General features: G+C 36.0%; 6 protein-coding genes across 12 annotated transcripts; 2 read left to right on the top strand and 4 right to left on the bottom strand.

The window, feature by feature from the left end:
* The first annotated feature begins 28,501 nt into the window (after window positions 1–28,501).
* Window positions 28,502–87,424, top strand: LOC149777601 (WD repeat and SOCS box-containing protein 1-like). 2 transcript variants are annotated; one of them, XM_089942246.1, is made up of 9 exons: window positions 28,502–28,929; window positions 50,848–50,933; window positions 56,964–57,126; window positions 57,886–58,181; window positions 59,832–60,070; window positions 62,354–62,529; window positions 63,728–63,841; window positions 64,294–64,404; window positions 79,675–87,424. In XM_089942246.1, exons 2-9 carry the CDS (start codon window positions 50,876–50,878, stop codon window positions 79,835–79,837), a joined length of 1,320 nt encoding a protein of 439 aa, XP_089798372.1. In that variant the 5' UTR covers window positions 28,502–28,929; window positions 50,848–50,875; the 3' UTR covers window positions 79,838–87,424. The 2 variants fall into 2 exon arrangements, with proteins under 2 accessions (XP_089798372.1, XP_089798371.1); XM_089942245.1 differs by lacking the exon at window positions 28,502–28,929 and adding an exon at window positions 45,946–46,160.
* On the bottom strand, window positions 37,233–38,718 carry LOC149777602 (E3 SUMO-protein ligase ZBED1-like). The gene is made up of 2 exons (XM_089942243.1): window positions 38,017–38,718; window positions 37,233–37,534 (listed from the first exon to the last, which is right to left on the bottom strand). Exons 1-2 carry the CDS (start codon window positions 38,716–38,718, stop codon window positions 37,430–37,432), a joined length of 807 nt encoding a protein of 268 aa, XP_089798369.1. The 3' UTR covers window positions 37,233–37,429.
* LOC149777603 (E3 SUMO-protein ligase ZBED1-like) lies at window positions 38,845–40,093 on the bottom strand. Its single transcript, XM_089942244.1, has one exon. It carries the CDS (start codon window positions 39,529–39,531, stop codon window positions 38,845–38,847), a length of 687 nt encoding a protein of 228 aa, XP_089798370.1. The 5' UTR covers window positions 39,532–40,093.
* An 11,194-nt stretch (window positions 87,425–98,618) lies between the features above and the next one.
* LOC149777604 (SANT and BTB domain regulator of class switch recombination-like) lies at window positions 98,619–214,352 on the bottom strand. Of its 6 annotated transcripts, XM_089942249.1 has the most exons (23): window positions 214,284–214,345; window positions 210,736–210,815; window positions 200,250–200,411; window positions 196,988–197,153; window positions 196,028–196,097; window positions 195,544–195,584; window positions 193,012–193,203; window positions 189,909–189,967; window positions 186,616–186,710; window positions 183,908–183,973; window positions 174,402–174,488; window positions 170,531–170,596; window positions 167,607–167,922; window positions 162,800–162,954; window positions 153,786–153,824; window positions 149,051–149,162; window positions 142,860–142,986; window positions 139,522–139,600; window positions 136,801–136,871; window positions 134,949–135,031; window positions 130,732–130,826; window positions 109,224–109,304; window positions 98,619–101,760 (listed from the first exon to the last, which is right to left on the bottom strand). In XM_089942249.1, exons 3-22 carry the CDS (start codon window positions 200,397–200,399, stop codon window positions 109,238–109,240), a joined length of 2,136 nt encoding a protein of 711 aa, XP_089798375.1. In that variant the 5' UTR covers window positions 200,400–200,411; window positions 210,736–210,815; window positions 214,284–214,345; the 3' UTR covers window positions 98,619–101,760; window positions 109,224–109,237. The 6 variants fall into 6 exon arrangements, with proteins under 6 accessions (XP_089798375.1, XP_089798376.1, XP_089798373.1 ...); XM_089942250.1 differs by lacking the exon at window positions 210,736–210,815 and having other exon boundaries at window positions 142,860–142,983; window positions 214,284–214,352; XM_089942247.1 differs by lacking the exon at window positions 210,736–210,815 and having other exon boundaries at window positions 214,284–214,352.
* A 194-nt stretch (window positions 214,353–214,546) lies between these two features.
* LOC149777605 (CD2 antigen cytoplasmic tail-binding protein 2-like) lies at window positions 214,547–226,912 on the top strand. Its single transcript, XM_089942254.1, has 4 exons — window positions 214,547–214,776; window positions 219,216–219,337; window positions 220,190–220,769; window positions 225,093–226,912. Exons 1-4 carry the CDS (start codon window positions 214,626–214,628, stop codon window positions 225,299–225,301), a joined length of 1,062 nt encoding a protein of 353 aa, XP_089798380.1. The 5' UTR covers window positions 214,547–214,625; the 3' UTR covers window positions 225,302–226,912.
* A 1,461-nt stretch (window positions 226,913–228,373) lies between these two features.
* On the bottom strand, window positions 228,374–241,965 carry LOC149777606 (transmembrane protein 17B-like). Its single transcript, XM_089942255.1, has 4 exons — window positions 241,846–241,965; window positions 237,752–237,855; window positions 236,203–236,316; window positions 228,374–232,398 (listed from the first exon to the last, which is right to left on the bottom strand). The coding sequence occupies exons 1-4, from the start codon at window positions 241,946–241,948 to the stop codon at window positions 232,117–232,119; spliced, it is 603 nt and encodes a 200-aa protein (XP_089798381.1). The 5' UTR covers window positions 241,949–241,965; the 3' UTR covers window positions 228,374–232,116.
* Between the last annotated feature and the right edge of the window lie 21,240 nt (window positions 241,966–263,205).

Raw genomic sequence — 263,205 nt, forward strand, 5'->3', positions numbered from 1 at the left:
TGTAGCTTGTACGGCGTATGGTGTATGCAAGGTCCAGACAGATTATGACAACAGCTTTGGCTAGCTGCTCAAGGTAGCACCACAACAGTTTGTTGACTACTACTACAAGAACTGGTTGGATAGTGCTCATATGTGGTATGCGTACCGGACCAGCATGCATATAAACCTTGGAAATACAACTAATAACAGAATGGCATCAATAAATCAGAAGATAAAAGAGGTTCTTCATGGGAATTTATGTTCCAGGAGCTGTTCATTGTTTACTTTTGGTATGCAGATCATCCAGTTATGATGTACGACATCAATCTTTTGTTCAGCTGATGACAGTTCCATACATGCTGAATGATAATGATGAAGTTGTCGACATCATTGGGAACAAATTGTCTCCCTATGCAGCCAATATAGTTGTGCATCATTTGAAAGCAGCAAGATCTAAAACAGAAAAATATGCATGCAATCCTGAGAACTACTGAGTGCTTAAAACAATGATGGGAGTGCGATGTCTACACATCCTTGCAACAAGAATGAAAAACAAAAAAGAAATTCTCTTTTTAAACGCCGATATATTTCCAAGATGGTGTTTAGGCTATGGTGCTGAAGTAATATTTAAGCGGAAACCTGATTGGGTGGAGAGCCGGATGCTATCCAATCCAGAGAAATAGAACATTGTTCCAAAGTCAAAGGAAGACAAATACAGAGATATGATTGTTGTGTGCAGACCACTGGCTGATTTAGTTTCAACCCTTGGATCCAAAAAATTCACAGAAATATTAGACACGATAAAGCTGCCCTTCAGTATATGGTCCAAAGGTCAGAAGGTGGTGCTGGTTGACATCATGGAAGATGACCAATAAAGGTATGAGCCTGGCAAAACCCAGTTCACCATTCACCTGGTTATATTCAGGAAGGCATTCATCACAACAACTCTTCAAAGAAAGCAAACAACAATGTGGAGCTAAACACAACAAATTAAATTAAATGCACAACAGAAAAATGCCAAGAAGACGAAGATATTCAAACAAGGCATGTTCTTAATTAAACTGGCAATGACGTAGGTTCAGAAGGATTGGACTCGGAGAAGAAAAAAAAACACCTCCTTCGCCTTTGTTTGGCAAGAGAAAAGAAGTACTTTCACACACCAATCTGACATGTCAAATGATCAGGAAAACATAATGACGTCAACTAGAGAAGCAAACATTCAGGAACTTAACCATCAGAAGATAGTACTAAAGAGTGTCCAAGCAGTCTGCCTAATAATGAAATTTCTATAGAAACTGGTTTGATAAGAACGGGAACCTTCTCAGATGCACTCCAGAATATAACAAACTTAAGGTTGCCGTCATCGCCACCAGTTCCGGGAAGATCTAAAATTAAGAAAAAGAAGCACAAAAAATGCTGTAAATACTGAAAATATGTTCCAAGCAAGACAAAGGAATAATACACGAAAACAAAAAAGATATTCAGTCCTAAACATAGTCCATTACCTTACAACCAGGGGAGCTTGCAGTACTAAGAGATGGTGGAATGTTAATAGATACCCATATAAATGCAGCTCTAAGGCTACAAAAGAAACTAGGACGCAAACTTCAGTTTTAGATCTGCAAAGGGATGTTTGTGCAAATACTGCATGGTGGAAATTTATACTGGCTGACAGTATCAAGTATAATAGGTAATAATTATGAAAGAGGTGTATTTGACTCATTGGCATTTTCCACTCATCATATTTCAGTGAATGTTCAAATGCAAATAACAGCAATTACAATGACACAAACCAAGCCCATAACACTAAGGATTAGAAAATGTCAGAGGCAAGAGGGAGGAGTTCACTGTGGCCTATATACAATTGCCATGGAAGCATCACTTTGCAAAGGAGAAGATCCAACTAATCTTAAGTATAACAAAGACGTCATGTGGACACACTTGAATGATTGTTTTAACAAAGTCATATTGCAGAATTCCCACACCAAACACATCATAGAAAAATAAAATAAAAGAGACATATATAATATCAAAAGAAAATATTTGATGCATTTGCAGACTTCATGACAATCATAAAGAGAGAATGATTGAATGCTCCAGTTCCAAGGATTAGTACCATCAGACATGTCTGTCAGTTCCAAAGGAAATGTTCATGGATAAAGCATTCAGTGAAGGGTGAGAAGTAAAATCTTTAAATGTGACAAGAAGAACATGAGGTAATATTGTGTGTGCTTGGCTGTTTGGCTACAGTATTTCTGAAGGAACAGTGTTTTTATACCGATTTTGGATTTGCTTCAGGATAACAGTTTAAAAGAGTGGGTTGTGCAAAATACCTTTAATTGGTCAATTCTGCAGCAATTTTAGAAGAAGGATGGAAGTTTATAGCTCTGAAAATCAGTAGTATAGTTTATGTTTTGCTTGCTTTTACATATAATAATACCTTAATATCGACAATTGCAATTTACTGTGAACAAAACGTCTTATGCAGTCATAACATCAAAAGGCTGGTAATCATTCCCGTGACATAGCAATGTAATATCTTTTAGGACTGGATCGTGATACGTAAAAACATACATTTAATTTGCATTTTGGAGGAGTTTATATGGCAGTAATGAATGTAATACGATCCGTATGACTTTAATTATCGTAATCAGAAACGCAAAACAGAGGGAATTCTTTTTTCAAGGCCAGCACTAAATTTGTATCGTTCGAAATAGATTATAGCAGACCCATGGTGAGTGAATGATGGATATTGGTGAGCAGACAGCATCTCAATATTTTGACTTCCATATAGTATTCATAATAAATGCTTATTCTCTCTCTCTCTCTCTCTCTCTCTCTCTCTCTCTCTCTCTCTCTCTCTCTCTCATATGTGCTTAGGAAAGGACGTTTTCCACATCTGCTTGAACTTCAGTAAACTGAAAACATTGCAAAGAAGAAACAAATATTGGATGACAGACATTTCATTTCTATATATGTTGGTCTTAGTCTCTAAGTCAATACAAGGTTTACCATATTTAAATTTTCAGAAAGAAAGAAGTCTTCGGAAAGTATCAGCATCTACCGATTCAACTTGTATCCATGTGTTTTCATAAAGGAGGACATGTCTATGAAGAGAGGCTGTGTTGCAACCCTGGTCAACATGGGAATGTGATAACTCTTGCCATTTGCTTTGCATGGGTCAGTGGTTGTTCCGGGGTATTCTTTCGGGTTTTTTGGCTGCCATGTATAGCCTATCATGTGATGAGATATGGCATTTAAACCTAAACTACAAACCTAGTCTGTGCTGCTGTATGCGTATTCTGTTTTTGTCACATACACATAAACTTTCACATATAAACATACACAATGTTAATCTGGATATGGGTGTGGAAACAAAATCCAGCCTTTGATTTTCTTCAGATGTAACTAGTCTATCTGTTCCAAAAAGTATTATTTCCAAATACAAATCTGAAAAATATTTGCTAGAGGGAAAGCCCATCCATTTCCATCCCATGGTATATGTAAATAACTGGCCTCCTGTTGTTGTATGTGACAGTAATGAAAGCATAGATTGGTTGTATAAAATATTTCCGTCATATGATTTAACAGTTTTAAAGCCGCTTTCTCTTCCAAAACCAATAGCTAAACATACAAATCGGCCATTTTTTTTTCGATCCACGGTGCTGATTTTTCAGTTTTACAAAATTCTAGATATCCCGCCCCCGCAGCTTGAAAGGAACGTTCTTACTTTACTCAATAGGAACAAAGGAAATTATATCGATTATACTGGTTACTCATTATATTTGTTAACACAAAATATTTTGGTCAAAAAGAAAATTCCATTACCCCTCCCCCCCCCTCCGGAAAAATGAAGTGGTATGTTTCTTATGTGTCCTTAATTAAAGGGCCTAAATCAAAGGTCATTTTTGTGAGACTATGATGTCAGTGAGGTTCCGGGCCGGTTTAATCGAAAAGGCGACCGCATAATGCTGCAAGATTGGTGAGGGGGGATGAAGTACACTGATTAAATATGTAGACTAAATACTTAAATTAATAAATTATCAATCTGAATAGGTATTAATATTAACGAACAGTTTATACTAAGCGATATCCTGAAAAGGGCGGGAAGCGCAAGGAGGAAGGTTAGACTAAAGTGCCAGATACCCTTGCACCGGTACAGGTAACGGTCATTGCTTCCACCATTTGCCGTACGATCATTACTTAGCCTTAATTATGTGTAACACTGTAGCAGTTTTACCCACAATCACTTGAGGAAAAAGAGGGAAGATCAGGTACATGACAGATATATTAACAGCTTGAAGTAAATTATGTTTACAAAAATCCACCGTGCGAATAGTTTTACGTGTTCAGGTAATGCACATTTAATAACGCATACGAGCGGCCGTGCTAATAGTCAGTGGCGTCGCTAGGGGGTTGCGGGGGGTGCGGACCGCACCGGGTGACACCATCTCAGAGGGGTGACACCAAAATGAAAAATTGCAAATTTTACAGAGCACACACTGCTCGGTCTAGTCGGATTTCATAAGCGGATAACCGATCATAGTTAAATACATGACTAGCAGGCACAGCAGTGGCGTCGCTAGGGGGGTGCGGACTGCACCGGGTGACACCATCAGAGGGAGTGACACCAAAATGACATTACTAAGGATTCTGTATGGTCTGTTACGGAAGGAGGACCATGGGGGTGACACCATGAGCTACCACACGGGGTGACACCAACCCGAGTGACGCCACTGCTAATAGTCTTTTCTAAACTGGCCACACGGCGGCCGTTCGTATAGTCTTTGTAAAATTGTCCACACGGCCGCTCTGCGAATAGCCTCGGCCTTTTTTCAAATATGGGGAGGGGGTGGTTTAGGCCGTATTTGGAGACCAGCATAGATGCTGTTATTTCTCGTACTGTTTAGTCCCTGCAGAGTTATCTCCCATTAATACGTGTACTGGTCATGTAAAGCCAATATGACAGGATTCCAAGGAATCTAATGTGGTCTAATTATATATAATGATTTGTTTTAATTAAACCGCTTTGAAAATATTGAGTTAAGTATGCCTTCTGCGACACGCCGAATAAATGCCCATATATTTTCCAGCTTTGGTCATTGAAGGAAATTCTATTCTAATTTCTTTACCTGATCCTGAGTCTACTCTTACTGAAAAACTGCCCGTGAATTCCTGTAACCTCATGCTTCACTTTTTCTAGTTTTTCTCTCGGCGTAATAGCTTCAAGATTATGTAAAGAATTATTACGTGTATTGCAGTCAAGGTGATTGATGACATAAGTTTTTGATCAAGCCATTAAAACACTCATAAACAAATTTATTAGAATGATACCATTTTTTTTAATCAATAGTGAACATGAGACAACCGGCATTAGTAACAGAACCGACTGGCCTTTTTGGTCGACGGTTTCTGATTACACCAGCGCGATTTGTCTTATATTTATCAAAGATAGGATGCCTTTTGAATTCTTCGACGGTGTTTCCTTGCTCCATTTTTATAGTATATATCTTTTGTCTGAATTATAATTTTATATTACTAGAAATAATATTAACGGTTGGTCGAATTATAAGGCAATGTTATCGTGTATTTTCCAGTAGAAAATCTACCGAAATAATCATTTGCATCCTTTATTGGACCACTGATGCTCTAACCTTCATCGTTTTTTAAAATCATAATAACGTTTCAAAGCTCTGTAATTTCTGCCACCACAATTTATGCGAAGTTGTGATTTTCCTCTGACACCAATTCCATATTTCACGCATGGCTTTGGCCCTAAACAACCACGTTTAACAATTTGATGATGGTAGCCACAAAAATTATAGTAACATGGTTTTGAACATCGGGTTGTGATCCAATCATCAGCCATTGGTAAGTATTCTTTGCTCGTGACGTCATTGTATATTCCTCTAAGACGATCTTTAATTAGAAGATATATTTGCCTTAATTATATAATGAAGGTGTCTGCAAGATTGGCTACGATCAAGCCTTCTCAGTCTAGGTTTGATTTTGACAGATTAACCTCTAAGAAAAAGCACTCTATAATACCAAATTTGGAATTACTCAACCGATGATGCAGTGCATGTTTGCTCAATATTTAGAATTAAGCAAGAAAGTATCTCCATTAATGCTACAATTAATGACCAACGAGCAGTGACGATTATTAATTATCTTGACGATGGACTGCTAGCGATCCAAAAATGCCTATCTAGAATAAATCGAATCGTTACCGTCATGGATACCATCACTAGCGATGGTGGTGATGATGATGCTGACCAAAACGCAGAGCGTTTCACGACATGGATTATCCGTGACAAACGTGACACTTTTCGGGAATCATAACACTTCCAGGGTGCTGTCACGTTAAGTAAAAATTTCAAAACCAGGGATGCTGACGGGTATTGACAAACCATATTATGAGCGAGCATATCCTGTGACGGCAGTTGTTTATGCGATTTATCCACTAGATGATGAACCTGATATTGATGATCTTCGACCGATGAAGGGTGCTAGCACCCTGACTGCAACAAACAGTGTTATTCTAAATTATGTAGCCGAGAGAATCACAAAACATTTCATAAATGCGTTACAAGGAAATCGCCTAACAGATCTACGACGCAATATAAAAAAAAATAAACGAATGGGCCGAAGGTGTAAGAGAAAATAGCGCCAGAATAAAAGATATCGCTGAGTTGCAAAAGAAATTAAAATTCCTGACAGAGGTAAAAACAATAACCAATGAGATCTGGTACACTTCGAAGTATAAATTGAGGGCTCCCTGATAGTAATAACTGACCACAAAGCTCACGCATGAACCACGAGTATAACAAAAAATGTCCACTCAGAAGAAATGTCAAATTTTACTGGGGTGATAATTTTGAGTGTATCAGGGATATCAGTAGGCACGACCCTGTGTCATTTTGGACGTTTCAAAGTGATGAAGACAGTGGATTTGTTCAGTTCGTATCACCGTCTGGTGAACTTTATCGTACAGAATCTCTTTAAGAGCAAATGACTGTGGTTGCACAAAAATACACCGATGACATGGATTTGATAAACCAATTACTGAATAACTGTTTTACTATCTCATCTGTCGTTACTCATTTTGTTGTACAGAAAACAATCATGGCGACCAACACGTATGGAATTTCTTGAAGATATTCAACGTGCGTGCGTTGAAATGGGACACGGAGGTCATTGGAATACTAAATATGATTACAAGGACGTTATCTCGATTGAGATGGTTGCATGTTATCCAGGAAGTTTTCTTGGGATGGATGAATGTAGACCTTATTTTGAAAGATTTGGACATCCGACACATGAAATGACTCCAGTTACGATAAATGGCACCCTGCCGAATTTCGATCTAACAAGATTTGCTGAGATTTAATCATTTCGAATTTGCTGTTCATCAAGGTAATTGTCGCTTGGTTTGGTCGTCATTTTAACGAACCAGTTTCAGAGATAGACAACTTCAGAGATAGACAACTGCGCAAAGAATAAACGTGGTTGGACTCCAGTAGTACTATTGAGACATGCGCTTGATGAGAAGATATTGTTTTAGTTGACAGTGAGTAGGGCATTCATTTCGTATAGGCCACAAACCGAGGATCTGGTAAAACTATATGCCCGTTAAAATTGTTTAGGGATTCAGTTATGGTAGTAATAACCCCAACTCACCGACTTGCCAGAAACATGAAAGAGATGGGTATTAAGTCTTGCACGTATAACAGCTTCTTTCGATGAAAGGGAGATGCATGGAATCCAGCGAAAATTGGTGAAAAATATATACATACGATCATCATCTTGGATTAAATATGTACGTTGTCTTTAGACACGTTAAAAATGTTTCTTGAATGGTTGTCGACGGCATCAACGGCATTTATCATGTGCGGGGATCATAGCTAACCAGTACCCTTTGTCGGAGAATCATCACATTGTTGGTTGAAAGAATATGTCGATTATTACGAAGAAATATTAGAGGACCACAGAGCCACCAATGACTCACTGAAGAAACTAAAAGCGAAGCTGAGACTTAAATCCAACCAGAATCAATGCTGGGTGATGCGTCAGGTAATTCCAGAAACGATGACTGATGATTTCTGGAACTTATGGCGGCCCAGTAATTCCATGATTGCATCCAGGAAAGTCGTCCATGATTCACTTCAGCGTAGATTATTCTTACTTCACAAGGAAAACTTTCCAGATTTACCTATCACATTATGCTTTCGCCCAGCAGACACGCGTCGACAAAATATTGACTTTGAGATTCTCAAATCGGATAAAACAAGAACAAGTTCTTAACGATATTGTTGCTGTCCATGTTGATGCTGCTGAGAATGTTTTAGAGGATCCGGGGAACTGGACTCTAGGATACACAATAAATATTCGTACGTCACATGGTATAACAATCGAGGATCCTAATATCTGGAGAGTCGATGATCATGTAGAAAGGTCATATCTAGTGTACTTAGCAGTATCGAGAGTTACGAGTTTAAAGCAGCAATCACACTTGGTAGTCTTGCAACCCATTCACGAGATCTCGTGTCTGAAAATGTACTGACATCCAAACAATCGCTCAGCAAGTGTTCAATTAAATCGATCAACGATTGCCGGATCACTATGAATTGCGGTGTGTCCTTGTCTGATTTTAACCTTATGTTGCTGCATCAGCAGTGTTACAGCACCATAAAATTCTTTGCCAGGATCAGCTTGTAGCATTTGGCCATCGTAAGGGTCCACGTTGATAAATTCGTTCAAATGTGGCTGCAACTTCAGTTGCTGTTTTAGCTGATAGCGGCGCTGCTCCTTTGTATCTACTAGCAACGTCGAAGACCGTCAACGCATATTTGTATGTACGTTTTCTGACGTTTACGTTTACCAGTGAGTGTCATGGGGTAAAAACAAAATAGCTACCTGATCAACTTTGTTGGGAGTGCTAACATTAAACCGTTCGTAGTTATTTTTTTTTTTGTGTGGTGGTAGTTAAATTTGCCGTAACGCCTGTCGGGCTAACCGGTCTGATGCAATACCACGCGAGACACCTGCTGCAACAGCTAGTTTTCTAATCGTTGCTATACCACTCCATCATCCTCTTGGACAATAATAAATCGACTCCATTATTATATTTATGGAGAATTAATTGCCGGCCCCTATGGCTAACTTACCACTTATTGTTGGACTTACCAGCCAATTGGCGAGCGATTCTGTTACAGATTTATCTTTTCCAGACTTCAACGTGTAAATCAACTTGACCTCTGCGATATGTCGCTGTTGTATATCTCGATTTTATACGCGACATCATAAACACGGCACACTTTATAAATCGCATTCGCTGGATATTCTCCTGGTTTGGCTTGATTTTTTCGTCGAGTCTAATATCAAGTCGAGTTCTAGGACCACACTAATCATATCCCGGAAGATGTTTCTCACCAGGATACTTAGCTCATGGAGTTCCTGATAATTTTCCGAGTATCTTAGCGATACCACGAACCTTTGACGTCTCGCGAGATGGCACAAATCTGTATTTTTGGTACCACATTTCACACAAGTACCTACAAGTGCATGTCGACTATTCTTCGTCGTTGTTTATTTCCTCAATTTAAGTGTAGTATCGCCCCTAAACCGATACACAATAACGTTAGTAAATAAAGATATATCTTCCATATAAAAATGTCAAATTGCAGTTATGAATTTTTTCATATATTAGTAGCAATTGGTGGACTTTTTCTATAAAATATTATATATATATATATATATATATATATATATATATATATATATATATATATATATATATATATATATATATATATATACATACATACATACATTTCACTATAAATATTTTTATTTATGCGAAAATAGTTTTATAGAGTATAAATTGCAAATGTAGTACAAGAGACTGACTTTTTATCAATAAAGTACGACAAATCAGTTATAAGACGAAATCGCCTTATGTGTACTATAAATATACACAAGGAGTGCATGCGTGATTCCACCCCTCCGCTTGATTCGACTGTTGTCTCGCGTCTTTTATCACCTCAGAATGGCAAGAAGTCTAAAAGAGCTAAACATATCCATTCAACAGACAATAATGTATCAACGCATTACACTCGGACGACCTTCACGTAAATCAACTTTTATTTTCAGAATTACCGTCCGATGTAGCCGATTCTATACCGGTTGCAATAACCGTTGAAAGTATTCAATAACCGTTGAAAGTATTATCACAAAATACAATGTTTACCTTGCTTTTTATTTTACAATGTATCATATGAGAACCTACTTCCATTTCCAAAAGAGATACATGCGGTTAATATTGGGATAGTACAAAAGATGACTGATTACATCGTCAAACTTTAAATAGCAGATCCAAGATGGATGCTGGACCAACTGGAATTTTGAAGAAAAAAGTATTTGATTATCTTTATGGAAATTGCCACCTATTAATATAATATGTTTTTACAAAGAATTTTTCATAACCGAATAAAATGATGGTGAAGGGGAAAATATGATACTTGTATGAGAGATGTACTAGTGATGATGATGATGATGATCATCATCATCATCATCGTCATCATCATCATCATCATCATCTTGATGAATGAGAATATAAAACGGTAGGAAAGGATACATTTTTTACATTTTTTGAAAACAGTAGTAATGTTATAATGTGATTAACATTTTCAAGATGCAGTCGTTATTCTGGACAAATTCAACGAATTAGTTTATTTGTCATAGTTAATTTTCATGATGATAAAAGATAAAATCTTCATCGCGTTCTGTACGAGCATTAGATCTTCACGCATGATTTACTGTCTGTTGAATGACTATATGTAGCTATTTCGGTCTTCCTGCGATTCTGAAGCAATAAAAGACGCGAGACAAGAGTCGAATCGAGCGGAGGGGTGGGGTCATTCTTGCACTCATCGTGTATATTTACTATACAGTTATGGTGATTTCGTGTTCTCACAGATTTCGTCGGACTTTATTGATAAAACGTCAGACTTATGTGAATATAGTCAAGAGAAACTTAAAAGTTATGTACATAGAAAAGAATTATTAATTGATATGTAGGTTGCGAGAGTTGTGTAGTCACGTGACTAGGAATGCAAATAGCCAGATCCCGGTCAAATTTCAGCAACGATGTACTTTCGTCTCGTCTGTCAGTAGCTAAGATGTCGTAGCCTCAATTTGATTTGTTGTGGTTGAGGCTACGAACTGATCCCATATCATGTAATGGAGCAAAAAATATTATCACTGAAGTCAGAAAAACAAACAGTGTAGAAATCTACTACATAAGTATGATCATGTTGTGAAAGAAGTTTGGCTTAATTTTAATTTATTAAGCCCTTATACGATAAAATAAAATGGCTTGGTTACACTAACCTCACCGTGTCCGCCATGACACATAACGCGAGACTCTCACCGTGACCCCTTTTCTACGTAAGGCTTGCTAGACCATATTTGGATATTCTACGCTATGTTATTATCAATCAAGTGGCGAATAATGGCTTCTTGGTGGAATTTCAAAGTTGCCGATAAACCGTATTTACTTTTAATGAGCAGAATTTCTGACTCAAACCGCGCCAAGTTTTTACTACTATCTGTTTACTTTTTCCAAATAAGGCCTCAGTGTCCTTATATGACACACAAACAAACGAGGTTGAGAACGGAAGTAATGATTATTTGAACTAATATGACGGACGATCTAAACGAAAATATCGGATAAAAAAGTAAACGAGATGTCACAACTATTTCTACAAAGATTTTCGATACTTCCGGTATTATGTAAGAGGACTACTCATGGATTATATGCAAAGAATATGTTCAAATTGTTGATATTAGGCTAAAAGAGAGCTGGGTGTGAATAACACCCGGCTTGCTTCATTGACACGTATATGCTCATGTTAGTAGGGGTAGGAGTAAGGGTACTAATATTAGTACTAGTCTGTCAGCGGATTAAAGACATAACGACTGCTATGATCGCAATTTTTGAGAAAATAAATCATATTACTATCGATTTCATGCAGGTATATCTCGATGAAAGGTCGTTCAAGTTTGCTGGTCCGGCTAGTAAGCAGCTACCCAATGCCGACACCAATGGTGTATTAATCACACTTTTCAGGTAATTGATAATGTGTACCAAAGACTATAGAGTAGTGTGGAGGCTACTCATTTATCTTTGGGTATTGTATGACGTGTAATTTCTTCAAACACCAATCATCGGTTGAGGTACCTGAAGTTATCATCAGTGCTTGGGACACATATTTAACAGCGATAATACTCTGAGAACCTACTGACTTTGGTGTAGTATGTATTTTTGCATGAAAACTCTTCCATGTACGCATGCGCTACATAAACTTACCTCGAACAGACAGTTCAGTCGAATATGGTGGCTCAAATTTGCCGCAGTGTATCAGTTCCCCTTGAGGTAGGCTGGTGGCCTCTAGCTATACAGAAATAAAAAAGATATCACCGCATTTATTTACTTACAGGGTATACCACTCGGGCCCCTAAAACTTAGATTGCACAGTCCTTAAGTGGAGAGAAGCGCTTAGTAAGAAAAAAAAAATCTCCTGGTGAGGATAAGCGTAAGTTTGAAATCTGTAGGAATCCTCCATAAAATACTGAACTGGCGATATTGGATCTGCTGAATGTGATCTGGAAATAAGGAGAAAATGGAAACTGGTTTTTGTCATCCCAATCCCAGGACCAGGAAAAAGACCTAGCGGATAACATTTCGTACAGGTCAGTCGCAGTCACTAGTAATCGCAAAATCATAGAAACAATGACAAACAACTGACTGAAGCACCTCCTTGTAAGAAAATGTTAATGCCTCAGAATCAAAGCGGATTTCGGAAGAAGCAATCCAAGTTAGGTCAACTAGGAATCAAGCATTAGACTGACTTTCAATGCAAAAAGGAAATGAGAAAATAATCTTATCGCCGTCTTCCTCGACCTTGAAAAGGCATGTAATCTGATATGAACCAATGTCCTCATTGTGAAGTTAAATCACAAAAGCAAGTGTTAAATCGCTACACGAAAGCAAACCCACACTTGCTTATAAAAGAACTAAAACTCATAAGGATTTCCTAATTAATTCTAAACTAGAAAAAACATCATATAAAAAGGGATTATCAACAAGATATAATAGACCTAGGTGTTCGCACTGTTCTTGTATTAATGAAAACACATCTTTCAATAGTAATAATACAAAATAAATATTTAAAATACATTATGATACCTACTGTGCAACATCAGATGCTATTTATTTGTCATATGGAGAACGTTCTTTTGCATACCAGGGCCCAGCAACGTGGAACGAATTGCCCACTGAACTTAGACACAAAGACAGTGATCTCATTCAAGAGTGCTCTCAAAACTAACTTATTTCGACTGCAAGAGCAAACTTAAAGACCTAATAATGTCTCCTACCTTAAATATTCTCAGCATGTTTTATGTTTTCTAATTTCGTGGTGTTTGTTTTTTTGTAATCATATAATTATATATGTGTTTTTTATGTTTTTATTTTATGTTTTAGGTGTTGTCTAAAGTTGTAAAGCGCGTAGAGCTTCTAAAGATTAGGCGTCATACAAAGTCCTCATTATTATTATTATTATCACATGCAAAAAATGTGGCATCCAATATATTGGACAAACCACTCAACAAATATCTAAACTTATGAACCAACACAAAAATTATATCGATCAATCATTTTCATCTCATGTTGCCACACATTTTAACAAAAGTTCCCATACTTTGCAAGATTTCTCCTTTCAACCTATTTTTATAGCTGATTCTAAGATGGAACTTATGCTAAAGGAAACCTGTTCGATTCACCGTCTTAATACGGTATATCCAAAAGGTTTAAATTACAAAACTCTCTACGACAGTCATTAATCCATTATTATTTTTTAAAATAATAAGTATGTCCCCCTGTTTACAATTAGTTAAGAATATATGTATATTCTAATTTGCAGAAAAAACTTCTATAGTAAAAGTATAAACTAATATCATAAAAATAAGTTTACCAAATCTTTAAAAATGAAGGGGCATTTTAAAATTAATTTTCGATATATTATGATTAATTATTTATAACATACTTATTTATTTATATAATTATAAGTATTATGCACATCATAATTTTTTATTATATAATTTGAGTTCTGGTGAAATATTGAATATTCGTCAATAATATATCAAGGTATAAAAAAAGTTTAAATGTCCATTATAATAATAAAAATATTAATAACACTGTTTATCTCTATTTATTAATGAATGTACGGAATAAGAGGTCGGATACATAGATGGATATCGAATTTCCTTTCCTATCGAAAAAAGAGTGGGCAACTACTACTCGGAAATACATGAGCTAGAAAATGACACCCCCTTAAGGCACCTTACTAAGGCCCACTCTGTTCAACATAATGCTAAAGTCAGAAGACATGTCAGTCAATCTGACCCACGTGAACCTATCCTAATTTGCTGATGACCTCGGACTCTGGAAGGCAAACAACCACTCCAGTGAAACCGTAGTCAGCCGATTGCAGATGAGATTTGATGGGATTCAAACTATCACCTGGTAAAACAATAGGGGCAATATGTACACCTAGAACACGTATAAAGTGAAACACCAAAAACTGCACCTAAATGGAATAAAAGTTAAATATGAAAAGACAACAATAATCCATGCACGTAACTTGGAGCAACCACATAAAAAAAGCTAGCAAGATGATGCGTGCAGGATCCGAACCTCTTGTGGAACCTCAAAGGGACCGATTCGGGAGTAGATTATCTTCTCTTGCCAAGGTTCCAATATGTTAACCCTATCTGGTATCACGGTACCAATTGTTTTTCCATAGACCTCAATGGTAATGTTTTGTGGAAAAAATACTTTCTATCCTACCTCAGCATGCGTGTTACACACTGTCATAGAGAACAACGTTAGGTTGTCAATTTGACAAGGACAAAACCAGGGACTCCTTTTCATTTAAGAGAGATAACTCAGCTGGAACCAGACAATGGTAAGAGTTATCTAGTCACAACAGTCAAATTTTTAGCCATGTGTACCACATTTAAAACAAAACATAAAAAATACAAAATATGATCTAGATAGGAATTAACATAATCTCACATTTTGCCAAGAGGCTTAACTTTTTTTTAACCTAACGGAATGTACAACTCTTACATAATGCACCAATCACAGCTAGTGTTGTTCTTTATTTCTGAATACCATGCTCCCTACACCTTAAGCTCCATCCACCTGGACTTGCGCAATTTGTGCCGTTATACCTATAGCAAATCTTAATTTTTCCAGTAATCTGTGAAATAGTTTGTGACTATATAAGTCACAAATGTATTTACTCTCACTTGTCAAAAACAATTTTATGAGGTACTACGCTATGTCTTATTTGAATGTGTATAGAAATGTCATTGAGCTGTTTGAACTCTTGTTTTCATACTTTTGCATCACTAGCAAAATCATCTTTTGAAATAAAATGAATTCTTTTAACTATGAGTTGTGTCTTATTCATATCAGCACTTATTGAACTTCACATGGGTGAAATGGGATAAATCACATTATATCATATTATGTAATAACTAGGTCAAAGGTCAATGTACCAGATAGTATGTACCTTTCCTACTTCAAAAAGTACAATTCACCTAAAAGAAACGACTTGATATTTATTTGGTAGATGCAGAACTTAACAGAGACAGGTGGACATGACCTAATCTAATTATAAAGTATAAGCTTTGAACACTTTACACTATCTGCGGATACATGAGGTCACTAACCTCCAGTCCTCACACAAAGGACTACTTACCCATCCTCTTTGTAACACAAATAGAAAGCTTCCCTCCTTTGTGTTGTGAATGAAATTGATTCAGTAAGCCATTCAGTTACCAGATATAGTAGATTACAGCTTCTAAGTGGTTATGTTGGATTGGGTGTGAAATTAGGGGAATAAAATACAGAAAAATACCAAAATATAAACAATAAATATAGTGAGTCAAATGGAGTTAAAAACAGGAGAAAAGTGTGTATCTGAAAGGGAGAGATGCCTTATGATAAACGAATTAAAGGAGACAAAAGCAGCAATGAGAAAAATGAGAAGTGAAAGTGTGATGACCTTACCTTGGACAAATATATGGGGGCAGGGCCCCATAGGTCCAAGGACAGCGCAAAAGCAACTGTGTTATAACATCCCTTACAGGTACCCAAATTTCAGGTGAATTGGTGTCCAATTCCATCTAATTTAAAAGGGTGAATAATTTAGATAATATAGATACATATAATGTATATTTATTCTACATAAGAAAATAATAATAATGGGCTTAAGTTAGGCAGGAACTTACCTAAACCCAACAAAACATACTTTATCAGTTTTTAAACTTGCAAACTTTACTGTGATAAATTATTAAATTGCTTCTACTTACATTTGCGTAAAGATTGAGGGCTACTATAATACTTCACATATCTTCTCTTTATTTTCATAACCAGTCACTAAAATGTGAGTTTTATTTCTTGAAATGTTATGTCTGGTGTAAGGGAGATAACTGAATTATATACATAAGGTGTGGTAATTTTATTTCCTCCAGTTTATTATCCATGTAATATATATGAGTTCATGAACAACCTGTATTAACTTCGTTGCAATTAATTTATCCAAAAATACATTATTGATAAAGTGAGAACCTGCCATTCAGACTTCTATATGTAGTGGAGACTTCAAGAGTGATGTAATTTTGTTTTCTAAGATGACGCGGCTGTTTCACATCACATAGTTCATGTTTTCTACAATGCCGGCATGTGGGTTACAGCCTTCCATAACCATGCAGATATGATCCCATGCCAATCTGGATTCTTGCAATGGGATGCAAAGTTTGAAGAACAGTGTGGATTTGAATGGAACGAATGCGCACTGTGTGTCTAAAATGGTTATCACACAACAATATTAGACCTAATATGGAAATTCCACAAGAACAGCTGGACAGAAATAAATACAACTAATTGAAAGTCAATAGTAGATTAAAACTGGGCTTCAACAAGTGTTAATGGGAAATGCTGACTTAAAATAAAATGCTCTTGTCTGTTGGTATTCCCTGCTACTTCAACAAAAGGGAATGCAAGAGAACTTAACTAAATAAAGTGCATGAACAATTTCAATGCAGGAAATTGTACAAAAATGGACAATTAGAGCAGGACAATTAAAATCAAAGTGGGGAGGAATACCATATCTGTAATAAATTACCTAAACTTACTCATACCAGAATATTCTATATGATACAAGTGAACCTAGAGTGTTCTCTATCCTGGTTTATGACATGACTTACAAGAACAAGATAGTTGGTTTTTTATACATGATTATTCATCTTTTGCAGGTAAAATATTCAATATTTGACCAAAATCAACTATATTATCTTAATATAATTTTTGTTGCATGTATGTCAATCTTGGAGCTGACTACACAGACATAAAGCCATCAGTCGATGTCTGTCATAGCTATCGTTACAAAAGCTCCATCCAAAGCTAACTTTCTGAAGACTTCATCCATGTTATTCTTAAAAGACTGTCAATATTTGACCAAAAATAATCAGCATCCATTTGTTTTCCTACATCAGACTAGTACAGTTCATAAATGCCGCCCACGTGTATGCATTTCTATGGATACAATGTGAGGCTGTTCTTCCCTATAGGTATCACGGTACCAATTATTTTTCCATAGTTTTGTGACATAAATATACTTTCTATCCGACCTCAGCATGCATGTCACATACTGTCATAGAGAACAATGTTAGACTGACAATTTGACAAGGACAAACCCAGGTACTACATTACATTTAAGAGAGATAACTCTGCTGGGACTAGACAGGGGTAAGAGTTATCTAGTCACGTCAGTTACATTTTCAGCCATGTGTACCACATTTAAAAATAAAAATCATAAAAGTACAAAATATGATCTAGAAAGGAATTAAAATAATCTCACATGTTGCCAAGAGGCTTAACTTTTTTAAGCCTAACAGAAAGTACAACTCACATAATGCACCAATCACAGCTAGTGTTGTTCTTTATTTCTGAATATAATGTCCCCTACACCATAAGCTCCACTCACCTGGACCAGCGCAATTGGTACCATTATCCCATCTACACCTTGGCAGATCGAGCAGATATTTTAGTCCTTTGTCCCAGTGACATATATTGGATTTCATGAGTTGCGTCCCTTAGTATGTAATGCCAGCTAACCAGTAGCTTGAAACAGTGGTGCATTTAGTTCGAATTTCTTCTGACCCTTGCCACCCCATTTTTTTATATTTGGACATTTATGTTCGTGTGTAGGGTCAAAGTCCACTGCCAATCGAAAAGCATGAATTCGCCAATACCATCTGGTGTCGGCATAGGGTAGCCATTTACTAGCCAGCCTCGCAAACTTGAACGACCTTTCATCGAGATATACCTGCATAAAATCGATAGAAATATGCTTTATTTTCTTTAATCCGCTGACAGACGAGACAGAAGTACATTGTTGCTGAAATTTGACCTGGATCTCGTCATTTGCATTCTGGGTCACATGACTATACAAATCTCGGTGAATTCTAACTTTTCGATAGGCAGTGGACTCTGACCCTACACCCCAACATGAATGTCCAAATAGAAAAAGAAAATGTGGTGGCAAGGGTCGGAGGAAACTACGGTGCAATGTACATTGGCCGAAAACAGTAAAGGCGATTCACTTCAAATGGATACTTTGTCAATTTAACATCGAAAGTATGACTATGTACCAGACAGAAGCCATTGCAGGTGATTTTGAGTGAAAGAAATGTGTGCAAACACGGACAGCCAGGGGTATTCATTCGGTCAAATTTTACTATAATTTAAAGTGGCTTTTCGTCTATTCATGAAATTTCCGGATACCAAAACGTTGGGCATTAAATTTTGTCCTGAATTGTTTGACGTTTTGGGTGGAAATCTCAAGATGGTCACGAAAAGGCAGACCAAGAAGATCAACATGCTATTCATCATCAGCAGCTTGGATTTTGCGAGGTATTTTCGTTTCCCGGTAGAACTAAACCAAGGATTAAATTTGATTTTTGTGTTCTCCAGTGTGGTGGAGTACACCGTGGTGGGACACACCTCCGTACCGTTACTGCGAGTCATTCCTTTCAAAGTGGATTCTGCCACGACCAGTGACTAGGAAGGTAGAAACACCTATCATGTTCACCGCGAATTTGTACATCTTCATTATGTATCTGTCAGTAAGTCGTATTCTGACACTGCCAATATTGCTATAAAAGGAGAGCTGGGGCAAAATAGTCCATTCAGGAAAGGGAAAGTCACGGTGAAACTTCATTTTCGAAAACGATTCTCTAACGAGTCGTAAGTCATGTATCCTGTGTATCGAGGAGTCGCTCGACAGCTATGACATGGTTTAGGATATATGCTGAAATCTTACTTTCGTTCGGTGGCCCCGTTTCGAAACCGATGGTGACATGAGGATTGCACGCTTTGAAAGGTGCCGCTTTGACGCAAGGCAAATAATTTCTCCAAACTGACATCATCGACAAACAATACCCCAAAGAAGCTTTCTTGTGAGTAGGCAAAAAAGTTTTGCTTCAAACAGGCAAAGACATTTTGGATCGGCGATAAACTCCTATAAATGCATTGGACTCTGCCGAATCAGGCATCCATGCTTCCCTGACACCACAGAAAGGACGAGGCAGAAAGAGACGACGAAAACACTCCTTCAGAGGACTTCACACCCATAGAGATAGAAAGACCAAGAAAAGAAGAACAGTTCGAAACTTAGACGGTTTTGATTATTAAAATAAAACACATAGAGAGAAGAAGAAAAAATGATGCACCGAGAGTATTGCTCCTGTATCAGTTTGCCATGCCACCCACCATGATGAAGGTGCAAGAATCCCATCGAGTTTTAAATCAAAGTACAGCTCGAAGATTATATCGATCCGAATAGCAGTTACTTGTACCTAAAAGTCAAAGTGAACGAAACGGACAACAACAATCTGGGAACCAATGACAGAGTAGCTCCCGTCAACAATGCATTCCTTGTTCAGCGGAGTTTATTTGCACTTGAATAACAAACTGTCAGCAGCAGCCTAGATACTTACCCTTACGAGCATACCTGGAAAATCTCTTGACGTACGGAAAAGGAGCCAAGAACACAAATCTGGAAGCATGCGTGTTATGGAAACCTGACATGTGTTTGCAATAAAGGTATTTGCTGAACGAAGCGGATGTGCGTCTGAGAATGAATTTCAGCAGTACCGCTTTCCTTATGATGGCTAAAACTGATGAAGCTAACGCTTACAAAACCATCATCCAAGAAGCCCGTCTTTACGTGCGACGCGTGGAAGTGTTACCTAAAATGCGAAACGACATCAGCCACACTGAGAAGAACGACCACCAAGTATCCGATACGACGCGTGGAAGTGATAACTTTTACCAATCCCGCTGGATAGCTATCTATGATTGAAGATCATCTGTTCCAAGGACAGTTACCCGGGCGTTTATTCATAGGCATCGTCAAAAATACAACCTTCAACGGACTCCCCAAAGAAAATCCTTTCCAGTTTCATTATTACAACTTGAACAAGATCCATGCCAGTGGCGATGGCAAAGCTTCGTGTACCAGACCCATCGAACCTAACTTTGCTCAGAAGAATTACTTGAGATCGTACTTGTCCCTGTCCAAAACCATGGGACAATTAGGGACCAACATCAGCCACGACATTTCGTACGACGATTATGCAGAAGGCTATGCGTTGTGGGGTTTTGATTTCACTCCAGACAAAGGCAGTGACGAGGGCCATTTCCACCCTATAACGTCTGGCCAGATTCGTCTGCAGATTCAGTTTGCTACATCTATACCCCGAGACCACAAGGTGAACGTCATCATGTATGCCGAATTTGCTAATACGATATAAATCAACAGTTTGAAAGAAGTCTTTCTAGATTATTAGAAACTATGGCAGACTCTTATCCCTCTTTGAATGGTGGAGAATCTTTGGAAATGGAATGGGAGGATATGGGGGAAGCAGAACCATCCACCAAAAAATACTAAGACGAAGATGACATTGTGATGATGTCCAGATGACCAGAACAAGAATAACATTTAGTCTCCTGTTTTACCAAACACCTGGCGGATAAAATTACGGAATTGACCAAGAAAGATTGCTATGGATGTCAAATCGATCATCCCAGTCAAATTCAACATGATAAGTGTCTGATAATGAGTCAAGAAGAAAAATTGGACGAGTATCTGGAGGACGCTTGTGGTCTCATCTCGGAAGAAGCAGTGTTGCATCAGTGGTATAAAGACTTGAGTGCTCATTGCTCTCCTCCATTTATTGCTCTAGAGATACAGCACATCGAATATCTCTTGGCTCAGAATGCGATGACGAAGCGAAAAAACGGTTATTTGTCAGAGATTTTCAAGCAAAAGGTCAGGATTGAATTGATGACTTATCATTTCCTGTGGGGAAAAAAACAACAAAACAAAAATATGGATACCTGGGAACTTTATTACCTTTTGAACAACAGTTCGTACACTGCTTCTTGGAATCGTGTCGTGTGTGCTAAAGATGAACTGCAAACCTCAAGACCATCAAGCTTATGACATCAACACAGACGACCGTCATCTCCCAGGAATCCACTGGGTTGCTGTCTACTTCCCTGGAGATGGCTGTGTGGAGTATTTTGATTCGTATGGATTACCGCCATTGGAAGACGACATCATCGACTTTATGAGAAGAAATGCCCACACGACACGATTCAATAATGTGAAATTACAAGGCACAGATTCCATAGTGCATGTACAATATTGTGTGTATTGTTTTCATCAACGCAGTCTTGAATATCCCTTAAAACATTTAGTGACTTATTTTGATTGTAGCTCCTCTAGAAACGATGACAAAGTAGATCGATGGTTTATGACCATTATGGATATCTCTTGTCTTTAGCTAGGAAACGTAGTGTACATCAATGGCCCAATGACATCCCTCAGTGGAAATCTAACTTCACTTCACAACGTTGTCAACTTTGTCAAAAATTGTTTGTTTGAAATTATATGTCATTGGTTGATGTTTATTGGTTGAATAGAAATGTTGTTTTGTGAAAACATGTGTCTGTCGTTTGTTTTAAAAAATGAATATTGCTAATACATGATCTTTGACTTCTCTCTGTCCCTCACCATGAAGATCAGCTCCATAGCGTTCCGACCCACAAAAACAAAACGTAGGGATGTTTTCTATCACGTCCGCGCTTGAGTCATATAAAGCGGGGGTAGCCTCCTGTCTGACCATCATCATCATTCATTCGAATTGGTTTATTACGAGCAGAGCAGATGTATTCAGGGTCTTGTCACTCGTAAGACGTGTACGGACCCACAAAGCAAAAGGTTGTAGCTGAAGTGTCCGGGACATATCAACTTATAACCACTGAATCATATCATCTGAAATTACGAGGTCTAGCAGCCTACCGAGCAGTCTGACCTGCAGACGAGGACTAGCAGCCTACCGAGCAGTCTGACCTGCAGACGAGGTCTAGCAGCCTACCGAGCAGTCTGACCTGCAGACGAGGTCTAGCAGCCTACCGAGCAGTCTGACCTTCAGATGAGGACTAGCAGCCTACCGAGCAGTCTGACCTGCAGACGAGGACTAGCAGCCTACCGAGCAGTCTGACCTTCAGACGAGGACTAGCAGCCTACCGAGCAGTCTGACCTGCAGACGAGGTCTAGCAGCCCGCCCAACTGTAGTCTAGCATACGTTATCACCTCTTCAAGTCAAATTTCGATTAGGGAGGGAAATCAAAAGGTATAATTTATTATTTTGTCATTAAAACCTGCTGGTAACTATTTGTGCTGTTTGGAAATCAACAACATTCTCTCTTTCTCGCTCACTCTCTCCCATTAACAACATCTACCCCACCCCAATCCAATTATAAAGACCCTCAACATCTAGTAGCATATTCTTTGATCACGCCACAATCTCTTTTCAATCGTTAGAGCATATCGAGACTTGGCTGTTTTCAAAATTAGTAGTTAACAATCAGATAATTCAACCCACCTGACTTATTTTTCATCTATTAAACTAGGTCCCAAGTCAAGATTAATCCCATTAGACACAACATCAGGTAAACAAATAACATGCTAACTTTGGCCAGTAATCTCAATAACTCCATAAGCAACTCCCCTGAAAACCCAAATGCCTCACTCCACTTAAATGAAAATAACTTGCTCACAAAATGGGGCTCAATGCACTTTTCCATTTCAAAGATGAAGCCATTAAACATCTGGCTGACCATAAAACTGTCTTTAATGCTAGAAATCATGAGCTGCACCCCACCATACCGCAAACCAGCAAAGCGGCCTTGAGGAAAGTCCGTAGAGCCATCCGAATTAGAGGGGTACAATACACCAACTGTCCAGTCATGGTTGATCACATGATTTCCCATCAACTTATAAATCCATTATGACCTTCCAGACGCATTGTCTTGGTTCCTCACTGTCGACATAAAATTCATGCAAAAGAATCCATGTTGCAGCCAAAGTGGTATTCCCAAGCCAGTTAATGGAACGAGTTATGATGGCGTACGGGCACTCTTCAGTGCTACAAAGAGTGGAAACCAATTTGCCTTGAGGTTTTTCTGTTTGGCTTGAAACCTATTTCGATGAAATCTCTATATTCATGTAAACTTGATCCATTGGATTGCCACATCAAAACTTAAAAACTTTTTATGACCTGATAGTGATCAAACTTTTTAAATATCGCTTAGACATATTAGTTAAATAGGACAAATAGGGCATTTTATTATGTACACAATGTACTAGAATTAGATTTGATAAGAAGTAGGAATTTTTTAGACTTGCTGGATTTGATCCAATTGCACAGGTGGCTAACACATTATTATTAGTTTTTACTGTCCATTAGAAGAACTGGACTAGATTTGAAATAAGTACGGGCTGACGTTTCTGGGAGTACACTACATCCATGGCCGGCTTGCCGAGTGCCTTGCCTTCATTGCCTCTCTCGGACATTGTACATTGACGGAGATGTGGATGCATTTCCACCCGTCAAAAAAACAAGGTGACGTCATCGCTGCCGACCAATCGTAGCGGACGTTACATACTGCTTGGGTTGACACCTGGTGCGTTCAATCGCAACTGAATACTAACTTTCTTATCATGAGTGCGTGTTGGGTTCATTCCCACTCGTGACGGACCTACATTCAGGTCGTTAGGGAATAATTAGACCCACGACCTGATGGCCAAATTAATCAGTGTTCTTTGAACACATAAATGCCTGGGGGATGAGGCACCAATTCGTTCCCCTAGGAGTAATTAAACATCCAGATTTGCTGGAATAAAGCATCGTATATGTGCAGTCGGGCGAAAAAGACGTAAATTTAAATAATCAATCACTCAATTCGCGCCATTCAGCGTTGAATAATCAAAGAAGGATATGGTTAGCAACATGGAGAAGATGCTGAAATTGCTGGCGGTGCTAGATACGACTGGCTTGGTAGAGGAAATACTGGTCGCTACGCAGTTTAGGGCTTATATCCCGCACAAATTGGCTTTGGAAATAAACAATTTAAAGAAAGGGAAGAGATAATAAATAACAGGAAAAGGAAGAAATAGAAGACAAAGAGAGGATGAGAGCAATGAATCGAAAAACTGAAAAACAAAAGGAGAATGAAAATAGGAAAAAAGAGGAGAAGGAGGAGGAAGAGTAAAAGGAGAAGACAGATTAGAAGAAAAAGAAGAATAAAGTGAAGAAAATAAGAGTTTGCTGGAGAAAAAGAAGAAATTAGCAGACAAAAAAGAGGAAGAAACCCAAAGGCCCTTTTCAGAGCCACTCCATTGCCTCGAAAAGATATCTATTCTCTTTGCCATATTTGTGTGTGTGTGTGTGTGTGTGTGTGTGTGTGTGCGTGTGTGTGTGCACTCGTACGTTTGAGTGTGGTGTATGTAGGTCCGTATGTATGTATGTATGTATCCGTGTGTGTGTGAGTTGTGTCTCTCTATTTTTCTCACCCATGCGACAGAGAAATCTAGCCGTTTTGCTAACCTTACTTTTCTTATATCAGTCTAGTAATCTCAGACCAGTCGTCTCAGTCAAGGTGTTCACGCGCTGAGCACTACTTTAAAAGAAAGAAAACCTTATGGTCAATCCATCTTTCAGAACACACCATACAAAACATTTCGAGAGATAGACACACAAACGCACACGATGTCGAGCTATTTGGTATTTTGCTAGTTAGTTTCACATAGCATGGTCAATTTTATCCTATATGCAGGCCTAACTCAGTACATTTTCAGGTCAGCGTCATTAAATGTAGCTAAAGCCACCTAACTAGATTTCAATAGTTTGTGGGAAACAAATTATATACTGTTAGCTACATTTAATGACGCTGACTTGAAAAATGACTGTGCTACAGATATAATAAACTTCTCAATGCTGTTTGGAATAAACTACGACAGAAAACACTTATCCATGCACATAGCCACGGCCTACACACTTCATAGCCTCGTAGAGAGACACATAATATAACCTTTTGACTGGAATTTCCTTGTCGTGGTCCTAAATCCCAACAAAGATTCTATTAATCAAGGGACACTCAGGCTACACACGCTACCGGCCACAAAAATCCCAACTCTTTCAACAAGTACAGAAAACTTAGTAACAGCCAGAAATGCTTACTTCTAATTTTGTCAAGCATCTTAAATTTTGACCCAGTTGAATCAAACATATACCTACGATCTTTAATGACAAATAAAGCACTTACCAGCCAGAATGAATCATTTATCCGTCCACACATTAATCCATAAGCAAATTTCACGGTAGCACTTACCATATTTCCAGACAGAAAAAGTAATTTTCATAGAAACCGTGAACTTGAAAGTTCAGCAAATTTTTATCCACTAGGGTCCGTATTTGGAGAGTCTTTTTCATACACGGTGTTAATTTTACAATCAATATTAATTTCAACACAAGTATGTCACAAAACAGTTTCACCTCCACCAGAGAAAAGGAGAGTTATATACGATAGTCACACAGATCTCTAATTACCCATTAATAATCTAATGCAACATGTTACGCTTCGTTACAGCTTCCAAACTACAGTAGAGATGTGTACTCAGTATCGTTTAATTATTTACGATATAACTTTTCAAAATTGGAACTGAAGAAAATGAAACATTTTCTTGAAATAAATATTAATTATTTATTGTTAATTTCATATAACATCCATATATTGAACGTGATAATACCTCATTAATAAGCTACGTTTTATGTTGTTATTTTTCTTTGCTCACGCGTATAAACTGTGTACTTCACACCACATCCCTCATTAACATATTTGTATTAATGAACTGCATGTAGACATTTGGACGTGAACTATATTATACTAGTGAAGAGAGTTCTTTTTACTTTAAAGGAAAATGTTGGGTGAGAAAAATAATCTACGTTGGGGTTTGGACCGAGACAAGGAAATCCCAGTCGCGGGGTTAAATTATATGTCTCCACACTCGGCAAGCCTCGCGGGGTTACAATTTATGTCTCCCCACGAGACAAGCCTCGTGGGGAGACAAGTAATTTAACCACTAAAGTGGGATTTCCTTGTCTCGGCCCAAACCCCAACATAGATTATATATGTCCCTAGACTAACGCGTATTCGGGTCAGCCCCTTGCCACACTGTTCCGCCCAATTGAGGTCAGCCACTTGCAACATTGTTGCCAATGTCCAGCAACATGACGTCACCCCACCTGTTCATTACTATTGTCCATATACGGGCCCAACCTTTTGTCCGTATAAATCTTGTCCGTATACATGCCCAGATGGTCTTGTAATACTAATTCCCATTGCCCGTATATCGCACCCCCCCCCCATTACTTATAGCATTGTACACACTGAATCGAATGATAGCATTGATTGTAATGATATAAGCATTATAGAAGGTGACGCTCTGAATAATAACACAGAGCAAGTATTTATTTCAGTATTTAAAACGGTGAAAAGTTATGTAAAACAATTATTTGTTGTTGCAGGTTTTTAATTTTTGTTTGGGAGAAAAAGATAACCAGTTTGGCTGCCCGTTTGATGAGAATCACACATAAATCTGGAAACCGGCGATAGAGAAATTGAAACAATTTAAATAAGTACATATATTCCTGAAGCAAGTGAAGCAGTCACTACTTGGAAAATTAATAATTCAAAAATACATCGTATATTAGATTACAATATCTCGTTAACCAATGTATAGCCTTTGACATCTTATTTGATTCTTACTTTTTCACAAATATACTGTAAGACAACTTAATTTTCCATGCGATGTATTGTATCCTCCAAAAATAAACGATTTTTCTCTAAGTTAAAAAACTGGATGAGTGTGAGCCCCAATAAGAGAGAGAGAGAGAGAGAGAGAGAGAGAGAGAGAGAGAGAGAGAGAGATCTGGATTATTAACATAGATTTACAATTTTTTCAGTCATATTGTTATGATGTCTGCAGTGTGGCAGTTTATAGTGATGTTAAGCACTCCGGCATCATGGCCGCAGATATGTAGTATGATGATCCACCCAGTCACATTGTCCTGATACCAGACCGACCATTCCTAACACTAACCTCTTAATGCTGAGCGCTAAGTGAGGCAGCTGCAAGTACCAGTTTTATAGGTATTTGGTGTGACTCGACCGAGGTTCAAACCCGCTACCCCCCGCAACGGAGGCGGACGCTCTAACCACTTAGGCACTGGATCGGTTGGGAGAGAGAGGCCACTGTTGAAGAAACTGAACATATATATAAGGCCATAAAGAGAAGAAATAAAGACAATGGAGCTCACCTGCTGGATTATACTCGCGAAAAGGGTGAGACCAAACCAATACAATACATTCCTAACTTCAGCAAATCTCTTAGATTATATTATTTAAAAATGTACGGGATCGAACCCAACAAAGCATTTCATCAAATTCAAAACAAACACCAACCCTAAATATTTTTTGTTGGTCGTTCTTTTAAAATGAATAACAAAATACACTAACGCTCACTGCGAGTAACTGGGAACAATAGCTGTAAAGGACTGTATAATGTCAGTAAAGTAGTTTTTATAGATGTCTGCTTCAAGCAATATACCTTTATATAGAGTATGTGCAAGTGTAAGCATGTGTTTAAACATTTTGCTCACGCTTAGTCTTCTGTGCGCCACGTCAAATATCACATACCATTAATAATAATAATAATAAAAATAATAATAATAATAATTATTATTATTATTATTATTATTATTATTATTATTAACTAGGTACAGAAAGGGAACAGACTGATAATCACACGCACGCATGGGCGCCCACACAATTGGGTAAGGAGTCGGGACTTGCCCCTTCACACACGCACCGCCAGGAGTTCACCTCTGATCTTGTTATGGCATCCGTAAAACTTAATAGCTGTCCACTACGTATTTGACCCCTCCCCACCCCCAGACTCTCGCAGAAAGTAATATTGCGGACGACCCTGCACGTATGTACGTGATAATTAACAAGTATGTACATAAATATCAGGTATATACGTGAGGAGTATTGTGTACATTCGTGATAGCTTTCGTGTACGTACATGAAAATAGTTTGGATGTGTTTTTCTTTTTTGTTTCTTTTTTTTTTCTCATATCAGCATTACGGTACTTTTTAGCAGTCGTATCTGGTATGTTTGGCATATTTCTTTGCTGAATCTGTAGGTCAAATAATTCAGGTCATGTTATGTGGAGTTCTGTTTGTATTTCCAGGTATATGTGAATAGCATACAATGATTAAATAGGTCAACTTGTGTTTACGTGACCAAGCCTACATCTTGAATGGTTATGAAATTGGAGTGACACCGGTAGTAATCAAGCTTCCTACTGTGCATTAGAAAGACTATATTTGCCCTAGCGAAGGTAAAATTTTTTAAATGTTTGTAATTTGTTTGTTTTACTTGCCGTTTTTAATGTATTTAGCTTGGTGTATTTATTGTATATAGTGCATTTATTTCAGCGTGACATATTGATATTATGTTTACTGGTAGTCAGAGTCGGGCTTTTTTTTTTCATACTTGCTTTCGCTGACCCAGCCCACCCCATTTTAGATTCTAGGACGACAATATTTACAATATCCTTTTGTCTTTCTCACAATTTTCATTCATTTCAAGAAAAATTATATCATATGAATGTTCGAAACGTGACAATTTAATTCAGCAAATAGTTTCATGCGGAAACAAAACCTTGTTAGCAAATTTGGAAGATGCTACTTTTACATTAAACGGTGTTTAGGCAGATTTCCTTCTGAATCAATTTGTACAGCTTTGCATAGGTTGTATCAGAGGATATTGGAGTACACGTGTACATATATTATATCACGGGACAATGGAGTGTTGTACCCTATCTACGGTTCATCTGAGTAAATAAAACATCTATGTATGTCCATACTCCAGTGTCCTCTGATATTTCCAATGTCCTGTGAAATAACCTATGTATAAGCTGTACTACAGTGACCTGTGATATAACTTATGTATAAATGTACTACAGTGTCCTGTGATATAACCTATGTATAGCTGTACTAAATTGTCCAGTGACACAACCAATGTATAGCTGTACCAGTGTCCTATGATATAATCTGTGTATAGCTGTACTCCTATGCATGGCTTCAGATTTGTCTCAAAGCAACCATTTTGCAAATTTTATCATTTCTGTGGTATTTGCCCTTTCTTGAAAATGGATATTTCCAGTCTTCCAGCTAGCATTTGGATGACGCTCGTCATGATCAGCAAGAGCTAAATTCTAAGAACTCTTTTGAATTCCAAATTCATGGCACAGGGTTAATATTATCAAAGTTATTCAGTTGCAATGGAAATGGATAATATATTTGTATGGAGATATGGTATTTTGATCATAATCTTCAGTGCAGTTTATAAAAATACTGTAAAATCTGCCTTCACTTACACATACATGTTAAGGGCACTAAATCATTTCATTATATTGAAGTTTACTTTCATGTATAATGCTCCTTTTGACCTAAGTGGTGAGAGCATCCCTCTCAGATGTGGGTGATCACTGGTTCAAACCCCGACCAAATTGTACCAAAACTTATAAAAAATATAGGACTACCAGCTGCCTCACTAGGTGTTCAGCATTAAGAGATTTATGTTAGGACTGGTCAGCCTGGTGTCAGGATAACGTGAATGGGTGGGACATGATGTCCCATGTCTGCAGCATGATGCTCCAGTGCTAGACATCACTATAAACTGCTACACTGCAGACATCATAGCAGTATGACTGAATTTTTTAAAAAGCTATGTTAAGAATCCTAATTACACACACACACACTTACATCTTTGATCTTAGTAAAGAATACCCATCCATAAATAGGAATATTTGTTTTGGGAGTTCATGCTTCATGGACTTCCAGGTTTAGGTCAGAGGCTGCCAGTTGTTAAAATTGGTTCTATTGTTACATGGAGATCTGATAGACTATTATTCTGGTGACCTTTGGATTTTCTGGTATGCTTATTTTCAGTAGCCTGTCAGTAAAGCATTACACAATTGTGTTACCGAGATTTGTTGTTAGTAACATTATGTTCCGAGTGGCACATCACTTTCAGAATTTTGAGCATTGCTATTTGAAATGGACTCCATGATCAACAGAACACAACATTTTATTTATATCCATCATTCAGTGATCAGGTCTTAATCTGATTTGTTAAATGCAAACTGGACCCTCATTTTCTGGAAACACTTGGAGTTCCAGTCTCAAAATTGAAACAGAGCACTATGCATAAATAACAATGTATTGTGGTCCAAAGGGACCTTTATATTAAGGTTTCATAATACTACCAAGGTATAGTTGTTACTGATATAAGTACATGCCTCTGTTCCAGTGTGCAGGAAAAAATATCCCCAATCATCCTTCTAAACATTAAAATAAAGATTAACCATATCATGAAGGCAGTCATCACAAGAGAGAGAGAGAGAGAGAGAGAGAGAGAGAGAGAGAGAGAGAGAGAGAGAGAAAATGATAAAAGATATGTCCCTGTTCATAGGGTACAGAAAATTTGACTACAAACACCTACCATATATACTAGTTTATAAGATGAATCCAGCTGCATACTGTATAGACCCTAGTCTGCCAGCATATCTAGGTCTATGCAGTTTTTAAGGAGTGATAATTAGAACAAAGAGCATAGACTCTGATCTGTGGGTGCATTAATCAATGGCAGATCGGGATCTATGTTGTTTGTTTTATATATGAATATGTATAATATCTTTATTATACCTTTGCTTTATAGATTAGTTTTGGAAAAATAAGCAGATAATGGCAGCAAAACATAAAATAGAACATGAAGAAATATTAAGAGGCTTGAGGTTGTATTTAGAAGGTCTTCGGTCCCAATGTACTGTACCATTTCAAAGAACTGCACTTTATTTTTGTATAATCAGTAATTTTGATGAAAATTCTTTGTATGAATGCACCGTATTTCTGGAATTACAAATTGTAATTAAAAAAATCAGTGTTGCACTTTGTTGACCTGTCCAGGTGACATTTAATATATCTCCGTTCCCCTATTAATTAACAAGATATGGGGATTTGTTTAATTTAGGGGAACACTTGCATTTTGGATTGTGGAAAATGTGCCTTTGATTGCTCAAGATGCAACACTGAGGACATAAACATAGGACAGTTCAGCATAGAAAAAGTAAGCCTGTCACCATATCCAGTAATTATTAAGTTTTGAAATAGTTAATACAGGTTACCCATAATTTGCCTTTATACCCATCAGCATGGGCATATTGTTCTCTGTTTTTAGCCATAAGACACCATCTGTCATGCAGGACCTGGTCACTGTTGCCATTGACAACTTCTTTGATAACATTTCACCAATTTGCACATGATGGGGCACTATGGCATCAAGACAGTTAAGGAGTTGAGGTGTGTTTTGTGGATGCTGATTCATGATCCAACACATTACCATAAACAGAAAACATTAAAACAGAACTCTATAATTCTTTCTGTCTAACAAGTATCGTACATGTCTTTTGTTTTTACACGTGTTATGCTTTAGAACCCTAGGGCATATACATTGTGATTTAGAACCCTGGGGCATACTTGTTTTTTATTGTCAGCACAACCTTTTGAATGGTTATGTAGACAAGCAAATGTTACTTTTGTTTTTCACTTTATTAAAGGCTTCAAAACTTAAAATTTGTACCCAGCTTACAATTTTGTATTGTGTTTGCTTCAAGCGGAACTTTTCTACACTGAATATACTATAGCAACTGAAATCTTTGCTTGTTCTTTGTTCTTACCATTTACCATAAGTTTTATGCTTCCCATGATCCTTTATCTAATACTGTTTATGCTGTCTGGCTTTGTAACATGTCAGCATGTTGAATTTGGTGATAAAATAAGGATTGATTGTTAATCAGGCTCAGCTGTGGAAGTATCGTTACTCTGAGGGTTGCAGCCATGGAAGTATTGTTACTCTGAGGGTTGCAGCTGGTGACAGGGAAAATGAATAAACTCATTCAAGAAGTTGTGGATTAAGTACAACAGGCATTGCCATGAACTCCATTTTTTATGGCTACAGACATAGTAGATTGCTAAGGTTTGGGTGCCTTGTGTTCAGTGTTTCAAAATCAATGTCATAATCAAACATTTTGAAAACTTTGAAATTAACAATTAAGTATGCATTTATTTAACTTCCATAAGAGAGAGAGAGAGAGAGAGAGAGAGAGAGAGAGAGAGAGAGAGAGAGAATAGTAGTAGTAGTATGTCTATATTATTGAGATCTAGTAAAATAAAGGAAAATATAAAATAAAATTTTTTTCATCTGTTATCATAAAACCTCGAAACGCTTAGAAGGCTGTATGTACCTGTCTATCAATAAACACTAATAACATCAAATTATGAATTACCACTTTTTGATAAAATACTTGCAAAATAATATATTTGAAAAATGTATTTTAGCATGTTTACATATCAGCTACTGGAAAATGGCTTTAAAACCTACAACCAACCTTTAACCAGTCAGTAAAAAATATCAGGATTAATTTTGCATTTGGACGGTTCCAAAATAAATGAAAAAAACTTTCGGTAAAATTATTGCACAAAGAATAGGATTGATTTGAAATTTTACAGGATAAACTATTTTGTTGGTATAATTGTACGCTAATTTTGTTTGAATCTGCTAAGAATGAGAGACTTAGTCATTGTTTTTGGCAAGGAAAAGTACTTTATTCTTTCTCCAAAGCACTAAATTCCAAATTTCTATTTCATTATTAGATTGTTCATAATTGTTCTAAATTAGCATCTATGCATTATTTTACATTCATTTGCACATCTTTTACTAAGAATAATAGATGACTGGTAAAGTGTGTGTTTAACAATTGTTGATATCAGATTTATCTGTTTTTAATAGCATTTTGTAGCCCCCCAGAACTCTAAAAAGCTTATATGAAGTCTGATTTTATTGACAACGTTTACCAATTCAGTCCATGAATCATTTTTACTTAAAAGTCGTTCATGTATAAAATTCCTTTTTTTTTTTTAAACCTAGTGCTTATACATTGCACTAGAATTTCCATTTTTGATGTTGGGATCTATCCATATTCGTGTTTGTAGCAACTCCTATTTACTTTGCACTATAGACTTATTGTACGGAGTTGTTATATGCTGAAAAACATCCGTCAAAAATATTTTTGGTCTATTTTCTTTAAGAAAGTCTATTACAAACTCAAAAACAGTTTGTTACCATGTAAAGCCCAGGCAGCTAACACGTGGGGGGGGGGCTTAGAAGTTAATATTTTTCTACTCCATTATTAAGGGCATCTTTAAACATAATATTCCCCATTTATATACTCTCTTTGTGTCAATCTTAGTAATTACTTTTCTGTTAATTCTATTTTCCAATCCCAAATAAACTTATGAAGAACATATGTTTCTTAATTACATTATGAAAAGAATTGTGTAATGTGAACAATAAATTTGCAAATGTTTCTATTGACATTATTGTGGTTACCAGTTTTACACAATGACAGGCCAGAGTAATCGTTTGACCATTTGACAAAATTTCTAACTTCCCTAACCTGTGTATCATAGGAGCAAAACCTAAGTCAATTGGCGTTGATAGAGGACTATTGCAGAATATCGGCGAACGCTCGATGTTGTCTGTAGGAGCTAGCAAAACAACTCAGCGAGTGGCTTCAAACACCATTGTGAACAAGGCAAGGTGACCCCACATATCCAACTGCTTTTTATTGCATACCTGAAGAGACTCATAGATGGCTCACTGTGAAATGGAACAATTCAGGGCTGTTTGAACAATAATCTGAAGTTTGCCGATGCAATAAAAACGTTTTGGCGCGCTCATCTTTAAAATTGTGATTTTTTCCATGAGAAACGAGTTTTCTGGTGAATTTGTGACACATAAATTTAATATTTCTAACCTAATAAAAATGATCACTCAATTTCTTTGCAATTTATTTTCAGATGTTCCTTTATATTAGATAAAGTATTAATATAAACCAAAATTATATCAGTAGTTGTATAATGTTGTTCGTTTGCAGAGAACGTGCCATATAATAATAGTGGTAGTAGAAGTTGCAGCTGTTGTGTTCTTGGTGTAAAAACAAAGTTGTATTTGTAATTACAAATTGTTGGAATAAAATACACTATTAGTTTCACATCAAATTAAATCTCATAGTTCTAATGGATGGCAATCATTGCAGCATATATATCAAGCACACACATGTCAACAAACTAGAATAAAACTCTGTAAAACTATATTTAGTTTTTAAAAAGCGCGAATAGGACGTCATGAAAAAAAAAACGACATCGTTCATTTGAAGTAAAAAAGTCATCTAGGGTTTCACTTGGCACATACCATCAAGACGAATCTCACGTCATATGTTGAATATAAGCAAGTCAGCACAATATAAGTGGATAAGTCATGTGTGCTATCAACTATCAAAACAGCTGTTAGCAACTTTTTTCTTCTAATTATTAGAAGGAATACGTATCCGTCATTGTGAAAATAGGGAGCTATCTGTTCTCTAGTCAGCTTTTCGACAATGCACGATATTGTTGAGAATCTCGGTTCTTTCATGGTCCATGCTTGGAGTCTTCAGGCTAAATTGTCATCGTATAGTCTGCCATAAGTTCACTTTATCTTGCATTGATTTCGTGACATCTCACTCACCCACCCTCGCCCGTCTAATTTTTTGCTTCCGTACAGTACAGTAATAATTAAAGTAATACGTTGATTTTTGCGTCAGTTTTTCCCTTCAAGAGGAAGGCGGAGAGATAGAAAAAGAATTATTTGTTGCGTGATGATCATAAATACAAGAAAGGGAATTTTAGTCTACGGCTGCAGTGGCCTAAGTTGTTAGAGCGTCCGCCTCGGATGCTGGAGGTTGCGGGTTTGAACCCCGGCCGAGACATACTAAAGACTTATAAAAATGGTACTAGTAGCTAGGGGTGAAACGATACGCCTGTGCCACGTATCGATACGATACACGATACACAGCCTACGATACGATACATATCGATACATGTATCAAACTGAAAATGGGATTATCACAGTACATTTGATTAATCATGTGAATGTATATGTTGAATGGTATTTTCAAGTTCAAACAGTGTCAAATATGCAATGTATCAGCAGTGAGTCACCTTGTTAACCTGTTATGTATAATGATAACAGAGAAAAAATTGAATCAAGATACAATGTCACGACTACTAACATTGTTGTTCTGTGTAACCAAATAAAATATAACAAAATCTTTGATGTGTTTCTTTATCCTTCATTCAATAAAAATGAAATGTTACAAGTTTTGTGTCTGATTCATCATGCAACAACATACTGGAACAAAATAATATATTAAAAAGTACACGTAACACAAAAATACAACAAAAATTTAAAATGCTTAGGATTTGGAAATTATAATTATGCAACCTTTTCTAAGCTGTATACTTCCCCCCTTTCTTCAGTTCAAGAAAGATCATCTTAGAAAATACAAATGATAAACTTCACTGCAGCAAACACTAATTAATTTCACATAAATTGCCATGTGTGTAATTGAAGTCTATAGATGAATTAAAGAAAGTTCCTAATAACTGAAGATGATATCCTCATCAACTTAAATGCATCTTCCAGCAAATGAATAAATCTTCTTAAGTCACAAACTCAGTGTTCTAAAACTAGCTGACAATTGTGATGACTGTAAATGGCATAAATGAACTGAATTAGATAATTCTGCCTAACAGATGCACAGGACTATTACAAGTTTTGTGTCTGATTCATCATGCAATAACATACTGCAACACAATAACACACTAAAAAGTACATGTAATACAAAAATACAAAATAAATTTAAAATTATTGGGATTCAGAAATAATAATTATGCAGTGTTAAACCTGAGATCTGTTATATCAATCTATATCACACAAACACCCAACTGCAGTGTAAAAACTGAGATCTGTTATATCTATCTATAACACATACAAGCACCCAACTGCAGTGTCAAACCTGAGATCTGCTATATCAATTTAAAACTTGCAAGCACCTAACTGCAGTATTGAACCTGAGATCTGCTACATCCATCTTTATCACACAAGCACCCAACTGCAAACAACGTTGAGCCCGAGATCTGTTATATGAATCTATAATACACAGCACCTAACTGCAAATAATGTTGAACCTGATATATGCTATATCAGTCTATAACGCACAAGCACCTAACTGCAAACAGTGTTAAATGTAATTTCACATAAATTGTCATGTGTATTTGAATTCAATAACTGAATTAAAGAAAAGTTCATGATGATTGAAAATGATATCCTCATCAACATAAATGCGTTTTCCAGAAAATGAATGAGTCTTCTTAAGTCACAAACTCATTGTTCTAAAACTATCTGGCAATTGTGATGACTCTGTAAAAGGCATAAATGAACTGAATTAGATCATTCTGCATAACATAAGCACAAGACTGTCAGACTACTCGTCACAACTTTCAAAATTTCATATTCTTCTTCAAAAAAATCAAAATATCCACATTCTCCCCAGTCAGAGAGGCTCTTTGTGCTGATACAACATCTCCAGCAGCTGAAAAGACTCTTTCAGATGGCACTGATGTTGCTGGAATAGTCAACAACATCTTGGCTAGTTTGGCCAGCAAAGGGAATGATGTTTCGTTGAATTTCCACCACATCAGTGGGTTGTCACCAATATGTATACTAGATGTCTCATTCCTATAACGTGTTATCTCTGTGTCAGCCCTCTGAAAGAGGGACTTTGATGGCTCCACCTTGACCACGTACACATCTCCAAAAAGATCTTCAAGTGCACCCTTTTTCACTGGAGGCTCATCAACTTCAACCTTCGCTGTTGCTGCTGGTCTGTTATCTCATTCTGTAACTTGTACTGCAGGAAGCTGTGGTAGTGGGGGAAGACTAGATGGTAGTACATGAGTGAGTTCATCAGTCTTCTCTGTCTTCACTACTGTTTCACACTGTAATAAAAATCGAAATTATATAATATGTACTCCTTAAGTTAATACGAATCTCGCAATTTTATGTTAATTAACATTTTAGCATTAATTCACTGGCATTTAATATAAATAAAACAACATGATTTTATCAATATAAGATCAATATTGAATATTAAGAAATATTTGTGTATATGAAGTTATGAACTTCAAACAATGAAGTTATGTAATAGTTTGTGTGTTTGCTCTATGTGTGTGTGTGTGTGTCAGTGTTTCAGAGGAGATGGAGAAAATCGGATGACATAAGAACTTTGAAGGTGACTCTGGGGCATACCAAGATCAGTGGTGCATCTAGGGTAACCTTTGGGGACAAGTGTCCAATTTTAACTACCAAAAGAAATTTCATATATCCTTAAAATCTTGAAAGGGGACAATAATATTATGTTATACTTCAACCGTTGCACGTAGATAACACAACGATACTCATATGTAAATTTTTGACTTACCTCATTGACCTTCACTGTTTGCATGACAATGGAAGCATATATTTGGATCCTTGTAGCATCGTCTACATCAGTTAGAGCCCTAAATCTTGGATCTAGGGCACAACTCTGCAACAGAAACTGCTGCGTGTCCTTGTCATTGTATCTTTTGTCTAGGTCTTGGGAGATTGCCACCTTGACTGCCTTCACAAGTGCAGAGTCACTTTCTTGCACTTCCATTGCACTAATAATACGATGTTTAAGAGGAAAAATCATTGATATGGTAGGTGCTGCTTCATCGCACAATATCGTTGTAATGGTCTTCATTGGTTTGAGCAGTTTGAGAATATCCTCTGCATCTGATACATCGTCCTCTGATAAAGTGTTTAAGTCCGTCTCCCTCTGTCTGATTTCCTTACTTAATGAAGTAGCTACAATGGCAGGCTGCTGCTCTAAAAATCGTTCAATCATATCATAAGAACTATTCCAACGTGTCTGGACATCTTGGATAAGTTTGTGTTTAGGAAGCTGCAACAGCTCTTGTTTGGATTTCAGCAGGGTAGTAGCAGTTGTACTGTGATGGAAAAACGAGACAATGTGCCGGATCTTCCCAAGAAGGCGTGACATCTGATGAACTTGCAGCCCTCTCTTGGTTGCTAGATTTAGTGTATGTGCAAAGCACTTGATATGTGGTGTGAACTTTGCCTCTTGAATAGCAACATCCATGTTAGCAGCATTATCTGTTACTATGGGGAGTAACTTGTGGGGCCTTTCCAGTTGCCATTCCTTACTGGCATCAACTAGTACTGCTCCTATATTTTTACCAGTGTGAGACTCGTGTAAAGGTCTCGTCTAAAGAACAAAGCTTTTCATGCACCATTCCTTATCAATCATATGAGCTGTGATTGTTATGTAACTCTCTGTAGCCCCTGAAGTCCAACCATCTGTAGTAATGGCCACTGATTCTGCCTCTGATATGGTGCTTTGCACTTCTTGTCTGGTGTGAAGGTATAGGTCTGGGATAACTTTCTCAGCAAAGTGTGTTCTTGATGGGATGATGTAGCGAGGTTCCAGGGTACGAATCAGATTTCTGAAACCTAGCGAATCAACCACTGAGAAAGGGCGCATATCATGTGCAATAAACATCGCTATATGCTTAGTGATTGTCTGTGATCTTTGCGTTGATGGAATTAATGGAGATTGAAAAACTTCAGTCAATCTGAGCTGACCAGTGGTTGTTGGATGTGATGGCTTAGAAGTAGGAGAAACACTGACCTTGGGAGCTGAAATCTTGTCATCTTTAAAAGGAATTCCAATGGCAATGGTTGGGTGGTGCCGTTTTAAATGTGTAGACATATTTGTGGTGTTTCCAGTATTCCTAAGAGCTGTAAAACACAGTTTGCAAACACATCTGGACTTGTCTACTTTTCTTACTCCATTCTCATACTCCACAGGATATCCAAAATAGTTCCAGGCCGATGATCTTCTAATGGCAGGTAACTCGAGTTCAATTTTTTCGGCCTTTTGCGTCTGCTCCATTTGACCGGATGTTGGAATCACCTTGGTCACCCCGCTGTTTGTAGTTCATTGCATGAAAGCATCCCAAACGTCTTAGTGATTAAGAATAATCATAAGTTCTATCATCGGTTCCATACCCATACCGATAGTTTAGTCCCACGCAAAGAGAAAAGAATTGACACTTACATTATTATAACAATTTTAAGAAAAAATTTTTTCCTTCAGAAACTATTATTAATTTATGTCTTTGATTATATTTTTAAATTATGGTATTATTTAAAAAACAAAAAATAATGTAATTTCCTAGTACAAGGAAACTCTTATCTATAGAACAGGTCCGGGTGCGGGAACGGAGATGACTAACTGAATCTCACACGCTATACTTCCTGTGTATACAAAACAACTACCGCGACAGTTTGATCTAATGAGCTCCTAATTTAATTATCATAACTGCTGAAGATTTATGTAGCTATTATAAGGTAGATATCGTTTTGTATCGATTCTTCACCTTGTGTATCGATATGTGTATCGAAATGGCAAAAGTATCGATGCATCGATGTATCGATGAATCGTTTCACCCCTACTAGTAGCTGCTTCGCCTGGCGCTCAGCTTTAAGAGGTTAGTGTTATGACTGGTCGGCAAGGTATCAGGATAATGTGACTGGGTGGGACATATGCTACGTGTCTGTGGCATGATGCCCCAGTGTTAGACATCTCTATAAACTGCCACACAGCAGACATCGTAGCGATATGACTAAAACTGTTAAAGCTACATTAAAACACACACACACACACACACACACACACACACACACACACATTGCATTCTACACAGTTCCTGCCGAAAATTCAAACAGGAACCTTGAAAAACAACTGAAAAAAATGGATGTGTGTGGCCTAATTTCAAGCACACTTTGACTCAGTGGACATAGCCAGATCCATTAGTAATAAAAGTAATAATTATATCCAATATTTTATTATATAAATGCATGAAAATAGGGCTTCTGCCATAGAAGATATTACCGATTGTCTTTTGTAAACCGTTTTCGTGGTTGCTATTTTATGTTATACAACAGCTGTGGTGAAGAGAAAATAATACAAGTTGTAATATTTTGATAACTTTTAAACATGTTTCATCATGTACAGGTCATATCAATATGGAGTTGTCACCAGACTAATTATGATTTCTAGTTAGTCCTTGATGAAAATGGTGCAGAACTAATCTCATGTAAGCCAGAACTAATCTCATATAATCCAGAACTAATCTCATATAATGTTGTTGTTGTTGTGGGGTTTAGCGCCAGTTTTCAGCACACGATAGGCTATGCATGGCGGCCAGTATTAATGGTGGAGGAAGAACCCAGAAAAAACCCGCGAAGAACCACCGACCCACGAGAAGCTACTGGCAAGCTTTCTCACATACCCACATTGGCCGAATCCTAGACTCGAACTCACACAGAGGTGAGATGGCAGTGATTCGTAAGAGAGAGCGCTTTAGAACACTTGGCCACTCGGGACCCCAATGTCATATAAGCCAGAACTAATCTCATATAAGGCCACCACACTGCACATACTGATAATCTTTCCACAAATTCTTCTGAGTCATAGCAGCATGAGTTTTGCACCAAAGGTCTTCTAATGGTGTCAGCTTTGTACTAAATGAAAATAGTGTAGTTCTTTATCCGATATGGCTGCCAGCGTGGCTAATTTGACAATCGTACTGCTGAACAATGGTTTCAGCTCTTAAAAGTTAAAAAGAAATGGTCTTGAATTCCTAGAGATTCTTTTCTAACAGTAAAGTGAGGGACTCTTGTTTTTCTGGGTTTTTTTCCAACTAATATAATTGATATAATAGGTTTTGATTCTATAAATCAGAGGAAGGCTATTTTTAAAAGCCATTTGAAGGCCGGACATATTTTGTTTTAGAGAAATTCCAGATCTGTCTCGGAAAGTTAAATGCTTGTTCCATGATAGGGCCCCATATAACATCAGTTATCAACGGCACATAAAACAGCACATGATATTCAAATCAGCTAACAGCTCGCGTCAAGTCTTCATTGTTATAATCGTGTTCTTACGGAAATCATATCACGATTCATTTAATTCAGTTGAAAATTATACTTTACTTAAATTGTAATGACGCAGAATTTTAAGACATAATTTGACAGTGCATTCCGTCGGGGTCAGCGTGACACGTGACCATTAAGTTTGACGTATGAGCGAAAATCGCAATAAACTGCTGACTGTGAGGGGTGATTGCTCCGTTTTGGGCATGAATTGAATTTTAATTAGAATCCGTTCGATAACGGTCCGACAGATATGTAAATGTAAGGTGAAGTATCGGGAATGAAAGGGCTGAGACAGAGCAAAACCTTTAAGAAAATCTCAGTCCATTTTAACAGTTGTCACAAAATGGTATTTTCCAGAATAGTTATTAATAAAGGCGGTCGAGAGAGGATTGTTCTCGATTGGAGTGATAACAATTTTTTAGCGTTTAGAGAAAGTAATCATGATTGGCTAAGTAAACAACGGGGTATGTTTCCAGACGAAATTCAGTGTTTTAAGATAACCTCCCACGCGATATTAATCAACTTTTTTCCCGGCTGAAAGTGGAAGCTGGCTCAGAAATCAGTAAAAGTACTTTTCTCCTTAAATAAATCGTCCATGGACAGGGGATCTGAAAATTTGAGAGACCCGAAACGGGAGTAGAGACAGGGAATTCTCCCATGATTAGCGAGAGAGAGAGAGAGAGAGAGAGAGAAGGCACCAAAGTCTTGACTCAGTTGCATACAATATTGTAACAAATCCAGGGAATGCGCCGTTTGTATTTACGTCTCCATTTTGTAGATGTATTAGAATTTCCTGAGTAGTTGTTTGATTATGGGGAGTAGGTTTGGAAAAATATTTCTCAGCCCGGGTAACTAGCCAGTCTCTAGGGACAAACGTCACAGAGTGCAGTGTTGGTGAGATTTTATTATCGCATGGTTTAGTTTCGGGGGGGGGGGGCATCCATTTAGTACGTACGCAAAAATCTGGCAAAGCTTGACCCCCACCCCTCCCTGTGCACAAGCGTACTTTTTTACCACCCACACCCCCTCGTACGTACGCTTGATGCACCCCCCCCCCCAATTCTATAGAACGGACTATATTTAATCCACTCAGAAACGATCAAGGATTAATAATATTAACGTGTTTTAAAAAAACATAGTCCATTGACGTTGGATGTCTGGCTGCATCAAAGAAATAAGCTGCGTAAGTTTAAAAAGTTTGTCTAATGTCCGCTAAAATTCAAACGCCGACTGAACCCAGTCGAACAGATTACGAATTAGAAAAATTGTTATTGCGGTTTTACCACCCCACCCCACGCCGTTTCCTGTGCGTACGTACATTATCAGTAGACCCCATTCCCATCCGCAAGTGTATGCATTTGGGTTAACCCCTCCTCCCCCTCCATGAGTAAGTACTAAATGGACGGCCCCTAGTTTTGTTCAGGTCAGAGCCTGATATGTGGACATGGAGCCAAATAGTTTTTTGTTAAATCTAAAGGTGTTGATTGGTTGTGTATCTCCATGTGAAATATTTGTGACAGAGATTAATATTTTGTACAGTGTAATAATGGAGAATGGGTTGTTCTATTATCTGGAGAATCCTTTTATATGTACCATGAAGGTAAATATGGTGGAGTGATACAGTGAATTCAGGCTCAAAGTTGTGGTTCGACTGGCCCAGGGATAGAGTAGGAAAATAGTTCCCTGTATTCGGTGCTTTGAGTTGTATGTCTATTTTCAAAGTGCGAAGTACTGGTGCTACGTAACTAAAACTAATAAGTTTTTCGGTTGCCATGCAATTGTGACGTTGTGATGCAGATGTGAAGTTGAGATATTTTGTGGTCATTGATTAATTAAGGAAAATTATTTATAGTCTTGGCGCGTTTTTATAGCTATCAGTTGACAACAACTCACTTTTGTCTAGAAGTACTTGGAAATAGGGTATATCAAGGGACTTTGAGCAGAACTCACACGTGTTTTATTCGCTCGGTAAAGAGACCCCTTCTGCATATAACAATATGTTTATTGATATGAGTTTGTGATTATATGTTGAATTTCTTCGTTTTTAAATTCATGCTTAAATTCTTCCTGAGTCCAGAATTGTTTGCATGCCTTTATCTAAAATATAATATGGCTTAATTTATAAGTAATAGGGTTGTGAGTGTTTATTAGGTTACGTACTGACAATAGCTTAGTTCTGTTGAATTACGATGGGCGAAATCTGACGTATAATGAGTTTTGAATATTGTTTGATCCCTGGCGAAGAAAAACAAACCGACACGTATTTAGGCTGGGTATTATATTTTAACTTGAAGTAAAATAATAGCTCCATACCGTACTGCACGGTGAAAAGAGCGCAGTCTACCACCAAGACGGTTGATGACCTGAAGAAATACGGTAACACCGACCTGTCACCAAAAGTGATTTGGGAAGACTGGAAGGAGCCTGGTGATGCTTTGTGTGTGTGTGTGTGTGCCATTTTTGTAAGTCTTTGGTATGACCCAGACGGGGATTGAACCGACGACCTCCCGCATCCGAAGCGGACGCTCTAACCACTAGGCCACTAGGTCCCTGGTGATGATGGCATGCAATAAGAGTTCAATCAGTCACTCGATTATATTTTGAAGTTTGTGTTAGCGGTGTAACATATTGGCTAATTGAATTTCTCATAAATTTTGTAACTATTTCTAAGAGAAAGTTTCTCATTCAAATGTCATGTTCAATTTCAATTGTGTTTATGCACTTGATTAAACTGTTATATTTTACATGGGATGGGGGTTCGTGTTTTATCTCTGCACAGATATTTGTTAATCTTCCATTAATTTCATATTTTATTTTATTGTTTACTCGATCCGGGCAATAACACCGTGGGCGATCAGCACCTAGATAACGATAACCAAAAATCATAAGGGGTGGGGAGGTCACATCATCATCACCACCTCGTGACATAAATGTATTCGAGATGCTCGCGTTTCTGCGTGATATAAATATAGCTCTTCAGAAGAAAAAATATCGATGGATGCACAAAAGTCTTTGTCACTAGGGCATTTTTGTAAGGATACACATGAACAAGTTGTTGTCATTTAACTCGTACGAAAGAAGAAGGAAAAAACATTTGGACAAGAATTTAGTCGACTGCAGTGTTTGCAGTCACTGTTAAATACAGTACGTTAGAAAACTGGGCCAGTTCTTGGATTCCTGAAACGTATAAACTGTCAGTTAGCACGTGATATACATCCCAAGCGTTATCATCTACATGAAGAGGATTCTATTGGAACCGCGACAATGGAAGTGCAAGGCCACATTTTTTTTTATATGCAGAAACTGTAGACGCACTTGAAAACTGAATCAGCTACACTAGTCCTAATAGTCCTGGATTCGAAGTAATACTCTCAGTCCACCACACATTACAAGTGATTTCAGACTTACAAAAGAAAAAATAATGACTTGTAGTTCGGATGCATGACCATACCAACCCAACTCTGTTCGATGACGTATGCACGCGGGATTCGCCACGCTGATTCCTAAATGGTTCGTAAAATATTACAATTGGTACGAAAATTGCACACCGTATTTACAAGCACAATATTGAATCGTTGATAAATCCCTCAGATATTTAGAAAAGTGATCCCTTTTCTTCGGGACCGCTCTATTGGCCTAGTGGTTAGAGCGTCCGTCTCGGAAGCGGGAGGTCGTACGTTCAAACCCCGGCCGAGTCATACCAAAGACTTAACAAAAATGGTACTAACAGGTGCCTTGCTAGGCGCTCAGCATTGAGAGGTTAGTGTTAGGACTGCTCGGCCTGGTGTCAGGATAGTGTGACTGGGTGGGTCATCATGCTACATGTCTGCGGCATGTTGCCCCAGAGCTAGACATCACTATAAATTGCCACACTGCAATATGACTGAATTTTTTTTAAAGCTACGTTAAAAATGCTAATCACACACACACACACAGACACACACACACACACACACACTTTTCTTCGGCATGATGGAAGGATTTCTTCTAAACATTTTCCGTTGTAGAAGACAGGACAGGATTTTGGGGCCCTAAGAAAATTTCTCTAGACCCAATGAATTGCAAATTGTAAGGGTCATGGGCCCCCTGACCGTTGTGGGTCCCCGAAATTTTGTCCTATATTTGTCGTACCCTGTCCATGACCCTGAAGAATAGGTGGCGTGCAGGGATTTATTTCGGGTTTTATAAATCCACATCTAAAAGCTGTACTAACAGATGCTTAATACCAAATCTGATTTGCCTTTCAACAGTGTGAATAGGGTAGGTTATTTATTAGGACATGTATAGTTTATTTTTGGCTCGAATCCAATTTGTTCACTGTTACAACATATCTAAACAATGTGCGTACATTCAGAATGCCATTCGTATCAGGTTTACAAAATAATTCAGACAAGGGCGTTATGCAAGCCATACTATTGGTATTTCTCCGTCACAAATTATTTTAAAAGCAAATTCAGTTCAAAATAATTCTATTACTGTATAATAGTGAATGATATTGGATATATAACAGAAGAACAGAAAGAGAAAAGCAACAGTAGATGTAATCCATGGTTCAGGATTAAAATTGGCTCAAATTGACAGGTGAGTAAAGTGTAACTAGTAATCATTTCTAGCTCAGTAATTGAGCTTTTACCTGCGACCACGCATGTCTATAAGTGGTGATGGTTGTTTTTGTAGAGCTAGGACTGGATTTTAAAACACACACACTCCATTTTTGGACTTAGTGATTGTGGGCTTGTCATTTCGTATGTTTTAAGCCAAATCTTCTAATCTACTCTGTCCTCCGTGGTAATATCTAACAGGACCAACATGTATTTCTTGGTTACATGAGCATACGAACTGTATAGAGACTGCATTTGTATATGCCTTCAAATTGCTCTTGCCCGGGATTTGTAACAGCTTGTGAATTATGAGTTTTGTTTATTATTTTGTCAGGTCTGCATTAATAAAACGTCTACTTTCGCATCGCGTGTTCGTGACCCTCCATGCGTCCATCCACACTCGCATCCCGTGTTCGTGACCCTACATGCGTCCATCCACACCCCGGATCAAGATCGGTATTAAAAGTTTTAATTTTTTGGAGCCTACTGAGAATTGTTACTTGGGCCCACAAGTCCAATCCGTGGTCTTGTATACCTTCCCGCTCCAAGTAGTATGCAAGTGATTTAAATGTTAAACGGGGCCCCGAGTGGCCGAGTGGTCTAAAGCGCTCTCCGTTACGGATCACTGCCATCTCACCTCTGTCTGCGTGGGTTCGAGTCTCGGATTCGGCCAGTGTGGGTATGTGAGAGAGCTTGCCAGTAGCTTCTCGAGGGTCGGTGGTTCTTTCCGGGGATTTCCCGGGTTCTTCCTCCACCATTAATACTGGCCGCCATGTATAGCCTATCTTGTGCTGAAAAATGGCGTTAAACCCTAAAACAACAATAATAAATGTTAAACACTGACTTACTTTCAAGTTGGCAACTTTAATAAAATATCGAACAAGGCTGGTCATGTCTATAAAACTTCCTCTTATAGGCTCCTTAGGAAAGGAAGATTTAAAACACTATTTGTAAAGATAAAACAGCTTGCAAAATTCCATTGTACACCGTTTCTAAGTATGCTGCGAAAATTTATTCAAATCAGGAAAACGAACTACGAGATGTCAAGTACGTTTCCCTGTATAATTTATCCAGGTGAACTCCAAACTTCAGAAGTTTCGGTACTTTTGATAACTTAGCTACGATGGTGGAACACCTGATTTTTTTAATGTTTTATTTTGGGTTTTTAAAAACAAAATCCTTTTAGATGATCCCGGCTTCTGATACAGCTGGTGCTAACAAGTGTTGTGTCTATTCCTGGAGTTGTGTACACTTAACACAATTCCGGCAGGATATCGGATTTATGAAACTTGGTTGTTCGGTGATGAGCTTTAATGATATATTAGAAGGCAAATGGTTGGGTTTAAAAGGTAGAGGAGTACAGGACTGTCATGGATGTGTCCACACCAGATATTTGTAACCAAAGTACACCCATTTCATATTCATAGTGTAAAATCTAGAGTGTAATGTTAGATTGGAGTGAAATCTGGAGTCGGGGATTTATTAATCTAGACGGAATTAGTGTTTGTTGTCAGTTGCATGTTTTTGTTTTTTTCTGAGCCTATGATTATAACATGGTCAGTGTAGCTCAAAATCTCAACAAAAGATCAAGAGGAAAGAAAGACCTGCCCGTCACAAACAAAAATGTTATCAGGGACTCTTCGCAGTATCTGTTGTGAAAGCATGTCTAATACTATTGCCAAGAATATCTTCAAGGGCATCCTTGCCTTATTCCACCAGCGATAAATGAAAATCAGTGACAATAAAGTTGAGTAAGGTTTAAAATATTATCAAAACACTTAGATGCCATGAATATTTTGAATAATTGTATAAATTCTCAGAGTAATATAACATTAATGCCAGTTTAATATTGTACTTGGACGTGTGTTCATATGAATAATTTGCATGCATATTTTGTGTCACGACATAACCATGTGCAAATAACAACAAATAAACACTGCAATTTCGTGTAGATTAATACACCCCAGATTGCATGCTCCACTCCAGACACCAATTGAACACTCCAATCTAGATTCCACACTGAGCTCTTATTCTACAGGTTTAATAGTAGTTCATTTTGGCACACGATGGGAAAAGTTCGTAGAGGTCAAGAACACTTTCCTCGTGTCTTTTGACGGCCATATTCACCGACATGTAAATACAGCAAGATAATTTTGTGTTCTGTTGATCATTGAAACGTAGTCATTTTTGTTGTTGTAAACGTGATTGTCTCCCTAATTAGTGAACTCCATTTAATACATTAATTGATTTATGTAACGCAAGTAAAGCTGAGCTGTGGGTGGAGGCGACCTTGCCATTTGCGGGCACGGGTTTGTATCGTTCCTTACAATTTACCTATTAGTCATACGTTTGCAACGAAAAACGAATTTTTCAAAAATACTACATTGTTATGTGTCTCTATATTTTTTTAAACTCTTGGCACATGATTTTGTCAAGTTTTTTATATTTTTTATTCATGGTTGTAAGTTGCACAAATTATCTTTAGCTTGATTTTCCCTACATGACTAAGCGCCGTTTTGGGAATATTAAGAGCGTAAAGTTACATAGGTACTATAAGTAGATGCTTACGTATGATCAGACCTGCCAACTCTTATGATTTTGCCGTAAGTCTTACGAAAATTACCCTTAAAATACGGACTTACGCATACAAACAAAAACTACGGAAAAATTGTCGTTGCCGAAAAACCAGGATACTTGGTTCATATGTGTTTTATTTGGATCCGGGTTTCATCTTAATATTGGTGGAAATAGTCAGGGAACCAAACTATACAGCAGCACCCCAGGCGCTTTAAACTGCACCTTTTTGTTCATAGAAAGCGTCTGCATGATCAAACTGCTGATTATAGCATTCTTAAAAATGGCGTCCGGATTGCGATGCATGTTTAAGACGAAAAATGAATATAAGTTTCTTAAAAGTGTTAATAATCAACACAGAAGAATTAAAAGGAGTATTCAGATTCTTGTGAATAAAAGCTGGAAAGGACACAATTACGTTTATTGGACATAATTTGAGTATGTCTCGTGGCGAGAGATATGATTGCCGTTGTCATGTGGAATGGAAAAGAATTTCCAAGAATTATGTCAAGTTGAGAGATGGCAACAAGACATTGAGCTACATAGGGTTTCGAACTAGAGTTTGTGGAACTGTACTAGTGGTAAATAAAGACTACGCGTACTTTACAAATTTGTCAGTTGAACATATTTATCGTCAATGTGTCGAACTTTTAATTACGTTTTCCAGCTTTACAATAGCAGTTATTGATATTTTCTGACACCTTACTGAAAACTGGTCACTCATATGGAAAAAAACCCAACTGCCTTACTGAGAAGGACTCTTCAAGGCTGGCATGTCTGCGGCGTATGTGTTGACAACTACTACTAATAATGTTAATTGATCCAGTTCCAACATCACTGCTGCTTGCCTTCACTAACAGATGTTATTAATACCTCTCTCTCATCCGGGGAATTCCCATCATTTTTCAAAACTGCCATTGTAAAGCCTCTGCTGAAGAAACCAACACTAGACCATAACAATTTAAAGAACTACTGCCCAGTTTCTAATCTCCCATTCATATAAAAAATCTTAGAAAAGGTTGTTCTATCCCAGCTTGTATCTCATCTAAATTCAAACAGTCTTTTTAGCAATGTACAATCTGCATATCGCCCTTGCCACAGTACTGAAACTACTCTTCTAAAAGTAGTTAATGACGTTCTCTCTGCGTTGGATAGCGGAAAGATTACAGTCCTCACCCTCCTTATTTGTCTGCAGCATTTGACACAATAGACCATGATATATTACTTCACCGTCTCCAGCATGTATTTGGCATTCATGATACAGCCTTACTGTGGTTCAATCGTACTTAGTCAGCAGGACACGAGTTGTATCTGCAGATGGAATACACTCCAGCCCAGTTGATCTATGTTGTGTTCCACACGGTACAATACGAGCCCATGTGTTTGTGGGTCATTGGTGGTCGACATGGGTGACCACACATGGGCAATTTCACCTCTAAACATGTTGTGGCCTACAACAGTAAAAACTGATAGCTGACCACTACATTTTTTCCCCTCCCCAATAATTCTGTGGGAGCCACTAGTTGTAGACTTGAACTGTGTCTCAAGGCTCATATACGGTGTGGCTAACTCAGTAGTTGTTGAATTGCTAGATTAATGCCATAAAAAAATTACTTTCATGTGGTTTTAGTTACAGCAGTAATCATATCTTCCCATCCATGTCACCGTAGACAAAATGGTTTATGCTATATAACTTTTTGTGGGTTTTGTTTGTTTTTTGTTCTCTCAAATTCGTGCTAGAGGTATTCCACTTTCGGGTTTGGCATTGCTAGGCCTAAGATCAAGAAAATGTGATTTTCTTTTCTTTCAATAGGAAGTTTCCTTGGCTTGATTATTATCCAGTTTAAAAGGTTGACTGTACTTAGGCAGGTCAGCTCCTTATTGATTCCCACATTATAATTTTTGTGGTTATGCTTCTCAGATCTCCTGGATACACAGATTTCATCAAACAAAGTTGTTGGCAGTTATACAGAGAAACTCAAAGTAGCGTTTGAACTTAATGTAACCGAGTTCAACGTCAAGTATCCCAGACTAAGCTTTCTGTTATATCTTGTAGAAAATGATACTTACAGTGTACTTTAATTCTGTTGCAGTGTGATTCCTTTGAAGACGAACGGCTTAATGACACGCGATACACAGGAACCCAAAAGCTTTCAGGCAGTTGATCCAGAAAATATAGGTATGAATTTAGCATTTCTATATTTTTTCACGATTTCGTACATATTTTACATATTTAAATATAGTATTTTCAATAATTTATTATATCTATATTTTGTCATTCATTTATTATATCCATTTTCTTCATACCTCATCAGTTATCCGAAATTATCGTTATGTTCTTTCATTTTCAGCACAGATGATTTTTTTTCTTCATATTGTTCCATGTCAAGGTATCAAGTATATTTGGGACCATATTTCAGCCACTTTAGTACTAATGTTTCACAAATCCAAATAAGAAAGGACAGCTGACTGACCAAAGTGACACATTGACGTACCAATGCAAAACTAAATGTCACATGTCAGTAAAGATGTAAAGCTTTTGCTACAGCAGTTTCAATTGGTTTAAAAGGTGTAGACTACAGTCAGGTGCAGAACCAAATTAGTACATGAATTATTTTATGTGAACAAATATGTGCACAGTTTATGAGACCATGAAGTGTCTCAGTTCCAATAAGAAATTCCAGGAAATTCCATTCTATCTAGATTGTGTGTTATGTGCGACATTTATTCGATATGTATAACATTTTATTAGATATGTATAACATTAGATTTGTATAACATTCTTTAGATATGTATATCATTTCAGATATGTATAACATTCGTTAGATATTTATATCATTTCAGATATGTATAACATTCATTTGATGTGTAAAGGATAAGATTTGCAGGAGCAGTCTCATTACGTGTCTGCCATGACTATTCTAATTCTGTATGTCATATTATTTGTTTTTAAAGAATTATAAATAATCTTCAAAACAATTCTCATTGTGTCCATGTTTTCAGATTTTGTTCCCCTGACATGCACATTAGCCAAGAGCAAAAACATTGTTCATTATTTTAAATGAAGTTATTGCATCATGAAATAGTCTGCTTTGCAAAATGCATGAAAGATTGGTACTAAAAGTGTCTTTATAAGCCTCAGTTTGAACAAATCTACATCAGTCATCTGTGATAGCAAGTCAGTGCCACAATAAATTAGGTAAATTATCTGCCAGTGTAAAAAAGAATGTGATTGCTCTTTTGTATCATTCTGTTTTGTGGCACACTGTACAAGACTAGATTTTGTCTGGCATGTTTTGACAGCCACCAGGAAACCGTACTGCATTGTTGCATTATATGAAAAGCCTCGAGTTAGACTAATTGTATTTGGCATTGTTTTGAGAGGTAATTCAATATGTAGAGATATTTCACTATACACCGCTCCCTCGATAACTAGCGCCCGGATAACTCACGATCCCGCTTATAACGTGGTGTCTGTCTTGGCTCCCGATTTTTTCCAGAGAGAATGTATTTAAATTATCTTTAAAATATGCTGAACATCAAAAATTACGATAAGAATTGATAATTAAACCTTGATACATTGCTCGTTTTATCATCAAAAATGGTGATTAATGCCCATAAAAATATAATCCATATTTTGAAATTTGCAAGTTCTAAATAAGAATTAATTTCAGAGATCTCGAAAACGCTTAATTATGCGTATTTGGATGCCAATTTTTGATATGGGACACAGAAAATCACTGAGGCGGGAGTCCTCCGTATGCATGTAATAGGTGCACGGGAAAATTCAAAGATTTGCCGGTCCTGTTTCAGCCACCTGCTTTGGGGGAAAATGTGTTGATAATTTAACTGTGCTGATATTTACAATGACAGAATTCATTGACTGAAAGACTCTTTGATGTACATACATGTTGCCATTTTATAAGAGTACATAAAAAAAAGAACATGATGCAATAGCTAGGCGGCTAGTTCAAAGGCTTTGATTGGCGGCCGGGTGAGAAATTGTACTGATATTTAGTGATTGAATTCAGAGGCAGAAAGACCCAGTTTTAAAATCCGAGCGAGACCTCTGTTTCAAGATATCATATATTATGTAAGTTTTTATGATAAATAGTTGTCAGTATACTGTAAATAAACAGTTTGGTGAAATAGCGATCAATGAAAACTTCTGGTAAATGCTAACAGGTGGCAACAGAGAATGAAATAAACACCAATTAAACGTCTTCCTGTGAGAAAGTCACATTCTAATCCTTTAATTCCGTTTCGGTGTAAACATTATAATCACAACATATTCTGTTCATTGAAAACATATAAAGAGTCAATCAACCGTCACATCGAAACCCGTGAGTACTTCTGTGAGAACCTAATTACATGCCGGCTTTGTTTTGATCAAGAACTTGGAGAAGTGTTTGTTGCATTAAAAAAAAATCGATTGCAAGAGACCTGGGGTGCTGGATTAAGGGTCTTGGAGCTGCCTTTGACGTAAAGCAAAACAGTAACAGAGACAGCGACAATGATAGTGACTTCGAAGGTTTCAGTGAAACTGATGTCATTAATGCCGAGGCTGTTTAGGAGAAATTTGTACACACTGATGGTCCTGACATGGGAGTTTCTGTTGATGATATGGAGGAGTGGATTTGTGCTGACAATGATTGCCCCACAGCCGAATACATGTCAGATGAAACAATAATTAATTCTATAACGAACAAATTTGCAGCAGAAGACGATTCTAACTGGAGTACCACAAGTGTTAAAAGTGATGCAGACGCAGATGTTGCACCACATCCCCCCTCTGCAGAGGAAGCAATCAAATATTTTGATATTGCCATAAGGTAGCTGGAGACCCAAAATGTTGACTACGTAAAGCTCATGCAGTTGAGAAATCTGAGGGATTTTGCTTGGCGGCAGAGAAACCAAGGAGTAACACACACAAAAAAATTGATTTTTTTAAAAAGTGAATTGAATTTTGTCAAGCGTGGCATGAACGGCAAGTATTAACTTGTTCTAATTTACGTTGTTTTAAATTTGTAGACCAATTAAATATGTTAGTACTGATTAACCCATTTTTTTTGTTTTCCATTTTACTTCTATCGCATTCAAATCTGTCTATCTATCGTTTGATCAACACTGTTTCTCGAAAAGAGTAGATCTTTTGTATATAAAAAAATGTCTAATTTGGATCAAACAATAAAACTAGAATGTATCCAATTCAACATAAAAATTAGCAACGTAGTACACAATGTGTGAAGTGGTTACACATGTTAAGCGAACGGAAACCACGTGGAATAATGTTTTAGATGATCGCCTCAATATACTGTAATTTATCCTGAAATTAATGTTGCCCTATGAGGAAATAATAAATAAAGTACACCGTTATGAAGAGATATTTATTCACAGTTAATCTCAGCACGATTATAAAGTGAGTATTCAACACTATAATCTGCCTACCCCCCCCCCCCCTTATTTTCCTTTATGTCATCGATCACTTTATTGGTTTTGGGCTTATTTTATAGGTCCCTCGATAACTCGCGCCTCACTTATAGTGCGGTTGATGTTTCTGGACCCCGATGTGTGCGAGTTGTCGAGGGAGTGGTGTATAGGAATTTTCTGGCCCATGCATAAATTATGGTCAACAATGACAAAAAAGAATTTGAAAGACACCATAAAATAAGATTAAAAACTCCGCCATAAGTTAATTCACACTGGCTCGGCTTGAAAAGAATACTCCAGCTTGAAATAGATTACCCTACTTCTCAAGCCTCCTACCACTCAGTTTAAAAAAAGTTTGATTTCAAAACCGAACAGTGAATTAATCCCTGCTAAATCATTGTTAAAGACTTGTTGAAGACTTGTAAACTGTAGGTGCCTCAGATAATTAGTATAACATTTTACAGGGTCCGTAGGGAACCTTGAAAACCTAGAAAAGCCTTGAAAATTGAATTTGTACCTCAAGGCCTTGAAAACATCTTGAAAATTCAAAATATTTTCTGGGCACCTGGAAAAGCTTTGATTTTCTTGAAACTGCAAGGAATGAATAAACAGTTTTCATTTTACAGATTTAATTAAAAAGGAATAAAAAGACCTCTTGCTAAGTTTATGCCGGAAGGGACTTTCCGCAACTGTCCACTGCAAAGTCATAATTTTAATTTCGAATTGTACAAAGCCCGATTGTAGCTGTGGTTTAGATTTGAATCATTTGTATGCTTTGAAATGGCTGGCTGCCGATTCCAACCTCGCTGGCTAGACAAGAAAAATATGAAGCTTGGATTATGAGATCTTTCTTAGAGAGCTTTGCAAAATTCCAATTATGCCAGAAGGATGTTGATTTGCATGCAGTGGGAGAGAGTGCTCTATAGTCACATGCAGCTGGAAAAAACACCAAGCTCTCGTAATGGTGGCTAATATTAAAAAAAAACTAGAAGTCTTGAAAATGAAATCGTTTTTGAAGAAAGAAGTATGTGAACACAGAGGTTCAAGTTTTAAAATAGTAGCTATATATAGTTGTAATTGTGAAATTAGTTTGATCCAGTTCCATATTTTGATTGAGTGGAAATAGGACAGACAATAAGTGCAATGAACACGATGAATCTAAAAATATAGATATCAGCTATGCTGAGAGAATATTAATACATGTATATCTAATATGAAATGGTTTAAAATAGCCATATGCCGTTTTTAAATAAATGATAATACAAAAAAAAAACAAATATCTTTGTTACTCTTTTTGTTGTGTGGTGGTAAGTGAAGAAGAAAGGCAGGTACTGAAAAAAGACATTGAGACAGTGACAGCTGCTGCTGATGACTATGCATTGAAAGCATAGACCCATAGGAAAATTTCCTTTATCATGACATCAGATAGTTTGAGGAAAAGTGTTAAGGACAATATAGCTGAACTTAAAGAGCTCTTGAAAAACAGCATGATGACAAGCTACAAGAACTGAAAAATTCACTCCAAAATATTTTGGACATTGTACATAGTTTAGTGTAGACAGAGTAAAATGAACATAGTTCAGTGAATTTACATTATTCTAATACCCAGATGTAAGATGTTTATTTAGTATTAATAGGAATGATATCAATGATCATAATCTTGACTTAATGTTTTTTTTAAATGAAATACATTTGCAAGAAATTTTCCTTGTATGAAGTAATAGTAACTATTGTGTTTACATATAGTTTCATTGATGTATTCTTTAAAATTAATGTAAGAATGCACCTTGAAAACCTTACAAGAAATATGCTACTAACCCTGATTTTAAGAATTGAATGATACACCCCAAAACATAATTAATGAAAAATGTATGTCAAAAAAGAAATTAATACAATCGTATTGAAATTAGATCCATTTTTAGAGTGTCATTGATAAAATATGCAAGAATATGAAGCAGTCAAAGCCCCAGCTAAGAAGCATCTTTACATATTTTACCCAAACAAATTGACAAAAGATGCAGAAAGAGGTTTTCTTAATGTATTAAAATTATGCAAAACAATTTAATTTCAAGCATTTAATCCAAAACTGTCAGTACTTTATTCCTGCCATATGAACAGTCCATGTTTTTGTGTTGTCTTTTTGATTAATGTTGTTGTTTTAGTTTTAATGCCATTTCTATGTGCAAGATAGGCTATACATGGCGGCCAGTATGACTGATGGAGGAAAACTTGTGAAAACTTGGCAAGAACCACCAACCCACAGGAAACTACTGGCAGTTTTCTCACATACCCACATTGGTTAAGTCCAAGACTCTAACCCACGAGGGGAGAGGTGAAATGGCAGTGATTGGAAAAGACAGGTGCTTTAGACCACTTGGGCACCCAGGTCCCCTCTATTCTATTAATATAAACTGTGCTGTGAGGACAAGTTCCGGATATTTCATGCATGTTTGAAATTAGTGCTTAATGGCTAGGAACACTCACTCAAGCATACAATTATACTCAGAGTCTCCATGGTTACAAATCTGTTTTATGCATTAAAAAAGGCAAAATTAATATTTTGATGATTCCATTTGGTATTGTTTGTTTTGTTTTCTAATGTTCATAAATACTCCATTAAATTCCAAGAAGCACAACCAGACTGTAAGTAAAATACCCAGTTTATTAAATTATTACATCTCTGCTTATTGCTTCACATTAAACATCCTCATTAGTCATGGTGTCAGAAAGTTGAATGTTGTTTGAGACAGTCGATAGCCAGATTTTCATATTTTTGTAGCTCCTGCGATTAAGTGTGATGAACTTAAGGCTTTGAACCATTTCCCTGAAGCCCAAAAGGAAACATGGTGTGTTGCCTGGGCACCTGATTGTTCGTATTTTGCCTGGTCATGTGGGAATCATATCGTCCAGTTATTGCCATGGGACAGAGATAATAATTGCATGTAAGTACATTAAACACAGTAAATTCAAGGACTGTGTTGTAGGATTAAATTTTATCAGTTCAGTAAATTCATCATGTTCTGCAATATATATATATATATATATATATATATATATATATATATATATATTTATATACTGTAATAACCAAGTTAATGTTTCTGTATCACCCTTTTGTGTCAAAGATGTTTTTATTAACGTATATTAAATGGGATACAACATGTTCTTGTATTTGTTTTCACTTGGATCAAGGAAATTTTTCACAGAACAAAAATTCATGTACATTTTCACTTTTTTTTAAAAAATGTGTGTACTGTAAAGGAAGTTCACTTGAAATTTGCAGTCATGAAATTTGACCATTATACCATGCTAAAAGCAGATTTCTTAGCAAGTTCTTGTTTGACACTGTATTCAGATTGGATTTTGCTGGTTCTTGTTTTGAACTGTTTGTAACCTCTCTTGAAATACCACATTCTCAATGCATGGAATTTGTTTATTTTATAGTGATATGACCTTAACACTTGGCATAAGAGACCTTTATTACTGGCAGAAGAGGTGGTCTTTCAAGACAGTTTCTACTGTGTGTGTGTGTGTGTGTGTGTAGAGTTTCATATCCTACCTGTTTATTTTTTATCAGTGACTGTATTATATTGGTGTACTTTATAGTGAGGAACCAATGTATAAATTATGCTCTTTTAGGGAAAAGGGCAGCTTTACATGAGGAAATGACCCCCATTTTGAACCTATTTTGCCTGTTTCAGATTGAGAGGGCGGGAAGATGAAACGCATACTGTTGAGCAGGATGATTTAGAAATTTTCAATAACACACAACTGAGATCTCACCTGAAATGTGCTGATTCTGAGAATGAGAAAAATAAAACTTACCAACGTCGCCGGTTCATCCTCAACTGTAAAGACTATGTGTGGTCATTGGCTTTCGGAACTGGAACCTCAGCAGTTGACATCAGTCTTAGGCGGTTGTTCCTATTTGAGAAGGACCTTATTCTTGCTACAGGATTGGCTCTTGGGCAGATAAAGCTATGGTCTGCATATACAGGTAGGACTTCTTTGTGAAGACATTCACATTCGAAATGCAGTAAAACTTCCTTCATATGAAAAAAATCTGCAAAACCAGTCACATTTTTCTGTCCATTTGACTATGTAATGCCTGAAAGAAGTGTCTACAGTTTCATGATGGTCATCTTGAAAATCTTTTAATCACTACTATTGCTGTATGGACAGTCATTTTGATAGGGTGTTTTCACCAACATACTTCATACAATGTCCAGTAGGACCTCATGAAAATGGTGATGATATGACATCTAGTATGACCACAGTGGCATCCATCTTGAAAATAATGTTATTGCAGCAAGTGAAAGAATGGTCATATCAACCTGAAGTTTACACCGAAATAGACTTATTATGATAATGAGTTGGTCCCAATTAAAATTGGTGTTGACCTTGCATCAAGTATGGACACTGCTATTGCCAGCCTGGAGTGATATCACATCAAGTGTGGCCACTGTGATTGCCAGACTGGAGTGATATCACATCAAATGTGGCCACTGTGATTGCCAGTATGGAGTGATATCACATCAAGTGTGGCCACTATGATTGCCAGCCAGGATTTGTAACCTTTATTCTTGCATACACACTTTGTTGTGAAGTACCACTTAAACAGTGTATGAATGGAGAGTTTTGTCTTTTATTTGTCTATCAGAGCAAAAGGGGCAGGTTCAGTCTAGAGATTTTCACAGCATTGTATGTTGCCCGCATGGAAAAATAGTGGTGTATCATGCATGGAAAAAAATAATTATGTGTATGTGTACATCAGCTGAGACTCACAAGAAGAACAACAGAACCTGAAAAGAAACTGAAGGAAAAAAAATTAAAACTAGAGCAAATGCTGTGGTTTGCATTTGCAAATTCTGGCACTTATTATTGCATAATCGAGACCTCTGTTGACTCCCCCTTCCAGTTACCCACCCCTGCCGTCACCACCTCTCAAGATATAGTCCCAGGGGTCATCATATGAAATCCATCACATAAATGATTGATGCATCCTTCTGTGACTGCAAATATGAAATATTTGGTAAGAATTTTTTTAAAATATCAGTACATTGGATTATTTTTGTACATATGACCTTGCAGGACCTATGGGATGGGAGTCAAAGATGGCATTCTCTTAAAGTTGATAAACTGCTACATTATGACAAAGTTTCATGAATTTCCGTCCAGCTGTTGTGTAGAAATGGCAATGGGCATAAGGAGGATATCACAGTATTCCCACTAAAATGTAGGGATCAAAATAAGTATATGTATTGTGAGGAGGAAATAAGAAATAAAGATGAGATTGTATGTTTTCACATGCAAATCTTGTGCGTTCATTGTCTGGTAATTTTTAGTTTTAATTTACCTAATGAATACTACACTATCTTACCTGATAATGTGAAATCTGCCCATAAAGGATACCCAGAGGGACTACATAATTTTGTCGTCAATGGACAGGTGTGTATATGCAAGTAAAATTTGTATGTAAAATTAAAGGGTTCATAAGATGGTGTCATATGTGCACTGCTGTCCTTTATATGGATGTGTCAACTAAGGCCGATTTCACTCTAATATGTCCGTATTCGAAAGTGTGTATCATTATGTCAGTGTGCACAAAAAGTTTTCTTATGGCTGTATCTATATTTTTATGTTTCAGGTGAACTTTTGATCAAACTAATTGACCACCAAAATGTTGTACGAGACTTGAGTTTTGCTCCAGATGGGAGTCTTATACTGGTATCAGCATCTAACGACTATACAATTAAATTTTGGGATTTGAACCGAGATGGCAATATGTTCAAAACGCTGAAATTCATGCCTTGCAGTGCCTTCGTGTTCAGCTGCAAATGGTCACCCAACAGTAAACAAATTGCCGCTGTTGGAGGAAACAGATCTGTATGTTGTTTTCTTTAAATACTTTAACAAAACAGCACAACCTGTATATCGTATAAGCAGTTGAGAAAATTGTTTAAATTTCTATTTTATTTCAGTATTGAGTTTTGTGAGTATGATGGTATAATTTTAAAAAAATTGACCATTTTTTTAATAATTAAAAGCAAGACTTTACAGAAGCAGTGTCTTTTTGATGTTGGAGTGTGATATTTGCAAGATGTATTTTATTAGCCAGCATAAACAGAAGTCAGGTTTTTAAAAGGGCCAAATTCTGTCCATTGGTGTTGGTTTCCAGTTCACTTCTGAATGTCTTGTCCAAACCCAGCTGGATGCTTTCTCTGCTGCCTTGCTGTTACGTATATTTGATTTAAGTTATTTAATTTATTTGTTTGTAAGTTTTAAAACCTTTTTATTTTTAATTTCATTACATGTGAAAAAAATGTAGTTTTGTTTACCAGGAAGTCAGTATTTTTTCAGAAAATAGTTTGACCATGACTCTTCAGTTGTAGACATCTAAAGCTGACCTAGTTCCAGTCCTTGATTTCAGAAATAACTGAGACAAGTAAACAACTTTTTATTTTTTATCTTATTCTTGGAGTAAAATGATTGCTTTTCATCAAGGTCATACTGGGACTACGTGCTTTAGACATAAATACTTCTCGAAGATTCTGGAAAGTTGACCCTCATCCGGGAATTTTTTTGCATTTTGAGTTACTGTATGATCATTGTTTATGGAGATTTTTCTCAGTTGGGGCTTAAAACACTAGATGTGTTCATTTGTTTGTGACCAGTTTGGGGAATTACATTTTAATGTTTATTGGAATTATTTGGATTCCAAAGGATAATTCTTTTTCCTGGAATTTTTTTTTAGTGCTCATACAGAATTTTTGGACAAAGACATTTCATTAAATTTTATTGGGAAATTCAAACACCGGATTATTGTTTGTGAATAACACACAATTGTAGGCATTACAACACCACAAAGGATACAGTATACGTCATTGCCTTCCATCTTGAATATTTCATTGGGACTTGAACTTGAATTCATTAGAACATTTCATTATTAGGACTTCTAAACTTTGATTCGTGGATTATTGTTGGGTTATTTTTGGATTTGATTATTAAAGCCATAAGTCCTTATTTTTTCATTTTTACAGAGTTTTTCCAGGGAAATAAATTACTTGTTAAATTTTTAAAAGCTTGTTGTATTTACTTTTTCTTTTGTTACTGTTTATTTAAGCCTAAACATGTAACATAAGACTTGCTCAGTATCTGCACTGATGTTTTCCATCATTCTTCCTCTGATTCCTGTTTCACGGAACATCTTTCAGGTAGACTGCAGCAGATCCTCTGCATCCTACTTCTTGGAAGTGGCAAGATTTTTATCTTAGTTCTCTAACAGTTCCTGGTACTTCTCCACCTTAAATTCATATATCGCTTCTGATCGTTCTTCCCATGGGATGGTCAATTCCGCCAAGACGATCGTCTTTGCAGTCTCAGACCATGTGAAATGTCTGGATGGTGTGATGTCTGCACAGCTTCTAGGAATATAAGCTTTTTTCTCCAGGTGTGCGCTCATCTCCCATGACTTTGCCTCTTGAACTATTCCAGTATTGTTTGTTGTTGGTTTCATTTGTCCCTCTTTAATAAATTGGATAAAATGGGGACCTGACTTTCCATTGTTCTTTCTCCAACAAATCTCTTTGAGGACCTTTTAGTGTCTCCATCTCTCATCCTTGAGCCAAGTCTACCTCACATGATGATAGGATATACTGGAAGTGGGATCATCCATCATGTTACATCTGTACAGATAGATTTTCTGGTGATGGGAGCAGTTCATACAGAAACTGAAGCAGGAACTAGATTGGCAGTGGTTCATATTGCCAACGGTCTGACCATATGAGTTTTATCTCTGGCATATGCCATCTTGTCCACATTACTTGGGCATCTATATGGGCTGCTCTTGCTGACATCTGTTTAATCTTTGCCTGTGCAGATTTCTTCCTGGGCTTAATTTATTCATTTATTCCCATTCCACCTAACTGCACAAAACCTAGGCACAGATCTGCAGTTGTATGTTAGCAATGGGAAATTAGGGCCTACACTGTTATGTAAGAAAGATAACTAGCACAAAGAGCATAGATCCAGTTCTTCTTGCAATTTTTACACCAGCTGATTTGTAATATATGCTGTTGTAAAGGTGTTAAGACATAATTTACCAAATGCAGTTAATAAAATTAGCAATTTAGCATTGTCTGCCTCTTGTAAGAAACCTTTCCATTGCAGGTATTTATCTGGGATGCACATGATTTGAATTCTCCACCACGCAAGTTAACTGGTCATTTGCACACAGTTTATTCTTGTAATTTCTCACCAGATGGCGCTCTTCTTGCTACAGCATCGTTCGATACTAATGCTATCATTTGGGACCCATTTACTGGGGACGCTTTACTCTCCCTTGGGTAAGATCATTAGCAATAATAATCAAATACTGTGAGCTTGTTTATTATTTTGAGTATACATATTTTTGGTCACAAATAAAATGACAAGTACTGTTTGTTGGGTTTATCTAGTTGTGGCTTGTTGCAACTATAAAATTCTTGAATATTGGTAACCCACAATAAATAATGAAGCCACAATGTACAGTAACATTTTATAACTCAAACATCAATTACTTGTACTCTGTAACAGCATAACTCAAATGTCCTACTGAGTCGTGGCTTGAAGATTTCTTGTCTGAAGCCCTCATAAACTTGAATAGCCAATGAATCGAACTGCAGCAGTTAGGGTATTTAGTTATAGTTGTCATAGACCAGAAGAACTTATAGGATGGTCTAATTTCTGTTGTCTCTCCATCCATTAGCACAGATTTGTTATCATCACCACTACTAAACAACTTGGATGATTGTCATGAGACTTTTACACATATATTCAACACAAGGTTTACATTGGTCCTGAGTGAAAATGGTTCTTCTCAGAGATCCAATATGGCTGCCTTAACAGCCATCTTGAAAATCTTTTTTTTACTGCAGAATGGATGGTCATATAAACAAATGGTTTCCACAAAAACACTTCATATGGTCTCAAGTTGGACCTTTATGAGTCATTCCAATCTGACATTCAGTATAGTGACCATCATGAAAATCTAAACGGAAAGTCGTATCAGTGTGTGGTTTTTACCAGAATATTTTGTATGTTGCCTAGTTGGTCCTAAAGAAACGATGCTAATCTGACACCATTATGTCAACCAAAGTGAAAATCTGTTTATCTCTACTCCTTTTAAATGGATTGTTATATTGTACATGGGGTTTTCTTATGATATTGTGTTTGTCCTAAAGGGAAACAGTGCAAATCTTACATCTATTATCACATGACATTGGTCATTGAGTTGCTCAAGAATGTCAGAGGTGGTTTAAAAACTTGGCAGTTACAAAGATGGTGGTATCTTAGATTCGTTGACATTCATTTTGACAAGTAGAGCATAACTGGCCTTCAAAGGTCTCTTTTTCTAAGTTATCTGTATTTGACTTTTAGTCTTGTATTGAACAGTATTTTTGCAGTCCATGCATCATTTGCAGCCATCTTTGTCTAGCATTTAGTTCTGCTTAAATTTTGTTCCTGTTTTCTTTTAATGTTGATGAATATATTTTTGTTTCATAGGCATATGTGCCCACCCCCTCATCTGATTTATGCTGGTGGAGAAAATGGACATTATGTACGAGGTGTGTCATTTTTAGCTGACTGCCTGCATGTTGCAACAGTTTGTGATGATGGGTAAGAAAATGTTTATTAACATTTTATTTTTTGTATTCTGTCTCACTTTCTCTCCTTCATGGTCACTTTCTCTCCTTATTTCAGTTATAACTAAAACACATGCAACACAGTTAAATTTATCAATGTGATGCATTATTTCTGTATTGTCTCAAAGGAATTCGAGGAAGAGATTCAAATAATATCCCCACGTTTTCAGCAGTAGGCTAGAATAGTGATCATAACATTTTCAGCTTTTAAAGTATATGTATCTGGTTATGTTAAAACCATTAAAACTAAATTCGCAGTAGTAAAACCATGGGTTTGGGAATAATGTGGTTTTTTGTGACGTTTGCATGGGTCTGGCATCAGCAATACAATTTGTGTGACAGTCAGAATGTAGCATTATTATACCAATGAAAACCATTATCAACATGCTCTCTACAGTAACCATTGTTATACTTTAATTTCTACAGATACATGCGATACTGGAATTTACATGACATTCAAAATCCAGTGAGGATTGCAGCAAAGAATAATCTCTTGTGTTGTGCATCTAGTCCCAATGGGGCAGTTGTCTCAGTTGGGTAAGTAAACTTTACATTGGATCTTGCATCTCAATTTTATTTTTTAAAAGTTTGATTGTTTCCCTGTTGAAAGGACCCTATAATGAAAGGCTGCCTTGCCTGTCACCAAAAAAGTATCTGTTAGCCATTTTTTCAGCCTCATGGAGACTATAAGACTATCATTTTTAGAAGATCCCCTTTTTACTGCAGAAGGGTTTGTCTTATAAGAAGAGGAATTTTTATCAGTAACTCCCCTATATTTGGCATTTTCATATCATAATAATGATAGGGCTGGTAATAATGAAAAAGTTGTTGTTGTTGTGGAAAATTTTCAGCACAAGATAAGATATACATCGCAGCCAGTATAACTGGTGGAGAAAGAACCCAGTAAGAGCCACAGACTCGTGAGAAGCTCTGGCAAGCTTTCTCACGTACCTACATTGGCCAAGCCAAGACCTGAATACATGCAGACATACATGAGATGGCAGTGATCAGTAAAGGCAAGCATTTGAGACTACCTGCCCAGGGTCCATAATGAAAAAATTATATCGATATTGATCTGTATTGATTTGTATGAATTAACAAATATACACCAAACAGAACGGAAAGTGCTGTCCCTGGATTCTATAAGAGAATGATTGATTATATTTTTTAGAATTAATATTTAATACAAATAATATTATTATACAGGTTAGAAAATTTTTAATTCATAGTGTACAGAGATTTAAACCCAGGTCCATGGGTAAATGGCACCCATCACCTTACTTGTGTGCACCAGCCCATATTCCTTCACAGCTAAGCACACATCACTTGAAAATGATGCTGCTAAGTCTGTTACATGCACTTGTGCATAGCAGACACATTCGTATGGCAACTTAGTAATTAATTCTCATCTGTTAACAAAGTCATTCTGGATTCCTTTGAAATAAATCAAGGTATATAGGATTAATTATAGAGAAATACAAACATACACCAAACAATAGAAAGTGAAAGAGAATGCTCGAAAATACTAGACAGGATTAATATTTAATACAGCTAATACTATCTTACAAGTTGGAGAATTTTGAGAGGTTCCAATCACCATAGATTACAAATGACAAATTCTCTCAATTGTATGATAGTATTCATTCCAATCACCATAGATTACAAATGACAAATTCTCTAACCTGTATGATAGTGTTCATTCCAATCACCATAGATTGCAAATGACAAATTCTCTAACCTGTATGATAGTATTCATTCCAATCACCATAGATCACAAATGACAAATTCTCTAAATTGTATGATAGTATTCATTCCAATCACCGTAGATTACAAATGACAAATTCTCTCAATTGTATGATAGTATTCATTCCAATCACCATAGATTACAAATGACAAATTCTCTCTGTCTGATAGTATTCATTCCAATCACCATAGATTACAAATGACAGATTCTCTAACCTGTATGATAGTATTCATTCTAATCACCATAGATTACAAATGACAGATTCTCTAACCTGTATGATAGTATTCATTCCAATCACCATAGATTACAAATGACAGATTCTCTAACCTGTATGATAGTATTCATTCTAATCACCATAGATTACAAATGACAGATTCTCTAACCTGTATGATAGTATTCATTCCAATCACCATAGATTACAAATGACAGATTCTCTAACCTGTATGATAGTATTCATTTGACAATTTGACCAGCTGGACATTAGACTGTAATGTAAACATTTTTTGGGGTTGATTGTTCAGAGTGCGACATTAATGGTTGCCTGATTGATCAAGGCGACTAAGGGTGGGGCAAGTGATTTTAGAATGTGACTGACAAATATTTAATAGGTAATGGTTGGTTGAATTGTATCTCAGATGATGCAATAAAGAGCTTTCTTATTCCACACATTATTGCATGTGTACAATTTGTGATTGTTTCAAGACTTTTGTTAAAATATTCAATTCTTTACTCAAAAGGCTTACTAAAATATAAACTCATGCTGCTTACATTGGCTGTCTTGTTCTGATCCAATCTGATAGACCTTTGTCCATTAAACTTGTAATATAATTATTAAGAATATATACAACAAAAGTAAGAAATAAATAATCATAATAATATTAATAATGCCTCAGTATATAATATATTATCATAATAAGATAATATAATAAATGTGTTATATATATGTTATGTATATCTAATTTATATTGTGTGCTTGACTTTGTCATTGATTGAGGGTTGTGGGTAAGAGCTTTTGTTTGCCCGATGTTTTTGATAATTGTGATTGAGGGTTGTGACTGAAGTTTTGCTTGCCTGATTTTTTACATTATTTTTTTGTGGTGGTAAACAAGATGTTTACTAGAATTTGAGTTAAGGGGTTAGGCCAAAAAAATTATGTTTCCAGTTGTATTGACCACTCCGGTGGCCTAGTGGTTATAACATCTGCCTTGGATGCGGAAGGTCGTGGGTTCGATCCCCAGCCGAGTCATACCAAAGACTTACAATAACGGTACTAACAGCTGCCTTGCTTGGTGTTCAGCATTAAGAGGTTATTGTTTGGACTGGTCAGCCTGGTGTCAGGATAATGTGACTGGGTGGAACATCATGCATGTCTGTAGCATGATGCCTCAGTGCTAGACATCATTATAAACTGTCGCCCTGCAGACATCGTAGCGATATGACTGAACAATTGTTAAAGCTATGTTAAAAATCAAGATCACACACACACCAGTTGGCCCACCATTCTTCTTTTCGTTGCTGACCTTGGAACATCTTCCCCCAAGAGTTTTTTTTTTTAAATTTCGCAAAATTGATTTGTTCATCTAATTGAGCTGGTTTAGCCCAGTACATGAAGTGCTTAGTACATTATATATACTAATCATTATAATATTTATAATGTTTGAAACAATCCATATCCCTAATTTTAAATCCAGTGCAATAGGAAATATACATCTTTCTGGGGCCTTAGTGGAATTTTCATGGATATGATTGGTTTTAGATAACATTCTCTGTGACTTCGGTCAAGTGGTGATAAATGGGACATGGTAAACAATTATTCATTGCCGTTTTAAGATCAGTCTCTGGAATCATTTAAAATTGTGTTCAGATACAATTTGAGAGGAATTACTTATTTTAATTATTCACTGGAATTACAAAGTGCTTAATTGACTTTTTGGACTAAAATATCATTTTGAGAACTCATTAAAAGACACTGGATTGTTATCATTTTGGTCTGGAAATTCAAGACTATTGGAATTCATTCGGAACATTCTGTACATTTAGACTTGTAATATGATATTTAGGATTACCTGGGATTTTATTCACAATAACATAAGTCTCATAAATTTTTGTAATTTAGAGAAATTATTTGTTAATATGACTAAACTTGTTGGTTTTGCTTATGTCTGTTATATAGTTTAAGACCTAGAGTCATAACATTATGCTGTCTATAATCTCAGTTAGACCCATTTTAGCATAGCCAACTTGCATGAACCACATTTGAATAGTTTTAAGACAATACCTGCTATTATTGCATTGCTATTCCTTTCCCTGGTGCTAGTCCCTGCTCAAGGTGAAGTGTCTCCTTCAGTTAGTAATTGGAGGTCTTGGAACAAAACATCTGTCATCCATCAGTCATTTAGCACAAGTTTGTTATCACTTCTCCACCTTAACTACTTTACCATGAAACTTGTACATTCATCCCATGGGCTTGTTTGCACAGACATCCAGCATGGCTGTCACAGTGGCCATCTTGAAAATCTTGTTATTGCTATTGCTCCTGATGGTCATATTAGTATGGGGTTTTCAGCAACAAAAAACTTCTAATGACTGAAATGAAAATGATGCTGATCTGACATCCATATTTCCACTATGGTCATCATCTTGAACATCATGTTATCACTACCTGCAGAATCTGTAGCCATATTGATATGGGGTTTTTCACCAAATGACATTTTATATCGGATTGGTGATAAATGCAAAAGGTGCCAGTCTCAGTTCAAATATAGCAATCCTGAGGAATATTTTGAAAATCTTGTTATTGCTACTTCTCTTAAATGAATGGTAATATTTGTGTGGGGTTTCAAACAAGTTTTCAAATGATGTCTTCATGGTAATAAGTGAAAATGGTGTGATCTTGCATCCAGTATAGCCACCACAGTGATTAATTTGAAAATCTCATCATTCAAGAATATCAATGATGGTTTCAATACTTAACCGTGTAAAAAAAGGAAACTGTCTTGACAGCTGAGAATTAGTCCCATTGAGGAACTCTAGTGTTCCCAATGTTAACATATTTCATCTTTATCTTGGTTCCTTTTTGTTGATTTGTGATGGTTTTAGCTCATCTTGTTACGGACCTTATGGGATGGCCTTTTGTCCATTAGCAAAGGTTTGTTATCACTGTTCTTCCTAAACTACTGGGAGAATTGCCATGAAACTTGACGCTCTCATCCATCTTATGGTCTAGATTGTCCTAAATGAAAATGGCGATGCTTGAACATTCAGTATGGCTGCCACAGTAGCTTCTTTTGAAGGTCTTGTTATTGCTACTACTCCTGAATGGATAGTCATATCAACATAAAGTTATCACTAACTGACTTCTTCTTCTGATGTCTGGTTGGTCTGAACTGAAAATGGTGCAAATCTGACATACAGTATGGCCACCGTGGCAGCCATCTTGAAAACCTTGTCATTGCTGCTCCTAAGCAGAAAGTCTTGTCACCAAAAGACTTCTAATGATGTTTAGTTGGTCCAAAATGAAAATCATGCGGATCTCCAATATTGACTGCCACAGTGGTCAACTTGAACATCTTTTTATTGCTACTGCTCCACCTTGATTTAGATCATATTGACATGCAATTTTCACCAAAAAGTCTTTTGGCGATATCTGGTTGGACCAAATGATAATAGTACTAATACTGACATCCAATATTGTTGCCAACACTGGAGCATCTTGAAAATAATGTTGTTGCTACTTCTGAAAGGAAAGTTATAGTGATATATGGGATTTTTACTGAAAGACTTCATATGATGTCTACTTAATCCCATATGAAAATGGTACAGATCTGAGATCTGATAAGAACACTTGGTGCAGATCTGACATCTGATATGAACACCACAGTCGCCATGTTGAAAATTGTGTTATTGTCACTCATTCAGATAGGATGGTCATACTGAAATTTGGTTTTCACCAAAATACTTTTTGTGATATCTAGTTGGATCTAAATGAAAATGGTACTGATCTAAAATTTAATATTTCATTGTTACTCCTCCTAGATCAGTGGTCATTTACCAATGGGATTTCAGACCAAAAGAATTTTTATGCTTAGTTTGTCCTAAATAAAAATGGTCCTGATCTGACATACATTATGGTCACAGTGGGAGCCATCTTGAAAATCTTATCCCAGTTCCTCCTGAATGGATAGCCATGCGGTTTCAACTAAAAGACTTCTGGTGATGACTAGCTGGTTCAAAATAACAAAATTCCAATTTTAGATCCCATATGGCCACTACTGTGGCTAAGTTGAAAATTGTGTTATTCCTCAAAATTATCAGAAATGGTTTAATAATCAGCAGTTGTAAATAAGAAATAGTAGTATCTTGAATTTCTGGAAATTCTTTTCAGCCATTATAGCATCAGTCCCATTGTGGGAATCTTGTTGTGCAGGAAGAGGTACTTCCTATTTCATCACCTGTTAAGTAACTAATGTTAGAGTAAGTAGTATTACCCACCATAAATTTGTTGCAGTTGATTGCATGTTTTTATGTTTTCTTTTAGACTTTTAATATGTCATAAGGAACTGCTTGGCATGCACTGTGTGTGCTTGCATGGATGGATGTTCTTTCTGTGCCTTAATGTCAGGCAAGATTTGGAATTTGGAAGATCCCTGCCATTCTTGGAGGGGTTAGTAGCACTTCGCAGCATAAGAAAGTTAGCAGCTTCTATAAATGAGGGATCTGTGACACTTCCTGGTATAAGGGAGGAATTGGTGGTACTCCATGGTGTAATGAAGTCACCAGCTAATGTTAGGGAAGGATTATTGATACTTCCTGGTGGTCATCAGCTCCCATGAGGGGGCAATCACTTGCACTTTATGGTAAAAGGAAGTCACCAACTCCTGTAAGGTAGTGATCCCATCCATTCACACCTGGCTCGTGCATTTTTTAAACATACATTTTTGTCAGCACTACACAGCCACTTTTGTGCTGAGGTACCGTTGCGTCTTATTACATATATACATACCATATCAAGCGATCTGTCTGCCAAGGTCAGTGTTCAAGATGTTTGGCAGCTTCACCCAGACTAGAAGGCAATTGACTTCCAGTGTTTATGGTGTCATGTGGAGAATATTCTGTAATTGTTGCAGTAGGAAATGCATTGATTCTGTTTTCTTCCCCTTCCAGTTCATTGCAGGTGTTACATGCAGTGTAACCATCTTGAGAATCTTGCTAATTCTTTCCATCCCAAACCAAAAGTCGTATTGACAGGAGGTTTTTAACAGGTTGGTCCTAAATGAAAATGGTACTGATCTGACATCAAATATGGCCATTTTGAAAACATTGTTGACACTAATTCTTAATGGAAAGGCAAACCAACATGGGGTTTTCTTATATTCTCCCGCTGGTCCTAAATGAAACTGGGGGTCACAGAGTGGAGTAAAGCATTTTCCTTTACAGATTACTTGCATCTCAAATCTGTATAGGATTGATTCTTGGGCTTGGCTAAAGTAGGTACGTGAGAAAGCATGCTAGTAGCTTCCTGTGGGTCTGTGGTTCTTAATGGGGTTTCCCTGGGTTCTTCCTCTATACTTGCTGCAGTATATAGCCCATCTTGCACTGAAATTGGCATTAAACCCAAAACAACAAGACCGGATATACTGGCTGCAATGCATAACCTATCATGTGTTGAAATATGGCATTAAACCCAGAACAACTACTACATGAAGCTGGTGCCAGTCAGGATTATGGTTTTGTTGAAAATCTTGTTTCTGCTTCGACTTTTGAATAGATGTTCATATCAATGTATGTTTTTCATCAAAAGTTTTTTATGATGCCTTGTTTGCTCAAAGTGAAATTTATTAGATACAGTGGACCACTCCAGTGGCCTAGGTGGTTAGAGCATCTGCCTCAGATGCAAGAGGTTATGGGGGTTGAACTCCAGCCAAGTCATACCAAAGACTTATAAAAAAAATGGTACTAGCAGCTGCCTTGCATGGTGCTCAGCATTAAGAGGTTAGTGTTAGGACTGGTTGGCCTGGTGTCAGAATAATGTGACTGGGTGGGACATGATACCACATGTCTGTGTCATGATGCCCCAGTGCTAGACGTCACTATAAACTGTCGCACAGCAGACATCATAGCAATATGACTCAAATTGTTAAAGCTACATTAAAAATCCAAATCACACACACATCCAACATCAGTATGGCCACCATACCAGCCCTCATTCAGATCTTTTCCTTCTCCTGAACAGAAAGTCAGAGTCAAGATAGGGTTTTGCTCCATATGAATTCTTATAACATCTCATTAGGTGGTGCTTTGCAGTTTTATACTCTGCCTAGGGTTGAATTTTTAAAGCTAGCTATCTAAAAAAAGATCTTGTATATCTTGGGTATTGCTAAAAGAACATTTAATTCCCTTTATTTTGGTTTATGATTGGTGGATGCAAATTGGGTTATTGAGTATACAGCATGGCATTACTTAAGATATGCACCTATAAAAAATCTGCTGGCTATGCTTGGTCATTTTCACGTTCTGGACTAGAAAGGTAAATTATTATTTTGTAATGTATTCATTTTGTAATGCATTCATTTGCACTTTCAGAAGCTGGCATTGCCTATTCTTACAAAATTAGTTTCCCTTTTCTAATACCTGCTAAAGTTTATGTACATTATAACTAGCTCAAGCTGATTTTTCAGAGTCATTGGGGGAAACCATTCTGATCAGATGTGTGCTTAGATCATGAATGATTTACACAACTACAGCATGTAAAGAAATTTCAGTCACAGTACATGAAAATAGTATAGAGGTATGCCAGCATTCCCTCCGTTGTGTATGTTGCAATGTAAAGAACATCATCTTACACCTTGCACATTCTTAGAAGTACATTATCTGGGATCTTGTTTTTACCTGTAAATTACACAGGGTATTTCTTCAATGCAGAACAGTATTAGGGTCAAGGTTGCAGACAGAATACAAGCCAGCATGTTCCAAGTCACTGACTTTTTATTAAGGAAAAACACAATGACCAAACTAGTTCATTGCAGCTGTCTGGCTGTTCAACAGATGTTTTATAAACATGTTTTTGCTTTTGGACTGGCCAATCTCATAATAAGGGGATGGCAGGTATATTTTTAAATCAAATTGATAAAGACTGGTATTTATTTTGGGGCATTTTCTAAGGTCTCTACACCAATTCAAAAAGGTGTGGGTTACTCCAAGTCAAATGGACATGGGCGTTTTTCCCAAAAACGCTTAGTACATGAATTTAAGATCCTAAAAGTTGTACCTGTTTGTTTGGAGCAGCCCTATTATGATCCCTGGAGAGTCATATTTGCCCACAGCTTAGGTTGTTTCAGATGTACAGCTACTAGTCTAGGTCAATAACAAAGTACAGTATATATATATATATATATATGAGTGAGACTCCACTTACATAATTCCTACAGATCCAGTTGTAATTGAGACTTATTTATACATTAGTTATATCAAACATGCAAGAAAAATTTATTAACATTTTGTTGAAAAATGAAAAATATTCATCAGATGAATGGTTTAAGGAAATTAGGATTTATTCAATCCAAAGGGCCATTTTTAGTGTACACTGGAAAATTTGGACTACAAAACGCTGACCCTCTGAAATCCCTTTGACCACCATGATCAAAAGCTTGGTAGAATTGATAGCGATTAACAGAATTATAAAGTGTTTCCCACTTTACACATCATGAAATTTTATGGGACTGTTTTTGGAGAAGTAGTATGTTTCTCTTGTAGATTCAACCACCTCTGGCATATGAAAACAAATTGACTTCTGATGCTTAGGCCATAATACAAATTATACTTTGTTTTGATAATGGTATGACAAAAAAAGAGTGGAAAGGTTGGTACACATTTTCTTTTCTTCTCACTCTTTTTATCCAATTTGTGTAAATGTCATTGTTTCCAGTATACATTTACCAGTTTGGAGTGAAGAATGGGTCACCTCAGTTCAGATGGGGGGGTGGGTGGGGGTGCAGACATGATAAAATGTTATAGGATCGTGCGATTAACATAAGGTAGGGTTACCAGAACCAGGTACATTTTCTTTTTTAGAAGTTCATTATCTCTACTGGTCACAGGCAAGAAGACCTTATGGGATAGTCTGTTGTCTGTTCTGTTGTTTGTTTGTCATCTGACATATATATTGTGGTCCAGCCATTGTCATCACTACACTTTCCATACCACTTGGAGGATCGCCATGAAATTTGATATCTACATTCATCCCATGGGCTGTTTTGTTTGAAATAAAAATGGTGCAGCTTGGAGGTCAGTTGCCATATTGAAAATTATATTGGTACTTCTCCTGAATGGAAGGGTATATCAACATGGTTTTCACTGAAAGGCTTTTATCATGTCTAGTTGGTCCTAAATGAAAATGGTGCCAAAGCATTGTCCAACATAGCTACCAGTGGCCATCCTTCAAATCTTGTTATCAGTAATCTTCCTTTACAGAAGGTCTACTTACATGGGGGTATCACCAGAAGTTTTTGTATGATGTCTTCTTGGTCCTCAATGAAAATAGTACCAATCTGATGTCCAGTATGGCCACTACAGTGACCATCTTGAAAATCTTGTTATCACTACCTCTCCTGGATGGATGGTCAACACTGTCAGCTTGCATTCAAATGCTTAGTTGAGATTGAGTCTACCAGATTTTTTGCAGGCTAAAACGGTTGGGAATAATGGTAAAAAATGTGGGTCCCAGACATCAAGCTTAAAGAAATTGTCAGGATAATTGCTTGCAGATGCACATCTTTGCCAGTACACAATTTGTAGTTGGGTGTACATTTACATGAGTTAAAGCAGTATATGTATGTCCCAATCTGGCATTTATTTCTTAACTTCATGTCCTGAAATAAAACTGCATCATCATTAGGCACTATGTTTTGATAGTTTATTTTCATTTTTGTCTGAGCTAATGACATAACTCGCTGTATCACCTGCCATCTCACCTCTGTCTGTTTGGGTTCAAGTCTCAGATTCGGCCAATGTGGATATGTGAAAAAGTTTGCCTGTAGCTTCTTGTGGGATTTTGGTTCTTTCCAGGTTTTTTTACCGGGTTCTTCCTCCACCATTTATCCAGGCCGCCATGTATAGCCTATCTTGTGATGAAAAATGGCATTAAACCCTACATCAACAACATAACTAATGTGAATTGGACCAGAAAATCTTTACAGTATATACCTGCTTACATGTTGGATACAACTATAACCTGCACCGACCTAGGTCTGCCATCTCATTGTTCCAGCAGGTCCGGATTTTTGCTGTTTGTTATCCTAAATCAATAGAACAAACAACACAGACACTGATCTTCTGGCACATTTTTCAATGGCAGATATGGGTTTCTGTTTTTTGGAGTTGAACACAACTTAAAAATGAGTACACACTGTAATAAGTATACCCATTCTATTTGTTTAGATAGTTAGGCACAAAAAAAAAAATATCTTTCTGGTCAGCAGACTGTCCATTTTTATTTGCTGACCCTAGCACTGTTTTCCCTCATGGTAAAATTAAAAATGAAAAATAAATTGATTTGTGCTTCTGTTTGAACTGGTTTAGCCAAGTACTTCAAGTGTTTTGTACATTATATATACTAATCATTCTAATATATATTGCAGTGTATGTTGAAAGTTTGTAAGTTTGTAGTAAAAAAAAAAGAAATTATTTAAAAACATCCTAAATTGTTATGTCCATCTAACTGAGTGGTTGAGTGCAGTACTTGTAATCTTTGTACATTATATATATACCAACCCTAATTTAAAAAGAGTGCAATAGGAAACATGTAACATCTTTTTTGTGCCTTATCTAGTAATTTTTCTTTTCTTTTGCTTTCCTAAAGTTGCAAAATTGTGTGTGTGTGTGTTTTCATTTGCTTGTTCCAGATAGGAAGAATCATCCTTGTCAAAATATGTGACAAAGTATATGGTTGGAGTGGGGTGCTCCCAGTATTTTATTTAAACTATTACACAAGTCCCACCCAGGCTCTGTTTTGTTGGATGTTAGATTTAGATAAAGAAAAATGTAAAGCTCCGAGCCACCAGTCAGCAGTTCAACGGTTAGTTGGTTAAACATACAAAAAGGTTGATATTCTATGAATAACAATTTAATAACAATTCAGTAATCAAATGACTCAAATTTCCAATTACACTCCTTCTGCTCAACCCTTTAATAAGCCTATTGCATCACTTGATTAGTAGTGTGAGATTGATTTCCACCTGTCCTTGTATTTCTACTTATATGTTGTATCCTTTCTCTCTTATTTCTCCCAATTCATTCTCTTCCTCCCTGACCTTTCTCCAAATTCCTTCTCCTCCTACTCCTGAACTTTCTTCATACTCCTTTTCCTCTTCCTTCACTTTCTGTCCCATGACTGCACTTCTGTCAACTTTGACTGTTTAGGCTACAGTCTAATTTCCATCTCCAACTTTGAAGACTTGGGACCCAATGGAACCGAAGTTCTGCCCCCTAAAAAGCTTCCTGTGAAAACACAAGGACGGTACAATCTTTCTCCTTTGCCCTCTAATCTCACACTACACACAGCTTATCATCAGATAATGGCTATTAAATTTCTTCAGTCATGCTTTCGTTCACATCATGATATCCCTATGTTCTTGATCTGCAATCCTTTCTGGTGAATACTGAACTAATTTTACAAGTTCGGAAGGTATCATTCAGGTCTGAATTGTAATCATACCCTCTGTCTCAATTTTTTATTAGATATTGCTGTGGACCGATCCAATCAAACTTAGCGGACAATGTCCCTCTCGTTGTCCTTTCAATATGGGGACAGATAAGAACATGCCTCGTTCACCCTGCATACTTCCCTTTGATCCTTGAACTAGCTTTTAACATACAGGTGTGATAACAGCAAGCCTTTGTTAAGTGATGCAACCGGTCGCCTTCGCCAACTCAAGTCTCCGGTCTCTGGCTGGTCATGGTAACCTTGTGTAAGAGTTCAACACTAACCCCGCGGCAACATTTAGTGATCAAACACAGTGCTGCAGTAATATTCCCAAGACGGGTAGATTAAAGCTTATAGCTGGGACTTTGACAGAATACAAATGTTTTAAGAGTTTGGCTAGATTATTTGTCTATATGCAAAAAGAGTTTGAAGAGATGTAAAATTTTATTTATATATGCCAGTAAATGATTTGGTGTCCTGGGTGGCTGAGTGATCAAAGGAACTCATCTTTACAGATCAGACATCTCACCATTCTGCTTGGGTTCGAGTCTCTGGCTCAGCCAGCATGGGTATGTGAGACATTTTGCCAGTACCATCCCGTAAGTTGGTAGTTCTTCCCAGGATGTTTTCGAGGTTCTTCCTCCACCAGAGGGGGCCCCAAGTGGCCGAGTGGTCTAAAGCGCTCTGTTATGGATCACTGCCATCTCACCTCTGTCTGCGTGGGTTCGAGTCTCAGATTCAGCTAATGTGGGTATGTGAGAAAGCTTGCCAGTAGCTTCTTGTGGGTCGGTGGTTTTTTCCAGGGTTTTCCTGGGTTCTTCCTCCACCATTAATACTGGCCGCCATGTATAGACTATCATGTGCTGAAAAATGGTGTTAAACCCCACAACAACAGCATTCTCCACCAGATATAATGGCCGCAATGTATAGCCTATCTTGTGCTGGCATTAAACCCAATACAGCAACAATGACAACAAATGTGTATAAAAATTATGTTTCTTGGTGAATGGTAAGCATTACAAATACCAAATCTAATTTTTAAAGGCCAACAGATCTGAAATGCTTTGGTGCAAGTCAGTTCAGTTAAAGAAATTTGGTTTATATTTACTTAGATAAACATCACTTTGATGTTTTTACTTGTACTGAATGTATGTCTTTCCTTGCTAAATAAAAGGCAATGCCTTGTATGAATAAGACTATTTGTTGCAAAGGGCTGACCATATGACTGGATTTTGTCTTAGTGCTTGACAAATGAAAAGTGTTCTTGTTGCCTTTTTTCACTTTCCTGTGATAAACAGGTCAAGGATCCTCTGTTTGTGGCAGGTGTTGCTGTTTTTTAAGTCTTGTTTAATTCATGACATACATACATGTACCTAGCTAACTTTGTATCACTTAATGTCAAGGAGGATGTTATAGGAACTTTGTCATTAACCAAGGGGCAGCCATGGTCACCTACTTGTTACCATATATATTCACTTCCAAGTGCATACAACATAGAGCCTGAGCTGCCGTTGCATCATGCACCAGCAGATCACGATCTGTGTTGTTTGTTTTACTGATTCCTCCTAACAAACTGAATAGACCCGGATATGTGCAGCTTGCAGTTAGATATGACTTGTATGCAGGTATATCCTGTAACAGTTCTAGTTTTTGAAAGTGGAGCTCATTCCACTTTTTATAAAGACATCTACCAAGAATAGTTGTGTTAAATATCTTATTACAAATGCGCCTAAGTTGGATTCCAAACTGCATAAGCACCGGATCTACATTCACTTTATGTGCCAGCAGATCTGGGTCTGTGCAGTTTGTTAGGAGTAATCAGAAGAACAAACATCATAGACTGTGCTGTCACATCAGTATGAAAGTAGAGTAATGGTAAAATGTTATGTCAAGGAGAAGTATTAATATAAAATCTTTTGTTTTGAAAAGACCCATGTTAGGGGCCTTCTTTTTTAAGGCCATATGTTTGAGTTCTTGAAAAGACCAGTGTTTTTGAGTCCTTGGTGATATGCACTTGAGACTGGTTTAATCTATCACAAAAATTACTGGTAAATGCAATTTTTATACATTTCATTTTTTGACACCTCTTTATTTAAAAGAAGGAAAAACATACATAACCAATAATGCAGATAAATAAATTTGCTGTGTATTTGTATGTAAACAATATGATGTGTTGTGATTATTAAAATGTTTCCTTACTCGTAGCATTATTACCTTATAGGGTTCAAATTTTTGGCAATATCAGACTGCCTTCCTCAGTGACTACTGTTGATCACATGACTTACAATGGTCATGTGATAAGAGGAGACTGGAGTAGATGGGTGGTAATTCAGTGTGATATTGCCAAAAAAATTGAAGATACTTATGCCCTGAGTAAGGGAAAAATCATAAATTATCCAGAGCAAAGAAGCAACCTTTTCAAGATGTAAGAACAGGATGTATTATGAATAAATGAGTTGTGTATTTGTATGGCTAAACGGATATGCATTGTCCCATATATTGTACATGTATACACCTTGTGTGAATTTACACACCTCAAGTACAGGAAACTGTTTCCTAGTAAACAAGAGTTCTAAGAGTAGAGCAATTTGAAATGAAAACACTGAGATCAGAAGTCTAAAATGTGAGAAATCAGATTTTACTCTTCAAGATGAAAGATTAAAATGTGAAAAATCAAAATTTACACACGAGATCAAACATCTAAAAATGTGACAAATCAGATTTTCCTTATCAGTGATCAAACCTCTGAAAATGTTAGAAATCAAATTTTACTTATCGGAGATCAAACATAAACTGAGAAATCAGATTTTACTCATCAGGAATCAGATGTCTAAAATGTAAAAAATAAGATTTTGAGTTAAGATTCAAGAGATTTGCTGGATAGTCATTTTTCTCATCCACAAACTTTCGTTATTAGTTACCAGGCTACATATGAAAACATGTATGAGAAATAGTTATTTTATTAGTTTCTCCATCATTTCTGTGTTTAAAGATCTGTTTCATTCCTCAATAAAAAAAGAATTAATTTTTTAATTTTTTACTGTTGCATGAAAATTGATTATTTTAATTGGAAAGAAATTATTTAATTAAGTTCCATGTAGTTTTGGTCATTATCATTTACAAATTCTTAAATGTATTAACTTATAATTTTTTATTGCGCAAAATGAATAAACACTTTAATGTATCCAGTGATAAGTACACTATATGTTTTTACCAAATTTTGGCAAATATTTACAAACTTAAAAATATAACTGACTAATAACAATCTTGCCCACCATGTCTTTTTGATACATTTACATGTATATGATTGGCCAACTTGGTTTTATCAGGGGATATGGTGCTATAATTAACTTTTTTTTTTCAGAACAAGAGAGGGAGAAGTCACCTTCTATAAAGTACCACATGAAGTTCCATCTCTGCAACATCTGTGTAGAATGGTCATTCGTCAGAATGTACCAAGTACAAAAGTGGACCATCTTTATTTACCATTCAAAATCAATGAGTATCTCAAGTACCATACCATATGAGATTGCAAGTACCATCCCATATGAGATTGCAAGTACCATCCCATATGAGATTGCAAGTACCATCCCATATGAGATTGCAAGTACCATCCCATATAAGACCAGGAGACAAGCTTACAGTTGGAATCATCTTCAGCTAATCTAAGTCCAGGCATGTTAATGTTACTGCACCATATGGGATTTTATTTTAACCACTGATATTCAGCATTTTGCCATGTTAGACAGGAGCACTTAGCACTTTGTAATGTTAGACAAAGTTCTTTGCCATGTTCACCAGAAGAATAGGATGTGTTTGTTTATTGTTTGCATTTTAGGTTGTCATTATAATCCTGCCAGTCTTAGTAATGTAGTATAGGTATGATATGTGTTAGAACAAGAGTTTGCATTGATTTCACCTCAGCCTGTCAGTTCATCACAGATTATTTTAAATGTCCTGGTATTTTGAGAAATACATACAACTGCATATGAGTTTTTTCAGAGTCAGTGAAAGAAAAGTTTAATATGGTATAGGGATATGTTGAGGCTGTTAGCCAGAGCTATATCCATATACTATATCGAATGAGTTCTTCCCCCCAACTTGGAAGAAAACACAAATGCAGTTTTGTATTTATTATATACTCCCTCCCCCCATTTGATACTTTGCAAACATTTTTAGATATGCATTGTAGATAGACTTCAAGACAAATTGAGGTTTATCAAAGTTTGTTTCAGTGTTTTTATGAATGTGGATGCTCAGACTTGATGAAAATACCTGAATAGTTCCAGTCTCTGTGCAATATGAAAATTCAGATAAAAAAAACTCGTATATAGTGCCAGATCAACATGTATGGTTAAATGGATGTGATACATAAGAATGAGATGTGTGTAATAATATGTATATACCATTTAAAATGAGAAAGCAAAGTATGATCATGCATTGTCAAAAAAGCATGAAGTTTTACAATCTGTGCATTCATCAGTACATTTTGTTCTTAAAATGAAGATGCATCTCAAGATATCGAAATGTGTAATAGATCTCCATGTTATATTTAGTTGTAGATATGAATTGTAGGTACCAGTTTTCAATGTTTATTATGGATTATCTTAAGCATTATGAGATACTACAGACTTTACGTTATTATGTTAAGATTAATTAGTATCATAACATCATGCCGTAGAGTTATGTAACAGCATCTCAATTTGATATGACTGTTAGCAGTGTTATACAGCAGCAGTAAGGAAAAGTACTTAACATTAAGTGACTAATTGAATCTCAGACTCATTTTTCATTAGACGTTGAAGTTATGAAACTTAGTGAATAATATAGTATGCTACTCAGACTAAGGAGCTCATGGTATATAATATTATTCAGTTCGTTTGATAAATTTTATATCAAATGAATGCCCATTGATATCATTAATAGCATGCACATGATAAATTTCATTAAAAAACAAGATCCTTGATAACATGCAGGTGATAAATTTCATACCAAATAAACTCCCATATAATTTCATTGATAACATTCATGTGATAAATTTAATTTTAAACAAAGCACTGATGTAATATATTGCTTAAATAAATGTGAAAACTTTCATTTTGAAAAAAAGGCACAAGATCCTTGATTCATCAAAAAAATCGTGTAAGATACTTGCTAACATACATGTGATAAATTTCATATCAAATGAGCACCCATGTAATGTCATTGATAACATGCACATGATAAATTTAATTTTTTTAAAAAGACATAAGATACTAGATTCATAAAAAAAACGTGTAAGATACTTGATAACATGCATGTGATAATTTAATTTTTTTAAAAACACATAAGATACAAGATTCATAAAATAACAACATGTGTAAGATACTTGATAACATGCATGTGATAAATTTCATAGAAAGTGAAAGATAAGATCCTCATTAACATGCACGTGGATCTGTGCAACACTGAATACATAAAGTGAAATTTTTATGGTTGCTTTTGATCATCACTACCTAACACCATAGCATGAATATTTAGATGTATTGTAAAGCTCACTTCATTTTTTTGTATCATAATATTTGTACTGTCTACTGCAACAAATATTTGAGTCAGTGCTCAGTATAATAAGTACACACAGATGATGTCATTAAAAAATCAGTATTATTACTAGGCTAAGTGAAATCAATTCTGTGCTTCCTGTAACCAAAGTGACCTTATTAAAACCCTGCTGACTCCAGGATTTTGTGGGATGTTACTACTATGGATGCTTTGCATTGTTCAGATTGGAATTAATCAAGAATGTAGGAATTCATATATTCCTCAGATTTTAAAAAATGTCACCCAATTAACCCAAGTTTTTTCGAGCCTGTTACAGGAGACACCTAATTTATTTTACTCAGGCCTAGGAAATCAGTTTCAGTTATGTATATACAATGAATTCCATATGAATAATGTCAGCAGTGTTGAGCAATTCAGTGTACTGCCATCTTCAAGGAGTATTCTGTGTAGTATACAATATCATGTACATATCAGTCACATCAATTCTGTACTATACATTTATAAGATCCCAGTTTGAAAAAAAAATCCTATAGGTTTTGATAAATAGTTATACATTTTACATAGTTTTATGCCCTGCCAAAAAAATATGCATGGGGCATAGTTTTTACTCTCTCTAATGTACGACAGTCTTAAGCAGTATTTCATGTTGTATAAAATACCATGTACTTATTAGTGACATAATTCTGTAACATACATAGCCATATGATAGTTCCCACTATGAAAAAATAACCTTAGCCATTTTGATAAAGTTGTACTTTTTACATATTTGCATGCACCATCCAAACTTATGCAAGGGGCATATAGTTTTACTCACTCCAACCATGTCTGTCCCATAATGTTTTTGTTGTTCATTTTTCAGGCATTGCAGAAGGGCATTTGTGTTTTCAGTTTATTAATTCAGTAATTAGAGAAGAAGAAATTGAAACAATTTTATATGACAATCTTGAGGTATTCAAAGATATTAGCTTTAATTTCTCATACTCTTTTTATCATTTTTTTAATGCTCCTGCTGATTGCAGTATCTTGAGTTGGTCTTGTCAATCAGATGTCTTTAGAAACATTTTGGCACCATTGAACATAAATGAAAAATATTTAGTAGGTGGATTTATATCTGTATATATGACCTGATTGGATTTGATGGCCATTACTATAATAAAAAAAAAATTCACTTTTGCTAACATTTGGGAATTGCACTTTGTTTTACGATAGTTTTTTCAGCAAGACACAATAAAGGTAGATAAATGAAATTTGGTAAGATTATTTTATTTATTGTTCTTTTTAACTGACTTGGACATGCTGGTATGCATTAGGGATGCGTGTGTCTTTAGATGCAAATCTTTTTTTTTTCAATTCGCAACAACTATGGTTCTAATTATGGTTATACTTTTCAAATGATTCTTACATTAATACAGCAAGGAATTATAATTTTCAAATGATTCTTACATTAATACAGCAAGGGATTATAATTTTCAAATGATTCTTACATTAATACAGCAAGGGATTATAATTTTCAAATGATTCTTACATTAATGCAGCAAGGGATTATAATTTTCAAATGATTCTTACATTAATGCAGCAAGGGATTATAATTTTCAAATGATTCTTACATTAATGCAGCAAGGGATTATAATTTTCAAATGATTCTTACATTAATGCAGCAAGGGATTATAATTTTCAAATGAGTCTTACCATTAATGCAGCAAGGGATTATAATTTTCAAATGATTCTTACATTAATGCAGCAAGGGATTATAATTTTCAAATGAGTCTTACATTAATGCAGCAAGGGATTATAATTTTCAAATGAGTCTTACATTAATACAGCAAGGGATTATAATTTTCAAATGAGTCTTACATTAATGCAGCAAGGGATTATAATTTTCAAATGAGTCTTACATTAATACAGCAAGGGATTATAATTTTCAAATGAGTCTTACATTAATGCAGCAAGGGATTATAATTTTCAAATGAGTCTTACATTAATGCAGCAAGGGGTTATAATTTTCAAATGAGTCTTACATTAATACAGCAAGGGATTATAATTTTCAAATGATTCTTACATTAATGCAGCAAGGGATTATACTTTTCAAATGATTCTTACATTAATGCAGCAAGGGATTATAATTTTCAAATGAGTCTTACATTAATACAGCAAGGGATTATACTTTTCAAATGATTCTTACACTAATGCAGCAAGGGATTATACTTTTCAAATGATTCTTACACTAATACAGCAAGGGATTATAATTTTCAAATGAGTCTTACACTAATACAGCAAGGGATTATAATTTTCAAATGATTCTTACATTAATACAGCAAGGGATTATAATTTTCAAATGAGTCTTACATTAATGCAGCAAGGGATTATAATTTTCAAATGAATCTTACATTAATGCAGCAAGGGATTATAATTTTCAAATGAGTCTTACATTAATACAGCAAGGGATTATAATTTTCAAATGATTCTTACATTAATGCAGCAAGGGATTATACTTTTCAAATGATTCTTACATTAATGCAGCAAGGGATTATAATTTTCAAATGAGTCTTACATTAATACAGCAAGGGATTATACTTTTCAAATGAGTCTTACATTAATACAGCAAGGGATTATACTTTTCAAATGATTCTTACACTAATGCAGCAAGGGATTATACTTTTCAAATGATTCTTACACTAATGCAGCAAGGGATTATACTTTTCAAATGATTCTTACACTAATGCAGCAAGGGATTATAATTTTCAAATGATTCTTACACTAATGCAGCAAGGGATTATAATTTTCAAATGATTCTTACATTAATACAACAAGGGATTATAATTTTCAAATGATTATTACATTAATGCAGCAAGGGATTATACTTTTCAAATGATTCTTACACTAATGCAGCAAGGGATTATACTTTTCAAATGATTCTTACATTAATGCAGCAAGGGATTATAATTTTCAAATGATTCTTACATTAATGCAGCAAGGGATTATAATTTTCAAATGATTCTTACATTAATACAACAAGGGATTATAATTTTCAAATGATTATTACATTAATGCAGCAAGGGATTATAATTTTCAAATGATTATTACATTAATGCAGCAAGGGATTATAATTTTCAAATGATTCTTACATTAATGCAGCAAGGGATTATAATTTTCAAATGATTCTTACATTAATACAACAAGGGATTATAATTTTCAAATGATTATTACATTAATGCAGCAAGGGATTATAATTTTCAAATGATTATTACATTAATGCAGCAAGGGATTATAATTTTCAAATGATTCTTACATTAATGCAGCAAGGGATTATAATTTTCAAATGATTCTTACATTAATACAACAAGGGATTATAGTTTTCAAATGATTATTACATTAATGCAGCAAGGGATTATACTTTTCAAATGATTATTACATTAATGCAGCAAGGGATTATACTTTTCAAATGATTATTACATTAATGCAGCAAGGGATTATACTTTTCAAATGATTATTACATTAATACAACAAGGGAATATAATTTTCAAATGATTATTACATTAATACAACAAGGGATTATAATTTTCAAATGATTATTACATTAATGCAGCAAGGGATTATACTTTTCAAATGATTATTACATTAATGCAGCAAGGGATTATACTTTTCAAATGATTATTACATTAATGCAGCAAGGGATTATACTTTTCAAATGATTATTACATTAATACAACAAGGGATTATAATTTTCAAATGATTATTACATTAATGCAGCAAGGGATTATAATTTTTGCTAGAATGGAGCTTTTGTTCATCAGATTGATAGCGTTAGATTTTAAATACTTTCATGTACATTTTTGACCACAGAAAAGTTTGTTTACCTCACACTAGCTTTACAGCCATTTTGTATTGTAACATGTTTCTATTTTTCCTTTGATGTTTACTAAAGGTTCACGATGAGATTATGAACTTTTTGTTTTACTTTTTGTTATGATTCGTCAGTCAGATTATCAACATATTGATATTGAAATGTAAAATATCTTAAATTCTAAGAAAGAAAAGCAAATTATTGCTCTAAATCTGATATCTGCATGTGTAAAATAACATTGGCAATCTATGCACAACTCGGAAAATTTTAAAAAACACAAAATAAATCCAACATTTAGGTTAAAAGTTAACAGATTTTTTCTATAAATAATGTTTACATGTTTGTATGTATGTGTATATATATATATATATATATATACACACACATACATACATACATACACACAGTGTGCTTGTCTTGGATTACAAAAGTTAATCTCATAGAAATATATTTTTATTTTTCAGTGTTGTTATAATCCAAAGAAGTTTTCAAGGTTCACTAGAATCTGATTTATTTTTGTATTAAATATGAAAAATGGTGTAAATAGAAATTTATTTAATAGTTGGAAATATTTCAGTATTGAGTGTCAGTCAAGACTGCTGCAGGTTATTATTTTTTTTATTCAGGGAAACTTGTATTAATAAGCAGACTGGTTGGCCAGTGGACATTTGATTACTGCTTCTCCGTGATCCAAGCCATATGATAGATGTCTCTAATCATTGTCTCTCCAACACCTGGATGAGATTTTCTTTATGAATTTTACAGTTACCAGAATGTGGCTATTCTTTATGATCACATTGTATATTGTGAACACAATTTTCACTTTGTAACTTTTACAGGATTTTGATGGATTGAAAACAAATTGATAATAATGTTTTACATTTCGAAGACCAATATATAATTTCACCATTTTCTTTCAAAATTCAGTGGACTTACTGAATATTAAGTGTTCGTATTTTTAAATAAGTGCTACTCTTTGTGCGGGGTATTATTATTGTTTGTTCCAACATTTAACGGATTTTGAAATTGGAGGTAGGGATCTCATTGACTGGCACAGGTTCTGTGTGTTTTCTAGCATTTCTTTGTACAGCTTATATCCAGACCTTTATCTGACACCATAACAACATTAATTACCCAAGTCTAGTACATTGAATACAGGCTGTATGAGGGTTTGCAATGGACTTTATAAGCAGTCTGTGCAACGTTATCTTAAAGTTGAAATACAATGAACCCAGATACTATGAATAAAGCCCCATATCAACTCTGTCAAGACCTTTGTACAGCTTCATTTTTGTGGAATGGTATTGGCCATTTCGATATGACAGTGGTTTTATTACTTTATATTATGTCATCATAAAATGATTTTTAAATGTGTCATTGGGTTTATTTTGTTGGCATTATTATATGTACTGGTCTGTCATCTTGCCTTCTGTTTGGTTGTTTAGGCCTTCAGCCATGAACCAGACATGGGCAGGTATGACTGACCTTGTAGTGACATAGCATTGTTGACTGATATTATGGTTCAGGTTCAGAGATCATAAAACTGAAAATCTTTAACAGATCTGGAGATTTTGTTTTAGTCAGTGAAAAAGCACCTGATTTTGTAAATCAGTTTTCATTGGGTTTAAGAATAAAATCAATCTCAAACTAAAATTCTATTATTACCAGGACTTTTGTAGGTGGTAGTATGTACCCATCTGATTTATTTGCAATAAAGTTTTCATGCTAACTATTGAAGTTGTTTTCATTTATCATCCTTCGGTTAAGGTTGCACGTATAACAAGTTAGTTTACTGTGACCTATTTCTTGTGCATGGATGGACAGGAGATATAAGTTGTTTTGTTATGGCCCCATCTGTCCATTTACACATATTAACGTTCAAAGGTCTGCAACCCTGCATATATTTGGATGCCATTTGGTCTGTGAATTGACTGTTGTATGTCAGAAATCCTTTTAAAGGTTTAGTATTTCACGATCAAATTTTGATGGTATTATTTACCATTTTCCATTAAGTTTTAGTCTGTAACCTGCATAGCTCAGGAGCCATTAACATATTCCAATGAAATGAGGTTTGTACATTGTCACAGAACTAAACATGCAATTTTAGGTCCCCTAAATGAAATAGAGACATTGCATTACTCCTGGCATCAACAATGGTGTCCGCACAGATTCAAGCTATATAGAGCCTTACTTAATCTAAACCATTCTTTCTTTCCTAGGCAAGAGTTGGGAGTGAGACTCATGGTGCCTAAATTGTTTACCCTAACTTTGTGCCTGCATGTACATCAGCTGTACATACATAGTTAAATTTTTCATTTAGCTTGGGGGTGGTTTTTGCACACTACATTATATAAATACTGTTTTACTTGGAATCATGGAACTTGGTGAAGGGATGCATCATAATTAGTATCAAACCCTCATCACCAAAGTAGATCACTGTTACCAATATTGTACACATCACTGACTTTGGTTGAATTTTTTTAAAAAGTCTTTCACAAGCTTGTCATAATATCATCCAATTCATTGTCTGTATCTGTTAGCACCACACTTGTTCAACAAAAGAAGGTCACTGAGACCTACATTTCACATTTTGCTGTCTAATAAGTTTCTGTTCAGGTTGTGACCAATTAAATTAGCATGCTGTATGCATTCTAATATTCCTTTAATCATCAAACTTGGTGAGTGGATGCATCACTAGAAAACTCTACATACAGTTTCTAAAAAAGAGGTTTCTATGACCTATTTTTCAGGATTTGTTTTCTTTGTTGGAATTATATGCTTGATAGCAGTAATACATAACCTGCTGTTGTTGCATTGCTATCCTTTCCTGGAGCCACTCACCACTTCATCATTTGTCTTTTGGTATTTCAACTATGAGTCATATCCTGTTTTTTGCTATGTTTCTTACTTTCACCCCAGTCTGTTTTTGTTTTCTTCATGTATCTCTATTTTGTTTTATTGATTTAGAGGGTTGTAAGTACATTGCTAGTAAAGTGGTGCTTTTGTTTTATCCCTCTAGTAGTAACTAAAAAGTTATTGTTCCTGTTTATAATTTTATTTCTTTCAGCCTCCAGAAATGCTTAAAGGTATTGGTAAATATGAGCAAGAAATGGTAGCATGGAACATTCACCCCACCTGCTTAGACTGCACATGGAGGCGATCTATTTGTTGATTGTGGCCTAACAAGGTTTGCAGCTTGGTGCAAAGTCTCCAGGTCTGTAGGGCCAGGAAGTAGGGTCCCTTTACTTCATCTTCGTCTCTGAAAGACCCACACTATTTTAAGGAGGGATTTACGGCACTTACAGATGTATGAAATTCACCAGGTTTCATGATAGAGAGCTGTCTGGTTTAGGGAGTTGCCTGCTTCCATTTGAAAGGATCACAGACACTGGGTAGAAAGGTATAAGATCAATAAGGTTTACAGCCTACATCACTCGACATGTGGCCCAAACACTCTGGATCATCGGAACTTGTGTCTTAAATGCCTCACCTTGGACTCTTGGTGGGGATTTAGGTAGGTACCTAGGCCTATCTTCCAGTCAAGTCTTTCGACGATCCATTGTAAAAATTCGTTGAGACCATGACTAGACATGGAGACATACTCTGTCAATGAATGTCTGTGGAACTCTCTGCAGAGCACTTTCACCTCCACAGGAATGTTACCATTGAGAGAGTTTCCGGAGACGTTTTTCGGAGGAGTGTGTTTGTGTGTGATTTGGATTTTTAACTTAGCTTTTAACAATTTTTCAGTCATAGCGCTAAGTTGTCTGCAGTGTAACAGTTTTTTATGTCTAGCACTGGGGCATCATGCAGGAGACATGTAGCATCATGTCCCACATAGAAACATTATCCTGACACCAGGCCTACCAGTCATAACACTAATTTCATAATGATGAACACCTAGCGAGGCAGCTGTCTGTGCATTTTTGTAAGTCTTTGTTGTGACTCGGCCCGGGTTCGAACCTCCCACATTAGAGGCGAACGCTCTAACCACTGAGGCCACCGGAGCGGTCTTTTTTCTTTCTCGGAGGAAAACACTATAAACCGGCAAAGGAACCCTCACATCCCGAAAGGTTCACGGCTGAGCCTCCTAAACGTTGTCAGCTAGGAAATAATCAGAACCAAAATTAGTTATAAATTAAAATTAATTTCCTCTCGTTTTAATCGCAACGAGGTACCCAATAGGGTCAGAGAGGAACCCCACAGACCCCTCCCTTCTTTCCCAATGGCGGGATGCAATTGTCTCTAGGGAGTCACCTACTAGATTCCCCTCTCTCCAACGTTCCACATGAGGTCAGCTTATGATTTTTTGTAGTGGCACGGTTGAACCTCTCACACGAATAGGTATACACCCTACACTAGAATGGCGCAGTAGAGAGGATGAAGAATATATAGGATTTTAATTTCAGAGAGACGGTAGAATTTTCGACTCGTCATTCATCTTTCCTTTTGAACAAATTCCCTCTGGAAGAGCGTTTCAAGAAACATCGGCTTCTGTCAGGATTGCCATCTCCAGGATGCTTATCTTCACATCTCATCTTGACGGCCCACATGACAATTTTGTGGTTTGAACTGGGACTGGATATATTTAAGTTTATTCCTTTCGTCCTAGCTTCCAATTTTAAAGCATCACTAGAAATATTCGGGGCCCCATCCTCCAGAACTTCGACGACTGGTTGACGCACAACGGTAGCAAATGTGCCCTTCTGAAGGAACTATCACCTATTGGGAGACGATGACTCTTCTTGGCTAATTTGTCAGTCATGCGTCGGATTTGACTCCATCTCAAAATTTTGTTTACTCGGAGATGAATGTATCACTCTTCAAGGGACATTCTCTGTTCCTCTATTCATTCTCACTAACACTTACTCACGATAGCAAGACTGGACGAGATGACTTTGTTGTCTCTTTTTGGAATAAATCTTTCGCCGAATTTCAAACACAAATATATTTATATAAATAGTCGATCTGTTTTAAATGATGGAATTAGTTTATCATATAATTGAGTGAACGATCGAAGTCATTGCCTTGTACAACTTCATAACCTACTTATTCCAGTCTACTCCAACTTCATTATGGTGGTTCCTCTAAGTCCTTTCGCTTGTTCCCTTTTCCAACCTCCCTACTGTCTCGCATCTTTTTGGCCCTCAAACTTTGTGTGCGTAGGTGGATACGTAAGTACGTAGATACTTGGATAAGTAGGTACGTGGATACGTCTGTGGATATTTCATTGGATACGTCCGTGGAGCTATTTCCCATTGTGCTATCAAGCTTTGTTCGCTTCTACCGACAAAATTGTGTTCGTTGACTTTCCAGACATCTGCTTCCTTTGACAAATGTTTTACGAGAATGTTTTACGAGAGAATTTCTTCCAAATTCACTCTAGGAGCCCCTTATATTTTCACTCTTGCAGGAAAATTTCAGACTGACTAGATTTTTCGATGAGGGCAATTTAACCCCAAGAAGTTTCGTGTGGGAACCACACCCCTTATTTTGCGTAACCATTCAGGATACAATGTATTTAGCGCCTTTCAAACTAGGTGCTAAAAAAAGGTCAGCATGACTTGCAGAATTCCAAACAAGAGATCTGGAAAAACTCAGCTTATGACAGTTCAGATAAAAAATCGAAGTTAACCTTCCCTTTCTAGTCGTCTAACGGTTAAGTAAACGAAGGCTTAATTAAGAATCACTTCCTCTCCCGACACAGACATTATAAATCATTGAAGTATAGCGATTTAAAAAGCACTAGTCCACATAAATCTAACTGTTATCTGGCCCAAATTAATGTGCTCTTTATAGATCAACAGAAATTCGCATCCTTACAATATCAAGAAAATACCACACTTGTTTATATATCAAGCTGTGGCTTTGCAAGAAAATCTGCTCCCCCTCTTAGAAATTAATTCTGGTGCCCCATGAGAATAAAAGAAAGTTGTTTGATGGCAATTTTGGCTCCTACCACCCCCACCCTGCAATGGTGTGTGTACTTGGGTGATTTCGACGCCACTGGTATCAAGTTTTCGAATTTATTATGTCAAATATATAAAAATGAAATATTTGGAACAAGAACATAGAATATTTCATGTTCATTATTTTTAACTGTGAAGTTTGCACCACCACAAACAGGTGTAAGTTAACATCCTGTCTGATTTTAAAGTGGTAAGATGTACCGTAACTTCTCTTATTTTCGTTTACTTCACTGTTACATAGGATATTAAGGCTGTACTACATATCACACACACGCTATGGTATGCGGTATACTGTATTACTGGTATATTTGTTTATGGCGTTATTTTTTTATCCGTTTCAATGTAATTTTTCACTTTACTGGTACTTCGGTAGCTTAATTCGGTACGAAATGTAACAAAAATCCCGAGTAATCTTGTTACGAATTGAATGCTCTTAAAGTTGGTCTTTTCGCTTTACATGTTAAAAAAATCAAAAAGTTGTAATTGTCACAAATTAGCTTTGAATATTACACACAAAATGATATTTATGACCCTTTGATTTTATGTTTGATACGTGGTGGCCAAATGGAATTTGCGAAAGATATTTGGTTAAAATCCGATTAAAAATATAAACAAATATTGTGTTATAGTTAATCGCTTGCATATGTTAGTGTTTTAAGAGTATGCAATTGTAAGACCGAGAATCATACTATGGTTTTCAAGAGATCAGTCGTCTGTTTGAATTTTACGGTATTTCTCAAGTCCACAAAATATTTTTTTATTTGTTGAGTCGGTGCGTTTCATGATTACTGGTCCTCTCCGATAAATATCTAAACCCGGGTGTTGGCATCCCACTCAAAGTTTCCTTACACATTATATCAATAGTATAACTAGTAACGTGTAGGCTTCTGTGTCAGCACTGAACTATGGTTATCAACAAGTTATCTAATGTCAGCACACTATCTTTCCCAGTGTGTCAGCTATAGTGTAAGCTTAATCAGCTCACCTAAATTACAGTCTTTAGATGACAACTTATGTAACAACTAACACACACACACATCACAGATTCATCTGTTATAAGGTAATGACCATTTAATTTGGGGGTGGGGTGCTGTGATTATTTTGAGGTGAGATTTTTTCCCCTGTTATCCTAAATAAATAAATAAATAAGTAAAATTATATAATGGATTTAATGCAGTATTATTTTCCTATAAATAAGGACAAGATATTTTTGGTACAGCTAGTGACAACCTGTCAGGCCTGTCTCAGAACCTTAAATTGTTGGTGCCTAATATAACTGCAAGATCCCGAGGTGCATATTGCGGTATGTAATTACATTAAAACATTGTGACCTTCAAATACTATTTTGACTGTAACTGGACTTTCTATGGGAAATCATTGCCTATGATGAATCTTCATGTTCAAAAAAATTAGGCCGATGTTTTAAAATTTTAAAATAAATTATTTTTAATATAAAGAATTCAGCAAAATTGTTGATATTTTGAAATAAATTTCTTATGTGAAGTACAATTTTAAATGATAAATATTAAAGAGCACGCCACCATAGACCTCTCGCTTAAGTTGTGATTGAATAGCTCAACATGGGTTATGCGGATTTATTTCTTAGTGTGCAAAAGTAAATGTACTGAAGCATGGAATGAGATAAGCAGACATAGTACTAATGCAGATATGCTCTCGGAGCGAATGTTCACCTGGAGAAAAGGCGCAGCGTAATACAATCAAACAATCCATCCTGTGGTAATCGTGTACATGCATACAGGCAACGAAGCCTGTCGTTACCTTATAAATACATACAGTGATGCAGCATTTTTTATATTTTGTAATTTGATTATTGGTAGAGTTATGTATAATTAATTTGCTTTTTTTATTCATTACATGCTATGGATAATTTTATTTTCAACATGACCTTGTCCAAAAATAGGTTGGTAAACAAATAATACCTAATTAATATTGTTTAAGTGTGTGGGTTAAATATTAGGATCATTATCTTGGTCTGAGTCAAAGACATTATGCTTACCATGTTCTTTATTATAATTGTAGTAACAGACCTTGTCTAAGTATAGCTTGGATTGTTCTAGATATGAACTTTTGTCCTGTACCCTGTATCCTTTTGTGTCATAGTTTCCTTTTTAATTATACAATCTTGTTATCTAGAAATTATCAATTCGTTTTATAGGATCTTGAAGAAGAATCCGTTTTATTGTTGTGTTCAGTAATTTGTTTTGTGCTAGAATTATTTATTCAAATTATTTTTCTCTGGAAATACAAAGTGCTCATTAATATTCTTGGACTCAGACATTAATCTGTAATTATAGTGAATTCAAAGATGGATATCTTTGATCATATCATTTGTGATTCATCAAAAGACAGTTGGTACATCACCGCACTTCAGAACATTGTTAAAATAGTACATTCGAGACTTCAGGCACATCTACACCTTCAGCGTTGGGTCTTATTTGGTATACCACTGGAATTGACTGCAAATGTGATCTGGTGGTTAGAGCGTCAACCTCAGATGCGGAAGGTAGCGGGTTTGAACCCCGACCGAGTTATACTAAAGACTTGTAAAAATGGTACAAACAGTTGCCTTGCTTGGCATTCAGCATTAAGAGGTTAGTGTTAGAGCTGTCAACCTGGTGTCAGGATAATGTGACTGGGTGGGACATGATGTTACATGTATGCGCATTATGCATGATGCCCCATTGCTAGACATACTATAAACTGTCACACTGCAGACATTTGACTGAAAAATTGTTCAAGCTACCTTAAAAATCCAAATCACACACGCACACCACTGGAATTTAATTAGAACTTTATTCATTAGGACTTATGATAAAACTTGTTTGGACTATTTGTAATTTAATACGCACTACTGTAAGTTCTTTTAAACACTTTTTATTCGAGGGAAATAAATTGTTTGTTGAATTTTACAAGACTAGTTAGTTTTTGCTTTTTCTATTACTTTATTTAAGACCATAGAGTCTTAATAGTAGTGCTTCAAGATTATGTATTCTCGATTTGATCAACCTGGTGTAAGCTATGTTTACAAGGAAATATTGTCATTAACTCAATCAGTTGTAAATACATACATACATACATATATACATACACACACACATATGTACATACATACATATATACATATATACATACATACATATACATGTATACATACATACATACACACACACACATACACACACACGTACGTACATACATACATACATACATACATACATACATATTGTGAGGTCGAGAAAACTTAAGCATTTTTAATTAAAATCCTGATACAAGAATTTCACAATATGCCCATGCCCAAAAATATGTAATAAACATTGTCTCTTTGGTAGTAGTAAAAATGCATGGACGGAAGACCGTATATCTTAAAGTATGTACAGTCCTACCACTGGAAATTAGTGCACGCTTTCATAATAGCTTAGATTATTGCGTCTTTTAATACACAGCCTGTTAAGAAATGTAGGAGTGACTCATGTGACCGCTCGTACCACAGCCTCTAATGTCAAGGTTCCGCGAATAATAATGTTATACTTTATGTCAGACAACAGAGCCTCACTCTCCTTCATAACTAGAAGCTCAACAGGTTTTATCATCAACAAGGACAATGCCCTACTAAGGCACAATGTATACAATGTATATGATTTTGATACAATATTTTTAATGCATGCAAAGTTAGCCTCTTTGTCATTTGACACAAGAAATACTCTTCATAAATATTTCCCTCTCTTCAGAATCTTTAAGCCTTACTTCAGAATGTTCTATTAATGATTTATAAAAGGGATGTGGAATTTAGATTTCATAAAATGCGACTACGGAATTTACATCAAAAAGTCTCCCGATAAGCTTTACAATGCATACACTCATGCATTTGATAGCCAATATTTTTTAATACGTTAAGTAGAGACAAATGTATTGTTATGTTTGCCTAAAACGTTTGCTCCGAATCATTGCTCTACTCTTTAATTCCACCAAGAAGCCATGGTGGCTCAATGGTTAGCTTGCCGTACATATGACCAAAGGTGTGCGAGCTCGCATCTTTCCATCGTTATTAGCATGGGTCGTCTACAGTACTGTCCTTGGTATAACAATCGTCACTAAATAATATGTTAGTTATAATAGAATAGTATATTAATTTATCAATAGATTCTGGATACATATTTGAAAAATCATACATTTGACTTCTCTGATAAATCTGTACGAGGCATTCAAGCGAAATATCAATGTAATCTTTCTGCAATGTAACAAATACTCCACTGTTCGGGTAATATGATTCATATATTAGATGTGCTCATAAATTCTTTCAAAATATTGTACACATCAATATGTAAATGTTTTGCCAGTTAGTATAAAAGATAGCCAAACAAAGAAAACAATAACAGTAGAATATTTCATAAACAGTATAGTGATGTCTAATAATCCTATTCCTATAGTAGTATTGACCTGACTGAAAACTTCACTTCTGTGCATATGTTGTGTGTGTATACGATTCTGATAATAGTGGTCGGTTGTTCACCATATGAACGTTCATGCAAATCATGATTGTGTACGTTGATGTGTACATGCAGATGTGTACTTTTGTATTTATTTGTCTTCATCACATTTACGAAGTTTATGTCACAGGCTCAGAGACATGTAAATAGTACAATAATAGTGGTTTGTCTGGCTACTCTGTTGAAAACTTGCATGCCACTAATTTGAGTTTCATCTGATCTCTTCCGCCCTATTTATTCATTCTGACATTTATATTGGGGTTTGAGGTCAGAGCCAATTGCCTACCTGGAAAAAGGCACTCATTAAACATAGATCACTCGTCAGTGATGTTATTGTTGGTGATTTTGCACACTGCTCATTGACATTTGCTCTTCATTAATCTGGATCCAGGTTGTTGTGAAAGGTTTCTGGTCATTGTGATCAGAATAATTCTGTTGAGAATTATATGTCCTTTTGTACTGTTACAAACATTACAAGACTTTCATTTAATATTTGCAAATCTTTTCTACAACAGCATTGGAAAGAGGTTTATTGTTAATATCATGAGTAATGGACCTCTGATATCTTGGACATGTATTGTAAGACTGGCTAGTCATGTGACTAGCAATGCAAATTGTGACTATCAGGTCAAATTTCATCAACACCATGGTTTTCTGATTAAAAAAATCAACTTTTGATCCATTTCATGCAGGTATGGCTATACATAAGTTTGCTAGGCCTGCTAGCAAGTGGTTACTCTATGCAACCACTGCATGATGTTGGCAAATTCCAACTTTTCATTATGCAATTAAGTCTGTCCCAACAACCCAACATAAATGTCAAAATGTTTGAAATGGGGTGGAAAGGGTCATAGGCAACGTGGATTACTACCCTACATGGCTATCCATTGGCAGGGATGTCTCTTGGTAAATTTGCTTTGTTTGTTTGCTTCCATGTATGTGCATGTTATGTGAGGACACAGTCATGGGGAGTAGAAGGCTTCAACCTAGATCAGTAAAAAAAATCTAAAACTCCTATTATCATACTAAAGGAGATAACTCTAAAGATCATAATAAGGCAATGCTGAAACTTACATGGAAACTAACTGGACATAATTGTGATCAACAGACAAAATCTGTAATAAAACTGGGTATCCCTTTTGAAATCCTGATCAGACAGACTCCATTTTTTTATACAAAATACATGTACAACATCTTGCCATTATGCAAAAGCATACATCCAGGTTATTACATTTGTATGGAAGGAGTGCAGTATTATTCAGAAAAAACGATTTCATATTTTACATGTAAATACAGTTACCTTTTTATTCTATACACATTTCATTTTCCTACCTAAGGCTTAATAATACTAAAAAAAACACCACCAGAAACAAAGTAATTTAATTTATGTTGTGTTTCAAAATAAATACACAACCTTAGAGTCATCAATACACAGTAACAATATTAATGCACACATTGCACCGCCCATGGATCTTTGAATTTTGTAATGTGCTTGACATTAGTTTTTAAAAAATTCTTGTTTTGGTCTAGTTGAAATTTAGAGTTATATTTTGAATGAATATGCATGCAAGAACTGTTGCAGTTGGTCTGAAATGGACTTTTTTGTTTTTCTATTGATCCAACTCAATAGTGCCTTTCTGCTTATGATGGACAGGATTTACTGGGTCAATTCAGTGCAGTAAGGAGAATGCAATTTCAGTTAGTTGAAATTACAGTACAGTTTGGAGTGTAACAGTATCAGGTTTTCCATGACATGGGTCAAGTCACTGGCATCTGCAGAACTAATTCAAGATGCATAATTATATTTATTACCATTCTTATTACCAACTAAAGAAGACATATGTTTATGCCTTGTCACTTCAGGGACCCCAGCTATGATCCCTATCATACAGTGTATGTGTACTTTCACTAGCCTAACATTCTATCAAAATAGTTAAACAGGGATACTGCAAAGCAGCTATTGTGTGACAGTCCATTTAGCCAGTGGAAATAATACCTTTTCATTTCCTTGGCTTATTGGCTCTGAGGCTGTTATTTTCCTAACAAAACCTTCAGCTGCATTTTCTTTCTTGAATTTATTGTTTTGACCAACTAGTAAAATGGTACATCTCTGATAGACAAGCAATAGCTCTTGGCCTCAATATGCTTTTCTGTACTATTTTTATAGATCCTAGAGAGCACTATAGTCTGAACCATTCTATTTGCAAAAAGATAAGTATATTTCTCCTAATTAACTGTTTAAATGATCAGAATGGTATTTTCGATTACTGCATCTTTCATGTTTGTTGTTGACATTGTGAATATTACATTCATTCGTTTGCTTGATTTAAAGTTTCATTTCTGACTCAGCAAACTGGTCCACGTTGTTAACTTTATCATCTCTACAGCTTATTTAGTTTATTCACAAACTAAATGTAATAAATCGAAAGATAAAGCATCTGCCACATGTATGTGCATTGTTTATTTGCTATAAAACTAGTTCTTAATACACCATACTGTTTTTAGACACACGTCATGCAGTATGAAGCCGTACAATATGGACAAATACTGAATGATTCTGACAATGTAAAAATAATGGAGAAAAACAATGATTAAATAATAACATATTTTTCATTAGGATATATCAAATAAATCAGTGATACATGTATTATTAAACAAACATGTGACAGACAAGCTGAATCAAGTATACTTCTCAAAAACTATGCTTGCGGAGATACACTAAATTCTTTATTTTCCAAAACACACTTTATTTCTAATGCAAAGTTTTGTACAAAACTGCAGTTTCCCTATGTTCTTATTGAAACTATGACAAATGAACAAGAAAACATTGCTTTCACAAACAAGAAACATTTTTTATTATGGAAAAACATTTGTTAGTGATATAAATTTAAAGAAAACAAATTATGAAAATTACTATGGTGTTAGGGAATATTGTAGTAAGATGTGGATTTCTATAAATTTCAATTAGTTATAGGAGATATGTGCATTTCAGCAATTAAGGTAATTCTATTTTAGGTTTTAACATTTCTTTTGACATATTTTTAGCTTACACATACACAAAATTGATTGTCAATTACAGCTGCATCGTAATATCTGTGTGAACTCAATGTGGCTATACATATGGTAACATATGAGTGAACTCGATGTGGCCATACATGACACATAGTAACATCTGTGTGAACTCATTGTGGCCATACATGACACATGGTAACATCTGTGTGAACTTAATGTGGCCATACATATGGTAACATCTGTGTGAACTCAATGTGGCCATACATGACACATAGTAACATATGAGTGAATTCAATGTGGCCATACATGACACACAGTAACATCTGTGTGAACTCAATGTAGCCATACATGACACATAGTAACATCTGTGTGAACTCAATGTGGCCATATATGATACATGGTAATATCTGTGTGAACTTAATGTGGCCTTACATATGGTAACATATGAGTGAACTCAAAGTGGCCATACATGACACATGGTAACATCTGTGTGAACTCAATGTGGCAATACATACCACATGTTAACATCTGAGCATATTTAATCGGAAACATGCAGTAAACATTCATTTCTGTAAACCTTATTCATCTGGACTGAAAATTTATCAAACTTTCTTATATATATATATATATATATATATATATATATATATATATATATATATATATATATATATATATATATATATGTCCTTGGTATGTGCAAAATATGTATAAATCCAAAATTGAGACATGTGATATTTCTGATGAAAACATAGGTTACAGAGAGTAAAATTTGATAACAAATTTTAGGATGATCATTTCTGTACAGTGTGTACCTAAAATACGCTAAAGGCATTTTAAAACGTAAGACTGTATAAACAATAAAACTATTCTCAGCATCTGAAAACAAATTATACCAAGTGTGGACAATTAGATAGAAATATATGTATAATATTTGTAATCTTATTTAAAAAAAATATCACAGCAACCTACATTTCTAAGGGTAAAATGCACAGCATTAAAGTCATTTTTCTTCAACATTACTGAGCCTGACTTGCATGACTTTCAAAACGTAATCAGAAAATAATTATTGACAAAGAATAATGTCTAAACATTTGCTCCCTCTAAAACAAATGAATTTTCTTCCTATCTATAATTACAATGGTTAATTTTGAACTTTATCAATTCATATAGAGGCTAATACTGAAAAAGTGATGTAATAACCAAATAACCAAAAGCAGATTCAAATTAGTCAAACATACTAGTCTATGTCCGTTATCAAATGTTTAATCTGTGTGTGGTAAGAAGAAACTTTAGCCAACTTCAGTATCCCAAAAGAAAAGATCTTTTAAATCTATGTCTTCCTCATTATTGGAGTCCTAAATTTATGTGAAGGCCTTGATAGGCAAATCTCTAAATACAACTTCAGTCATCACATCTCCAAATAACTACTACTGGGACAAAAAGTGTTTTGTGTCAGTGATGTGTCAATGTAATCCATATCTTCTACTATCCTGCATAGTTGCCTTCCCATGAAGCCAAAATTTCTACCATTCAGAAAATTATTGGACAAAGGAATTATTATCATGAATCCACTGCTCTGTATCCAGATGTATACGTTAAAGAATCTTCTGTCCTTGAAGTTATGCTGATAATTCTAATTGTCATCATCAAGAATCTGAGTCTGTATCCAGATTTAAATATGTTAAAGAATCGTCTGTCCATAAAGTTGTACTGATAATTCTGAAAACCATCATCATCATGGCTCTATTGGTCTGTACCCAGACGTACAAATGGAATCTTCTGTCCTTGAAGTTATGCTGATAATTCTGAAAACCATCATCATCATGGCTCTATTGGTCTGTACCCAGACGTACAAATGGAATCTTCTGTCCTTGAAGTTATGCTGATAATTCTGAAAACCATCATCATCATGGCTCTATTGGTCTGTACCCAGACGTACAAATGGAATCTTCTGTCCTTGAAGTTATGCTGATAATTCTAATTGTCATCATCAAGAATCTGAGTCTGTATCCAGATTTAAATATGTTAAAGAATCGTCTGTCCATAAAGTTGTACTGATAATTCTGAAAACCATCATCATCATGGCTCTATTGGTCTGTACCCAGACGTACAAATGGAATCTTCTGTCCTTGAAGTTATGCTGATAATTCTGAAAACCATCATCATCATGGCTCTATTGGTCTGTACCCAGACGTACAAATGGAATCTTCTGTCCTTGAAGTTATGCTGACCATGCTCAACTGGACTAACTCTTTAATAGTCTACTTGCTCAGAAGAAAAGTTTTCATAAAAATGCAAAAGAATCAGATATATTTCTTATGTTCTTTATAAAATGTTACATAAGTGAAATAAAATTTTGCTAGTCCATATTACTAGCCCATCAACATTTTGATCCTGTCCGGGACTGACGGACAATGAAGCTTTCCTCATCATCCCTGACACCAGTAGGTACATGCACAATAAACAACATTCAAGTGAGATGAATGCAAGAATATATTTGAACTGTTAGTGCTCGACACTGTCCAATGTCTTAGGGTATTGACGTGCGAATTTGGTTGAATCGAGATCTATTCCTGCAAATAAAAGAATAAAAAAGATTTAACAATTTTTTAAAGTAAAATGCAACACAAGGTTCTCACCAGGCTTTTCATAAGCATGTCTGGCTTCATCAGCATTGGTATATAAGCACTATTATAAAAATGTAAGTTTTTAAGTGATTGGGTTTTGAACTAACAAAATAATTTATGGATAATCAGTTACTTACCATTTAGTTGTACCATTGATGTCTCCTATCTTTATCAGGGTAATTAGATGAATAATGTGCAACCAAAGCTGAATAAAATGTATTGAAGGTTGTGACATGCTTAAAAAAACTTGCAAAGAACATATTTTTTCCTTCATCTGAATTTCCAAAACAATTCAGTTTTAAACATGTTCCTGCTTAAAATATAACAAAGAACAAAAAAGTATGAAACAGGGCAATGATTATTGCAATTGTTCTATGCTGACCCAAAAATGTATATATAGCAACTGGAGTCAGAAATTACCTTGATCAATTTAGAAGTTGTGCATATAAGAAGCCAGCTGTAAAACAACAAGCATCAATAACAAGAAGAAACATTCCTATAGAATACTGAACATATAATATCACAGGCTGTGTGCAAATGACTGTATAGTAACACTGGGACATGAAGTTTATCAGAGATCTTGTATAAGTAAAAGATATACAAATATAAGTTTTAGACATTTTAGATTTTGAAACCAATTTTCAGAACTTTTAAAATTGAGATGTTACTGACAAAAAATGAACTAATGCAAGTTAGAGAAAAAACCCAGCAAGTTATCAAGATAATCCAATACAGTGTATCTGTATTTGTTAGATTTTTTTTACAGCAGTTATTGAACTATTCCTTCCATATTCACAGTGGTCTCCCTTTTAATGAGGTCTACACTTAAGGATTCATGGTACTAATTCAGTTCCCATAGTAAACCTATGCAAACAATATGATATTAAAAATTTCATAACATTAAAAATTTAATAACTTAAACTTCTGAATGTTCATAATCAAACCTATATTTATCAGTATAGATGAAACCTGGATGTCAGCTTCTGTGTAGAGGAAAGGATATGAGTTGCACCATTTTCTAGACCTGCATGTGTTTGAAACATGTGCTTTCAATTTTGCACCAAAGAGTGAGGTGCTAATTTTAGTAATGAGTGTTCCAAACTCAAGACTGTTAAAGGACTGAAATTCCATCAATAAAACAGTGTCTCTATTTTGTTAATTTACAACTTGGATAAGCTCCCAAAGTCAGTCTATAAAATAGGAATATTCCTACAAAGTTACAAAGTCAGTATGATAAAATAGAAATATTCCTACAGGGTTACAAAGTCAGTCTGATAAAATAGAAATATTCCTACAGGGTTACAAAGTCAGTCTGATAAAATAGAAATATTCCTACAGGGTTACAAAGTCAGTCTGATAAAATAGAAATATTCCTACAAAGTTACAAAGTCAGTGTGATAAAATAGAAATATTCATTCAAAGTTACAAAGTCAGTCAGATAAAATAGAAATATTCCTACAAAGTTACATCAGTCTGATAAAATAGCAATATTCCTACAATGTTACAAAGTCAGTCTGATAAAATAGAAATAATCCTACAAAGTTACAAAGTCAGTCTGATAAAATAGGAATATTCCTACAAAGTTACAAAGTCAGTCTGATAAAATAGAAATATTCCTACAAAGTTACTACATCTGAATATTGACATTATGGAAGAGTACTCTTTCTGTTCTAAAGAGTGAGATGTTTATATGAAGCATTTATAAATTAACATAAACAACGAATGGTGTAACACTAGAAGTTATAAAAATATAAACAACAAGGTTTTCCTGTCATATTTGGCAAAACAACAACAACACAATAATAATAATAATAATAATAATAATAATAATAATAATAATAATATTAATGATAATAATAATAATAATAATATTAATGATAATAATAATAAATAAAAAAAAACAGTTCTTTCAGATAAGGTCATAAGACAAAGTGATATTAACAGTGACATGCTGCAAACACAAATACAAAAGCAGTGTTGTGATTCTAACTAGGACAAGCCCTTAAAGTAAACTTGGATATATCAAGATTTAGAAAGTACACAAATTTCATACAAAACTCTTCTATACTTGCTTACCTCATCATGTGACAATATGAAAAAGACGTGCAAGCCATACAAAAAGTTTGTTCCAGGTCAGTGGTGTGTGTAACTATTATTGTGTGAAAACTATGTTTCTTTTCTCAGAAGCAGTTACTTTGCCATTTTACCTTTTATTCTCAAAACAAATACTCTTCCTTACCCAAAATGCAACCATTCCACAACGTTTGGTCCACGTGATGCTACTGTGTGGAAATCATTCGCCTGTCTTCTTTCAGTTGCAGTGTAGTTGACCTATGAACTATGACCCCAAAATCAATACATTTCTTACTTATGTGCAAGCCATAGATGGTGGAGAACTGAAGTCATTGTGCAGTAACCATTTTTCTTTATTCAGGCACCATACAACTATAATGTTGTTTCAGGTTATATGTCTTCCTGACTTTGAAACTACAGGTCATGAAATGTTCAGTTCAAGTGCAGGCATGAATGTCAACAAGAGGTCCAATCAGACCTGGTGCAATCATTTATGGCAAATCCTGGGAAGGTACAGTAACAAAGTATACATATATTATTGATTATACAGTATTTGTAAGCTGTACTGGTTATCAATCTTCATGAGATGTATTTTGAAAACAAAAAGCATATTTAGAAGAGAATTCTTAGAGAAGAGGCTTTTTTTTATGAAAGCTACATAATTGCTATGAAGTCACCTCAGACTCATTTTTATAGACATATCCTAAGGAAACTGCATGTTTGAGTGAAAGTAACTCAGCTATTCTGGAGAGGAAGTCAAAAATAAGTTTTCCACCTGGCTGGAATGGAAACCACTACTACATGGGAAGCCACCAAGGTCAATTTTGACTGAAGATGTCCTAAGGAACATTCTTGCTAAGTTCTGATCCAAACTGTCATAGTAATTCAGGACAAGGAATTGAATATAGATTTTCCACCTGGTGCTCTTGAAACCATACTGTTACAAAGGGAGACCACCCAGGACACAATTGCGATGAATTTCCAAGAAATATTTCTACAAAGTGTGATTCACAGTGACTCGGTTGTTCTAGAGACAATGTCAAAAATAGCAAATGTTGATGGACAGACAAAGGACAACGCTGAAAAAAAATGGGAGCACAACAGATCAACAATGGACACAGCATTATAATACCATAAGTTCATACAGCCTTCTTCCAGGCTTAGTTAAAAACAGATGAACTGCCAACTCGGTCCAAACATTAGCCAAATATTTAGCAAATTCCAATAGTCTGATTGTATTAATGTCCTTGCTGCCATGTGAGTCACTGCAAAATCACGTTTATACTATCATCATGATGATTTTAACAACCATATATAAAACATTTAAAATCCATAATTTTACTATTTTTATGTCATCATTAGCATTCAACTAGTTCTATTGGAAGATGCGGTTATCTATGCTGTGTCTTTGACTGGTGGTAAAGTAAATCCCTCATCCGTATAGACTCTAATGTCTGCTCAATGAACAAATGTTTCTTGCAAATAACATGCTGGCATTTATAACCATGACTTACTAAGATTAATTTTGACAAATTTCATGATGACACATACAAGAGAATTTTAGTTTAGAATCGATGATATGATCCAAGTACACCAACTGTTTTAATCTACCAGCCTGCGGGTGCATTATGCAATGACAGATCTGGCTATATGCAGTTTGTTGGGAGTAACCAATACAATAAACAGCACAGACCCTGATCTGCTAGCACATTATGCAATGACAGATCTGGCTATATGCAGTTTGTTAGGAGTAATCAGTACAATAAACAGCACAGACCCTGATCTGCTAGCACATTATGCAATGGCAGATCTGGCTATATGCAGTTTGTTAGGAGTAATCAGTACAATAAACAGCACAGACCCTGATCTGCTAGCACATTATGCAATGACAGATCTGGCTATATGCAGTTTGTTAGGAGTAATCAGTACAATAAACAGCAATGATCCTGATCTGCCAGCACATTATGTAACTGCAGATCAGGGTTTATATTATGTTATATTATTTGCAGTTTAATCAGACTTTTAAGCCAGAATATACAATAGCTCTAACTAAAACATTTCTCATTCTATTTTTTCAAAACAGTCTGTGCATACTTATAATTCATTTTACTTTACACAGTTCTTTTTCTGATGAAAAACAACTTTCCTTTTAAATTAAATTCTACGCTAGTGAGAAGATGGGACTAAGTTCACTCAAGCAATATTTTTATTGTTTTCATAACTAACATCAGAACTAGATTCAATCTAGTTGTCAGGGATGCTAACATGTCAGAACTAGATTCAATCTAGCTGTCAGGGATGCTAACACATCAGAACTAGATTCAATCTAGTTGTCATGGATGCTAACACATTAGAACTAGATTCAATCTAGTTGTCAGGGATGCTAACACATCAGAACTAGATTCAATCTAGTTGTCAGGGATGCTAACACAGAACTAGATTCAATTTAGTTGTCAGGGATGCTAACAATGTTAAAGCTATGCAGAGGAATACAAAAAATGAAATTATATTTTGTAAACCATGTTCTGCCCCACAGCTGTAATGTTATTAACAGTGCAGACTCACTAAAATCCGTTTTTTCTTCAGATAAAATAGAGTATCAAAACAAATTTTAAACATATTTTTTTATAGAAATGTTGCTTTTCAATGTCATGAAAATTTAATCAGGTAATCTACCTATGCACAAACATATGAATGTATAATGCAAACTTTATTTGTCAACATCATAAGCTTTTTTATTAATCATGCTAACATGCTTTTCATATAATAAATTTAAATCAAATATGTAATGGCCAGAAAAAAACCACCTAGATAAGAATACAAAACTAACTTTAATTTGTCTACCTTAAATACTTTTGATTTATCAAGCACACAAGGGTTCCTGGTCCCCATACTGATATACAGGTCTATCTTTGAATGTCAGTGCATATATTGATAATACAAGTCTATCGAGGAATGTCACTGTCATTACTGATAAAGAGGTCTATCTTTGAATGTCAATGTCAATACTGATATACAGGTCTATCAAGCAATGTCATTGTCAATACAAATATATAAGTCTATCTTTGAATGTCAATACTGATATACAGGTCTATCAAGGAATGTCATTGTCAATACAAATATAGAAGTCTATCTTTGAATGTCAATACTGATATACAGGTCTATCAAGGAATGTCAATGTCAATACAAATATAGAGGTCTATCTAGGAATGTCAATGTCACTACTGATATAAAGGCTAATCTAGGAATGTCAATGTCAATACAAATATACAGATAAAGGAATGTCAATGTCAATATACAGGTCTTTTTAGGAATTTCATTGTCAACACCGTTATACAGGCTTAACTAGGAATGTCACATGTCAATGCAATATACATGCTGATATAGGAATGGCAATGCCAACATACAGCTCTATCAAGGAATGTTATTGTCAGTGTCAATATATAGGTCTATCTGGGAATTTCATTGTTAATGCCGATATACAGGTCTATCCAGGAATGTATCATGGATTTTCTGTCCTAAAAAATACACTGATAACAGTTTTAGTGTTTCAACTATTTTTAAAATTAAAAAGATTATCTGAAACTAAATTGTAAAAAGAAGCATTAAATTAGCATGGAAACATTTCTTGTGTACTTAGACAACCAACATATGCACAAACACTCATTCAAGAATTTTTTACATGAATAATCTATTTAAATATTGCAAATTACAATCTACTCATTTCATAGAAGCCATGGTTGCAATGAACCACAAATTAAAAGACATGAAAAACAGTTCTCCATCTGTGACAATTATCCATCTGTAGAGACCATAGAACCCCATACATGAATTTAATTACATGGAATTAAGTAGACATAAAGCAATTTATCAATGAGAACTATTTTATAATAAATCTAAATGTGGATATATCATGTTATTTTCTGATTTAAATATACCCATACTGATTTTCTATTACTGACAGCTATATGCCTACAACAATGAAAGTACTTAATAATCATCATCACTGTCTCAAATGTCTATTAAAATTAGTTCTGTGCACTCCTATTTGCTGTTTACTATATTATAACACAAACATTCCATGCTGAGTTCTGTTTACTCATACAACACAACCTTTTCTAAGTGAGTTTTATTTTTCCTCAAAACCTCAAAAATGAAAGATTTGTCAACATTTCATAAAGAGTGAGGAAATAAATAATAATATCCAAAAAATAAAACTGCACTAATCTTAAAGCTCAGAATACAAAAATAGCATGCTATACAGTACACCAGAATTGCAAAAATATCTGGATACAAGAAGACAGGCAATGAAGCCAGAATTTCAAAAGACAACTCCTCTGCTGCATAAATAAGAAAAATTACTGATGTATCCTATGCAGTGAAGACAAAAGCCAATACAGAAGGATTTGTGATGCAAAGATTATACTCTGACCTGGAGGATTTGGGTCAATTTCACTTTGTCACATCACAACCATAACAAATTTGACTCATCTCCTTTAATTCTGTTACCACTGTATGAAGAATATCCTTCAATTTTTAACTTATGCTTAATACAAATTCTTATGTACAATTCATTAGGTATAATAATAATAATAATAATAATAATAATAATAATAATAACTTTATTTAAAGAACTGTAGACAATTAACCTATCGCAGAATATTTGTTAAAGTCAAACACTTGCCAATCTGTAAAGATTGCTTACCAATACTATTGCCAGAAATGGTATCAAGCATTTTCTTATCACAAGTATAATGGTAAGCTTGCTGGACGATCAGGTGTGACGTCATGATTTTTCAACTAATTTGTTGGACATTCACAGCACACAGTCTACATACTAATTTATATTTGTGCAATTTGTGAAGGAAACAAATTTGATTTTGTACAATTTTTTAATGCTATGTTATCCATGGCAATAAGTTGATTTCATGCACTGATCTAATCTTCTTTGTGGTCTTGTAGTATACAGTATAAACAGATGTTAAGAGATGGAGAAATAAAAATTTTGGACAAACATTATGTATCTAATGATAATAAAGATCATGCGTATAGTCACTCGAGTACTATATTCACTCATATACAATGCATGCCCATCTGCAAACAGAATGGACCCAGCTGTCACATAAGGCTAGGTCTAAACTCTTCTTTCTACAGAGAATTTCATGGCAGCAGTAAAGACCCTGATCTGACAGTGCATTATGTAACAGCGGATCTAGCTTTATGGTACATATGGGTTGGGCATACATTATATATAGATAAATAGGATAAAAGTTAGTGTTGGCATGCATCAGACAAGTGATATGTAAAGAGATATTTATGCTAATTGAGAGGAAAACCTGTTGAAGTGATGTTAAACGCCTGACAAAGCCCGTTTTTCTTTTCGGCCTGAACTGTGGTATGTATTACTCCTGCCGATTCTGCAGGAAACAGAGGTATATGTTATAAGATACAAAACTCTTTGCTAATCACAGTAATTATGAAGAAAATGGTATAAACTAGTCAAGTATTATATTATGATAATCCTAATTATAACCCATGGTTGTCAAAACAGACTTCTGGGCTGAAAAAGTTTAAATAGTTTTAAAAACACTGCATTGATAGTTCTCAAATATCATACTTTGTTATTTTCTGGTGACAAAGAAAACTAAAATTTCATTATTTGGTACATGATACAAAAATTTAATGTAAGGTTGTGATGGCAGGTTTGTAGCCAATTTAAGAAAGGGCATATGTAAGTCTTAGACCAGAACAACTTCACAGACCCAGTAGATCTGCTATGCACACAGATATCAAACTAGATGTGTGAGAGAAACATCTTCAGTGTTTGACATAACATTTTACATATAGGTCATCAGCTGAGTCATGAAGAAGCATGGGAAAGGCTTTGCAGTGACAACTGAGAACATAGCAACAAAGGTTACATGAATTTTTCAAAGAACACAAATTAAACTGACATTGAAAAGTTCAATACAACATTTAATATTTTCTTTTCAACAATCAAACAAAAATAATGACAGAAATCTACTTTAAAAAGAACACTGTAAGAAGAGTTTCCAAGGTATGAGAATCTTGCCAGAATAAATTTATAAGGACTGATGCTCAACTAGCCCAAAAGATTTTCCAGGAATTCAAGATAACCCACTTCTGCTTTTGAAATACCAAACCATCTTTGATATTCTTATGCAATAAGATTCTTAAATTATCCACTGTGGCAGCCATGCAAGTGCAGCACCTTTGTCATTTAAGACTAACTAAACACCATTTTTACTTTTGGTGAAACCTCCATTTTTAAATGACGGGAGAAACGAAAACACTATTCAGTATGCTCATTCTGGCAGCAACATTGGAGATCAGATTGGCATAATTGTCATTGAGGCCCAACTAGATATAATTAGCTTTCTGGTGAAAACTACATGTCGATATGACTTTCCATTTTGGAGGAATAGATTTTCAAGATGGATGCCACATTGGATCTTAAGAAGTCTTCTGGCCAAAACCTCGTGTTAATATACTTTTTCATCCAGGAGAAAGCAGCGATAAGATTTTCATAATGCCTATTTTGGAAGCCATACTGGATATCAGATCAGTACAATTTAAATTTAAGACTAACTAGACACCATAAGAATTTAAGACCAACTACACCACACCATATGAAATATCCTGGAGAAACCTCATGGAGACACTATTCTCCAGTGAGTCACAATAACAAGATTTTTAAGATGTCTGCTGTGATAGCCATGCTGGATATCATATTGGCATCATTTTCAATTAGATAACTAGACATGATAAGAAGTTTGTTAGTGAAAAGCTTCTGATTTGACCTTTAATTGAGGTGGAGTAAAAAAATATTGACATTTTCAAGATAATCAATGAGGTGGCCATACTGGTTGTCTGGGCAGCACCATATTAAATTTTGACCAAACAGATATCATAAGACGTTTTCTGCTAAAAATCCTAAGACAATATGACTTTTCATTCAAGTATAGCACCAAGAAATAATATTTCATGATGGCTGCCATGCCAATCATATAGGACATCAGATCAGCATTATTTTCAATTAGTTCCAACCAAACATCTAAAGATGTTGATATGACCATCCATTAGGAGGAGTAGTGATAAGATTTTCAAGACGAATACCGTTTTGGTCATACTGGATACCTGAGAAGCATCAGTTTCACTAAGCTTTGGGTTGATATGACCATCCATTAGGAGGAGTAGTGATAAGATTTTCAAGACGAATACCGTTTTGGTCATACTGGATACCTGAGAAGCATCAGTTTCACTAAGCTTTGGGTTGATATGACCATCCATTAGGAGGAGTAGTGATAAGATTTTCAAGACGAATACCATTTTGGTCATACTGGATACCTGAGAAGCATCAGTTTCACTAAGCTTTGGGTTGAAAATGTGTGTGTGAAACGGTTAATGGCAATCCTGTGTATTAAACTTGTGCTAACTGACCAAAAGATGACAGACAAAACGCCATCATATAAGCTCTATTGGTCGTAGACCAGGACAGTGGACTGTACATGCTGGATGATGGACAACAGGCCATTCTATACGCTCTCTTTTCTGTTCAACATCCTATCACAAATTTTGTTGAGTTAGACCTAACTGTATGTACTTCTGTCCCCCTATAATGATAAGACATAGGAATTTGTTAATTTTACAGGGACACTCAGGCATTTTCCGAGGAGGTCACTCAGAGAGCAACACTACCAGTGAAGAGCTAGTTAACAATATGACCTGTGCAATCCATTTCTAAATCTGATTTGTGGTTTTCAATAAAAAATACACAAAAAAAAATGTCAGTGTGAGCTTATCTTGAGCATAAATTAGTTGCAAGAGGAGAAAGAGACCTAGAAAGCATAGATTGCTTTACTTGGACTGAATTGTTTATATAATACATATACCCAACTGAAAACAGGTAAATCACATCTGCCATCTTACAGCAGTAATGCCAACCCATGGGCATACTTATCAGGAATAATAGCAGCCTGGCCAGAATGGATGACACATTCATTATTAATAACATACTAGTATTTCATTTTCTTATTGGACTGGTGTAAACAAGAACAAATTAAGGTCAGATAGGAATAAGTAGTGTAATAATTCCTACAAATCCACAACTCATGAATTCCTTCAACATTTTTTACCAAAACAATAATCATAAACATAAACAATAGCTTTCCTCATGAATGGATCATTCTGGTGACCGAGTGGTTAGAGCATCCGCCTCAGATGCAGGAGGTCAGGGTTCAAATCCCGGTCGAGTCATACCAAAGACTTATAAAAATGGTACAAACAGCTGCCTCACTTACTGCTCGGCATTCAGATTAGTGTTAGGAATGTCAGCCTGATGTCAGGATAATATGACTGGGTGGGATGTGATGCTACATGTCTGTGGCATGATGCCAGCAGCAGGGGGGGCGAATCCGACATTTTGTCCAATCGTTATTTTGCTTAATTAATATTTCTGCACTCAGCGGATCCGGTGTAGTCAGCGCCGGTAAAAAAAAAAACGACGACGGTCCATCCTACACGACGGTGACGTCATTTGGTTTAATACACTTTTCTGCGCGCCGATCCCAGCGTCGTCAGCGTCCGGTAAACACAGCGACGACCGCGTCGATGTCATTTCCCCCCCTGCTGCTAAGGGGCTATTTACAATGAAAATTATTTACAACTAACCGAATATTTGGTCAAGTCCGATACGATATCGTGTCCGAGGATCATGTAAATTTATCGTTACAAATCCATGTGGGGTCGACTGAGCATGACTAAAAAAGTTTCGAAAACCATTAAAGTCCATGTCACCACCGCACCATGTCTGCCAAATATTTCGTAGCGTGTGTGTATCAACGCCGTTGAATACAGCAAGAATATTACAGTTGTCTCTGATTACTTTTGGAATCTGAGTGTATCGTTGAGTGACATATATCACGTCGGTGTTTTTATGCCTGCCTCTGGAAAATATCCTAGCTGGGTTTTTTTGATTGTCTAACATAACATCATCGTACACGACTAGATTGTTAACGTCGCCATCAATATCATCAATACCCGGTGCATCACTGATATCTGTAATAAACTCAATAACATTTTTTTCAGCGATCGCTGATGCATTCTCGTTAAAATCTTTCAACACCTCGTAACATCGTTGATCATCCACGCTAGGGGCGATTAAATACAACTTATCCCACTTCATCCATCTCATTATTAAATTGAGTAACAATTGCATCTTGCCGGATCCAGATGGTCCGATGATAATCATCCGGATCGAGTTTGGTAACGCTGCAACATGCTTAACTGGTTCTCTCGTTTTAGTCGCCGAAAAATCAATTATATTCATATCTCTATACATAAATTATGGATCTATATTGTGTAAAGTGTAGAGTGCGTACTGGCACAAATGATATGACAACCGTTACAACAAGAAATAACAGATCAGCGCTTACTGGTAAGTGTGTACAATGCGGTACAAAGAAATTTAGATTTATTTCTATTAGACCCGGGGATGCTTTAAAGAAAAGAGAGGAGGTGATATTGCAGCCAAGTTATCAAAACTCCCCGGAACACCGTGGGCAAAGTATCCAGGAGAAAAGCACCTCCCAGGATATAGCTACTGTGGCCCCGGAACATGATTAGATATCAGACTCGATGATCAAAATCAGCCCAAACCTGGTGAGTATCCAATAAACGCTATCGATAAGGCGTGTCATGCTCATGATGTTGCTTACTACAAAAGTAGCGATCTGCAACAGCGTCATATTGCGGATGTAAAATTAATTCACGCGTTAAATGCTATTCCTGATAAATCATTCAAAGAAAAATTGGCTTCATGGTTGGTAAAATCGGCTATGAAAGGTAAATTAATGATTGGAAGCGGAGCTTCTCGCGCTGGTAATTGAAAACGCTAGCGTTTATAATAACAACATGGAATCCATCTATTATTCTCCGAGAGGATACTGGAAGGGGAAGGCCGCAATTGGTAAACTCGCAAGCGCTGCAAAGGTAACAAAGGCCGTTGCGGCTAATTGGTTATCCAAACAGGCTATATGGCAAATCTATCTACCACCACCTAAACAAATCAACTTCTCACACTTTGATGTCAGCGTACCCAATGAAGTTCATCAGGCTGATATACTATTTCTGCCGCATGACAACGGTTACAAATACGCACTAACCGTAGTTGATGTTGCGAGTCGATACAAACAAGCGGAGCCGTTAAAAACAAAGTCAGCAACTGAAGTAGCCGGTGCGTTTGAGCGGATTTATCGAAGGGGTCCTCTGCGCTGGCCAAAACTATTACAAGTTGATCCTGGTAGTGAATTTCGCGGCGCTGTTTTATCAACGCTGAAACATCATAGCGTCGCGATACGACGAGGTCATACTGCACTACATCGTGATCAGGCAATTGTTGAACGATTCAATCGGACTCTTGCTGAACGGTTATTTGGGTATCAATACGCGAAAGAATTCATCCAGGAAAAACGATCTCGTGAATGGGTCAAAAGGTTGCCAGGCGTAATTGCAGCATTAAATAACGAGATTACCCGAGCAATCAACATGAAGCCCAGCGACGCGATTAAAAAAAAGTATATACCCGGAAGATCAAAAATAGATAGCGTTTCCAAGCCGATTCTCGGCGATGTCACTGTTAGATATCTGTATGAACCAGGAGAGCTTGAAGGCGGTAAAAAAAGAGCTACTGATCCTATTTGGAGTGTTACCACGCATAACATATCAACGATAACACGATCAACTGGTAGACCACCAATCTATAGACTGGATTCAACTGCTCCTCAGCGCGGATTTACTCGCGAGCAACTACAAGTGATACCTGACGATACTCAATTGCCCCCACGTGGCCTTAACTAGCGCCATTGCGTCTATTGCACTCAAGACAGGTCAACCTCACATTGTTTTTGACATGACCGAAACTGTTATCGATCCTGTCCATGGTAAATTGGCGAGCGTCTTTATCCGAATAACGCCAGCACATTACACAATTGCAACTCGCGCAGTGATTATTCTGTTGTTGTCGTAACGCAATTATTAATTCGGCATCAATATCAAAACGCCGCTGTTTTTTTTTATCCTGTTGGCGGTAACCCGAGAGTTTTCTATCAATGACGCTAGCATCAATAATGTCATCGTTGTCACTGGCTTCGTCAATAACAATTCTTCGAAGCTGATTTATCCTCCGTACTCTGGACACTGCAAGATAGACTAGATTTGACCATTCGATGCGATTATCAACCATCCAAACAATTGTGTCCGTGATGGTTAATCCCTGCGAGGAATGTATTGTCGTTGCGTATCCTAGCGTCCACGGGGATTTATCAGCACGTAGCGCGTCCTCGACGACGCTGATATCAACAAGCACAATATCATTCAGCACAAGAATTTGTTTTTTTGTTCCTGACGCTGTCGGGCCCGGGATTTCAACTTCAATGTTCTGCCGCTGTGTGTCCGCGGGTCTATAACATAACGGCACTGGGCACGTTGGAAACTTTTCCTTATGCAACGTAAACAACTTCCGCTGAAGTGTGTCTCTGACTATCTTTCTACTCGCTACAATCAAATCGTTTGGTCTCCATGTTTCCCAGAATTCATTTAACAGCGTTTCCGGAATCACCTCGTGGATTTGAACTCTATCCGGCTGTAATCTGATTAATTTTTTAACCTCGCGCAGTTGTTCATCAAGTGCTCGGTAATCAGTATCGGTTTCTTCATAATAGTCCACAAAACCCTTTAACCAATCATGTGGACCCTCGCCGACAAATGGTGGTGGTTGGCCATGGTCGCCACACATGATTACCGCTGTATTCGCGCGCAGCAACCACTCAAGAAACATTTGTAAAGTATCTAACGCAACAGTACATATCTCATCCCAGATGATAACTTCAGGAATAAATTTTTCCCCCATTCGATCAGGAGTCCACTCACCGCCGCTGTATCGAAAAAAGCTGTGATAAGTAACGGCGTCAACATTTCGTTGTTTTATCTCTCGCGCTAGTCTATGGGTCGGTGTAAGCACGATTATACTTGCCCGCGTTTGAAATAATTCAATTGCCCGAGTCGTCTTTCCTGACCCGCCACAGCCGCTTAAATAAACTGTTTTGTATCTACAAATTGGATCAGAACACGGTGGTGCATTAGACCATTCTGACAATTTATCACCGCGTAAGTAATTATTTTCAACGGTGACATCTGCTGACGGGGAATAATCGCGTCGTATTTCATTTTTAATTCTCCATATACCCCAACTCTCGTCCGGACTAGTAAACTCGGCTATGTTTCCCTTATACTTTACGTCTATATAAAATGAATCAACGGCTACTCTAACCGCGGTGTCGGGAAATCTATTTATCATCGAGAATAAATTTATAGCGGCGTAACCCAGCATAGACGCCCTCAAATGTGGATATGCCGGGCTGTCTCCATCGCTGTAGGTAACAACTGTACCCAACTTTGTTCCATTGGACAAGAAAGCTGTTTTGCAGTTCACATATCTATTTTTTGCCACTGCGTCCTTGATTACGAAATCATATTCTGCGTCATCTATAATCAGCCGTGAGCAATATCGTTTGTAGTCGCAGTTTTTTCCACCTTGTGTGAACTTACCAATTATTCTTCTACCGAGATCTTTTGCCTCGCGGTTTCGTTGGTTGAATATCTTTTTGGACCATTCGATGATATATTCCTCGTCGGCATCAATGTGTTTTCTGGACTCGTCAATTATGCTATCTAGACGCTCTGGTTCTGGTAACCAGACTTCAGTCTGCGCCCGGTATGATATAATCGCGTCACTGACAATCAACGATACAAACATGCTACAATCAATCATATACCGTAGCAGCGCTATTGGCAGCCACTTCTTTTCAGCCATGTGTCTACCGATCCAAATATAACAACAGCGATGAAGTCCTGCTGCGAATTCAAATGATACTATGCGAGCGAATCCGGTTAAATCAAAATCAGGCAGTGGTCCATTAATAGCAACACGAGTCATTTCATGTCTGGGGTGTCCAAATCGTTTAAAGTACCCAGCGGCGGATCCATACCCGAGAAAACTCGCTGGATAACAGGCAACCATATCAACGGAAATCATAGCGTCGCGGTTGTATTCAGTGTTCCATAGTCCACCGTGATAGTATTCCAAACAACTGGATTGTATATCCGGTAGAAATTCCTTGCGCGTTGGTCTCCACGCATTTTTCCTTGCTGCAACATGAGCCGCAACCGATGGAATCGTAAAACAATTTGTTAGCAGTTGTTCATCATGCTCTCCAAATTCCATGGCGGTTTTTTTCATCTTGTTGTGAAACGCTTCAGTGCGATATAATTCACCGTTTGGTCTTACAAACTGATCAAAGGTATCCATGTTGTTTTCAGTGCTTCGAAGTAACCACACTGACACAGGGTCGTTTTTACACAAACAAGCAATAGCATCAAATAGTTTCCTCTCCGCGAGAAAACCATCCTCTCCCAGGAATTCCCCGGGGATATACTTTACTGTTCTATCCCGTGGAAATATTGTGACCGCGGACGTCCACGCGTGTTCGTTATGATCAATAATTTTGATTGGGGCTCCATTTGATTTATACTTTGATTCATATAATACTTCACCGGTTATTGTTGTAACGGTTATTGGAAATCTCAGCGACTTTTCTAATCTCACTATGTCGCTGATGGTTGCTCCTCGCTCGCGCACTGTCTCCTCCCATTGGTTTATTTTGCTACGTCGTAAATTGGTCAGTTTATTTCCTCGACACGCATTTGTAAAATGCTCTATTACTCGTTCTGCTACACAATTTATCCCCGTTGACTGTTTCATCGGCGCTAGTTTTCCGATATCAGGTTTCTTATTTAACGGGTATATTCCATAGACAACTGCTGTTTCAGGATACGCTCGTTCATAGTATGGTCTGTCAATTCCGGTTAACAGCCCTGGCTTGGAGTCGCGGCTAACAATAGCTGTTTTCTTGTCGCTGAGAACCGGTTCAAATTTATCACGTATGATCCAATTACCTGATTCCACCCGGACAATGAATTTTACTCTGAAGAAATACTTTTTGCCGTCAAGTTGTGATATTATCGTTGCTGCGCGGTTGTCGTTCATGGTAGCATCAACAACGCCATCAATTCGAAATGTTGACCAACTATGAGATGCACCATCACGCTTGAATTCATTGATACAATCGCGTATTTTATTCAACAGGGTTCTATCGTTTATTAACGCTTTTGGTGCGTCCTTGAGGACTCTATCGAGATTGAACTTAATATTTTTCCAGGGCTTAATTGCTGCTAATCTCTCGAACTCCTCCATATAATTAAAACAAGTATTTAAATGAAAGAATATAGTATAATGAATCACTGCAAATGGTTGATGATTGGGTCGACAACCCCGTGCAATAAATCATGTAGAGGTGAATTCTGCGGGTATCATTTACAAAGCGTTCGTAATGGTTCTCTTGGCCCCCTACCGTGCTTGGTTTGCCACGTTGGTGTAAGAGGAAAATCACAGTTGTGTATCAATTGTGGCGGAAAGCGATACAGGGAGTTAAAACGTTATTACGACAAGCGAATAAAAAACGCCGTCATTGACCCCACCGCTGACTCAGTCATTAAAACTCCTCAGGACTACATTGCAAGGTTTATAATTAAACCAAATAATGAATTAGACAAGTAGTATTATTATACAAATGGACCAAGAATTTCAGCCGCATCCTGTGCTCGTTAATTACGAGGCATCTCGCGACGGCGTTGTTAGAAATTGTAGACTGAAGAAGCCGGTTGGTACCGTAAATAATCAGGGGTATTTGATGTTTGGTGCCGGAAAGAAGAATTATTATGTTCATAGGGTGGTATTTGAAGTATTCAACGGATTAATCGAGAATGGGCTTGTGATTGATCATATTAATAATAATAAGACTGATAATTCTCTTATAAACTTGCAAGCCATCTCGCAAAGTCAAAATACCAAAAAAGGCCAAACTGGTAAGTTTTCAAAGCAAGCAAAAAGCGTAAAGTCATTTGATACAACAACGCACGAAGAAAAAATATTTCAGTCGATGAATGAGGCAGGAAAATATTTCGATATTTGTAGAGCCTCAATACGATTTGTTGCAGAAGGAATACAGAATTCAGCGATCTCAAAAAAGACGGGTCACAGAATTCGATTTTCATATGTAACAGAATCCTCCGATTATATCAGCGAGTGACAAGGTCACCGGCGCCTATGGCGCTGACGAAGTCGCCATGATGAAATACTTCATACTAGATAACACACCTCGGGATTGATACGCAGGGTTCATTTTGTAAAATAATTTTTTTTTTTATTTAGAAATAAGATGTTTTATAAGAATATGAATATCGAAGACATCAATAATATATTAACTGAGATTTTAAAATTAAAAAATCAAGGAATTGTATTATCTGATAAGCTTGATAACCAAAAAATATTGTCCGATTATGAAATTATTAACGAGCAATCAAAGAAAGGTCGATATACCTTGCCACGCGAGTATTCTTTTATAAAGCGATTACAATATACGATCAATGAAAATTTGTATGGCAATGACGTAAATGCATTTATTGGACTATTTACTGCCGTTGAGACAGTACGAAAAAAACTCAGACAGGCTTTTGAACGACGGCGGGAGATTTCTAGTAAGATCAAAAACAGAAGGATTATAGACGAAAACTCCCTGGAGCCCCCGATGGGACATATCCCCCCGCCACACTCGGCGGGAAATTAGAAACTGCGGAGCAATTGCAATAATGGTAGGCGAATCACTTACTACTCGGCTAGCCAGAGAGCGGCTAGCAGCACTTAAAAAGTTCATACCGTTACGAGACAGGGTCCGAAAACAACTTCAAACGCGGCAACAACTACAAACTGATTTTGCTGTTGGAAGCGAACAGCTCTTTGCTCCAGTAACTAAAGCGACCAAAGATGTTACGGCGGCAACTGTGCCCGTCCTAGGTGCGCTTGAAAAGATAGCGGCTCAGACCGAGCAAACAAAAGAGTCTCTGGAAACACTCCCTGCGAAAATAGCGGTTGCTACAACACGGAGGCCGCCACCACTCGCTATAACGGACCCACAAGAACCTTATGTTACAATAGCCGATGAAGAAGAACTAGGCGCCACCGCAAGAGAACCAGAAGAAGAAATACCGGAAGAAATACCGGAAGAAATACCGGAAGAAATAGAGAAAGAGGGGAATATACCCCGTAATGTGCTTAAAAAGAGCACAATAGACACAATTAGAAATCTCGGCTACGAAGGATTAGTTAATTTTACTGTTACAAATTTTGCTAAGGACACACGAGATGAGCATATCAATAGCGGCTACGAGAAAAATATAAGGTCGTTAAAGGACTGGACAAGAATAGTGTATTTGGCAAATAAATATAAAAATGAATTACCACCGCGTGATAATAATTATATAATATTCCACAATAAAGTAAAAAGTGAAAGACCAAAACACGGAAAAGGATACTCTGTTGGTAAAGACGTTACTTGTCCTGGTAGTGTTCTCAGTGATATATCACGGCTAGAAATACTAATCGGAGGAAAACGAGCCGGAAATAACTCTCCGGAAATAATCAATGAGGCCGCTGATATTTGCAGGCGGTTATTTGCCGGTGGTATCATGGACATAAATGTATATCGAACGCTCATAGACGAACTCGTGGACCACGGTCATTACAGCGATTGACCAATCACTGGTGATCAATCACTGGTGATCAATCACTAATTGGAAAACACTGGTGTTTTTTATAATAAAGATGATTATACACTACAACCATGATAGACCAGTCAGCGTCTACGTGGTAAACTCACGATTGCCCGTATACCGCGCGTGGTACGGAGACGGTCTCGGTAGCACCATTGCGGGGTTATTTACAAGAATGGCTCCAAAAGTAGCGCCGTTAGCTAAACAATTAGGAATGAAGGCTATTGATGTTATTCGTGATAAGGGAATCAGCGCTATTGGAGATGTTGCCGAAAAGGCGTTTTCTGCAGCAAAGGACAAACTAATGTCGTTGGTGAGAAAAAGAAAACAGAAACCACCGGTGATGCCATCAACGACAGTGATGCCTGCAAATGTCAGTAAAGTAATAAATAACGCCGTGGAAGAAAAACTAGAGTCGTTGGCGGCTCAGTCATCCACCGATGCAACAACCAACGCGCTCATGAACGCGATAGCGGGAAGTGGCCTACGACGAAAACAACGTTGATGAATTAAACATCAACATGATAAATAATAAAATGTTTGCGCAAACCGCCAATCCCGCGTTTGATATGGACGCCCCAGTGCGCAGGGATGATTCTGTCCGTGATTATCAATATTATTCTTATCATGCAATGCAACCGAATCTACGATCGCGAATTGAACTTCAAGTCCAAGATACCAGTAAATACTTTTTGCCGTGTGAGGCGTTTATCGAAATTGAGGGAGAACTTGTAACAAATGCTGTCGATAATGCACCATACGACAACAACCCGACTATCCGAGTTGGTTTTGTCAACAACGGCGTAATGGCGTTATTTGAGAGCGCAAAATATCTCATTGACGGGCGAGAAATTGAATCAATAGAACGTGATGTTGATGTTGCAACAACAATAATCGGGCTAGCGAGATACTCAGATGATTATACAAGGTCGGCTGGTCCGTCTATGATGTTTGCAAAGGATATTACTGATAACGCTGAACACAACCAGTTTTCTAGGGTAAAGGCAACAAACGCCACCGCGGTTAATCCAGCACCAGTCGGGTATGTAAGACCAGCTGGGAACTTTGATGTCATAAATGTTATTACTAATTACAATCTAGGGTTTGCAACACGAGTAGGGATGTTGCAAGGGCAACACCGACGGTTTTCATGCGCAATTCCACTGCATCATATATTCGGATTCTGTAGAAACGTCAGAAAAGTCATCTATGGGGCTAAGCACACAGTAGTACTCGTGCGAAAGGGTAATGATAATGATGCAATCTGGCATGATGCTGGTGTTGACGACGGTAAGGTCAATATAAAAAATATAGTATTGTGGATGCCAGTAATGACCCCATCAATCACCGCAGAACAGCGATTACTCTCATTCATGGAGACAGGTGGTAAATCACTGTTGAGTTGGCTTACAGAAACCACTGATGCTAAAGAGGATAATATGGATGGTATTTTTACATGGCACCTGGCATCCAAACAGGGTGTTTCAGCCCCGCGTCATATATTTGTAGTGCTACAGAATAAGGCGCGATTAGGTTCCCAAGAACGCAGCCATATGATATTTGATCAAATGGGTGTCAATGAGGTCTCGTTGAGAATAAACGGACAGCAGGAACCATCCGAGGATATACAACTCAATTACGGGGGTAACCAGATTGCACGCGTGTATCATCGATTGCTGTCGTATATGGGTCGTGATCAAAACGTCGACACCGGTTTGCAAATATCACAACTTGATTTTAAAAACCTGTATCCGATTTATTACTTTTCGTTGGAACATCTTGATTTAACGAGACAGTCCGTTGTTGATATACACTTCTGAGCTCGTGTGCAACGTCCTGGTGGTGTTGCCGAATATAGAGCGGTTGCTGTCATTCTCAGCGATAAATCAATGCTGCTAGAAGGCGTTGGTGGACGAATGAGAATCGTTGATGCACCAGTGGAAAACATGTAATTGAAAACATAAACGCGTTTACAATAAAAATGTCGTATAATGTTGTCAGTGTAGAGTTAACCGATGGTCAAGTCAAGAAATTACGATCAAAGTCGGCTAAACAATGTGGAACCACAATAACGTTAAAGCCGTCACAGATGGCAGGTGGTAATCATAAGATATCGTTGACGGCGCGTCAAATAAAACATTTCAACGATGCGATGAAGAATAAAAAGGGTGTTCAAATAGATTTTTCGGCCGCAGCGATTAAAAACATGGAAAAGACTGGTGGGATATTTCCGCTGTTAGCTGCGATTCCAGCGTTGATTGCCGCGGCGGCCCCAGCAGTGGCGAAGGCGGCGGCGTTGGGGGCCGTTGGTACCGCGGCGGGAATGGCATTGAAGAAGGCAACCGGGAAAGGCTATAAAAAAAAACGACCCGTAGCCGGAAAGGGTCTAAGACTACCGGGAACCCCGTATTCATGGTACTCGGGGAAGGGTCTAAGACTACCGGGAACCGTTTAATGACTCCTATGTCTAATTTTGATTTAATAAATGCCGCAAACGCGTTAGCGATAAAAAACTTCAGAGGTGTTTTTATGAGGGATCAATTACCGACAAAACCAAGGAATATTGAAACCGGTATAATTAACCTTGATAAATCCTCCGGAGCGGGGACTCATTGGGTTGCATACGCAATTGATCCGCTTGCGATCGTCTATTTTGATTCATACGGGTTAGCCCCGCCAAACGAGTTCATGCGGTATATCCGGGCGTGTTCAGCCCCGGTTTTTTATTCCACGCTGCCAACACAACAATTAAGTGACCCACCGATATGCGGCCGTGAGGTATTGAACGTACTCGCGGCTATTTCATCATCGCGGAAACCACCTCATGTGGTTGTAAACGAATACACTAGTGGGGTCGTAGAGGCCCGGCGGGTTAATTAAAAACTGGTTTTTTTTACAATAATAATGATTGATATCTGGGGACGACCGGTTTCGGCGCTGAAAGCATCCACGGAAACGATCGCCACCGATGACATAAAAAAACTAATCGAGGATGAAATCGCTGATACGTTAAATTTAACCAGTGTTGACCCGGGTGAAATAGTTGTATTTCAAGACCGCCAGGGTAAACTGAAATCCAGTAATGTGTCGCTGAATGACGTTTTAATACGACAGCGTGATGCCGCCGAGAACAATATCGTGTTGTATACCGATGACGGACGACTTAAATCAGGTGAATCCATCTTGACGATAAATGGAAAAATAAATAAACTGGGCGACAATTATATATCCGTGTTGGATTCGTTAAAAAATTTGTATGATAAATTTGACGCGCAAGCAAATCAGTTCGAGGGGATACAAAAGTCTGTCACCGATATACAACTCACTACTGCTAGTTTTTTTGGAACCCCGACGGTGACCGAACCGAATCTTGTGGGGATAAAAAGTACTATTTCGGAGTTTACAACGCTGTCTGGCCAATTTTACACGTTACGAAAAAATTTTAACAGGGCTGATAACACCATTGATAAATTCTTTGGTAAAAAAAATACCAAACCGGATGAAATTACAATAACTATAAATGATATAACTGCTAGTTTTTTTGGAACCCCGACGGTGACCGAACCGAATCTTGTGGGGATAAAAAGTACTATTTCGGAGTTTACAACGCTGTCTGGCCAATTTTACACGTTACGAAAAATTTTTAACAGGGCTGATAACACCATTGATAAATTCTTTGGTAAAAAAAATACCAAACCGGATGAAATTACAATAACTATAAATGATATCACTGCGTATGGACAGGAAATAGAAACAATCAAAAATGATGTTGAAACGATCAAAGCGGGGTTATACGTGCATATACGGGAAATAGGAACAATCAAACTTGATGTTACAGCGATCATAAATAATATAGACGCGCATACACAGGAAATAGGAACAATCAAAACTGATGTTACAGCGATTAAAAACAGACTACCGGAAATGACAAAAATAAAAATCCCTCATGGGAACACCATCAACACAGTATACACGATTCAGCATGGACCATTCACTTGGACTCCTGCACAGAATATAATAAATATCACCGCAACTGTTAAGGGTATTTATCGATTGACACTGGTTTCAATGATACAGTTTAATATATCATCGTCAAGTTCATCCGGGTTTAACAATACAATATCAACAATTATAGACAAGGACGCAACTGAACCGTTTACAATTAAAACCGATAATAAAAGTTTAACCAGGGCAATCATTACATGGTATGTGGAATTTGTAGCGGATCTAAGTAATTAAAAACACTAGCTCTTTTAAAATAAAAATGACCACCAAGGTAATTGAATCAGAGGTATCACCGACGTCACATCAATATCGATTCAATACCGTAAAAGAATTCTCCGCAAATTTGAAAACGCTTTCCGAACAATACCGTGTAAAAATAAAAAAATACCGCCGAAAAATAACCACCATCGACGCGGTCGTGTACTCGGTGTCGGGTATAGTAGCCGGTACTGGTGTTATTTTATCCACGGTGACCATGATGGCCCCGATCGCTGTTCCAATCGCTATCTCCGCGGCGACAACAATTGCTGGAGTCGCCAACGCAATCACTAGAAAGATATCATCGTGTTCTCAGAAAAAACTCAACGAGTATACAGTAAAACATCAAATAGTATCCGACGCGTACTCGAAATTATCCGGGTTGATCTCGTTGGCGATAGATAATTCGTTTATATCCGATGCTGAATTCTCCACGATGGTCCAGTTGTATGACTCCACGATGTCAAAAATCGAGGATTTTCAACTGGAAGCTGGAAACCACGTGGCTGAAACCACTTCAATGGGCTTAAAACATTCTCCTGAAACCACTTCAATGGGCTTAAAACATTCTCCTGAAACCACTTCAATGGGCTTAAAACATTCTCCTGAAAACAAGCAGGTTGTTAATATTCGGTGTTGAAATTAAACACTAGAAACAGCGAATAATAATAATGTCGCTGAACCCCGAAGGGTTTCAATTACTTCAACGGATCGCGGAGAACACCACTCCGGTACAAACAAGTATGATATCGATAACATCAACGAAGCCAGAATTCAGTGTAAACTTCCCTTCTCCGATTCCAGTGAAGGAAATAGCGCTGGCAAAATTGCGAATATATCACAGTTGGCCTAATATCCGAGCGGAAGCATTTAACGGACAACAACCTAATAACTCGCTGGTTTTTGCATGGACAAATAAACCCGATGGGACCCCAGACTGGAATGAGGTTACAATACCAACTGGGTCATACCAAGTAGAACAAATCAATAAAGAATTTCAACGCAGGATAAAATCGATCACAGGAAAAGAATCAAAAATCGCTATTACGGTTCATGAACCGACGTTATCGTCGACGATTGAAATAAGCACACCGGGGTATATGGTTGATATTTATAACAGTTCAATAAGAACCATACTAGGTTGGCCCATGAATCCACCTAATGAAATCCCCGCGGACTTGCACACGAATGCGCAATCGTATCATGAAATTATTACCAGTTATCTGGATGATTTGTCTATTATAAAAAGCACGTTATTACCCAGCAAGTTTATATTTCAAGACAGGGATACCATGCAATGGTATTTTCCGTATAAGGAAACTCCTGAATTGCAAGTCATATTAACAATTAATTTAAATGATATCGCTAGTGTTTTTATCGAGATTAATCATAATTACCAATTTCAACTAAAACAACTACGGAAAACAAAAGCACGAAAACACGTTGAGGTGTTAAATCAACTTATATCAGACATGGAATATATCAATGAACGAATCGTTAAAATAATATCCGCTAACAGCGATGGTAATAAACAAAAATTCCTAACCGAGTATAATATCACAGAAGCCGATTTACCCGATTTCAAGTTTCCAGGATACAACGCGCCAGAACTAAGAAAGTCTCTTAACGATTTTCTCGGTCCATCAATTATCCTCAGACACGATAACGGAGATGGTGGTAGGCATATTGCTCCATACAACGTAAATATCGCATCGGTGATAGCAATCAATCTAGTGTGTGATGTTATCGAAGGGAGTTACCAGGTAGATACCAAGCAATCAAATCAAGCTCAACAGGGGTATATCCTTTATTCATTTTCACCAACAGCCCCTCCCGGATTCTTAATCGTTGAGAGCCCGATTAATCCGGTCTATATGCGATGCCATAATTGGTTTTTAACGAGAATTAATTTCAGACTTACTGATCAGTCAAATAACCTAATTGATCTACAAGAGGAGGAGTTAGTAATCACTCTGTTTGTAAGATCATTGTAAATAGCCCCTTAGCAGCAGGGGGGGAAATGACATCGACGCGGTCGTCGCTGTGTTTACCGGACGCTGACGACGCTGGGATCGGCGCGCAGAAAAGTGTATTAAACCAAATGACGTCACCGTCGTGTAGGATGGACCGTCGTCGTTTTTTTTTTACCGGCGCTGACTACATCGGATCCGCTGAGTGCAGAAATATTAATTAAGCAAAATAACGATTGGACAAAATGTCGGATTCGCCCCCCCTGCTGCTATGCCCCAGTGTTAGACATCACTATAAACTGCCACACTACAGACATAATAGTCATATGACTAAAAAATTTTTACAAATCCAAATCACACACTCCTCATGAATGATCTCCCTTTTTTGATCACACTAGTGCTGAGGTATTTTTATTCCCACTTATGACTCTTGCTCTAAAGTTTATATGCAGACTTTTTATTTTCCAAAATATTATTAAATACAAATTGGAATGAGGAATTCACATAAAATTCATAAATTCAGTTCAAACACAATATCAAACTCCTTCTTTCCCAAAATAATACCTAAATAATTTCAGAAGGGATATGTGAAATGGATATACAGAATGAACATTTGTACTTAATGCAAGCTTAACCATGGAAGATTAAATGGGTAAATATTATCCCTTGTAACAGGAAATGTGGGCTTCTTTTACTTCAATTCAGCTTCGCAAGTAATTAGAAGGTAGCTTTGTTTTAAAAATAAAATTAAATAAAGATGAAACACCCTCCACAAACATCACAAAAGTGAATAAAATAGGCTTCCTATGTTAAAGAAATTCTGAATATAATTAGGAGCCTGGTTCAAAGAAAATAAAATTTCAGTTGTTGTAAATTAACTTCTGTTTGTGGCATATGGTAAGAATAGAAAGTCTAGACAGTGGCTGAAATGAAATGGAAACCTTGGTTATTGTGTCCAAAGCAGGCATGAACTTATCTGCTCATATTTATTTGTTAGAATTGTGCATTTAATGGTTGCATTTATATCTGAGTGATATATTAGCATGTCAGGAACATTGTAATGGTATGCCATATGTATCAGATGTTAGCTGTCAGTAGCATAAGTGTTGATATTGTATTAACACAGTATTTTCTTTGTCCAGTATCATCTTTGTTAAGAACTTGATACAAATTTTACATCTTTATAGGCACTGATCATATTTATTACAGGAAAAAGATCTATCTAATATTATAATACCATATATATGATAATAATGTCTCTGTACCTGAAATTATTATATTGAAAAAGACCTTTATCATATCTCTAATAGGAATGTTTATTAACAGTCTTAAAGTGGAGACTTAAGCCCTTGATTCTTTGGTCTTTGTCCCATTGTAACTCAAAATAGTCCTATATTTGGCCTTGCTAAGACATTATGCCTATATTAAAACATGTGAATCAAAACTTACTTTGATATGAACATTAAAGGAATTTACATTCCGGTAATACACAATATCTCAATACACACTACAGAATGTGATTATTGTTCTCCTGCTGTGATATGGACATTAAATAACTTGACATGCTAATAATACCCTGTATCTCAATACACGCTGTAGACTGTGTGTATTCTTTTCCTGCGATAATGCATAAAACATTTTATATTTATCAACGATGAGGAAATCAAGTAACAAAAGTTTATAATAACTAAATAATACAGTACTATCATAAAAATAAAACAAATTTAAAAAAAGCACCATTACATCCATGCTATTCTTCATACTTCATTCTCTGCCATCTCCCCATACATTTCCAGACCATCCAACCACTCTACCATCTTGTTCTGCCTGAAGGTGTGTGTGTGGGTGTGTGTGTGTGTAATCAACAGTATAAATCAATGTTAACGTCTATAAAACACCTACATTTATATGCCAATGTTTGTAGTCTCTATTTAAAAAGGTGTAGGAAATATGTGTAACACAACACATCGGACATCACTGACAAACACATCAGATTATTCCAAATCTGAGTATAATGTCAGAACATGGATAAAGGTTTCTGAAATATCAGTAAACATATTGAATATATATTCTGTGAACACTGCAAAACAAAATCTTTTAACAGAGATTAAAGGCATATTGCTAAAATTAAAGAAAGGAAATAATATTATATTTAAATATAATTTAATCTGACTTGGGCCATGGCAGGTAAACCAATTACAATTTTCCACTGAAGTTTGAGTTTCTCTAAGTATAATTCTGTTCATAAGGGGTCAGTGTCAACTATTCTCACAGCACAGTGAACCTTGCATATGATAGCTGTGAAACATGAATAATTTTTAAATTTTGAAAATATTGCTCTAATTATGTTGCTCTATCACTATTTGAAGCAGAATGACTGAAGGTTCTGGGTTTTGGTGTTTTGTGGCACAGACAATTTCTCAAGGTTATGTTGTGCCAAGACAATTAAAGTGACTTGCCAACAGACACATAAAATCACCCAATCCAATGGTGGCATTTGAACCAGCACCCTTCTGGTCATGAGTCCAATGCCTTAACCACTTGAGCCATTATGGTACCAAGACTGAAGGTAACATGTATCAGATGAATATGCCTATCACATTAATGAATGTATTTTTCACATTACTGAATGTACCTTTCACATTACTGAATGTATTTTTCACATCACTGAATGTACCTTTCACATTACTGAATGTATTTTTCACATTACTGAATGTACCTTTCACATTACTGAATGTATTTTTCACATTACTGAATGTACCTTTCACATTACTGAATGTACCTTTCACATCACTGAATGTATTTTTCACATTACTGAATGTACCTTTCACATTACTGAATGTACCTTTCACATCACTGAATGTACCTTTCACATTACTGAATGTGCCTATCACATTATTGAATGTGTCTATCGCATCACTGACTGTACATTTCACATTAATGAATGTATTTTTCACATTAATGAATGTACCTTTCACATTACTGAATGTATTTTTCACATCACTGAATGTACCTTTCACATTACTGAATGTGCCTATCACATCATTGAATGTGTCTATCGCATCAATGAATGTATGTTTCACATTACTGAATGTATTTTTCACATCACTGAATGTACCTTTCACATTACTGAATGTATTTTTCACATCAATGAATGTATGTTTCACATTACTGAATGTATTTTTCACATCACTGAATGTACCTTTCACATTACTGAATGTGCCTATCACATTACTGAATGTGTCTATCGCATCACTGAATGTACATTTCACATTACTGAATGTATTTTCCACATTACTGAATGTACCTTTCACATTACTGAATGTATTTTTCACATTAACGAATGTACCTTTCACATTATTGAATGTACCTATCACATTATTGAATGTGTGTATCGTATTGTTGAATGTATTTTTCACATTACTGAATGTATGTTTCACATTAATGAATGTATTTTTCACATTACTGAATGTATATTTCACATTAATGAATGTACCTTTCACATTACTGAATGTGCCTATCACATTACTGAATGTGCTTATCACATTATTCTGTATAGCTGAGGACAAGAGTAAACCTCTTTTTCTAAATCATCTGTGTTACATATTTGCAATGTGTCACTGCAGTTTTACATACTTTTTGACACTTTCCTTACCTATAAAGAAACGCCTTCAATGTCTCATTGTGTGGTGTTAAATTTATTAACATACCTGTCATGAGCTAAAAAACCTCTATCATTGTTTAGAAGAATGACTTCCTGTACAACCATTGCTCATTAAAATAGAGATAGTTCTAGATATCTGAATCAATATGTCAGAACTTTGCTTGATGTAAGTTGATACGTGTTGCTTCTGTTTCCTGTTACCTGAATTGTTGTTGCTGTGACTGTTGTTTAGCTTGATGCTGCAGATATGCTGCCTTCCACTGAATTTCGAGTCTGCTGAAAACTCCACCAGCATACTGAGAAAAAAACAGAAAAAACCCACAAATGAAAATGTGTCCATAGAGATGAATAACTTCCCACTCTCCATTAAACAGCACTGTATCAAAAGCAACAGTGAAATCAGGTTGTTTCCCTTTATCTCCAAACATAACTGTGTGGATTAATATTTTTTAAATCATATTTTTAAATATGGTATTGCCAACACTGTCACGTACTAACCCTATCCATTTCTTTCTTTCTTTCTTATTGCATACACTATATGATCACAGGAAAGTCAATATTTAGAGTTTTATCTTATCTCATCTCAGCTTTGTGAAGTGTAAACAATTTGTGAAATCTCAGATCTGGTAAATAGTACAAAAGATGAGCTGCCAATCTGAGATGCTCTTGCCCTCAGCTCACTAAGCATGGAAACCCAAAGACAGAACATGATGATAAAAAAAATGAGGCACCCCAAAAGTTGGGGCACTAGAAGCACCTTAATTTTAAATGATTGTAATTAAAGGATTGAAAAAGAAAATATATCAATTCTTATCTCTGTAGCATTCAAAGAATAAAATGTATACTTTCAGAAAGAATGTTGTGAGATTTATTGATACTGCATGTTTACAATGTGAAAACTATGTGATAAATTTGAGAACATTACACTTTTACTGGGGGTATGGGATAAATTTGAGGACATTACACTTTTATTGGGGCATGGAATAAATTTGAGGATATTACACTTTTTCTGGGGTATGTGATACATATGAGGCCATTACACTTTTAATGGGATATTGAGATAAATTTGAGGACATTACATTTTTACTGGGGTATGGGAAAAATTTGAGGACATTACACTTCTAATGGGGTATGGGATCAATTTGATGACATTACATTTTTACTGGGGTATGGGATAAATTTGAGGACAATCCACATTTACTGGGTATGGAATCAAAACACATCCTAATTATATAAAAAATATCAATATGGTTTAATATTAAAATCAATGATCAACAATAGTACCATTTTTTGGAAAGTCTTTGGTATGACTCGGCCGGGGATTCGAACCCACGATTTTCCGCTTCCAAGGCAGACACTCTAACCACTAGGCCACTGGAGTGGTCAAATTTGTACAAATGATGCCAATCTATGATCAAATATAGCTACTATAACAAAAAGTAGGGACATCTTTGATGGACTTGTACTAAAATTCAACTCAATTTGTAACATCCTAGAACTAAAGGTTTCTTATATGTCCAAATGAGACTAATCTCATCAGTTATGACTACTAAAAATGCAAAAATAAACCTCTTTAAATGACCTAAACTCACAAGGTACTGAACATAACTGACAAAATTTGACAAAAAACACCCCAGCATGAAGGGCTTTTACATGTGTACATGGGATGCCTACCACCTTCAAATAAAGTTGTTACTAAAAATGGCAAAACCTTTAACAACATTTAAAAATTGCTGATCAGAATCTGACCATGAAGGCTTTCTAATTATGCTGATCCTGCATCAAATATGGCTGTGTGACTAAACATAGAAAACATTTAAACAACTTCAACTATAAAAAAATACAGTCAAGGGACTTTGACCAACTTCAACAAAAACTCATCCTGGAATATAGGCCTTTCATTATCGGACTGATGATGCTTACATGCCATTAAAAATGAATGAAGATACAAAAACAGAGAAACCTTGAAACATCTGTTTTCATAACATATACAAATGACAATAATAAATTAAATTTTTACACAAAAGCTTTCTTCTGACCCTGATTTCTTGCCTAATTGTTCTTGCATTTGGCTATTAGGCAAAATGTCAGCAATCCTGCTTGGACCTCTTGTTTTGTACTATATCACATGATGAAAGTATTTTACTAATCCTCTAGTGTTTCTATTCATATAATTAAGAAATTTCAAAAAGCAATCATTATGTCATCTCCCCTCAAACCACCACCCCAACCCATTGAGAGCTTGTAGAGTTTTAACTTTAGATGAATAATTGCATTTTTATAAAGTTTTCAGTATGTGTTATTAAACAAATTATTATAGATTGATATAACTATAAAAATAATGTTGCTACTGATAAAAATGTCTTTGGATCATAATAGAAACTGATCAAATCAATACAAGATCACCAATCTTCCAAAATAAATATGTCTAGTGAAAATAAAACAAAAACAGTTCCCTGAATCCTTTCTCACTTCAGACACCACTTTTACTGCATTCCTTGGACTGCGTCAGAGATGCTGCCAATATGTTATCAAAAAATAAGGGAGGAGGAATATAATAAAAAAAGAGGGAGAGGAGAAAACAGCCATAGGTCATTATTTACCTAACACTTCAATATCTATCTTTCTTCCTGCTCCACTCTGTTTGAGCCCTACTGATATCAAAATCTTTAAAAGATGTCACCTCTAGTTGTATAATTAAGCATTAATCTGTTGATTGATTCTGAGCCTAATCTGATCCCTACCTGAGTATGAATAGAGTTGTGCTGACAACCCCCTTTCACAGTCTACTGTCTGAAGAGGCATATACAGAGTTAGATGGAACATGCTGGAAAACTGTTGTTTATTGTTGTTATGTACAATTTTCTACAGCTAGCTTAGCCTCCTGGAACACGCTGGAAAACTGTTGTTTATTGTTGTTATGTACAATTTTCTACAGCTAGCTTAGCCTCCTGGAACATGCTGTTAAACTGTTCTTTTTTGTTGTTATGGACAATTTTCTACAGCTAGCTTAGCCTCCTGGAACACACTGGAAAACTGTTCTTTTTTGTTGTTATGTACAATTTTCTACAGCTAGCTCAGCCTCCTTGAACACACTGGAAAACTGTTCTTTATTGTTGTTATGTACAATTTTCTACAGCTAGCTTAGTCTCCTGGAACACGCTGGAAAGCTGTTCTTTACTGTTGTTATGTACAATTTTCTACAGCTAGCTTAGCCTCCTGGAACACGCTGTTAAACTGTTCTTTATTGTTGTTATGTACAATTTTCTACAGCTCATATGTATCATCTGTAGGATACTCCTGCTCCAAAATCAGTTTTCACTAACATAAGCTCCGCCAAAGTTTTCCTTTCTTAATTCAGTGCTTTACTGACTACTATGCCAGATTTACTATATGTTCTATAATGCTGTATGGGGATTTGTAATTTGATCAAATAAATATAATTACTTCTTATTTCCAAATTTAGATTCTCATTTTTTAAATTTACAATAATCTTTATACTGGGGATATACGGTTTTGTACCACATGATCCCACAGGACTAAACCGAGACGAGGAGAAAACAATGAATATTGTACACTACTTTTAAATTGTCTGTATTTTAATTCAGCTGTTTACTCTGCCTTTTCTATTCTGAATTTCAAAATACTGCTGAAATGAGGAGTTGACTGGCATGCCATCTGTTTTTGTCCATCCAGCATGTACATTGGACTCATAGTAAACACCAATTTCAGTTCCAAATCATTCACTGGTATCTCCATTAACACTTTGCCAGCTCCAATAATCCAATATAATTCCTAACTTTAAAAATAAACTGCCTTCATCACTATCATCAGCCAGTATTTTGCAAATGACATCATCTAAAGATGAACCACACTGGGAATCAACCACTTCGGGTTTTCTAGGTAGCCCATAATATAAAGGATAATTTGTAAAAGTTCCTTGATGCAAGGTTCAAACTACAACAGAATGCTACATCGGGGGCCCAATGTGCAAATCAAATTTAGTTTAAGAACCATTCAATCAAGCCAAAGAACCAGATGTGTAAAAAGCTAGGACAAGTGCAACAATACTTCTACTGGTGTGATTATGTTGTGATAAGCACTTTAAGGTCGAATGGCAGAATAATATGGTATGCTGCATGAACTACATTTTTATATGCACAACTTTAAACTAATTTGTCGGAGCTCTTACACATCAAAGGTCTCGAATTCATACAAATTTGTCACAATTCACAAAACTGCATGCCTGGTAGCATCTCTGCTGCATGCCAAAGTTATCTGCAATATTCACATATGATAGAAAGACTGAAATACAAGTGCCCCATTAATAATGAGGAAATTAACCACCATTAGATGGAACAATGTTAGTTCTACATTTACAACTATTTCTAATGATAATGGATTATTTTTTTACTTACCTCTTTCCTAGGTTTTTCAACTTTATCAGCATTCAGTCGAAGCTTAGTCAGATACATCTGAATTTCTCTCATTCGTCTCAGATCTGACAAAGAAAACAATCACGACTTTAAGTTTTTATTTTTTGTGGTGTTTTATGGCAACAGCACAAGTAGAAATTTAAAATTTTTTATGCAACTGGATACACCATAAAAGCCAGCTTTTACTGATCCAATGGTCAGATTTTAAAAAATGTACTTTCAGTCATGTGTTTGGCACATGCCTCCATCAGACACATCTTACTTCCTGTAGGAGGACTGAATGGGCCTATTCTTACAACATGTGAGAGGATTCAATGGGCCTGCTCTAACGACGTGGGGAGATTCAATGGGCCTATGCTTATGACATGTGGGAGGACTGGATGGGCCTATTCTAACAACGCATTTGAGGACTCAATGGGTCTATTCGTATGACATGTGGGAGGACTGACTCAATGTGCTTATTCTTACAACATGTGGGAGGACACAATGGATCTATTCATATGACATGTGATAGGACTGAATGGGCCTATTCTTAGAACATGTGGGAGGACTCAGTGGGTCTGTTCTTTTGATATATGGGAGGATTCTATGCAATTATTCTTAGAACATGTGGGAGCACACACTGGGCCTATTCTTATGACATGTAGTAAGATTCCATGGGCCTATTCTTATTATATGTGGCAGTACTCAATTGGCTTATTCTTATGATGTGGAAAGATTCAATGGGTCTCTTCTTAAGACATGTGGCAGGACTCAATGGGCCTATTCTACATGTCTCAGCCCAATGTGGGTAAGTTTTTGTACACTTCCAATTACAGTTTTGTGAGTGCATGAATATTTACAGGGTAAATATTTGTTATCATCTTTAGCTATTATTCAAATAAGTACAAAAATAATTACACTTTTCATGAACTGATGGTGTATAAAAATTATAAAATATGAAAAAGGACTGACAGTACTGCAGTTAGGTATGCATTCTCAGGCAAAGGAACAGCCAAATATATGAAAGAAAACCAACAAAATAATTTATTCTCACCTTATATTTTAATATCATCTTGTTTCATATTTCACATGTATGCATGACCATATTAATAAAGACCGTAATACAAAAGACACAGAACATTTCACGTGAATGGGATTGTTTTCATAATGCTTGTGCTGGAAAACAGAACTTTCAATTTTGTGACCTTATAAATTTTTGGCAAAGTAACAAACTTACATTTAATAGATCTGATACTAAGTCCTTTATTTTATTTTGTTATTAAGTCCTTTATTTTATATTTAGCTGGAATTACTCAGAATTGCATCTCTCTCTCTCTCTCTCTCTCTCTCTCTGTGACACACACACCACACACACACACAGAATCATCTTTACTTCAATATTTGCAACAACATTAATCATAATAATGGTTCTTTTCTTTCGTTCTTTTTTTCTTAAAGAAAAAGTTCCAACCCAAGAGATCACATTAAATAAACTAAGAAATAAACAGCTAAACCTTAAGATGTTTACTAATTGACAGTTATAATTAAGTATCATCTAAGTTACACATAACATGTGAAAAAATGCCCTGACAGTAGCAGTGTTGAATGCAAACCAGTATTCTGTTGGACTGACTATTATCTGGGTCAAACTAACTAAATTCCATCATTTGTTTATCATAAAACCCCAGTATTTTTCCATCATACATAGTTATTCAAGGCAAAGGAAATAAAAAAAATCTTACTTCAAGATTTACAGGACTTTCAGGCCTAATGGAACTCTTCCAAAAGAAACCATTATGCATTTTCATGATTATGGGAAGACAACTGTTAACATGATGCTAAGTTACTGTACCTTCTTGTCTCTGGGCATCTTGATTGTACCGCAGTGAACGCCCAACATCCCAGGTGGACTTCTTAGTTTGCCTAGGGAATAAAAACATAACTTTCACTTGAAATAGCCTGAAAAAGTCCCTGTGTCATTAACATGTAATAACAAATGCTAAATTTGGGACTGTCTCATTTTCTAATGTTTAATTTTTATTTGTGGGTCATGAAATAAAAAATATACAGTACATATCTCTTTCCTTCCCTCTCTTATAAAGTAACCAGCCATTATCATGCCATCATTTAAAGTTGCCAACAGAGAGATATAGAGAGAGAGAGCATGTTGAATAAGTAATATAAAAAGATTGCATGGTGCATATTTTTCTCCTTAATTTAAAATTTAATACTTTAGTTAGTACCTAAAAAAAATAGAATTAATTCATCCTGAACTACAATGGTGATGCAGAGCTGAAGACTTCATTGCTTGATCAAAGCAATTATTTTGAACAAATGAAAATTTGTTAGCAGACTGAAATTTGAAACTCTCTAAACCAATGAATCTGAATTGACTGGTCAATAATATAGCATGTTTGTAAATTGTAGTCATGTTTCATTCGACTAACAAAAATTGCTGCCATTAAAACAGTCTGATAAATCCAACTGTCAGATAATTTGATACAGTTTGAATGACTTGCAACACTCAAATGTTTCTAACCAGCAAAAACCTTAACAGAAAATTGTAACAAGCAATCTTTAGAGTGATACTGCCTCCAAAGCCATCATGGAAAAGTGATATTTATGTCATAGAGAATTTTAAGTGATGCTGCTTTCACAGCCATTTATGTCACACAGAATTTTGAAATGATACTGAATCCACAGCCTTCTGTCTCTCACAGAATTTTAAGTGATACTGTTTTCACAGCCATCATGGAAAAATCTTATCTGTGTCTCACCATTATCAGAAAGACATTAAAAAGAACTTGGATAAAAAAAATAGGTGACCTGAAAAAAATGTATGATAATGTGTATCACAAATTATTTCGTTTTTCTTGACATACAAAAATCCCCATCTGCCTGTTGTAAATAAATTCTTATGTCACTTGTTTAGGCTCAAATAAACAGTAACACAAGAAAGAGTGAAAACAAGCTTTGAAAAATACAATAATTTATTTCCCTGGAAAAATTCTGTAAAAATGAAAAAAATATGAACTTACGTTTTTATAGAATCAAATCCAAAAATAATCCAAAAAATAATCTGAGAATAAAAGTTTAGTAGTCCTAATAACAAAATGTTCTACTGATCCACATTCGAATCCCAACAAAGAATCAAATATACATAACAAAATATGATCCACAACAACAAAAATTCCCAGTGAAATAACAACAGCATATTGAAAATGCATGATTATAGGAAAAATCACATTAAGAAATTTAATTAAAAATTCCTAAAGCTTTTCTTATTCTTAACATATTTCTGCTTTTGGAAAAGTTTAGTTCCCTAAAGTTAAAAGAATCAAATTTAAAAAAATAGTGATAAATAAATTAAATAACAAACATTCAGTTAGAAAATGTGAAAAAATTCACTGTTAAAGTAAAATTGATAATTTGCCTGCAGATAATAATGACTAATACTCTGATATCAATAAGACAAAAGGAAGAAGATGTTGATTTAGCTATAAAATATATGGTAAAAACGTTTTTCTTGTAAGTATGCACAAATTACAAAAACAAAGACCAGTGACAACAGCTCCACATGAAATGTTAAAATGCAGTACACAATTCTACACTGTGTCACTGATGCAGTTGTCCACTACAAGTCAAGCTGCTATTACACACTGAGTAGCTGGTTGTCTATTACAGAGGGAAGTTTGATTTGTCCTTTCTGAGTAGTTCGTATGGACATTTATGAGGACTACTTATTGGGAAAAAAACAGAATTAATGAAATGGAGTTCTTTTCATGGCATCTTTGCTTCAATTCAAACTGATAATGAGAAAATTCTAGAAAAAATTTCTGTCCATATGAATCAGTGTTGACCAGTGTGAACACATGTTCGGTTATGACATCATGAAGAGATGCATTTTCTCAGGAACTGGTTGCTTATGACACTGCATTAAAAAAAAGTAGTGCCATAACTGGTAATTTATGACACTGCATCAAAATAGTGTTATAATTGGTAGTTTATGAAACTGTATCAATATAAATTAGTGTTATAACTGGTAGTTTATGACACTGCATCAAAAGAAAGTAGTGTTGTAATTGTTAGTTTATGACACTGCATCAAAATAAAGTAGTGTTATAATTGATAGTTTATGACACTGTATAAAAATAAAGTAGTGTCATAATTGGTAGTTTATGACACTGCTTCAAAAGAAAGTAGTGTCATAACAGCAGACAGGACAATACTTCTTTAGGGTCATATGGTACAATTTGGTACTTTGGTTCCAAAACAAGTTTGGCAAGGTATCTAGTCCTGATATCACACATGTATATTCACAACATCAAGCTGTCATCCAAGGTAAAAGTATGAGTATAAAAGAAATATCACTACTGCAATTTTTGTTTCGTTGTATATAAAAAAAAATAAAAGCATAGTTTACCTTGAGATAGATTAAATCTTTCATCCATGTTCATTTAAGCCAATTTTGAAACTAGTTAGGTAAATTTTCATATTTTCTTAAATTTCATCTGAATTAAAAACTTGTGAGAAATCATTCAACTTCACATTTTCGAACAATGTATTGACATACTCAAAATCAGGTGCATCCATCAATATCGCCTGTGGATCAATTGTCACACAAGACTTCTTTGTCCCTCTGGCTTTTCTTCCTGAAAAAGATAAAGAATCAGATAAAGTACAATAAATAAATTTGGTCATTCATTATTCAGTATATTTAGCAATTTTCACACCAGTGATGGAAGTAATCTCTCTTTTTCATTTACTCAGCTTTTTAAAAGACTATATCAAACATGATCACCCTCCTTATATTGGTGTATATGGAGTTCATATTACAAGGCAGAGTTCATTTTACGTGTGAAAATGTAAATTTTGACCTTCACCCCTTCCTCCTGCTGATTGCATCCAGGATCTGAAACTTTCATTGTCATCTATTTATCTACTTAACATATTCAAAAGAATATTGTTACCCTCCCTAAATCAGTGTAAATGGAGTTTAAATTATAAGAAAACTGTCATGAATAGAAGTGTAGACACTTGAATGGACAGATGGACATATGGATGAACATGTACAGATATAATACATTTGATTTCTTCTTCATAATTCTAAAAGAAAACATCTACCTCTTTAGAAGCCATGGTAGCTCAATGGTCAGCATGCTGGACCTGTCATTAAAAGGGTGTAGATTCAAAATCCTGCCATCAGATTAGCCCAGGTCAGCTAACATGGCGTGGCCTTGGGCAAGGCACTTTACTCCAACTGCCTCAATAATAATAACCTACCTGTGCTGCTATGCCATAAAACACCAAGCCAAATCAAATCAATGCCAAGATGATCATGGGCCATAACTCTTACAAAGACAGAATGTGCCCTTAGCTTATAAGATCTGTTGCTGAGATGAAGCTTCATTGCAAATATTTAGTTCAAATATAATGGGAAATATGGATGCTAATGCATTCACACAGCAGACAGAGAAATATAAGCATGGGCAAAAAGATGGACAGAGACCATTTCTCTGTCCCCATGTCTCTGCACCAGGGGACATAAATCTTCATAAAAAATGGCATAGAAGAACTTATCTTGAGAGACCACCCCATCTGCCAAAAAATAATGGTCTCTCAAAATAGGTTCTCTCTAATGACAGGTCACAACACTATACAATCAATAAATCCTTAAGAATAGATAACCCAGCCTCTCAAGACAGGTTTTACTGTACATATGTTGGGATTTTGTTTTCATTTTATATGCAGCTTGCAAAATGCTAATATTATTCCCATTGTGTCACACAATTCATAACAAAGGAATATCATGCTGTGATTTATCGTATTCCATATAATATCTACATTGTTTGACTAAACATTATTATTTGAGCAAATTTTGTCAAGTTAAAGTTTGTTACTAACTACACACCAATAATGTCCTGATCATATGTATCTCCTAAACGAGTTAGATTCAATGATCTATGTTCGGAATTCTCCACATTGGTGGTAGTCTCTCCCAATATGGTGTAATGTGCACATGCTATAAGAGTTAGGTCAGGTTGCCTATCTTGGGTATTCTCCACTTTGGTGGTAGACTCTCTCAATATGGTCATGCTAAATAAAATACACTTAAGATCTGTTTTGAGAATATTTTAATCCACTAAGTTAAGTGACACTAGGCACTAAGCACATATGATGGCAAGTTCCCAAAAAATTCTACCCTGTTTTTGCAGCCGTTTCCCTCTCACAAGGCACGCTGAAAGTTTGGAAAATTTTGACACTTGGTATGAGTAAATGTTCATCAATAACCGATCAAAAATATGTTTAAAGGGGTATAATATTTTCGAAAATCTGCTACAAATAAAAATGTTTTTGAAAATCAACTGTCCCTACTAAGTCAGCATATCACTTTTGTTTGTGAAATGTTTGTTAATAAAATAAACACGACAATATATTATTGGACTAATCTGTAATGGCTTTTCATAGAGTCTTAGTTGGCCAATGAAAAAACTGGCAGTAGTTAGTTGCCCAAGCAAGAACTTGCTGTCTAGTACTTACTTAGATGCCCAATGTTAAAACAGCTCCTATTTCAAAGCATTCAGTACTGTAATGATCTGGACAAAAAAAATCTCAAGGTAATGCAATCCTAAGTAATTTTAAGATACTAATCTAATATCTAAATGTATTTTGCAAAGAATTTATTGACAAAATGCCTATGTTTATTCTAAACAGATGCTTACTTACTCATTATTGGAATGTTTGTAAGTGAAGGGAAGTTTATTTATAAGATACAGAAGCTGTCTAACTGTTGTTAAAATGTTCAATTTTACTAAATTCTCTAAGTTATAATGAAAGTCCATCTTTAAACAGCATGGATTAAGATTTCAATTCTATAAAACACCAGCAGATCTGATCTTACATCCATTCTCCTTATGACTTTAATGAAAAGTGTGGATTCTCATTTATGCTTGCAGATTTGCATATACACTGTTCCTTCTTAGTTGCTAATTATAGTCTGGTAAATATGGAACCTCTGATTATATTAGTCTCTGACTGGTAGATCTCATTAATTTTACTTTCTATTTCCACATTATCATGAATAGGTATTAAAAGGTTTAACATGCCTAAGCAACACTGGTTTATGAATTTAAAGTAAACTCCAGATGTCAGGATGTCCAAGAGCAGTAGTATGTATAATCATTTATCTGATGGGTACTTAAATTCATGGTTTTGTAAAGAAATTTCACTGAAATTTGTGGTTTTGCATATTTATAGGCATTTAATTTCATGGACTAACATCTGCAAATACCTGACATAAATAAAAAAAGAATAAAACTATGCCAACAGCAAATGGCAGTCACTTAAATAGTTGAAACAATAATACCACATGTATGAGCTGAAACAAAACACTGTCAAGATCACTTACTTATACCATATTTTCATTGAATGCACGACATCAATAGAAGCAAATGCAGCCAACAATACTAAAACAATACTACTACCCATATGAATAAAAATTAAATACCTGTTGGTACCAATCACTTACACTGTGTTTTCATCAGATATAAATGGAAGCTAATACTGCCAACATGTCAATTGGTCATTAAAGTACATCTGTATCACCATTACTTAAACCACTAATAAAACTGGATCATGGCTTTATACAAATGTCTTAAGATTGGTAAAATTTAAATTTTATCCTCCTAGGATATCTGACTTTCTAACTAATCAGAAACTGTGACAAAGTGGAACCCCTGCTTCGATCACCATCTCAGAAAAGAAAGTGAGGAGTGTACAACAGTTACAGCAAGGAAATCTGAAAAAAGATAGCCAGACAATACATTAATAATGTTGTTGCCAAGGCAGCATTCAAATTCATAATATTCAATATTTTCTTAGAACCAGTTGGGTTATAAATGACATGCATACCTGCTTTGGGCTGTTCATCATCTCCTATTTCATCATCACTTTCACCCATCCCAACATCATCATACTCAAATGAAAACTCCTTCTCTACTGTTAAGGCCTGAAGCCTAGGTTGGTGTCGAAAAGTCTGCTAATGAAAGAAAAAAGGCAGGGAATCAGTAAAATAACTCTTGTATGATTTTTTGAAAAACACAAGTTGAAAAAGCACACAAGTCATAGTGACCTATTGCAACTGCAGGATCATCAGTAGAGATATAGTCTGGTGTTGGCATAGGGTAGCCGCTTACTGGCCGGTCTAGCAAACTAAAACGACCTATCATCAAGATATACCTACATGAAATCGATAGGAATCTGATTTATTTTCTCAAAAATAGCAAACAGAGCATTTGTTATGTCTTTAATCCGCTGACAGATGAGATGTAACTACAGCATTGACGAAATTTGACCTGGAACTCACCATCTGCATCCCAAGTCACATGACTACATAAATCTTGCAACCTACATGTCAATGACATCAGAGGTCCAATAATCACGTGATATCAACAATGTACCATTTCGAAAGTTGTTATACATAGAATTCGAAAATATTAATTAAAAGTCACGTAATACTTGCACATTAATATAATGTACACTTAATTCCCAACATATTTATTCTGAGAACAATGACTAGAAACCTGTCGATATTGCAGCAAGGTGGAGAAAACCAGATTGATCAAGTTCTAAGCACGTGTCGGCAACATATTTTGTTGGTATCACATGACTACCGCATTGACCTGTGCTCTCGCTTGTTGATTATGGTTTTTTCCAAGTTGCTGCAACATTTACAGATTTCTGGTCATTGTTTTCAGAATAAATATTTTTAGAAGTTTGGTTTTTTAATTTTTCTGTAAATAGTACTGGACTTTCATTTATATGTTCGATTTGTTTTCCTGCAGCAACATTAGAAATGATTTATTGTTCATATCACATGATTATTTGAACTCTGATGTCAATGACATGTACGTCGCGAGATTTGTATAGTCATGTGACTCAGAATACAAGTGGTGAGTTCCAGGTCAAATTTCATCAACGCTATTGTTCAGGCTAGTCTGTCAGCAGATTAAAGATATAACAAATGCTCTACTCACAATATCTGAGAAAATAAATCATATTCCTATCGATTTTATGCAGGTATATCTCAATGAACGGTTGTTTTAGTTTGCTAGACCAGCTAGTAAGTGGCTACCCTATGCAGACACCAAATGGTGTTAACGAATTCCAACTTTTTGATAGGGAGTTGACTCTGACCCTACAACCCAACATAAATGTCCAAATATCAAAAATGGGGTGGCAAGGGTCAGAGGAAACTCGGACTAGTAGAGATACAGCCTAATATAAAGTTTTCAGAGGTGGGTGGGGTGTAAATCTAATTGTAATGATGTAATACTTACCTGTTGTTATTGCATAGCTGGTATTTTTCCCATGCATACTGCCCCTTTATTCTGTTATTAGGGAGCACCCTAACTTAGTGGGACATCAGTGTGGGGCAGGAGAAGGGAATGTGGTAATAGCAACAGATAAGTATTACTCTCAGTGCCTCCAACAGGAAGATCATGTATACACCCTCCTGAGGGACACAGACTAATTCCATTTGTGAGGAAACCCATCCCCATTCGGACAAGATCTTGAGATTGAGTGAGCTCTGATTTCTCTAAGTTTGGCAATAAGGTCCAGCCTGGTCACTATGGACAAACAGCAAAAGAGATCCATCTAAGGGACACATGGTGGCCATTGTGGATCAACCAATTGTTGAAATATTGGAGGAAAGGAATACCCAGTGACCTTAGATAGGCTGCAATTACTCCCATGACCTTTGTAAAAGCTCCAGGTGTGGAGCCTAGGCCAAATGGCAGAGCTCAAAATTGGAAGACCTCTCCAGTCAAGCAAAACCAAAGGTACTTCCTGTGTGGAGGAAATATAGGGATGTGAAGGTACACATCTTGAAGATTTAAGAAGACTACCTGATCACTAGGTCTTATCATATTCCTGACTTAGGCTGTGTTTTGGTATCCATCTTGAATGGTTCTTAAGGCAGAAATCTGCTAAAGGAGGAAATCTTGATAATTAAATGAGACTTTACCCCTATCTTGGGAGGCAGGAAAATCTGAGAGTAGAAGGCCAGAGATTGGACAAGAATAATGCATGCCTAGAACTCTTTGCCACTGCTTCCAATAAATGATGAAACGCTATTGGCAACAGAGATTCCTCTTTCAGCAAACAAACAAAACTGCTGAAAAGAGGTCTGGATCTGCACCTGCGGTTACTTGTGACCTTGTCTTTTGCTCTAAGGATTACAAATTTTTCACTGGAAGGCAAGCCCAGATCCCCCATAGAAATGCTCTAAGGATTACAAATTTTTTCACTGGAAGGCAAGCCCAGATCCTCCAAGAAATGCTCTAAGGATTACAAATTTTTCACTGGAAGGTAAGCCCAGATTCCCTAGAAATGCTCTAAGGATTACAAATTTGTCACTGGAAGGCAAGCCCAGATCCCCCTAGAAATGCTCAAAGGATTACAAATTTTTCACTCGAAGGCAAGCCCAGATCCCCCTAGAAATGCTCTAAGGATTACACATTTTTCATTGGAAGGCAAGCCCAGATCCCCCTAGCCCAGATCCCCATAGAAATTGTCAGTTAAGCCTCTTCAGCATCCAAGGCTGGTAGTTTACCGAGCCAGAAAGCGGAATGAACCTTATAACTAGAAACAGCTATCACATAGTGGGTGGGGTACAGACCACCAATATGTTGTCTAACAAAACAAAGTCTTGGCCATTGCTAAACCTTTGAGGAAACTCCTCAATCATAACCAAGTGAGCAAACAACAAGAGATGTGTGGTCACAAATTTGCCATGGAAAGTTTTTCCAAACTGGAAAGAAGTTTAGTCACCAGAACCTGAAGGCGTGGGTATAAGTCACTAGGCAACAGGCTGTAAACCTCATTTACCACATTATTGAAAGACCAGCTACTTTCCTCCTCTGCTGCCTGAACTGATAGGTGAGAGGGAGAAGGGAACCAAAAAGAGGGCTCATGTAAATCAGTGAAAATAGAAAGGACATCTTCATCCTGCTCTCTCCTGTGAGGCAGGATTACATGACCCAATGTCTCAATGTTGTGGGGGGGAGACTTGGGAGTAAGAGGAACTTGAACTTGTAACTCGTCGCTTGGAGTTAATGGGCTGTCCTTAGCAAAGGACACAGCTGCTGGTTTAGGGTGACTCTCCACATGCCAAGAGCAGTTTTGGAAAGCAGGTCCATCCCTCTCCCTTTTTCTTGACCAAACTTTGCAAGATGATGTAGGTTCATGGACAATAGCAACAACCTCACTATCATGTGGTCAATGCTCAGAATACCATGGCTGCATGTAGGGAAAGGGCCAGTCACTTCCCTCTAGCAGAAGGAGGCCCTACATCTCATATGAATATAGAGAAATAAAAAGGAGGGGGGATGCCGATCCAATCAATTCCCTAATCTGTCATCTGTAAGCTGATTCCCAGTCCCCTGCAGAATGAAACAGCAGGCTGGAGATAAGGGGGACTCTGCCAAATTACCATGCATGCACTGTTGGGGCTACAATGACCAGTGCCTGGTTAGCAGGCAAAGATCAGTCAGGCAACTCAGATCTGTAGGAAGACCATTTCCCAGATCTGACATACTTAGATCTGAGCTCTCACTACCAGGGGGCTTGATCTCATTTGCCAACAACGTGCCCTGGGGATTGAAAGGGTGCTGCTAGCTCCCTACTGGGGACGAGACGCACCACAGGGCTCAGAGAATTAGAAATCCAAAAATTCTACAGATAGAGGAACCTTCTTCCTCACTTATAGGTACACCTACTGGCAAATGTCTAGTGTTGAAGGGGGGGGGGGAGTAAAAATCAAGAAAACTAATATGGAAAAAGAACAAGCGTTAAAAAACTAAGCATATGACATGAAAGCCTGGCCTATGGTCATTTGAACTAAAGCCAAACCTTTTCAGTTAAAGAAAAATTCATTCAAATGTACAATAAATTCTTGTTGGCTACAATACCGCAAATTTCTCATCTTGCTTTTTCAAACTAAACAGAAAGTTTATGATTTTATTCAACTTCATTCAATCAAGCCATCTCTCTCATTGATTTTCTATGTCTGTTCAAGGAAGCAGATTCAGTCTTCTGTATTTTCCAAGGCATTTGATATACTTATTGAGCCAAATTAAATATTTGCTATTACTGACTCTGATCACTCAGTTAGCACATACTAGTACTTTATTTCTTGTACAATGATTGACAGATTGTTGCATAACATTTCCCTGCAAGTGGATGCTACCTTGTTCCCTTGAAAACCATAAAATGAAAGGTATCTCATCAATCATGGATACCAGTAAAGGTAGATCAGAAACCAACTAAATAATGTCGGCACAGCATCGTTGATGGGGCCTAACCAACTATTAAATGTTCTTTTCTTTCTTTGTTTTATTTTTCAAATATCAATACAATCTATACAAACATAAGGGAAGAGCCTTGAAGAAAATAATTACCAATTTATCATTCAATGAGCTAATTACTCAATAATTGAACACAACTAGATCTCTGTGTATAAAACATGTATGCTCCCACTGCAAACCAAGAGATCAAAGTACAAAAGATGAGAAATTCAGAAAATTTGAGAAATCTATAATAAAGGCATGAAAATCGATCAGGCCATTTACATGCATATTAAACATGCCTAGCAAATGTCATATTTTCCTTAACTGTATTTCTTGTCAACAACAAAAGAGTCTAAGCCCAAAAGTTGCAGACAAGTAAAAACAAATTCAAAAAACTTCGTAACCTCCCTGCAAGTGTTAAAACAGATTGAAAATGTTTCTATAATTAAAAAGAGTAGCTGCTTGTGAAGACAAAATATATTAAGATCATCAACATAAATTTCCAACACGATGTGGTATTTCACAAGTGAATGGTATTATGATGACAGCTTTCTGCTTACACAGGTGTTATGATTGCATTGCTCTCTATTTACACATGTGTGAACAGTATTACAATGACATAGCTTTCTGCTTACACAGGTGTTATGACTGCATTGCTTTTTACTTACACATGTGTGAACAGTGTTACAATGACATAGTTTTCTGCTTACACAGGTGAAAGGTGTTACAATGACAGCTTTCTGCTTACGCAGGTGAAAGGTGTTACAATGATAGCTTTCTGCTTACACAGGTGAAAGGTGTTACAATGACAGCTTTCTGCTTACACAGGTGAAAGGTGTTACAATGATAGCTTTCTGCATACACAGATGAAAGTGTTACAATTACAGCTTTCTGCTTACAGCCATTTGATAACATAGCTTTCTGCTTACACAGGTGAGAGGTGTTACAATTACAGCTTTCTGCTTACAGCCATTTGATGACATAGCTTTCTGCTTACACAGGTGAAAGGTGTTACAATTACAGCTTTCTGCTTACACAGGTGAAAGGTGTTACAATTACAGCTTTCTGCTTACACAGGTGAGAGGAAATCCTGTGGCATGTCAGGATACAAGCTTTGGACACATATAGCTGCTGATGTTGAAGATATGTGACTTTAAAAAATTGTAATGAAGAACCTTAACATAACTGCCTTTGCCATAAAGCCTTTGTCTCAACATTCATATATAATGTCTATGTCTAACTATTCACACATAATGCCTATGTCTCACTATTCATGCATAATGCCTGTCTCACTATTCATACACAATACCTATGTCTCACTATTCATAAATAATGCCTATGTCTCATCATTAATACACAATGCCTATGTCTCATTGTTCATACATAATGCCTATGTCTAACTATTCATGCCTAATGCCTGTCTCACTATTCATACACAATACCTATGTCTCACTATTCATACATAACGCGTATGTCTCATCATTAATACACAATGCCTATGTCTCATTGTTCATACATAATGCCTATGTCTCACTATTCAGGCATAATGCCTGTCTCAGTATTCATACACAATACCTATATCTCACTAGTCACACATAATGCCTATGTCTCATCATTAATACACAATGCCTATGTCTCATTGTTCATACATAATGCCTATGTCTCACTATTCATGCACAATGCCTAGGTCTCACTATTCATATGTACTGCACATGTCTCACCATTTATACAAAAGACCAAAAAATGACTTACCTCAGTTTTGCTGTCTTCCTCTGAGATTGACATAATGGAGCCAATGGCCACACCCACCCCTCTGGAACTGCTGGCAAACTCCTCATTACTAAAGACATTAAGTTCCTGCTCACTTTTGAAAATATAAATTGAAACTGACTTGATAAATACATAGATAATCATGGCCTGTCCCTATTGACCTTAATTAGCATAGTATACTTCAGAAATACATGGTATGATGTTGTGCATGCAGCATGAGAAAATAAATGGGCAACTTCCGTGTTATCTTTGATATTTAAGATCACACATTTTAATAAAATTAATAAACAGTGGATAAAAATAGTCAATATTCATGGCAAAATTATTTTATACTATTACTACAATGAACATAAAGACAAAGCATTTAGGTGTTGCTGACTTGATTTTCATCAAATTAACTTACAGCCCATGATGATTTTCATCCAATTAACTTACAGCCTTTGATGACGTTTATCCAATTAATTTAAAGCCCATGATGTTTTTCATCCAATTAACTTAACAGCCCATGATGATTTTTATGCAATTAACTTACAGCCTTTGATGACTTTTATCCAATTAACTTACAGCCCATGATGATTTTTATGCAATTAACTTAGAGCCCATGATGATTTTTTATATAATAAGCTACATTCATTCTACAATAAAAGGTAGTTAGCATACATTTCAACATTTGATACAAATTTCATTGTGAGAGATTAGGAAGTGCATAATCGATAGAGATAAAAGCATGGAGGTGACATAAAAAAAACATCAGGGTCAAAGCTACTAACTTACGTGACATACATAACTACCTACCTTCTACTGCTGACATCACATATGCAAAAACAAACACATATTAATAATCAAACATCAAAATAATCAGTGTCCTAATTAAACATCAAAATAATCAGTGTCCTAATTAAACATCAAAATAATCAGTGTCCTAATTAAACATCAAAATAATCAGAGTCCTAATTAAACATCAAAATAATCAGTGTCCTAATTAAACATCAAAATAATCAGTGTCCTAATTAAACATCAAAATAATCAGTGTCCTAATTAGAGATGGCACATGGCAATAAATACATAAGAATGATTGAATATTTTGCTTCATTTACATAAAAATAGATAATTTATCAATGTCAAAAAATCAAATGAAGTAACCATTATTCAATGGTGAGTAGAGTGCATGAAAACTGAAAGTACAGATGTATAAACGTTATCGTTCTGTGGGATTAGTATAGTCACATTATGGTAATATCAATTTTCACTCCAAGTATACCTAGTCATAGTTCATAAAAAGAACCGATGATAAGGAAACATATTTTTAAAAAAATACAAAGTCATGTTTGTGAACCATATAATACAGTGCTTTAAAATGAAAGACTGGTATTCATTCGTAATAAAAAAATACTGTATAAAATTCCTCACTTCCAGTCAACTTATAAAAAAATAGTATACATGTAATACAATATACTACATAAAAACATTAGAATGATTCTTTATAACATGCTCATTCCCTATGAATATTTCTAAAAATATGGTGCATAAAAATATTTTGCTAAACCAGTCATCTTATAACAGACAGGTGTTATTGAACATACTATCAAAACTGCATGCGTCTGACTGATTCTACAGGTGTACGTTAGAGAAAGACCCTGTGTCCATACAAAGACTACTACAGTGTCAGAAATAGGCACAGTACTATAGTGCTTTTCACTAGTACTAATGATGGAGGGGTAAGGGCACTAAGTCATCACTACTATTGTGACCTTTAGTTATTAAATCTAAACTTGCAGCAGGTTGTAAGGTCTCATTTTGATGTCTCATGTTAAAAAATATAAGGTCTTCAAAAGTGACAACTATACACCTTGTAGAATTATGATTAAATTTAATACTGCTTTTATTTCAAAACAAAACCAGATGAAAGAAGATATACATCTTGTTTGAAAAGTCACTGTGTGTGGATGTATTTGTTTTTATAAAGCACTTGCTAGAGTTGTCAAAAGTGGGAGTTTAGCTTAAAGTCAAAAATGGTCCTGTCTTTGTGTAACAACCATATTGTCAATAAAAATAACAGAATGTTGCTGTCAAATACCTTTCAGAAATTTGTATATACCTGATACACCTGCAGTATTAATATGACCAAGGTGTTACAAATGCAACAGTGATTTGACCAAAGTCTTCCAAAGTAACACTGATTCCCTACACATTGTTTTGATACAGCAGTTTTGAGGAGTGTTTCTTTTATAGATTCTCTGTGATCTTGGGCAGGATGGTAGTGAGTCATTGGGAAGATTACCAAAATTCAATGCCTCCATAAAGTCAACCTTACCAGACTAATAAAGAGCCAACAACCAACTATATACTGAACTTACTACACAATGGGTGTATTTTTCTCTCAGTGATTCCAAATGACACTAGAGTTTAATAATGTGCATTTATTTCAATGTTGATTAAGTAATCCATTAAAAAGACATAAGACCAACAGAAACCTTAAAAGATCTTCAAGACAAGATGTGAATTTATCTGTTATCTCCTCTGCCCTGCTTTTAAGAATGTACTTAAAACAAATCTGGGAATAAATCATCAACTTCCAACCAAAATTTACAACTAATCTAAGAATAAATGACTTAATCCCAAGCAACATATCAGTAGTCTTTGCAAAATCCATCAACTAATTGCATAAATACACAAAGCAAAATAAAAAAAGTTCATCAACCAGTCACCTAATCATACTATGCAAAAGTAAGTACATCAACCAGTCACCTAATCATACTATGCAAAAGTAAGTACATCAACCAGTCGCCTAATCATACTATGCAAAAGTAAGTACATCAACCAGTCACCTAATCATACTATGCAAAAGTAAGTCCATCAACCAGTCGCCTAATCATACTATGCAAAAGTAAGTACATCAACTAGTTGGCAATTGAGAATATACTCTGCATGTCTAAGGTCTGTGGTTTGATCCTTCTCATATCAAGCTATTAGTGATCACACAAAAATATTTAATGGAGTACTTAAAATTTATTTCCTCTCAACCGTAAATAAACTATATTTTCAGTGCTCTTTGATTTAAAGCCTTAGAGAAAAGATGAAATTTTTAATGCAAAACCTGTATTATATATATCTCTATTTCATTGCTCTTCAAATCATTTTTTATTTAAGATTTTGGAGACACTAGTGAGATTTAAAAGAACAATTTCTTGATGAAACCTTATAACACAATATTTTACAATGGATTTGAAGCTAAACGATCGACATACATTTGTGTTAAAAATCAAATGCAAAGGAAACTCAATCTAATTATTGTTAATACATATTAGTAGCAAGATCTGTTAGTGTGAGGAATAGCAAACAAGTCTGAAGGTAAAATGCCAATCACAAACCAGACCATATTATTTCATATTTAAAAAAAATGAATCAGCTATGTTTCCTTAAATAAAAAGAAGTGTCCTTCAAGGGAATGATGCTGCACTGGATGAAAAGAATTTCCACAAATACAAGTTCCCCATTTCTTCTTTTTAATTAATGAGTGCTGAAACAATCTCCGATATTCTTCAGCAATGATGAGATTTTCAAGATGGCCACTGTGGCAGTTATACTGGAAGTAAGATTGGCACCAATTTCTTTAGGTCTAACCAGACATCATAAGTAAGATGTTTTCTAGTGAAAACCCTGTATCAATATGACTCTCCATTCCAAAGCAATAACAAGATTTTCAAGACAGCCATTATAGTAACCATACTGAATGAATGATCTGATTTAGGACCCATTAGAAACCATAATAATTCTTGTGGTGAGAACCTCATGTTCATATGACCACTCATTTTGGAATGGTGATAACAAGATTTTTAAAATGTCCACCATGGTGGCCATAACTGAATGTCAGATCAACATCATTTTCATTTAGGACCAACTCGACAAATTAAGAACTCTCCTGTTGAGTAGCAATCAGATTTTCAAAAGTCTTTAGGTGAAAACCTGATGCCAATATGGCCATCCATCCATCCAGGAGTAGTAAAAACAAGATCTTCAAGGTGGCATCATGGCAGTCATATAGGTCAGATCAGCAACACTTTCATTTAGGACCAATTAGACTCCTTAAGAAGTCTTCTGGTGAAAACTCCTTGTCGATATGACTTTCTGTTTAGAAAAAAAAGCAATATGATTTCAAAGATGGCTAAAGTGGTGGCCAGATTGGATATCAGATTGGCACCATTTTCAATTAGGACCAACTAGACATCATTAGAAGTCTTATGGTGAAAACCCCAATATTGATTTGATCATCCATCCAAGAGGAGTAGTCATAACAGTGTTCTCAAGATTGCTGACATAGGAGCCATATTAGATTGGCATCATGTTCTTTTGGAACCAAGGACACATCATAAGAAGTCCATGTTCATGGAACCATCCATTCAAAAAGAGTAACAATAACAAGATTTTCAAGGTGGCCACTCAGTTGGCAGTAATTGATGTCCAAATTGCATCGTTTTCTTTCATAGCTCACTATACCTCACAGTCAACACTTAACAGCATTCCACTAAGTACTATATTAGGAGTAGCAATGACAAATTTTTGGTTAATGGACTGACAATGGAAAACTGGTCATCACGCAAGCTCTTTAGGTCTGTGCGCAGTAGAGCTAAAAAAAATGTTAATTTAAAATCAAGCTATCAAAATTCTCAGTTTAATTTAAAATCAAGCTATTGAAATTCTCAAAATCCTTTCCTACTTTTCTGGTCCATCAGACTTGTCAGCATTATATCCATAGCTAAAATATGAAGTAGAGAAATTGTTTTGAAAATAACATACTGCTAATTATTTGATGCAAATTAAAAACTGAAGTCAAATTTGATGATGGAGGCTTGATGGTCACTTACAGTTCCTCAAATTAAGAAGGACTGGTGTAATGTCAGTAATTAGCTAGAATTTGGAAGAAAGCATTAGAGAATAAAAAGAATTGGCCTTTCTGATGCTTTCTATTCAAGTCTTTAACTAATGATTTAAAAAAGGTTGTTATTACATTTTGCTCTGTCAATATTTATCTCTAAAACTTTTTAGAGGATTTTCTATTATATTGTCCAAAGAATCAAGTTTTGTAAAAAAAGAGAAAACTGAATGACTGTTAAAGACTGCAGTTTCAATGCACTGTGAACAATGGCTAAACAATGAATATTTCTTAGGTTGAACATGAATTTCATCATAGTCAAGGGATATCTAGTACATTTTAATACAAATGAAAGCTGGCATTTATTCCACTTGTAAAAGAAAGGACATTTTATCATGCCTAAATGTAATACAAAGTCAACTTTCAATGCAATAAACATATTCTGCAAATAAACTTGTGTTAACCAATCAGGTTCAGAAACATTGCTCTCCTACATGATTGCAATTACAGAGAATACATCTAGCACAAATGTGCTAATTAGCCATATCTACCAAATATCTCATTTTTTTAAAAATATTTTTCTAAACCTTAAATTGTCTTATCATTGAGAAAAAAATTTATGACATGACTATGACCTGAAACTGCATGACTTGCCTACACTCAAGACGCAACACTGGTCAACTGTTATTAAATGTAAGCTACCCAAATATACAAATCAAAATGGAACCTTCTTTACATCATAGACACATATTTAGATGACATATCATTTTATAAACTCGTTAAGCACTGATAACTGAAATTATCTGAACAAGATGAATAACTGATTTGAATAATTTGTCATATTTTTAAATCTATATATCTAAACCAGGTGTCCAAAAGCATAGAGTTATGTAGCACACATAAACAGGTGACATAACTAGAAACTTCAGTTCAACTAAGGAATTTTTTCACAAAAAATAATATTCCAGAGAGACAATTTAATCAATCCAACAAATAGATCATGATACTAGTGATGAGAAATCAAGTTTCATCTGAATTTTTGAGTTTCTCATATTGAAAGTCTCTTGACTGGGACAGGATTCTGTATGTTGGGAACTCCATTGATAAATAAGGCTTGGATAGTGCAATGTTTTCCCACGTGTACTTTGCATCTCTGACGTCCCATATTTGATCTCCAGAGAAAGCATATAAAAGTGGCCCTCATTAAAACCTGGTAGTTTCCTCCTGTTTCTTGTGTTTATTTCTAAGGGCCCCTCATCAACAGTCAAGAGTTCAAAATGTTAATTGCTCTAAGTTTTTATAAGATGGATGTAAGAAGAAAAACACCTGCCTATCTGAAAGTAAAGCAAGTTTATCATGTACTAATTACAAAAATTCAAGTGTGGTCATCCAGTGATTAATGTAGCATTTGTAAATTTGAGACCCTACACCTTGCTGCCCAGCACAAGTGGTGACATGTACCATACATGCCCACATGAAAACATGCAACCAACTGTAAACACCATAAATCAGGGCAAATTTGTTGGGCAAGTGAAATTGCATGGTAATAGCCCAATCTTTAAGTATCACAAAGAACACAATTATAAATTGTGAGACCATTTTGCCTGCATTATCGTTGCATGGCAAATAGGTCAAAACTGGAATTGTTGTACCCTGATAAATTCAGCTCTGCCATCATATAATGTATAGGTATTACCTCAGAGTCTAAATCATTCACTTTAAATCAAAAGGAAAACGTTAACCCTGATCTGTCAGTACATAATGTGATAGCAAATCTGAGTCTATGATGTTGACAGTTGGGTGTGTTTTATCTACAAACAAATACAGTACTGAATGTCACATAGAAGAGAGTTAGAAGGAAGGGGAGTCGTAAGAGCACTACAGACTGGGCCTACATACATGTTGCTCATATTGGAGGATATAATGGTGGGTGATGGGGAGTACACTCCAATCCAAACAACATGATTATGGGTGATGACCTATGTACAGCCATTTCATTAAAAGACCCAGTGTAAAGTTAATACAGTCCTGATTGGCAAATTGACATCTAAGTATTAATATAATCAATTCACTCTTTCGCATGACATTGTAGACAATGTCCATGTCTAGATTATACAAAAAACAAAAAGTCTCTTGGAATCAAAACTTGCATTTGTCTTCAATATCTTCTCTTCTTTTCGGAATTATTTACAGTTAAGTGTCATTTATACATATGCCATGTGGACCAGTGAAATCATACCCTTACTACATGATTTCAAATATATGTATTATTTATCTAGAAAACCAATTATCTAGATATACAGTCCCAAGGATCTGACTAACTGACGTTTTACTGTACTTACATACCATTCATCCCAATACTTATTGGCAAATCACTGGTTTTTCACAAACTTCAAGGATAAATATTATTAATTTAATTTGTAACATGTGTTTCTATCCTTTAAGATTGCCTTGTATTAAAGATCTTATTCTATTTCACTATTTTAGATATATGTATGGTGTTCTCATCGGTGACATGTTTTCCTCAAGATTCCAAAAAGACTTTGAAATTTTAACTTGCTTTTGTTTTGTTTCCAGAGCAACAATCAGCATCAGCTTGAAAACATGTTTATTAAAAAAGCAGACATGAATGACAATTATTCCACCTTGTTCACATTGGTCTGGAGAGGGAACTATTCACAGAACCTGTGCATACTGAATAGGAGACTAATAAAGTGAAATAATCACTGATCATTATTGTACAAGTTTTCAGCTAAATAAATATATGCAATTATTATAAGGAATAACTGAGGAATTAAATGAGATATAAATTCTGTGCAGCATATGCATCTGCTTCACGGACAATGTCAATTTAACATTATTCTGTGATCCACCCAAGTGGAAAAATCAGAGCAGCCAATGATGCAATTTGCAATACCATTTCTAAATAAACTCAGGGTCCTCACTTGATTATTACCACCAAGATATTAAGTATAAAAACAGAAAAAGAAAATGCAACAACTGAAATAAGCAAAAACTCAAAATTATTATATTACAGCATTAAAAAGGTGGATAATAAGAAGAGAGTAGGTAGAGGACCTCTGTTCCAATTCAGCTATATTTAGAAATGGCCTGTATGGCAAGCTATTTGTGATATTGTGTGATTATGATTTTAACATAGCTTTAATAATTTTCAGTCATATCGCTACAATGTCTGCAGTGTGGCAGTTTATAGTGATGTCTAGAACCAGGGCATCTTACTGCAGACATATAGCATCATGTCCCACCCAGTCACATTATCCTGACACCTGGCTGACCAGTCCTAACACCAACCTCTTACTGCTGAGCGCCAAGTGAGGCAGCTGTTAATAAGTCCTTGGTATGACTCAGCCAGGGTTTGAACCCAAAACCTCCTACATCTGAGGTGGATGCTAATTCAGACAGTAGTTTGTTATAAAGAGTTAAACTAATATTAATAATTAAGTGTTAGAAATAAACTGAAAGATGATTCTGAAAAGTGAAATTGTTTATTACTGATGAGATCTTGTAGTACACCAGTAGTCAATTCATACATCTACTATTTTTTGGAAGATTTTATCCCCCCCCCCATGGATTAACTGTTTTATAGGTCTTCAAATGTGGTTTATAACAAAATATCTTTTTTAATGAAATCGGTATGCTACAAATAAAAGTAATTTCACAGTATATCACATCTCTCTGTGCAGCAGTCATTTAAATACAAGAAAAACTTATCTTGCATTCAGCTAAAAATTAAATAGACATAAAAAAATAAAACATGGCTGTCAGCCAAAAACTGACACCTGAACCCAGATGTACATATCTGAGAATATATATTACAAATTGTGTGTGTGTGTGTGTGATTTGGATTTTTAACATAGCTTTAACATTTTTTCAGTCATATCGCTACGATGTCTGCAGCATGGCAGTTTATAGTGATGTCTAGAACCGGTGCATCTTGCCGCAGACATATAGCATGATGTCCCACCCAGTCATATTATCCTGACACCAGGCCGACCAGTCCTAACACTAACCTAGTAATGCTGAGCGTCAAGAGAGGAAGCTGTTAGTACCATTTTTGTAAGTCTCTAATATGACTTGGCCAGGGATCGAACCCATGACCTCCCTCATCCGAAGTGGATGCTCTAACCACTAGGCCACCGGAGCGGTATATTGCAAACTGAATATATCACATTTATGAAAATACTGTTTTTACAAGAACCAACCACTGTTAAAAATTATCAAAAACAGTGAAGATTCATTTACTGTGTTCACATTATGAAACCCTGATATGTTAGTTCATTGTCCCTGTAACAAAATTTCAGACAATCTGAACAGTAAATATTGAGAGTGATATTTTGGCCAATCTTTGTCTATCTTCATCTAGGTCTTTTTATAAATGGCTGTACATTAAGACAGTCATGGTGTCAGGCAACCATTCTCTAAATTAGCAATAGAATTTCTCTAATCATTTGATTGCTGTTGAATCATAGGTGGGGAGGTAACTCTGACAGGGTCTTTCAAGATCTCTATATACATGAACAGTCTAATTCAAAATGTTTAATTTTAAGATGACACTAATTCTTCTAAGTCATGAAACTTGTTCGAAGTTGAATAAATATTTTATTTTGCATCAAAAAAATTAACTTATCCAAATTTTAGAAACATGAGCAGTAAGTTGAAGCTCCCCATCCCTCTGACAAATATGGGATTTAACTCTTGTTTGTCAGCTATAACAGCAATAAACCATAGGATTGTATAAAAATAATAACAGAAACTTAAATATAACAGTAAAGTTCTCTAAAAAGAATGTCAATCATACCTATAATAACAAGATTTAAAAGTTTAATTTTAGTTTGTTCAGATAATGTGTGAAAAATTCATGCGGCTTTATGCACATAAATTGTTTTAATGTATAGAATTATTGATGGCATATTGACTTTTTTGTTTAATCTATGGTTCAAGAAAAATGTCTTTCTGCTTTAATTTTGGACTTATGCCAAGGTAAACTGCTGTTTGTCTAATGCTTCACTAATTTGTTTTATAGATCACTTTTTACCTGTGCAATTGACAGGTGAGACAAATCAACCATTTTGTGTTCAGTCTTAAAATCAGTTTTATTTAACATTTTATAAAGCTTATATTTAATTGAAGTAAAAATAAAGTTTCAAAGAACAAAAAAAACCACAATGATTTGATATTAAAGAAGAAGCCATCCTCAGGTTACAATATTTCTATAGTGAGAAAACCAGGGTGCCTGCCTAATATCTTTTTAAAAAAGTGGATGAGTGATTTGGTGTCAGATACAGTGCATGTCTTTATAAAATAAAAGTCCAATCCTCAAATATTGGATATACTGCACTTCATTATTAATTAGGTGAAATATCTTCTTCATAAAACATTTCTAGAGCATATCACATTTTATTTATTGAAAAGTCCATTCTAGTCATTTGCAGTTGGTACTAAAAATCTGCACCTGGAAATGTAATCGAATCCACTTTAAAATATTTATTTTAAATAATAATCTAGAATTGAATGATACTGTCAGTTTACATGTGTTTTATATTATTTTCAATTTACATGCATTGGAATGTAATTATTTTTGTGATTTGTTAGAAGCACGTTTTTGGTACCAGACCGAACAAACTGGGATCAGTTCATATTTTAAGTTCAGTTTTTAACCAAACTAGAATAGGATGACATATTAGCCATGAATGCAAGGGTATTCCAAAAGTCATTACATATTAGCCATGAAATCAAAGGTTTTCCAAAAGTCATTACATTTTAGCCAAGAATGCAAGGGTATTCCAAAGTCATTACATTTTAGCCATGAATGCAAGGGTATTCCAAAAGTCATTACATATTAGCTGCAAAAGTAAGTGTATATAAAAGTCATTACACTTTCTAATAATTTTCTTTCCAATCTGTCATCCTAGATATGATAAAAGTAAATTTCTGATTATCCTTCACATAAAACTTTGATGATGTAATTGCTAGAAAAGATAAACAGGTTTTTGAATGCTGTTTTGAACTGGCAATGAACTTCAGCTTTGCAGGCAACCAACATGTGTAAGGCCATACAAGATCACTCTGACAAACTACTGTTCTAATCTGAAACAGCGGGAACAGTGAATATTTCTCAGTGTGATAAGTTAATATTTTATTTAATCAAAGAATTATGGACAGCTAATAGGTTTTGAAGTAAATTTTAATTGCTAACTGATTTAAGGGGAAGGACCAAACACGACTTCAGGAAACAATATCAACAATTTATGTATTATTGCACTGATTTATCAAGTGAATTCCACTTTCAAGCCACCGGGCCAATAAAAATAGGAACATAAATTATAAACACTTTTTAAATGAATTACAAAAAACAACATTAATGTTTGCAAAGTTCTGTTCAACTCCGTGTCAGAAGTGGGTGCATGTTTATTTTGGGGTCCTCCTGTCTATGACAAATTTCTCAAAGTTAGGGTTTGTCTTACTTTTGAGCATGGGCATATCAAAGGACAAATTTCTCAAAGTTAGGGTTTGTCTTACTTTTGAACATGGACATTGATCCAGGGAAAAACTTCTCAAAGTTAGGGTTTGTCTTACTTTTGAACATGGGCATTGATCCAAGGACAAATTTCTCAAAGTTTGGGTTTGTCTTACTTTTGAACATGGGCATTGATCCAGGGAAAAATTTCTCAAAGTTAGGGTTTGTCTTACTTTTGAACATGGGCATTTATCCAAGGACAAATTTCTCAAAGTTAGGGTTTGTCTTACTTTTGAGTATGGGCAATGATCCAGGGAAAAATTTCTCAAAGTTAGGGTTTGTCTTACTTTTGAGCATGGGCATATCAAAGGACAAATTTCTCAAAGTTAGGGTTTGTCTTACTTTTGAGCATGGGCACTGATCCAGGGAAACATTTCTCAAAGTTAGGGTTTGTCTTACTTTTGAGCATGGGCACTGATCCAGGGAAAAATTTCTCAAAGTTAGGGTTTGTCTTACTTTTGAGCATGGGCATATCAAAGGACAAATTTCTCAAAGTTAGGGTTTGCCTTACTTTTGAGCATGGGCATTGATCCAGGGAAAAATTTCTCAAAGTTAGGGTTTGTCTTACTTTTGAGCATGGGCACTGATCCAGGGAAAAATTTCTCAAAGTTAGGGTTTGTCTTACTTTTGAGCATGGGCACTGATCCAGGGAAAAATTTCTCAAAGTTAGGGTTTGTCTTACTTTTGAGCATGGGCACTGATCCAGGGAAAAATTTCTCAAAGGTAGGGTTTGTCTTACTTTTGAGCATGGGCACTGATCCAGGGAAAAATTTCTCAAAGTTAGGGTTTGTCTTACTTTTGAGCATGGGCACTGATCCAGGGAAAAATTTCTCAAAGTTAGGGTTTGTCTTACTTTTGAGCATGGGCACTGATCCAGGGAAAAATTTCTCAAAGTTAGGGTTTGTCTTACTTTTGAGCATGGGCACTGATCCAGGGAAACATTTCTCAAAGTTAGGGTTTGTCTTACTTTTGAGCATGGGCACTGATCCAGGGAAAACTTCTCAAAGTTAGGGTTTGTCTTACTTTTGAGCATGGGCACTGATCCAGGGAAAAATTTCTCAAAGTTAGGGTTTGTCTTACTTTTGAGCATGGGCATATCAAAGGACAAATTTCTCAAAGTTAGGGTTTGTCTTACTTTTGAACATGGGCATTTATCCAAGGACAAATTTCTCAAAGTTAGGGTTTGTCTTACTTTTGAACATGGGCATATCAAAGGACAAATTTCTCAAAGTTAGGGTTTGTCTTACTTTTGAACATGGGCATATCAAAGGACAAATTTCTCAAAGTTAGGGTTTGTCTTACTTTTGAACATGGGCATTTATCCAAGGACAAATTTCTCAAAGTTAGGGTTTGTCTTACTTTTGAACATGGGCATATCAAAGGACAAAGATAATGATATGTGCTTGCACAATGTCTTTAAGCAAAACTGGTGTCTTTTCCAAAGAATAAATTCAAATTTAAATAAAGTGTCTTCAACAATGAAAAATAGTCCAATACGTTGGTTTCCAATTTGAAAAAAAATAAAACAGAAATGTACCAACAAAAAAAGGTAAACAAAAGAACACTGCACAGCAAACATTGCAAAATTTAACAACTCTGAAATATCAAAAAGAAAAAGAAAATGAACTGTAAACAAAAGCAAAGCTTGTGGGTCTTTTTATGGTACTAAAACTGTTTCATACTCCTACAAAAAAACTTGATTTCAAAGATACGGAATAAAGTAAAAGGATTTCTTTTTCATTTTTCTGGTATAGAATGCTTTAAATCAATTTATTCCTTTTCTGAAATATGAAATTTAGTTTTTTAATACCTAATTTATTATAGAAAAGGAATGCAATAAAGTTTGCATAATGATACCTTCTTACAATAAAAATAATTTAGTGTTGATATAAAGTATTCATTAAAAAAATTTAATCACTACAAAGACATAATTTAGTCATGTCTATTGATAAACCAAAAGTGGGTTTTGTTACATTGAAGAATTTCTAATATAAAACTTTAAGCATGGCATTTAAATCATTTAAGCTGTCAAAATTTGAAAATAATATATTTAAATCAAAGAAGAAAAATTCTGTAACACGTGGTTTATATTCTGAATGTATTCCACCACAAAGCTAAGAAAACAGGAAATAACAAAATAAACTTTTGGATTTGAAAGTTATGTGATAAAGCTGGAGGACCAGTCAAGCTTGTAAAACAAACCACCAGCTTCAACAACAATCAAACAGTAAAAGACTTGCTTCAAAGCATGGTTGCCTGGCAACAAATGGCCCCTTCTATTTAAGACAATATTGGGCCACCTATGACACTGATAATGTACCTGGCATCTGTTAGTCTTTGGTATGAGACACAGACTGCATCCCTGTGAGCTAAAAGATCTTCATATACTTTGTTTGGAGGTGAATCCTCAGATTCATTGTCATTCTCTGGATTCAGGCTTATCATATTCACAACATGATCTCGCACTCGGCAACCCTATATCAGAATTGAAGCATATCAATTTAATCATAAACTGCATAAACTATACATATATATTTATCGATCTGATCTTTTACGACATTTGATAATTACCTTTTTCAATGTATGTGTAATCTTTGTAAGTATGCACACAATGCAAAGAATATAAACTAAACAGAACTGAAGATATCCAGATCTACTTCAATATAATTTCACAAGCATGTTATCAAACTATTATAAACCACATGGCAAATTCACTAGCCCAGCCGAGCCTTGCATTTCAATGCACATATTTTTGTAATGCTTTCTGATAAATGTTATCCTAAGTTTTTCTCCTTTTAAGATAGAGTATTGACATTTTTAATGTTTATTTTTTTAACCTTTTCAAGATCTTTGCCTTTTATATTCAAGGACTATAAATTTACGCTTATGTGGAAGGGTCTTTGTTATTAAAGTTTTCAGCATTTTGTTTCCTTTACATTGTTAGAACTATACCTATATATAACCCAATATAGGCAGGAATGCACCGACATGCTGTAAAACCATATACAAATTTAATATGTACATACTTTTTTTTCTTGATTTATCAAATGACTATATTGACTGTAGCATTAGTCACTTCAGTTCCTCAGAAATGCATAGGATCAGTGTTGATTTCATAGCCTATCATAAATTCATTATACATCAGATGAATATGAATATGTCAGTGAGTTCTTCATTTCAGGGATACATCCCTTCCACATACATATCTATGCAATAAAACCACATGTACCAACTTCTCTAAAGGTCATACGTTTAAATGTAGTTATTTATAAACATGGCAACAGAGTTAAGATATTTACTTGCTCAGACTGGACAACATATATTTCATTCAGTGGGTGAAAAAGTAGTAAAAGTTTTTTTTATCCAACAGATGAAATATATATGGTTTCTACATGGAGAAAGTGAATTTTCTTTTTAATTTATGCTCAAACATTGTCTAGCAATATGTATAACATACTACAGCAGCATATTTCATTCTGTATCCTCTGTGATAATGTCAGTAGTTTGCCATTTATGGTTTGCTGTGTTTTGTGTTTATTGGCAGAGAAAATCTAAGTAGTCATATAATTCTCCTTCCAAGCTTAAGGTAAAATAGCTCTTAAAAAAAGGAAGAAAACAATGTATTTGACCTGAGTTGGATTTGAACTGGGGACATCCATGTGCTAAGCAAACAAATTATCACTACTACCATTTCTTGGACATAATGTCGACAACGTCAATTGATAGATAGTTTTAAAATATTTATCATATTTCACTCCAATGAAATATCAAGATTATTTGTCTCGGAAAATCCAGCAATTCATGGCCTAGCAAGAAGTAAAAAGTTATAATAACTAGATATGAAAGATTTAAAAAGGCTTTAATAAAAACCTCCTTTTCTTATGCAGTAAAAATAAGACTCTGCAAAAGTAATTAAAAAAAATAAAAAATGGTAAAGACATCAAATGTAAAGAATAAAGTAACAAAAAAGGATGAATAATTATTTGAGCAATAAAACCTGCCTTAGAGAAAACAAAATGGAGTCAAATATAATAAGGATTATTAACATGTTAAATGCACAAGATCTCTGCACCACCTGAGACCAAACTGATAAAATTTAATTTGTATGCCATTTAAGGTTGGAATGCTGAAAAGCAAATGGGTTAAATGGCTTCAGTGTTTCCAACTCATTGTGAATAAGTACAAATAAAGTGGGGATACTTTTTATTTAAAAAGTGGGGGGAAAAGTAGGAACAAAAGGTACATAGTATATGAATAAAAAACAGTTTTATCTACAAATGGCTTCATGTAAGTTATTTGACTCATCAAGGCAAAAAACAGTGAGTCAAAATCCAAACCTATGAATCTTTTTCAAGCCGATGATCAGTTTTCAGTAGTTTTTAAAATATAATTACATTGTTAAAATACACAACGAAAATATTAGTTATATAATGTGACTAAAACCAATAAGGCAATTCCCTTGCCAGAAGCATCTGAACATTATATATTTGTTAAAAATCTTGTTGAAAGTTTTATGTCATCAGACAAAATCTGAGCATATATGACAAAGCGTTTATTGTTGGCTATGTCAGTGCTTTCAATTCATCTGCATTGCTGTCACAAATAATGAATTTTGCAGTCATTTATAAGACTAATCTCAACAACATTTGATAGGCGTTCCAGTAACTCTGAACAGGTAGTAGCTGAGTCATACTGATTGGCAGAATTCTTCAAAATGACAATGGCATCAATTTCTTCAGCTGTTAAGTCATGTATTAAAGCAAGAAGAGATTAGTATTTTAAAACAAGGGATGTCTTCTACACTCAGCCAATGTACACATTTAAGTTGCACTTTCACTGCTATGTCTTGTTTGGAAGAATGTTTTTGTAATCTGCATTCAAATCTGCCTAGTGTTGTGGATCTTAAATCAGCAGTTTGTGTTCTGGCAACCCAGCATGCCTTGCCAGTGTACTGTTCTGATTGCACGTTTGGCCTTGGTGTTTTTTTTAGCCTTTGTAAATGTATGGCAAAATATAAAGGCGTCTTAACTGTCACATTCTTCGCTTGACTTAACTTCTTTTTGAAAACGTAGCCAGCTGTGTTTCCAACCATTGCTGCACAAACTACATTTTATCTTATGAGCAATCATTACCTTATCGTTGGATGAAGAAGGCTCCACCATTTTGATAACAATTCTATTATCATTGGTCGCTCATAAACATGGTCCAAAAGATAATTTCATTTGTTTCAGATCTATTTTATTTTTTTTGCCTTGGAAGCCATTTTAAATCAAAGGCTGACAGTATACTGGAATAATGCAAGGCATAAAATTGAGCAAATGGAAAATGTTGCTTCATTGCGTGATATATTGGAATAATGCAAGGCATAAAATTGAGCAAATGGAAATTGTTGCTTCATTGCGTGACAATGGTGCACATAAAATAATAGTTTCTTGTGAGAATCACTTTCAAATCATGTGTTTATTTTCCTCTTCTTTCTTGGGTATGGTGATTTTATGGTTCTAACATCCTGTTGCTACCAATGATGTGACAGTTACATGTCACATAAGGTCAGCTCCAGGCTCCACACTCAGTTTAAACCCTATGTGTTATGATAACATTAGCGTAAGAAACTGATGTGTTCATGTTTTCTATTTGGAAGAGTTATAATCTAGTCATTAAAGTAGTTAGACCAAACCTTAATTTTGTTTTAACCACCCAAAAAATGTAGTGGGGTGCACCAATTTACCTACCGGATTTTTAGACCAAACCTTTGTTTTTTGTTAATAAGTAAAATATAACATTGGGGTGCGTCAATTTACATATTGGTGACTATTTTTGTGCATCAAATCAGAAAAGTCTGCATATTTGATGCATGACGCATGGATAGATAAAACACTGAAAAAATACTAATAATTTATGTAAATTACTGAAATAATATAACTTTTACTTACCTTACTTTTGGAAGCTTGAATATTAGCATGACCTTTCATACTTTCTCTCTCTTTAGTCATGTGTCTATGTTGTTATTTTCTATGTGCCCACTTTGGTCATGGCACCATATATTATAGCCACATAACATGAAATGGGCACAGCAGAAACAATAAATTTATTGCAACTCTTAGGAGTACCAAGATTACAGTGTTGAAATTACAAATAGGTAAAAATATTTAATCAATTGGCACTAGAACAAGCAATTAATTTGTTTTTAGTTCCAAAGCTTCACCAAAAACTGACAAAATCCTAAAGATTGATATTAAGTTTTGAACTGCCCCTTAAAATTGTAAATGCAAAGCTGAGGTTACTGACTTGCAACATTTGTAACCATTCTGATTTGAACAGATGACCACTATGATTTGAACAGATGACCACTATGGTGTGAAGACATCTTTGCATGTGTTCTTATGCCCATTTAGAAGAGCTGTTTCAAACTAACTACACTGTCTTTGACTGCCATGTCTTAGTGACGCTTTAGAAACTAAAACAATTCATTGTTCTATTGGCAGTTGACATATTCATAAATATTCATAATTATAATAATGTAATGGTATTACTCCTATCAGTTTTATGTAATTACTATATATAGTTTCTGATGCATGTATCTGAAGCCATATGGCACCAATACATGAAATTATCTAAAATGTCACATAAACCTTGAACACCCGGCCTCACATCACAGAGACCATAGCTGAATTTGCTTTGTTACAACCCTTCATGTGGTGTGTATACAATTTTCAACATAAAAAAGTAGGGACTGTAGGGCCATTTTGGAAACAATAGGGAAAAAAAGGGAAAGTGACAAAAAAGTAGGAAAAGTAGAAAAAACTAGGGCCGCTAAAAAGACTGTGGCTTGTTTAGACAACATGTATCGGAATCTGGCAGTCATAGGTTTCAGCCTGCCTGGCATTGATGTGATTTTACTTCCATGTTTGTGATTTTACTTCCATGCCATAATGATGTGATTTTACTCCCATGCCATATTGTAAAACTGAGTTCAACATACTGCAAAAGAACAATACAATATCAACATTAACAATCCTTGGTTTTCACAGACCTGCATGACTACAAGAAAAAATGACTTTCTTTAGGTTCTATATGAATTATGATGCAAGAAAGTGCAATTAAGCTTCAAGAACATAAAATATCACCTTGTTTTGCTGTGTAGGATCAAATCTCAGTGTCTTTTGATGGCAGCATGGATATGTCCCAATGTAAGGGGCATAGTTTGAGCTGTTCTCATATCGTGGAGGTTCTGGATGAAACTTGCAGTGACCATACTCATTGCACATGAATGTCTCACCACACCGAATGCATATTAGGTAATTGACAGTTCCCCATAGTCTCCAGTATACATCCCGCCAATTCTTAAGCTGTGACTTTAGCTCCAGCAAGTATTCATTGACATCAAATGAAGGGTCCCGCACGTGACAGTAGATCAGATTCCCTCTTTTATCAATTGTCATTCTACAAACGACAATGAGATGGGGAATGGAATAAGAAAAAAATTCTTAATGTAGAAAATCATTCACAATTTATATACAGCACTCTCTCACAATAAGGCTCTTCATTATCACATGCTTCCTGTTACATGGCAAGTCTGGTCATGGATCCCATTTCATACAGTGATATTAACATTATATGTATCATGTACTTCACTATAAGACAGTAAACTGTGACTCCCATGGATAGTGTTACAATGATGGAATACTGTATCATGTACTTTATTATAAAGCAGTCTCACTATAAAGCAGTAAGCTCCATGGCTCCCACAGATTGCATTATAATGAGGAAATACTGTATCATGTACTCCCTCTTAAGACAGTCTCACTATAAAACCGTATACTCCATGGATCCCACAGATAGCATTATAATAAGGAACTACTGTATCATACACTCCATCACAAGGCAGTCTCACTATAAAACTGTATACTCCATTGATCCCATAGACAGCATTATAATGAGGAATACAATATATACTTTGCAAAAGTTATCTAAGGCATCATAAATCTTCACACTGGAGGAAGCATTCTCAATGGAATTAATTTAAAGTTAAAAAATTTCTATGAATACAATTATAACACAATTCCAGATGTAATGTTGGCTACTAAAAAAACATGACTAAAGTCATAACAATGGATAACAATATGGCTGAAAGAAAACAAGGTGAAACTTATTCTTACATCTTCATATCCTTTTCAAAACATCATTATTAAAAAAAATTGATAGTGCTCACTGAATCTTTGTTCTGCATATTATGCAGTTCTCAATATAGTGTGGCTTGGTACATATCAAAGTTCTGAATATAACACAGTTCTCAATATAGTGTGGCTTGGTACATATCAAAGTTCTGAATATAACACAGTTCTCAATACAGTGTGGCTTGGTACATATCACAGTTCTGAATATAACACAGTTCTCAGTATAGTGTCGCTTGGTACATATCAAAGTTCTGAATATAACACAGTTCTCAATATAGTGTGGCTTGGTACATATCAAAGTTCTGAATATAACACAGTTCTCAATATAGTGTGGCTTGGTACATATCACAGTTCTGAATATAACACAGTTCTCAATATAGTGTGGCTTGGTACATATCACAGTTCTGAATATAACAGTTCTCAATATAGTGTGGCTTGGTACATATCACAGTTCTGAATATAACACAGTTCTGAATATAGTGTGGCTTGGTACATATCACAGTTCTGAATATAACACAGTTCTGAATATAGTGTGGCTTGGTACATATCACAGTTCTGAATATAACACAGTTCTCAATATAGTGTGGCTTGGTACATATCACAGTTCTGAATATAACACAGTTCTCAATATAGTGTGGCTTGGTACATATCACAGTTCTGAATATAACACAGTTCTCAATATAGTGTGGCTTGGTACATATCACAGTTCTGAATATAACAGTTCTCAATATAGTGTGGCTTGGTACATATCACAGTTCTGAATATAACAGTTCTCAATATAGTGTGGCTTGGTACATATCACAGTTCTGAATATAACACAGTTCTGAATATAGTGTGGCTTGGTACATATCACAGTTCTGAATATAACACAGTTCTCAATATAGTGTGGCTTGGTACATATCACAGTTCTGAATATAACACAGTTCTGAATATAGTGTGGCTTGGTACATATCACAGTTCTGAATATAACACAGTTCTGAATATAGTGTGGCTTGGTACATATCACAGTTCTGAATATAACACAGTTCTGAATATAGTGTGGTTTGGTACACATCACAGTTCTGAATATAACAGTTCTCAATATAGTGTGGTTTGGTACACATCACAGTTCTGAATATAACAGTTCTCAATATAGTGTGGCTTGGTACATATCACAGTTCTGAATATAACACAGTTCTCAATATAGTGTGGCTTGGTACATATCACAGTTCTGACTATAACACTATTCTCAGTATAGTGTGGCTTGGTACATATCACAGTTCTGAATATAACACAGTTCTCAGTATAGTGTGGCTTGGTACACATCACAGTTCTGACTATAACACAGTTCTGAATATAGTGTGGCTTGGTACATATCACAGTTCTGAATATAACACAGTTCTCAATATAGTGTGGCTTGGTACATATCACAGTTCTGAATATAACACAGTTCAGTGCATGTGGGGGCCCTGAGTGGCCAAGTGGTCTAAAGTGCTGTCCAACACGGATCACTGCCATCTCACCTCTGTCTGTGTGGGTTCGAATCTCGGGCTTGGCCAATGTGGATATATGAGAAAGCTTGCCAGTAGCTTCTCGTGGGTCGGTGGTTCTTTCCGAGGTTCTCTCAGGTTCTTCCTCGACCATTAATACAGGCCGCCATGTATAGCCTATCATCTGCTGAAAAATGGCATTAAACACTATAACAATAACATCAGTGCATGTGCATAACATGGTTGGCAGTTATGGACTCTAACTACCATAGCACAATGAGAGAGCTGCACTTTCTAATTCTGAGCAAAGAGATCAATATATGGGAGAACTAACCCTCAGCTGAGCAAAGTTTGCAGTGCAAAATGTCTTTAAATCTACTTGAATGAGAAAAGTATACTACTGACCTACTAGTTGAGCATCTGACCTTCCTCTCCAATGTCTTGGTAAGCAATTTCTTGCACACTGAACATCTGCAATAAGGTCAAAAGAATGTTAACAGAGAGCATGTTTGCATCTGTCATTATCATTAGCATAATGCTAGTATCTGTCATTCTTATCAGCACATTTGTACCTATCATTATCATCAGCATTATGTTTGTATCTGTCATTATCATCAGCATAATGTTTGTATCTGTCATTATCATCAGCATGATCTGCTTCTGTCATTATCATCAGCATAATGTTTGTATCTATCATTATCATCAGCATTATGTTTTGTATCTGTCATTATCATCAGCATGTTTGTATATATCAGTGTCATCAGCATAATGTTTGTATCTGTCATTATCATCAACATGATATTTGTATCTGTCATTTTCATCATGATGTTTGTATGTCATTATCATCAGCATAATGTTTGTATCTGTCATTATCATTAGCATGCTTGTATATGTCATTATCATCAGCATAATGTTTGTATGTCATTATCATTAGCATGTTTGTATATATCATTGTCATCAGCATAATGTTTGTACCTGTCATTATCATCAGCATGATAACTGTATCTGTCATTATCATCAGAATGATGTTTGTATCTGTCCTTATCATCAGCATGATGGTTCCACCTGTCACCATCAGCATGATGTTTGTATCTGTCATTATCATCAGCATGATGTTTGTACCTGTCATTATCATCAGCAAGATGTTTGTACCTGTCATCATCAGCATGATGTTTGTACCTGTCATTATCATCAGCATGATGTTTGTATCTGTCATTATCATCAGCATGATGTTTGTATCTGTCATTATCATCAGCATGATGTTTGTACCTGTCATTATCATCAGCAAGATGTTTGTACCTGTCATCATCAGCATGATGTTTGTACCTGTCATCATCAGCATGATGTTCGTACCTGTCATCATCATCATGGTGTTTGTACCTGTCATCATCAGCATGAAGTTAGTATGTCACTATCATCAGCATGAAGTTAGTATGTCAGTATCATCAGCAAGAAGTTTGTATCTGTCACTATCATCAGCATGTTTGTACCTATCATTCTCATCTGCATGTTTGTATCTGTCATTATCATCAGCATGATGTTTGTATCTGTCCTTATCATCGGCATGATGGTTGTACCTGTCATCATCAGCATGATGTTTGTATCTGTCATTATCATCAGCAAGATGTTTGTACCTGTCATCATCAGCATGATTTTTGTACCTGTCATCATCAGCATGATGTTCGTACCTGTCATCATCATCATGGTGTTTGTACCTGTCATCATCAGCATGAAGTTAGTATGTCACTATCATCAGCATGAAGTTAGTATGTCAGTATTATCAGCAAGAAGTCTGTATCTGTCACTATCATCAGCATGTTTGTACCTATCATTCTCATCAGCATGTTTGTACCTGTCATTATCATCAGCATGATGTTTGTACCTATCATTCTCATCAGCATGATGTTTGTACCTGTCATTATCATCAGCATGATGTTTGTACCTGCCATTATCATCAGCATGATGTCTGTATCTGTCATTATCATCAGTATGATGTTTGTATCTGTCATTATCATCAGCATGATGTTTGTACCTATCATTATCATCAGCATGATGTTTGTAATAGTAATAATAAGAATTTCAAGATGGCCAGCATGGAGTTTAGGATCACTACGGGAAACTGTGTTTTGATGAAGGTAGTGAACTGTTCACATCCCTCCCCAGTGTGACTGATACAAAATGTATTCTGCATCTAAGTTAAAGTATTCACAACCCTTTTGGATATTGTAAAACTTTGGGGTTTTATAGCTTTTATTTTCATTCATATTATTTATATAAAAAAGTAAAGATAAGCTTAGGATTTAAAAGTGAAAGTGGTTTAAATGAAGAAAATAAAGAACTATAAACACTGCATGGATAGCAACCCAGACAGTGAAAGTGCAGCCATTTGAGTACATGGGGAATTGTTGAAGAGAAACTAGTGTGTGTTTTTTTAATATAATTTTTATTATAGCTTTAACAATTTTAGTCATATCGCTATGATGGCTGCATTGTGGCAATTTATAGTAATGTCCAGCACTGGGGTATCATACCACAGACATGTAACATGATATCTCACCCAATCACATTATCCTGACAGCAGGCCAACCAGTCCTAACACTAACCTCTTAATGCTGAGTGCCAAGTGAGGTGGCTGCTAGTACTATTTTTATAGGTTTTTGGTATGACTCAGCTCCCACATTCAAGGCAGATGCTCTAACCATTTAGGTCACTGGAGCAGTGAATGATGTCAAATTATGAACAAGAGGTAATTCAAACATTTAAAGCATTTTAGATATGATGAGTTGATCTAAATCATTATTATGCTTGACAAAGACCATACAATTGTTTCTACTCTCTCCCTCTCTCTTTATGTTGGTTTGTCTGCCAGTTTTACCATCATAGGTCCAGAAACATTGTTACATACCACTGGTCACCAGTTCACTTCAATATAGCCATTCTAATTTGCCCCTGGCAAATTTCCTGTTTGAATATCTTGTGTGAAGAACAAGTTTATCTTTGAAAAGAGTTACATCCCTTCTCATTAGGGTCAGGAGTCATTCAATATTTGAAACATGTCTGTGAAGTCAAGCAAAGATAATGCTGATAGACCAAATGAGTGTTTTACACAAACAGGTTTTTCGTCTGAGGATATCATCATGACTGTGCAGTTTAAAAGAAAATCCTAGTATAGAAGGGTACAAACTTCAGGTATATAGTAATATCATACCAATGTTTTAGTTGAATACTACAACATGTGTACAACATGAATGACCTTCTAAACCTATAACACAGAATTTTAATGTTGATACTGCTAATGCTGCCATAAAGGCAATGCAGGAAACCCTAGCACACTGCTAATGCTGCCATGCTGGCAACACTGGAACTTCTAGTCCACTGATAATGCTGTAATGCTGGCAACACTGGAAATCCTAGTACACTGCTAATGCTGCCATATATACAATACATGAAACCCTAGTAAACTGCTATTGCTGCCATGCAGGCAATAAATGAAACCCTATTACACTGCTAATTGTGCCATGCAGGCAATACATAAATCCTAGTACACTGTTAATGCTGCCATGCATGCAATACAGGAAAGCCTAGTACAATGCTAATGCTTCTGTACATGCAATACATGAAACTAGAACACCGCTAATGCTGCCAACACTGGACATCTTAGTAACTGCTAATGCTGCCATGCATGCAATACAGGAAATCAAAGTACACTTCCATCGCTGCCATACAGGTGATATAGGATCCCTAGTACACTGCTAATGCTGCCATACATGCAATACAGGAAACCCTAGTACACTACCATTGCTGGCATGTAGGCAATACAGGAAACCCTAGTACACTGCTAATGCTGCCATGCTGGCAACACAGGAGATCCTATTACTCTGATAATGCTGCCATGCATGCAATAAATGAAACCCTATTACACCTGGGGATAAATTTAAGGTACATGAGAAATAAATAGCAGAACTACATGTTAAACATTATTTACAAAGAACACAAGAATGGCATATGAATAGATAAGTAATTACTTTCTGTTTTTATGAACTAATAACCAAATGTTTTGTTGTTCATGTTATGTGATTTTATCCAATGAAAAGACCAGAGTTTCAGTTGAACACAGAGAATAGTGTATAAGATAAGTTACTTTCAAAATCAATTAATCTTAAGGCTGACAGTGCAAAAATGATAAATATATCGCACCCTCAGCAGGTGGGAAAAAAATAACAAAAAAGGGTATATGTGTGTGCAATGAGAAAACGTAATACTGGATGAGATTTACCTGAATAGAGCTGAACAGTTTTCTGGTGAATCTGGATTATTGAAGTCCATCTCAAATAGTCTTTCAATCTTCTTGGCAAATAATTTGCTGGGGAAAAAATACAACAATATTTATAATCATGGCAATTCGTGTGAGTTTCATGATGAATTTAAGAGAAAGGGTGTAAATTAGAAGTAATAGCCTAAGCACTAAAACCTAATAGTTGCCAATCAAACACATGGACACATGATCCATGCAAAATATTATCCTGAACAGAGCTTGCACGGCCATAACTTATTTTTTTAAAAGAAAAAACACATCCTACAAAGTTACAGAAAAAATTATTTTAAGGTATTAGTACACCTTTAAGGAAAGCATTAGTGTACTTCAAGAAGTTGTTGAAATTACTGTACAATTCCAGAAGCCCACTATAGCCAAGCTCATGTTTTTTATAGCAGGGTTTCATTGTAGTAATGAGGCTTTCACCCAAAAAGTTCAAAAGTTCATTAAAAAATGGAAAAATTGTTTTTATGGCACAAAAACCTAATGGCTCAATTTCAGCACCAGAACTTAAGACTGGACTAAAAGTTAAGTCTAGAACAGAATAATCTGACTGGATGAAATTTAAATCCAACTTAAAACATCTTAAGTATATTTTTAACTTTAAGAGGGCAAAATCATCTAAATATATACCAAAAAAACCTGCCAAATTTCATTTGTCTATGTCCAGTCTTTTATGGTGTAATTGTGGTAACAATGTTTTCAACCCCAACAATTCTGAAAAGCTAAATTAATTCATTATAAAGGTTGCTATAGTGACATGAAGATCTAATCACATCAAGTAAATGCTTAAAAATATGGTTACAGACATGCCTACCAATCATCTACATTAATTAGGATTTGCACAAACAAGCCTCCTGGGACAGATGAATATATGGATGAACATATGGGCAAGACAGGACTAAATTAAGATGCCCCAGTTGAAAGCAGTGGGATTGTGAAAGGTGTAAACACAACTGGTCCCATATTCTTGGCATTTTTTGTGCACAAAACTGGAGTTCAAGCTAAGAGTGCTAAAAATGGATATGATCTGTGCTTCACAGAAATTTTACATGCCAACAAGGAAGTCAAATATAAGAAGACCCTCACATATTCATGATTCCAACTTTGTTCTACATAAAGTTACAGAATGTCAAATGGACCAGGCTTGAGTTTTTTGTTGACAAAGATTTAAGAATACATGGCCTGGTCTTCCTCATTTCAGTGCAGTGCTGAGATTGCATACAATATTAGTGAAAGTTACTAATAGCAATAGCAGTATTTAAGGGAAGCAATTAACTCTTCCTACACTTATCTATTTAATAAAGATATAAAAGAAGATAGCAAATTTTTAGTAAATTGTGTTTCTCCGAGAATACTTACCCGATCACATTAACGTTAGGGATATAAGCCTGCTACTTCTCAAATCCAGCCCTACTAAAAGACGAAAATTCGTCTTTTCGGTCTATCTCATATAGACCAAAGGGCAATAACTCTTGCCCCTTACCTCCCCATGCCACCGCCAGGTGTCACTAGTTTTTTAAGCTGAGCGATATATATTATACGAGGATGCTCGCATAGCGGGGTGGTTGGGAGGGTTTTTAAGTAATGTGATCGGGTAAGTATTCTTGGAGAAACACAATTTACTAAAAATTTGCTTTCTCCTTCAAATACATTCCCTGATCACATTAATGTTAGAAGAATAAGTAATAGGAGGAGGGAATGCTGAGCATCCTACCTCCACCCCGGGTACCTTCTAGGGAATGATGGCTGGATTCCCCATTTGAACGATAACCCATTCTCCTAATTTCATCAGCAACACAGCCTAGGGTCACGTGATATGTGACCCCTATATACAGTTAAGAAGATAGTTATTGAAATCTTCTTACCTACAAAATTTCACTGGCGAATCCAGTGAAGCTGATAGGCTGTGCTGATTGTTTTAGATGGGTCTGGTGGTCATCTGGGCTGCCGACACCGGACCTACCAGATTCAAGGTTTGCCTCTGTGAATCCAAATCTCTGAGATAAAAACTGGAGAAGGTTGACTCTGCATGCCAGCCAACAGCTTCTATTATATCTCAGATCGAAACATTGCGTTCCAATGCCAGGCTCGCAGAGATTGCCCTAATCTCATAAGCCGTAATCTTCACGAGGCGACTCTGATCTTGTGAGACCTCAGAGTACGCTGAGCGTATAACCCACTTCAGCCATGAAGCAAGGGCTTGAGGGGTGATATCCCGTTTACCAGCTTTGACCGGAAGTAAGAGGCGCTTACGTGTGTCCCGACATGCCTCTGTGCGTTTTAAATAGTGCTTGAGTGCATGAACAGGATCTTGCATGGCTGCTGCTCTTGACTTATCTATGGAAGAGAGCGAGCGAATGACAATTCTTTGATTGCCAATGGAAGGTAACCTATTTTTGGCTACAAAGCCTGGTTGTGTCAGGAGGACCACCAAACCATCTGATCTGAACTGAAGAAAGTTCAGGCCACTGGAAAGGGCATGTAACTTGCTCACCCTGCATGCTGAAGCTTTTGTATGATAGTAGCTTTAACGAAGTGTGGCCTAAAGGTTCAAATTTGTCTGAATTGAGCCATGTTAAAACCCAGGACAGATTCCATTTCGGAAACAGGGTGAGGGATTTTGGTCGATTGAAATCAAAATTGGCTAAAAGATCTGATAGATCTTTGTTATGCCCAATGTCACATCTATCATGATGGTGGAATGTGTCTGATATCATGGAGCGGTAGCCTTTGATAGTAATTGGGGCCAACTGTTTCTCCTCGAAAAGCCAGAGAAAAAAGTCGGCCAGTTGAGGGATTGAGACACTCAAAGAGACGATGTTATTGATATGGCACCAGTCCCTGAAAACACGCCACTCTCCCTCGTAAGCCTTCAGAGTGGAGGGCCTTCTTGCTCTTGAGATTCTCTCCACAGTCGAAGGTTTAAATTGTTTGTCTCGCAAGGCTGCCTGGACAAGAGCCAAGCGTGAAGAAGACGACGATCTGGGCAGGGGTGGAACACCCGTGACCGCAGTTGTTTTAGAAGATTTGGGCTGGTTGGAATCTTCCTGGGTAGATCTATCACTAGATCGAGTAGATTGGTAACCCAGGACTTGTTCCATCTGAGAGGGGCAATCAGAATCATCCGAGAGTTCTGACCCCTAAGCATCTTGATTATTTTTGGTACCAAAACCGTGGGAGGGTAGGCGAATGCCCCCAACCCCTCCCAGCTGACTGACAGAGCGTCCACAGCCCAAGCCTCTGGGTCTGGAACTGGAGAGACGAAGGTGGGCAACTTGTGATTCCACCTTGTCGCAAAAAGATCGATCATCGGACACCCCCAAAGTGTGCAAATCCGAAGAAAGACTGATTGATGGAGTGACCATTCCATGTGAATGACTTGACCTTTCCTGGATAGAGTGTCGGCCAAGACATTGAGTCTGCCGGGAATGTGTCTGATTTGTACGTTGATGTGGAGGTTGTCGCACCAACGTAGAAACTGCCAGATCAGAATGCACAGGTCTGGTGATTTGGTGCCCCCTTGTTTGAGGAGGTAAGTCACCACCACAGAGTTGTCTGACATAATAAGGACAGTTTTTCCTGAGAGTTGATCCTTCCAGAAATGAAAGGCATTGATGACAGCCCTCATTTCTAAAAGGTTGATGTGGAGAGACCTCTCCTTTGGCTCCCACATGCCGCTGACTGTAGCGAAGTCCGGCAACAGGTGGGCACCCCAACCGTAGGTACTGGCGTCGGTACATACCGTTATCTCCGCTTGGGGCATCTCCAGAGGAATCCCCGTGGACAGTCAACCTGGGTTGTGCCACTGACTCAGGAATGATTGTATCTCGGGTGTGATCATTATTGTTTGATTGAGGGGACTTGAAAAGGGGCACCATTGTGCCAGTAACGTCATTTGTAAGGGACGCATAAAAAGACGGCCAAGCGGGATCAAGTCTGCCGCCGCATTGAATAATCCGAGGAGTTGCAAGAATTCTCTCGCTGAAATCCACGTCCTGTTGGAAACGGACTCGACGAGTTCGACGATCCGGATTACGAGGGCGCGAGGAAGCCGTACCAGATTTAGATCAGTGAGAAACTCCATACCCAGATGGACAAAATGCTGAGATGGACGGAGATCAGACTTTTTCCAGTTCACGAGAAAGCCTAGATGATCTAAAAGTGCTAAAAGATCGTTTCTGCCTTTGAGCAGAATAGAACTTACCATATGTTTCTGGAGTATGTCGTCCAAGTACACTGCCATCCCTGTAGATGAAGTCGAGCGGAACAGGGTGACAACGCAATCCATAACCTTGGTAAAAGCCCAAGGGCTGATGTTGAGGCCAAAGGGTAGGACCTGGAACTGATAAACCGCGTCACGGTAAGCGAATCAGAGAAATTTCTGTGACGCGGGGTGGATAGGGACGTGAAAACATGCGTTGGTCATATCTAGACTGACGGCATACTCGTCCCACTCGATGGAAAGACGGATTGATCTTGCCGTTTCCATCTTGAATTTCAGTGGTAAAATGTATTGGTTGAGGCGACTCAGGTCGATGATCGGCCTCAACTTGCCGTTTGCCTTCTGGATAAGAAACAGCCTGGAATAAAACCCCGGCGATTGCGGGTTTTTCACAATCTCCACCACCCGTTTTTCTATGAGTGACCGTATCTCCTGTTGTAGAAAGGTATCCTTCTCCCGATTGGACGGTATGTCCGTGAAGAGGGGAGAGGAGGACAGGGGAGGGGGTTGGATAAATGAAATCCGAAGTCCCTCCGAAATGACCTGGATCACCCAATTGTTCTAAGGAAAAAAGGTGGTCCAGCGGTCCTGAAATTGCAGGAGGCGGCCGTCCACAGGTAGGCTGTCTGCGGGTGGTGGAGAGGGTATGTCAATTTTTAGAGTTAGGAGGCTTGAAGACGGAGAAACTTTGTTTCTTACCGCCTCTGTATGGTTGCCTCCTAGCTTGATTAGACTGTTGTCTCCTGGCATTGGGTTGGGATCTATACTGCACATTTGATTGTAAGGATCCCTTGTCCCTGGTCCGCCAATCATCCCTCCGCTGTGGCAGGGGCTGATTTTTTCTAAACGCCTGCGAGGGCTGGGCGGCGAGTTGGAGGGGCAGTTCCTGAGCTGCCTACTTCCGAACTTCTTCAATTTTTCCTCCAAAGAGTAAAGACGACCCAAATGGAGTCATCCGTAAAGCCAGAGTATGATGGGGCTTGAGCGACGTGGACCGCAGACATGTGTCACGTCGTATCAGGTCTAAGTTGGCAGAAGCAGTCAACGCATTAGCCATGGAATGGTGAGCTGCCCTGTTAATAACTCTAGCAATCCGGGTTGTCGCTTCCCAAGCATGGTCATTGTCGGATTTTTCTGCGAGTCGGACAATGGCTAATGAAGCCAAGTCTAACACTGAAGACGTAGCGACTATGTTCCGGACTAGCTTTGATGTGGCATGGAACACATTTTTGTCCACATTGTAAAACAGTGGAGTGGACATGTGAACTGCTGCCATATTTTTGTCCAGGGCCGGAAGATCCGTACTGAAGGCATCTGAATGAGTTTTGTACCAGCGACCCGAGAACGTCGCTGGTATTTGGCTTTCTGAAAGAACGCCTTAGTATTCCCCGGATCACCTATTCGTCCTGATAGACGATCGTTGATCTCCTTAATTTCTGTCGACTGGGGAAGGAGCTGGAAGGACGGCGTCTCTTCCTCCCCGTCAAGATCTACAGACACCTTAACTTTGGTGTCTTGAGTGGCGGTAGGAGGTGGAGGGCATTCTGAAATTGCCAACACCCTATAAATTTCTTCCACTGCCGCCTTGAAGCCAAACTCAGTCCTTTCCATGGTTGGATCTGCAGGAGTTTCGTCACCCTCACTGTGTGCCGAGTCGTGTTCTGTAATAGCTTGCATTTCTGGATAGAGCATACCAGGTGGCATAGATGACGCGATTCCGTCATCCTTAACACTGTCACTAACTCTCCCTTGTGGATAAGCTGTGAACTTATGGCCGGTCAGCCCTGCCAGCTGGTTTGTCTGGCTTGTATTCGGTCTGAATGTTGGCGACAGTCCTGCTATCACCGGTACCAGCTGCTCCAATGGCCTGGCTGGACGGACAGATTTCTCACTAAAATCTCCGCCATAGTATTGGTATGTTGCTGGCGGTACAGCTTGACGGACGGATTTATCACTAAAATCCCCGTAAGTCATGTTTGGTTGGATCGTTTTACCAATAGGGTCCCCATGCTGGGACAGTTGGATGGCTGGTGACGTAGAGATTGTATAAAGAAATGGATCTGATGGATCCGGTAAAAACCCCATGCATCCTGACTTACAGGCCCGAAGGCCATGCTCGGACATGTGGGGGGACTTACGCCCATTGGGCAGCCTAAAATTGGGGGAACATTCCCCCAAAGAGTCAGACAAAGCTGTGTTAGCGAGCGAGGGAAATAAGGGTAATATCTGGCCTGATGTCAATAGCTGCGTCGTCGTTTCCTGGACCAAACGACGCATCTGTTCAAAGTTGGACTGTTGTACCCTGTCAACATTATTTCCCTCCATTGCCGCTGATGTTACTGTGGCTGACGGTTGCAAACGAAGAACTTTAGGTGGACGGGGGACCCCAACGTCCCCAACAAGGTTCGCAATGGAGGCTGTCTTCGGATGTATACTGAGGACATCAATGCTGTCTTTCTTCAACTTCAACTTATTCCGTCTATCCCTCCCTTTTGCTGCCTTCGGGACTACATCAGCCCACATTTGCTCTGTCCAAGTATTACACACGCTGCATGGTATAGATGATGTACACTTGGTACATACAATACAAGAGTCATGGTTGTCTTCTTTTGCTTTGAACATTTTGCATTTCATGCATTTGGTTGACATTTCTACTGAAACGACACAAGAAAAGAAAACAAAGCACAAATTAGCAATTCAGCATGTTATTAATTCACTAATACCACAACCGTTACTAATGGAGTAAGCGAAATTAGTCAGTGTCGCGTTAACTCTTAATTAACAACACGAGTTCCGCGATAGCGTGTGTAACATGGTCTTCAGTAAACGAAATCCGTAAGGGTGATAAAGTCACTCAATTTTGAGAAAAATTGTTAAAATAATGTATACAACCTGTAGAAGAATGATTGTCCAACACAATAAATCCAAATTTAACTTCGGATGGTCCAATTTAACACTATGATGGCTTGGATTATTTGGAGGTATAATGTACGTGTTATCAGTACAAGCGAAGCTTAAAAACTAGTGACACCTGGCGGTGGCAAGGGGAGGTAAGGGGCAAGAGTTATTGCCCTTTGGTCTATACGAGATAGACCGAAAAGACGAATTTTCGTCTTTCAGTAGGGCTGGATTCGAGAGGTAGCAGGCTTATATCCCTAACATTAATGTGATCGGGGAACGTATTTGAAGGAGAAACATAATCAGTATAGTAGGCTGATCATGTAAGCCATGTCATCATTTATGTCCATGTGATATCAGCACACTTGATGTATTATGTCTCATGAGATCTACAGATATCACATATACACATAATCAGTATAGTAGGCTGATCATGTAAGCCATGTCATCATTTATGTCTGTGATATCAGCACACTTGATGTATCATGTCTCATGAGATCTACAGATATCACATATACACTTAAAGCTTTCATGATCAATGTACTCTGATAAAAACGTGCTTATATTTTTCTTCAGAGTTCAAACATCTCATATGGGAAGCTGAGGTAGCACAGCTGGTAGAGCATCTGACTTGTGATCTAAATGATCCGGGTTCAATCCCGTCCAGGCCAACCCAGGTTGTCAGCCTCTGTATGTCCTGGGGAAAGCCACTTTGCTCCCATTTCCTTGGTATGATACAGCCATTAACAAATTAAAAGTGCCATTAGAACCCACAAAATACAAATGCAAATGAATCATATATATTTTATATGCAACATGTACCCACATGTAGAAAGCAAAAGCACCGATCTGCTATGGCAAACTGCACTGAGAGATTAAAGTCTACACCATTCATTATAATCAACAGTGAATTATAATATGTGGTGACAGACCTTGATCTATGTTACTCACAGTAAGGTGCACCTTATGCACATGTAAATGTGATAGTACTTATATGTGTAATTATTCATTTTACTCTTGCTCTTTCGAATAAGCAGAGAGATATTGTGTCTGTCAATAAATATGCACATATGTTCATGACCTTCTTTACATTCTTAAAGTTTGAAACTTGAGAGCCAGTGATAATCCTATGCATGTAGATTGTTCCAATTATTTTAGAATTTTGATCCTGCTCCTTGGGGTGGGGCTAGAAAGTAGATGTAATTTTTACATAACTGATACATAACTCCATTGCTGTTTGTCTCACATCTCTGAGAATTAGCTTGTCTGATTAATAAACCAAGTGTAAACATGTCAAGCTAGGACCTTTGGGTCATGCCTTAAGAGCTAACCCCCCCATCCCAACTTAGTCCTACCATAAATAAACTAACTGGACATGAAAAGAAAAATGTATACATGTGACTGATTATGACCCTGCAGTCTCTCCCCACCCCAAGGACATAGTCACTGGGTCATAGCATCAAACCTAATGAGTTCTCTACCATAGAACCAGGAAAATACAAATTTATACTTGAACTAGTTATGTCCCCTATAACCCAACCCTGTCCCTTGAGACTTTTCCTGTGGGTCATAACTTGGAAACTATTGAGATCCCCACCGTACAACCATAATTACACTTATAACCATAACTAAACTTACTGGATATGAATAAATACATGTTTACATGCAACTGGCATTGTTCCCAGTGTTCATCCCAACTTTAGGGAATTATTCCCTGTGACATAACATGGAAAGTTTGAGATCTTTACCCGATTACCACATATATATTAACCCTGAGGTCTACCCTTAATCCCAAGGTCTTAGTTTGGAAGCAACTGAGATCCCCACAATATAACCATCTAGTAATATTTATTGGACCTGAAAAGACAAGTAAAACACATCCATCTGACATTTGCCCTTGGGCAGTTCTTACCCAAAATCCTACCCAAGAGAGAAAAAAAACTGGAATGAAGGTCAAATTGAGGAAGCATGGGAATACTTGTTTTACAAACACAGATTTCTACTTTTCTTATAATACTTATCATCTTTCTATTACTCCCACTTCTGCATTCAATTATGGTTACCTATTTCTATGTTAATTACTTGAAATAATACAGTGAAACTTTCTGAAACTCTACAAAATCAGGACAAAAATGTTTTGTTATTTTATAGAGGTTGGTCACTATTCAAATGGCTTTATGGGAATCAATATATATGAGACCAGACTGCTGTGCTACAAATGGTTGGTTTAGATAAGCTTCACTGGACAACTTATTTGGACTGAAACAAAAAGGTAATAACATACTAGAAATATGGTAATGTTTTGACAGTATCTTTTAAATGTGTTCTTTCTAACTGATCTTACCTTTTAAATTTGTCCTTTCTATCTTTGATATCATCAGCTTCATTGTGAGTAAAGAGATCTGAAATCCTGTTGAAGAAAATAAGTTCTATGTTTATTCAACATTCAAATTCCTATTTCATATGATACCTGAAAATATTTTCTTAACGTATATTGTTCTTTGACATTTTCTTGTAAGGGATAAAATGCCCTTAAGTTAAAGAAACTTAAACTATTAGAAATGGATGCATCACATGGGTTCCATTAGCTACAATTCTCTCAGTTGGGCATTACATAGAGGCACTTGAAATGGAAATGAAAGTTAGGAGAATAAGCATTCAGGGGCTATAACTCCTCCATATGATGATGTGGAATGTGGGAAAAACAAATCATTCAATGTCTCATCAGCATAAAGCTGCATGCCAAATTTGGTTGGAATCCAAGAATCCTTGGTAAAGTAATTCTACAGAAACCAGAATCTGGAGGACATGAAGTCAGGAACCATAACTCTTCTACACTAATGTTGTTGAATGAAACCAATTCAAGGTGTCATCAACCTAAAGTCACATACCAAATTTGCTAATGATATTCAATGGAAACCAAAGTCAGGAGGACAGACAATGAGGGGGTTATGATTTTTGTAACTGATGTAGAAGGAGATCAGTTAAACCATTTCAATATTTCATCAATATGAAGGTATATGCTAAATTTGATTTCACTGATTGAAATCCAAATAGCTTTAAAAAAAGTAATGTTGCAGAAAATGATGAGGATTGCAAATCAGCAGTTATAACTCTTTTAAATGATGTTATAGAATGCTGGAAATCAATCTCTTTCAGATTTCACCAAATGTAATCCTACCTGCTAAATTTGGTTGAAATCCAACAATTTTTAGTAAAGTGTTACTTCAGATATCAAAGCTGGAAAGATGGGCTATTAGGGGGTGTAACTAGTGTGAATGATGTTTTGGAACACCACAAACAAAATCATTCAATGTATTATCAACATAGAGTCACATACCAAATTTGGCTGCAATCCAACAATTCATGATAAAGTTATGCTGCAGCAACCAAACTCAGAAGAGCAAGCATCCAGGGGGCATAACTCCTATCAATGACATCATGGAATGCTGGAAATCAAAGTCACTCAAGATGTCATCAGTATAGACCTGCATACCAAATTAGGTTGAAATTCAAAATCCACTGGTAAAGGAGGGTAATGGCAACATGAGTTATGAGTACATGCAATCAGGGGCCATGACTCCTCTAGACAATAACACAGATGGCAAGGAGTTGAACTTTTCTGAGGTCTCAACAATATCAAGCTTATATAGCAAATTTGTTTAAAATCCAATAATTTCCAGAAAAAGTATTTTGCAAAAAGCAAATTGCTAGGATAGCGATGATTGTGAAGTGGGGCTATAATTTATGGCGGTGCCAGCAATTGTTAAAATCTCCGCTGGGGATCAAAATTCTTTCAGACAGTAACTCTTTTCAATAAATCATTATATATGGCAATTGGAAATTATGGGGCTTGTTCTGCTTTCTAAGGTTTTCTCTTGCAATGAATAATACCCTTAATATTACTGTATTTTCAAGTCTGCAAAAATTATGTTAGGGACTGCATTTCTTAATAAAGGGAATATCTAAAATGCAGTTAGTTTATCAACAAATTAGGCTGTTATTAGATGAGGGGGAAAATTCAATGGTGAAGAAAAATCATAAAAGAAAATGCAAGTTAATAACTGACTAAATGTGAAAAGGACTCAGAACAGAAACAGAAAACTTCATAGTGCATCCCTTTACCGGTACACCAGAAAAATGTGCATGTCAGTATTTTTCATGGAAAAAAAATGGCAACTGCTTTGAAACATCAAGCATACTTATCTAATTATTGCATAATTATATTTAAAGGTGAGTGCCAATGATGAATCATCCTCATCTAAATATCCTTGGGGGAAAAAAAGAACTTAGTTTACTTCCTTTCATTGCTTGCTTTTACTCCATACATTTTTTTCACTTTTAAAACTTTATCTAAGTTGTTACCCTATCTGAATATATACCACGTGAATCCAACTGCAAACAGCTTGGATAATGGTAATGGGGGATGGAAAGGGAGGGGGTAGGGAAATATTCAAACACTTTACAAAGTACATGCAATTCAAGTGAATATGATTGGAAGCCTCCATCTGAAATAGTGTAGAAGGTATGTATTAAATGTATATCTACATTAATTTGTGTTTTTTTTTAAAACAACACACAGGAGGATATACAAAAGAAAATATCCATGAATATGCATTTTTTAGAAACTAGTCACATGAACAATGACATATACCTTAAAGTAATCTGCCACACTAATTGTTTTACCCAGGTCAGGAACTTAGTAGTAACAAATAAAAGCAGGTATTCCTAAAAAAGCTATTAATTTTCTCAAATGGTATAAAAGTTTTTAACTTTGAACTATGGCTAAAAATTTCCTATGTTGGAAGTTAATTTAAAGATCTTGTTGTTTTTCTTATTGTTTCTACTGAATTTACAGTTTAGTACATTATTGGCTATATCATTCCAAGAAAATGGAAAGTGGGGGTGAAGTACCTTTCAGAGGGGCACATGAAAACAGTCAAACTGGAATGATGCTTTGATTCTATGTCTGACACTCATCAAACTGAGCTACCAAAGCTCCCTATAAAAGTTCTAGAGTTAAAAAAAAAGAAGGAAGATGTCTATGCTTGCCTGCCAACCAGCTTGTCATTTATGCAGTTCATATTGCAGGGTGTTGCTACAATGGCAGACATGTTTCCATGACAGTATTCAATGCATTCCTGTACCTGTAAAGGAAAAAAAAACAACATCTGAAGCCTAAGAATAAATAAAATAAAAAGGCACCAACTTATCACTTGTACTAATTATCCTAGCTGATACAGTATCTTGAATTAATCTTGAATATTTTCATATTAAGATTTGCAAGCATGTTATTTCTAAAATATAGTTAATAAATATTCAGTGACATATGGCATACTAAAATCATTCAAACTAACAGATTCAGAAGAATGTCCAGAGTGCAAATAAGATCAATCTATTTGAAGCAAAATAATTTAAGTTTCCTTTTAAAGCATGCATTTTGCTTTGAAACTACTGCTTTCTATTTTATTGCTAATCCCCACCCTCCCCATTATGCATGCACAAGAAGTGGAAAGGGGTCATCATATCATTGATACATATAGATTTTTCTCATGTTCACCACCTTTTTACTTTGTAAGAACCAGGTACACCATTTGCATATTATAACATTATTTTGTCTCGCATAAATGTGAGAAAGACAGTCTAAAATTGTTGGGCATGCCATTCTATTTGCAGCATACATGCTGTGGACACCCTTTTCCTATTATGATAAACCTTTATGATTTTGTGATAGTCCAACTAGGAAGTACACATTTGTTTCATGAAATAAACATAAATGCAAAAAACCCATATGTAGAAAACAAATCTAACAAAGAAGATGTTCTAGCATCCATTAATGATTCAACATAAAAGCTGTCAAACAGTCCCAAGGGAGGTAACTAATCTGATATAATCATTGCCATTTATGTCCCTTCATACTGGTAGCCACAGTTTTTCAAGGCCAAATGGCAGACAGAGCTAAAGAGAAAACAGCCTATTAGCAGTTAAATAACTGAAAGCAGATAGCATGACACAGACTTGAGATGGATTAATAAAATCTATGTTGGTGTTTGCATCAAGACAAGGAAATCCCAGTCAAGGGGTAACATTATTTTTTACCAACAAGGCTCTGCCAAGTGGGGAGACCAATAATGAAACTCCATGACTGGAATTTCCTTGTCTTGGTTCAAACACCAACATAATTTATTTTTCTCACCCAATTTTTTCCAATCAAATTAAAATGACCCTCCACTTTTTGCAATATAGTTTTAGCAGATTCAACACACATAATATTATTGAGATATTATTATTGACTCTCACATTATATAAAGGTTATTTGATATTGCACTCTTTATGAAAATCTGAATAATTATCTAAGTAGAATTTATCTATATATGTTGGCCTTAGAAAAGAAAAGAAGACAAAAAAATGAAGAAAAAAGTAATAATTATCTAAGTAGAATTTGTCTATATATGTTGACCTTAGAAAAGAAAAGAAGAAAAAAATTAAGAAAAAGTTATAATTATTATGTGTTGGATGTATTGCAACACAAGCATCTGGAGCAACATGCTTTTGTTTGTAAACACCACACATTAACTGGAAAATGTTAATGAGGGCAGTATGGTGACCTGTCAACCCTGAATACACAAGTTCCATGCATGAGAAAATGGAAGCATGAAAATATTTAATATTATTACTGTATTGTCATATTTAATTGATCGATGTCATATGAAAATAACAATAAGTAATTCATATCTATTATACATTTAACTTTTAACTTTTGTTGGTTCTAAATTGGGAAAATGTTCTACATTACCAATGGTACAATACCATACACACAGCTCTAATGAAGTTTGTAATGATGGGAGTTGTTTTCTAGTTCATGATTTTCTTGGAAATTTATATTTTCTGTAGCAGAAATATGGCAATTGTTGCTATTACTAGTGCAATGATAAGCTACATGGAAATCTTCTAATATAATAGTATGTGGAATAATGAATGAATCACTCCAACTGGTAAGTGCTTACTATGTTTGATTCAACTGGAGCAGAATGGGGGTATCTGACAAAATTTGAAGAATGCAGGTCTCACATTACACATTTTTTGATTGTTGCCAGATTGCAGTAGTGCTTGAGAGAGTTTGGATTTTTGTAGCCAATGATGAATGTGGCCTTTGTGTCTGGAACAGTGTTTTCTGTTATCATAAATATTTTCTCATGATTGAGTTTATGTGATATGCTTAGAAGTCAACTTGGGCCACTTTGTTTTCACTGTCTTTTTTACCTCATTAAGGTACTCAGCTTTTTGCCCCAACTGGTGCCCATCACAAAACAGTGCAAATTTCACATGGGTTACATGGGCAATATAGGTGACTGAGACATTTGTTATTTTAACTGCTCTAAATACAGAATACCTATCTGGATATATGGAATTAGCATACATTCTTGGTTTGTCATTGCTTGTGTTTCTTACATCCTATCATGTCCTTGTCTTCAAGTGTGACACAGTCATTTTGGAATATTCTAAATATAGTTCACTATCTTGTTTTAAAGAGATATTACCCCACTTGACATTTCTGTACTCTTCACCCTACCCCCACAAGCTAAAGTGCAACATATTTTTAACCCATACAGTCTTAATAGTTCATTTATAGTTCATTCCACACAACCTTGCAAATTGTAACTCAGTACATTTTGATATGAGCATCATTAAATGTAGCTAAAATGAGATACCTAAAATGAATTAGTTACTTTTAGCTATATTTAATGACTCTGATCTGAAAATTTACTGAGTTACAGCTATGATAAAATTCGCAATGCTGCATTGAATGAATTACAATAAAGTTAATGGTGTATCGGAGCCCAAAAGCAAGGATTCAAACAGCTTATTCATGTGATTAGAACTGACGTCCTTAGCGCTTTTGGGTTATTTGATATGCTTTCATTTATGAGCTCTCCCAGATAGCTCGACTTCGTGTTCATATGTCTGTCTCCCTCAAAATGTTTAATATGATGTGTTATCAAAGTTGGAGAGTACTTTACAAGATGTTAAGTTGCTTTATGAATGAAATTCTTTTCATTAAATATCTGTTACTATTATTGCTTGTACTTATAAAATCTCTGTCTGGCAGAAAATGTTTCTTCTTTTAAAAGTAGTTCATAGTGCATGGACAACATGACTGGGAACCGAACTGAGACAACCAAACTGAGATAAGAAAAGTAATGTTAGCAAATCAGGTAGATTTCTGTTGCATTTGTGAGTAAAATAGATCCAAGCCAAAAATAAGTCTTTAAAAAAACATGAGTGGGTACAATACTTTAATCCCCCATGAAATGTGCAATAGAAAAATGGGGAAAATATCTTACCAATGAATCCATTTTCAGGAAATCAGATGAAATTAAGATAGAGATCACATTATTTGGCTCTGCAATTGAAAAATACATACATTATTTAATTATGTATAATGTGACTATAACTGTAATCAGCACGAAACATAATTATCCATCCCATAATCCACCTGAAAATAAGGGTCTATGAAGTATTGTTCAACCAGACCTCTTCGATGTACAGCAAACAAACAGTGAGTGTGTATCTGGCAAAGCTGATGGCAATTGTTTAATTACTTGTTTCATTGCATTTTTATTTCATCAAAACTGTATACAGGAAGGACACACTAATGTATGAAATATGTCATGTTTACCATTCCATATTTGCTGAGCCATATATCTCTGCATAATTAGTGTACATGATGGGTTTTGAGAATGAACTTAACAACAAAGACATTGACATTTATTAAGGTTATTCTTCAGGTCACATGTTTTAGAAATGTCTGCATTAAATATGTTGTCTAAAGTGAACAACTCCAAGTAAACATACAAGTTTGATCCCAATGCTAAAAACATACACCCAGATCTGCCATCTCATTATGCACCAGAAAATCTGTGCCTATGTTGTTTGTTCTACTGATCAATCATAACAAACTGCACAGACCTAGGGATGCCACAGCATTATGTGATGGAAGGTCTAGGTCTATACAGCTTGCACTTGGATCCAACATATATGTAACTCCTCTTCATACAAGGCAAATGGATACTGAATATTATTTTTATGTCCAAAACAGTACACCTACTATAGATATATCTTCCACTACCTGAGAAAACTAAAACTGAATTCCAAGAACTGTTAAAGACAGTTACTTCTAAAGATTTCATAATAACTTTTTTTGCATCATATAAAACCCAGCAGACAGTATAACTTGCATTTTGGTTCACAATGAAACAGGCATTTTGCATTGGAATTTCTGCAAATTTTAAAAGTAGGTCACTGAGATATAAAAAACAAAGCACTCTCTAATTGAGAATTTACCTGATTACTACTAACCATGATCAATACAATGACAGTTCATATACATGTACCTGTAGAGTAAATTGTGCACAAAAAATGGTCCTAAACAAAAAAAATTTCAATTGATAAAAGATAATGAAGCATGAAATTTAGGTCAATGTGACATAATTTGAAATGATGATGTCATATATACCAAAAAAGTATCCACACAAAGGTACTGTGCATAACCCAGCGAAATTGCTCGACTGACCTAAAAGCATAGCTCCATGTTATGGATGCATGAAATGTAAGTCACAGTGCTTTACAATCTAATTAAAGTCAAGATCTACTTATAATAAGAACATCTGACAGGCAATAATAAAGGTTCATGTTCTTATGATGTTTAGAATTCCCACTGGAATTCCCAGTCCACTTACACTTAGTAACCTAAGTTACAGAACACTGCACTTCAAGTTAGAGAGAGTAATGAAAACTAAACCAAGAAATGATGGTGAGAAGAATAAACAGATGGACTGGTGAGAATGCAGATGAGGTTAACATTAAACACCTTTTTCACACTGCAGATGAATAAAAGAATGCTGTATGTCCTCTGAAAAGCAATAAAAATGGTGGACTTCAGGTATAAAAAAGGACTTCAAACCTCTGAACTAACAGACATGAAAACTTCAATCTCATACTTTTCACTATAAATTGTAAAAAAAATTAAGTAAAAAGTGTTTTGGCTGGAAAATGCTTATAAATGTAAAACTGAAATACACAATCCCTGCAAACACAAACTTCAAGATGCTTCCTACAAATAATAAACCTGAAATGCTCATTTTAACCTCAAGCATTTTCCCCAAAATTTGCAAAGAAATGTAAAACGAGGTAAAAAGATAGTAAACAAAGCCAAGCACATGCTATTCAAGTCACAACAGTAAAATTTAAATGCACTGTTTCTTTCTAAATACAATAAATAAAACCTTAGACACAAACTTTAACCTAAACCTTGTCCAGTAAGTTGCAAACACAATCCAAGAAACTGACTTAAAAGCAATGTTGAATAAGGCCTGGCACATGCTATTTAGCATGCGGATGTGAACTTTAAATGCATAGTTCCTTCCAACAAGCAGGAACAAACCTTATCCACAAACCATAACCTTAAACGTTTTTTGCATAAACTCTCTAAACAGTGATGCATAAGGACAGGCACATCTTATTTAACATACAGAAATAAATAAAATTCAAATGCATAATTTCGTCCAACACGTAACAAAGAAAGCTTCAGATACAAACATTAACCCACTGTCTTCATACAGCAAATACTATATGCAAACTTTAATGTCAAAGATGTTCCAAAAAATTGCTAAAATATCAATAAAATTGGGTTTTACAAAGTATTAAATGTGGCTATGGGCATATACTATTGAACACACAATTTGAAATATAAATGCCTAGTTGGGCATATGCTATTGAACACACAACTTTGAAATATGAATGCCTAGTTGGGCGTATACTATTGAACACACAACTTTGAAATATGAATGCCTAGTTGGGCATATGCTATTGAACACACAACTTCGAAATATAAATGCCTAGTTGGGCATATGCTATTTAACACACAACTTTGAAATATGAATGCCTAGTTGGGCATATGCTATTGAACACACAACTTTGAAATATGAATGCCTAGTTGGGCATATGCTATTGAACACACAACTTCAAAATATAAATGCCTAGTTGGACATATGCTATTTAACACACAACTTTGAAATATGAATGCCTAGTTGGGCATATGCTATTGAACACACAACTTTGAAATATGAATGCCTAGTTGGGCATATGCTATTGAACACACAAATTTGAAATATGAGGCAAAGTTAAAGGCTTAAACTCAATCTCTAACCATGTTCTGATACTGTTGATGCCACTGGGTCAAAGCATAAGCTCTCAAGTACTTTTTATTTAGAGGCAATTATTCATCAATGCAATTACTGAATCAAATCAATAAATATTAAACCCTTGAGCTAATTTTTGTATTTATCCAATGAAGAACGAAAGTGGTTTCTAAAACTGATAAGAATTTGTTACATCTGTAAGTTGGAGGCAACAAAAGTTGATGAGAACACAATTTGTGTAAGGTACCTAGTCTGGGCTTCTCAGAGACTTCTTTTGTTCCTCTTTTTACATATTTCATCAGCCAGTCAAATATCTGCACATCACAGTGTACTGATATATCCACTTCCTCCCATCTCTGTGCATCTGTTGACAAATATTCTGCAAAATACTTCATCTCTCGCACAAGGAGATCCCTTGGACACTGAAAATCCTGTTTTACTGGAGAAAGAATAAGAAAAATACTAATTTATCCTAATTATTAGATTCAGATAAGACACAGGTAAGAGACTAAAAGTATTTATATATTACAAAGTCTTTAATTTTAAAATAAGACTTCAACTGGAGTGGCAAGATTTCACTGCATAGATATGGCCCATAATTTGGATAGAGAAATTTGTTGTACCATATTTAAATTTCTTCTGCATACAAAACATTCAATAAATATGTAAGGCATTTTTTAAATTTTTTTAGGTTTAAATAGTTTTCTAATATACAATGGATAAGGCATATATTCATCACAAACAAAAATAGTAATTCTCTTAAAATGAAAATATACTGCATTAAAAACAAGATTTCTGCAAATGAAATGAACATCTTATGAGCTTTCCTATATTACTGACCTTGGCTTGTCCCCATTAATAATTTTGACCTTGATGATATTGTCTTCACTACTGTATGATAGGGTATGGACAGCCTGGAAACAGGCTATTTACTTGCATGATCCCTTGTTGTGACCTTGACCTTGATATCAGGGAGTATAACTAAGTAAGTGAGACACTGTTAAGTCAAGCAAAACATTCATTAAAATATCTTCATTTTCTTTTAAAAGCTATACCTGTACATGGACACAAGTTATTGATTTATATCTCCCATTTTGACCTTGACCTTGGGGCAGGGGTGTAGCTATGTTATGTGGCACACTGTCTAATGATGAAATATAACCTGTTAAAGTTTCATTGGATTATCTTCTGTGGTTTCAAAAGTTCAACCCCGGGTCAGTACAGATCACACTACTCATTTTGTGTCAAACTTGCCTATTCATGTGACCTAGCCTAACTAATGGGAAGTTACTGAATTCTTTGAAAAACATCAAAACCCCATCAGCCAATGAGAAATTAATCAAACAGCATGATGAAGATTATTATTAATAATTGCCAAATCATATATAAAGCATCTATTTATAGATCCTATGTAATATTATTCTCTAAACAGACTCAGGTCATGTAGGCAAAATTTCACAAAAGATATTCAATACAATTTACAGCCTTGAATAAAACTATCAAAATTACATAAAATCATTTATCAGGAATAACAAAAAAACAGACACAGGGTTCCTGCCATATTTTTGGGGGATAAAGATTCCAGACCTTTACCAGACCTTTTCCAGACCAAAAAATAAAAAATTTCCAGATCTAATCAAGTGACAAGTTTATTGATGTAATGAGGCTAAAATACTTAAAATTGCAAGTAAAATATGCAGAGATGACAAAATATAATTGAAAGTAAAAGATTTTATTTATCTTAACAAAATCTGTTGTTATATAGTCTACATTAATTTAAAAAAATTTGAGTTCCAATTGGTTATGGACAGTATGGAGGCTGCAACTGCCGAATTTCAAAATACTAGGTTTATACTGCTGCTCCATGGACAGCTACAGCATGTTGTGGAAGCCAACTTTAGCAATGGAGTTCAAAAGAACCTCAGCAGAGGCATGGCCAAGGAAGCATGAGCTGTAATATCTTGCGGTAACCCAGTAGGCGTTAAAACTGGATGGAGACACTGTCAGGGGTGAAAGACACCTCATGGGGAAAGCAGCTGTATTACTGGAGACAGCCGTGGAGGAAGAGGCTTTCATATAAAAAAATGAAATAAATGGAACCTAATCTTGACAAAGATTTGATGTGTCTCAATGATTTTATATGGCTTTTAATAGCTGAAGCCCCCATGTTGGAAACGTCTAATTCTTTCATGCACAGTCAGTATGATGCATTAATCTTAAGTTTGGAAGGTCTTATCCAGGCTTTAAAGTCATCAGCTTCTGCCCAACGGAGGGTTATAAATGCAATGTCCAGGCATTCTTTAAATAATATTAAGTCCACAAAGGCACAAAAAATATCGGTCCAAGAATGTCAAATCAAATCAAATCCAATGAAATTAACAGGAATACTCACTAGCACAACACAAAACTTAAATAAATGAAACAATCCGTGAAATGGAAAATGTAGATTATTTCTCAAGGAGTCAGCACAAACACTAGTCAAAATGGCATGGCCTTCTATGGGGAATTTATCAGCTATATGCATCTTGACAGGTTGTGTTCTACAGTAACATCCAAAGAGCTCAGAAAAGAGCAGTCGCATTTCCAGTTTCCATAACAATGAAAATTTAAGACTTTTCCAGCCTTTTTAGTAATTTTTCAATTTTTTAAAACTTTTTCAAAGCCTGGAAAAACAATTTTCAAAGACTTTTTCCAGAATTTCAGACTTGTGCAGGAACCCTGTAGATATACATAACTGCCTGCCACAATTTAAAAAAAAATGCATGGGAAATAAACTTACAACTTTTGGCCTCATCACAAACATGTATCACCATGACAGGCCTGAAAAATATAAAAAAACCAGTAATGAAAATCTTCCATGAAGTCTACAAAAGATATTTCTATTCTTTAGGATGATAACTTTTTCTGAATTCCAATACTATTCCAACATGCAAATTTAAACATTCCAAAACTGAGTTTTACATTTAAGAATATATTAGACATAAAATTTAAAAGATGGAAATAATAAAATTCCAATCAAACTTGCAAAATCAGTAAAGGTTCTCTTACTGCTAAAATGTTTTACTTCGACAGGAAACACAGAGATGCTGGAGGAACATGATCACAGTTTCAACAATTTAATCAAATAATGAATTAACAAAAATTTGTGAATGATTCATGGAAAGGCATAGGTAAAATTACACATATGTGATAATTGGTAATTATCAATATGGGTTGAAATTTCAACACATTTTCTTTAAAAATCTTCCATAGAGTCATTTTACCCATGATCTTTGTATCCTTTTCCAGCTGTTGCATCACGGCCACCTATACCATCTTTGTCATCTCTGGTACCTATCAAAATAAAAGGTACTACCATACACACCCATGTACAAGTCATATCGAAATGCAAACTGCACATACCCAGATCTGGGTGTGTACGGTTTTTGTTTGGACTAATTAGTTAGACAAACAACATGAATCCTGATCTGTTGTCATGCTGTTTAATTTCAAAATCTGAACATCAATAATATTCTTCACTATGGTTTAATTTCCCTCACTGCAAATAAAGTACAAACAAACATCAATCATTTAGTGTACCATTATTTTTCTCATTAACTGTAAACTGTGTAGACCCAGACCTGCCAGAGCATAATTCAGCATTCATTCAAGGTTTACATTGCTCCTGAAGTCATCAGTGAAACAGACAAAACATACTCTGATCTTCAGCTTGCACATTATAAAATTGTGGATATGGGTCTATGGAGTCAACAGTTTGATTCATATTTTATACAATCAAATACGGTATGCACATGCCCAGATAACACATCCTTGTGATTACAGTGTGCCAAAATGTAGTCCACTGAGAGCTGTAGAACCTGCCTTGAAAAAATCATGATTTTTCAGAACAGGTGGTCTCTCATGACAGGTCATAACTCTTAAATAATCAAAAGGTCTCTGCATTAAAAATGTGGTCTCTCAGCACAGGTGATCCCTTACAGCAGTTATCTTTCAAGACAGGTTTTTATGATACAAGTGGATTAGTATTTTCTACATGCACATGTCTTCCTTGACAGAAAGGCTGGGAAGTTACATGTACTTACCAAATTACCTATGGTATTTTACATTTTAGTAAAATGAAATCAACATATGTTCATCAGCATTAATGAATTAAAAAGTCAATATCAATTTTAGAAGTAACTTTCATACTTTACGGTGGCTGTCAACTTTTGGACTTATGGTACCTTTGCCTTTTCCTGAATCTGGCCGGCTTAAGCTGGATTTAGCAACCAAGTTAGGGTCAGACATGCTGATTGGAAGATTTCCAGAGCTGCTGCCAAAGTTCTTCTCAAAATGGTCAAAAGCAAACATCTCTCCATTTGACAAAAGTTCTTCATACCTTCTTGCAACCTGAAGTGGAGAAAGATCATCCATATTTTAAATTAAAACTCTATTACTTCAGATTAGAAAAAATAAATAATCTTTAAGAAAATTATTTTCAGAGGGAAGTATACATATGCATTATCAGTGTTGCAGGCAGGATCCTATGGGAAGGGGCCACTGTATTCCCCTCCCTCTACACATGGGGACAAATGAATAGTACATAATGCACTAATAGTACTATAAAACTGAGATAATCTGGTTTACTTTTGACAGTTTTTTGATCTGCACTGTACTATTATAATTTCCTTGAACACCTACATTATTACAATACAAGTTTTGTCATGCGGTGAGGTAACTCATTAGAACATTAAAATATTTAATTAAATCTCTGGTTAAACTGAAATAAGCTGATCTAAATCTTGCTCTCATGTAAATTTAGTGTACACTCACTACCTACCAGTATTTATTATAATAAATATCTGTTTTCTGAATGACTTTTATTTCCAAACAAACAAATCATTAATTAAATGACAAGCTGTGAATTTGCATAAATTCAATCTCTTTTTTCATTATTTCAACTCAAAATAAATTAAATCATCCTTGCCATAGTGATGACTTTAACCTAAAAAAAAATACATTACACTAACTTGGCTGATTACACAAATTTTGAATGTCTTCGTTTCCAGATACATTGTTTTAAAGCAGATACTCACTCCGTATCTTTCAGTTTACCTTTCGCATGTCTGGACACCGCTAGTGCCAATAGACACATGGGTGGACATCCTCTAATGAAAAGTTGTAGATGTATTTGTTGATTTCTGGGGTGATGAAAAAGCATGCCCTAGGGATGCACAGGATACAAATTTGGAGGAGGGGCATGGGACAAATGATTGTGGAGCAAGACTGCGCTCAATGTACAACACTATTTTATGAATATGATTACATGACATTATTTGTACATTGGTCCTAAACTATAGAAGTTCTCCAGTATACTGCCCCTTTTAAAATCCAGGCAAGATCATGAATCCCATTAAACTGGTCAATCTGCAGGTAGTTACAGACCCCATTAAACTGGTCAAAATACAGGTATAGTCATGGATCCCATTAAACTGGTTTAAATGCAGGTAGTCATGGACCCCATTAAACTGGTCAAAATGCAGGTAAGGTCATGAATCCCATTAAACTGGACAAAATGCAGGTATAGTCATGGACCACATTAAACTTGTCAGTCAAAGTGCAGGTAGTCATGGACCCCATTAAACTGGTCAAAATACAGGTATAGTCATGGATCCCATTAGACTGGACAAAATGCAGGTATAGTCATGGATCCCATTAAACTGCTCAAAATGCAGTTAAGGTCATGGATACCATTAAACAGCTCAAAATGCAGGTAGTCATGGATCCCATTAAACTGGTCAACATGCAGGTATAATCATAAATTGAATTTAAATTGGTCAGAATGCAAGTATAGTCATGGATAGCATTAAAATGGCAAAAATGCAAACAAGGTCATGAATCCCATTAAACTGGCCAAAATGCAGGTGTAGTCATGGATACCATTAAACTGGTCAAAATGTAGGTAAGGTCATGGACACCATTGGGGGCACTCACCAGATAATATGTACTTTTGAGAGAGTGACGTATGTAAGGTGAAGTAGTTCGCATTTAAAACATGCACAATAGAGAGAATGCTGGCATACCTGTATGCTACATTAATGTAATGTGGATGATATTTCTTTTGGATTTTGTACTTTTGGAAATTTTACATGATTTAAGCACACTGCTAACTAAAATGACTGCTCCCTTGTGTTAAAAAATCAGCCTGAATTAGTCTAAAGTACACTATACATAGCAGCTATTAAAATAGGGAAAATGAATTTTGCCAGACTAGACAATACCAGCTTCTGAAAGTGCAATGAATGAATTACCAAATATATAAAATGTAAAAAAAAGTTATCGGCTCTTTTTTATACAATTTACCTCTGAAGTTCAGGAAGTGAAAATGACCAAGTAGTGCTAGCACTTTTTTGAAAGGTGCACATCTGAAGTAAGGCCAAGCTGTATACTCTATAACCCATAGTACACCCATCAATCATACACCAAAATAAAGGGAATTAAAAGTTCTTTGCATTATACCTAAGATATACAAGGTCTTTTTTAAATAGCCAGTATAACCAGTGAGGAAAGCCAGGGAAATTCTTTTTCTTTAAAATCCTAACCCTATGGAAAATGCGAAACTGTATAGCGCCACCATTAAACTGATCAAAATGCAGGTATGGTCATGGATACCATTAAACTGGTCAAAATACAGGTATAGTCATGGATCCCATAAAACTGGTAAAAATGCAGGTAAGGTCATGAATACCATTACACTGGTCAAAATACAGGTATAGTCACGGATACCACTAAACTGGACAAAATGCAAGCAAGGTCTTGAATCCCATTAAACTGGTCAAAATGAAGGTATAGTCATGAATCTCATTAAACTGGTAAAATTATATCAGCGCTGCTTGATTTCACTATTATTAGCTCCTGGCTAATTATAATCAATTATTAAGCAATTTCAGATCATATCCTATTTTTAGTTCCTGGCCAATAAGAATCAAATATTATTTGATTTGATACCATATTCTATTATCTGGACAAAAGCTTGTTGAAAGATCTCTCAGTATAAGACTCAGTTACTTATTATTAATATAGATTACTTTTATAGTTCCCATTACAAATGATATAAAGAGGTAAAACTATACTTTTATTTGCATTAAAGACAATGAGGTAGAAATTTACTTTTATCTGCATTACAGACAATATGAGGTAGAACTGTACTTTTATTATCTTTTACAGACAATAAAATGATGTAGAAGTATTCTTATATCTGCCTTTCAGACAATATAAAGACGTAAAACTACTTTTATTTGAATTTTCATCCAACAAAAAAATACAATGCATATGACTTTTTCAATATAACACTCACTATAAGACAAATTGTAACAAATCTTTTTTATATTTCAAAGTACAAATGGATTTCAAAAGCAGAAAGTACTTTCACCAGCCATTAGTTTATAATTAGAATGCAGCAAAATAAAATATACATTCATCTGAGATAACATAATGAAAATTTACCATGCCAGATGTTGTTCCAGGTATCAGCCTTGCAATGGCTTCCCAATTCTTGTTTGGAAGCTCCTGAAAGTCATGGGATGTGATGAGGGATTTCAGAATCAGGTCCAGTGCCACCATAGTCCGCATCTGGGGCTCCACACTTGCCATCATCAGTCATTAACACTAAATTGATTTTTTAAAAATAGTCATTAAAAATGCTGTACTTAAGTTAACAGGCTAAAATATGTATCTGACATTACATCAACAGGGACCATGGTATGCAAAAAATGCATAATTCTGAAGGAAAATAATGAACACCATGTCACTCACCCCCACTGTACTCTAATTTCTCAGACTTTCTTGCAACTTGCAACCTGAATAAGTCACATGTTATCTATAATCAACTTAAAACTCTTCTGGTACACAAGAATATTTGTATAATATTGTAACTTATGCCCGATGGTATGGCTTTTTCTGTATGTCTTCCAAGTCATGGCATATCACAAGAAAAGCACAAAAAGACAATTAGAAATGAATGTCAGGAATTTGTGCAAGTTTTCACAGCCTAATATTAGAGCTCACTACACTTTTTAGGAAGATATAACAAGCAAGTTTTATTGCATAATTAAATAATCTGAATGCGCATATTGTCGGCAAACAAGGAAAATTTTCAGGTGAAGTAACTATGAAAGTCTGATTAAAAGCACAAGTTTGGAATATTTAACTTAGAAAATGAAAATCATAGAAAACACTAGAACAAAAATTGTCATGATGATTAGTCTACAGTCCACAAAAGCACACATCTCTCTTGAAAATAGTGTGAATCCAATGATTTGTCGAAGTGCATATCTGGTGATGATGACTATAATATTAAGTATGATTTATGGCAGAACACTAAAACTGCAAGAATAAATGCAGTCACAAAATTCGGACACACTGTATCCAGCTTAAGTAAAAAAAAGGGTAATGTCTCTAACGAAAAAATCATGTAAGCATAAAGAATTGCTGATATATGCATCTTTAGATGATGACCATAATACCACTAAATTTCACAGCAATGAATTTTTAAAAAATCCAAGACAAAATATGGAACTATTTTCATACGAAAGAGATTGTGTTATATACTGCATTAGACTACAAGACTACATTAGGCTACAAGACAAAAAGAACAACAAAAACAGCAGGAGCAAAAGTGATTACTTCAGTGCATATCATATATATATATATATATATATATATATATATATATATATATATATATATATATATATATATATATATATTAACAAGACCATGTCATTAAGCTACAAAATAAAAATGATGTTAACCCTAATGAAATTGCAGGAGCAAAGTGATCTGTCTTTATGTAAATCTTGAGGTGATAAACATAGCATTTACCTGGTTCCATACCAATCCATCAAAAACTACAATACTAGTTGTGCTAATGAGATTGTATCAAATACTGCATTAAGCTACAAGACAAAAGGGCAATAACTCTAACACACATTGCAGGAGCTAAGTGCGGATTACCATACATTTGACCTAGTTTCATGTTAATTGATCAAAACCCGTGGGACAAGTTACACTAATAAGGCTGTTTCACACTCTGCCACAAGACAAAAATTAAAGGAGTAAAGTGACTCGTCAACTTGCACATCTTCAGGTTATGACCTAAATATTTACCAACTTATGGCAATCCATCAAAAACTGTTGAACTCGCATATATACTCGCTTATAAGAGTCAAACTGCAAATGACATAGACTCTGTTCTGCCATAGCATAATGCATGTGCAGATAAGGGTCTGTGCTGTTTGTTCTACTGACTACTCCAAACAAACTACACAGACCAACATCTGCCGGCACAATATACGATGGCAGAAGCGGGTCTGTGTAGTTTGCAGTTGGACTTGGCTTATAAATGAGAATATATGGTAACTGAGCTAATGAGTCCATATGGAAGGATGGATAGATAAAAGGAAAGATGGATGGATACAGCAGTTATGGTATATGGAGAACTCATCCCATGAAGAACTCATCCTGGGAGAACTCGCCCCAACGTATCTGGAGAAGACGCCATAGAGTAGTTCGAGAAGTCGCCCCAATTGGTTGGATAAGTCACCCCAAAACTTGTCACCCAGAAAACCTATTTAATATTAATCTTTGAAATAAATATGTTATTTAAAAGATAGAAATGTGTACCTTAGAACAATACTGTTAGCAACAAAGATGTTGACACATGGTGGTTACTGCATTATTTGATCGCATTTTTAATTGTTCAATTACCTATTTGAGATTATAATTTGTGATTAACATTAGCACTGAAATTCAAATATACCACCTCACACAATGTCGTTTTCCACTGCAAGTGTTTACTTAAGCCCTGTATATGTTGGACTATTATTACTAATCATTGTGGAATCACTGTTTGCTGTTGTTGATGCTGTTTAGTACTGTCACCATTGTCAGGCGTTATAGCAGACTTGTTTGTCTGAAAGTTACCAAACATGAGATGATATAGTCATCTGTGTGGTGTCCAAGATGGTAAGAAATTCATGCAGCCCCAACTGATACATCATACAACATATTATTTTATACTTTCCTAATTTCCCTCAAAAGTTTGGTCTCCATCCATCAAAAGCAGACCGTTCATTGTTACTGTTTATTTAACTATTTATTTTCAATGAATGCCATTATTTTCAATGGAATTTAATCTTTGCCTCTTATTTTAATAATATCTAAATTATATCAGCGAGTTCCCTTTTTAATAGTTATAAACCTTGGTTAGAATAACTTAAATACGTCTTGATTATCTGATGGTTTCACTCGGGCTGTTCTAGATTATATGCTGCACCTGTATCCTAATACTATTTTATTATGTTTGTCATTCCAACGTCCTTGGCATCCGTCCGTCTACGAGAGACGATGGCATAGCTCCAAAGTAAGCTTTTGCTTATCCTTCTTTTTAGCTCTCTTTTCAGCTTGCTTTATTCTTCTCTTTTCCTCTGCGTTTTGAACTCCCTGCCTGACAGCTAGACGCCAGCTGGAACGGTTGTTTGCACAGCTCTCCCAGTCGTTGACATTGATGTTTGCTGTCTTCATATCCTTCTTGCAAACATCTTTGTAGCGCAGATGTGGTCGTCCAGTTGGTCGTGCACCTTCTGCTAACTCCCCATATAACAGGTCCTTGGGAATGCGACCTGGGTCCATTCTCTTGACATGGCCGAGCCAGCGAAGGCGCCTCTCGCTGAGTATGGAGAACATGCTGTTCATGTTGGCTCGTTCTAGAACCTCTGTGTTGGGTACTTTGTCCTGCCACTGGATGTGCAGAATGCGCCGCAGACATCGCAGGTGGAAGCTGTTGAGTTTCCTCTCGTGTCTTGCATAGGTGGTCCATGTTTCGCTGCTGTAGAGAAGTGAGCTGAGCACGCACGCTTGGTAGACACGCAGTTTGGTCTTCTCTGTGAGGTTGGGGTTGTTCCAGACCCTCTGGTTAAGTCTGGCCATCACTGCTGCTGCCTTGGCAATCCTGCCGCCCACCTCAGAATCAATGGAGAGTGAGCTGGAGATGTTAGACCCGAGGTATGTGAAGTTCTCGACAACTTCCAAATTGTACCCATCGATGGAGACAGAGGGAGGGGAGTCTGTGTCCTGTGCCATGACATTTGTTTTCTTCAAACTGATGGTCAGTCCAAATTCCTTACATGCATGGGAGAGGCAGCATACCAGCTGCTGGAGTCCATCTTCCGTGTGTGATGTCAAGGCTGCATCGTCGGCAAAGAGCAATTCACGGATGAGTACCTCTGTGACTTTAGTCTTAGCACGGAGACGGGCGATGTTGAACAGCTTGCCGTCAGCCCTGGTATGGATGTACACTCCCTCGCTGCAGTCCTTGAATGCGTACTGGAGAAGCATGGAGAAGAAGATGGCAAAGAGCGTCGGTGCAAGGACACAGCCTTGTTTGACTCCGCTAACGACTGGGAATGCTTCAGATGTTGCGCCATTGAAGCACACTGTGCTGTGCATGTTCTCGTGGAACGACATAATGACAGCAAGCAGACGTGGGGGGCAGCCGATCTTCTGCAGGAGTCTGAAGAGTCCACTCCGACTAACCATGTCAAACGCCTTCGTCAGGTCTATGAAGGCAATGTAGAGGGGCATCCGCTGCTCGCGACACTTCTCCTGCAGCTGATGTAGTGAGAAGATCATGTCTACAGTTGACCTGCCGGCTCGAAATCCACACTGGGATTCTGGGTAGACGCGGGAGGCTAGGATCTGCAAGCGTGCCAAGGCAACACGGGCGAAGGCCTTTCCGACGATGCTGAGGAGGGAGATGCCCCGATAGTTGTTGCAGTCGCTACGGTCTCCTTTGTTTTTGTACAAAGTGACGATGTTGGCATCACGCATGTCCTGTGGGATGTATCCCTGTTCCCAGCAAAGGCAGAGGAGTGTGTGTAGGGGCTGGAGCAGTGCTGGTTTTCCGCTCTTGAGGACTTCAGGCGGAATGCCGTCGCTTCCAGGAGCCTTCCCACAGGCAAGGCAATCGATGGCTTTTCCGAGCTCTTCCAGGGTGGGCTGTGTGTCTAGCTCCTCCATGACAGGCAGGTCTGGAATGGCGTCCAGGGCAGTTCCAGTGACATTGTTTTGGGTTGCATATAGCTCAAGATAGTGCTCAACCCATCGCTGCAGTTGTTTCCCCTGGTCTGTGATGACTTCGCCCGTCTTGGACTTGAGAGGGGCGGTCTTGTAGCTGGGGGGGCCTGTCGCTTTTTTGATACCCTCATACATTCCTCTTGTATCCCCGGTGTCAGCAGCTGTCTGTATACTGTTGCAAAGGTTCAGCCAGTAGGTGTTGGCACAGCGGCGGGCGGTCTTCTGGGCGTTATTCCTTGCAATCCTGAGGGCTTGTAGTGTTCTGGGGCTAGGTGCAGCCTTGTATGCCAGAAGGGCTTTCCTCTTTGCCTCAGTCACGGGCTCCATCTCCTCCCAGTTTGCCTCATACCAGTCGACATTCTTTCGCTCCCTCTTTCCGTAAGCTGTGATGGCTGATTTGTACACAGAGTCACGGATATGGGACCACTTGGAATCAATGGTGTCATCAGGTGTCACTTTGGTAAGGGCTTCCTTCAGTTTGCTGATGAACTGCTGTGTTTTCTCTGGGTTGCTTGCACAGTAGGTGTTGATACGTGGGTGACCCTTCTTCTTGGCGTGGTGCAGCTTCTTGGGTAATATTCGCACCTTGCTGGCCACCAGGGAATGGTCCGTGTCACAATCGGCACTGTGGTAGCTGCGGGTAAGGAGGACACTGGCCAGTTCTGCACGCCTGGTGATGACGAGGTCTAGCTGGTGCCAGTGGCATGAACGTGGGTGTCTCCACGACACCTGGTGGATCTCCTTGCATTTGAAGAAAGTGTTTGTCACACATAGGCTGTGGGAGCAGCACATCTCCAGCAGTCGCTGACCATTCTCGTTGATCTTGCCCCTTCCGTAAAAACCGAGACAGGTGGACCAGGCCTCATGGTCAGCTCCCACTCTAGCATTGAAGTCTCCTAGTAAGTAAAGGCTTTCATTGTTGGGGACACTGGATATTGCCTGATCCAGAGCCTCATAAAACTTGTCTTTCTCCTCGTAGGTGGAGTAGAGGGTTGGGGCGTACACACTGAAGATGTTGACCGGGCCTAAGGATGTTGACAGCCGGAGGGCAAGGATTCTCTCAGTACCTGATGATGGAGGTTCAATGAAGGCGATTAGCGTGTTCTTGACGGCAAAGCCTACACCATGCTGCCTAGGTTCATCCAAGGGCTTCCCCTGCCAAAAGAATGTGTAATTGGCTTCCCTGATGGTGCCGCTGTCAGCCAGTCAGGTCTCCTGGAGGCAGGCAATGTCGATGTTCAGTCGGGAGAGTTCTCTGTCAATGACGGCAGTCTTCCGTGCATCGTCGATCTGCTGTAGGTCAGTGGTCAATCCAGGACACATGGTCCTGATGTTCCAGGTTGCAAAACGAAGAGTTGGAGTCTGTTTATTTCTTCTTTTAGTCTTTCCTGGTGCAGAGTTTTGTGGCCCACTTGTCGAGATGGTTCTCTAAGCTCCACGCACCCAGTGAAGCAGGCAGGCCATGGCGGGCAGCACCTTACTGACTGGGGGCTGCCCAGCTTGAGGTGGGCGGTAGCTGTCCAGTGAGACCTGATGATCTCTCCCACCGTCAGAAGTAACCCCTGGCACCAAGCTCTACGCCAATCGAGCTTTGACTTAGAACCGGTAAACTGCTACTTCTCGTGTTGTGCCGACACCGTACGACGACGCTGGAGTGTCCTCTCCAGTGGAGCTATGAAGCCTGGGCAGGGTGGTATGGAGAATCAGCTGTTGCCCATGCAGCAGATCCCCCCTCTCCACGCAGCTGGTGTGCCCAAGGGAACGACGAATGCCGATACAGCTTGGCACCAACGGCGTCGCAGGAGTTGCCGGAATGACGTTGAAGTCAATGTCATACCGCCTTAGGGACTCCATCTCCGGATTTTCTGTCGGGGTTTACTCCCTTAGCCTTTCCCCTGAGTGGGTATAGCCACAAGGCAGCAGAGGTTTGGAATCGGAGTTTTCCTTCTCCTAGATGAGCTACCATCCAAGGTTTACGAGTCCCATCTACCCGAAGCAACTGGTTTTAAGGCGCCAGTGGGCCGCCTTCACCCCTTCTCCTGTTAGTAGAAAACATGGTCTGCCGGGCTTCAAATCTAAGCCACTCGCGAAGGCCAGGAGCTGGATTTTAGTTGACAGAGGCAGTAGGAGACGCAGGTCGTATGGGGCATTTTGGATGATTGGGGCGCTTGTCTCCCACTCCCACCCCGGGCAATGTCAACCTTAGACCACGTAATGGTGCAAATATCATCATAGCAAAGTGTATATTCCTTTTCGTTCATCTGGTAAATTTTGGTAAGTTCAAAGATATATGCAGTGACATCAAAATCATTGTCAAATTTGCTGAGATCATTCTTTTCATCCAACATCTACTAAAACAACATGAACACTTGTTTAAAAATTAATATTGTTGATATCAAGGGTTCATTTACATTAGTAATTGATTTGATTGCAAACAAAAAGCACGAGTTATCATTGTTTGTAACTTTGATATAAATATTTTTGTTCTTAACCCATTCTGACAAAATCTATGTAAGTCTCGTATGCAACTTATTTAAATTCATCGATGTTCAAATAAATGCAATTAATTTTATCAAATGTACTATTAAGTAGTCACATTCATTTTTGAGTAAGTAGAGGGTTCTAATTGTCAAATAGATCACTGAATACCTTTTCCTTGATTGAATATGTTCAGCGTGTACCTGAATACTTTTTTTATTTATTCTATAAGACAATCCTACGCTTGTTACTGAATAATATGGGAAATATTGCCGTTGTTTTCCATCAGTGCTCATCTCTGACAGTTATACAGCAAAACTGTTTCAATATTGGTAGCAAAAAGTTTTGAAATCCTTACTTTATATAATTGCTAAACTATTTATATTGCAAAATTACATTAACATGTGTACTGGAACAATCCTCAATATTTTAAAATCTTTTTTTTCTTCTCCATCTCTGAAGAGTAAGAAATTATCTACCAAATTAAATAACATAAAAGACATGTTTACGCTTTTTCATTCAATGTTTCCAACATCAATTTATTATGCATCTTTGATTTTGTACGTAACTGCATCAGACAAATATGCATTTTTCTTCCACGCTTACGTTCAAGACTGATTTCCACTCTTTGTATAATAAACCCTTCCTTCCCATTCTGCATTCATCTCATCTGTGTAATGTCGATAATAGAAAATTAATCACTTATAACTGAAAGTCGGTGTGTTCAAATAATCACGTTAGATTTCTTATAACAAAACACACAGGAACACCACAAGAAATTTTTTCAAACAAATGTTACTGTTAACTTTCTTGATTGATAGTTCTATTATAATAACATTATTCATTATTGTGGTAATTATTCTCAAACTCAGACCAGTCTGATTCGGTACAAATTACTAACTGATTTGGCCCAGATTTCTGGCTGATTCTCCAAACTTACAAGCTGATTTGGACCATGTGAAATGTTATTCAGTTTTAGTCCAGGATTTAAATGTGACATTTAAATTTGTTTTTAAAAATGATCTTCTCATTATGTCCCAAGTATGTCAAGCAGTTCAAATATGCATTTAAGGTAACAAAATTCCAGTAGTATGTGTGCTCATGGTGTTGATATATATAATAAAATAACATAATCCTGTTTATTTTGCATCGGAAATTTAGTAGTGAAATATTTTTTTATACTTCTTGTTCAATTTTCAATAGTTCATTTTATTGAGAAATAATAAAATTAGGAACACTAACAAAAAAGAAGAAATAAACTAAATGATGGGTGGAATACAAGTGAGCTTTCAGAAACCGTCCAAAATTATGCACATTAGCCATGATGTTGAACTCAGCAGCAACCACATTTCATGAATATGTGTTAATGATACTTTTTATCACGTTCATGTAACATTCGTTAATGGTTAGCAAATCTCCATGAAAAATCAGATTAAACTGTTCAATTAGAAAGACGATACTATAACCATTTGGCTTATTGATGGTCAGCACCAATTCAGTCGATTTTGGGTTATGGAGGTCCATCTCAGGATGACTTTGTTATTAAATTGGAACCGTTTCAAATATAAAACTAAAAACATTATATCATGCTTACACCCACTCTATTTTTCCAAATAAACTGCACCTAATGATGTGAACAGCAGAGCAAAAAAGGGATAGAGAACACTTCTTTTTGGTTGAATACAGAAGTGGAGTTGATCAAATGGAAAAGTTGAAAAGTAGTACATTTGATAGATTTAATAAGTTATTAAGTTGAAGAAAAACAACAATAAATAAAGCCATAACAACCATATGGCAATATTTCAGAATTAGTATCTATGATCCTTGGGGCGACTTCTCCAGGCACAGTGGGGCAACTTCTCCAACCACCATGGGGTGACTTCTCCTGACACATGGGATGAGTTCTCCCAGAATAACTTCTCTCAGAGCAACTTCTCCATGGGTCGAGTTCTCCATAATTCAGCGATTACTGTATACCATTTCCCCTATAGGCATGAGTATAAAATCAAATAAGTATTGAATTATATTTGTACCAGATTGGTAAGCACTGTCTATGAAAAATAGACAAAAATGAATTAAATACAATAAAATAAAAATAGAAAGCTCAGTGGCATTAATATAATCATAAAGAAAACTTAATATACCATAAAAGGTTTTACTGTGTAAAAACTAAAACAGTTTTATTCATGTATTTGAATTAATTAATATCACAATTTTTCATTACATTTAAAATCTTCAAAAACAAATGGGCTACTAGATCCAATAAACAATATTAACTCACACTTTGCATTCGTTATATCATGTGCAATGAGCTTCCATTTGATCATGAAACACACTCAAATAAAAGTAAAAACTAAATCACCTCAATATAAAAAGATGACAGGTATGTTATGTGGCCAAAATAATACAACATAATGCAAAAAAAAAATTAATGTCAGTGAGCTTAAATTTCATGATATTGCTTTATAAAGTAACACCATAATGGCTTTTGGATCAATGTGCATTTATTGTCCACTCATGCGCTTTGAATCTCCATTATTTTAATGCAGTGTCATTAATCATTAATTCCCAATGCTCATGAAAACATATTTTTAAAATCTGTCATGATCACATAATCCGCTTACACTTTTGGACAGAATTTTTGTTGCAAACTTCTATCATTAACAGTTGTAAACTGAAACTAAGGTACATACCATGAAATTAACTTACTTCACTATTTGTTTTTTTTCCCAGCCAGTTATTAAGTCTTCAAAAAAAAGCCTTATGAACTATTCTGAGAGAGCAAATAAACTTCCCACCATAACAGGCATTTGGTTTACCATTGAGCATGTGTATGCAATGTTACTCAGTGTGGACAACTGCATAAATAACAGTTTTCAGAATGATACTGAATTATAGTTTCACGTGAAGCTGTCATCACTGATATTCAGAGATGACTCTTTGATATCATGATTTGTTTACATATACAAGAAGAAAGTACTCTTGCCATAGTTTGTATTAATATCCTTGATTTTTTGTCTTATTTCTATCAAAGTATTAGTTTTCTATATGATACAAAATTATCAATTTTACGTGAACAGGAAATACTGTTTTCATTTCCTTTCTTAAGTAAATGAATTAGATACCCAACTTTCTTTAAACTCTTTTCTTTCTTGTAGATATTGAAAAAAATGACAAGAAATTGACAATAAAACCATTCTTTTACTTTATGTGTTTGTCCTGGAATAATTGCACTTTGAGTCAAATGAAAAACTCTAAAAATTCCATAAAATTTTGAAGTTCTAAAACATTACATTCATCAGACAGATAGTCTGCATACCCATACTGTCAATCATTTTTAAAAATAGATCCCAATGTAAATCCAATATATTTTGCTTACAAATATGTATAATGAGGACTAGTGGTCAGTTATCTGCCCTTGAAATTTTGTAGGTGTCACCAGTGCTACCAGTCCAGTGGCTGAAATACACACAAATATAAATCTATGTTCCAAAGCATGTTTAAGTATTGATCATGGAATCAAATGTTGGTTTAATGACAACTGAAAGAAAAATTAAGGAAAAGAAATGGAAGGAATTCAGGATGAGAGAATGAGCTGATTGTTAAATGATGTCATTAGTAAAAGTGAAAGTAGAAATTCTTCAGAAATGGGTCACAGATAAAGTTATTTTATGATCCTGATGTGGTTCTGTGGTTGCGTGTACTAACCATTAAACCATGGCCAAGGAACAAATTTGTAAAGAAAGTGTCATTTTATCTCCATAAAGTGAAATAGTAAAAATTTTAAACATATTTTTGGAACATGCATACATCTCACGTTTCCTTCACCCAGATTTCAAAGTTATACTGGCTGAATATTTTACTTACAAGTGAATTTATTTCCCATCATGCTGCTTTTTATTTTTTACTTTTTATATGGATGTACAACCTGCACTTGCAATCAAAATATAAAACAATAATTTAATCAGAGATATTTACTGAGTTCTTCATTTTTAATATTTTAAATGTTTTGGCTAGACCTATCATTCTTTCAATATGTACTCTTTTATTATTTATTTTTACTCTGCACACAATCATGTGTACTTGAAACTAAAGACATTTTAACCTCACGATTCAATCTAGGAAGTGTTTGGGTGAATGTGCAAGGCAACAGATTGAATAGAGAGCACGAAGTAAGCCAAATCATTTACTGTAGTCACAAATGTCAAGTCTGCAACTAATGAGCATGGGCACAGACATAAGGTGGTCACTGTGCAGAGGTACATGGAGGGCTTTAGCAATTCATTACAGCCCTAAGGAATTGTAGTTTTCAAATATTTTCCATTAATGGCTGCAACACCAGATGATTTTGCAAATAAAACTCTCATTGCAGAAGTCATAAATCCATATTTGTCTTGGGATTAAATAATTTCACAACTCTGCCCTATTCAAAACATAAAAGCCAATGTAAATTTCAGTGGAGTAAGAGTTATTCCTTGATGAAAACCTTAACTTTTTCAAATTCAAGGATAACTTCTTTACAGCGATGCACAGAAATGTACTTTGTGTGTACAGCCAATAACTTTCAAGGCAAGGACATCATGTGCAATGACATTTATAGGAATGATACATTCATATCTGAAATTGTCAAAAAGCTGAAATGTTTCTAAGTCATGCTTCCAATATGAGCTTCCTGACAAATATTTCTATAAGCTGTATTTAAAGTGAATGATCGTTATTGCATAGTCAATATATTCTAAACTCGAATGAATGTTTTCATCAATTAAAACCATGATTTCAAACAAATAATAAAAATTGCACAACATGAAGCAAATTAAAGTTATTTCTGATGTCAATTTCGATATCCATACTAGATGAGAAATTTGTCAAAATTTTAACTGTTTTGTCAAGACTTATCATTCTTTCAATATGTTCTCTTTCACTACTTATTTGTCTGTCAAATAATACCACCCAGGCAAACAGCAACATGTACTAGGCATTTTAACCTCACAATTCAAGCTAGGAAGTGTTTTAAATTCTGTATTCACTGATCGAAGGTAACTACAGAGGTAATCCAATTTTACTGTTAGAATCATCCTGGATAAAATATATAAACAGATTTGGCCTTTCATAAACTCTTTGAAATCAAATGCATACATGTTATTATTGTACCCAGGTCATTCTAATGTGCATTGCAGGTAAGAAATATATGCACAGCAAGGTCTTATGAATAATTTTTTTAATATATTGTCAAGATTTGTTTGAGGAATAAATATCTTGTTTGATTTTGCCACTAAAAATTGAACACCCACCCATGAACTTCTGCAAAACACTGGCACCCAATACATGGCTAATACTAAAATGGGTATAAATCATGAAAATATTAATTCAGAGTGAAAAAAGTGAGTCTAAATTCTAATATATGGACCTTTAGATAAATGCGTGATATAAAATAACAAGTCTCCTATTAGATACTAGACCATCAAGTCGTTCTGTGACATTTTTTGTTTCTCTGACATTTGATGGATAACAATGCCAACAGGTATCTGGGTACTCTGGTACCTGCCTGTTGATAATAATCCAGTTAACAAAATGAGCCATAGGGTACTGGTTTACCATATACAAGTTTTCTGCATGTGCTTGTAAAGGCAACACTCACTTTGTTTTCAAGTTGACAATCCTTTTGAATGAGCTTCAAATACATGTACTTTTCAGTGCCAACCAGAGGTCTGCCCCTTCCAGTAAATAATGGACCTAAATCCCATAGCTTGTTTTTCCATGCGACAACTCTTTAACTGAGCCGCAAGTGTGAAACAGTGGTAAGTAACAGAGGGTGGTTATTTGATTTTGCCATACAACTAATATGTATTCAGTTGCAACCTCAAATAGATTTAACAAATTATATCATCAAAGTGTTATTTACAAAGCTCAAGCTCAGTCTCTAAATCACCATCCGCAAATGACAGTGAGGCCATGGAACAGGAGTCAGACAATATTGACAATGACAATGGAGGAATTCAGAAAATGAGGATTAATCCTTGGACTTTGTACCAGGTGATATTATTTAGTAAAATTTATAGGATACTGTGAACTAAACAAATTGCTGACTTAATTTCAGGTTGTTACACATTTAATACAATTTCTATTTGATCTGATACCTTGGTAACCAATTATTAGGATCAATGGGTAACTGGTTTAAGTTTTATACAATTCTGACAAAATTTACTGTTGGTGGAGAGCAGTGGTGTTTGGCACTATTTGTGCTGGATATTTCAGCCTTTGGCTATCACAGACTGTTGGGTCGCTCACTTCCAAGCATGCATCAGCAGTTTAAAAATTTTCGGGTCAGTAACCAGTTGATACCCAGGTATTCTGCTCTGAAAGGGATTAATACAAAAAAGTGAGTACTCGGAAGGATTTAATGTGATGGGTCTAAAGAAGAGGGATTTTGCCTATCATCTGCATACAAATGTCAGTCGAAATAAATTTATAATTATGCTAGCGAGCAGCTGATAGTCTGACAGGACAGGAGGCTGAAAACTCCAGCAATAATAGTGCCTAGCGCCGTTGGTCTCCGCTACCAGTAACGTCAGGGGAAAAAAAAAAAAGAGAAAAAAAAAAGGCGGAGAACAATTTATCTATAAGAAGGCCAAGTATTAGATGGGTTTCAAACCAGCTATAATCATTCTCAATATATATACGTGATTATTTAATAGCAGGGTTTTGAAACCCACTATTTTCTTTCTTAACATTCTGTGTTCATGATTATGACCCATTTTACCAAGCTTGCGTCGGGTACCTTGGGCGAAACGTGGAAGACATTTGAAGCACATGCAGTTGCATTTCACAGTTGCAGACCCAACACTGAAGCCTATTAACTGTTTACATTTATAAACAGGGTATTTCTAAACGCAACAGCAATATATTGATACTGATTACTGTACGTACACTTCACTGTGAATATTGAACAAATATATGATAACGGCACGTCTCCAGGCCGACACCATGGACTCTTGGTTGCATGCATATCAACGCTATTTCATTTTCAAAACGAAATTTATAATTTTTGTCATAATTTTGATTTAGAATAATCCTTTAAGTAAATAAAATTATATATACTCATTGATAAACTCTAAATTTATTAAAATTATCGAAATTTATTTTAAAATATTTAATTTCTTTTCGTTTAAATTTTATTTATATTTATCCTAGTTCAATGCGGTTTCCGCTGGATAAGTTGGGAAAGAAACGAGTTCCTTTGAAAAGACGTTAGCATACAGTCTTTGCAAAATGTCGAAAAAAAGAGTTGATTTTGCAGATGATGTAGAAAATATAACATCTGGCGAAAGTTCCAGACGTTTCAAAGAGAAGCATTCTCTTGACAGTGATGAAGAAGATGAGGGGTTGAAGTACGACATCTTGGATGAAGACGACATTGAAGGTTCCTGGAGTTTTATCTTTACTTTTTTTAAAAATTTGTTTATTTAGTCTACACTCCATTTAAGATAAATTAAAATTTTTATGTGATCCATAAATTCACAAACTTCGTTCTGATTAGCTCCGAATGCGCTGTGCAAGGCCTGTACTTAAGGTGAGGATAGTAGATAACAGGCCAAATTTAAAATTTCATCTCAGGTTAATAAATATGGTATTTTTGAGAAGGTCAAAGCATCAGAAATAACAAATTAGCAAATAAAGTTTAATCCTTTTAATGGTTATTGCTTATAGCTCGCGCAAACATATTGCCAGCAAATTAGTCCTACAATGTAAGACATAGCACATGTTGTTTTTGTTTTTGTTTTAGTACTATCGTCAAACTCGTCCTCCTCACGTCTGTCCATCACATACTTGTGGAACGAAGCCATCTTTTAATCCAAATCCTTGGGTAAACGTTGGGCAAGAGAGGTCTTGCTTCTGAGCACAAACCATGACTTCTCATGAAACTCTTTCCCCAAGAATAACTGGCATGGAATTTGCTCTCCGGAAATTCTTTTGAGACAAGCTCCTTGGCATGTATACATATTCCCTCAACACTGACTGGAATTTCTAAGTAACGATGAGTGAGCACCCATTGAGCTATCTTATCATCCATAGCTTGTCCATATGAAGTGGGTCAACCACACATAGGCAAATGTCCGTTCAAGTTCAGATCTGCAGAAAAGTCAATTTTCATCCAGGTACTTGCCGTGGATTTCAGAATCTCGAATTTTTTCGCTCTAGGTCTAATTCCCAAAAGTTTTGCTTTGTTAGCAATATCCTGCATTTGCTTTAATGTATAATGTTTATAGTGACCGCATACAGAACCGGGTGGAGCACTCTCAGGTTCAAGATATCAGACTCATCATCTAGAGCAGCTCTCTACGTAGGCGGTTCTTTTTGTGGTGCATCCTCAGAATCATTAATTCGAGGTCACTTCTGTGGACGGCCTACTGGCCTCTTTGGAGACGATTTTGGGAAGGGAAAGTCCCTCCATAAACTAGGTAGTACCTTCACACTTGTTGCATAACTTATGATAAACTTATCCATACAAAATTATTACAGTACTAACAATATTATGTTTCACAACGACAGCTATCCAGTATATAAACTTTTGAGAGTGGTGGGTATTTTATTTATACCTTATTTTTTAATAGCTTGATTCGGCTAATAAAAATATGATTGGTTGTCAGTGTAGACACTGTTACACATGAAAGCACTTCAAGCTGGTGTGACAGTTATGGCTTTGATTAGAAACCATGACCCCTGCTTTATATCATTAAACAAAACATCAGAGAGTTGGTATGGATTAGTAAAATTCATTGGCATTGTGCAACAAAACAAACCCCTTATCCCTGAGGCATTATATACCAAGGTTTAAATATAGTTATTGTTCTACAGGTAATAAACCTCTTTGTAGACGATAAATATTGATTGTGGTTGCTAAATGTTTGGTACATTGTGTGCTCTTTTAATGAAATCCAGATGGCTGCCTTTTATTTCCGAACACACCTGTCAAAGAAATCCCACAAGTTATATTATTAATAATTATCACCTAGACACCTTGAAATCTCTGACATGCATCAAAACAATCTTTGAGCAGTTGATTGTTTTGAGTTGGCAAGCTCTGCTCATTTTGAAGCTACCCTTGGCTAGGTGGAAAAAAAGAAGAGAGAACCACAACAAATAGATCACCTTTATTTTTAAGAAATACCAACATATTAATCACAATGACTCATATATTGCAACTTGCTTGTTATTTTTACCCTTCCTCAGCGTGCATACAACACTCACCCCATATGGAGCTTCTCACCCTTGGTGCTCTAAGATTAGCCATCATACATGTACCGGTATTTCTACTCTTGATACTAAAATGTTTCTGTCATAAATATCTTAAGAATTAAAAATTCAAAATCTTTTTATTTAGTTTGTATTAATCTCTTAATTACACAGAAATAAAGCTTGCTTGCATTTGTAATGTAGATTTTAATGATCAGTGATTGGCAGAGGGTTAAACTGGATTGCAAGAATACTAATATGGTGGTTCTTTTGGAAAATACACACACAGTCATGGCTCTAATGCATGTATGGCTGTGTTTTCTGGTGGATGGACATGTATCAAGTAGACAAAATAGGCAAGTAATGCCTGTTTTTCATTAATTATCCTTTCTGTGGTTTTAGAGAAAATACTCGTTTTGCTTCATGGCAGCATGTCATCATCTGAGCTAATGGTAACTTCATTATGGACATGGGGAGGTTAATAAATCTATCTTCACCTGTATGTTTTTGGACACCTAATTAAAGAATTTAATATGTATTCGGACAACAAAAAAAGTAATTATTTTGTTGCAGCCCGAAAACATACACTAAATACGGTAGTTTGATTTCCACTCCACCCCACCCTGAATGTTTTAAATATTGCACATCAGTACTAGTTTGATTTCCACTCCACCCCACCCTGGGTTTTTAAAAATCTGCTAGTACTTTTGTTTTTAATCAGTAGCAGTTTACTTACTGCTCCCAAGAATATGTTTCATGTAGCTTCTGCATTGATAATGAGAGGCAGGGCTGAGCAAATCCCGTAGCCCGATGTCCCGGATTAGTCATTTTTGAAGTCGGGCAAGTACAATTTTCCCATTCGCTAGTCCGGGACAAGTGCTTTTTAAAAAAGTCGTGCTAGTCCTTTTTTTCATGTTTTAATCACTATATCTACCTTTTTTTGGCCAATCATGTCCTCTGGGTGTACTGAATTCTACTCCTCTTCGTGTATACATTTACATTCTGTTACCGCTTGACTGCATATTGGGCTAAGCAACCAAATTATGGGCAAATCAAAACACGTAAAATAAAGAAAGCCAGTATGATCAATTAGCAGTGTTGTAACGGTTTTGTTGCAATGAATTTACTCAATCTAGATCATAACCAGTGTCTCACTATGATTTTAATCCAGCAAGTCAGTGTAATTAAATTAATGAAAGGTACTTTACCGACATCAGTGTTGGATTCCTTTATAATTAATTATACAGATGATTAACTTCCACGTGCGATAATGTGTTTGAAGCGAAACAATTACGCTAATTAATGAGCTGTTTCAGTTCGTATTTAAAAGAGAAAATTGATGTTATGATCACTTTAGAAGTAGTTGTCAAGCAAGCTGATAGTTACTCTGCAGATAAAATGAGTTTGCTAAATTATTTTTGCAAGGAAGGTAATAATGGCGGTTCGGAGAAGGTAAATTTGTTTGAAAATGGAGGAATAAAATGCAAGACGGATACTGAGTGTGCTTGTTATCCCTGTCTTGAATATATGATTCGGAAGGTGGCAGACATATACATGGACGTATTTTCAAATCCATTAGCTAAAACATATATACATGAACCTGAAGAAACCAAATGTATAACAACCAATGTTTCTAAAAATTAAATTCTTTTATTATGTTGTATATTATTTCGTTTTTTTTTTTTAATATATGGATTCAGTACATAACGTCTCATCAAATCTTGGCAATTGATTACCATTTTGGGACCAGTGAAAAGTAAGGCGGGACTAGTGAAGAGAAAGGTCGGACTAGTGAATTTTCTGAAACCACTTGTCCTGGACTAGTGGTTTTAAAAAAAAATTGCTCAGCCCTGAGAGGGTAGGTTGGTGGGTTTTATGATTTTGAAAATCCACTAATCTTTTCTGGCATAGAAAATTCGCAGAAAGATACAACCAAGCTAACATCATACTTCTTTATTAAACAGGGATATAGAGATGGGATAAATTAATTTTATATTGGTCTATGAATACAGAACAGCGATGATGATCATTCATAGTACATGGATATATATAAAAATATAGTGAAGCATATGTGACACATTATCATTTAGGTTTCAGTTTCCTGATTTTTTTGTAAGGCCCCCCAACATTGTGTTTCCTGTTCCACCAGTTTAAAAATTATGGTAGGCAGTCATTTTTTCTTTCTTTTTTTTTCTTTAACATTATATATATTTAATTCATTGGGGGTATTTTTTTTATACAATGGGGGGGAAGGTGCTCAGGTCAGCAGTGAGAAACAGGGAAAGTCAGATGACTGGAAACACATTAGATTTTTTTTTTTGCCTTGAAGCAAATGCGTCTAGCTTTAGAGTTACTATTAAACCCTAGAAACTGCATATACTTGTTTACCTATTTTTGAGATAAACAAAGAAACGTATGGAGAGAGTTAAGTTTCATAAGAAAGGTATGCCCCTTCAAGCTTTTGAAGCTATTGAACACATTTTTTCTTGAAAAACAGGTCTCGGGGGGGGGGGGGGGGCTGTATGGAACATGATTAGGTAGGCATCTTTGCAGATGCTCTAGTTGACATTTTATGTTATTTAAAGTCAGAATAATTGTCACCATTGAATCTATGTTTCACTTCAGGGCAAGAGGAAGCTACCATTGACTATGACCAAGGAATCAGGATTACTCCATTCAACATGAGGGAGGAAATGGAAGAAGGTCATTTTGACAAAGATGGAACATTTATCTTTGAAAAAGACAAAGTAAATATATGTACATATACATATTGGTTCTTTCAGTGCTTCAACTTGGAATTTTTTTTCCAGATGGTCAGTGTGAACTGCTAAACATTTTTCTTAGGGTCAGATGAAAGTTAAGGGTCAAATGGACAGAAAGTTGAACAACAAAAAAAAAGAAGTCATTTTCATAAAAAAATGTAAGTGCAATATAATGTGAGCAAAACAATGATGGTGAAGTTTTGTCTGGTATATTTAAATCAAGATTCAAAACAAGTCTTTTTAAAAAATTAAGTGTGAAACTTTGTCAGAAAGGAGAATTATTAATGACTTGCAACAGTAAAACAGTGAAGCATTCCAGCTAACATTTTCTTATTAAAGTCTTAGTTTCTTAAATTAAGTCTGGCTAGGAGGTTATTTTCCAGGTAGCCCTCCATAAAACCATCTGATTTTGACATTTGTCAGACCTTGACAGGAGATCTTAAGATTTGAAGGCTATGATGAACAGAGAACCGAAAAACTTGCGTAAGACAAATGCCTTGTCACGGGTGCGTGGGCAATTCTACTTGTGTTTGAAAGACACCTTGAGAACATTAGAAATTCACTGTGCCATTGCACGTTTGTTACTAAATGAAGTCTTGCACCGTCACATTAATCATCAGGGATTGATGGGATTTCTTCTAAAGTGACACATTCGCAAGTTTCTTTCAGTGTTCGAACTTGTTAGAAAAATGTCTTTGACTAAATTTGTGTGAATAATTGAGCAGATTCCCTGTTTATATGCCATATCACTTTTTTGAAATATTTCCAAGGTGTACTTTTGGTAGAAAAGGCCATAGGTTTTCCAATGCCATCTTAGTTTTTAAAGTCTTTTGGCAGGGGGAGATTCGAGATGGCTGGCTGGACAACATCGATTGGATCCAAATAAAGGAGGTCGATAAAAACAGCCTCGGTGGAGAAAATGAAGACTCGGATGATGATACTTCCAATATAGATACCATCGCCACTTACAAGCAAATGTTGGAACTAATCCAACCTGGGGAGACAGTCACAAAAGCATTGCGAAGGTTTGGAGGAAACCAAAGGAAACAAGTATCCAGTATGGATAAATGGAAGGCAAAGAAACAGAAAGTTGAAGAAACTCCTGAAGAGATTCAAAACAAAGAAAACTTTATGAAATTAACTGGTCTTGCTGATGAAATTTTGAGCACTGGAAATATGGATATTTATCAAATGACATATGAAAAAATAAGTTTTGAGGTGAAGAAATCAGAGGAGAATTCCACAAAAAGCAGAACTGTAATTCCTCAAGGAACACAGGACGACGATGCTTTAGATATGTTTGCAGATAATTTTGATGCACGTGAGGCAGAAAAATTATCTTCAGCAGAGAAGAAGGTTGAAACAGACAAAGATACAAATGAACATGGCGCAGATGGAGATAAACCAGATAGTCAGAGTAGGTTTAATATACAACCTTTTCAGAAGTTAATGATTTTGAACATATTAAGTAAACATACTCGTACACTTTGCTTTTCAACTAACTCAAACCACATGATCCCGAAATTTAAAAACAAAATTACCACCTACAGTACAGATCACAAATATTTTCTAAACCCCACATGTCGCAGTGGGGGACTTACCCCCCATTATTTTTGTTCCATGACAGTGATACATACCCACAAATAACTGGTGTACTGATGGCATCTCCACTATCAAATACCATTTCATCAATAGGTGTTCTTTATTTCGACCATATATACAGACAATAAAAAGTAAATTTCAATAGTATTGTATATTCAGTACATTTAGGAAATGTTGATTGCCATCTTTTGCACTAAGTTAATGCTTTTACTCTATTCAAATAAGTTGGAACAAACTTATGCACTGACTTAACGAGAAGCACACCTTGTTGAGCTTCTCTTGAACAGTATAAAAATATCATACTATTTTAACATGAAAAGTAATCCTCAGATTTAAATTCCAGATGAAGCTGCATGTTTGAATACACAAACAACAAAACAGAAAACACTGGATTTACACTTAAATGCGAAATTGTTCAAAAGAAGCTCAACAGGGTCTCACCAAGTCAGTGCACAAGTTTGTTCCAATTGTTTTTAATAAAGTAGAGTGTAAACTTAATGCAAAAGATATCGATCAGCCTTTTCTAAATGAAAAATGTTCAATATTATTAATACAATTTGTGAGGCATTGTGACTGTGCTAATATTGTCTGAAATTTGATGTGGCATTATATTTATTACATTATCATCATTAGAACTAGGAAATGTTGATAATCAGCTAATGATGTAGATAAATAGGCGCCTCTCTCTCTTGGTCTCTGTCTGTAAACCTCTAAATAGTATGCTTGCAGGGGCTATACACAGAAAACCACACCCATTTGATAAAGACCATGTCCACTCTGCAGTGGTCATCCATAATGACTCAAGAAAGCATGGTGTGTAGAGCAGTTCTCTGTGAGTAGCCATGGCATTTCCATTAAGAAGCATGGAGAGGTGGGTTTTTTCTTAATCCTCTCCCCCACCACCACAGTGTGTGGGGTTCGGAAAATGTGTTTGAGCTGTACTGTACAAAATGGGTCCACATTTGCATATACCTGGAAAATGCCAAGTGCTGCAGTTAAAAATGCTAGTAAAATTTACCCAAACATTTTTTAATTAAAGACACCTGGACATTTGAATGAAAATCCCTTTTTATTATGATCAGTGTTCTTCCGCCTTTTACAAATTTAGTTTATGCATAATAACTTAAGCTGTCCATTATCCACAGTTACTAAATTTGATGGATGACTTGCACATTGGTAATGAAGAACCTGTCAGTTTTGAGCTCAAAAGCTCAATGATCGAAGAAAAGTGTTTCTGTATAATAACTTGATTTCACCATCATCAGCAGTTACTGTACAATAAATTCAGTTCTCCGTGATCTACAGCTACCAGATTTGTGAATAGCTGTGCTTGATGTAAGGAAGAATCCTCTCAACTTTGGACTGCAAAGGTTGAACATCAAGGTTACTGTGACTAAAACAAGTATTTTTAAAACTCTTTTCTGCAAAAAAAGTTTTCGTTTGTATGATAGAGCTCAACCAGACTTTATGGATAGCTTGCATTTGGGATAAAGAAGAAAGCTATTGACTTTTGGGGTTCAGAGGTCAAGGTCACTGACAAAGAAAAATAATAAAATGGTTTCTGCACAGAACATTCGTTTTATGTCACCTATCTGGACCAAACTTTGTACTTTAAGGTAAAGAAGAGGTCTGTTAATTTCAGTTTCAAGGACAAAGACCGCTTTGGCGGCCTAAGTGGTTAGAGCATCCACCTCAGATGTGGGAGGTCACGGGTTCAAACCCCAGCTGAGTCATCCAAAAGACTTGTACAAATAGTACTAGCATCTGCCTTGTTCAATGCTCAGCATTAAGAGGTTAGTGTTAGGACTGGTCTGTCTGGTTTCAGGATAAAGTAACTGGGTGGGACATGATGCAACATATCTGGCATGATGCCCCAGTGTTAGACATTACTATAATCTGCCACACTGCAGACATCTTAAAGCTATGTTAAAAATCCATATCAAACACACACAAAAGTGCAAAGGTTGAGGTCACTGGAAAAAGAAAATCATTAATACAAAAATTCCACTTATTTACATAGAGGACAATTAAACAGGATGGGCATATATGTTGTTCACTGCACTCTTGTTTAGAGAAGAATAAAACATGTATGTCAGCATTTACTTCCAGTTTGACAGACACATTTAAATTGTTTTGTGCTACTGGTCATTGAACAGAAGAGCTTGTGGGATGGTGTTTTGTCCATTGTCCATCCAATGGCACAAATTTGTTATTGCTACTTCTTCTAAACTACTTGGAGGATTGGCATGAAACATTACAAACACAATCATCCTATGGTCTGGTTGGTCCTAAATGAGAATGATTCTGCTTGGACATCCAGTATGGCCAGCAGTGTCAATCATGAAAATCTAGTTATTGCTATTCATCCTGAAAGGATGGTCATATCTACATGGTGTTTTCACTAAAAGACTTCTTATGAAATCTAGTTGGTCCTAGATGAAAATGGTGATGATCTTACGTCCAGTATGGCTACTTCTGTATAACAGACATCCTTGGTATTCCTCAATAGGTGGTTATATCAGCATGGGGTTTTCACTAAAAGACTTTTTAGTTGGTCCTAATTGAAAATGGTGCTAATCTGATTTCCAATATGGCCACCACTGTGGCCAATCTTAAAAGCTTGTTATTGCTTTTATTAGCATGGAATTTTCACTTCAAGACTTGTGTCAAGTTGTTTATAAATGAAAATTGTACAAATCTGACCTCCAATATGGCTGCCACAGTAGTTATCCAGAAAATCATATTACTACTTCTCCAATGTCAATAGTTTTTCTTAAGAATACTTCTTATGCTGTCTAGTTGTTTCTACATGGAAATGGGGTGCATCTGTTATCCAATATGGCCACCATGGCAGTCATCTTGAAATCTTCTTACTACTCTAAAATGAAAGGTCATATCAGCATGGGGTTTTCACCAGAAGACTTCTCACAATGTCTTGTTCATCCTAAATTAAAATTGTGCTAGTCTTATGTTTGGCAAAAAAAAAATGTATTGCTTCTCTTAAATGGAAAGTCATTTCAACATGAAATTGTCATCAGCAGAGTTCTTAATGGTGACTAATGAAAATAATGTACATTGACCATCAATATGCCACCTTGGTGGCCATCTTGAAAATAGTTTTCTTTGCTACTCCCAAATGAATGGTTACATCAACATGGGGTTTTCACACTGTTCTGGTGGCCTATTGGTTAGAGCGTCTGCCTCGGATGTGGGAGGTCGCGGGTTCAAACCTTGGCCAAGTCATAACAAAGACTTATGAAAATGGTACTAGCAGCTGCCTTGCTTGGCACTCAGCATTACATTGATAGTGCTAGGACTGGTCAGCTCAGTGTCTGAATAATGTGACTAAGTGGGACATGATGCTACAAGTCTGTGGCATGATTCCCCGGTGCTAGACATCACTATAAACTATCACACTGCAGACATCGTAGCGATATGACTGAAAAATTTGTAAAGCCTCATTAAAAACCCAACTCATTGGGTTTTCACCAGTAGACTTCTTATAATACCTTATAGGTCCTAAATGAAAATGGTGTTGATTGTACATCCAATATGGCTGCCATGAAGGTTGTCTTGAAAATCTTGCTACTCCCCTTGAATGGATGGTCATATTAATGTGTTTTAATCATGTCTACTTGGTCCTAAATAACAGTGGTACCAATCTGACATCAAGTATATCCACTGCAGCAGCCAAGATGAAAATGTTGTTACCAAAGATAGTTTCAGCACTTGACAGTTAAAAGAAAGAAATTGTGTTATCTTGTATTTGTGGAAATTCTTTTCAGTCCCTTGGAGTAATTTTTGTTGGATGATACCATGAAGGATCAGTCATGACGTGGCATTCAACAGAATTCTTGTTGTAATCATATTTTAATATACCAGTAAATATTATCACATAATTAGAAAGCAATCTTAATTACAGGCTATTCTTTTTAATTGGTTAAGTTATAGTTTTATGCTTTAAAGTGGCCTCTACTTCACACCACTTCACACGACCCCAAATTTTACTTGAAAATATTCTGATCAGTGCAGTTGTATATTTAGAGTATGATTTTCAAGTCTGGATTTATTACTCTAAATGTTGAGTTAAGTTTTATGACTGAAAAATGCATGTTCTATTGACTTCATTTCTTTTCAGAAGCCACAGACACGAGGACTGACACTGTAAAGTGGGAATATAAGTGGGAAAACAATGCGGAGGCAGAAGTCCATGGTCCATATGATAGCTCACAGATGTTTGAGTGGACTGAAGATGGTTACTTTCCAGATGGTGTTTTTGTGAGAAAAGCTGGTTCAGACGGGCAGTTTTACAGTTCAAAGCGAATTGATTTTGACTTGTATATTTGATGGGATTCAGTGAATAGATTTTGGCTTGTATATTTGATGGAATTCAGTGAATAGATTTTGACTTGTATATTTGATGGAATTCAGTGGATCAGAACTTTTGTATGTTATAGCCATGTCTGCTGCAGCAGTCGCTTGTATAGGCAGCATCTTTTTCATAAAAGACGGGTACATTGAGTTGACAGACAACATAACTTTGTACAGCTTTACCTGTACAAAAAGGCCACTTGGTCATAAAGAGCAGTTTCTACAAGACTCTGTTGTTGTCTTCCATGGACCACTTTATCTCAGACATCATTGGAGTGGGGGGGAAAATAATTGTAGTACATTCTTTAAACTGACATTTGCATGCACATTTGCCTCATTTGGTCCTATGGTTTTCAGTTTGTTGTTTACTAATAAAGCAGAACAGTACAACTAAAAGATTGGATACAAAGAGCCATTTGACCTATTGACCCTTGCTTAAAGTTCAAGCCATCCAAAAAGTTTGGTAACTGCTAATGGTGAAGTCTTGTTATTATGCAGAAACTTGTATTTCTTTCATTCAGTGAGCTTAAAATTTGATTTTGACTCCAAAATCATTAGGCTTCTTCTTTACCCTAAGTCAGAGGTGGGCAAACTTTCCAGTGCAAGTGCCACATACACAAATTTACACCTTGTCGTGGGCTGCATAGTTCATTAAGTAAAATAATTAATATTTGAAATCTCAAAAACAAACGGTTTTTCTAAATAACATCATAATTAATTTTCAGTTGTTAATATGTTGATAATATTTGAAAACTTAAACTTCAAAAGAAGCACATTTAGTTTGCCCACTCCTGCCCTAAATGCAGGCCATTTGCAGAGTTGTTCCAGGTCTGTGATGTAGATCTAATATTTGTGTGGGAACCATTTTTCTTCTTCCAGTCACAGTGAGCTTGGTCTTTGTCCCAGAAATAATGAGTTTTCCATGTGTAATCCATCCACAATGATGACAGATGGATGGATGAGTGCATTAAAATAATACCATCTTGTGGTAGGCATCTAAAACAACAATGTACTAACCCTATTTCTCAAAGCTTTAACTGGGTGGGAGAAAAGAATAACTGAAGCCAAGAATTGGGTGAAACAAGGTGTCTCGTCATGTGCACTCTCTTATGATCATAATGTATACACTCTATTGGCCTGCAAGATAATTACAAACAGAATCTTAACATCAACAATGACTATATCGTTGCAACTGCCACAGGAAAAGTGACAGCAGCCTTATGAAAGCAAAATTAAGGACTATAATTATGAAGCACGCCTGTACATAATGTATTTCTAATTTGTTACTACAGAAGCTGCACTGAGTGAAATTTACATGACTCATTGTGGATTAATTTTAATGGAGTATTTTTTTTACATCACTACAAAATGTGTCCAATGTAACAAGGTCAGCGAAGCAGAAAATGTTGATATCTTTGCAATACACATGCAGTAACAAATTAACTGTATGTTTTCGGTCTATTAAAGAAGAAAGTAAATGAGAACAGTACAATACAATTTGTTTTTCTATCTATATTTATACCAAGAATATTAAAAAGCATATGGACGGACAAAAATGTAATGTAATAAAGGACACTTATAACTCCAGTAATCTTGGGGAAATTGTTAACAAACATTCATAAAAATAATGGAATAAACATTTGGAACATTCAGACTCGATTAGTAACAGGCTGTATCTCACAAGTTTATTATAAACAGGTTTAACTACTCACATGAAATGTACATATTGTTACCTAAAGAAATCCAATAGTCAGACTTGCTTTAATGGTAACCTTTATTTAATGGTCACCTAGTCTCAATGCCCATTCCCATCTCCCCTCCTTTGGAATCGTGCAGTTAAACAGCCATCTGCATTCCGTGGCCAACAGCAAGATTTCTGCTTACCAAACAGTGGAGTCTTACTTCTTTAAGCACTTAAGCAGTTGCTTGGGTGAATTGGTTATGCAAATAAGGCCCTTTTTTATATATAAAAAAGGCATTATGTTAAGACATGTCATGTGAGTCAACATGCCTGGTTCATACTCATTTTATTAAAGTCAAATCTGTCAGTGCAACTGCAACCTGGCTAACCTCTCCATAGTACGTTTTAGAATTTTAACAAAGTCACAGTTTAGTTTACAATTTTTTGGTTGGGGTTAAAGAGATAATTATTCTATCAGTTCCCCAATCACCACCTTTTTTGGGGAGGGGGGATATATTACAAAAGAAAACAGAACTAATTTTACTCTGAATTTGCCTAAATTTGCCAAATTTTTACTTAACATTTTCTATCAGTGTTTCTACATAATAATAGTTTGAGGGTTAAGATCTTTCTATGTATTATGTATAAAGTGAAAATCAAATTCAGGCTTTCAAACACTGCTCATTCTGTATGACAGGTGGATTGTAGTTATAGAAAGTAAAATAAAAAGAATAAAGTATTAAACTATAGTACAAGTCACATGGGTCATGTAGGCATTCAACACCGACTATTTCAGTAATGGGTGCTGTTTTAGAATTTGATTCTACATACCTTTAAGTGGCAAGTATTCACTTCATTTGGATTAATATACATCCATATTCCTTTGGAAGGTCATTTTTTTGATGCCCCGAGAGGTACTTATGGCAAAATCATTGTTTAAAGTACATGGACATTTTTGGATGAAATGAACCTAAAGGTGTGATCCAGTACAATCGGGATTGAATGTCACATGCTGTGATGTCACATTGAAAGCTACGCATAGTGATAAACAAATTCGTACTACCCTCAATTGTATGGATTCCACTTGGCGCACTCTTATTTTGACTCAAGTTTGGTACATGACCACCATTGTAAAAGTCCATAGCAATAGATAATTTTTGTCTGGAAGTTTCTTGGTGACATTTAAGCGCAGAGCATTCGATAATCAGGACTGAATAGACTTGGTTAAAGAAAAATAGTGTTTAATTTAAAAAAAAAAACAATTTATATTTAATTTAAAATGAGCAAATGCGCATACATGACCCATGTGACTTGTACTGTAGTATGGTACAGTTTGCATAAAATAAATATGTACAAAATGCATTAAATCAACAGTTAATCTTTTTAATACAGAAATAGATAATGGACCATTATTACAGTCACTACCTCATCTAAGACATTTTGTTGTTTTATATCATGATTGTTACTGCTTCTTCAGACCTTAGCATGTTGACATGTGAAACAAGTTGGTATGCAGGGTGTGGTTTTATGGCACCCTAAATGAGCTGTAAAAACATTTTAATTGTCACTGTATGAATGATTTTTGCATGATATATGTTAAATCATTTGCAGAAATAGTGCTGGACACAACTTAGATTTTTAAATTTAAAACAAATGCTATATTCATTTTGCCAAATCAAACAATGCTATAGCTTTCAGCAAGATAAATTCAGTAATGAACTAGATTTGTGATTGTTAACTATATCTTTTGCAGTCCATAAAGTTATAAAATGCAGAAAAATTAGAAAAACTATTACAATGGCAACAAAGTTTAATCAGATCATTAACATATGAATGTGAGCTGTCTCTTATTTCAACTTGAAATGATAATGCTTGTCGATTGTGGGATTTATTACATGATGAAATGGTATGAAATAAACCCAAAACAAAACAACATGCATACTTAAAATACTAGACAAATACAATACAGAATAAAACTGATACAAACACAATACACAACCCCCACACCGGCATTTATAATTTTATCACAGAAAATATAAATGATACCATACCAGACTCAAAGGGTATAATTTTTCCAAATTATATTAAATCCCTGGTCTTTCACTTGCGTGAAAGACAAGTGCTCTTCATCTTCACAACTCATACTGCTCAAGATGTTGCCCATCTCAAGAACTAGAGTAGAAACGCCAGAAGCTTTTTGTTAGTTTGGCGGGGAATTGAGTTTAATACTTGTGAAGCATGTGAATCATGCACCGCAATCGCTCACTCATGGCAAATACGCACCATGGGCTGGTGGTGTACTTTCTTGGGGAGGATTGGGCCAGCATCCTTCGGCAAGTTCAGCTGCTTGTTGACCATCCTAATTTCTCGCAGTAGCTCATCATAGTGATGGAGTCAAACTTACGGCGAGTGTGGCTCTTGAGGAATTCACTCCTCATTGAAGACCAAAGCTTCTGTCTGGTGGAGGCCATCCTTATCCTCTTCTCTGATGTGGCCTGCTTCGATTGCAGTCTGGAGAAGTGTCTCCAGCCTGCAACCGAAGGTAGTCACCGATTCCCCTTCTCTCTGAAAAGAGTTGAAAAACTCTTGAATAATCATGTCTTGAGTTTACACATCTCCAAAGGCAGTATCTAGGCACTTCAATATGGCTTCAGTGGTTGCTTTCTCGCCTAATGCTATAACGGCATGTATCGCCCTGCCTTGTAGAAACCATTTGAGAGTCTGAATCATGACCATTGGGGGATATTCAGGGATAAGATGTTTTACCTCAAATCTCCATTCCTATTATGTAATGACATCTTTCTGTGTTGGGTCTTCCCCGGAAAAGAAAGGGATCTTGGGTACTACAGCAGAAGTGGGTGGGGGAAGCATTGGCTGAGGGCAAAGTACCCTGGGAACCACCAAATAGTGCTGAAGCACCTACTTTAACCTTAGGCTTGATGTCCACACTTGGTATACCAAATCGCATGAGTGAGCCTCTCCCAATTCCTGCATCCGGAGTGCTTTGTGACAAAGGGGTAGATGCGGGTATATCAGATTTGTCTGGGGTTATAATGGGTTTAATTGAGGGCCCCGCAGGCATTACCACATACCCACTGGCATTCAATGCCTATATCATTTCCTTATCTGTCATGGGGTTCATACTTGTCACCATCATGAAGAGAGCCCTAAAAAAATTGCAGGTATATCTAACCACTGCAACAAATCGTACAACAGGAATCGGTTGTATAAACACGATTCAGGGAAAAAAATCAAACTATTTACCAACACTAAAAACAAATCAATGAAGGCCTATGTCTTCTTCGCAGTAGATAACAATATCACTACAAAATTGCTTTATGTATCGAAATATGCTGGTAATTCTAAATAGCTCCCTAGAAACCGTATGGCATGCCTGACAATATCAAGCACAAGCTTATACACAAAATAAACACATACTGGTGTATACATAATCCAAAACATAAATGTAAACAGTACTATCACCTAGCTTTCTGCTACATTCACTCAGGCGTTGAAGCGCTGTAAAATTTTGTGTGTGGTGTTTAAAGCATAGTGGTATGTTAGATAAGGAGGTCAGAGAACCGTCTTGTCAAGTCAATGATGGGCAACACCTCACGTAGTGATCTATAAAACCATTTTATATGTGGTGGTCAGATAATCTAATTATAATTCACACCAACATGTACATTCTGCAATAAACTAAACTGACCTACTCTCTATCTATGATGCAAACAAAAAGCAAACATATGCATGTTCATGATAATTGCTATAAATGTTGTTGCAATGTACACTGAATTAACGCAGAATTATATCTGTGTAACAAGTAAGTCCTAGCATTTGCTAAAGATTATGCCTTCGCGTGTTACAGTCGATATGTCAGCAGGCCAAATTCATAACAATGACCTTAACCTCGATTTGACACAGTGATTTCTATGTTGCATGTAACAAGTGGGTCAAACATTGCTGCTACCACGTGTTGAACTAAAGGAATAGACTGTTCGACTAAAGGAATAGACTGTTCGTGCAATGTTAGAGATAAGTGCGACTACAGAGTTAGAACAACATGACTACTATGTGCAAACAACTAATGATACAAATAAGCCATCTAAATTGCATTTGTCTAGCTCAAGTGGTTTTTGCTCAATTGTGCAAAGGTTTCATCAAAACATTGAAGAACATTGAACAAAAACACACAAATTCCTGAAACAGCCTAAAAAATCTAATATGGTCAATCTACTCATACCCAAATAAAGTGCATATAATTTCATGGCTCTAACAATAAATCTTTGTTAAACTGTCAGAATTAAAACTGATTGGGATGGACGTAACAGTCATACTGACCTGCACAATGTAGAGGCAAACAATAGCAAAACAATATGCCCCCCTTCTGCCATCCTTTTGGAGGCATAGAAAGGAATTTACAAAGTTTTCTTTTCTTCATGGAAATGTTATGCAATCAAATTACATGCATCTGTGATCTGTATATCTCTGTGAGATAGATGGAAAGACAGAACGTCCAACTTTTAAAATAATTACAGACCATGAGTGTGGGGGCTATTTATGCCATCACTACAGTCCTGGAACAATGTTCTACCAGGGTCCAAAATTGACTTTCTGCATTTTTCAAAGCTCAAAGACTGAACTAATAAATAAAATTTTCTTCATTACTAACAAGGTATATAACTTAAAAATAAAACAAGTCCCAATGTGATAAATGTTTCTAAGAGCTCAAATGTTTCCTTGCATTACTAATAACTCAGTAGCCATACTGTATATACAGCGGGATTTTAGTTGTTTGCAGTTTGCCTCAACTTTATTTCTTAACATGTAGAGATGCAGTCTAGAAGTGACGGTTCCCTGTACAGACACATTCCAGGGTTTATGTTGTAGTCAGAGATGAATCAATCCATGGTCAGAATGGTGACCAGAACAGACACAAACTGAGTATAATCTATGTAGTAACCAGTACAGTGGAACCTTTCTTGAGACCATCCTTTTTGCCAACAAAAAGTGGTCTCTTATCACAAATCAGGATGCCATAAAACTGATTAATCAATGTACCGATAATGTACTCTCTCTCTCTCTAGATAGGCTTTTGAGTATATAAAGACTACGACTGATGCTGATGGTTGTTGTTGATCCAATACTCATCATCTTGTATTTGCTCTAGGTCTGTGAACTGTCTCAAATGGAATTTTGTAACTTGATAGTTCACCATGACCCTGATGGCAAAATAACCACACACTCCTTCAAAGAGGACGAATAAGGCTTCAATTATGTGTACAGCACGCTCTAGAGGTAACAGCATAGCTTGGTCATTGAATAACAACAATAGGATTAAAGGAAACTGAAGCAAGATGGTCAGCAACCAAAATCCAGCTAACTCTGGAACCTGGAGAAGAAAAAAATAATTGGTTCGTGTTATTCAAAACCATGATATCTAAAGCCTTCATAAACTCTGATATTTCCTCTTTTCTAAATCTTGTCTCAATAAACTTGCTTTTAGAAAAATGTTTGAAAAATCAGAATTAGAACAATCTTGATGACATTAAGCAAAAGAAGACAAAATTTTCTGTTATCACTCACCTGGCTTATACAACTTAATAGGTGATCATTTCACTAAGCTGACTTGACCCCATGTAAACTATTTCCAAAACTTGATATCTTGTCCATTTTTATATATTCTACTGTAGCCTGACAAAAAATATTTCCAACAATAAAGGCATGTATGGAGCCTATACACTTACTTTACAAGTCAAACTACAAAGAACAAAGATCCAGATCTGCTGTAGCATAACGCACCTGCAGATCAGGGTCTGTGTTGTTCTACTGATTACTCTTAACACAAACACTGACCCAGATCTGCTGGCACATTTTTTTTATATGCAACAGCGGATCTGGTTCTATGAAGTTTGCAATTGGTCTCATCTAATAAGCAAGTATATATGGTAGTTAATATTCAAAATCTCTTGCTTGTGGTTTCTAGATCTCGACATGTAACAAGCTCAACCAAACTGATATTAAATCATTTCATTAATAAAAAATTTAAACAGTCTCTAGAGTAATAATCAGCCAACAAATGCCAGATTACCTAATATATATGCTTTGATCCTGCTTAATAGCAAACTCATCCAACCTGGTAATATAAAACTAATAATAATAACAATAAACTGAAGTAACTCAATTAGTTACAAATATGAACTAATCAACTCTGAAGCCCTTTAAGATATATGTACTGAATCGGAGTGTAATCGATCAATAAGCATCTCGTACATGTTCACATACATTAGTAATATACACAGAAATTACAAACTCATATACACAGAAATTACAAACTCATATACACAGAAATTACAAACTCATATACACAGAAATTACAAACTCATATACACAGAAATTACAAACTCATTACATGTGTAAAATGCAAACACACTAACAGATGAAGCTGCTATCAGTGTTCACTAGTGAAAGTTAAATTCTTTGCATAATACATATTGATATATATTTATATACAAAAAAAATATCTGGAGGAGATGGTTAGGCCTTGTGGTACAAATTAACATTTAGATTTCATCCAGTTTAAGGTGAAAAGCTGAAATGGAGGATTATTTCATTTCTTTGGGGATATTATGGAACAAATTTTTCAAAATGCTGAGAAATAATGCTGTTAATTTGTTGACAAGCTCAGTCACTCAAAAGCAAGATAACATCATTAATGTGTGTAATTGCACAATCATAATCAACAGAGATCTTGATACAGTATAAGCCACATACCATAACCAAAATCCTAAAAAAATACACTCTTGCAGGGTAAAAGTTAGTCAATCAGAACCAAATTTCCTTTATAAAATGCACAGGCCTTGCTCATATTAAGACTTGTCTACATCACGATACACTTACCTTGCGTTTTATGAAATCGGGTCATGCATATTAATAAGGTGACCTTCCAGCTGCATGGTACGAGACTTGTCCATGCAGCTGGAAGGTCACCTTATTAATATGCATAACTCTTGTTCGTAACAGAACTTGGATATCTTATGACATAATTTTATTTACAAAGTTTAAGAAAAATCTGCTTAGAAATATCATCATTAAAGTGTTGACAGGTTCAGCCAATCAAATGCACAGCGATGTCATTTGCATATATTTTATTTATAGCTGTACCGATCCAAGATGATGAGCTCAAAATTAGCTTAGAAATACAGTCTCAAGAGTGGTAACAAGCTCAGCCAATCAGATGTAAGATGATCATAGCATTAATATGTGTCTGAGATATGGATCATTTAAGCCTATATTCCAAGTCTGATCACAATTAGATCAGAAATATAGTTTTCAAAACAGTAACAAACTCAACCAATCATATTCAAGACCACATCATTAATACCCACAAATCACTCTCATTATTGAATTTACCCAAGAACTTCATGTTATAAGCCCATATTTTAAGTTTAGATACATGTGTTTCGTGAGGCAGTAGGCAAACTATACTGTTTAAAGGCTATCTACTGCACATGCTGTTTAACAGTTTCTGCTGCTTTTGAAAATTAAAAAGGATTTTTGAAAATTCATAAAAAGACCTCCAAACAACAGCTTTTATTATGTGTTCTATTAACACATTACAGAAACCAGTCAGAATCAGTCTACTGGGGAACGGAACTGTGATGACATAAACAAATTTACTGCCATGGTCTTTGTTCATGCGTTTAATTCCTACTTGTTGAAAACTTTATGCTTTTATAGCAGTCTATTAGAACACATGAAAACCAAATTACCTAATATTTCAATAGTGGTACTACTGCCAGATATAAGCAATCAATAAATAAATTAGTCAACTTAAGTGCTAAGTACAGATTAATCCTGTTTGATTGCAAATGTGCAGAATTAAATACCAATATAATCTTTAACAGAGATATGTGCACCGCTGTCTTTTTTAATCCTTTTTTGTAAATTATATATTTAGATCCATAACATAATATAATTTTGCTAACCAAACTATAAAAATTGAAACTGATAAAAATCAGTGTTATACAGTTTGCCAAAATTATTAAATATTATTAAATTCAGCTTAATATGGCCACCTGTTAACTGGCCAGGACAATGAAGCTTACTCTTCAGCTGAAAATATAAATAATCCAAAGTCTGGGCTTCAGAATCTGTTGCTGCTGTTGACGACCACTATGATTCATAGACTGAATAAGAACTAGGATCCTAATCCACTGACTTGTCAGCAATTACAGTATCAGAACTGGACCTAGCCTCCAAAGATGATGCTCTGATATCCAAAGTATAGCTGTCCGTGAAACTCTGCAGAAAGGTGAGTTTAAGCTGTGGATTGCTGGAACTTGATCAAATGTATCCACATTAGCAGACAGCAGCTGAATAGCTAACAGGATTTCATGGCAGCATCCTGTTTTTATATCATATTACAACTGAATTCTGTACCTCAGCTATTTTCAAAACATTTGATAGTGTCATATTCCTTTTGAATACTTTTTCCTTGACTGTGTTTGGATTTGTAGCTCATGTCAGCTTCCATGTATCAAAATACTTCCAGGTATCAAAATACCTCCACATGTTGACATTGTGAATTGTAAGTAGCATGTATCATCAGACAGTGCATAGATGACATATGTTTTAAATGGAGTTACAAGTTCTTACTGAATGCAGACTACCAGTACAGTATTTAGCTTATTATCTAGCCCAGATTTGCAAGCGATCACACAAATTCACAGTGATTTACTTTTTAACTTGGTTTTTATTATCTCTTTTAATATCATAACATATACAATTTGGAAATTAAATTTACTCAATAACCTAAAAATTCAACTTGACAGAAAGATTGGCCACCAATTCCCCAGTGAAATTAGCTGGTATCAGACTGGTAGGCTGTGACCATTTTTTTAAAACCTACTAACTATTTATCTTTGTGTCATTGAACATGCTAGGTTCATACATATATGCTGTAATTAAATAGAAGCACTTTTTGATAATTTTAAAATTTTTACATCAGTTTTTGTAAGCAATGGCACTGCTTAAGTCAACAGAAACTTCAGAAAATTAATTAATCCTCAGTTAAATATATTTAGTCGATCCTGTCTTTTTTTCCCTGCTTATATTTCACTAAACTGGAAGAAACACGAGTATTTGTGTATATGTGCAAAGTTGTGTGCAAATAAAAGAACAATTAAGCACTTACCCTCTCCATTAGATTTCCTAAGTAACCGATATACAATCTGATGACCTCAATGATGGTGAAAACAATATAAATAGCCAGGAGAATGATCTTGTATAATGTTGTTAGATACACATACTGAAAAGGAAAAAGTAAAAATAGGTAAATGAATATATATATATATATATATATATATATATATATATATATATATATATATATGACAAGGACAACTGTGATAGGAGTCTAATTTTTTTCTAATCTGCTGACTGATGTAACCATCTCAAATCAGGTACTTCGGACCAACTAGACTCAGAAGCTGTTTCCTGACAATCTTATGCCATTCCAAAGGACTAGTGATAACAAGGTTTTTGAAATGGCTATCATGGCAGCCATACTGTATGCAATATTGGGACCATTTTCATTTAGGTCCAACTAGATCCTGTCAAAAGTCTTTCTTGAAAATTCAATGTTGATATGCCCATCCATTTAGGAGTAGCAATAACAAGATTCACAAGGTGGCTGCCAAAATATTTAATTTGGTGAAAGTCACATGTCAAAATGACCATCCATGTAACGGTCTTTATGGGTAGCAATATCTGCAAACAACAAAGACCCAAAGCTATTGTCACATGATATCAGGCAGATTAGAGTCTATGCTATTCGCTTCAAAATAAATGGTAGAACAAACATGATAGACCATTACTAATTATTTGCAACCAATTCCCAGTCATTCTAAATCATTATTTCTAGTCAATATCTTGTTATATTGAACAAACATAACATCATGTTTTAAAGGAACACTTAGCACATGCTGTTGACAACCATGTGCTGCAGGACTACTTTTGTCTGTAAAAGCATGGCATCCTAAGAGGAGGATGGCAGGGTCAACAAAACTGGGATATTTGACCTTTTTTGGAAGAAATGTTCAAGACAAAACTGATGTCAATGGATATTGCAAATAATACAGATGGCCTTCAATATATACCAAGTCACAATCACAGTTTCAATTTCATTCACAAGGAAATGAGATAACAAAAATCGGTAGAAACATTGTTTGAATGGGCACAGACCCCAACTTTGTACTACTATATTAATTTTGTACCAATAACAGAAGATCCACAACTTGAAAGCTTAAAAAAAAATGTTTAAATAGAAATAATTTATGATTAGTTACATTCTGACTGGAATTCATTCACTAAAAATTTATGATGGACAAGGTCTTCTAAATTAATATGGATAAAATATAATTTTATAACATTATATTCACTTTTAATTTCAATGACTGCTGCACAAAATAACATTCTTTTGTCTTTAATGGTTTGAAAGTGTATAAAATACAGGTTAATGAAAAATTTCTACCAAATAATATAAGTGTGGTCTAATTGTTTTGGAGGCCTAACTCACAAGCTTGTTAATCATTGACCAAATAATTTATTGACATAAACATTTTTCAATAATGCATACTTATCTGCATAGTGACAGTGGATTACAGTCGATGTTTCTATCAGCCAGGTTGGCTAAATATCAACATATACAATAACATTTCTATCTGTGGTATTTGTTTACTCACCTTCAGTTCAAAAACAACTATGACACTGGTCAACCAAAATGGAGAGAAAAAACAATTAAAATAAATGGCCATCTGGAGAGGGAGATTGGTCACATAATCATTTCCTAAAAGAAAATTAAAAAGACATTGATGTTAATCATTGCACAAGTGTTTTTAGATCTATATATGATTATTAAACTGCCTAATTGCTAAAAAGGACAATGTAGCATCTAAATCTAAACATTATTATTATTATTATTATTATTATTTCAATCTTTACTTAAGGACTAGGTGGCCTCTTAACTCCACGTGGAAAATAAACTTTAATCTGCACCATCCTGTCACAATTAATTTAAGCTTATTTTAAAGATGCAAATTTCTGTCGATCTATGAAGAGCACATTAACTTAGGCCAGAGAACAATTAATTACATTTATGGGGCAGGTGCTTGTTAAATTGCCATTCTGCAATAATTTCTAAGGTCTGTGTCGGGAGAGGAAGTGATTCTTAATTAAGCCTTCATTTACTAGCCATTAGACAACTTGAAAGGGGATGTTTAACTTCGATTTTATATCAGAACTGTCAGATTTGAAATTTTCCAAATCTGTTGTTTGGAATTCTATAAGTCATGCTGACTACAATTTTGGCACCTAGTTATAAAAGGTGGTAAATATATTTAATCCTGATTGGCTACGCTAATAATGGGAATGGTTCCCACATGAAAATTTGTTTGGAATAAATTGCCTCATGAAAAGAAATCGTCAGTCTGCAATTTTTCTGCAAGAGTGAAAATTTATGAGTAAATTTGGAAGAAATTCTCTCGTAAAACTTCGCTCAAAGGGACCGGATGTCTGGAAAGTCAATGGACACAACTGTGGCAGTAGAAGCGAACAAAGCTTGAAAGCACAAGGCATTTGTGTTAATTTATTGTAGTTCGTTCATACCAATATAATGATTTGCTTGAGTTTAATTGTTTATATTTGCATGAATTTATTTTGTTTAAATCCATAGATCAAGAGATGAAATGAGTGTAACTGTGTTTGAGTTAATCTATCAGAATCCATAAAATAATCTTCTTTATATAAGTTTGACGAATTGTTTGAATTTCTCATCTTGTTTGTATAGGAATTGGGTATTCTAAGATTGCATGCATTACTTTAGTTCATATGAGTTACAAGAATCCGTGTGAATTCACTGATCTTAGATGATTTCATGCTGATAAGACTTGAATGTGTGTATTTGCTAAAAATAATGTAATTAAGCCATCTAATGAATTTCATTCATTCATTTGTGTAATTGAGACGAGAACAGAACTGCTATGTCTTGTGTAATGTTAATGGGAATCAGTAATGAAATAGCCATTAGGAAGTACATTAATTTTGAAACTAGGTTTGTATATGGTCTGCCATGTTTTGCTTGACCAGACAGCCTTTGGTCTGTTTGAATTCCAATAGAATGACATCTGACAGAAGGTGGGGAAAAATGATCTGTTCTCAGTAAGACAACTGACAGACATATCTGCCAAAGTATCTACTTACGTATCCACCTACCCACACAAAGTTTGAGGGCAAAAAAGAGGCAAGACAATAGGGAGGTTGGAAAAGGGAAAAGACCCAAAATAACCACCACAGTGAAGTTGGAGTGGACTGGAATACACAGGTTATGAAGTTGTACAAGGCAATGACTTTTATCGATCACTCGATTATATGATGAACTATTTCTATCATTTAAAACAGATCAGCTATTTATATAAATATATTTGTGTCTGAAATTTGGTGAAAGATATATTCCAAAAAGAAATGTATCTTCCTAATGTAACATATTATCCCAGTTGTTTATGTAATTGATTAAATTGTTCGTTTTTCCATGTACATGGGCTATCTAAACCATTGCAGGTAAACAATTAAGTCATGTTAACAGAAGCAGATAGCCATAAAATGCAGACACTAGTGTCACAACAGCAACAAAAAATGCCACACTACATAACATTTTGAAGGGCCTCAGGAGGCCATGAGGTTTAAGCTCTCGGGATTACAGATCACTGACATCTCACCCCTGTCTGCATGGGTTTGAGTCTTGAACTCAGCCAATGTGGATATGTGAGACAGCTAGCCAAAAGCTTCCTGTGGGTTGCTGGATCTTCCTGGGCTTTTCCCAGGTTTTTCTTCCATGTGCTGGAAATGGTGCTAAACCCATGACAACAACTTAAAATTTTTGTTGAAACTATGTTTTGTTTTGTATTTTACTCATCACAAAAAGTTTTAGTTGAGAAAAGTCTCAGCACACAAATTATATTCCTAATGCTTCAAATATAATTATTTCATGCAGTCGTTTTTTTTAAAGTGTAATTTATTCACAGATTTAACATTAAAAAGCAAATGGAAAATCTTTTGTCACATTAGAGCTAAAACTTATAACCAAACATTCAAATCAGAATACCTTTTTGCAAATATTCAAACAGAAAATTGTTATTTGAATATTGCGAAGTAAGTAAAACACACAAAGGAAAATGCAAACTAAACAACAATGAATTAATTTACAAAGAAACAACTTCGAACATGCCATCTTTGCTAGCCAAGGTTCTGATATGTTAGCTGATCTACACCCTGGCATATCAACAGGGCCATCCATTAGATTTTAAGTTGAAGGGTAAGTCGTCAATAGTAGGTGTGTGGTTTTGTGGACCTCCCCCCAACAGAGACATAAAAAAATTAAATTGGCTGGGTGTAAAGTTAAAGTAGCCAGGCAAATCACCTGGCTCTCAGCTGAAAAGGAAAGCCTTATCAATCAGAATTTTTAGTGCTTTGCACCAGCAAAATCCACTGAATTTTACATGTTTCCTCCTCCAATATTGTTGTACCCATAGTTTGAAAATATCAAATGAAAGTCAGGTAATGCTTGTAAAACAATGAATGCACACTTAAGTCACAAAATGTTTATTTTGAGAACAACCACCAGAAATATGTCATTATCACATGAACCTGGAGAAAGGCAGATTCTTCAAGCAATGATCATGTGCCAGCAATGTTTTTGGTTCTCACCTGACTAATGCATTGACATGTGATCTCTGCTTGGTGAATCTGGCTTTCTCTAGACAGGCTTCTGGCCATAGTTCTGAGACTAAATATATTTAGAAGTTTGTGTTCTTTTGTTTTTCTATAAACATTATGTGACTTTCATTTATATTTTTAATCTGTTTTCCTACAACATTGAAAATGGGCTATTGTTGATATAAAGTGACTATTGCATCTCTGATGTCATGGAAATGTAGGTTGTAAGATTTGGTTAATCATATGTTAAGCAATGCAAATAGCGAGTCTTGGTAGAATTTCAACACTGCTGGAGTTTTGTCTCATCTGTCAGCAGATTAAAGACACAACAAATGTATGACTTAATGTATGGTTGTTTAAGTTTGCTTGACCGGTTAGTAGGCTGCTACCCTATGCCAACTTTTCCATAGGCAAATTACTCTGACCCTACACCAAACGTAAACATTAAATTATCAAAAATGGGGTGGGAAGGTCACATAAAACTCAGATTATTAAGGAACATTTTATAGTCATACTGAGTTTGAAGATAAACGGAAAAATAACAGCTACATGTTAATTCATATTCCAGCAGTCATGTCTTTCATTTAATATGTCTTCCGAAAGTAATTCTTGCCGATAAAACGGAAAAATGCAGTACAGGCACCAATAAATGGAGCTGTTAAGTGCTCTATGCAACATTCTTGTGGGATTTGTTCTACAGATATCATGTAGATAACATGATTTCAGCACCAACCCACCCACCGTAATAAAGTGTCCTCTTTTGCGACTTTGTTATTATACTCGTATAAACAATGACAGTAACCATTTGTTTACAAGAATATCATACCTGATTGCACCCACTTCATACAAAAAAGACACAATCGTGAATAAAATGGAAAAGTAATCAACAAACAAGAAAAGGAAGGAAATTTAAAAATCAAAGTAATCTCGGAAATAGGTGACCCACGAAAAAATGATGTCTGACAATAACGAGATTTGACAAGTTAGTCTGAGATGTTATACGTTGTAATCTAATGCCCTGATTCTGCTTTTATTATTGCTCGTTAATTATTTTAATTTTTCATACCCGTTTTAAGTAACTGATGTTGTTGTGGATCTCGTGCATTCTTTGATGTAGGAAAAAGGACATCAGTCACCGATGTCATCGTTCGCCTGAGTTTTGCCTCCATGTTGGTATGGCCCGGGAATGATCACGTGATGTAAATAAACTACAACATAGACTGGTACTCTACACAACTACTTGGGGTATATTGGTTCCCGGCCACTGTATGGCCATAGAACACAAATAATTTTACTATACTGTCTCTACATTTGTTTCTCAGTACTGACCTTTCCACTGTGTGACAATCAGTACAAATTATATGTTAATCTAAAATACCTTGAAAGATGATTTCACAGTGAAATTCTTGTCAAAGGTTGACCTGCATTTTTTTGAGAGGCTGGACTGTCAACAGAGTAGCATGTAAACAGAACACAGATTTCACTTCTGGGTCATCACCAAGACCTTTTTACTCATTGTGCACTGTCACCTAAATACACACGGAAAACCACACACTGAGCTCATATTCTCAAAAATAAACAATTACCTTTAAATCCCTACCAAAAATGCATAAATATAACTCTTCTACTATCACCACCAAAATGAGAGAGGAAAAAATTTTCTAAATATAGACTAGAACTACATTGGAAGTACTAATTGTGACCCGATTCCGTATAGATACCTCACATCTATTAGGAACATCGCTTGGTCATTTCTGTCATAAATAATGACATAGACAAATTTCTTTTAAAGACGGAATTGCATTACCTAATAAGAAACATAGCTCGTTGTAACCATTTGACAAACTATAATAATATAACATTTTAATTCAACAATCAGACGTATATTACTTACAACCATAATGCGTTTTCATAATATTGTTTTTTTTCCTTCTTTTTCTGGTTGATATAGTGTGATCCTAGCTAAAACTTGTTCCCACCCCCCTCCCCGATAATGTGTATGGAGGAAAATTGTTTTACATGGAAAGATTCTACTTTCTCTTCAATCACATGCAGTGTTAAAATGCACATGCATAATGGCTGGTCAATACTCACTTAAGATATTCCCCTCTCCCCCTCAATTTATAGTTTCTGATTAAAATTCAACACAGATAAGCCAGTTTACATGAACATAATATACTCTGTGCTTACATGCAGAGATAAAGTATTCTTATTACAATAATGTCTGGCCAATACATCCTTAATTTTAATTATACACGGACAATGACAGATTATGCAAAATATATTTAGCTGTTATACAATAAGTGTTAAAGCATCAGAAGCATATATATAGGTCTTGACATAACTGTTATTTCACAACATGATGGAAATGGCTGAATAGTATTTTGATTGGCAACCTTTGTCAAAAGAGTCTGGCTCCAAGTCAGAGAGTCTGGCTCCAAGTCAGTTTGTAGCCATCGCACATATGTAGGCTAGGTGGAGTTGGGTCAGAATTATTACTTGTAGTTTAGTACCCACAAATGTAATTCCAGTCTATCTTTTGAGTATTGTTTCCTCTCTCATTTTGGTAGTGATATAAGAATTAGATTTAGGCACTGATATTGATTTTAAGGTAATTATTTATTCGTTAGAATATGAGCATTACATGTATTTTGATGTGATTCAGCTACAATGCAGTATTAACGCTGATCTGCACGTGAAATCTGTAACACATTGCAAATTTCTTTGTTTACAGTCTGGCCTCTAAAAAAAACGCTAAATAACCCTTAACAAGAACTTCACCATGAGTTCAACTTTGAAGATATTTTACATCAACATATTATTTATTAGGATTTTTGTAGGATCTGGACACACTGGAAAGTTCAGTACTAAGAAACAAATGTAGAGATTTTAAAAAACTGATCTAAGTCCTAGGTAGTAGCAAATCTACTATGTTAAAAATGGTGGCAGACTGGTTTACAATTTTTTTTCACTAAGCTGAAATTTGATTAATCAGGCAAGAGAACCAATCCAAAATGGTGGTCAGTACAATATGAAAACCATTTCAAGCGCATGTTTCTTCAGGACACACAGTAATTGGAAAAATGGGAACCAGCATGGAAATGGGTGAAGATAAAAGAGAGTATATATGGGTTAGGACTGGTTAATAATGTAAGTTATAGTAAATAGGAAAAAAAATCTTTTGAGAGCTTATCTTAGTTGTAAGTAAAAAAAAATAGAGATATTGTTTTATTGATGGAATTTCAATCCTTTAACAGTCTTGAGTTTGCAACACTCATTACTAAAATTAGCATCTGACTCCTTGGTGCGGAATTGAAAGCACATGTTTCAAACACATGTAGGTCCAGACAATGCTGCGGCTCATATCCTTTCCTCAACACAGAAGCTGACATCCAGGTTTCAACTATACTGATAAATATATGTTTGACCATGAGCACTCAAAATTTGAAGTTATTGAATTTTTTATATTATGGTGTTTGCATAGGTTTACTACGGGAACTGAATTAGTACTGTGAGTCCTTCATATAGTCTCAATAAAAATAAATCTGGATCACCCACTTTTCAAATTGTGAATTATGAAAACAAAGCATTAATACATAAAATGCTCATAGTGGACAATCAGTTTAAAGTTGGCAGTATCTTATCAGCCAACATTGCTTCATTTGTCAATGATTTGCTCATCAAATTATATCCTGGACTTCTCTGTTTGGTGCATCAAACAATTAATAAAACATACTCCTTTTATAATTATACCTTCTCATTAGTTATGTTAACAAAGCATACATAACAAATACAGTAAAATATTCCCTAATATTCCTCTTGGGATCCTTTTGATCAGATGACCCTTGTCTGAAAGTTTGTGCATTTCATCACTTATTTTGACTCACTTTACAGAAGGAATCGGATCACAATTATTTTTCCGATTGGCTTGACACATTTGTTTCGCGATACTGGACTGTCCAGAAGACTATTCTGTCAGTGTCACAGCTGTACATAAAATAAATAGAGCAACATCCACAGCACATATGAAATGCAAGTTTAAAGGAAAATTTACATTAATAACCTAATTTAGCATTCAAAAGCTTATTTAGTATTTATCATAATTTTGGTTTTGAAAAAGATTTTGACTCGCAATATAAAAGATTCATCATGGTATTATAATACAGCTGTTTACTTGTAAGTACAAAATATTAGATTTAGCTTATGACCCATTGTTTCAAAACTATAATTGGCAACATCAATATTCAGAACATAAATCTTTGAATGTACTCTTTTGGAACTTCTAAATATTTTGCATCCTTCATAATTCATATCTCAAGAAGAGCAAATAATGAAGAACAAAAGACAAAAACTTGAAGAAGGCTTTAATTTAAACTTATAATAATTCTTACCATTATCTACTGGTTAAGAAAATTATACAGGTCAAAAAAAAGAAAGAGTGAAACACCTTCAGAAACCTGCATGGCTTATATGAGAAATCAATGAATCCAGACAGAAGAGAGACTATTTTCATAAAATCAAGCAGTGGCACAACTACAAAATCTGGTGCAACAGATCTACTACCAGTCTGCCGAAAGAATTTTTTAAAAAATATTAATTGAAAAGGCAGAATATCCAAAGGAAATCTGGACAATTCTGAATGATTTTATTCCAAACAGGAACATTAATATCCCAAATATTCTACTAATTGAGAGGACAATAACTGATGACGTGCATGATATTGTTAACAGATATAACAATTACTTCATTAATATAACAAAGGAGAATTCCAATATCTCAGATATTAATGTAAAAGAAAAATAATAGGTTACAAGATTGTAATAAGTCTAAATTTCCTGAAAATGTACAATTCACAATTCCATTTATATTGTGTGCAGATGTAGTAAGCGAACTGAAAAAGTTAAATACTAAGAAATCAGCTGGATTGGTCCATTAATTTCAAATAAATTTGGTGGTATTAACTCCATTCCTTACTTATATAATTAATCAAAGCATTACTAAGGGAATCTTCCCATCTCATCGGAAGGCAGAAACGTTTATGCTGTTTTTAAAATGGGTTCAAAATCAAAACCAGATAATTATAGTCCAGTCTTTTCTCCCAACCTTAATTGTTTTAAAGATTTGTTCCACAGCTCTATGGTTACCTTAGTACCATTTAGTTCACCCATCCAAATCTGGATTTAAATGAAACCAATCCTGCCAGACTGCACTAACAAAACTTGTTAATGTGATGAATGGTAGGCTGCAATGGACAATGGAGAATTGGTTGGAACTGTATGCCTTGACTTTAAGAAGGCCTTACTTGACCACAATATACATGCATGGAAACTCAAAAAGAACAAATGTTCTCACTCATTACTCACATGGTTCAAATTATACCTATCTGACACAAGTCAGCAAGTTGCTATCGATGTCCATCAATAAAGGAGTTCCACATAGATATATTTTAGGGTCTGTAATATTCATGTTCTTTATAAGTGACTTGCCACTGCATGTACAACATTACTACCTTGCATAAGTCTGATTTTAGCATTATAACTATGAACAAACTTTTGGGTGAAGATATTGGTACTGACTGAATAACATGTTTAATGTTCAATCCCTGAAAAACTAAAGCAATGATTATTACTTACCAGCAATAGAAATACATGTACAAATTTCGAGTTGTACATCTTTAATAATTGAATTAAAAAAGTCGACGGAGTTCATGTACATAAGAATCTAGACTGGTGTCAGCAAGTGAAACACATTAGTTCTGTGGTAAACTCACAAAATTAACTTTTACAGAGGATAAAATATCATCTACAATTCAACCATCAGAAAATATTTTACAATGCATTGATTCTACCTCTTTTGGACTACTGCTGCATAATTTGGGGAAAAACAACTGGTAGTTACTATCGAAACAATTAACAAACTTCAAAAAAAGGAAACAAGAAATATCTTAAATTTATCATTTGATACACCATCCAGAATTCTATTCTTAAGTTGAAATGGCTGAAATATGAATGCATATTAGGCAACCAAAAGTTCATGTTAATGTTGACAGATAAGAATTAAGTTTGTCCACAATATTTAAATGGTATGTTTCAAGTCAGAAAAACAGTACCAGTACCATGGACCTAAACTGAAATCAATTACAATACACCATTTCCAAAAAGAAATACTTTTACAAAATCATTTGCTTACTCCAGTGCTATTCTACTGAATGAACACCCCACTGTGTCAAAATGGGGCAAGATAATAATGTGTAGACATAACCACAAACTTTCTGGGTAGAATGAACCACGGACTACAGAATGTCACAATAAGAGAATAACTTGGGAGTCACTGGGTGTATTCAGGGGCCACCAGCAATGAGGAATGCTAATGCTGTTTAGGGGATTACTGATAGAGATCATGATAGTGCAGAGTTTGGGGCTATATCAGATATGAAGAATTTGTTGGCTTGGGCTGTGGATATTGAGAGAAACTGGAGTGAGTTGATGAAAGTGTGGAGCTGGCTTTGATTTCATATTTGACACCCTCATCTGTCATCTTTTTTTTATATCAAGATTAAAAAAGCAAATCATTTTATATTAGATATAAAGCAATTAGTTAAAGTGTATCAGCCAAAATTTGATCTAAGGATTTAGTGTTTTCTATGTGGCATCTGTGTCAATATTTGATGTTCTGGGGATAAATGTAGATTTGCAGTGAAAACACTATTCCACATTATTAAGATATTTCTTTCCCTGGGAGTCCAGTGACAGATGAATAACCCTTATTAATTAACCATGTACAGACTGACACTTCTGTTTGTTCTGTTTCACATTTTCTTCCTTTTTGATGCATTCATTAAAGGGAGGGCAATGAGACACGAGACTGGACATGTCACCATCACGATCTAGGATTGTGTATAGGATGTTTTGAAGAGAGCCAACATACATGGTCAGCATTTTTGATATCATTCACTGGTGGGAAATTCAGATAAGGTACAGGCATAACAACAGAATGGTTTAGTTCTGGTTGTTAGATGTGATGCAAAGAGAGCTGTGTGTACGTTCTTCCATTTATCTGTGTTGAGCAGATTCTATTAATAAAGATGGAGCTGACTTTTGATTGTTGCAAAGTGTTATACTATCACCCTTCTTAAATTTCCACAATTAGTAGCTTTGAATATTTTGTAAATAAATTGAACTGCCTTGGATTAATCATGCATTCGTTATTGTAAGCAATCATTCAGACCTAGTCATATTCCAATATTTTGTTTACAATAATATAAATCTCACTGACACGAACAGTTTGATCTGGATATGGAAGGTGACTCACAATCTCAACACACAAACTGGTGTGATATGGAAGGTGACTCAAAATCTCAACACACAAACTGGTGCGATATGGAAGGTGACTCACAATCTAAACACAAACTGGTGTGATATGGAAGGTGACTCAAAATCTCGACACACAAACTAGTGTGATATGGAAGGTGACTCACAATCTCAACACAAACTGGTGTGATATGGAGGGTGACTCACAATCTCAACACAAACTTGTATGACATGGAAGGTGACTCACACTCAACACAAACTGGTGTGATATGGAAGGTGACTCACAATCTCAACACACAAACTGGCAGATACATGGAAATGAATATGTTGATGTTTGGTCAAAAATCTTACATTCCTTAGATCAGTAAGAAGTCTACAACTTAATGCTATGCTATACTAATAGCTTTTGCATCAAATTCTCACTGTCCTTTCTGTTAAGTGGTGGGAGGTGGGATGGCAATAATTCTGCAGGCCACAGGATACGGTCATGTGTTTGAGACCCTGGTATAAATGGATAAAAGACAAGAAGTCAATCTTGCTCAATAAACTTTTATTATCAGAGTTAGAAATTTTGACTGTTAATAATGAACATATATACTTTCACATTAAAAGAAGCTGACCATTGGCATGAATAAACAAGTCTTGTATTTATATAAAACAATAAATAAAGATAGTGACATGCCAAATCTATTGAAATCTGGTCTCTCAAATTTTTTTTATTTTATTATAATAACATACAGGTATGCCTACATTCGCCACCTGCACATCTGGTGTTTGATTTGTGTTGCTGTTGCACTTATGGACATGAAAAGGATTTTAAACTAGGGGATAATAAAAGTAGGCCATAGTGATAAGCATTAGGGTCAGTCATGTGTTACTAATTGATATAGACAAACATCTGTATATTATGATCAATCTGCAAGCAAAAATTCTGCAGAGTACACAGTTATATCACTTAGCTTTCAAATATAATACTGTACATGGTATATAAGTTCTACTATCTCACACACAAAAATGGATGTTTGGAGCATTGTCTACGTGCACAAAATGTTTAGTTTACTAACGTACATACAGAAAGTTGCAGTGCAGTGTTTTGGCACAATGGTGCAATACTGCTAAAAAGATTTTCCTGGTCTACAGAAGAATCAGATGCAACTTCGAGGTATAAGTACGGGTAGATCAAAGTTTTGATCAATATGGTGGGAAACAGTTTAATAAAAAGCCACGTCATTGCACATCATATTTAGTTTCCTGGAACTGTCATATCTAGTTTCAATAATATTGTGAATTTATTTATTTTAATGGGTGCTGATTTTTCGTATTTTGTGAATTTTTTTTTCTTCATCAGTATTTAAATTTGTGCTTTTGAGAAGAGGTCCCATCATTTCCACATAAATTCGTTGTTTATCGCATCATCAAATTTGTGGTCGGAACCATGAAATTCATGATAACTGGTATCCATTAAAAAAATACTTAATTTACAGTGTGTAAATGGACAAAATTCCTTTACAAATCTATTAATCTCAATAAAATTATGGATACATGCATGCATAATGAAATTCAACAACACACTGGAGTCTGCAGTATCACAAGTAAGCAAAATATCCATTAGTAGTTTATTTTTACCCCATCTCTTACAGCTTTTTGAATCCAATTTAAGTTCAAAATTATGTTTCTTTGATAATACTTACCAGATTATAATATTTTAGGAACATATCCATTACCTCACATTCCTCAAAAGCTACAAAAGTTTACCTTGTCTTGATATTAAATAGGACAGCTAAATGGTCATCTCCTTGTATAGGTAGAAGTTTTCTTGGACTAGCGACAAATCCTGTCAATTGCTTTTGGAGTGGATGTACACTTTTCCAGCGATGTAACTGCATTGAGGGACCACATGGATGTACCCATATTATGGTGGTTAGGTATTATGAAAAGAAACATATTTCACTCCAAAATTTAGTTTCTTCTTCAAATACATTATCATATCATAAGAAAATTTGTTGAATAGGTTAGATATGCAGAGAGTTACATCACACAACCCCAAAGCTTGGCCTGTTTTTGGTGTGATGAGTTTTGTGCGAGATATGGGCTAAGGTTAGCACATGTTCAAAGCATGTGGTTTAGCGAAACATTTTCAATCATTCATGTATATATGAAATTCATTTTGGTCTTGGGTTAGTTCCTTGATGACTGAACAGAGAACATGTGTCATGGATAACAGCCTGTTCTGAAAACTTTCCCTTCCTTCTTTGAGTGGTAAGAAAAAATGATATCACCCTCTTCTGATTAGCTACTTCAGAGCCATGTCAAGATTCTGAACATGCACTGGGGCATACAGTCCAAAAAAGACATGGTTTCAAGACAAACTTGCACACACCCTAGGGCAAAGAGTCCAAAAAAGACATGGTTTCGAGACAAACTTGCACACACCCTAGGGCAAAGAGTCCAAAAAAAACCACAGTTTCAAGACAAACTTGCACATGCACTGGGGCAAAGAGTCCAAAAAAGACATGGTTTCAAGACAAACTTGCACATGCCCTGGGGCAAAGAGTCCAAAAAAGACATGGTTTCAAGACCTTTCAAGCAGCAGTCTGTTCTTTGTTTTGAAAGCAAAGGCCATCATGAGAAGCCCCACCATCATGGCAGAACTGCAGATAATTTGGGTTGCCCAAAGCATCATGTATCTCACTGATTCTGCATGTTGTAGCTAAGTGAACAGGAACTACCGGTAGGTCCTTTATGACAGATGAGTTATGAATGCTCTGAACAGTTGTTCAAATGGTGCCCTATTCAACTATGTCCGAACACAAAGATGAATGCAATTCAGACAAAGGGCCAAGGCCTTCTCTCTGAAACAAGTTGAGACATGCAAGTATGTCATAGAGGTTTTTTCAATGGAGAATATCACCCCAAGGAGAAAGGTATATACAATAATTATGGAATGGTAGTCCTAGACTATGATGGGAGCAAACTTCTCACCAAAGAGCCACAAGTGAAAGTTAAATATCTGTTGTACTGAGGCTTTTCCTTCAGAGGGATTGATCTATAAGAGCCAAGCATTCAGGTGTAACATCAATGGATTCAGATGGTAAACCTGCATTTATGGTTGTTTCATCAGGTGGAGCATCCCAGTATGCTGTATTTGTGTCTGTGCAGACAATGGTTTCTGACGATTAATTCTGGAGTGGGATACACACACCATACACCAAGTGAAGTCTTCTTGTTTGCCCTGAAGGACATCTTGCAGTCTGAAACTTTCATCCACCACTATGAAAGAATGATTATAAGCAAAGGTCTCATGAACAGGTGGCCAAGGATAAGGATATTTGATGCCACAATAAGGCACAAGAGGTCAAGAAATTCCTGGGCTGAAATTCAATTCTCTGAGTGAATGGTAAACATTACCAAGATGATTTTCAAAGCATGACAAAGACAAATTCAGTTCAAGAGAGAGGGTTTGGAATTCCATACTCAAGTGAATGAAATACTGGGATGGAAGATCAGATTTGTCAACAGCATGCTTTGGTACAAAATGTTGCCTATCTGGTGCTTTTGTAGAATGTTCAGGTTGTCCGATATCATCGACATGGAGGTGGCCCAGAAGAGAGACACAACTCTGTCCATGATTCTTGTCAAAACCAATAAATTGAGATTCAGGCTGAGAATACCCTGAATTAGTACCCTGTGTCCCTCTATGTGATCATCAGGAATTTAATGACAATGAGAATACAAAGATATGCATCCTGGTGTTGTCCTCAATCTTTACAGATCATTTTCAAATGGTGAGTTTATTTCTTGCTGTGTAATGTTGGCTCTGTATGAGTCTCTTGAGATGTCTCTAGCGAGGGGAATGTTTGACAATGGAGGAGGAGGAGCACTGAGCATACTCTGAAGGCCCTTGGAGATGATCTGTAAGACCCATGGGTTGTCTGGGGCAGAGTCTCTCCCAATCTGTGGCAAAGAACTGATATCTCAGCATGTTAGGAAGGTTGACTGGGAAAGAAGTTGGGTTGAAGACAGTCCTATCTCTCCATGATTTGTCATCAGCGGCTTTCAGAAACTGAGGCAACTCTCAAGGGACAAGGCCTGGAAGAGTATCTCCTTGTTGGCATACCTTAGATGTGTCCTTCCTGTTTCTCTGATCTCTGTTAAAAAATGATGGTCAGGTTCAGGATTGCTGTGTCTGTCAGAGGTTTACTTGTTTGGTAACCTGTTTCCTGACTTTGAAGTGATTGTGGAACAGCAGGTTAGAATAGAGATGCAACTTGAGAATAGCCTTGTGATGGTCCTTGAAGAGTGCAGACACGTATAGGAATGCAATTCTTCGGCTGTTGATTAAAAGGATTACAAATGCAGCTACTGCATTGGAAAGCAAGTGTTAAACTGACCCATAAGGTACAAAAGCCACATTAGCAACCTACCCCCATGCAGGTCTGCCAGTGGGTTTCCTAATAAAAGGGTTGATGCTGTGTTCTGTCTGCTCGAACCTACTTGAACAATGATCATATCACTGTGACATTTCAAACTTACTGATGCAAGTCAAGGAAGGATTTCTGGTCCTTACACAGAGTAAGGTTTGTCTAAAGAAATTCCCAGGCCCACTGTGTCTGTCAACCTTTGTTATTTCTGTGTAAAAAAAACAATCACTGGATGCACACATTTTGTAAGAGGATATTGATGGCACAGGAGAAGGAACTAACTTTGAAGGCAGATGCCTGATACATGTATGGAAGGCCAAGTCATCTCCTCTTGGATGCTGCTGCTTATGACCATAGATCTTCAGAATTAGACAAGGGAGGTGATAGAAATGACTCCTGTGAAGGTTGCAACAACTGAGCTAAGAAAGTAGGTTGTTAAGATGTTGGGGATGGTGAACAAAATTGCAAGTACACATATTCAGTGATAGTTATCTCTAGACATTCACAGTGCATGTCATCAAATGTCTGGGACTGGTATCAGTTTAGGGAAATGGGGAGTTATTGTAACCAGTACTTGGCTGCATAGGAACTGGGGCTGGCGAGGCACCTGTTTGGTGCCAGTCTGTGATACTTCCATGGGTCAGATTCTTGACTGAATGGGATGGTTCAATTAATCCAGTGCCAGTTACATTGGGGGTCTGGGGTAGTTGTCTTTGTTGTTGTTATGGGTTTGACACCAGCACATGCCAGGTTATACATGGCAGCTAGAATATTAAGTGGTGGAAGAACCTGTGAGAACCCTGGAAAGAACCACAAAGCTGGGGAGGCTATTGCCAAGCTTTCTCTGCCCCCACACTGGCTGAGCCTGAGTGTCAAACCCAAAGGGAGAGAGATAAGATGTCAGTGATCTGTAAAGGTGAGCACCTTTGACCACTCAGCCAACTGGGGGTCCTGTCTGCTGTACCCAGTCCCAAAAGCTGATGTCATAGGTTAAGGCTGCACTAGAGCTGTAGTGGATATTGTCTGGGGCTGGCTGGTGTCAAATGCTTATGTTCAGAACTGAGCTATCATTGGAAGATCACTGTAGCAATTGATGGGGTCTGCACATAATAACAGAATATCCAAGACAGGTCCAGCTGGGCCACAGTACCATGTTGGTAGTGACCCCATAGGTTGTACCATGATTATATATTATGTCTGTGGCAGCAATGGTGACAGTAGGTCTGCAGGTCTGTTAGAAATCCATGATGGCAGATATTGCCATATTTTTGTTTGAAAGTGTGCTCTTTCTGCATTCAGATTTTCAGACAAGAAGATTCGCAGTGGAGGTGGTATTGGTGGAAAAACTGATGGCATCTGCATCCTTAAGCATTTGTTTCTAGACTCTCATTCACCCATGTCAACTGCTTTCCTCATAACGATGCATGTAGAAGTGACATATATGGTTTAAACTGTGTCCCTACAATTAATACAGGTGGGGTTTCAAATGCTTGCAACCCACACCTTTAATTTTACTGACTATTGTAACAAGAGAAAGAAAGACAATGGCATAAATAAGTGAAATAAATAATGTCTTGCAGTGAACCTAATGTGAAGTTGCACTATGAATTTAGATAATGCAGACAAACATGCATGAAAAGGTCAAGTACTGAGTTGAGTTTTAAATAATTTAGACCATCAGGCATCCAGTTAAGTTAGTACCAGTTAGGTTCTATCACAGTGAAGTTGGAATATTACAGTAACAAATAATCATGAACAATAAAGATAGAACATGATTTAGATAGTCAAGATGGCCATGGCCTGCATTTCAAGCCCACAATCAAAACACTGTCAAAACATCAAATATGTGACCTTGAACTCAAGGTAAAAAAAAGTTAAGTGAGCATGTAAAAGAATGGTTTGTCTTAGCTTGATAATAATATATCCAAAATATGAACAAAATCCATCACTGGATTTAGAAAATATAAGTAAATGCAAATACTTAATAAATAATCTAAAACATAAATTTTCAATGACTGATGCCTTGATAGCAAGGTAAAAGGGACAGGTATGTGTGTGACACTGAATGAATTATCTTATCTTCATAATGATTCATCCCAATAATGAGGAAAATCAATCCACAGTTTTAGGAAATACAAGCAAATGAAAAAACATAAAAGCCTAATACAAACTCTTACAATGACCATGATCCCATGATCAAAGAGGTAAGTGTGTGCAATCCATGTGATAGGAACTCTTACAGTGACCACGATCCCATGATCAAAGAGGTAAGTGTGTGTGTAATCCATGCATTAGGAACTCTTACAGTGACCACGATCCCATGATCAAAGAGGTAAGTGTGTGTAATCCATGTGATAGGAGCTCTTACAGTGACCATGATCCCATGATCAAAGAGTCAAGTGTGTGTTATCCATGCATTAGGAACTCTTACAGTGACCATGATCCCATGATTAAAAGAGTAAAGTGTGTGTAATCTATGTGATAGGAACTCTTACAGTGACCATGATCCCATGATTAAAAGAGTAAAGTGTGTGTAATCTATGTGATAGGAACTCTTACGGTGACCATGATCCCATGATCAAAGAGGTAAGTGTGTGTTATCCATGCATTAGGAACTCTTACAGTGACCATGATCCCATGATCAAAGAGGCAAGTCTGTGTAATCCATGCATTAGGAACTCTTACAGTAACCATGATCCCATGATCAAAGAGGCAATTGTTTGTAATCCATGCATTAGGAACTCTTACAGTGACCATGATCCCATGATTAAAAGAGTAAAGTGTGTGTAATCCATGTGATAGGAACTCTTACAGTGACCATGATCCCATGATCAAAGAGGTAAGTGTGTGCAATCCATGCATTAGGAACTCTTACAGTGACCATTATCCCATGATCATTAGAGTCAAGTGTGTGTAATCCATGTGATAGGAACTCTTACAGTGACCATGATCCCATGATCAAAGAGTCAAGTGTGTGTAATCCATGCATTAGGAACTCTTACAGTGACCATGATCCCATGATCAAAGAGGTAAGTGTGTGTAATCCATGTGATAGGAATTCTTACAGTGACCACGATCCCATGATCAAAGAGGTAAGTGTGTGTAATCCATGTGATAGGAACTCTTACAGTGACCACGATCCCATGATCAAAGAGGTAAGTGTGTGTGTTATCCATGCATTAGGAACTCTTACAGTGACCATGATCCCATGATTAAAAGAGTAAAGTGTGTGTAATCTATGTGATAGGAACTCTTACAGTGACCATGATCCCATGATTAAAAGAGTAAAGTGTGTGTAATCTATGTGATAGGAACTCTTACGGTGACCATGATCCCATGATCAAAGAGGTAAGTGTGTGTTATCCATGCATTAGGAACTCTTACAGTGACCATGATCCCATGATCAAAGAGGCAAGTGTGTGTAATCCATGCATTAGGAACTCTTACAGTGACCATGATCCCATGATTAAAAGAGTAAAGTGTGTGTAATCCATGTGATAGGAACTCTTACAGTGACCATGATCCCATGATCAAAGAGGTAAGTGTGTGCAATCCATGCATTAGGAACTCTTACAGTGACCATTATCCCATGATCATTAGAGTCAAGTGTGTGTAATCCATGTGATAGGAACTCTTACAGTGACCATGATCCCATGATCAAAGAGTCAAGTGTGTGTAATCCATGCATTAGGAACTCTTACAGTGACCATGATCCAATGATCAAAGAGGTAAGTGTGTGTGTGATCCATGCATTAGGAACTCTTACAGTGACCATGATCCCATGATCAAAGTGTCAGGTGCATGTAATCCATGCATTAGGAACGTTATATTAATTCATGACAAGTATGATGAAAGTCTATTAGGGTTTTTAAGAAACATATGCAAGTTAAAAATAATCAAAGCTCATGCTGCCAACTCATTTGTTGGAAAAATTGCAGGTCTTGCTTTCTATTAACAAGGGCTTAACAAAATATAGACAGAGTCTACTTTCCTATCATGAAAAAACATTTAAAATCACTCACTAGATGAAAATGCACAAAATGGGTCGCTACTGGCAAGGCCTCAACAACAGCTGACAAGGCACAACCAAAAGTAGCAACTCATGACTGACAGGATTTGGTCATGGTCCTTCTATCACACCACTCTAGTCTGACAAGGAGATGAGCAATACAGTTGCTAAACACGCAAAAAGACATAATAAATGTCTTTTTCAACTTCAGAGTGCTGTATATGCAAGGCAATGGCTGTAATCCAAATGTATTATAATCTGATACTGTATCTGATGACAAAATAAACAAAATTCTCTAATGTCTGCCTTAAATATAAAACCCGATATAAACGTTTTACTTTTTTGACATTTACAAAAAAGAAACCAGTCTTTAAACGATTATATTTGACAAAACAACATTTTTATTAATGCTAAATACAAGCATGCTGCATAACGATGTGCAAAGGGCTACTTTTGAAGTAAGCTCTTATGGAAACGTACAATCTACAAAGTGGTGTAAATAAAGAAATTTTGTTTCCAATTTTTAATTTTGGTTTTATTTGATTAGCTACAGATAGGTAACTCAGCAGAGAATTTTACATTTCAGAAAAATAAACTCAAAAAGAAGACCATCGTTTCCTAATATAATTTAAAAATTAAAAATATCATTTTGATAACCATCTAAAAATCGATATTCCACACAGCACTAAAACACATCTTTTGCACAAACTAAAAACTGTACACCCGTATGCAAAATATTCCTTGAGGTCATGCTGATATTGTTGTCTCTGTAGATTCCTCAACTGTATGGAGATCCGCCATGTCAGTAGACAATAAAGTGTATGATAAACAGCTAACATATTACCGCTTCATTTTCCACCTTCATTTTACCTTTCATATATTGCTGTAAATCTCAATATTTTAGCATTAGATTTTTTGTGAATCTCTGATATTTGCATTTTACACACATTAAACTCTAGCTAATTACGAAGAGGTAAAAATATCAATTCTTTGTGAAAGAATTGACCTAGTAAAAAGTGAGTCGTCCTTGACTATACTCAACTCATCCAACACTGACAAAACAAAGTGTGGTTGTTTTATTTCAACAGTAGGTACTGTATTATCAAATGAAAGTAACACGAATTACTGCCAACAACAAGGGATGCTAAATTGCACACAAAAATAATGACATAATGTTAAAGAGAATTTCTTCAAGGTAACATACAAAATCCAAAAGTTCACTTGTTGGTATAATGTTTTTCGTATAACATGGCAGCACCTAGCATCTTACACTGGTTACAAACTTGTAAAACTGTCGGTCTGGGTAGATGTCATGTATTTTTAAATTTAGTGAGCATTCAAATTTATCTAAAATTAGTTTACAAGGTACAATAAATTTTATTTAACATCAATAGTTGGGGGTAACCTAAAATCACTATCTCTCAAAGGTCTATTTTACAGACACTTGCTCACTTGATTTGTTAAAACTGTGTACTCACTAAAATTTCAATTCAGTATATTCATAATTATTGTTCAACATGAACATGCAATTAATGTAAATGCAATCAGCTAGACAGGCCTCTGAGAAGACAAAACTGAAGATTAAAAGACAATTTTTATCTGATAGTGAAATATGTGTAAATACTAGTCATATCTTCATTCAATATTTGACATTTTAATGCTAAATCTTAATAAAACAAATATGCATCTTACTGTCTAAACAATACAAACAGCATAAAAGTAGGGAGACCAGCTCAAAAAAAAATGAAGTTAGATCTAAAACAATACTCTGAATGAGTGAAGTTCTGATATCTAATGAAAACTTTAATGTTGAGACCTCCGAGTCTGAACAGGCACCTGCAAGTATAGTGAGTCTGCTTTAAAACAGAGTATACTTCAAAGAGTATGGAGACAAATTCAATATCAAAGGTACAAGTGTTGTAATTAATTAATTTGTACCCTAAAAAAAAGAATAATGTTCCCTTTTTTATCAAAAGAAAAAAAGATACTCCCTAGGCTCAGGCATTTCAAAAACAGAAAACTTGAAATGGAAATAGAAATCTGATAATGGTACATACAGTGGTCCCCCTCTTATAATGCCACTCTTTCTGCAGCAGGAAATTAACCTTTCTACAGGGGAATCATAGAGATGTGAGTTTTAATTACAAAGAATGCAATTAAGACATAACTGTTTAATATTTCACAAATTCATTTAAAAATCAAATGCATGTTATGCAATTGATGTGATAAAACTTACACTAATATTAAAATAATTATGAAAAATCATAAATTCTGGTGTAAAACCATTCAAAAACCCGGACGCTAAAAACTGCATACAAACATCTGGCTGTAACTACCATTTTTTGTCCACTACACTTTTCGACTGCTGCAGAATGTATAACTGATGATGTTAATTTGAATCTTTCTGATGTCTAGTTTCCCAGTAATTATCAAAGAACTCTCTTTTTATGTAGTTTAATTGATTTCTCTTTTAAATTTCCAGTTAAACTGAGAATGTTTCTCTTTCTCGATGACTAATTTCTTATCATGTGGTTGACTGATATAGTCTGGTATCTGTTCAAATACATTTCATAATCAACATGCGAGAAGCCAAGAAGGTAATATACCATTCTTACTTTATGGCAACAGGACGTTATGCTGACTTGAGCTGAACAATGCTGTGCTTTTCAACTGTTGGCTTTGTCATCTTGATAATTATCGATAGCAATAATCGCAAGTAAACCAGGCAACCAAGGAATGTAAAGCAGTAATAATCGCCAGTAATTATCAAAGTGTGAAACCAGGCAACCAAGGAATGCAAAGCAGTAATAATCGCCAGTAATTATCAAAGTGTGAAACCAGGCAACCAAGGAATGCAAAGCAGTAATAATCGCCAGTAATTATCAAAGTGTGAAACCAGGCAACCAAGGAATGCAAAGCAGTAATAATCGCCAGTAATTATCAAAGTGTGAAACCAGGCAACCAAGGAATGCAAAGCAGTAATAATCGCCAGTAATTATCAAAGTATGAAACCAGGCAACCAAGGAATGCAAAGCAGTAATAATCGCCAGTAATTATCAAAGTGTGAAACCAGGCAACCAAGGAATGCAAAGCAGTAATAATCGCCAGTAATTATCAAAGCCACAAAACCTGACAACCAAGGAATTCAAAGTAGAAATGATAACCAGATTAATACCTTACTATTCTGTAAGAATTAAAGTTAGTGTGTTGTCAGCAGGCTGGAATAAGTGTCACTGTCTATTTAGAAAGCAAAATATATATGTGACATTACCATCTGTCTGCTTGCAAGGCATATGTTTCATTTCATGCTCTGATATGCTGGCCACTGGCCATGAAAAAGGGATGACTGTCCAAAATGGGTACTTTACAACAGAAAAACAATAACGCAAATGGATTCTGATCACAAAAATGTCAGTGGTTTCTGGTCAGTTGGAAGTGGGGGGAGGTACTTAAGAGAGGGACCTTTGTACAACCATCCACACAAATTCTTTTGAAATAAAACTAGATTTATGTTTGTACAACATGTCCTCACTGCAGATAAAAAATATGTTTAAGTCCATACAGTGCAAAAGACTGCTAAAATTTTGTTTTAAAATGTTTCTTAAACTGCAACAAAATCGAAACAGCTCATTAACATGTGCATCTCACCAAATTAAATTTCTAATTTTCAAGTTATTTCTGAGTATTAAACCATATGAACAAGCCAGCTTGGAACATGCATATGTACAAATGTACAAGATGACCATACTACACCTGCAGCAGAGGTGTTTAAAAAAGCAACAAATAAACAGGAATGTGAAAACTACATAACAAGCATATATTTGATATATATTTCCAAGAGTACATCGTAATAATTTAACATATTTTTAACTATGAAAAAAAGACTGAGAACAAGGATATCTGCAAAACATAATGCAAAAATTCTGAGCTAATAGTATCGACTAAATAAAATGATAAACTTTGGCACTAGTATACTAATAATGCATTGTAATACCTTATTTTCATTATGGAAATACATGTTTGTTGTTCAAAATCAGATTTCATTATACCGCTTTCTACATGAAAATTCCTCTGGCTAATAACATGAGACAGAAATTGTACATGAATCCTGATTTTTCTATATTCTTTATACAGTTTATTGCCACAAATTTATCTTTGGAATTAAAACAAATATGTTCATCAGCTACTGGGTAACTTCTATGTGTATGTGTATTGCCAAATTTCATGGTCATCTACTGAAAACTGAAAGACTAATTGCATTCACAAAACTCTGACACACAATGAATTCAATTGAAAAATAATAAAAAGGGCAGTAACTCATATTTTAAATTAAAAAAATGCAGGGAAGACTGATTTGTTAATCTGCACATTTTTAAGTTATAACAATAACATAAACCAAGTTAATGACAATTCATCAAAAACTGTGATGGACAGAAAGATTGACAGACATGAGAATTACTATATACCCTCTGTAGAGGTTGGTATACAAAAATACCAATAATGACATTAGTACAATAATATAAAAATCTAATCTGAGGAGAATTCAGAGATCTCTCTGAAATGTCTAGTCTACGTTTTTCTAAAGTCAGAGAGAAGGAAAGTTAACACATTCTGGCTCCATATAACAGCCTTTTTATGCTTCCAGATAAAATAATAATTGTAATTTAAAAGTTTTATTTTTTCCCCCACAGTGTATGAAAATAAAAAAAGATTTTATCTGCATCAGCACTGCAATTACTTGAGTGTTCTTGAAAATCCCCACATGATATTTAAAGCTCTTGGAAAGCCACAAATGATATTTAATTAGATACTGAAAATAAATACCAGCATAAAAGTGCTTGGTATCCTTACATTCTACATCCTTTAATACATCATATTTATTAAGTGTGTGACATGTACTAATGCCCTAAAAGGTACAAACATAAATCCAAATAATAAGTACAGTACCAAGTTAGAATAAATAATATAAAATTAACAGATAATGCCCTTCATAAAATCTACATGCAAAAAACAACTGAATCTGCATTTTATCATACACGGTATGTATAATTTAAACTTATATACATAGCAGCACTTTAAAGGATAGTTATTAATTAAACACACTATTTGCATAAGTTAAAAAAAAATTCAATATAGATACAAATACTTGGAAGTATGAGAATACAGTAAAATTCAACATACTGTATATTGTCTTTGTACAGAATATATAAAACTGTCCATTATTTTGTTACATAATAATTAACATAACAACAAGAGTACTGAGAACGTCATGCCTGCCCCATGTTTAATAAGAGTCTATGTAAGTACTAGAAGGGCATGGTTGGCCCAAGTAACTATTAATTAATAAGTCGCAATGACATAGACCATTGGTCAAGGTATGTAGTATACAACTTAATTTACTAAGCAGAACCATTATTTGCTTACTAGATTTACCATGACCTCTGACCCTTAAACCCCAGGATATATAGGTGTTTTTATTATCCCAAGTGCAAACCATTCACAAAGTTGGTCATTGGTCAATGAACTTCCTCTGTAACAAAACATGGTGTGCAAAACCCACTTTCTATGACCCTGACCTTTTGACCCCCAAAACAATTAGTCTCATTCATATCTTAACTGCAAACTTTGGTAAAGGTTTGTGGTCAGGAAATAAGCTTATTATGCAAAAATCTTAAAATCTATTTCTTTTGTGAGTCAGTCACCTTCAGCCTTCTTCTGATCCAGTGTGTCAGTCATCCACAAACTTTGGTGAAAGTACACGTTTATGTGCATAAGATATTTTTCATCTGATAGTGACCTTAACCTTTCATCTTTAAACCCTAAAATCAACTAGCTTCTTTATCCAAGTGCAGACCATTTGCAGAGTTTGGTCTGATTAATGATATTGTCAAAAAACCCACTACATTGACCTCTGACCTCAAAATCAACAGCCTTTTTCTTCGATGAAGTGCAAACCACCACAGTGTTTGGTCCAAGTCTTTGATGTAAAACTAATGTAATTAATGGAGATCCTTTCTCTTGAAACCTGAACGTTTGACCCCAAAAGCCACCCCCATAAAATGAGCCACCCACATAAAATGGTAACTGTACATAGTGGAGAACTTCAGTTATTGAGCAGAAACAAGATTTGTATCAGATGAATGGATGGACATCATAGCATAGAAAATACTATGATTTACATCTCTAAAAGAAACAAAAATGTACATTCAAATGTTCTTAAAGATGTGCAGTTTTATTAACTGCATAAATGTAGTCATCCAGCCTCTTCATAAAAAACTCATTCTGTGATACAGTAAACTATGTTGAAACAGTTTCAGTCACAATGAAAGTGACAGTATTTATTGAGGCAATAAAATAATTCTTCAGATATTGCAAAACATATTGATAACTTTTGCATTTTCAGTTATTTAAAAATTTGACATTCATCATGGTATAGAACCGAAGATTATTTATAAATCAATAATTTAATGTAATTATTTGTGTGATTAAGTACTTATTTCATTGATTCATTTGTTATATTTTCATTTATGTTCTTAATCATTTATGTACTTACTTTGGTGTTACTTTCATAAAATTTTAATAATTTCAGTGATCAAAGGAATAGAATAAAAATGAAGGTAAAAATAACATCAGCTGTTCTTGCCAGTATGATTGGTACTGTGAGAATTGCTACTGTGAATAAAATC

Source organism: Sinohyriopsis cumingii, chromosome 18, assembly GCF_028554795.1.
Source record: "Sinohyriopsis cumingii isolate HCF-2022 chromosome 18, ASM2855479v2, whole genome shotgun sequence".
Lineage (NCBI taxonomy): Eukaryota > Metazoa > Mollusca > Bivalvia > Unionida > Unionidae > Sinohyriopsis > Sinohyriopsis cumingii.

Coding starts and splice junctions, on each gene's coding strand:
- LOC149777602 (XM_089942243.1), bottom strand. CDS start 38,718: ATGGATGTTGCTATTCAAGAGGCAAAGTTCACACCACATATCAAGTGC. Junction 37,535..38,016: donor AAACAGTGAAGGTCAATGAG/GTAAGTCAAAAA, acceptor TTTTTATTACAG/TGTGAAACAGTAGTGAAGAC.
- LOC149777603 (XM_089942244.1), bottom strand. CDS start 39,531: ATGGAGCAGACGCAAAAGGCCGAAAAAATTGAACTCGAGTTACCTGCC.
- LOC149777601 (XM_089942246.1), top strand. CDS start 50,876: ATGACACGCGATACACAGGAACCCAAAAGCTTTCAGGCAGTTGATCCA. Junction 50,934..56,963: donor AGTTGATCCAGAAAATATAG/GTATGAATTTAG, acceptor ATATTTTTGTAG/CTCCTGCGATTAAGTGTGAT. Junction 58,182..59,831: donor GCTATGGTCTGCATATACAG/GTAGGACTTCTT, acceptor TTTATGTTTCAG/GTGAACTTTTGATCAAACTA.
- LOC149777604 (XM_089942247.1), bottom strand. CDS start 200,399: ATGATGGCAAGTGTGGAGCCCCAGATGCGGACTATGGTGGCACTGGAC. Junction 196,098..196,987: donor AGATTCAGGAAAAGGCAAAG/GTACCATAAGTC, acceptor TTATTTTGATAG/GTACCAGAGATGACAAAGAT. Junction 193,204..195,543: donor TTGTGATGAGGCCAAAAGTT/GTAAGTTTATTT, acceptor TTCTTTCTCCAG/TAAAACAGGATTTTCAGTGT.
- LOC149777605 (XM_089942254.1), top strand. CDS start 214,626: ATGTCGAAAAAAAGAGTTGATTTTGCAGATGATGTAGAAAATATAACA. Junction 219,338..220,189: donor TTATCTTTGAAAAAGACAAA/GTAAATATATGT, acceptor GTCTTTTGGCAG/GGGGAGATTCGAGATGGCTG. Junction 220,770..225,092: donor AGATAAACCAGATAGTCAGA/GTAGGTTTAATA, acceptor ATTTCTTTTCAG/AAGCCACAGACACGAGGACT.
- LOC149777606 (XM_089942255.1), bottom strand. CDS start 241,948: ATGGAGGCAAAACTCAGGCGAACGATGACATCGGTGACTGATGTCCTT. Junction 237,856..241,845: donor ACATCAGTTACTTAAAACGG/GTATGAAAAATT, acceptor ATTTTCTTTTAG/GAAATGATTATGTGACCAAT. Junction 232,399..236,202: donor TAGGAAATCTAATGGAGAGG/GTAAGTGCTTAA, acceptor TTTCTTCTCCAG/GTTCCAGAGTTAGCTGGATT.